The following is a 244,057-nucleotide window of genomic DNA, read 5'->3' as shown; positions in this document are numbered from 1 at the left end:
TTCTCAGTTGGGCTTTGAAGTCAACACCCCCTCCTGCCTTTTCCTCACCTCCACTTCCCCCCACATCACCTCGACTCGCTCCCTTTGCTCTACACCCCCTCCCCGCCCCACAACACTGGCGTATACATGTACATATCTATAATTCCATTTATTTATATTATTGCCTGTTTACTTGATTCTACGTGGTTATATCTGTACAATTCTACTTATATTGATGCCACTGCTGCCTGTTTACTTGTCTTGATGTGGGCCTTCCCCCTTCTAGACTGTAAGCCCGGGGTGGGCGGGGATTGTCTCTCTTTGTTGCTGAATTGTACTTTCTAAGTTCTTAGTACAGTGCTCTGCACATATTCAGTCTAGAGGGGGAACATCCAAGGTAATCAGGTTGTCCCACGTGGGGCTCACAGTCTTAATCCCCATTTTACAGATGAGGTAACTGAGTCACAGATGGTAAGATTTCCCTGAAGATTGTAAACTCCTTGTGGGCACAGATCATGCCTATCAATTCTACTGAAGTGCACGTTCCCAACTGCTTAGTCCAGTGGTTCGTACACAGTCAGGGCTCAATAAATACCATCGATTGATGATTGACTGATTGGTCGGAGAACTACGGGACGCTGGGCTTCCGCTCTGCCTGGGCGGGAGAAGGGCAGGCCCCTTTGGAGACAGGAAAAAGGATGGGATGACCACTCAAAACGGGGTTGGAAGTGGGGGGCTTTTTTCTCCCGTCTGGAGGGGTGGCCTGGCTGTTAGCGGGAGCGGGAGGAAGCCTGAGGCGGGCGGGCTTCGCGGGGGAGGCCGAGGGACCCTGCCCTGGGAGGCAGATGCCTGAGTTCCTTTCTCAGCCCCCAGCCTCACTGCTACAGTGCTTAGGACTTGGCAAATCTCCCCCAGCTTAACCGTCTCCTCCTCCTCCTCCTCTTTTCCTCCTCCTCCTCCTTCTTCTCTTATCCCTCCTCCTCCCAGAGTCCACTCCAGGGCCCGGAGCGGCCTTGGGGCTAGCAGAGCCAGGAGGGCAGCCTGGCGCTCCTGGCTCCTACATGTGGCTGCCGGTCCAGCGGGCTTCATTCAATCGTCTTTATTGAGCGTTTCCTGTGTGCAGGGCATTGTACTAAGCGCTTGGGAGAGTACAACCTAACAATAAACAGACACATTCCCTGTCCACGATGTCCTCTCTAGCCTCACCCCCTCTCCCTGCCTCTGGCCCGGGACCCGGGAAACCGGAGACGGGGATGACTTCGGGCGGGAGAATTATCAGCCGGGGAGCGGGGCAGGGGCCAGGCCTCCGAGCGTTTGGAATTCCGAAGGCGGCCTCCGTACCGGGTGCCCCGAGCTCCACCCGCCCCCTGCCCCGGCTCGGGCCCGGACCCCAGATTGGGCGGGGGGCGGTCCACCCGCTTCTCTCCGGAAGCCTGGGGGTGGTCCACCTGAAAGTCAATCCGTTGCCCAGGCCAAGGGCTGCGGGGTTCACTCTAACAACAATAACTATTATTATGGTATTTGTTAAGTGCTTACTATGTGCCAAGCACTGTTCTAAGCGCTGGGGTAGATCCAAGGTAATGAAGTTATTCCACGTGGGGCTCACGGTCTTAATCCCCATTTTACAGATGAGGTCACCGAGTCACAGAGAAGTTAAGTGGCTTGCCCAAAGTCACTAAGCTGACAAGCGGCAGGGCCGAGATTAGACCCCGTAACCTTCAGACTCCGAGGCCCGTGATCTAGCCACTACGCCATGACTTCCAAGCCCGTGCTCTTTCCGCTAAGCCACGCCGCTTCTCTGGGCATTCACCTGCCCGAGGGGATGAGCCGTGGGAGCCTAGGACCCCCAGCCCAGCCCCCCTGCTCCTCTCCCTGCAGCCTCCTTGAGCCCAGGACTGCGCCTGCCCAAATCCCACTCCACCAGGGCGAGAGGTGCTCGCCGGAGCTGGACGGGCACTGGTCCAGATCAAACAGCCGGAAATGCTTTTTCCCCCAGCTTGGGATTCCACACTCCGGGGTCACCGCAAAGGGTCAGGGACGGGAAGGGAGAGTCAGGGGTGTCGGATGGTGGATGGGCCACGGGGGAGAGTAAGGGTTGGAGACTGTAAGCCCACTGTAGACAGGGAATGTGTCCGTTATATTGTACTCTCCCAAGCACTTAGTTCAGTGCTCTGCACACAGTAAGTACTCAATACGAATACAATTGACTGGCTGACTGACTGAGAGGGGAGAAGTAGGTTGCTGGATGGTCCATGCTGGGTCACTGGGTAGAGTCAGGAGTGGAGAAGGGGGAATGAAGGGTGTCACATGGTCTTTCCTGGGTCACTGGGGGAAGAGTCGGGTGACCTTGGATGGTCCATGCTGGGTCGTCAGGGAGAGTCAGGAATGGAGAGAGGAGAGTTAGGGATATGAAACGGTCTGTACCGGGTCACTGGGGGAGAATCAAGGGGCATTGGAAAGTCCGTGCTCCATCGGGGAGGGAGAGTGGGGAGTCAAGGGTGCGGGATGATCCGTACTGGGTCACTGGGGGAAGAGCCAGGGATGGAAAGGGGACAATAGGGGTTTGTTGGACGGTCCATGTTGGGTCTCTTGCGGGAGAGTCAAGGATGAAGAGAGGCGTGTCAGGGATGTTGGATGGTCCATGCTGGGTCACTGAAAGGGAGTGTCAGGGATGGAGAGGGGAGAGTCAGGGAGGTCGGATGGTCCATCCCTAACCAGTACGGTGAGTGTTCAAGAGGGTCACCTCTATACAGACCCTGCAAGCATCCCTGTGCTCCCGCCGATGTCCCGGAAAATCAGTTACCGGCTCCCGGGTCTGGCCGCCTCCAGGCTATGTTGTAGGGGGAGTCCCCCCAGGTGACGGTGGGCCTGCCTAAGCCATACTCCACCTTGGCCGGGGCGGGGATTCATTGGCTCCCTCACATGGGCAGAATCTGAGCTCCGTGGGGACGTGAGTCCGGGCCGGGCTGTGAACCCGCAGCTTCCTGGGGGTCCTCGCTGGCCGGCGTCCGCTGCCCGGCTGGCAGGCCCTGCAGCTCCTGGCCAAGGCTTCGCTCCTGCTGGGGGTGCGGAGAGGCTCGGGGCCCAGGACCCCCCACCAGGGCCTCAGAGATCTGGGAGTGGAGTGGCAGCGCTCCATCACCGGCCTCTCTCCACCCTGTCTTTGGGGGGCCGGGACAGCTCCTGGAGTGGAGGTGGGGCTCTGGCTCCCTTCCTTACCCCACCCCGCCAAAAGCGGGGCAGTGCCAGGCACAGGCGGCCCACCCGCCCCCCAGGGACTGCTGGAGCTGTTTTTCCGCTCCGCTTGGAGAGGGCGATAGGTATTTTTAGCTGGAAAAATGATTGTCTGTGAAAATCCACGTGTCAGGGCTGCCCCCGGCCTCAGCCCCACCCGCCGCTGTACCCTCTGCAGCTTTGGGTCTTGAAAAGGGGAAAGGAATCCACCGAAAGCCCCAGCCATCTCCCCTATTTTCTATTGCCTGGGGAGAGAGGATCAGCCAGGGCCAGTATGGGGCAAGCAGCCGCGGGCTGCCAAGGGGCTCTAGACCACAGCGATTCCGTCTGGAGAGTCGGGGACGAAGAAGGAAAGCGGGGATGGAGAGGGGAGTCGGGTGTGTTCGGTGGTCTGTGCTGGGTTCCTAGGGGACAGTCAGGGATGGAGAGGGGGGAGTCGGGCATGTTGGATGCTCCATGAAGTCAGTCAGGGATGAAGAGGGAAGAACTGGGGACCTTATTTGGTTGTCCAGTGCTAAACAATCCTGGAAAACTTCTTTCTTTCCATTGAACTGGTTCTAACAAAAGAGGTGACCACAACTCAACCAGAAGCCAAACCCACTGGGGCCCCGGCCGGTGGTAGTTTCTTTTTGCTCTCAGCCCAGGGGGATGACTGGTGATAGTTCTTCTTTGCTCTCAGCCCAGGGACCCGGCTGGTGGTAGTTTCTCTCTGTTCTCAGCCAGGGGCCTGGCGCCTCCTTCCCCGATCGGCAGGGGAAGGCGACTGGGGGCAAGGAAGGGAGTAATGGCTGTGATGGAGTCCGTTCCGAAGGGAAGAGATAAAACTGAGCTCTGGGGAAGCGTTTCTGCGAAACAACCGCAAGCCTCACCCGCTGGCTGGAATCGGGAAAAAACGCCGGAATTCTTTATTGTCCGCTTCTCCCTCGGCTTCAGGCTGGGAGCACGGGATGGCTGGACCATGGGATGTGGGGCTGCCGGAGCACAGGACGGTTGGACACGGGATGCGGGGCGGCAGGAGCACGGGACGTGGGCCGGAGGGAGCGCGGGACGAGGGACGGCGGGAGCACGGGACGGTTGGAGCACGAGAGGTGGGGCGGCGGGAGCATGTGGCAATGGTGCGGCAGGAGTGCGTGGGAGCCGGGGCACGGAAGGGAAACCAGAGAAGAGGACTGAGAGCCGACCACGGAAGGCACCCCGGTGTCACCCTGGTCCCAGCTCGGCCCCCGAGGACCCTCCCACGCCCACGGGATCCGCCACTCCGAGACATTCCGGCCTCCCATCCCAGGACCTTTTCTGGGCAGGTTCCCGAGGGCGGGCGAGGTCCCCCCTCCCCGCCGTTCTCCTCCACCCCGGCAGGCCCACTTATTTGGGGGCCGTGACCCTCTGAGGGCAGTGGTGAGGTGCGTAGGGCTTCCGCGGGCGCATGTCCAGCACGGCGTCCCGGACCAGCTCGATGAACAACTGAGGCCACAGCCTCTGCAGGGACTCCCTCTTCAGGCTGATGTCGGTGGCCTCGGCCACCAGGGCCTCCACGTAGCTCCGGCAGAACTGCTTTTTCTCCTGGACTTCCTGGGAACACAAGGGGGGTAGCCGGTCAGACAGAGACTGCGGGGCCCGACCCGGGGCCCACCGTACGGTGGCGGCTCGAGGACCTTGAGTCAGGCAGGGCCGGGTGGGGACGGCCTCTCGCTCCTAAACACCCCCCACCCAACAAGTCACCCGGCCCCAGGGCTGGGAAGAGGGAAGCCGAAACTCCCCACCATCAGCTTTAAAAGCATTCAATCACCTTGCCCCCTCCTACCTCACCTCCCTGCTCTCCTATTTCAACCCAGCCCACAAACTTGGCTCCTCTGATGCTAACTTTCTCCCTGTGCCTCCATCTCGCCCATTTCGCCGCCGACCCCTCGCCCACGTACCGCCTCTGGCCTGGCACGCCCTTCCTCCTCTGATCCTAGAGACAATTATTCTCCCCCTCTTCAAAGCCTTACTGAAGGCACATCTCCAGGAGGCTTTCCCTGACCAAGCCCTCCTTTCCTCTTCTCCCTCTCTTTTCTGCATCGCCCTGACTTGCTCCCTTTATTCATCCCCCCCGTTCCAGCCCCACAGCACTTATGTCCATATAGGTAATTTATTTCTATTAATGTCTGTCCCCCCCACCTAACTGTAAGCTCAGTGTGGGCAGGGAATGTGTCTGTTATATTGTTATATCGTACTCTCCCAAGTGCTCAGTACAGTGCTCTGCACACAGTAAGCGCTCAAGTAAATATGACTGACTGACTCTCTGGGTCTCAGTTTCCTCCTCTATTCAAAGGGGATGAGAAGCCAGCTCTCCCTCCCTTCCCCATCAATCCTGCCCTCCTCCCACCCCAATTTCTGCCCCTGCACGAAGTGATTTGATGCCCTGGCTCTTCCCAACTGGGATCACCTGATAAATGTCTCTTGGGAGAGCTGGAAAATTTCCACTCCCTACTGGAGCACAAGTTGCTGAAGCCAGGGCCGCCCAAGCCAACCAACCCCGGGCCAACCCATCCCCTCCTTCCACCGTGTCCCTCTCCAAGATTCCCGGGAGATGCAGTCCTTGAGGACCATCATCATCACCAGGTCTCTGCCGGATCTGCGAGCCACTGTGGACCCCTGCCCCACATTAGGGTGTCCTAGGTACTGCCACAAGATGGTCCCACAGCCCCCTCCCCATTCACCCCGAAAGGAAAATGGAACAAAGCCAAGATGGAACAGCAGTGACTTTGGAGGAGAGTGGGAGGGGGAGGAGTCAAGGAGACCGGGAGACTGACAGGAGGCTGACGTCAGGTGGAGCCCAGAGACTCTGCCCTTCAGCTTTACAACACACAGCTACTGCCCTTCCCCCGGCCACAACAACGGACAAGATCAGAGTGTTTGTGTGCACTGAACATGGCACATACCTACACCACCCGGAGGCACATAAACTACTCCTCCCCTTACCTCCCACCCCATCTCCCCAGGGGCAGCATCAGAGATCAATAAATCACTCAGTGGCATTTATTAAGCGCTACCTCAGCCAGTCAATTGTATTTACTAAGTGCTTACTGTGTGCGTAACACCTTACTAAGCACTTGGGAGAATACAATAGAGCAATAAACAGGCACACATTCCCCGGCCACAACAAGCTCTCAGTTTGTGTGCACAGCATTGTATTAAGCATTGGGAGAATTAATACGATAGAGTTGATAGATGCACTCCCTGCCCACAACAAGCTTACAGTCCAAAGGAAGAAACCAAAACTAGAGAGTTGGAGTAAGGGTACTTGATAAGTGCAGATCGGGTTGACACAGTCCCTGTTCTACGTGGGGCTCACAGTCTCAATCCCCGTTTTACAGATGAGGTAACTGAGGCCCAGACAAGTGAAGTGACTTGCCCAAGGTCACACAGCAGACAAGTGGCGGAGGGGGAATTAGAATCCACGACCTTCCGATTCCCAGGCCGGTGCTCTATCCACTACGCCATGATCCGGGGGGCAGTTCCTGGACACCACCCCAAGTCTTCCATGTGGAACAAGCTCATTTCAGGGATGTGTTTTTTACCCCCGGGATAGCCGTCTAGAGACAGTAAGTCACAAAGAATTTTCTGCTTCTACTCACTGCAAAGATATCCTGAGGTGCTGTGATATTAGTTCCATTGAATCGATGACATTCATTCATTCAATCATATCTATTGAGAGCTTACTGGGTGCACAGCATTATACTAAGCGCTTGGAAAGTACAACTCAGACACTGACCTCCAGGCCCGTGCCCTATCCACTAAGCCACGCTGCCCATCAGCCACATCATCGGTGTGTGAAATGAATCATTTCCTAGTTCTTGCAATTAGAGAGAGCATATATTTAGCCTATCACCACCCCGAGCATATTTCTGTTGATTAAATGTTTATCTCTAGTCTCCCCCACACACTGCCAGGACCCTGAGGGCAGGAACTGGGTGGGTCCGACAAAAATGTGCCCGACGAATGCCCTCCCAGCCGCCCACCCCGCCAGGGAGGGGCTTTTGTAAACAGTGAGAGCTGCTGCCTTCCTGTGGGGTCAGCAGACGTGGGACACGGGGGGGGGGGGGGGGGGGGGTGATAGCGGAGGTGGGACAGGGTGGGCGGGTGGGCGACCTGCCAAATAACAGCAAGATCTCCACCCCTGGGAGTACCTACTCAATCACACAATGGTAATAATGATGATAATAATAACGATGGTGTTTGTTAAGGGCTTACTATGCGTCAAGCGCTGTTCTGATAATAATCATAATGATGATGGTATTCGTTAAGCGCTTAGGATGTGCCAAGCACCGTTCTAAGCGCTGGGGTAGATACAAGCTAATCAGGTTGGACACAGTCCCTGTCCCACTTGGGGCTCATAGTCTTCATCCCCATTTTCCAGATGAGGGAACGAGGGCCAGAGAAGTGTGCCCAAGGTCACACAACGGACTAGTGGTGGAGACGGGATTAGAACCCAGGCCCTTCTGACTCCCAGGCCCGGGCTCTATCCACTAGGCCATGCTGCTTCCTTGGTACTTAGGTTCCGTGTGCAGAGCCGTAGGTCACTCAGTCAGTAAATCGTATTTATTGAGCACTTACTGTGTGCGGAACACTGTACTAAGCTCTTGGGAGAGTACGATATAGCAGAGTTGGTAGACACATTCCCTGCCCACAGCAAGTTTACAGTCTAGCGGAGGGACTATAGGAAGAAGGCCCTGCCCTGCAGCAGTGTATGTGTGTGTGCGGTTGAAGATGGGGTCCTTCTCAAGAGCCATGAGGAAAAAGGATCGTTTGGGGTCCCAAAATAGGAGGGGAGGGTCTTCCCGTCCCACCTTGCCCCAGGGTGGGGAGGATAGGCCGGCGGCAGGCCCAGCTCCACCGTGTTCCTCCGCAGAGGCACTCATTCCGTAGTACTTACTGACATCTTACAGAGGAGCAGCGTGGCTCAGTGGTAAGAGCACGGGCTTGGGAGCCAGAGGTCATGGGTTCAAATCCCGGCTCTGCCACCTGTCAGTTCTGTGACTGTGGGCAAGTCACTTTATTTCTCTGTGCCTCAGTTCCCTCATCTGTGTACTAAGCACTTGAGAGAGTACAATATAACAATAAACAGACGCGGTTCCTCGCCCATAATGAGGTAGAACCGCCCGGAGCCCGATGCCTGGAGGCCACCACCTGCCACTGCCCAGAGCCCACCGCCCAGAGCCCACCACCCGGAGCCAGCCAGAACCCGGGCCTCGATGCCTGGAGCCCTGCAGATCCCCGAGCCCGCTGGCCAGAGCCACACGGATCCAGAGCCCGCCCTCTGGAGCCACAAAGATCCCAGGGCCTGCCCCCTGGAGACACCAGATGAATGATGGCATTTGTTAAGCGCTTACTATGTGCAAAGGACTGTTCTAAGCGCTGGAGAGGATACAAGGTGATCAGGTTGTCCCACATGGGGCCCACAGTATTAAATTAACTGAGGCACAGAGAAGTTAAGTGACTTGCCCAAAGTCACACAGCTGACAGGCAGCTGAGCCGGGATTTGAACCCATGACCTCTGACTCCCAAGCCCGTGTTCTTTCCACTGAGCCACGTCGCTTCTCTAAGCCTGCTGCCTGGAGCCCACCACCAGCCAGCCAGAGCCTCCCAGAGCCCAGAGGTTGCCACCTGGCCCTCGCGGCTCTACATCAGGGAGCAGCTCTGGGCCGTTTCCCTCCCTCGAGGCCGCTGAGGAGGAATGTGGCATGAGGAGGCTCACTCACTGGGAAGACATTCTGAATCAGCTCTCCGTGGTTCCTCCGGAGCCAGGACCCAGCTGCCGCCCCCTCCTCAGCCCCCTTCTGCGGCCCCCTCTCCCCCATCTCCTCCTCCCTCTGCCCCGGCCTGAGTTTTCTGAGCGTTTAGTAGAGTGCCGTGCACGTAGTAAGCGCTCCATAAATACGACGGATACGATACGAACCAGCTGCCACCACCTACTGCGGCGTGGCTCAGTGGAAAGAGCCCGGGCTTGGGAGTCAGAGGTCATGGGTTCGAATCCCGCCTCTGCCACTTGTCAGCTGGGTGATTGTGGGCAAGTCACTTCACTTCTCTGGGCCTCAGTTTCCTCATCTGTAAAATGGGGATTAACTGTGACCCTCACGTGGGACAACCCGATTACCCTGTATCTACCCCAGCGGTTAGAACAGTGCTCTGCATATAGTAAGCGCTTAACAAATACCAACATTACTGCCAAGCTTGCAGCTGGGCCCGGCTGCCGGAGGACTTTCAGGTCTTATTCCGAGGGGGAAGACGGTGGAGGACACACTTTCATTCATTCATTCCATCATATTTACTGAGCGCCTATTGCGTGCAGAGCACTCAACTAAGTGCTTGAGAGAGTACAATATGACAGTAAGCAGACACATTCCCCGCCCACAACGAGCTTACAGTCTAGAGGGGGTGACATTAATATACATTGATATAAATAAAGAAAATGACAGATATGTAAGTGCTGTGGGGCTGGGAGTGGGGGGGATGAATGAAAGGGGATGACGAAGAAGGAAGTGGGAGAAGAGGAAAGAAGGGCTTAGTCAGGGAAGGCCATTTGGAGGAGATGGGCCTTCAATAAGACCTTGAAGCAGGGAGAGTAATTATCTGTCCCCCCGAAGTCCACTCCCCAGAGTAGCCGGCAGTGAGGGGAACCCCTCTCTGAGAGGTCTGGATCCACTCCAGGGGAGACCGTGTTCTCTGCTCTGTCACCGTCTCCGGCCCCCTCCCCGGTCCCAGCGGGAATCGGCGTTGGCTCTCCGGTTACGATTCGGGGAAACGTTTAGACACCCGTCACTGGTAGAGATGTGTCGGTGCATCGCGTGGGCAAATTCCATCGACGTTTCCCTGAACCGAAACGTGTCTTGTGCAATTACATAGTTTTTATCGTATGTCAGTCTTTTCTGGGAGATTTCTCACCTTTCACAAGTTTTCCTACAGCAGTGTAACGCGTTATCCTTAGAATAAATATACACGCGCCAAAGTCGCTAATCAACCTGATTTATTTCAAGGCGCTGAAAACATGAGGTCATGGGTTGGCTCATCGTAAAAACGGCATAAAGGTTTCTGGGGGTGATAAAGGGGAGCAAATGCCTGCCAGCTGCCTGGGACAGAGACGAGCCCCACTTCCCCACTTCCTGGGGGTTTGGGTTTGAGGTTTGGCTCTAATCCCATTTCCTCGGTCGGTGGGTTTGTGGTCGGTCGGACCCAGAGCGTGGCCACCGAGAGAGCCTCAGGGGAAAGAAAGAGAGGCAGAAACCCCTCATCATTGGCTTTAAAGCACTCAATCACCTTGCCCGCTCCTACCTCGCCTCACTACTCTCCTACTACAACCTAGACTGCAAACCTCACGCTTCTAATGCCAATCTACTCACTTAACCTCGATCTTGTCTATCTCGCCGCCGACCTCCCGCCAACGTCCTACCTCTGTCCTGGAACGCCCTCCCTCTTCATATCGGACAAAGACTCTCCCCCCCTTCAAAGCCTTCTTAAAGGCCCATCTCCTCCAAGAGGCCTTCCCTGACTAAGGCCTCCTTTCCTCTTCTCCCACTCCCTTCTGCGTCACTCTGACTTGCTTCTTTAATTCATCCCCTGGCCCAGCCCCACAGCACTTATGTCCATGTCTGTAACATTTCTTTATATTAATGTCCGTCTCCCCCTCTGGACTGTAAGCTTGCTGTGGGCAGGGAATGTGTCTGTTATATTGTTATATTGTACTCTTCCAAGCGCTTAGTACAGTGCTCTGAACACAGTAGGAGCTCAATAATTATGACTGACTGATTGATAGACCAGCACTCTTGGGTCAACACTGCTGGCAGTGACTTGAATTCCAAGGCACGGGTTCATGTGCCACAAAGTCTCTTGACACATCCAGAGAAGCACTGTGGCCTAGTGGAAAGAGAGGGAGTCAGAGGACCTGGGTTCTAATCCCGGCTCTGCCACTTTCAATAATCAATCAGTTGTATTTATTGAGTTCTGACTGTATGCAGAGCACCGTACTAAGCGTTGGGGAGAGAACAACACAACAGATTTGGAAGACAAGTTCCCTGCTCACAAGGAGTTCACAGTCTAGAAGCGAAGCTTACAGTCTAGAAGACTGCTGTGCCTGCTCTGTGACCTCGGACGTGTCACTGAACGTCTCTGTGTGCCTCAGTTTCCTCATCAGCAAACTGGGGATTCAGTACTTGTTCTCCCTCCTACTTAGACTGTGAGCCCCTGTGGGACAAGGACCTTGTCCAGTCTGATTAGCCTATCCCTATCCCAGTGCTTAGTACAGTACCCGGCACATAATAAGCACTTAACAAATAAGTTCATTGCGATCAGGGAAATGTGTCTGTTAATTCTGTTATACTGTACACTCCCACACACTTAGTACACTACTTGGCACATAGGGAGTGCTCAATAAATACCACTGATTGATGGATTAACAAAATCCATAAAAAACCAACAAAATACCTAATGCCATGATTCTTATTATTATGCCGAGTTTTAATCTCGATGACTGGGTGTCGCCTCGGGCGTCGTGGTGCAGTTGCGACGCGCTTTGCCGCTTGAGGGAATGTTTCGCAACCTCCAGATCCCGGGCTCGGGACTGCAGGAGCCATTTCCCTTTGGTTCTCCGGGTCCGGCCCGGAGGGTTTCGAAGCTCCTCTTGACTGAACCCCCAGAGGGGTAGCCGCAAGCGTTTTAGCCCGCTGACCCATCCTGCCTGGCAACTGTTTGCCGGATCTGGTTCCGCTGCCGACAGTCTGGAAGAATCTTCCTGGAACTTTGTTTTCCTGCTTCTATCTCGGGTTTTGGGGTGCATGAGCTGCTGCTCCCTGATGTACTGGGTGGCATGTGCCACCACCCCTGTGAAGGTCAGCTGTTTTGGAGGGTTTTGGGTTGCCAGGTGGTTATCTACTTTTCTGGGCAGGACTGGCCAGGGACAGAGACCCAGCTCTTGTCTAACTGCAAATCAAAGCCAGAAGAAATCCCTTGGCATGACCAAGCACCCATGCCCTGACAACTGCCATGCATCCTCCAACCTGCCTTTGTTCTGGATCTTGGACCTTCATTCTCTCTTGTTTGCTCTGCTTCTGTCTCTCTCTCTCTCTTTCTCTCTTATTCTCTGTTGCTTTCTTTCTCCTGCTGTGTTTGTCTCTCTCCCCCTCTCTGCTCCCATCTCCCTCCCTCTGTCACTCTCCCTCTTTCCTCTTTTCAGAGGAAATTCACAGGGTGGGTGGGTTACTAACCTGTTGAGCCCCACCTGAAAGTTGGGAGAACCAATCACCAGATGAATTGAGAAAAAGGGTTTCGCTGGTTAGGAAATGGGAAGGCAGAAAGCTGAGATGTTGGGGCTGCTGGGAGATAATCATGCCCCGTTCATCCTTTGTGGACATAGAATCGGTTCCGACTCCCCATTCCTCAAAAGCCTCCAATGGTTTCTCGCTCCTCTTTGCATCGCTCCTCTCTGCTCTCTCCCTTAGATTTATCCATTCTCTCTCTTCCATTTTTCTTTGTTCTCTCAAGGCAACCTACTCACTGGCCTCATTGTCACCTTTCCCAACTCTGACTTCTTGCCCACGCCCTGGCCAGACCACAGCTCTCTCCATTTCCAAACCCTTCTGAAATCCCATCTCCCCCGTGAGGCCTTCCCCGATTCATTTCTCTTCTCCCCGGTTTATATCCCACAATTACCACCTCAGGATCTCTGCACCAACTACTCACAACTCCCAATCAATCGATGGTATTTACTGAGCGCTTACTGGGCACAGATCACAGTCCTAAGGGTTGGGAGAGGCAAGCCCTGCCAGCGAGTCTCTTACAGTCAGTAGGGCCTATAGACTCTCCCTAAACTTCTGTACAACTCTTCACATCCTTTCTGCTTAAGCCTTAACTCATTGATCCACCAAACAATCCTATTTATTGAGCACTTTCTGTGTACAGAACACTACTAGGTGCAGGGAAGAGTACAATATAATAATGTAACAGAATTGGTAGACGTGTTCCCTGTCCACAATGACGGAATGATCATTACAGTCTTACAGTCTAGAGGACTGTATTCATGTACCTTAGCCTCTTTTCCTTCTTCCTCCTACCTGTTAATTATGCCAATGTCAGTCTCCCCTGCTAGACTCTAAGCTCCTGGCGGGCAGGGATCACCTCTGCTAACTCTACTGTACTCTTCCAAGTGTGGAAGAGATTGTAAACCCGGTGTGGGCAGGGATTGTCTCCCTTTATTGCTGAACTGTACTTTCCAAGGGCGTACAGTGCTCTGCCCGTGGTAAGCGCTCAATTAATACGATTGACTCAATTAATACGATTGAATGAATGAAAGAACAATACAATATAGTTGGTAGATCTGACAACTGTGTTCTTTGTTAAGCACCAAGCATTGTACCATGGGTTGGGTTAGAGAGAAGATCATCAGGTTGGATGCAGGATGAGAAGGAAGGGGAGGAGGAGGGAAGGGAAGGAGATGGGGCGGGGGGAGAATACCCCATTTGTATTTATATAAGGCCACCCCAATTCCTGCTTTTTTAAGCGCTTACTATGAGCCAGGCACTGTACTAAGCACTGGGGTAGACACAAGTTAATCAGGTTGGACACAGTCCCGGTCCCACAGTCTTAATCCGCACTTTATACCTGAGATAACTGAGGCACAGAGAAGTTAAGTGACTTGACCAAGGTCATGCAGCAGGTGGAGCCCAGACTAGAACTGAGGTCCACCTGACTCCCAGGCTCGGGCTCTTTCCACTAGGCGACATTGCTGTGCTCTAAGAGGGGATGAGCATCCTCTTTTCATTCATTCAATCGTATTTATTGAGCACTTATTGTGTGCAAAGCACTGTACTAAGAGCTGCTTTTGGTTTGACTGTCCATGTCTGATGAAGAAGGCCAGGGGAAGGGTTTGGTAGGTGATCTTGGAGTCAGTCAATAGTATTTAATGAGCGCTTACTGTGTGTACAGCACTTGGGAGAGTACAACATTACAAGAGATGCTTTCTCTGCCCACAACGAGGTTACACCGTAGACGGGGAGACAGACGTTAATAGAAATAAATAAATTACGGTTATGGACGTAAGTGCTGAGGACCTGGGAGACGGGGTTGAATAAAGGGAGCAAGTCAAAGTGATGCAGAAGGGAGTGGGAGAAGAAGAAAGGAGGGCTTAGTCTTGGAGGAGATGGGGAAGGATTTGGTCGGTGACCTCGGAGGCCTGGGGAGGGGTTTGGACCGTGACCTCCTAGGCCGATTAGAAAAAGCAGAGGGCAACATCCGGGCATGGGGTCAGATTTCCTCCAACCTGAGTCAGAGCAGCCAGACGTGCAGCCCCCAGGGCAGAACCGGACTCCAGCCCTCACCCCCTCATCCCCTTGTTTCCCGGTGGCTTCTGACCTTTGGGTAGTTACGGGGGTGGGGATGGGGTGGGGGAGGGAACTCTAGCGGGGGCAGATTCCCCTTCGGTCGTGCTCGTGCCGCAGTCGGGCTCCTGTGGCACTCTGCCCCCTCAATCAGGCTTCCAGAGGGCTGCTGCCCAGCCTCGGAAGAGGGCTCACTCTGGGACTTGCAGGTGGGCCAGTCACACGTGGGAAACAGCGTAGTCGAATGGAAAGGGCCTGGGACTGGGAGCCAGCGCAACTGGGTTCTAATCTGGATTCAGTGACCTGGGTTCTCATCTAGGAGTCAGAGGACCTGGGCTCTAGAGAAGCAGCATGACCTAGTGGATACAGTACGGGTCTAGGAATCAGAAGGACCTGGGTCTTCTATGTGTCTGCTGTGTGACCTTGGGAAAATCACTTCACTGCTCTGTGCCTCAGCTCCCTCATCTGCAAAATGGGGATTAAGACTGTGAGCCCCATGTCGTACAGGGACTGTGTCCAAACTGACCATCTTATATCTATACCCCAGCACTTAGAACATTGTCTGGTAGATAGTCAGTGCTTAATAAATACCACAGTATTATTATTATTATTATTATTATTAATAGCAATAATAATAATAATAATGTAAATTATAATCTAATGAGGTTTAAGACTGTGAGCCCATGTGGGAAAGGGACTGTGTCCAAATTGATTACCGTGCATCTATCCCAGCACTTAGTACAGTGCTTGGCACATAGCATCTAACAAATGCCATAATTATTATTATAGTAAGCATTTAAATACCATTTTATTATTATTGCTAATAATAATAATAATCCCAGCTCTGCCACTTGCCAACTGTGGGTCCTTGGGCTAGTCACTTCTTTTTTCTCAATGGTATTTCTTAAACGCTTACTATGTGCCAGGCACTGTTCTAAGCTAATTAGGTTGGACAGAGTCTATGTCCCACAAGGGGATCACAGTCTTACTCTCATTTTGCACAGGAGAGAACCGAAGCTCAGAGAATTACAGTGACTTGCCCGGGGTCACACAGCTGACAGTGGTGGAGCCGGGATTAGAATCCAGGTCCCTTCTGACTCCCGGGTTCATGCTCTATCCACTAAGCCACGTTCTTCCCGTGTGGCTCAGTTTCTTCATCTGTACAATGAGGATTCAAAACCCGTTCACCCTCCTGCTTGGACTCCGAGCCCCACGTAGGACACGTACTGCGCCCGACCCGATTATATTGTACTCACCCCAGCGTTTCGCACAAACTAAGCGCTTAACAAATACCACAATCATTATAATAATAATGAAGATATTTGTTAAGCGCTTACCATGTACCAGGCCGGGGTGGATACGGGCAAATGGGGTTGGACACAGTCCCTATCCCGAGGTCACACAGCAGACAAGTGGAAGAGCTGGAATTAGAACCCATGACCTCCTGACTTCCAGACCTGTGTTCTATCCACTCCGCCCCGCTTATGTGATATCAGACCAAAGGAGCTCCCGAAAGCAGGCGGAAAGGGAAACGACCAACGGCCCCTACCTCCCCTCCCCCCCGGCCCAACCGAAGTCCTCCCTCCGCCCCACCCCAATAAACCAATACTGGGGGTTTCCCAGAGTTTTACCTCCAGTTTGTCCGAATAAAGGTCTCTGCCGGTGTAATTCAGAGTGGCTCGATTGGGATTCTCCCCTCCCGGCCTCCTCCCGTCTGGACTTTCTTCGCTGCCGGCCCCGGCGCTGGCGGCCACACCGGATTTCTTTCCTTTCCCCTCCAGCAGAGAGCAGAGTTGCTTCCTCCTGGGGGTAGAAAGTAAAGCCATTTGGAGAGAGAGACAGATAACAACCCCCCTCTAATGAAGTGCAGATGGCCTTTGTTGATTTACTTGCTTTTGATCACTGCTTTGCGAGTTTGGAGTTTACTACATCCTGCGGTCTCAGTCCGACACAGATTTCCCCCCACCCCCGAGAAGTCTTCCTTTGGCCTGATTAAGTCAGGGAAACTGGCTCTTTTTTTGCACAAAGGCAAGCGGTCGGCATAAACATTATTTTTTGCTTGGCAAAAAGCCCCTCAGCTGCTCTGGGAGTCCCACAGCCGCAGCCTCCAGGCAGAGGCTTTTGGGCACTGCCTGTGGAGAACGGCTTGGTGGGCACAACCTGCTGGACAAGGCTAAGCTGACAGACTCACTGACCCAAAGGTAGGGGACTCTCCAAAACCCAACTGATTCGGCTCCAAGCCGTAGTTTGGGAGAGGAATCCAAGGCCTAGGGTCACCATACTCTAAACTGTGAGCTTACTTGGGCAGGGAAGCAGCGTGGCCTAGTGGATCGAGCACGGACCTGGGAGTCAGAAGGACCTGGGTTCTAATCCCTGCTCTGCAGCTCATCTGCTGGTGTGACTTTGGGTAAATCACTTCACTTCTCTGGGCCTCAGTTCCCTCATCTGGAAAACGGGGGTTAAGGCTGTGAGCTCCGTGTGGGACAGGAACTGATTCCATCCTGATAAGCTTTTACCTACGCAGTGCCTGGCACAGGGTAAGCGCTTAACAAATATCATCAAAAAGAAACAAAACAAAACAAAAAAAACAGACCAGCCCGGCTCCTGCCCCAGAGCTGGTCCCAGGAGGCCCGGAACAAATCTGCTTGTCATTTCCTCCTCCCGGGAAGGGACGGGAGAAGCCGAGCGAGGTGACACCGGATCGAGAGGTCGACACGGCCTGCGGCCTTCTCTGCACAGACTGTTCCACAGCCCGCCGGGAAAATCTGGTCTGGCCATTAATGGCTGCGGCAAACCTTCCAGAGAACACGTTCCGCGCGCTCAGGGCCCGAGGAGGAAATCGGGGGTGGGGCGGGGGTGGGTCTATCAGGTGTCTACTATGCTGTTTCTCCTTCCAGTTACTTCTGGGGTAAGTTTTCCCAGGACCTCAAGTCCACAGGGGAGAGACACTGGTCAGCTAAAGGCAGCGCCGGATACTCTGCTCTAGAGTGTGGGAGGGCGAGGGGGAGCCCAGCGGGCGACGGCAGACTAGATGGAGAAGGGAGGTTACGTCGGCAGTGGTGCGGGGGCAGGGGAAGTCCAGCCGGGCGGGGGAAGTCCAGCAGGGCGGGGGAAGTCCAGCAGGGTAGGGGAAGTCCGGCCGGGCGGGGGCGTGGCTGAAGTTCGCCGTGAGGTTCAAGTACAAGGTGACAAACGCCACTCCACAGCAGCCGGTATTCAGATCTCTGGAAACAAAGACAGCCGCCATATCGGAGGGAAGAGGGTGGGAAGCGAAGCCTCCACGGGACCAGGAAGCAGACCTGCATTTCTTAGCCTCGGCAGACCGGCGACGGCGGGAGGAGGACACTTGGGCTTCCGGCCGACCAACCTTCTTGGGCAAACTCATCAGCTCCCACGGCTCCAACTAACACCTCGATGTGGGAGACATCCAAATCTACCTCTCCAGCCCCAACTTCTCTCTCCCGATCAGTTTCGCATCTCTCCGGAACTCCGGGCCGGCTCCTCTCGGATGTCCCGCCGGCACCTCAAGCTCAACGTGCCCAGGACCGACCCTAACTTTCCCTGACAGCTGACAACCCCACCACCTACCCCATCTCTGGCTCGTAACTTTGGCACTATCCTCTCTCTTTCAAACGGCACATTCCATCTGTCAGATTTTCCTCCGCGATATTTCCAGGATCCGCCCCTTCCGCTCCACCCAAATGATCGCCACACTGGTACAGGGGCCTGTCATATTCTGGCTGCACTGCTCCATCATCTTCCTTGCTGACCTTCCTGCCTCCTGTCTCTTTTCCAGTCCAAACTTCATTCGGTTACGTGGATTATTTTCCTAAAGCATTATTCTTGTAACATATCACCCCATTCCTCCAAAAACCCCAAGAGAGCAACAGCATGGTTAGTGAAAAGAGCATGGGCCCGAGAGTCAGACAACCTGGGCTCTTAACCCCGACTCTGTCATGTACCTGCTGTGTGACTTGGCCAAGTCACTTAATCTCTTTATGGCTCAGTCCTTCACCTGACTTCACCTGGCTCCCTCCTCCTTAGACTGTGAGCCTCACGTGCGACCTGATCCCCTTGTATTGTGAGCTAGTGGATAGAGCATGGGTCTGGGAGTCAGGAGGACCTGGGTTCTAATCCCAGCTCTGTCTTCTTGTCTGTTGTGTGACCTTGAGGAAGTCACTTCACTTCTCTGTGCCTCAGTTCCCTCACCTTTAATATGAGGATTAAGTCTGTGAGCTCCATGTGTAGGGCAGGAACTATGTCCCACCCAATTTGCTTAGATCCACCCCAATGCTTAGTACAGTGCCCGGCACATAAGTAAGCGCTTAACAAATATTGCAATTATTATTATTATTACAGGGCTTGGCACACAGTAAGCATAGAGAGGGGGCAGGAAGGGTGAGGGGCTGACCGTGATAGGACACGAGCAGTTATTCTTGTTTCTCCCCAGAGGCAGCACTTCCCGCGAAGCTAGAGTAATGGACCTTCACCTGACTTCACCCAGCAGAGAAAGCAGCCGGAACTGGGGCAGCTCCGAAGAGGCCACGTGGGCCAGGATCCCAAAGAGCCGCTCGGCCATGATCATGTCATTCTGCGTCACCTGCGGAGAAGACGATTGCAAGCGATAGCAGTGGCAGCGGTAGTCAGGCTATTTCTCAGTGCTCACGCGACACCGGACTAAGCCACCGGGAGATACACGACAGGTGAGTCACCCCTTCCCTACCCACAAGGAGCTACCTCTAACGGAGAGGGGGTTCAAAGGTGACCACAAGGACCCCCATTGCTCACAGGGCACCCAGCGGGCACCCCCTGCCCACGCCGGATCCAGGCGGGTGGACCGAGCTCAGACTTCCCTTCCAGGAGCGGTTGCCCCATCCATGGACACCCGGGAAGTCAGCTCTGCTCTACTGCTCACTCCCTGTCAGCCCTCTGGCCGCCTCCCATTCCTCCCCGCCCTCTCCCGGGACCGGCGTTCCAAGACCCAAGGGGCAGTCGGGGCCCACCCCTCAGGAGGGGGAGCCGGGCCTCACCTCGCTGCCGTTGATTTTCTGCAGGCTAAAGTGGTTCAGTCTGAATAACACGTAGTACTTCCAGAGGGTGAAGCTGACCACGGGGTTCCCCTGGGGGTCAACGGTCAGCTGGTCAAGGCGCCGAAGCTGAGCCAGGGCGTTGAACTGCTGCAGCATGACCAGGTTGGTCTCCTTGAACTTGAGGTGCTGGAATGAGGAAGCGGAGAACGGAATCAGCCCTACCGGACGGCCCCGGCGCCGAGGGCCGAGTTCCCACAGGCCGCGCTCTCCGGCCCCCGGGGCCAGAGCCACCCGGTCTGCCCGGTGTTCCCTTCTCGGTCCGCTCAACCGCCACGACCCAAGGCGCTGGTCCCACGAGACCGGGAGCTCCTCGAGGGCAGGAATCGTTTCTGGAGAAACGGTGCGGCCTAGTGGGAAGTGTCCGGGCCTAGGAGTCAGTCCTAGGTCCCAGCTCTGCCACTTGCCTGCCGTGGGAACTTGGGAGAATCGCTCCACTTCTCCATGCCTCCATTTCCTCATCTGTAAAATGGGGATTCAATACCTGTGCTCCCTCTTAAATTGTAAACCCCATGTGGGACAGGGACCGTGTTCAACCTGATTAACTTGTAGTTACCCCAGAGCCTTGTACAGTGCTTGGCATACACCACAGTTGCAAATCACTATTACTCTCCTCTCCCAAATGCTCAGCCCAGGACTCTCCACCCAGTAAGTGCTCAGAACACACTATCGACAGGTCAGTCGGCAGCCTTGCTTGGTCCAACCCACGGCCAGATGGCCGGCCCCAACCCCCTTGGGACTGAAGCAGATGGGGAGAGATGGCAGGCTTCCAGAGAGCCACCGGGACGGGCCCATCACCTGTGGCCCCGGCAGGAGCTCACCAGGCAATTGGGGAACTTCATCTTCAACTTGGGGAGCACCTGGACGATATCATCGAACTCCACGAAGGAGAAGGAGACGGTGGAGACGGCCCCGGCGCTCAGCCCGCTCCAGGTCCGGTCCAGGCACTCCAGGGCACCAGCGCCGTATAAGGAGAGCGTGTCTGCGTCCAGCTCCACCAGGTGGTCCTCCAGGACAGGCAGGACCGGGCGCGTCCCTGCCAATTCCGGGTCCACGGATCTGGGGAAACACAAGGCCGCTTTAGAAAGGGAGGGTCCGCGCAGGCCATAAATTCCTCCTTTAACAAGCGCTTCAGAACGTCTCCTGCTCTGTTTTGGGAGTGGAAACTGGGCCCGGTGCTCTCCAAAGGCAAATTTTCACATTCGTCTGTGAAAGCCTAGATGCTTCTGAGACCGTTCTGAGACGCAGAGGTGCAGGTTGGGACTATAACCCGACCCCGCCCCAAACCTCGAAATGATCCCCTGAATCCACCAAAGAAATCCCCGTCTTAACTCAGCGAAAAAGTATGCTATCTATTCGGGATCGAATATCCCGCGCTTCCTCAGCCAGGGCCCTTAATTCCAACCCGACAGATCCCAGTGTCCGGTTTCCCCAGCTCTGCCTCCAGCGGCAACCACGGACAGCGGGAGACCGGAGGCGGGGGCCTCAACTGGACGATTACTCGGTCATTCTGACCACGCTGTCTGTCAGCAGTTCCATGACTTGTCCGTAGCATCGCGGGAGCTCCCTCTGGGCAGAGATGGTGTCTGCTGCATCTTGTTGTGGTATTTGTTAAGCATTTATTATGTGCCAGGCACTGAGCTTAGTGTTAGTGTGGATACAAGCAAATTGGGCTGGACACCATCCCTTTCCCACGCGGGACTCCCAGTCTCAATCCTCATTTTACAGATGAGGTAACTGAGGCACAGAAAAGTGAAGTGACTTGTCCAAGGTCACACAGCAGGCAAGTGGTGGAGCCAGGATTAAAACACATGACCTTGTGACTCCCAGGCCCGTGCTCTGTCCGTTACGCCATGCTGTTTCATGTTGTGCTTCCCTAAGGATTCAGTGCAGTACAGCGTTCCCCTGGGTCGCTCGGCAAATCCTATCAATCGTACTCTCTTTCTTACGGCTATCACTGCACCCCTCCGCCAGGTCGGCTCGATTCTCGTTTTGTTTTGCTGTCTTGTTTCGTTTTGTCGTCCGTCTCCCCCTTCTAAGACTGTGAGCCTGTTGTTGGGTAGGGATTGTCTCTATCTGTTGCCCAATTGTACTTTCCAAGCACTGAGTACAGTGTTCTGCACACAGTAAGCGCTCAATAAACACGAATGAAGGAAGGAATGAATTCTCCCCAGCGCCAGGCACCGGGCCCGGAACCGTCTGTCCGGGACTCGGGGCCGAGACTGCTGGCCCGGGGCGAGCCTCTTGCGGTGCCTCCGGCTCCAGAGTTGGGGCCCAAATATTTGGATGCAAATGTTCAAACCCGGGCCCGCCCCCTGCTCCTCCACCCCAACGAATGGGCTGGGCCCCTGCCCTCTGGGCACTTCCACTCTGGAGCCAGTGGGGCGTTACGGCCCTGTAGGCGGGAGCCTGGAAAAGCGTGTGGAGACAGAGCCAGGAGGGCGGATTGGGTTGTGGGCCGGGGTCATTCCTGGGGCGGGGGTCTGCAGGGATCGGCGACGGACTTCCACTGGCTTCCCGGGATGGGGGGATGGAGGGAGGAGAGGAATTCTAGGAATTCTCGGTGAAACTTTAGAAGGCCTTAGGGGAGGTGTGGGGACTGGGCTGCCCACTCCTTCCTCCTGTCTTCTTCATCTCCCTCAACTCCCTCCATGCCCCCAAGGGAGCTGGGAAGGCTTCACGGCCTGGCCCGGGGCCTGGCAACAGGCCCAGACGCCTAAGGCCTGCCTAAGCCAGAGGCAGGCTGGCAGCTCACCCGCCTCGGAGGAGGGGCAGGGCAGCGGGGAGGGAGCCAAAGGCCGGGGAGGAGCGAGGGGCCGGGCACCGGCCGTGAGGAAGATTCGCTCCCACGCACGTCGGGGCCCCCGCGGGAAAAGCACAGAGCCAACACCAACCCCCCACCCCACCCAAACCCCTCCCGGGCCCAGGCGTCGTCTCCGTCTATGGGAACGGGCCAGCCCAGAATGGGCTGGAACGCTTGGGAGGATCTTTTTTCAGCCGAGTAAGTGGGTGCCGATTCCGACAATAACTTACTTTACCCATTTCAGTTACAGCTTTCCTAGGTGTGGAAACTCATTTTCTGCCTTCTATTTTATTATAGTGGTGTTGGCTTAAGAGTCCCAGCATCGACAGTCAGGAAGTGGCCAAGAATAAACCGCCTTCACAGCCCGTATCCAATGTAAGCAAAGAAAACATTACCGCGAGTCCCAAGTACTTTCCCATAGCTGGCTGGGAAAAAGCCCGTAATCTGGTACATGAAAGCAGAGCCTACTCAGGCAGGGGGAACAGGGCTGGGCCGAGTCGCCCCGCACCCAAACCCCAGCCCCCTACCCCCGCAACCCTCCAGAGCTTCCAACCGTTCTCGTTCCCGGTGGCAATCAGGGAGGTCCAACGGGACCCATCTCCGGCCTGTGGGAGCTCCCAATCCACAAAGGCAAATTGCAGTGCAACCTTGGGCAAGTCACTTAACGTCTCTGGGCTGCAGTTTCCTCACCTGTAAAATGGGGATAGCGTCATCTGTCTCTCTCCCTCCAAACCATAAGCTCCTTGTGGGCAGGGAACACGTCTACCAACTCCGTTATATCGTACTCTCCCAAGTGCTTAGTACAATGCTCTGCACATGGTAAGCGCTCAGTGAATACCATCGATTGACTGATTGATTAGACTGTGAGCCCGGGTGCACAGGGATTGGGTCTGATCTGGTTATCCGCCCCCTACCTAAACACCCTGGGCTCCTGCGGGCCCGCTCCTCCCCAAGTCAACTGTATTTACTGAGTGCTCACTGTGTGCAGAACGCTGTACTAAGTGCTTGAGAGAGTACAGTATAACAATATCACAGAGTTGGTAGACCTTCCCCGCCCACAATGAGCTTATAGTCTAGAGGGAAAGGAATAGACTTTTTTCTTTTTTTAATGGTATTTGTTAAGCATTCACTATGTGCCGGGGACTTATACTACATCACCTTCAGGCAGGGCACGATTGAGAGGGGGGACCCCGGCTGCTCCCGACCACTGCTGGGGCCACGATAGACGGACTGGTGGTCGAGGAGCCTTCCTCCCATCACACCCACCCCCCTGGGCTGCCATGGCAACTGGTTCACACCCTCACCCTCCACGGCTCCCTGCAAAAGACAGGCAGGAGTTGGCTGGGACATCGGGCTTGCGCAGGGGATGAAGGCGTGACCGGTCCCCTTGATCAGCGTCGGGAAGGAGGGAGAGCAGGGCAAGGGAATATCCAGGTTGAGTAGTGATGAGATATTAGATCTCCCGGGGATTTGCTCCCTCTTCGTTCCCGGGCTAGAGCGAGTTACCACCTTGCAGGACTGGGCCTCGCCAGCTCAAGAGAGGAGCATTGCACGAATGATGGCACCCAGGCCGACGTGCGCCACCCTGGATCTGCTGGTTGGCCCTCCCAGCAGGCCTCTCCTCGGACTTAACCGGGCCCGGGGTCACGGTGCCACAGAACCGCTAGGAAGAGGCCCGTGACCTGGGGGGCTGCTAGCGGCTGGGGGTGTCCGGTCCCGCGGCACTGATCGGACGGCCCGGACCACCATCTCCGCACCCCCAGCCGGAGACTCAGCCCTAGGGCATCTCTGCACGATTCCGAACTGCAGGGATTCCAGATGGAGTCCTCCCGGGAGCACCTCAACAGGCTCGCTGCCTTGTCTGGGGCCCTTGCCTGATTCACCATGGAACCCTCCAGAATGCAGAGGGTGGGAAAGCCCTTCCTGGCTGCGGGGTCTCTCTTCCAGGCTCACACCTGAACTGTCCATCACCCAACTGCGGCAGACGAGGCTCCCGGTGGGCAGGGAATGGGTCACTTCTACGTCTTGTACTTCCTTACTGCTTAGTCCCGTAGGCACTCGGGGAAGCAGCACGGTGTAATGGATAGACCGTGGGTCTGGGAGTCAGAAGGTCAATCCTGACTCCGCCACTTCTCTGCTTTGTGACCTTAGGCAGGTCACCTCACTTCCCTGTACCTCAGTTACCTCATCTGTACAATGGGGAATAAGACTGCTTAGTAAAGTGTGTGGCACATAGTAAGCGCTTAATACCATAATTATCATAATTATTAATAATAATAATAATAAATACTAGTCCTCCTCTTCCTACTTCCACTACCATGACTACAGCCAGACAAGAGACACCAAGTGCAAAGGTAAGCCTTCCCCAGTGAAGCCAGCTCGAGATCAGCAGGAAACAGTTGGACGTCGTTTGGTTTTCAGGGTTAGAATGTGGTGGGGAACTAAGAATCCCAGGTAGGTTGCAGAAGGGAGCCTCCAATCCCTCCCGCTGACGGGTACCTAGCTCGGACTGTGGAATGCCAGACCCGGGAGAAGGCCACGGAGCACTAGGGGCTGCTCAGTGACATCCTGAGCCATACAAAAGTGACTGTCACCATCACTTCGCCCCACGCTGGGGCTGCCACTAATCAAGTCCGGTCTCGTGGAAGAATTTCTGGGGAGCAGACGTGGCTTCTAGGGATGGGGGCCAGCCGGCCGAGGCGGCCTGGAGGGGCTGCGTCCGCATGGTAACGAAGAGCCGGGCACCGGCTTCAGACCCCTTAAGCCTATTCCACTCGGCCCGCTCGAGGACGCGACAGGGACCGAAAGCCAACCTGACGATCCCCTTGGAAACGTTTTCCGTTCCGCGGGCCGGGGCATCAGCGAGGGGCCGAGGCTCCCTCACACCTAGGTCCCCAGTCGTCAGAGACTGCGCTGGGGAAGCTCGCAACCCAGGTCACATCTCCTCCAAGAGGTCTTCCCCCATTAAGCCCTCTTTTCCCCGGTTCCCTCTCCCTTCCGCATCGTCGATGCGCTTGGATCTGTGGCCTTTGGGCTTTTGATATTCGCTCCACCCTCAACCCCCTGGCACTTATGTATATATCTTTAAATCACATATTATAAATTACTTATTAATATTAACATCTGTCTCCCCCCCCCAGACTGTAAACTCGTTGTGGGCAGAGAACCTGAGTACCAACTCTTATATCTTCCCAACTGCCTTGACCTTGGGCAAATCACTTCACTTCTCTGAGCCTCAGTTACCTCATCTGTAAAATGGGAATCGAGGCTGTGAGCGCCATGTGGGACAAGGACTAGGTCCAACCCGATTCCCTCGTATCCACCCCAGCAGTAAGTACGGTGCCTAGCACACAGTAAGCACTAAACAAATGCCATAATTATTATTATTACAGTGCTTGGCACAAAGTAAGTGCTTAGCAAATGCTACAATATTAGTAGTCATAGCATTATGTACACGACTGGCCCTCGGGAAAGGCTTCTGATTGATTTTTTGATTGAATGGAGGAGCCCAGCTCCAGAGAATGATGGTTCCGAAGACTAGTCCTCCACTGCAGTCCCCTCAACCTGACATCACCAGCCCTTGATGCAGGCACACGACAAGGCCACTGGCTGCTGACTGGCTACCCCCAGCCCGGCCACCCAGCAGCCGATGGGCCGCTAGGCCTGAAGAGCAGTCGGAGAGCCAGGGAGAGGCCTAGAGTGGGGGAAGTGGCTTGGCATGAGCTAGGCTGAGGTTGGCAGAGCTGGGTCCCTGATGGCCAGGGCTCTTCCTGCCCTTAGAGGACTGGGCGGGAGAGGCAGCAGCTCTGGCATTTCCCCACGTAGTCCTCTTCCTCAGGGCAGTGAACTTGGCCCAGGTTTCCCCACAGGTCAGTTCTGGGTCGCCCGGTCCTGGACCGCCAGATTCTCTCGGCCAATCGGAATTCCTCGGGGGGCAGGAGGGCTGGGTCACACGGGTCGGCCATCAGCCGAGGCGCAGATCCAGCCGAGCCCTGGGGCGGGGTCACCGCAATCGCCGCCCCGGTCCCCCCACGTTACCCTCCGGTGACAAGCCCCGGATGCTTCCCCTAAGCCAATAGGAAGGGGCCAGATCCAGCAGCAGAGCTTCCTGGACGCCCCGAACCTGGCCCAGCCCCAGAGGGCAGAAGTGGCGCTGGCGGGTTGCAGGCTCACTGGGTTTCCATTTTAGAGCCCGGAAAGAAAGACTGGTGCTAGCATTTTCCTCTTTTTCCTTCACTTTAAAGGGAAAAAACCTCAAGTAGAATAAATTGTGATTATTGATGTTGGCAGTAAACTACGAGTGACATGAAAAATACTAAAATAATACCAGAAATTGTCTTATATTCACCAAGTGAGGGATAAAATGCAGTTTAAGAACTGTAACTGTTAAAATAACACAGGTGCAGCGGGTCACTGAACGGCGGTCTGACGCTTGGGTTTCGGGAAGCGTTTCCAACGGCCCGGGCTCTTACAATAACAGTGATGGGATTTATGAAGTGCTTACTCTGTGCCAAGCCCTGTGTTTGGCGCTGGGGTTGAATCAAGAGAGTTGCAACAGGCCCAGGCCCTGGCCCACGTGAGGCTTCCAGTCTAGAAGGGAGGGAAGACCAGTACTGTCATTCCATTTTCCAGAGGTGGCCCAGGAAGGTTAAGTCAGTTGCGGAAGGTCACAGAGCAGGCAAGTGACAGCCCCGTGGCTCTTCCCGCTAGGCCGAACTGGACTGATTCGCTCCCCAAAACATTCCTGTAAGGAGAACTAGCACTGGCCTTGGTGCCTGCCACCCAATCTTGGCACCATCCCCGCTTACTGTTTGGCCTTTTGGGTCCACGTATGCCGGCCCCAGAGACTTCCTCAGAGAGTCTCCTCAGAGCTGGGGCTCCAGTTCCTTGACACTTTTCTGGGGTCACCCCCAAATCGCCGCTCAGACTCTTGAGTTTCAAAATAGCCCAAGCGGGGCACACAAAAGATAAAAATAGATTCGCCCTTCAGAGAAGCTACCTTCTCTACAAAAATACCGTCGTTAATCGAAAGAAGCCCGATTCTACATAATATACCCAAAAGAGCTGGGGGGGCGGTGCCTTTGGAAGGGTTTTCCATCTCAGGCCATCCCAGAGTAACCACTTGAAAAACAGACCCAAAATATTTATCCTCACAAAGTCTCAAAATATATCGCCCAACTTGGGCACAGAGCACCTGAGAATTAACATCTCCCCTTCAGGGGGATTATGGGTTTTACCAAGAGGTCTGGGTGATTTCTTTGGGCAAACAGAATGTGGCACTGACCTCCCAAACCTCTTATTAAAAGCATTGCCCCATACGGCTCCGCTTCCCGAAGAAAAGCTGGATTTATGCAAGACGCGTTTTGTGCTGGCAATTTTGAAATGGAGTGTCTTTCCATGAAATAATGTTTCCAGGGTCCTCATGGCAGCGTAAGGAAACACAAATCCTTGAGGCTTATCTGACCCCCAAGCCCAGCGTCTCTGGAGCAAAAAGCTGCCATGACCCTATATGGTATTTCTTTTCCTTCACTCTCCTTTTCTCGCCTCTCCAGGAATGAGGAGTCTCAGTCCCCTGAAAGACAGCTCGGAAGGGGTGTGTTCGCTGTGTGAGACCAAATGGCTCCTCTAGCGGTTTTCTCCCCTCCCGCCCAGCCTGGGGTGGTTTCACTCCATGCCACTGATCACTTCGGGGCGGGGTGGGGGTGCTGAGAGGGGCTTCCCCCCAAGATCGGACTGAACTCCCCATCCCTGGACTCCAAGCCCCGGTGGGGTCCTGCCATCCGCTGGGCTCCAGTTCCCCATCCCCGCTCCCCGGCCCGGCCAGGTGCCGCTCCCGGCCGGGCCCCTGGCTCAGCTGAGGGGAAACGGACAGAGGTTTCGAGAGCTGGCCAACTCCTCAGGACCACTCCCCGGGGAGAAAGCTAGTTTTAAACCGCCTGCCAATCACTCACCTGATGACATCAGCTGGACCGCAGTCAATTACTGGGGAGGAATTGGCCAAGGAGGTGGGAGCCAAAAGAGTTGGCAAACCACTCCCCGTCGAGCCAGGAAGTAACGGGGAGAGACCTCGCCTGGCCAGGGGAAGGGAAGTGTTGGAAGCCCAGATGACAGCCCGGGGACTGTGGACCTCAGGGGACCTGCTCCAGGAAGCATAGGGTTTCCTGGTGACGGGAGCCCCTGGGTTTAGGCAAAGAACAAGCACGTGATGAGGGGTGATCTCGTTTAACCTTCCCCGGCTCAACCGCCGCTGCCGCCGAAGCTCTGATCCGAGAAGGCGCCGGCTCTCTGCTCGCAACCAGAGCCGGGGACCTCGTGACCTGTGTGTGGGCATTGGAGCTGGAGGCCCCGAGTGGGGTCCACACCCCTAGGCGAATCTCTACGGACACCGAGACGTTAGCGTGAAATCAGGGGTGAGGCGGGGGACTCGGGGAGGGATCCGTGACCCTTCCTGATGTATGGGATGGCGGAGAACCAGAAGAGAGAGGACAAAGCCTTTCCCTTCGGCCCCTTCTTGCTGGGTGGACTTCGGAAGACCGTAAGCTCCCTCTAGACTGTAAATTCGTTGTGGGCAGGGAATGTGTCTGTTTATTGTTATACTGAACTCTCCCAAGCGCTTAGTACAGTGCTCTGCACACAGTAAGTGCTCAATAAATATGATGGAATGAATGGAAGCTTTCTGGAGCAGAAACTTTTAAGTTTTTCAGGAGAAATATCTGACCCACTGGCTTTAGGGGGCTCAATCAGTTTTCTCCACACCGACATTTATCCTTGCTCCTCTCCCTCTACACCCCAGCTCATACACTTTACTGGACCCGAGCTCATGCACTTTTCTTGATCACAACCACTCACTATGACTTGTTTTCATCTTGTCCCCAGACTCTTGCTCGAGCAGTCCCTTCTACCTAGAACTTCTTTTACCTTGACATCCGGCAGACCACTACTCTCCCCATCTTCACAGCCCTTCTGAAACAGGGGGCCTTGCCCGACTCATTCATTCAATCATTTTTATGGAGCGCTTACTGTGTGTGGAGCACTGGACTAAGCGCTTGGAAAGTCCAATTTGGCAACCAATAGAGACAATGCCTACCCAACGGGCTCACAGTCTAGAAGGGAGGAGACAACAAAACAAAACAAAGCAAGAGGACAGGCAACACTCCTCTTGCCATCCTACATCCCCACTTATTATGATGGCATTTTTTAAGTGCTTACTACATCAAGCGCTGTTCTAAGCGCCGGGGTAGATACAAGTTAATCAGATAGGACCCAGTCCCCGACCCTCACGGGGCTCACGGTCTAAGTAGGAGGGAGAACAGTGCCGAATCCTCATTTTACAGATGAAGAAACTGAGGCTCAGGGAAGTTAAGTGACTTGCCCAGATCACACAACAGGCAGCTGGTAGAGCTGGGATTAGAACCCAGGTGGTCTGACTTCCAGGTCCATGGTCCTTTCACTAGGCCACGCAGCTTCCCATCTACTAACATTATTATTATTATTATTATTACTACAGCACCTACACATTTGAGTCCTAACCCACTAAGCACAGAGGTGCTTGCCCAACACCACTTGGGAACATCGCCTTATCTACCGTCATATCTGTCTCCCCTCACTAGAAAAGCAGCATGCCGTACTGGAGAAGCCGCATGGCGTAGGGGATAGAGCACGGGCCTGGGGATCAGAAGCAGCGTGGCTCAGTGGAAAGATCACGGGATTGGGAGTCAGAGGTCATGGGTTCGAATCCCGGCTCTGCCACTTCTCAGCTGTGTGACTGTGGGCAAGTCATTTAACTTCTCTGTTCCTCAGTTACCTCATCTGTAAAATGGGGATTAAGACTGTGAGCCTCATGTGGGACAACCTGATTACCCTGCGTACCCCAGCGCTTAGAACAGTGCTCTGCACATAGTAAGCGCTTAATAAATACCAACATTATTATTATTATCAGAAGGTCACGGGTTCTAATCCCAACTCTGCCACTTTGCTGTGTGACCTTCGGCAAGTCACTTTACTTCTTTACCTCAGTTACCTCCCCTGTAAAATGGGGATTGAGACCGTGAGCCCCCTGTAGGACAGAGACTCCGTCCAACCTGATTAGCTTGTATCCACCTCAGCGCTTAGTACAGAGCCTGGCACCTAGAAAGCACTTAACAAATACCACAGTAATAATAATTATTAGTAGTAGTAGTTTGAAAGCTCCATGAGGGCAGAGATGAAAAGCACTTTGGCCTGGTGGATAGAGCACAGGCCTGGAAGTCAGAAGGATCTGGGTTCTAATCCTGGTTCTGCCACCTGTCTGCTGTGTGACCTTGGGGAAGTCACTTCACTTCTCGGGGCCTCAGCGACCTCATCCGTAAAATGGGGATTAAGACTGTGAGCCCCATATGGGACATGGACCGTGTTCAACCTGATTATCTTGTATCTAGCCCAGCGCAGTACAGTGCCTAGCACATAGTAAGCACTGCAGCGTGGCTTAGTGGAAAGAGCACGGGTTTGGGAGTCAGAGAACGTGGATTCTAATCCCGGCTCTGCCGCTTGACAGCTGGGTGACTTTGGGCAAGTCACTTCACTTCTCTGTGCCTCATCAATAAAACAGGGATTAAGACTGTGAGCCCCACATGGAGCAACCTGATTACCTTGTATCTACCCCAGCGTTTAGACCAGTGCTTGGCACATAGTAAGCACTTAACAAATACCATCATTATTATCATTACAAAAAAGGGTGGGGGGGATGGCGGGAGGATCACGTCTACTACCTCTACTGAACTCTTTCAAGTGCTCAGAATGGTACTCTGTCCAGAGTTAGTGCTCAATAAATATTACTGACTGATTATTGATTTTTGTAAAGCACCTGCGGTCAGCCGGTGGGTGGGCCCGACTCCACTCAGACAGTACCGGCTCACCCGCCCCCGCCGGGTCCGAGCTCTAGATCCCACCCACGCCCCCGGGGTCCGGGGCCACTTACTCTGCCTCCTCTGGGTCGGGGTGGGCTGCGCCGCCCTCCCCTGGGCCGGGCTCTTGCGGGGCTGGGCCTTTGCCATCGGGCTCGGGACGGGGGTCGCCGGTGGATCGCTGCTGCTGGATGTCCCACTGGCGGGCCACGTGGCAGATCGTTAACCGTTTCTTCTCCTGGAAGAGAGAGAGAGAGGCCAGTCAGAGGTTAGAACCTTCCTCTACTAGGGATTCACCACGGCGGGACCCCCTGCCGCTGCCAGACAGCCCACCTGAAACGGGCCAGGGTGGGCGGCGCAAATGGCGGGCACCGAGCCACCCAGGTGAGAGTCCAGCCTCCTGCCTCTGGCAGACGTCCCCCATCGCACCCCAGCCGAATGCCTATCCTGTACAGGAGGACCAAGCTGGCCCTGCCTGAGAGGTCATCAGCAACCAAAGGAAGTCGGTGCCCGCTCTCAGCGGGAGGAGGCCCAGGGCCTGGGAAACTAGTGACCAAAAGGGAGAGAGACAACTGCCCACTCAGCTCCTCCCCGGCCCCTAACTCCTAACCCCTAACCGACCGTCAAACTGAACTCAGACCCTGATCTGCAGCCCCAATTTCCTTCCGCCCCGACAGCCACAGGACTGTGTTGGGACCCTGGAGGTTTCTCTGTGGATGCGTCGAGCTCCGCCCTTCTGTGTCATCGCCGGCCACCTCTGAACGTGGCAAGGGGGTCTCAGAACACAGTTGAGGGTAGAGGTCAGGGGCCAAACAACTGCCAAGAACTAGAGGCGGGAGCGGTTTGATGTCCAGTCAGAGCTTCCAGGCTCGGACCCACTGCCAGCCTTGCCGGGGGGAGGCGCGGAGAAGGGAGTAGGGCAAGGGCCACAGCTCGGGGAAGGCATCTGAAGGGTGGAGGTTGAAGTGGAAGCTGCACGTTTAAATCACTCCCCTACTGCCCAGAATGCTATAAGAGAAACAGCGTGGCCTAGAGGAAAGAGCCCGGGCCTGGGAGACAGCAGGACCTGGCTTCCATTCCCGGCTCTCCCAACCGCTTGCTGTGTGGGAACTTGGGCAAGTCCCTTCACTTCTCTGTGCCTCAGTTTCCTCAATTATAAAATGGGGATACCTGTTCTCTCCCCTACTTAGGCTGTGAGCCCCATGCGGGGTAGGGACTGTTTCTGACCTAATTATACTTGTGCCTCCCCAGCACTTAGAACAGCACTTGACACATAGTAAGTGCTTAACAAATACCATAAAAATAAATAAATGTGCCCCTGGAGATACTAGTTTTGGGGAGTAATGTGATCACCAGCCCCCAGAAGGGTGGTTCTGGGGCTCACCGGGGCTCCTTACCATGCACTTGCCCATGGGACCTGCCCCATTTGCCCCACCACTTCCTCATCCCTCTCCAGGGTTGACAGGAAGATGCTCACAAAATAGGGGATGGGCTTCTCCGCCCTGGCAGTGCCATCCGAGCAATTGCACGGGCGGAGAGCAGCCGACTGAAAAAGCGAGCCTCCGGCACCTTCTGCTCCCGGTGACTAACTCTCCCATCCACCCTGGGCCCGGCCTACACCTGCCTTCCGGGTTTGACACGTCAGGGTGTTAATTCCTGGCGTGTGCACGGAGGTGAGGGTGGCAGGGAATCTGGGATTAGAAGAGCGGGATGGATGTCAGCACTTGGAGCTGGAAGGCACGTCAACTGATTTAATTGGAGGCCTTGGGTGAAGAATCAATTTTACGAGGTTGGGGAGGATCCAGGCAGTTGTGTAGCAAGCTTTGGAAAGAAGTCTCTGTATGGGGGCGTGTGTCTTGTCAGCGTGACTGTTTGTATGTAAAAGTGTGAGTATGTGTGTGTGTGTGTATATACACTGCTTTTGTGGGGACAACTGGATTTTTTAAATAGTGAAAGCCTCAGTTACCCTGCCTGTTATTACTCCACATTCCCACTCTGCAGGGCTGGATTTGCTTCCGAATTATTCTTAAATGGCGAATCTCCGAAGGAGACTGTAATTTCAGCCTGTTTGTTGCCTTTGACCTAAATAAAATGAGCCTGGTCTGTCCCTCTCAGCACTATGCTGGGCCCGGGTGGGCTTCCACGTGATCGGGGGGAGGGTCGGGCCCCCGCACCCCGAGCCCCCGGCCCCGGCACACCAGGACCCGTGGAACCGCGTGAGCACGTGGCGGTGACGTCACCCCCCACGAACAGCCAGGGAGTTAATTCAAGGTCAGTTTCTGCCGACACCCCACCTTCAAGTCAAGCTGTTACAGGAAAAACCTTCAGAGTTAAGAGCGGGCAGGCGTGTTGCAACAGGGAAGAAGGTTCAGGTTTCGAGGGAGGGTTTGGGGGCCTGACATTTTTGACCTTTAGCAATTTTTACTGCGCGGAGTTTCCCCTCGCCCCTGGGGCCCTGGCCAGTATCGGCTCAGGTGGGAGGGCCAGAATAGGTTTCTCCTGCTGCTTCCCTTTGCCTCCCACCCTCAGCCCCCTCCCCGAGCTTGGGTGGCCTGGTACCGCACGCCGGGAGAGTCAGACTCTGGCCCGAGGTCCACGCTGGATTTTCAGAGACCCATCTGAACCTTTCTCATGGGTTTCCGAGGGCCAGAAGGAGACCACTGGGTGTCTCCTGGGGGATGCAATAATAACAATAATAATGTTGGTATTTGTTAAGCGCTATGTGCCGAGCACTGTTCTAAGCGCTGGGGTAGACACAGGGGAATCAGGATGTCTCCCCCTCCCTCTCTCTTTGTCCCTTCCCCAAGGCCAGGGCAAGCCATTACCCATTTCCTTCTTATGCCCATCTGCCAGCAACGTCCTCACTGTTTCACTCCGTTCTCACTCCCGCCCTGCCCCTTCAACCTGATCTTTAGGGAAGCGCCCTTCCCGGCCGAGGCACTTTTCTTTCCCTTATGCTCCCGCTCTCTGACATCGTCCGCACCCGGCTTTCGCTCTCACCCACTGTGGGGATCTCCGATTGATTGCGTCCCGTGCCGGGTTGGCCCGTGCTCTCTTTCTGATTGGCTGCGGAGTGCAGGCCATCCCCATTACGGCACCTCCGTTGCCCCAGCAGTGGTATTTATGGAGCACTAGGTGCAGAACACTGTACTAAGCACTTGGGAGAGAACAATAGTTTAAAACTTTAGGGCTGCCGCTGGCTGTGGGGCGACTTGGAGGCTGGGGAACACTCTCACCGAGCTGTGCGTCTAGTCATAATCATGATAATTGTAGTGTTGATGAAGCACTTGACTGTGTGTTAAACACTGGGGCGGATACCAGGTAATCAGGTCGGGTACAGCCCCTGTCCCACACCCTGCGGGGATTTTAGCGTTTAGAGAACAGTGCTTGGCACATAGTAAGTGATTAACAAGTACTATAATTTTTCTTATCTCCATTTTATAGATGAGGACACTAAGGTCAGGTGATTTGGCAGAGCCTAAGGGCTTGGGTCTCTTGACTCCTAACCCTGAGCTCTTTCCATCAGACCACACTGTCCCCTGCCTCCCAGTTTGTTTCTGGCCCAAACTAACCTGGCAGGCCCCTGTCCCAAATAAACCCTACTCTCAGGTTGTCCACGTGTTGCCTCTGCCCGCCGGCCCACCCGCCCTCGGTCCTGGGGCTCCCTCAGATCTGAGAAGCAGCGTAGTCTAGTGGATAGAGCATGGGTCTGAGAGCCAGAGGACCTGGGTTCTAATCCTGGCACTGCCACTCATCTGCTGTGTGACTAGGGGCAAGTCACTTCACCTCTCTGTGCCTCAGTTACCTCAGCTGTAAAATGGGGATTGAGGTTTTGATGTCTGTCTCCCCCCCCTTCCAGACTGTAAGCCCGATGTAGGAAAGCCCCCTTTCCCCTCCCTTTCCCTCTGCTCCTCCTCCTCTCCCTTCCCCTCCCCTCAGCACTGTGCTCGTCCGCTCATTTGTGTATATTTTTATTACCCTATTTATTTTGTTAATGAGATGTACATTCTTGATTCTATTTAGTGTTATTGTAGGCAGGGATTGTCTCTATTGCTGAATTGTACTTTCCAAGCGCTTAGTAGAGAAGCAGCGTGGCTCAGTGGAAAGAACCCGGGCTTGGGAGTCAGAGGTCATGGGTTCGTATCCTGTCTCTGCCCCTTGTCAGCTGTGTGACTGTGGGCAAGTCCCTTCACTTCTCTGTGCCTCAGTTCCCTCATCTGTAAAATGGGGATGAAGACTGTGACCCTCACGTGGGACAACTTCATTCCCCTGTATCTACCCCAGCGCTTAGAACAGTGCTCTGCACGTAGTAAGCGCTTAACAAATACCAACATTATTAATAAGCACTTAACAAATACCTCAATAAAAAAAAATCTGCTGCCAGGGTCTGGGGCAGCAGAAGGGGTGATGTCTTCCATCTTGCCCCCTTCTATCTTACCTCGCTGATTTCCTACTACAACCCAGCATATTCACTTCACTCCTCTAATACCAATTTATTGGTGAACTCATTCGCTCCCACGGCTTCAACTATCATCCCTACGTAGATGACACACAAATCTACATCTCTGCCCCTGTCCTCTCCCCCTCCCTTCAGGCTCGTATCTCCTCCTGCCTCCGGGGCGTCTCTACCTGGATCTCTGCCCGCCACCTAAAACTCAACATGACCAAAACTGAGCTCCTCATCTTCCCTCCCAAGCCCTGTCCTCTTCCTGATTTCCTTTTCACTGTGGATGGTACGACCACCCTTCCCGTCTCTCAAGCCCACAACCTTGGTGACATCCTTAACTTGGCTCTCTCATTCACCCCACACAGCCAATCCGTCACCAAGACCTCCAGTCTCACCTTAATAATATCGCCAAGATCCGCCCCTTCCTCTCCATCCAAACGGCTATCTTACTGGTACGGGCTCTCGTAAAATCCCGGCTAGATTACTGTGTCAGCCTTCTCTCTGATCTCCCTTCCTTCTCTCTCTCCCCACTCCAGTCTATTCTTCCCTCCGCTGCCCGGCTCATCTTCCTGCAGAAACACTCTGGGCATGTCACTCCCCTTCTTAAAAACCTCCGGTGGTTGCCTATCAACCTCCAACCTCCGCACAAAACAAAAACTCCTCACTCTAGGCTTCAAGGCTGTCCATCCCCTTGCCCCCTCCTACGTCTCCTCCCTTCTCTCTTTCTACTGCCCACCCCGCACCCTCCGCTCCTCCGCCGCCCACCTCCTCACCGTCGCCCGTTCTCGCCTATCCCGCCGTCGACCCCTGGGCCACGTCCTCCCGCTGTCCTGGAATGCCCTCCCTCCTCACCTCCACCAAACTAACTCTCTTCCCCTCTTCAAAGCCCTACTGAGAGCTCACCTCCTCCGAGAGGCCTTCCCAGACTGAGCTTCCCCTTTTCCCTCTGCTCCCTCTCTGCCCCCCTCTTCACCTCCCCTCAGCTAAGCGCCCTTCCCCCCCTTTCCCTCTGCTCCTCCTCCTCTCCCTTCCCCACCCCTCAGCGCTGTGCTCGTCCGCTCATTTGTGTATATTTTTATTACCCTATTTATTTTGTTAATGAGCTGTACATCCTTGATTCTATTTATTGTTATTGCTTTTGTCCGTCTCCCCCAGTTAGACTGTAAGCCTGTCAGTGGGCAGGGATTGTCTCTATCTGTTGCCAAACTGTACATTCCAAGCGCTTAGTACAGTGCTCTGCACATAGTAAACGCTCAATAAATACTATTGAATGAATGAATGTACTTCAATCTTGTCTATCTCACCTCCAACCCTGCCTCTGGCCTGGTACTCCTTCCTCCTTCACATCTGACAGAAAAACACTCTCTTCTCATGCAAAGCTTAATTAAAAATCACACCTCCTCCAAGCAGCCTTACCTGACTAAGCCTTCTCCCACTTTCAGGCTCTTCTCCCACTCCCTTCTGCGTCGCCCTTGCACTCGGATTTGCACCCTTTATTCACCCCACCCTTAGCCCCATAGCACTTAAATGCATATCCAAAATTCATTTATTTATCTTGAAGTCTGTCTGCCCCCCTAGACTGTAAGCTCTCTGTGAGCAGGGAATGCAACTATCAACTCTGTCATACTGTTCTTTCCCAAGTGCTCAGTACAGTGCTCTGCACATGATAAGTGCTCAATAAATACAACTGATTTATGGCTCGGTGACTGAGAGGTAGCAGATCCCCGGTTCCCATTTTCGACTTTTCTCCTGCTTCTCCGGCCCTTCCCCTATGTCTACCCCAGCGCTTAGAACAGTGCTCGGCACATAGTAAGCGCTCAACAAATACCAACATATATATATAAATTCCCTTCCTGTGGAGAATGGGGTGGTGCAAGGGTTGAGTACCTCTGCTTCCTCCCCCTGGAAGGAGACTGGACCAGACCCTTTCCAGAGATGGAATCAAGTTTGAGCAGGTAAAAAAAAACAACAAAAAACAAAAATCTCATCCTCCAAGCTAACAAACAACCCTCTGGATGGAAATCAGGACCCCCGCCTCCAACCTCGACCACACCCCTGGCCTACAGGGACACCATTGAGAACAGTGGAGCAATAACAGTAATAATAATTGTGATATTCGTTAAGCACTTACTATGTGTCAGGCACTGTTCTAAGCACCGGGACAGATACAAGCTAATCGGGTTGGATGCTAGAAGGTGGTTCCCCAAATGCCAACTGCTCAACCAGCCTTCAGTTCCTCAGGAGTTCCTGCAGCAGTTCCCCTTGGGTCATTCATTCATTCAATAGTATTTATTGAGCGCTTACTATGTGCAGAGCACTGTACTAAGCGCTTGGAGTGTACAATTTGGCAACAGATAGAGACAATCCCTGCCCAATAACGGGCTCACAGTCTAAACGGGGGAGAAAGACAGCAAAGCAAAACAGAACAAAACAAGCGGTCTAGCACAGGCATCATCAAGATAAATAGAATCATAGAGATATACACATCATTAACAAAATAAATAGGGTAATAAATAATATATACAAATATGCACAGTGCTGAGGGGAGGGGAAGGGGGAAGAGCAGAGGGCGGGAAAGGGGGGAATTGGGAGGGGAGTAAGAGCAGAGGGAAAGGGGGGCTTAGTCTGGGAAGGAGGTGAGCTTTCAGTAGGGCTTTGAAGAGGGGAAGAGAGTTAGTTTGGCGGAGGTGAGGAGGGAGGGCATTCCGGGACAGCGGGAGGACGTGGCCAGGGGTTGACGGCGGGACAGGCACGAAGGGGGATGGCGAGGAAGTGAGTGGCAGAGGAGCGGAACAGCATAGGGGGTGGGCAGTAAAAGGAGAGAAGGGAGGTGAGGTAGGAGGGGGCAAGGTGATGGACAGCTTTGAAGCCAAGACTTAGAGTTTTTGTTTCGTGCGAAGGTTGATAGGCAACCACTGGAGGCTTTTGAGGAGGGGAGTGACATGTCCAGAGCGTTTCTCTAGGAAGATGATCCGGGCAGCGGAATGAAGAATAGACTGAAGTGGGGAGAGACGGGAGGAAGGGAGATCACAGAGGAGGCTGACACAATAATCCAGTCGGGATATTATGAGAGCTAGTACCAGCACGGTAGCAGTTTGGATGGAGAGGGTCACTGTGAATCCCTAAGACGGTGCCATAGTGTCCCCGACTCAGGTCCCCAGATCACAGAAGAGCTGTTCACGGATAGCACAAGAGGCTGCCTGACTCATCTGCGAAGACCCTCCAGATGTTGAGATGTTGACATGACCCCGCTCCTGGAGAGGGGAACCGGGGAATCAGGTCCCGAGGTCACCATTCCCTTAGCCCTGAGCAGGAGAAGGAGCAACTCGCACGGCTTTCTGAAGAGCTGAGGGTGGCAGGGAGGGAAGGCAGGGCAAGCTAAAGGTTTGATAGGCCTTCAGAGCGCTTCAGTAGGAAATAGTCCAGGGCCAGCAGCAACGGGCCCCTGGAGAGGGAGGCCGGTGGCCTGAGGTCTAGTTGGCTGTGACCGTCCGATGGACAGAGCAAGGCCTTACCTGAAGGAGCTCGGAACTGAGAGTTGGGAGACCCGGGTTCTAGAACCGGCTCTGTCTCTACCCTGTTGGGTAACCTACGGCGAGTCGCTTAAGCTCTCTGCACCCAGTAACAATAATAATTATGGTAGTTGTTAAGCGCTTACTCTGTGACAGATAGTCTACTAAGCGCTGGGGCGGAAACAAGCAAATCAGGTTGGACGCAGTCCCTGTCCCACATGCGGCTCACGATATGAACCCCCATTTTACAGATGAGGTAACGGAGGCGCAGGGAAGTTAAGTGACTTGCCCAACGTCACACAGAAGACAGGTGATGGATGCAGGATTAGAACCCAGGCCCTTCCTGCTTCCAGGCTCGTGCTCTAACCGGTAGGTCACGATGCTCCTCGGTTGAAAAAATACTATTACTATTACAACTCCCTGGGCCTCAGTTTCCTCATCTGTAAAACGGGCTGCTGTGATGATGGTAATGAGATCCCGAAGTGGAAAGCGTTATACAAATAAATTCAAGGGACTATTCGAATATCTCTCCCGGGGTAACGGCAGGCTTTCAGACAGAACAACTTTTGGCTTCTAGGGCCTTAGCTGCACCTGTCTCCCCCTCCCTTTCTCCCCGTTTAATGAACTTCTTTGCTCTGGAGGGGAGCCAGTAATGTACACAAGCAGATTTACAAACTCCTCTGAAGTCCCGCAAGCCCCAAACCCGCCAGCCCCTGCTGGCTTTGGTACTGGACTCAATGCCCCGGGGGGAAGGAAGAGCAAACCACACCGGTGGTTGGGGTTTGGCTTCTTAGTGAAAGATGGGCCAGGCATCCTGTCTAAAACTATATTTCCTGGCCTCTGAGGAGCCCCGAGCACCGGCGTGACCCAGGAACGCCTGGTAAAACTGCGTCACTGGGCTGCTGGGCCTCTGGAGAATCAGTCCTACAGAAGGAAGGAGGGAGAGGGAGGAAAGGAGAGGGTGGGGATGGAGGGAGGATCCGCCAAGGAAGACGGGGATGAAAAGAAGCTTCCGAGCTAAGGCAAACAGGAGCTCCCGTGAGAACTCGTTGAGGGAATGTGTCTGTTTGTGGTTGTACTGTACTCTCCCAAGCGCTTAGTGCAGTGCTCTGCACACAGTAAGAGCTCAATAAATACGATAAAGTGAGTGAATGAAGCACTTTCACCCAAGTTATCCCACTTCGTCCTCTAGCCTGTAAGCTCGTTGAGGGAAAGGAATGTGTCTGTTTATTGTTACATTGGACTCTCCCAAATGCTTAGTGCAGCGCTCCGCACACAGTAAGGGCTCAATAAATACGGTTGAATGAATCTTCGCACCATCCCCGTGAGGGAAGGAGATGTAGGTTTTTATCATATCTTTAATTCATTTATATTAATGTCTGTCTCTCCCCGTCTAAACTGTAAGCTCACTGTGGGCAGGGAATGTGTCTGTTTATTGTTACATTGGCCTCTCCCAAATGCTTAGTACAGCGCTCTGCACACAGAAAGGGCTCAATAAATACGGTTGAATGAATCTTCGCACCATCCCCGTGAGGGAGGGAGATGTAGGTTTTTATCATATGTGTAATTTATTTATATTAATGCCTGTCTCTCCCCCTCTAAACTGGAAGCTCACTGTGGGCAGGGAATGTGTCTGTTTATTGCTGTACTCTCCCAAGTGCTTAGTACAGGGCTCTGCACACAGTAAGCGCTCAAAAGATAGGATTGAATGAATGAATAAATGAATGAATGAATCATCCCCATTTTACAGATGCCAAACACTGCTCTGAACGTTAATCAGAGCAGGCACAGTCCCCTCCTCTCATGGGGCTCACAGTCATAGAGAATAGGTATTTAATTCCCATTTGGAATTCAGTTTTAGTGGTCCTGCTGGCAGAGGGAAGAGAAGGGAGGTGGTGAGGAGCGGGCTGATCGAAACAACTGCCTGACCAAAAGCGGGGCACGTGGAGCCAAGCAGAGCGGCCTAGTGGCTAGAGCCCGGGCCTGGGAGTCAGAAGGACCTGAGTTCTAATCCTGACTCCTCCGCTTGACTGCTGTGTGACCTGGGGCAAGTCACTTAGTTCCGTTCTGCCTCATTTAGTCCATCTGTAAAACAGGGATTAAGACTGCGAGCCCCATGTGGGACAGGGACTGTGCTCAATCTGATTACCTGGTGTCTATTCCGGCACTTCGAACAGTGTCTGACACATAGTAAGCGTTTAACAAATACCCCTGAAAATAAAAATATTTAAAAACTAGACTACGCAGGTGCCCAGGGGTCACAGGGCAGGGTGAGGTACCTTTCTGGTCCCTGGGAAAGCAGCATGGCCTAGTAGAGAGAGCACAGGGCTGGGAGTCAGGAAACCTGGGTTCTAATTCCGGCTCTGTCACTTTGCCTGCTGTGTGACTCTGGGCAGGTCACTCACCTTCTCGGAGCCTCAGTTTCCTCTTCTGCCAAATGGGGATTAAATACCTGTTCTCGGTGACTGTGAGCCCCACGAAGGGAGGGGGCTGTGCCTGATCTGATTGCATTATACCTCCCCCGGCATTTACAGAAGTGTTTGGCATGTAACTGCTTCAATGCCACAATTTTACTTCATCTTATTTTTATTACTGGGATTTCCCCTGTTGTCCAGTCCCTGGCTTTGCTGGCACCCAAGGGTCTCCCTACCCAGGCACAACCCCACCTAGACTTGTGACTTTGAAAGGGTCCCTTTAGGAAAAATTTAGACCACCGAACTGCCTCCAAATCTCCCCACCAAAGAAGTGGTGCATTATTATTAATAATAATAATAAATCAGGGAGGTTCAGGTCTTTCTTGTGCAGACTTCCCCGACTGCTAACAGATCTCAACCACAAGTATAGCCCGAAGAACTGAAGGTACAGCCGCGGAAGACAGAGGCCCAGTGGCAAACCCTTGGAGTTGAAAGTCAGGGGACCAGGTACCTGGGTTCTAGTCCCAGCTCTGCCACTGCCCTGCAACGTGACCTTGGGTAACTTATTTAGTCTCTGTGTGCTTCATTTTCCACATCTGGGGATAAAAATCCAACTCCCCCTCCCTCTTAGACTGTGGGATGGGGATTATATCTAATCTGAGCACCCTGTACCTACCCGAGTGCTTAACACAGTGCTTGACACAGAGGTACGGCTCAGAAAATACGATGATGATGATGGAGGGGGAGGAAAGGAAAAGCATTCTATGGATTAGGGATCTAGCTGCAGTGAGCTGGGGAGCATCTAACTGGTAAGTACCTTTAGCAAGGTTTGCTTGTGAGTTTCCCGCTTCTTTTCTTCCTCTTTTCTCGCGGCCACAGAAGCCACACGCCTCTCTTCTTCCTGAGTAGACAAAAAAAAAGGTTTCACTGGAGAATGGAGGCAATGGAAAGCAGGAGGCAGCATGCGGCTGAAAGGATCTCTTTCATTAACCTGCCGGTGTCCTAAGGGGCCTGTTCCCCCTCTTGAGAATAAGAGTGGAGGGTTAGGAGATGAGGAAGAGGGCTAGGATAGGCACGCCCAGAAAAGTCCAAGCTTTGCCTCTCCCCCTTCCGCCAGCCAGGCAACTCAGTGGGTACGCTCTCTCCCCAGGGGCTCCTCAGTCGCCCTTTGGCAGCTGGAATATTGTCCGGCCTCCAGTTCGAAAGGCTCTCTAACACCAGTGGGCTGAAACGCCTGGTGGCTGGTTGGAAAACACGAATGTGGTTTTTCCCTTCTGTCTTCCCCACGAGACTGCAAGCTCCTGGAGGGCAGAGACCGTGTCTGCTAACTTCACTGTCCTCTCCCAAGCTCTGGGCCTAGGGTTCTGCACAGAGTAGGTGCTCCACCCAACTCACTGACCGTTGATTGACAGATGGATGGACCGGGGAGAGTGCTCCCTGGGGGACCGTCCCTTAGGGGAGACCGGACTAGGGATGCAAGGGGGGCAGAGTAGCCCCTGGTTAGCTTCCTGTGGGGTCTGGGGGGGCGGGCAACCAGCTGGGAGGGGTTGAGAGAGGAGGGGGTGGGCAGGAAGAGTGGGGGCAGGGCTTGCAGCTGGCTAAGAGGGGTTAGCCTGGATGTCAGGTGTAGGGAGAGAGGGGCTCGTCTCCCAAGTGGTTGGTTAATAGCAGCTAGAATCTCACCACGAAGACCATTTGGCAACGATACACAGGACGGAAAGCAGTGAGGCCTGGAGCAAAGAATACAGGCCTTGGAGTCAGAAGGACCCGGGTTTTAATCTCAGCTCCGCCACTTGCCCGTTGTATGACCTTGAGCGAGTCACTTAACTTCTCTGTGCTTCAGTTACCACAGCTGTAAAACGGGGATTAAATACCTATCTTCCCTCCTACTTAGACTGCGAGACCCACGCAGGGCAGGGACTGTGTCCAACCCGATTAACTTGTATCTACCCACAGCGCTTTGACACACGGTAAGCCCTTAACCAATACCATAAATAAATAGATAAAACAAAATTTGCAGTTGTGACGGCAGGCTGAAACAGGGCCTGCGAGCACTGCTCTGGGCAGAGGGGACCTGGTCTGTTTTTGGGCAGGCCCCAGCCCGTGATTTAGGGTACGGGCACTGCAGGGAGGTTGGGGGGAGGGCGGAGATGATGACAACAAGGCGGCGGGCACACCTGCCCCACCCCGTAAGCACCTCTACTCGTATCGATTTACACACTCCCCTAGTTAGCCGGCACTCTTCCACAGGGCTTTTTCCCTCTTTCCATCATTCCCTCTTTCCTCCTGATAGTAATCATTTTGCGACTGGACTGTAAGATTCAATCATTCAGTCTTACGTATTGAGCACTTACTGTGTGCAAAGCATTGTACTAAGCAGTTGTAAGAGGGCAGGGATTTTGTATGTCCCAGGAGGGATATTCCAAAAAAACAGGGATAGACTTCTGAATAGGGACCCTGGCGATACTGTACGGCGGGGCTAACAGGTGTTCTGCCCTCTCCAACTCTTAGTCTACTGCTTCGGTGCTTAGTACGGTGCCCAGCGCTTAGTACGTGCCAGAGCTTAGTACAGTGCCTGACACATAGTTTAGTGCTTAACAAATACCATCGTTTTTCTTCTTCTCTGCACATAGTAGGTGCTCAGTACACACTATTGACTGCGAGATGGAAGGAGCTGATAGGTGTGCTGCTCTCTCTAATCCTCAGTCTATTGCTCTGCACACAGTAGGCGCTCAGTACACACCACTGGCTCAGTGGAAAGAGCCCGGGCTTGGGAGTCAGAGGTCATGGGTTTGAATCCCAGCTCTGCCACTTGGCAGCTGTGTGACTGTGGGCAAGTCACTTCACTTCTCTGGGCCTCAGTTACCTCATCTGTAAAATGGGGATTAAGAGTGTGAGCCTCACGTGGGACAACCTGATTACCCTGTATCTACCCCAGCGCTTAGAACAGTGCTCTGCACATAGTAAGCACTTAACAAATACCAACATTATTACTGACTGAGAGCTGGGAAGAGACATCCCATAATTTAAATGCACCCAGTGGCTTGGGGTTTTCACTAGGGCATTCCCTGGAAAGAAATTCTCCAGGTGGTCCCCAACTTCTCCCTCCTTGGCCTCTTTAACCTGCTGTCATGGCCTTATCAATCAATCACTGGTATTTATTGAGTGCTTACTTTGTGCAGAACATCATATAATGTGCTTGGGAGAACACGACAGAGCAGTGTTAGAAGTCACGATGGCTGCCCCCAAGGAGCTTACGGCCATCCTGCAGTCAGTCTCCCCACTCCACAACACCTATGCCTGGCCCTGTTCCCTCAGCATTTCTCCCCCGACCGGCTCCTTGGCAAACGATAACCCCCGCGCCCTGCCCCAGCCCCATGAAGGCCATCGGATGCTGACTTTCGGTTCCAGGTTTGATCTAGAAGTGCCGAGGGTCTACTTAGATGCCGAGGCGTCGGCGTGGAAGGGAGAGAGGAACAAATTGGCCCAGCTCTGGTGGCGTGGATTTTCAGGGTGGCCAGATTGGAAATGGGGGTCTCTGGCCTATCTGGGGAGCCGGGACATCTGCTTTGGTCACAGCCAGCCTGCACAGAAAGGCACCCGGCAACCAAAGCGCGTGACGTGGCGGCCCGGCGCCGACCAACTCCTCCCGATGCCACTGAGGGGGGTGAGCTCTGCACTGTGCGCTCCTACCCCTGGCCGGACCAGAATTAACCGCAGGACAAGAGGGGGGCGGGCGGCGGGCGGGGGCCAGTGACGACCAGTCGGGAGAAAACAAGCTGGAGTGGGTCGGATCCAATATCCAGTTTCCGGCCCTGGGCCAGCAGCCCTGAAAACTGTGTCCATCACGTACGAGAATCCGACCGATTCATTCCCAAGAGGTGATTTCATCAGATTCTTTCCAATTTCCTTGGACTTCTGCTCAGAGAGGGGCTGCTGAGGGAAGGTGCAAATCCTGGAAAATTGTCCGCCCGCCAAAACCAAATCAGATACCGCGTGTTCCAAGGAATTGCTACATCCCGGCCCAAATAACAACAGAATTACTAAACTTGGAAGCGGAGACGCTCGTCTTGCTGAGGAGGAGGGGTGACCGGCTGTCAGAGGGGACAGGGGCAGGAACTTGGGGAGGAAAGGGGGTGAGCTTCTCTGATCCCTTGATTCGCTCTTCACCCCGTATGCAGAATCTCAGCCTCTTCCCGGGTGACGTGAGACCACCCTCCCCGACCTCAGACCTAGACCACCAGCCCAAAGGAGACGGCTGGGCCAAATGAGGCAGCACGGGAATAATAATGTTGGTATTTGTTAAGCGCTTACTATGTGCCGAGCACTGTTCTAAGCGCTGGGGTAGACACAGGGGAATCAGGTTGTCCCACGTGGGGCTCACAGTCTTAATCTCCATTTTACAGATGAGGGAACTGAGGCACCGAGAAGTTAAGTGACTTGCCCAAAGTCACACAGCTGGCAAGTGGCAGAGCCGGGGTTTGAACCCATGACCTCTGACTCCAAAGCCCGTGCTCTTTCCAGTGAGCCACGCTGCTTCTCAACCGCTTACTGCTCTGCCAGAGGGCACACGTTGCCCAGCAGTGAACCTCTTCTGGGTGCGGTGGGACCGAGCACTTGGTCGAAGGCACGACCAGAGGCGACGCAGGCTCTGGGGTGAGCAGGCGATTAAGATACGGCACCAGTTCCTAGGATCTTTCCCTACCCGGCAAACGGCAGCCGGACCTCGGGACCGAGGAATGACAGACTAACACTGGCCGGCTCCTTGGGCAGATGGACAGTCAAAGCTCAATTGGGAGGGAGGGCCTGGTCACTAGCTCACAGGGGGCCTGCCACCAGGATGGAGCCGGGAGGGGCCTGAAAGGGGAGCGAAGGTGACAGAAGATGGAACGGCAGAATGTCTTCCATCCCCTTGCCTGACTCTCCATCGGTGACCCATCGCGGACCACCTAACGCCCCTGACCTTCCCCTCTCCATCCTTGACTTCCCAACAGAAACCCTGCATGGCCCATTCAACACCCCTGACTCTCCCCCAGTGACCCAGCACAGACTAGCCAATGCTCCTGATTCCTCCTTCTCCACCCTAACTTTCCTCATTCGGGGACCACTCATTCATGAATCTAACCATTGCCTCCTTGGACCAGCTGAAATTTTTGACCCACTGGTTAGAGATACCGAGAGTGAGTAAAGCCAGATAAGGGGAGCAGTAGGGGAGGCTGGGCACCCATGGACCTTCTCCCCTTCTCCCTTCCCACTCCCCTCCAGAGGGCAGGACACCGGGAGACAGGCCTCACATGGGACCATCACCTTGGGCCTAGCCTGGCATAGGCCCCTGATCCCAACCCCAAGGTCAAGGCTATATGGATTTGGCTTCTCCCCAGCTGACCGTGCCACTCCGGCCGGCTGCCACGTCCCCGTTGGCCAGCCCCATCCCTGGCTTCACCGGGCTGTGTTCCAGCCCCACAGGAACTGGCCGATCCCCCTCGTGACTGCCTCAGGGGTGGCGGTGGGAGGTGAGAGCGGGGTAAGCGGGGCCAGAGCCAAGGTCAAGTGGGGTCGAGCCGGACCTGCCCAGCTGAGTTCCGGCACCTGTCCGTGGTCCCGGAGCCCTGCTGGGGCTGCAAGTCCCAGAAACCCCTAGACAGCCCCCACGGAGCAAGAGAAAGCCCCTACAGGCACGGCAGCATCTCCCTAAGGCCCAGGAGAACTCAATAGGACCCCCTCGACGGGTCAGGAATGGCTGAAGAAGGGGGTGCAGGGGCAAGAAACCTTAGGGGTTGTTTCTGGCCGGTGGCAGAGGTGGCTGTGGTTGTGGCCCGGAGCTGTACTTCTCGTGGTGATCTGACTCAGCCGGGGAACCAAGCCCGTGCTAGCAGACTCCCAAGATCCAGCCATCTTCAGGTTGCTGAGGGCCGAGGCCAGGGTGGCCAGGTGCTCCTGGGCTGGTGGAGCCCGCCCAGGCCACTCTCACCCTTAGGTCCCAGTGGGACAGGCCCAAAGCCAGATGGACCAGGCACGGACCAGGCTCGGCCCCTCTGGGGAACCTCTCGGCACCGCCCTAGGCCAGTGGCCAGGACTGTGATGTGGATGATCTTGGAAAGGTGGCCCAGTCCAGCAACAGGGGCATTCCCAGTAGCAGAGAACCCAGCTCAACTGGCTGTCGCCTGAACTGACCATGATCCAGGCCTTCTCCCAGGAAGGGCCAGGGCACCTGTCCGGGGACCGCAAGACTGCTGGGACCGCAACTCCCACCAGGCCCGGAGAAGAGCATGGGTGCGGCGCTCCTGGCCGGGAGACCCGGGCTCCCGGCAGATCCGGCTCTGGCCCAGGCTGGACCTGGGCACTGTGCTCTGGGCAACTGCTGCAGCCAGGCTGGGAGGCAGGAGGACCAGAAATTCCGGCTGTGGCGGGCCAGGGAGTCGCGAGGTTGCTGGGCGGGCAGCAGACCGATGGCTGTCTGGCTTTCTCACTGCCGGACGGACTGCCGTCTCACAATCCTTTCACTGCCCTGGCTGCGGGAGGCTGAGAACCGAGCACACTCACTCACCCTTGCCAAATAAAGTCACGAAGGCCCCCGGCCGGCTCCTCTCTCCGGCAGGTGAAGCCCCGGGCCCAAGTCGGGACGAAAATCCCCTCCGGAATGGCCCGGCCCTCCTGCAGGATGCAGAGCCCCAGGAAGACTCCTGCAAGGGGGGTAGCCACCCCATAGCAGGTAGCTCTCAGGGATAAAACGCCACCCCGAGACCGGCGGCTTCCGGGCTCCGGCGTGGCCCAGGCCCTCAGGGATGGACGCTTCTGTCCCGGATCCAAAGATCCCCCGGGATCACTCGGGGGAGCCGGAGCAGACGGGCTTATTTGGATCCGGATCTGACAGGCGGCCCCGGGGCCACCTTAGCCAGATCGTCTCGGCGCAAATCTCCTAAAGAGCACGGGTCCTTTTCCAGCCCCGGATTCCACGGGAAAATGAACTCTCCAGATGTGCGGCGGGGAGCTGCCAGAGTATCCAGATAATGTGGGCCGTAGGGGCGAGTCTGAGCTGTTTGAGAGAAAAACGAACAGAGGCTTCCTCCCTCGGTCTTCCGTGGACCTGGAGAGGAAGAGACGCCGGCTGGATTTCCCAAGAATGTTCGGTGGTATCCACACGGCAGCTGGCACTTCAGGGGTGGGCGGCTGCCTTCTGTCAGCTGGCTCCCTGCTGGGCAGGGCCTCTCGGGGCAGACCAGCCGTTGTTCGAGTGAGACAACTGCCTCCCACCAGAAGAGACTCTGGGGCCTTCAGGGAACAGGTTCCAGGATCATTCCAGGGGTTAGCGCTAGGCAGGTTCCTCTCCCAGAGGGCTGAGACGCAGTAGGGGCGGTGGCGACGTTGGCTTGGGCAGTGGCGGCTCGCGTGGCTGGAGTGACCAAATCTGGGGAAATGCTACCGTGGAGGATGCTCCGCCCGCTGGCCTACAAGGCGGTGTTTTCAGAACACGTGTGTTTTCGAATGATGGGTCAGCCCCAGGATTTTGCTCAGCACCGATGCCTGGCGCGAGCAGGCCTAGCAAACCGCTTTCCAGGACCCTGGGCTTGTTTGGACCTCCAAGCGTGGGTTTTAAAAAGTAAAATATCTCCCTCAAAAGAGCGTTCTGGCCACGAGACCCTTGCCGGTGGGCAGTGGCAGGACCCCTGAGTCCTCTTAGGGCCTGGCCAACAGTAGCCACGCTCACCGACCATCACTGCCCAAGGCCCAGCGAGCTGTGGGGAGTTGCAGAGGTCGGGGGGCCTGTTGAGGGGCCGCATTAGTGGGGGGTCCTACTGTGGGACTTTGGGGGAGGGGGCTGCACCAGCATCAGGATGCCGAGACCCCTCGATGCCTCAAACCTCAGGCACACCAAGGTAGCAAGTGTTGTCTAAAAACGCCGTCAGGGGTCCCAATGGTCAGGATGATACCTCTCCCCTCACCCCCAGACACCTCTGAAAGGATCCCTGTGGTCTTCCCCGGGGTCTTAGCAATCTGGACTCCCTCACAGAGGTGGTGAGAAGGGGGACATCTTGTCACCTCTGAAGCCCTCCTGGCAAAAGGATGTAAACGGGGAAACACATCTGGCCTGGGGGAGCCACTTAATTTCTCAGGGCCTCAGTTTCCTTAACTGAAAAATGGAGATAAGATGGTATTTTTAAGCACTTATTATCTGTCAATCACTGTTCTAAATGCTGGGGTAGATACAAGTTAAGATCCATGCTCTCCCTCAGACTGTGAGCCCTGTGAGGACTGGATTGTGTCCGAGCTGATTCTCTTGTGTCTGCTCCAACACTTAGCTCGATGCTTAGCATATAGTAAGGGCTTTATCGATGCCATCATCATCATCACCGTGGAATGCCGTGGCTGGAAGGGGACCGAGTCGGTGCAGGGTGGCGATCCCGGGCACCGCTCAACTCCTCCGTCGGCCGGCACGGAGATTCGGTCTGAACAGACCGAACCGCTCCTCTCACCACGGCCAGGAAGATGCCAAGGTAGTGTCCGCTGCTCCTTCTCTCAGAGCGCAGGTGAAAATTGGAACTCGGTCTCTTCTGGCTGCTTCTGCTCCAGGTCATTTCCTAGCCTTCTCCGTTTTGGCCGATGGCCCCTGGAAGACTCGGAATGCAAGGTCACTTGGCCTGGTGATGGCATCATCAACAGTCACCCAAGCTGCTCGTCCAGGGAGCCCCTTCCTCCTGGTACTGGGGCCTGGGTCGCTTGATGACAGTGATCAGAGCGGCTCTCCGCTTCGCGAGCCCAGTCACTCAAAACCAGAGGTCTACGTGTTTTTCCGGGGTCAGCGTGGCCCGGAGAGGTGGCGGAGGCAGAGCCACCCCAGACTGTTAGCCCCTGCGAGAGTGACCCTGAAGGACCCAGAGTTCAGAGATCTTCAGTGGATGAATCATGGTTTGGTTGGGGGCGAGAGCAGAGGAGGGGTTTATTTCCATATTCTCTTTGCAACTGAAGACAGGGGGACCCCTAGAAGCTCGGGGGCAGCCCGTAATCATCCCGGAAAACAGATTTTCTGATTCCCGGCCCTCTCTGCCGAGTTATGTTTCCGCCCTAATTGTTCTCACCCCGGTTTTTGCACCTGCAGGAAAACCCAGATCAGTAGCGGCGGCTCCCAGTGTTCTAGCGAGGGCCGGTGCTCGCGGATTCATTTTCAGAACGCGAAAGTGCATTCAGACTGGTGATGCCCCCTGACCACATCTTGAAATCCTGTCTCCTCCAGGAGGCCCTGCCTGGTTTGCTTCCCGACCCATTAGCTTCCACATATGTCCCTGTACATTCTTAACATATATGTCGGTTTTTTTCCCCTCCCATCTCAGCACCAATTCATATACATATCCTCTTTTCCTTCTTCCTTCCTGTTACTGATTTCTAAGTTCTTTGAGGGCAGGGATCAAGACCACCAACTCCGTCAGTACTTAGCACAGTGCTCCCTGCCCACAGTAGACGCTCAATAAATAATATTGCTTGATGGATAGCAGTAAGGCCCAGGCTATTTCAGACCAATCAACCGATAGTATTGGTCCACGGCCGGGGACCATCAGGCAGGGACACCCTGTCCCGGCCCTGGGCAAAGAAGCAAGACAATCCGGTCTGTCCCCCGGCCCTGGCGGTGGGCGCCCAGCGAGAGCGGGAAAAGCCAACGTTCCCGGATGCTCATGGCGTCACCTGCCAGAGTTGATATCTCCATAGATGACGTCCACTCCCCACTCAAGATCCCGACCCGCAAACAGGGACCGCCCCCGGGGCAGGTGGGGTGTCCGTGGAGATTTCTCACCGTGATCCTCTTCATGTCCAGCTGGCGAAGCTGTAGGAGATGCCGGAGGACCGTGTGCTTGTACCATGGCTCTTGGGCTATCGGGTTGCCATCGAGGGTGATGTCCGAGAGGGACGAGGAGTCCGACAGGCACAGGATGTCTTCAAAGCTGCGGAGACAAGGGCCGTGTGGGTTCATTCCCTGCTTCAGTCCAGCCTCTTGGTTTGCTGGGGGGCAAGGGGGCGGGGGAGGGGGACGACACCGTTCTTTTCACCATTTGTGGTCTCGTCTGCGGGACTCGACGGTGTTTCTGGAAGAGGATTTTCCTGACGGAAACTCTGTTTGGAAGCCAACTTTGCCCCCAGGCAAACCCCACATCCACTGCCAACCTGGCAATAGGAGCAGAAGGAACGATAGCAATAATAATAATAACGATGGCATTTTTAAAGCGCTATGTGTAAAGCACTGTTCTAAGCACTGGGGGGGCTACAAGGTGATCAGGTTGTCCCACGTGGGGCTCACAGTCTTCATCCCCATTTTACAGATGAGGTCGCTGAGGCGCAGAGAAGTTAAGTGACTTGCCCAAAGTCACAAAGCTGACAAGCAGCGGAGCCGGGATTTGAACCCATGACCCTCTGACTCCCCAGCCCGTGCTCTTTTCACTGAGCCATGCTGCTTCTCTATGGTATAGAGCAATGGTACAGTAGTGGGATTTCTGAAGGCATTAGCGAGGACGGTGGGCTTGCTGAGGGCAGAGTGGAAAAGAGCACTGTACTAAGCGCCGGGGAGAGTGCCCAAAGGGCATGAGCGACACTGGTTAGGACCCCGCTTTAGAGCTACTGCCGAATCCAGACTCAGCTCACCCTCTCCTGCCTCCGCCCCTCCCACCGGGCACCCCAGGGTCAGGGGGAGGGGAGAGATCAGAGTCACCCACCGACCATGGCCATGGCTATCAGCGGGGCAGGCCCCGGGGCCCAACAGGGTGGCATGCCTTAGTAAGTGCCCACGGCACCGGCTACGCCAGGCAGAAGTGCCGCAAAAGGCCAGGATCGCCAGCCTCTGCCGATGGGCGGACCACCGCTCTACCTCCGGGGGTCCCGGCCAACTTCCCACCTGACCTCCGGACCCGGACGGAGTAGGCCCAGAGAACGCCCACCCTGCCCGCCCAACTACTCGACAGATCAGCGCTTAGAACAGTGTTTTGCACGTAGTAAGCGCTTAACAAATATCATCATTATTATTATTAACTGCGATTGAGCGCACAAGGCCCCATCCCCGCCCTCCTGCCTCCCAGAAGGGGGCCCCGAGGAAGATGCCAGCCCCAGGGAAGCCATCTTGGGAACCATTGGCTTTTCAGGAAGCGTCAAAGAGAGAGGATGGGCTGGAGCTCTGAAAACAATTTCGGGGGGCGGGGGCGGTTTCTCAGAAATATGTAGCTGGGCTGACATCTACCTCCCGGGTCGAGAGCAGCCCCCCTGGGGCTCGTTTCCACAATCCAGTCAATCCGGCTCTCGGCATTTTATGTTTTTTGCGTTGCTCAACATGTGAGGTCAGATGAAAAGAAGAGAAAAAACGAGTGGTAATAAAGTGCAGACTTCTCGGCCCCGACTCGGCGTCAAGCCGAAAGACACTGCGAGCCTAAGGTTAAGAAAGCCTGAACTTGGCCTGCTGAGGGGAGGGAACCGAGGGATGGGGGGGGGGGGGGCGTGGAGTGGGGAAACTGAGGGATGTGGGAGGCTTCGAGGGGCTCAGAAGAGAGAATCCTTCAGGATCACAAGATGGGGAAAAGGGAGCTCTATGTCGGAGGACCAAGCGTTTCCGGGCAGATGGAAGAGTCTGTGACATTGGGCCAAGCCATCATCGTTGTCGTCAACGTAATAACGACAATAATTACGGCACTTGTTAAGCTCTTACTATGTGGCAAGCACTGTTGTAAGCACTGGAGTAGATACCAGCTAATCGGAATCGACACAGTCCCTGCCCAAACTCTTAATCCCCATTTGACAGACGAGGTAACTGAGGCCCAGAGACGTGAAGTGACTTGCCCTAGGTCACCCAGCAGATATGTGGCAGAGCCGGGATGAGAACCCAGGTCCTTCTGACTTCTGGGCCCTTGCTCTTTCCACTACGCCACGCCACTTCTCCAGCCTGTAGGTGTATCAAGCGCCTCCCAAGCGTGAAGCACTGTACTGGGTGGTCGGCGAGCGCAGCTGAAGCAGGACGCGCATTCCCTCAACGACATACTTTAAACCCCAAGCTCGCTTGAGACAAACGCTTAGGAGGGCAGTGGCTGCGCTGCTCCGTCTCCACAGAGAACAGAGCCTGCAGCGCCCGCAGAGTTACGCCTGTCAAAGCGGGTGTTGGACCCAGCTGGGAGGGGGAGCCGGTGGACCTGCAGCCTGCCCATATCCGCCCCTTCTAGACTGTAAGCCCCCCTCTAGACTGTAAGCTCGGTGTGGACGGAGAACGTCTCTGCTGATTTTTGTATCGTACTCTCCCAACTGCTTAGTACAGTGCTCTGCACACAGTAAGCACTCGATAAATACAGTGGAATGAATGAATGAATGAATCACTGCTGGGATTGAGGGGAAGGGGGACTGGGGGGTGGTCACCTTGCCCTGCCCACCTTCCATCCTCCTCCTCCCCTCAGGAAAGACCGGTTGTGGTGCCCTGGGGAGGGAATCACGGACAAAGTTGTACCAGTGGTCCAGTTCCAATGTTAGGGAGAGGCTGGGGAACGACCGCAGCACCAGAGTAAGGAGGGAGGCTGAGAAGAGGCCACAGACCCGGAGTTTAGGGGAGAGGCTGGGGGAGCAGCAGCGGCCCCAGGGCGAGGGGCACGTTGGCAGGGCTGGGCCATTGGCACGACCCCAGGGTTAGGGGAGAGGATTAGGGAAGCAACGGTGGCCCCAGAGTTAGGGGAGAGCCTGGGAGAGGAGTGGTAGAGCTGGGCCATGGGCTTGACCCCTAGTGTTAGGGCAGAGGCTGGGGGAGCAACGGTGGTCCCAGGATAAGGGGAGAGTCTGGGGGAAGGGCAGCAGTGGAGCTGGAGTTAGGAAGAGATACGAGAAAATCTGGCAACGAGGACAGTTCGGGATTTAGAGGAGTCAACCCGGGAGTGAGTCCACATGGCCGCGCCGGCGGGCGAGATCTGGGCCAGAGGAGGGGGAGGACTTGGGGATGTCTCTGGGGGCTTTCCCCCTACGACCCGGTTCGCTCATTCAATTGTATTTATTGAGCATTTACTGTGTGCGAGGCACTATATTAAACACTCGGGAGAGTACAATATAACAACAAACAGACGCATTCCTTGCCCGCAACGAGCTCACAGTCTAGAAGGGGAGACAGATATTAATATAAATAAATTACATCTATATACAGTTATATACATATACGCTGTGTGGATGGGAGAGAGGATGAATGAAGGGAGCAAGTGAGGGCGACGCAGAGGGAGTGGGAGAAGAGGAGAGGAGGGCTTAGTCAGGGAAGGCTTTTTGCAGGAGATGTGCCTTCAGTAAGGCTTTGAAATGGGGAAGCGCAATTATCGGTCTGATATGAGGAGGGAGGGCGTTCCAGGCCAGAGGTAGGATGTGGGCAAGGGGATGCCGGCTAGATAGACGGGATCGAGGTACAGTGGGAAGGTTAGCATTAGAGAAACTAAGTTTGCGGGCTGGGTTGTAGTAGGAGAGCAGCGAGGTGAGGGAGGAGGGGGCAAGGTGATTGAGGGCTTCAAAGCCAAAGGTAAGGAGTTTTTGTCTGATGCCAAGGCGGATGGGCAACCACTGGAGTTTCCTGAGGAGTGGGGGGACATAGTCTGAGCATTTTTGAAGGAAAATGATTCAGGCAGCAGAATGGAGTATGGACTGGAGTGGGGAGAGAGAGGAGGCAGGGAGGTCAGCGAGGAGGCTGATACAATAATCAAGATGGATAAGGTAAGTGCTTGCATTAATGTGGTAACAGTTTGGATGGAGAGGAAGGGGTGGCTTTTGGCGATTTGTGAAAGTAGAACTGACATGATTTACCGATGGCTTGAATACGTGGGTTGAACGAGAGAGAGGAGTCAAGGATGATGCCAAGGTTACGGGCTTGTGAGACAGGAAGGCTGAAGGTGCCGTCAACAATGATGGGAAAGTGAGCAGCAGGACAGGGTGTGGGTGTGAAGATAAGAAGTTCACTTTTAGCCATATTAAGTTTGAGGTGACGGGAGGACATACGAGTAGAAATGTCTTGAAGGCAGGAGGAAATGGGAGACTGCAGAGGGGGAGAGAGATCAGGGCTGGAGATGTAGATCTGGCTGTCATCAGCATAAAGGAGATACCTGAAGCCATCGAGCGAAAGAGTTTTCCAAGGGAATGGGTGTAGATGGAGAAAAGAAGGGGGCCCAGAACTGAACCCCGAGGGACCTCCAGTTAGGGTATGGGAGGCAGAGGAGGAGTCATGAAAGAGACCGAGAATGAGCGGCCAGAGAAAGAGGAAGAGAACCAGGAGAGGACAGTGTCAGTGAGGCTGAGGATGGATAATGTTTCCAGGAGAAGGGAGGGGTCGACAGCGTCAAAGGCAGCTGAGAGATGGAGGAGGATTAGGATGGAGTAGAGGCCACTGGATTTGGCAAGGAGATCATTGGTGACCTTTGAGAGGGTGGTTTCTGTGTAGCGAAGGGGATGGAAGCCAGATTGGAGGGGGTCAGAGAGAGAACTGGAAGAGTGGGTGTAGACAGCCTGCTCAAGGATTGTGGAGAGGAATGTTGGAGGGAGATGGAGCGATAACCGGAGGGAGCCGTGGGGTCAAGGGAAGGTTTATTTAGGGTAGGGGAGATACGGGCATGTTTAAAAGCAGTGGGGAAGAAGCCGATGGAAAGCGAACAGTTGAAGATGCCAGTTAGGAAGGGAAGAAGGGTTAACAACACGCTTGCGGAAGACGGAACCCAAGACCCGGCTTTCAAGAGCACTCGGTTCCGTAGGATGGGTTGTTCGTTGGGATGGGTGTTAACGCCGAACAGGCGGCCAAATTGCAAATCAGAGGCAAGAATTACAGTCTTCTGCCTTCAATCCCGCCTGGATACGGAATTCTCTTTACTTCCCAAACGTCTTCCCAGAGCACGTGCTGCCGGGGGAGAGACGTGGGATGGGGAAACTAAAATCCTCTGGGCATGGCCGAATCTCCTTTCAGCTGTGAAACCTGAAAGGCTTAGGGAAGTAGTGACCTCCAGTGGAGAGAGCCCAGGACTGGGAGTCAGGAGACATAGGTTCGAATCCCGGCTCCACCACTTGCCTGCTGTGTGACTTCGAGCATTTCATTTCTCTATGCCTTCACTTCTTCATCTGTAAAATGGGGATGATAATAATAATAATAATAATGGCATTTGTTCAGCCTTACTAGGTGTCAAGCACTGTTCTAAGAGCTAGGGTAAAGACATGCTAATCAGGTTGGACACAGTCCCTGTCCCACATGGGCTCACAGTCTTAATCCCCATTTTCAGAGGCGGGAACTGAGGCACAGAGAAGTGAAGTGACTTGCCTAAGTTCACACAGCAGACAGGTGGCGGAACCGGGATAAGAACCCAGATCCTGCTGATTCCCAGGCCCGTGCTCTATCCACTAGGGCATGCTGTCTCCCCCTTGGACTCAATACCTGTTCTTTCTCTCGCCCTTGGACTGTTTCCCGATTCGTATCTCAGCCCTTAAGAGTGCCAGGCACATAATCTGGCCACGATGGGGTATCGTGTTTCACCCCAAACCGCGGGCCTGCAGAGCTGTAGAGCTGAAGGACTGGGGGGCCGGGACCACCCAAAGGAGGCACTAAGCGCTCTAAGATACAGTGCTTCACCCGCAGCAGGCACTCAGTCGTGAACTGGAAAAAATGTTACGGTAGGTGTTAAGCACTTACTATGTGCCAGGCACTGTACTAATTGCTGAGATAGATACACGCTAATCAGGTGGGACACAGTCCCTGTCCCACTCGGGGCTCACAGTCTTAATCCCCAGTTGATCTTTGGACATTTGATATTCGCCCCACCCCCGACTCCTCGGCACTTACGTTCATATCTTTAAATTATTTATTTTAAATTACTTATTCGTTCAAATGAATGTCTGTCTCCCCCTCTAGACTGTGTAAGCTTGTTATGGGCAGGGAACGTGTCTGCTAATGTTGTTGCATCATACTCTCCCAAGCGCTTAGAACGGTTCTCTGCACATAGTAAGCACTCAATAAACACCACTGATTGATTTTACAGATGAGGTAACTGAGGCACAGAAAAATTAAGTGACTTGCCCAAGGTCACCAGCAGACAAGAGGCAAATCTGGGATTAGAACCAAGTCCTTCTGACTCCCAGGCTCATGCTCTATCCACTAGGTCTCGCTGTTTCTCTGATAATAATAACAGTTAAGAAAAATAATGATTGTAGTATTAGTTAAGTGCTTACTGTGTGCTAAGCACTGTGATAAATGCAAGATAATTAGGTCCTACATGGGGCTCACAGTCTAAGTTGGAGAGAAAACAGGCATTGAATCCCCATTTTACAGATGAAGTAACTGAAGCACAGAGACATGAAGTGACTTGCCCAAGGTCACACAGCGGGCCAATGGATGGAGCTGCCATTAGAACCCAGGTCCTCTGACTCCTAGGCCTATTTTAGGCCTCGGGGAGTGTGTATGCGCATATGTATCCAAAAACAGGACTGAGACTTTTGGAATCCTTCAAAGTCACAAGGAAGAAATAGTTTTAATGCGCAAGCACTCACCCTTTCCAAACCAGAAACCAACTTCCTTCAGGAGGTATTTTATGACATGGGAATTTAAATCAGGAGATTAAAGAGATTAACTGTGTGAGAGACAGAAGGGAAAATGGGCTGAAAAAAAGGGAGCAGGATGCTGAGAACCACACTGGCAGAGAGAAAGAGCAGGAAAACTAGAGAGGATGAAAAAGGATGGGGGACAGAGGAAATGCTGAACTTCGGTTTTTCCTCTCAAGGTCCAGAAAGCTCCCCCAAGGCTCTTAGCACCAGGGTAATAATAATAATAATAACGGTATTTGTGTGTGGGAGATGGGGGGGGGGGCGGTGTTATCTAGTTTTGAACAGAAATGCCAGTAGAACAAACTTTTAGCCATGGCAGGGAGGGAGGGAGGTGGGCAGGGCTGGACTCCCTCGTGACAGCAATTTTCACTGCGTGCAGTGGCTGGTCCTGTCAGTAGGGCCCTGACCCCAGCCACGGGGATCCGAGACGCAGGCGGGCGTGTCTCGGAAGAACGGAAACCCGCAGCCAGGTGCTGTGAGGCGCTATCAGGAAAAACCCTGCAGTCCTCCAGAAACAAACACTGACGACTTCACTCCGGCGGCGCGGGGAGTGGAAATTAAAAGGGGCGAATGCAGGTGACTCAGTTCGGTTACGCACAGCCTGCTCAGAAGCTTGGCAGGCTTAATGTGCTGCGGCCTTGCTGAAAGCCTGGGTGTCCCGGAGGAGGATGGGGGGGTCAAGCAGGAGGCCGGGCAGGGCAGGGGGCGAGCCTCTGGGGCATGTCGCGGCTCGGAAACGCTCCCCCGGCCTTGGCGTAGAGAGATGAAGGACGGGCCCCTTTTCCCATACTCTCTGTCTCCTGCTGGAAAGGGCAGGGCTGCTACTGCAGTAGGTAGCCGGCTAGCCCCCGCCGGGGGCCACACCTTCCTAGCCCTAGGGTGCCCCCCTTGACCCTGCCCCCCGTCAGCCGCCGCCTGCCCCGATCGGAAGATTCGGTCTCTGATGTTCCTACTAGGAAGACAGTATGGGGCCCCAAATGCCCCCTGGGGGAAAGTTTGGCTCAGGGACACTGGGGTCCAGATCCCCTCACCCCACGCCACCCCTCCAGCGGCTCCAGCTCCCAGGGAGAATTCATGGAAGAAACTTCAGTTCACCAGAGTCCGTCACCGTGCCGGGGACCAAGATGGCCGGGCCTCCCGGGCCGGGCACGGAGTCATCATCAGTAATGCCGGTTTCCCCAGACTGGCCTTCCGCTCCCCACGCCCACCAGCCTCCATCCGCCCCAGGAGGGTTCCAGAACCACTGCTCTGTCACCGGAAGGCTACTTTTTATTTGTTTTCCCCCGACCCAAGCCGCCTCCGGCCCTCCCGTCACCCTTTCGCTCCTGCTCGCGATTCCAAAGCCCACCAGCAGCCCGTCCGAGGGCCGGGCAAGAGTCGAGCAAGCCTGCGTCCTCACTCACCTGGATATGCCGTTGAAGCTGAGGAAGAGTCGCTGGAGGCAGGGCAGGGAGTCCACATCGTTCTGGAAGGGAACGAGAGGCGTCAGTGGGCCGCCGGAAGGGGCCAGCCGTCCCCTCGGCCTCTCCCAAGCCCGCTCCCCCGGGCTCGCCGGCCCCGCTCGCTGCGGCCTCCCTCGCCGCGGCCTCACGGGCTCCCGCCGGCCTGCCCCATGCCTCTCGACTGCAAATGACAGGGAAGGGGTTCCGTGTGTGTCTGCAGAAAAGGCTGGCAAGGTAAACAGCGCTAGAGAGGAGACAGGGAGAGGGGGAAGGGGAGGGAGAGCGGGAGGGAGGGAGAAAGCCAGACTCCCGCTGCTGCTAGCCTCCTGGAACAGGCTTTCGGGAAAGGAGCCAAGGTGCTGCCTCAGCACTTCAACTGCAGGGCGAGGACAATGCGATCCACTGCAGAAAAAACACACTCCATTTCTCCAGAAGTGTGCGTCGAACCTTCAGTCTACCAATTGTACTTACTGAGGGTTTAGTATGCGCAAAGCAGTCAATCGCTTACCGTTTGCAGAACGCTGTACTAAGCGCTTAGGAGAGCACGATACAACAGAATTAGCAGACACGTTCCCTGCCCATAACCAGCTTATACAGTCTAGAGGGTGAGCCGGACATTAATATGAATAAGTAATTTAGAATAGATATTTTGAAGATATAGACATACGTGCTTTGGGGTTGGGGTTAATGTCTGATGTCCAAAGGCCACAGATCCAAGTGCACAGATGATGCGGAAGGGAGAGCAGTCAGACAATAGTATTTATTGAGCACTCACTGTGTGCAGAGCACTGTACTAAGCGCTTGGGAGAGTACAATATAACGATAAGACACATTCCCTGCCCACGATGAGTTTACAGTCTAAGGGGAGGCGGACATTAATATAAATAAATTACAGATTTGTACATAAGTGCTGTGGGGCTGGGAGGGAAGATGAATACAGGGAGCAAGTCAGGGCAAAGCAGAAGGGAGTGGGAGAAGAGGAGAGGAGGGCTTAGTCAGGGAAGGCCTCTTGGAGGAGATGTGCTTTCAGTAAGGCTTTGAAGGTGGAGGAGAGTAATTATCTGCTCGCTATGAGGACGGAGGGTATTCTAGATCAGAGGCAGGACGTGGGCGAGAGGACGGCGGTGAGATACACAAGACTGAGGTGCGGGGAGAAGGTTGGCATTAGAGGAGGGAAGGTGAATCACCTGGTGATTCTGCTGGCCAAGTGAAACCGTCAGGAGGGTGAGAGACCGCGGCAACTGAACCAGCAGATGGGGAGATCCAGGTGCCCCGCCCAGGACACCGCATCCCCAGCACTCCAACAAGCCGGCCATTCCCCGGAGAATCCCATCCTCTGGAGTTCTGGGAGGTGGTTGGAACACCACCGGGGGCCACCGGACGGGGCCGGGGCTGACGCCCCGTGACAGGCCCGGAGCCACCTAGCTAGGAACGACAGCCGCGGGGGAAGCATTTACTGAACACCCCCCGGGGCTAAAGACGCTGTCCTTACCACTTGGGAAAGTTCAAAAATGGAGAAGTGAGCGGTTCCCTGCCCACCGGGGGTTTCCACGATAACAGCAAGCTTATGGAACGGAATCCGCCACATCCCAGAGGCCCCTGGCTCACTCCAGCCCCAGTACATTAGTTATTAGAGTTGTTGTTATTATTATTAATTGATTATTCTGCACATAAAGGCACTCAATAGGCACGGATGAGTGAGTGACTGAAGACGATCTCCAATAGAAATGGTTTATTTGGATGACCAAATTCTAGCACTCTTTCAAGTAACAAGAGAAGGTCAAAATCCAGACTTGGACATCTTCCGCAAAAAGGAGGGGGAGGTAGCACGGTCCAGTGGAAAGAGCACAGGCAGCAGGGTCAGGAGACGCGGCCTTGGACAGAGTCACTTGGCCTCTCTGAGTCTCCGTTTCCTCATCTGTCAAATGGGCATAAATTTCTCTTAGACCGCGAGCCCAGCGTTGGACACGGGTTGTGTCCAACCTGATTACCTCAAATCGACCGCACCGAGTCAGAGCAATTACAGAAGGGCGGGCTTCGATGTCACGAAACGAAAACCGTTCCACTCCCCACGGGAGACAGCTCCCCAAGCTGAGCCCCCTGGGTCCTGGATCCCAGAGCGGGGGGGCCTCGCCAGCTCGCCCTTTTCCAGCCCGGGTAGGGATCACCCGGCAGCGGGGCGAACCTGAATTCCACCAGGGTACCCAGGCAGCCGGGGAGTCAGGGAGCCTCGGAAGCACTCACCGTCCGCCGTTTTCAATGGGCTAAGGGGGGTGACCGGTCAGCAAACGAGCCGGCACCAAGGCCCTCCGGTCCTGCCCCTGGGAGGACGTGGGGGGCAAGCCTCTCTGCCGGCCCGCGGGGCCACCCCTCCTCCTCCTCCGCTCTCTCCCCGTGCCCACGCCAACGTGAGTCAGCACCAGGGCTATTTTTAGGCCCTCCTGCCTGGCATCCTCCAGCCAAAGGGGGTGGGGCTACACCGCTCCCCTCTCCACCCGACTGGCCAGAAGGAGACCCCTTCCGGAGGGAGCTCGGCACGCACAGGGCCGGACTCCTCCCTCGGGGAACTGCCTCCCTGCTCGTCAGCATCAGTGGGATTTCTTGAGCGCTTACTATGCGCAGAGCACTGTACTAAGCACTTGGGAGAAGACAATTCAAGACAGTCAGTAGACGTTTTCCTTGCCCACAAGTTCACACTGCAAAGCAAATCTGGAGGACCAGAGCCCCATCGCTCTTACTGGGGGAGGGGGAGGAGGGGGGGGGACAAGCGTGACCTGGTAATACTAACAACAGTGGTATTTATTAAGTCCTTACTATGTGCCAGGCACTGTACTAAGCGCTGGGGTCAATATAGGCAAATCTGGCTGGACACAGTCCCTGTCCCACATAGGGCTCACAGACTCAGTCCCCATTTTACAGATGAGGGAACTGAAGCTCAGAGAAGGGAAGTGATTTGCCCAAAGTCACACAGCAGACGCGTGGTGGAGCCGGGATTAGAACCCATGGCCTTCTGACTCTTAGGTTCACGCTCTATCCACTACACCAGCAAACTCCTGGGAGCCGGAGGATGTGGGTTTTAATCCCGCCCGCTGTGTGACCTTGTGCAAGTCACTTCGCTTCTTTGGGCCTCAATTGCCTCAACTGAAAAATGGGGATTCAATACCTGTTCTCCCGCCTACTTAGACTGTGAGCCCCACGTGGGACAGGGACTGTATCCAGCCCGATTAACCTGAATCTGCCCCAGAACTTAGAACAACGCTTGACACATAGGAAACATTTAACAAATACCATTTGAAACAGTGCCAGCACAAAGTGAAGGTCGTGTCCCCAGCGTGTGCGTGTTGGGAAATTCTTTGCCGCTCTATTTTACAATGTGGATTTATTTTCACTGGTACGTATTTAGGGAAGCAGGGTGGCCTAGTGGAAAGAGCACAGGCCTAGGAGTCAGAGGACCTGGGTTCTCGTTCCTTGTCTGCTGTCTGACCTAGGGCAAGTCCCTTGACTTCTCTGGGCCTGTTTCCTCACTGGAAAAATAGAGATTAATAATAATACAGTGCTTGGCACATAGTAAGTGCTTATCAAATGTCATGATCATTTTTATTATTATGGTATTATAATACTGTTGTTATTATGATTACGGTATTTGTTAAGGGCTTACTATGTGCCAAGCATTGTTCTAAGCGCTGGGATAGATACAAGGTAATCAGGTTGTCCCACGTGGGGCTCACACTCTTAATTTCCATTTTACAGATGAGGCAACTGTGGTACAGAGAAGTTTAGAGGCTTTCCCAAGGTCAAACAGCAGACAAGTGGCAGAGCCGGAATTAGAACCCTCTTCCACACGTGGCTCTCAGGCTGAAAGCAAGAGGGAAGCAGCGTGGCTCAGTGGAAAGAGCGCGGGCTCTGGAGTCAGAGATCATGGGTTTGAATCCCGGCTCCGCCACTTGTCAGCTGTGTGACTGTGGGCAAGTCACTTCACTTCTCTGTGCCTCAGTTACCTCATCTGTAAAATGGGGATGAAGACTGTGAGCCCCACGTGGGACAACCTGATTCCCCTGTGTCTACCCCAGCGCTTAGAACAGTGTTCTGCACATAGTAAGCGCTTAACAAATACCAACATTATTATTATTATTATTATGTCCTCTGACTCCCAAGGCCAGGCTCTTTCCACTGAGCCACGCTGCTTCCCTCTTGCTTTCAGCCTGAGAGCCACGTGTGGAACAGGGAATGTGTCTGACCTGATAATCTCGTATCTGTGATTTTTGGCAGCAGTTATAAAGGGCTGCTGTGAGAGCTATGGGCAGGTGACCCTCCAGGTCAACCCGGCCTCACCCCAAGGGAAGGAAAGCGCACCCGGGGAGCATCTCAGCCAGCGGGGCGGCGGATCCTCCAGACGTTTGCCGCAGCTGGGCAGAAGGGGGGTGCCCCTCGCCCCACACTTCACTGCCCCGCACTCCGTCTGCGGCTAGAGCTGGTTTATGCAGGGCGGCCGGAGGTGGTACCATGGCCTCCCGGCGGCCCGCCCGCCCGCCCATTACCCTCCCGCGCTCCAGATCCCATCTTGTGTCCCCTGCCAACCCGCCACCCTGCCCGGGCTGCTCCCCTCGACCACCAGGACAGAGAGGTATCCGGACCGATGGATTCTCTCCTGGCAGCGGCCAGGTGCCCGCCGAGGGATCCGAGGCACCTTGTAGCCGAGCGCCCCGCTGCCAATCCCCTCGATCCGTCCCCTCAATGTCAGGGGCTGGCAGGTGGGAGGCGATTCTGTTCGATCTCATCCATGGCAACGGAGACGCTCATCTCGATCCGGGGATCGGGTCTTCCTGTGGGCACTAAAAACGACCGAAGAGCGTCGCTTTCACACGGTTGCCGAAGGCAGGGGAGAACAACAGTCCCTCAGCCACACAGACCTTGGGGGCGGGGAATGTGTCTATTTATTGTCATATTGTCCTCTCCCAAGCTCTCGGTACAGTCCTTTGCACTTAGTAAGTGCTCAATAGGTACGACTGAATGAATGAATGAACTGAAGCTGGTGGGAAGAGCAGACGGGGACGAAGGAGAAACAGGGCGCACGTACGCACGTGTGCGTACGTGCGTACGTATGGACGAGAACCCCCGGGACAGCAGAGAATGTAAGAAAGTGTACGGCGGGTGGGCAAAGCATCCACGGTAACCGCCTCCTTCTTCCCGCCTCCGAGGACCCCTGCTCCGGACGTGCTCTGTGCTCACCAGGTGGGGATTAGAACTGCTGCCGTGCGCTCTTGGCATCCCCCCGCACCGGATAGTCAGCCAGCCACGCCGCCCCTGAGGAGCTGGCACCGACTCTCCCTGGCGCCACCGAGGAAGCTCCGTCCCGTCCTGCCTTTCACCACCCCAGAGAGAAAGCGAAAAACACCCATAACACGAGGCCTCCACAAAATCCAGGAAAACTGTACTGTACTATACTGGTTGTTGTGGCTATGGGTGGGCTTCGGGCTCTGAGCCCCGAGGAACCCGAAATTCTTCTCTTCCAGCCACAGAGTGCTACTGATTGTGTTTATTTGTTTGGGTTGTGTTTTATTGTTTCACTACTCCTGACGTGTCTGTCTCCAGTTCCTTCTCCCTACTTACAATCTTAGATTGTGAGCCTCCGGAGGGGCAAGGTCTGGCTCCGATTCTCACCTGTGCGTTCTCTCCAAGCACTCAGAACAGTGCTCTGCCCACATTAAGCGCTTAATAATATTGCTACTACTCAAATACCATCAGAGAAATGGAGCCATACCGTTTTATCCTTGTGAATGTCGTCATTAACTACACCCAGTCAATACGGCACGGAGCAAAATGCCCGGAGAGTCACTTTCATGTTCCCCTCATCCTGACTGCAAGCTTGATCGATCAATCAATTGATCAATGACACTTATGGAGTGTTTTGGGGCAGAGCATTATAGTAAGTGCTTGGCAGAGTACAGTACAAAAGAGTTGGGAGACACGGTCCCTGTCCACAACAAGCTTACCGTCTAGAGCAGCGTGGCTCAGTGGAAAGAGCCCGGGCTTGGGAGTCAGAGGTCATAGGTTCGAATCCCGGATCTGCCACTTGGCAGCTGTGTGACTGTGGGCAAGTCACTTCACTTCTCTGTGCCTGTTACCTCATCTGCATAAATGGGGATGAAAACTGTGAGCCTCACGTGGGACAACCTGATTACCCTGTCTCTACCCCAGCGCTTAGAACGGTGCACTGCACATAGTAAGCGCTTAACAAATACCAACATTACTATTATTATTATTATTAGAGACGCAACATGGCATAGTGGATAGAGCCCGGGCCTGGGAATCGGAAGGTCATGGGTTCTAATCCCAGATCAGCCATTTTTCTGTTGTGGGACCCTGGGCGAGTCACTTCACTTCTCTGTGCTTCATTTACCTCATCTGTAAAATGGGATTAAAGACTGTGAGCCCCATGTGGAACAGGGACTGTGTCCAACCCGATTTGCTTGTATCCACTCCAGTGCTCAGTACAGTGCCTGGAACACAGTAAGCTCTTGACAAATACCATTATCATTATTATTATTATTATTAGAGAGATGTGCTTAATGTGCATGTCCCCTCCCCCCCAACCGAGCAGGTGCAAGTCACCTTGGGGCGGAGGGGACGTGGAACTATTTAACACAGGGAGATCATACTCTTTTTGCACAACTTCCCTTCTGGACCCACAAGGTGGAATCTGCCGTCTCCATTTCCGACTCACCACAGAGGTGATGTGGTTGTGTCGCAGGTTGAGTTCGGTCAGCGAATCCAGCCCGTTGAGATTTTCCACCCGATTTAAAAGGTTCCGGGCGAGGTTTAAAACTCGAAGTTCTCTCAGGTGATTGATGTTTTCTATTTTACAAATCTGTTAAAAAAAAAAAAAAAGGACAGCGAGCGCAAGAGAAGTTTCATACCTCATGGCCCATACCACGCTACAAAACTACTAGGCCAAACCCAGGCATTAAATTCAGAGGCCAACTCTACTTTTCAGAAAGTCGAAATGTAGAAACTGGCTTCTTTTGGTTTCTGACTTACTGATTTGACTTTCTGCCAGGAAGAGGTAGAAACTGCTTTCCCTTCCATTTTCTGTATCCCAGAAATAACGGTCAATCAATTAGTCAGTGGTATTAATTGAGCACCTCCTGGGTGCAGAGATAGAAGATGTGACCCCTGCCCTCATGGAGCTTACAGTCTAATGGGAGAGACAGATATAAAGTAAATTACAATCCAATCCATCAGTGGCAATTACTGAGCGCTTGTGTGCACAGCACTGTACTAAGTGCCGGGGAGATTAAAATACAACACAATTGGTAGACACATTCCCTACCCACAAGGAGCTTACAGTCAAGAGGGGGAGGAAGACGTTACAATAAATTATGTAAGTACTGTGGGGCTGAGGTGGGAGTGAATAGCGAGTGCTCAAAGGGTAACACAGTGCGAGGCAACACAGAAGCAGCGTGGCATAGTGGGCAGAGCCCGGGCCTGGGTTCTAATCCCGGCTCCGCCGCTTGTCTGCTGTGAGAGCCTGGGCAAGTCACTTCACTTCCCTGGGCCTCAGTTCCCTCATCTGTAAAATGGGGATTGAGACCGTGAGCCCCACTGGGACAGAGACACAGTACAGTGTCCGGCCCATAGTAAGGGCTTAACGAGAACCACAGTTATTATTATTAGAGGTCTTAATAATAATGTTGGTATTTGTTAAGCGCTTACTATGTGCAGAGCACTGTTCTAAACGCCGGGGTAGATACAGGGTAATCAGGTTGTCCCACGTGAGGCTCACAGTATTAATCCTCATTTTACAGATGAAGTAACTGAGGCCCAGAGAGGGGAAGTGACTTGCCCACAGTCACACAGCTGCCAAGTGGCAGAGCCGGGATTGAACCCATGACCTCTGACTCCCAAGCCCATGCTCTTTCCAGTGAGCCACGCTGCTTCTCAAATGGGGTGGGCCTCTTGAAGGAGAGGTGCTTTTATACTGGGAGCATGAGGTCCACTCAAATTCATAGGCTCTTGAAGAATGAATGGGGCAGAGGGGAGGAGTGCAAGGGGAGATTGATTGTTATTTGGGTAAATAATGGTCGAAAATTTTCAGTTTTAGACAGAAATAGGAACTCCAAAAATGAGACTCTTTGCAGTAGGCCGTGCTGCTTCTTATCACCATCATCGCCATCATAAATAATATTTGTTAAGGGCCTACTCTGCGCCAGGCACTTTGTATTAAGCCCCGGGGGAGACGCAGTGCGATCTGTTTTCCGACCCAGTCGGAAAACGAAGTCCCTCCCTTCCTCTTCTCCACTCCCTTCTGTGTCACCCTGACTTGCTCCCTAGTTTCTTCCCCATCTCCCAGCTCCACACCATTTATGTTTATGTCTGTAATTTACTTATTTGTATTGACGTCTGTCTACTCAACCTCTAGACCGTAAGCCCGTTGTGGACAGAGAATGTGTCCGTTTATTGTTGTGTCGTACTCTTCCAGGTGCTGAGTGCAGGGCTCCGCCCGTGGTAAGTGTCCGATAAATACGACTGAATGAATGAATGGACGGATGAATGAATGAACGAATCCCGTTGCCTCCGCTGAAAGCTCCGGGGCAGAATCCACCCTCTGGGCCCTTCAGGTCTGCCCTGCCCCAACAGGCCTGCCCCCGGCGATGACACTTCGCTGCCCTCTTTCCAGGTGGTACGGGTAAGCGGCGCCCCCGGTCCAAGGGGTTCCGGCTGAGTCTCCACGGCGTGGGTTCCCGGCCTCGCCCCCGGAAGGCGGGAAGGCCGCCGGCCCCTTTGAAGTCCTGCAGCAGCATTTCCTCCGTGCTCCGTGTGGAGAGGAGAAGCCCGGGCAGACATGTGAGCGGCCTTTCTTCTCCCCGCTTGTAAATCTTGGCAGGAACGCCGACGAGTCTGCGGCCTTGGCGTTCGTCACGGCTGGCTTCTTGGGAAGTCACGGCGACCCCTCCGCTCTCGCCCCTGCGATCGGCGGCCCCGGGTCCGGGGGTCTTCCGGAGGGCCCTCCGGAGGGTTCGGGCCCAAGCCTCCCTGAGACGACGGCCTCGATCCTCCCCACTGACAGCTGCGGGGGGTGAGGGGAGGGCAGACCAGTACCGCTCTGAGCTGACCCAGTTGGCACAGAGCTCCGAAGAGAGGGAAAAATCGTGCTCTTTGCTGCCCCGCCTGCTTATGCTGGCTGCCTGCCCCCTGGCTGCTGAGCTGCCTGTTTCCGAGAGTTTTCCTGATTTTGCCGCGCTTGGCCGGAAAAAAAAGGGCCTGGGAGTGACCGGATCGAACCGGCAGAGACATCCCGGAGTAGGGTCACTACATTCCACCGGAGCCCCACTCAGAGCGGGGGAAAAAAAAGGGGAGCAGGGGAAGGAGCCCAGCCTCCCTCCTCCCCGATCATCATCCTAACAATAATAGTAATGACAAAACATTTATTAAGTCCTACTATGCGCTAAGCACTGAGCATAGATGATCATATTGGACATCATCCCAAACAGGGCTCACAGTCTTAACCCCATTTTACGGGGAGAAAAATGTTGCCCAGGGAACCAAAGCGACTCGCTCAAAGCCTGTGGCAGAGCTGGGATGAGTCCCTTTTTTATTTATTCATTTATTTGAGATTTCTTATCGTATTTATTAAACGCTTACTATGTGCCAGGCACCCTATTAAGCACCGGAGTAGGTACAAGTTAATTAGGTTGGACACGGTCCGTGACCCACACGGGGCTCACAGTCTTAATCCCCATTTTACAGGTGAGGTAATTTAGGCACAGAGAAGTCAAGTGATTGGCTCGCCCCCTCTGCAGTGTGGCCTAGTGGCTACAGCCCGGGCCCGGGAGCAAGAAAGATCTGCGTTCTAATCCTGGCTCTGCCTCCTGCCCGTTGTGTGACCGTGGGCAAGTCACATTCTCTGTGCCTCAGCCGCCTCATCTGTAAAGCGGGGATTAAGATTGTGAACCCCATGTGGGACAAGGGGCTGTGTCCAACCTGATTAGCTTGTAGACATTTGCTATTTGCTCCACCCCCAACCCCCCAGCACTTAGGTACACATCTTTAAATTCTATATTCTAAATTACTTACATATTGTATATTCCAAGCGCTTAGTACAGTGCTCTGCACATAGTAAGCGCTCAATCAATACTATTGAATGAATCTACCCCAGTGCTTAATACAGTACCTGGCAGTTAGTGAGCGCTTAACAAATACCACAGGAAAAAAAAGGAATCTCACTCAAAGGGCAAGCGGCATCAGTGGTCCGTGCCCCGTGCCACACGGGCGACCGTCACCGCTTCTCCGAAGTGGCAGTCACGCTCTCCTCGGTCAGACGGAGGCCACCGCACGCGTCCCACGGAGAGAAAACGTGGCGCAGAAATCCAGCCTCCGGCCAAAGGGGATTCTTGTGCCAATCCCATCAGAGGCCTTGGCTCCCCTGGAGGAGCCAGCCACGCTCTAGGCCTCCCGGGGTAGGGGAGGGGACCGACCTCTCACCCACGTCCTGCCTCTGGCCTGGAACGCCCTCCCTCCTCATATCCGACAATTACCGCTTCAAAGCCTTATTGAAGGCATAGCTCCTTTGAGAGGCCTTCCCTGACTAAGCCTTAATGTCCTCTTCACCCACTCCCTTCTGCATCGCCCTGACTTGCTCCCTTTATTCATCCCCCCCCTCCCAGCCCCACAGCACCTATGTACATATCTGCAGTTTATTTATTTATATTAATGTCTATCTCCCCCTCTAGACCGTGAGCTCACTGTGGCAGGGAATGTGTCCGTTAAACTGTTCTCTCCCAAGCACTTAATACAGTGCTCGGCACACAGTGACCGCTCAATAAACACGACTGACTGACTGACAGGATCGGGCCTGGCTTCCGGTCCCTGGGCGAGTCCCTCATTCAGACTCACAGCAGTCCCAGCCTTTCCTTCATTTACCTCAGGGGAGGCAGTGTGGCCTAGTGGAGGGAGACCTAGGTTCCCATCCCAGCCCTGCCATCGGCCTGCTCTGCAACCTAGGACAAGTCACTTTGTCTCCCCGGGCCTCGGTTCCCGCATCTGTTAAATGGGGGTGACGGTCCCTGCCTCCCCAGGATACAGTGGGAATCAACCGGGATCATGACTGAGTTCTTATTGAGTTCTAAACCCGTTGGAAGTACAAAATAGCAAAGTAACATATTCCCTGCCCACAGGGAGCTCCCATTCAATCAAAACCACTGGAAGCATTCAAGGCACGTCCCCAAGGGAGCTAAAACGCTACCTTCCTCTTCCCACTGATTCGGGGAAGCAAAGGACGAAGGAGAAGCAGGAGGCAGAGACAAGCATGAACTTGGAGGCTTGGAGGTGTCCTCCAGAGAGGCAGCGTAGGGGGAGGGAGAGCGGGCTCCGGGTTAGCGCAACGGAGCCGGGGGCCGCCGTCGGGGAAAGGGAAACGCGACCCGTGAAACACCCTCGACCCTATTTGCTTTCTCAGCGTCCCCCGGGGGATGCCGATACCACGGAAAAGGAAACAAACATCGAACTGATCCAAAAACCGTGCCGCTGGCTGACTCGGACCCTCTGACCTCCAGCTAGAAGGTGTCTCCCCCGCAGCGGCCCCCAGGCTCCCCCGCCCCTCTGTGTGACATGACGAACCAAACTGACACACACACCCCAAACCCCGCTCCTCGGCCCCTCACTGAGGAACGCGGGCCAGCCGACAGGGGATTTTGCACAACCTCATGTTTTCTGCAAAAAGAAAGCATTCCAAGTTTCCTTCCCCAAAAGGCCGCTTCCAGATGTTAATCGATCTAAAATATCGAGCCCCGAAACTGCGCTTCTCTCACTAACCCAGGCGGCTGCCACGACCAGAAGTTACGTGGGGGCTTTGCTTTTCCTCAGAGGGTCCCAAAGATGTTCTACCTGCCATCGGAGGAGCGGGTGAGCAAAGGGGGCCGTCGGCAACGCCGCTCTTCTGAGCAGGACGTCCCCAGAGGACGTCCCTGCCCCCGGCTCTCCTCGGAGGCAGAGGCGACTCTCCTCGGAAAGGAGACCCGGGGGCCCCGCTCCTGCAAATCTCCACCGCCTCCTGCTCAGCCCTGCCCGATTTTCACCCCACCCGTTCCCCCGCGGGAAGGTTCCCCTTCCTGGGCACGGCCTCGCCTCCTGCTTCGAATTAAACTTGTTTCCTCTTCTTTGGTGGAGACCGAAAACAGCTGGGCAGCATCCTGCACGTTAATGCTGCCTAAACCGCAAGACAGGAGATAGGCCCTTCTCCCATCCCTCCCCCAACCTCCCACCCCTAGCTTGACCATCCCAGCCCTTCCCTCCTTTTCCCCGACTCAACCTTCCCCGACCCGGTTCCCACCTTCCCCTCCTCACCAGTCCCGGCCCCATTAATGTTCACTAGCCTTGCCATCCTGCCCCTCCCCGGTCACGGTGGTCCTTTGCTTACTGGACACCCCACCCACCCTACTTGCATCCGAAGAAAGAGGCCGGGCCGGTTCTTAGCCGCGAGGCTACGTTAACTCTCGGACCCAGTTCCGCAGGGGGCACGGCGGAAACCCGGGGTTCTCCCACAGCCAACGATGACCCACGACAAGCGGAGAGCCAGCCCTCCGAGGCAAATTCTTCGGCCGGTAGTTGCTGCTGGCCGTGTGGCCGGCCAGTCAGGAAAGAAGGTTTCTAGAGCTGCCTGGTGCTCGGGGGTGGGACTTTCCATCCCTGCCTCTCAGGCCAGAAACTTTTTAAATTTTTTTTTTTAAATGGTATTTGTTAAGCACTTACTATGTGCCAGACACTGACCTAAACGCTGGGCTAGATACAAGCTAACCAGGTTGGACACAGTCCCTGTCCCACACGGGGCTCTCGGTCTTAATCCCCATTTTACAGGCGAGGTAACTGAGGCACAGGGTAGTGAAGTGACTCGCTCGAGGTCCCACAGCAGACAGGTGATGGAGCTGGGATGAGAACCCAAGGCTCTCTGACTCCCAGGCTCACACTCTCAGCATCAAGCTAGGCTACCTCCCGAGGCTTCCTGAACTCTCTTCCCAGCGCCGGCGCAGCCCGGGATCCGACCTGTCCGGCAGGTGGGGAGAGGGGGATGGAGGCGAGGCACCGCTGCCCTGTGGCCCAGCAGAAAGTGGTACTCCTCCAAACAGAAATCTGCACTCAAGGGTGGTCCTCCAGCGCTTAGAACAGTGCCTGGCACAGAATGAGTGCTTAACGAATGTCATAAAAGACAAAAATAAAAATAAAAAGTCCTCCAGCCTGAATGATGGTCCCAGCTACAAGCAATCAAACAATGGTACGTATTGAACGTTTACTGTGTGCAGAGCACTGTACTAAAGGCTTGGGAAAAGACAATACAGTCGAGTTGGTAGACACGTTCCCTGCTCACAGGATCTTACAGAATAGTAGCAAAATTCACGAGAAGCAGCGTGGCCTAGCGGATAAAAACACTGGCCTGGGAGTCAGGAGGACCTGGGTTCTAGTCCCACTCTGCCATTTCTCTGCTGTATGATCTTGGGGAAGTCGCTTCATTCCTCTGTGCCTCGATTACCACATCTGTGAGCCCCATGCGGGACACAGAATATTTCCAACCCGACTATCTTGTATCTACCCCAGTGCTTAGTGCCTGACACACAATAAGCACTGAACAAATATCTTTTTTTTTTAAACGTCCATAGCCCCACTTCCTTCTAGTCCTTACTTTAATCGTGGATCTCCAGAGAAGAGTGGAAGCTCCTGGAAGGCAAGGATCAGATCTAATTCCTTTCCAATCTCCCAGGGGCTCGGTACCGTATCCGGCACACAGCAGGCGTTCAGCCCAAAATGCTGACAGACTGACTAGGGATTATGTGAGTCGCGAAAGGACCTTTTGTGGAGCTTCGAGTGCCTGAACTAACATGTTTCCTGCCCTTTCTCCCTAGACTTCTGAGTGTGCAGTCTCTTCTACTCTGTGCTAAGCACTGGGCTTGATTCAGTACAATCAGCCTGGACCCAATCCCTCTAAAGGGGAGGTTCACGAGGTATTTTATCCCCATTTTACAGATGAGGAAACCAAGGCACAGAGAATGAAGTCACCTGCCCACGGTCACACAGCGCGTCAGTGGCGGAGCCGGGATTTGACCTCAGATCTCCGGACTTCCAGCCCTACGCTCTTCCCTTAGGCCCGGCCTCCGGAAGCCACACCACAAGCCTCACCTTCCCAGCTCCACCGGCCCAACCCAAAGGAGCCCACGCAATGGGTTCAATAATAATAATTATGGTATTTGTTAAGCACTTACTTTGTGCCAGAAACTGTACTAAACACTGGGATGGATATAAGTAAATCGGGTTGGACAATCTCTGTCCTACATGGGGCTTGCAGTCTTAATCTCCAGTTTACAGATGAGGGAACTGAGGCCCATAAAAGTGAAGTGACTTGCCCAAGATCACACAGCAGACAAGTGGCAGAGCTAGGATTAGAACCCATGACCTTCTGACTCCCAGGTCATGCTGCTTCTAAAACCCCAGCTACCAGCCCTCGCTGCACGTGTTGCCTAGAAGATGAGCCTGGAATCCCAAGGACTTGTAATAATAATAATAATAATGGTATTTGTTAAGCACTTACTACGTGCCAGGCAGTATACTAAGCGCTGGAGTGGATACAGATAAATTGAGTTGGACACAGTCCTGTCCCATGTGGGGTTCACCGTCTCAATCCCCATTTTACAGACGAGGTAACTGAGGCCCAGAGAAGTGAAGGGACTTGCCTAAAGTCACACTGTATAATAGTGCAGGATCTGCTCAGATCCTGCCCCCGAACCTCCCGTCCCCCCCCCCCCGCACCAAAACAGATCCCCATTAAAGCCCCCCTCGCTCCGCCATCTCAGCCCAGCCCCTTGGACTCTGATGCTGATGTCACATTTTTGGTCCAACTGGACAGCTTCAGCCCATCGACCGTTTTAGACGTGCGGTCCCACATGTGTTTTCAATGTATTTTCCAACAGAGTATTTTCTCTGCCCGGCTCAAAAATCCAACATCGCCCTTGCGTTCCCGTGCGACGGATGGATTCGCTGTAGGAAACAGCAAGGGGCTCCTTCAAAGTCTCACCCCCGCTTCAGGCACCCACTGCCTCCCGCCAGTGCCTCCCGCATACAAACTCTGTTTTCCTCTCTGGGAGATCTCTCTCTACTGGAAATAATAATAATAACGATGGTATTTGTTAAGCGCTTACTTTGTGCCAAGCACTGCTCTAAGCGCTGGGGTAGATAAAAGGTAATCAGTTGGCCCTACGCGGGGCTTACAGTCTTCATCCCCATTTTACAGGTGAGGTAACTGAGGCACAGAGAAGTGACTTGCCCAGAGTCACACAGCTGACAAGCGGCGGAGCTGGGATTAGAACCCACAATCTCCGACTCCCAAGCCCGGGCTCTTTCCACTAAGTGATGCTGCTTCTCTAAGCAGGTGGGGAAAGGCGGTAGATATCCAGAGTTCACCTGTGAGGGGAAAACTGGAGGAATCTTCCGGTCGGTTACTCTTTTACCAAGCTTAGGGTGCTCAGCAGCCATTAGAGGGCCTTCCTTATGACCCGCAAAGTGTCTAGACAATAAACACGCTCAGCGCCGTTCTACCCGCGAGGGGGAACCCAAAGCCGGCACTGACCCCAGAGCAGAACGGAGCCCGACGTTTTGCCCGAGACCCCCCCCGGACCGGCCAACGTCCGAACAACCGAGCGGGAAAGATCGGGCAGAGAGGGAGGAGCCCACGGTGTCCAAGATGGCCGAGAGGTCAAGGAGGATTAAGAGGGAGCAGATCTGGCGGGGAGGATGTCACCGGAGAGCCAAGGGGGAAGAAACCAGATTGCGGAGGGGCGACAGAGGGGTCGGGGGGCGGCAGTGGACGGATCCGAGACATTCCGGGAGTTTGGAGAGGAACGGGAGCGGGGACAGGGGAGATTTCTGGAAGGGGCAGTGGGATGGAGAGAAGGTTTGAGCGTCTTCGAAAGCAGCGGGTGAGGAGACAGGAGAGTGAACGGTTGAGGTCACGGGGGGACGAAAGCCGGGAGAGAGTGTTTCTAGACAGGGAGAAAGGAGGGGTGGCGAAAGCAGGTGGAGGGGCCTTCGAGGGACGGCTGAGCGAGAGGAGGGAATGGAAGAGAGGATGAGAGAGGAGGCGGGGGAGACCGATGAGCCCACATAAAGATGGTTTCCATCTGCTCTCCCGACTAATGGCAGAAATGGGGTCGCTCTCTCCAGCTCTTCCCCGACTGCTTATTCGGCTGAACTTGTCAGATACTGCCGAGGAAACTGGAGTCCACATGTTACAGGCGTGCGGGGTTCCTGTCTTGGACGAATTTAGGTCTTGGCTAACTCCTCGGGAGCACGGTGGGGAAAACTCGACCCAGCGGTCCCTCCCTCCAACCGACGGGGAAGAAACTCTCTTCCGTCCGCTCGGTCCGGCCTCCGGGGCCGGGCGTTTCTCCGGCCAAACTGTTCACCTGGCTCTCCTCTCTCCCGCCGCTGGCCTCTTGCTCACGCCCTCCCTCCTGCCTGCAACTCCCTTCCCTTTCGCATTTGAGAAGCAGCGTGGCTTAGTGGATAGAGCACGGGCCTGGGAGTCAGAAGGAGCTGGGTTCTAATCCTGGCCCCGCCACACGGCTGCTGATTTAACTTGGGCAAGACACTTAACTTCTCTGTGACTCAGTCACCTCATCTGGAAAATGGGGATTGAGACTATGAGGCCTATGTGGGTCAGGAACTGCGTCCACGCTCATTGACTAGTATCTACCCCAGTGTTTAGAACAGTGCTTGGTACATAGTAAATGCTTAACAGGTACCAAAATTATTATCATCCGGCAGACCACAGCTCTTGTCGTGGGCAGGAAGTGCGTCGGTTTATTGTTATATTATACTGTCCAAAGCTCGTGGTGCAGTAAGCGCTCAATAAATACGACGGACTGACTCTTCTGAAATCCCATCTCCTCCAGGACTGTAAACTCGCTGTGGGCAGGGAACAGGTCTACTAATTCTTGTTGTATTGTACCCTCCCACGTGCTTTAGGACAGTGCCCTGCACACAGTAAGCGCTCAATAAATACCACTGATGATGAGGTCTTCCCCGATCCTCATCACCCCGCCCATCTCTTCGGCACATCTGTCTGTGGTCATCGACGCATTTGAGCGCTTAGAAATCCCCTCCCCTTCTCCCCTCCTCCCCATCTCTTTAGGCTGTATTATTTCCCCTCCCTGTAATTTATTTTGGTGACGATCTTGCCCCACCCCACAATATAAAGCCCCCCGGGCGGGGATCGCAACTACTCACTCTCCTGTCTTCTCCCAAGTGCCTAGTGCAGCACTGTGGGGAAGCAGCACGGGCCTGGGAGTCGGAAGGTCATGGGTTCTAATCCCGGCTCCGCCACTTATCTGCTGCGTGACCTTGGGCAAGTCACTTTACTTCTCTGGGCCTCAGTTCCCTCATCTATAAAATGGGGATTGAGACCGCGAACCCGACGTAGGACGGGGACTGTTTCCAACCCGATTTGCTTGTATCCACTCCAGCACTTGGTACGGTGCCTGACGCATGTAAGCGCTTAACAAATACCTCAATTATTATTATTACTATTATTACTCTGCCCCAAGTAGGCACTCCGTAAATGCCCCGATTGACTGAAAGGTTCTCGGGCGCCAGGATTAAGCGTGACGGACCCCACCTGGTTTCCGTGCAGATCCAGGACGTCCAGGCTGGTCAGACTCTCCAAATTGGAAATCTTCTTGATTCTGAAAGACATACATGTTGACACGAGTTGGCCGGAAGCCACCGCCAAGCTTCACCTCCACCCTCCCGGGGTTCGCGCCACTCCGGGCGGGTCATCCGGTCCCTGGGCATCAGCTGTCAATCACGGGGGGGCCGAGGATGGGGTGGAGAAACGGACGCAGCTGGAACGCGGAGGGATCTCGGGCGGAGCCGGCAGGGGGAGAAGAGGGGCGGGAGGGTCAGGTGAGGGGCTGCCGGGGCAGAGGAGGGAGAGTCCCCCTCGCTGGGGGACTGCTTTGGGGAGAAGCAATCTCTGTTTGCACTTATGTTCATATCTGCAATTTATTTATTTCTATCAATGCCTCTCTCCCCCTCTAGACTGTAAGCTCGCTGTGGGCAGGGAACGTATCTGTTTATTATTGTACTGTATACTCCCAAGCGCTCAGTACAGTGCTCTGCACACAGTGAGTGCTCAATAAATACGACTGAATACATGAACGAATGAACTTGCCACTGCTCAGGCGGGAAAAGCCGAAGAGCACGCGGGAGAGTGGCTGGGCGGGTGTCCTGCGGGCCACACTCAGTAGACGGTCTTAGTGGAAAGAGCCCGGGCCTGGGAGTCAGAAGGACCTGGGTTCTAATCCTACCTCTACCATTTGTCCGCCGTGTGACCTTGGGCAAGTCACTTCACTTCTCGGGGCCCCATCCGAAAATGGGGATCGAGACGGTGAGCCCCATGTGAGACAGGGACTGTGTCCTACCTGATCAGCTTGTATCTACCCAGACACTGAGAACGGTACTTGACGCATAGTAAATGACTAACGAATATTACCATTACTATTCTAATTATTTCTGAGTGCAGAGCACTGTAGTAGGCCCTTGGGAAAAACACCATACGCTCCCTGCCCATGGGGAGCTTGCGGTCTACGGCGGGGAACGGATATTACGATAAATTAAAATAGCGACGCTCCAACTGACAGGACCCTCGCTTGCCTGCAGGAAGGCCAAGGAGGGAGAGAGATCCTGGATGGATATCAGAGAAGCAGCGTGGCTCAGTGGAAAGAGCACGGGCTTTGGAGTCAGAGGTCATGGGTTCGAATCCCGGCTCGGCCACTTGTCAGCTGTGTGACTTTGGGCAAGTCACTTCACTTCTCGGTGCCTCAGTGACCTCATCTGTAAAATGGGGATTAAGACTGTGAGCCCCACGTGGGACAACCCGATTCCCCTGTGTCTACCCCAGCGCTTAGAACGGTGCTCGGCACATAGCAAGCGCTTAACAAATACCAACATTATTATTATTATATTCCCTAAAATGACACCTGAGGGTTGGCGGGGGGGGGGGTCTTCCCTTCTTTCTCCCTTGCCAGGCTCAGAGTGGGCACACAGCTAACAAGCGTGCCGAGCTCCACCCCCTCGAGCCTTTTTACCAGTCTCTCCCAAGCGCTTAGTACAGTGTTCTACACACAACAGGCAGCTAGGACGCACTTCCGATTGAATGACGCTCACCGTCGTCCTCCCCGCCATCTCCAAAACCTTAGAAAGCGGGGGCCGGGCGGATGGTGGGTGGGGTGCAAGAAGGGGAAGACACAAACTAATGAGAGCAGGCTGGTGCCACATCTGCACAGTGTTGAAACCAAAGCCACAAAAATGGGTCGGGGGGGTTGGAGGAAAGGAGAGAAAGGAAACAGCCGACACGGACAAACCCAGGGGGACGGCCCCACCGGGGGCCAAGGAGAGGTGGCGAAGCATGCGATTCCTCCCGGGAAAGGAATCACAATCAATAGTACTGACTGATCGGATCAAGAGCCGGCTGGGGACTTCAGAAGTGTGGGGGAAAAGAACACGGGCCTGGGAGTCAGAGAGTCAGCGGTTCCAATCCCGGCTCCACCACCTGCTGTGGGGCCTAGGGCAAGTCATTTCACTTCTCTGGGCCCCAGTTTCCTCATCTGTAAAAACGGGGACTGTGAACTCCGTGTGGGACACAGACTGCATCCAGCCCGATCCGCTTCTTTCCACCCCTGCGCTCGGTACAGTCCCCGGCACATTGTAAGCGCTTAACAAATACCGCAATTATCATCATTAAACCACGAGCGGGATTCGCCCAGCTCAGAGGTTGAGATCGCCCTGACCAAGGGCTGCGGGGGGCGGAGGGCGAAGAGGGGGGGATTCCTCCCTCTCCCTCCATCCTCCCCACCTCCCTCCCCCACGGGTCCCTAGACCCCCAGACGACCCGCAAGTTATCATCGGGGCAACAGCCGCCCCTAGCAGTCCCGGGGAACACAGTGAGCCCGAAAATAGGTCCTGGAAGTGGACAGCACACGTCCGGCATAATCATAACGATAGCATCCGTTAAGCGCTATTTTCTAAGCGCTGGGAGAGACGCAAGCAAATTGGGTGGGACATAGGACTTGAGGCTCGCACTCTTAATCCCCATTTTATAGGTGAGGTAACTGAGGGCCAGAGAAGTGAAGTGACTTGCCCGAGGTCACACAGCAGACAAACGTGGCAGAGCCGGGATTAGAACCCAGGTCCTGCAGACTCCCAGGCCCGAGCTCCGTCCACTAGGCCACGACGGAAAGTTCAACGCTGGTTAATAGCTTTCCTGACACCCGCCTCCCCGCTGCCAACCGCAGCATGGGGCTGGACACCGGCCGAGGAAGATCGCAGCCCTTTCTACAACAGCAATTTTGTACTGAGCGCTTATTGTGCGTGTACCAGCATTCATTCATTCGATCGTATTTATTGAGCGCTTACTATGTGAAGAGCCCTAGGCTAAGCACTGGGGGTGGGTTCGGGATAATCAGACCGGGGACAGCCCCTTACCCCCAAGGGGCTCGGAGTCTAAGAGCCAAGGAGAGCAGGTATCATCATCCCCGTGTCAGAGATGAAGAAACAGAGGCCCAGAGAGGTTATGTGACTTTCCCGTGGTCATCCAGCAGGCCAACATCTACGCGCTCAACGGTTCTGGATAACTATTTATCGGTGGTTTCGAAACGAGGCAGCCCTCCCAGGCCAGCCAGGGTGCCTCCCCTGAGGCCAGCAGGCTGGGCTAAAGAGCCACGGGATGCAAGGTCGGTGCCATGCCACCCATCATAGAACAGTGCTTGGCACAGAGTAAGCGCTTAACAAATACCATAAAAAAATCATAATAATAATTATGCTGTTCGTTAAGCGCTTGCTACGTGTCGGGCACGGTACTAAGTGTTGCGAGGATACAAGCAAATCGGGTTGGACCCAATCCCTGTCCCACACAGGGCTCACGGTCTCAATCCCCATTTTGCAGAAGAGGGAACTGAGGCGCAGAGAAGTCAGGCGACTTGTCCGAGGTCACAGAGCAGACAAGTGGCGGGGCCGGGATTAGAACCCACGACCTTCTGACTCCCGGGCCCCTGATTTATCCACTATAGGAGGATGCAGCCGGTTCCCCCTGCTCCACCCCATCAGCAGTGTCAGAGGCCCAGACCAGGGAGGCCTCGAACTGTGTCCGAATCTAAGTAGCCTGCAGTCCCAGCGCTTCGTTCCCTCAACTATAAAATGGGGATGAAGACTGTGAGCCCCACGTGGGACAACCTGATGACCCTGGATCCACCCCCAGAGCTTAGAACAGTGCTTGGCACATAGTAATAATAATAATGTTGGCATTTATTAAGCGCTCACTCTGTGCAGAGCACTGTTCTAAGCCCTGGGGTAGATACAGGGTAATCAGGTTGTCCCACACGAGGCTCACAGTCTTCATCCCCGTTTTACAGATGAGGGAACTGAGGCACAGAGAAGTGAAGTGACTCGCCCACAGTCCCACAGCTGACAAGTGGCAGAGCTGGGATTCGAACCCATGACCTCTGACTCCCAATTCCGTGCTCTTTCCACTGAGCCACGCTGCTCCTCAGTAAGCACTTAGCAAATACCAACATTATTATATCGGACCAGATGTACTGTATCCGCCCCGGCGCTTAGTACAGAGCCTGACACATAGCACGGGCTTAACAAATTACCATAATAATAATTTCCCCCGCCACCCTAACCCCGTTTAGACTGTGAGCCCATCACTGGGCAGGGACTGTCTCTTTCTGTTGCTGAATTGTCCATCCCAAGCGCTCAGTACAGTGCTCTGCACATAGTAAGTGCTCAATAAATAGTATTGAACGAATGAAGGAACCCACGTTGAGACAGCACACCCTGGGGGGCCTGGAACAGCTAAGATGGCTGAAGGTGCCAGCCTATGGCATTCATCCGCTAATAATAATAATAATAATAATGTTGGTATTTGTTAAGCGCTTACTATGTGCGGAGCACTGTTCTAAGCCCTGGGGGAGATACAGGGTCACCAGGTTGTCCCACGTGAGGCTCACAGTTAATCCCCATTTTACAGATGAGGTCACTGAGGCCCAGAGAAATGAAGTGACTTGCCCACGGTCACACAGCCGGCAAGTGGCAGAGCCGGGATTCGAACCCATGACCTCTGACTCCCAAGCCCGGGCTCTTGCCACTGAGCCAGGTGCTTACTATGTGCCATGCACCGTTTACTAAGCGCAGGGGTGGATACAAACGAATGGGGCTGGCACATGCCGCCCCATGTGGGGCTCGCCGTCTCCCAGTTTACAGATGAGGTAACTGGGGCCCAGAGAAGTGAAGGGACTTGCCCAAGGTCACACAGCAGACGAGTGGTGGAGGGGGGATTACAATACCATTATTATTATTCTGCCGCCCACCCCCTCACCGTCCCTCGGTCTGGCCCATCCCGCCGTCGACCCCCGGGCCGCGTCCTCCCTCGGTCCCGGAACGCCCTCCCTCCTCACCTCGGCCAATCTCATTCTCTTCCCCTCTTCAAGTCCCTACTTAAAACTCACCTCCTCCAAGAGGCCTTCCCACACTGAGCTCCCCTTTTTTTCCCTCTGCTCCCTCTCCCCCCGACCTTCACCTCTCCGCAGCTGAACCCTCTTCTCCCCCCTTTCCCTCTCCTCCTTCCCCTCTCCCGTCCCACCCCCTCAGCACTGTACTGTCCGCTCGACTGTACAGATCTTCATCACCCTATTTATGTTGTTTAATGAGATGTACATCACCCCGATTCGATTTAGTTGCCATTGTTTTTCGGAGATGTTCTTCCCCTCCACTCTATTTATTGCCATTGTTCTCGTCTGCCCGTCTCCCCCGATCAGACCGTAAGCCCGTCAAAGGGCAGGGACTGTCTCTGTTGCCGACTTGTCCATTCCAAGCGCTTAGTCCAGTGCTCTGCACATAGGAAGCGCTCAATAAATACCTTTGAATGAATGAATGAATGAATGACTTTCCGACTCCCGGGCCCGGACAGCCCCCCCTGGTGGCCGGAAACAATCAAGACAGCTGAGGGTGCCACTCACTTGCTGAGACAGCAGCACCCTCTGGTGGTCTTGAAAGGCCTCTGATAAACATTATTAGTTATTATTATTATTGCATAATAATATAATAATTACCCGATTGTATATATTAATTTATTATTGTGTTTATTAAGCGCTCGTGGCTCGGTGGAAAGAGCCTGGGCTTGGGAGTCAGAGGTCATGGGTTCGAATCCCGGCTCTGCCACTTGCCAGCCGGGTGACTGTGGGCAAGTCACGTCACTTCTCTGGGCCTCAGTTCCCTCATCTGGAAAATGGGGATTAACTGTGAGCCTCACGTGGGACAACCCGTTGACCCTGTATCTCCCCCAGCGCTTAGAAGAGTGCTCGGCACATAGTAAGCGCTTCACAAATACCAACATTATTATTATGTGCCAGGCCCTGCTCTAAGTGCTGGGGTAGATACGACATAATTGTCCCACACGGGGTTCACAGTCTTATTTCCCATTTTCCAGATGAGGTAACAGAGGCCCAGAGAAGGGAAGTGACTTGCCCGAGGACACGCCGCAGAGAAGCGGTAGAGTCCACACTAGAACCCGGGTCCTTCTGACTCCCGGGCCCAGGCTCTATCCGCTAGCCCACCTGCTTCTCCAACCCAGGATGAAGTAACTGAGGCCCAGAGAAGTGAAGGGACTTGCCCGAGGACACACCGCAGAGAAGCGGGAGAGCCCAGGTCTTTCTGACTTCCAGGCCCAGGCTCTAAACACTGCTTAGACTGTGAGCCCGTCATTGGGCAGGGATTGTCTCTATCTGTTGCCCAGTTGTCCATTCCAAACGCTTAGTCCAGTGCTCTGCACCTAGTAAGCGCTCAATAAATACTAATGAATGAACGAACTAGGCCACGCTGCTTCTCCAACCCAGCGGCCGGTGCCCGACACTCTCAGGGAGAAGCAAACCAGGAAAGAAAACGAGAGTGAGCCGCGCGGGTCCCCCGTATCGGGGTTGAGCTTCTTCTTTGGGCAGAGAAAAATTTTATTCTCCGTCCACCCTCGGCAGGGAGTCGGCAGCTGGGCCCCTGTTGGCCGGCAGAGACCACCCGGAGAAAAACTGTCGTGTTCTGCCCCAGGACAGAGGAGTGTCTGAGACTGTTTTCTTCTGTTGTGTCCTGAGGCAGCACCTACTCCCCCCACCCCCACCGCCCGCCGGGAGTAGGTTCTGAAAGACCACACGGAGGACGCTTGGACTCTTCAACTCGTGGCAGTATTAAAATTCACAGCTCCCTCCGGCCCTCTCTTTCCAGCGGCCACAAAAATAATTCCTCACGGCATAATAGAGTCAATCCAGATGAGACGGCCCAGCTTCTCTGGCTCTAAACATTTACGTCCGGAGGCCGGGTGTCAGCTGCCGGTTCAGATCCGGGCCTTCTGGGGATGGAGAGAGTAGAGCTGCTGCTGCTGCTTCTCCGACTGAGGCCTCCCCGAAGGGGTGCGGGGTAGAAGGGGGCCTTATTTTCTAATGAAAACACCTCCTGGAGGCCATTCTGATCCCTCCCCCAGCCCCACCCGCGACGGGGTCGAGGAGCCGAACTCCTGGGACCCGACCAGTTGGCCAAGTCCCCCAGAGAGACCTGAGCACGACCCAGCCTCACTAGGTCGTCAGTCAGTGGTATTAATTGAGCGCCTATTGTGCGCAGAGCACTGTACTGAGCACTTGGGGGAGACAGCCTAACAATAAAGAGACACGTTCCCTGCCCACAACGAGCTTACGGTCCAGAGGGAGCGGCAACTCTCCCCTGCTCGGGAGGGCCTCGACTGCCTCCCACCAGCAGACGTCGGAGGTTCAGGCGGCTAAGGAGGGGTGATGATGATGATGGTATTCGTTAAGCGCTTACAAAGTGCCAGGCACTGTACTAAGCGCTGGGGTGGACGCAAACAGAGCGAGTTGGACACAGTCCCTGTCCCCGGCGGGACTCACAGTCTCGATCCCCATTTTACAGATGAGGGAAAAAGCACCGAGAAGTGAAGTGACTTGTCCAAGGTCACACAGCAGACACGCGGCAGAGCTGGGATCGGAGGCCAGGGCCTCTGAGCCCCACGCCGTTTCCCCGATTGACCGATTACCTGTTCTTCCCTAGCAGGAGGACCCGTAGCGACCTCAGGGTGGACAGCCCGCTGATTTCTTCGATCTGGTTGTCGTACAGATCCAGGGAGATGAGGCGCTGGAGGTTGGAGAGATTCTGGATCCGCGTGATGAAGTTGTGCTGGAAGTTCAGCAGGCGGAGGTTTTCATCCCCGTCGATGACCGGGCAGGCAGTCAGCTTTTGCCTGGGGGAGGGCGAGAAGGGCGGAAGGGTCAGAGCCAGGCCCTTCTCCTCGTTCTATCCAGGCCCCGGCAGGAGGGTTGAAGGCCCAGATGTTCGGACGAAGCCCACGCTCTGTCCACCCCGAAAATAGCCACTAAAATCTCAGCCTGCGGATGGGACTTTAACAGTCACTTAAGTGTTCTCTCGTCATCGCCCGTGGCGTTTACTGAGCACCTGCCGAGCACTGTAGGCCCATCTTGAGCAAAACAGGAGCCGGACGAGGGATCCCTGTCCTCGTGGAGCTTACAGGGCGGACCGGTCTTCCCCGCTGACCAGGCTGGACCGACGCCGACCGAGGCCGTGAGGGAATCGGGGGGTGGAGTCCGCGATCGGTCCAGCCCCCACGAGAGCTCGGGGACAGCCTCACCTTTCCAAGGACAGCCTGTCCGAGTGGACGATTTTATCCTCGGAAGAGCGCTGGAGGGAGGGAAAGGACGGCACCGACGAGCTCCCAAAATGGACATGGTCGCCTGTGGGAGGAGGAGGAGATGGAGAAGGAGGGAGGATTAACTAATTATTATTAATTATTATGGCATTTGTTAAGCGCTTACTATGTGCCAGTGCTGGGGAAGACACAATCAAATGGGGTTGGACACAGTCTCTGTCCCACGTGAGGCTCACAGTCTCAATCTCCATTTTACCGATGAAGTAACAGAGAAGCAAAGTGACCTGCCCAAGGTCACACAGCAGACAAGTGGCGGATCCGGGATTAGAACCCATGACCTTCTGACTTCCAGGCCCGCGCTCTATCTGCTAGGCCATGCTGCTACTTGAGAAGGGGGGAAGAGGAGGGAAAGAAGAGACTGGGAGGAGGAGAAGGAGGATCTCAGTTTTACTTAGAAAAACTGGAGAACAATAATAATAATAATAATAATAATGATGTTGGTATTTGTTCAGCGCTTACTCTGTGCTGTGCACTGTTTCAAGCGCTGGGGGGAGATACAGGGTAATCAGGTTGTCCCACGTGAGGCTCACGGTCTTAATCCCCATTTTACAGATGAGGTAAATGAGGCACCGAGAAGTTAAGTGACTCGCCCCAAGTCACCCGGCTGACAAGCGGCGGAGAGGGGATTAGAACCCATGACCTCTGACTCCTAAGCCCGGGCTCTTTCCACTGAGCCACGCTGCTTCTCTAACTCCAGAAGGGGCCCAAAGTTCGCAACTCCACCACACGCCCGGGATCTCCCCTAGGATCCGGCGCCCTCCCGCAGCACTGGGGTGGAGATGCCCCCTCCTGCATCCTCGGTTTCCCTTCCTTCCTTTGGCTCCTGACTCTCTGCGGCCCGGTCCCGGGGCCCCAACCTATCTGCCCCACCCGGCTCACCCTGCTCTTCTTTGCTGTCCCTGACGGGGGACTGAAGCCTTGTCATGGAGGCTGCTTTTTATTTTCATTGGTATTTGTTAATGCTGTCAGTGACCGCCGATATCTGTTAGATGGAGAGGAAAACCATGGAAAACCATTCAGTATGACAATACTTCAGATGTAGGCCCCAACAACAGATGCACAGCAGGAAGAAATAGATGGGTTTTACGATGAAGTGCAGAGAGAGACTGATAGAAGCTGCAAGCAAGATGTGTTGATTATCACTGGGGATTGGAATGCAAAAGTTGGTAACGGAATGGAAATGAAGGTTGTTGGAAAATGTGGCCCTGGAGATCGGAATCAAGCCGGGGACCGACTTATTGATTTCTGTGAATCAAATGACTTTTTCATTGCCAACACCTTCTTTATCCCACCTAAATGACGACCGTACACATGGACTCCATCAGACGGACTACGTAGAAATCAAATAGACTCTGTTATTTGTAGAAAGAGATGGAGGAGTCCTATTTTGGCAGCAAAAACAAGGCCCGGAGCTGACCGTGGAACAGATCACGAGCTGTTAATGCGTAAACTCAAGCTAAAACTTAGAGAGATCAATCGTGCCTTAGAGCTGCCCAAATATGACCTGACGGATATTCCCCCTGAATTTAAGGATCATGTAAAAAATAGATCTGAGGCGCTTAATCTCACAGACAAGGAACCGGAGAAAACGTGGACGGAGATTAAAAATGTCATCAAGGAGGAAAGCGACACGGTATTGCAAAAGGTCAGGAAGAAGAAAAAGCCAAAATGGATGTCAAACGTAACTCTGGAAGTAGCCAAAAAAAGGAAGGAAACAAAAATCAGAGGACGAAAGAACCTGGTTAAAGAACTGAGCCGAGAATTCCGGTGCTCTGCCAGGAAGGACAGACAGGAATATTCTAACAGCATATGTAAAGAAATGGAAGCCGATAACAAATATGGGCAGACAAGATCACGATTTCAGAAGATTAAGGAAATTAAGGGGACATTCGTCCTCGGTTTGGCTTTGTCAAAAGCAAAGATGGACCGACAATAAATGACACCAGAGGAATCAAACAGAGATGGAAAGAATGCACGCAGGAACTAGACCAGAAAGATAGCAATATGCAGGAATATCTGAAGAAGCTCCTTTTGAATTAGAGCCACTCTTCACGGAAAGTTAGGTCAGCTTTACACCACCTCGCCAAAAATAAGGCACCTGGCTTTGATAGGCTTCCTCTCGAGGTGTTTGAGGCAGCTGAAGGGGAATCCGTTAAAGTCCTCACTTAAATTATGTCAACAGGTAGGGCTAACCACTCGATGGCCGCCTGACTGGAAGAGATCAGTATGTTCCAATACTGAAGAAAGGAGATTCGACTAAATATGACAATAATCGTACAGCTTCCTTGATCTCACGCACCAGCAAGGTACGGCTAAAAGTTACACTGCGTCGAACGGAGGCCTACATGGAACGCGAACTGCCCGATGTTCAAGCGGGATTCTGGAAAGGACGAGGGACGTGAGATATTCTTGCTGATCGCCGATGGATAATTGAAAGGACAAGAGAAGATCAAAAAGGAAGTCGGCACGTGCTTTATTGAGTCTAGTAAGGACTCTGACTACGTGGATCACGAGAAACTCTGGAGCACATTAAGGAAAATGGGCGTGCTGGACCATTTCATTGCATTAATGTGGAACCCGTATGACAAACAGGAGGCTACAATAAGAACAGAATATGGAGACACAGATTGGTTTTCCATCAGTGAGGGTGTGAGACAAGGATGTATCTTATCGCCTTATCTGTTCATTCTTTACATCGAATACCTAATGGGAGAAGCCGGACTGGATGAAGACAAACGGGGAGTAAAGACTGGAGGAAGGGATATAAACAGCCTTCGTTACGCTGACGATACAACCCTACTAGCAGAAAGTGAAGATGATTTGAAGGGATTACTATTAAAAGTTAAGGAGCAGAGCAAAGAGATGGACCTAAATTTCAACGTCAAGAAAACAAAGATCATGATAACTGGAAGTTTTAAGACACGTAGTGGAAGAAGATTGAAATAGTTGACAATTTTTCTCTTCTGGGATCGATAATCAACAATAAAGGATCTAGTAGCCAAGACCTATGCCGAAGATTAATGTTGGGAAGACTTGCTGTGAAGAGCCTGGAAAAAGTCATGAGGTGTGCCGATGTAACAATCGCCACAAAAGTAGAAAATGTCAACTCTACGGTGTTTCCGGTGTACGGATCCGAAAGCTAGACGGTGAAAAAACAGGATCGAAAGAACATCGATTCTTTCGAAATGTGGTGTCGGAGAAGGCTTTTGCGAAGACCGAGGACTGCCCGAAAGTCAAACAGATGGATTGTGGAGCAAATTAAACCAAAGTGCTCTTTGGAAGGCCAAAGGACTTGACTTAGATCAGCGTATTTTGGACACGTCATCGGGAGGACTGATTCTCTGGAGAAGACACTGATGCTAGGAAAAGTCCAGGGATACGTGGAAGAGGCAGACGGGCAGCTAGATGGAGAGAGACCATAACGACGCTAACAGAACCGTTAGAAAAGCTGCGGATTATGGCAGAGGACAGGACATTCTGGAGAGAGTACATGCACGGAGTGGCTATGAATCGGAAACCTGACGGCACATAATAATAAGCAATTACTGTGTGCAGAGCACTGTACTTGAAGCTTAGGAGAGTACGATATAACAATATAAGAGACACATTCCCTGCCCACAAGGAGCTGACGGTCTAGAGGAGCTCCCCTCTAGCAGGGGGATCCCCCCGCCGACCCGGGCTCCGTGGTTACCCCCTGGCCAAGCCACAGCGAGATTGGCCCCAAATTCCCAGCCAGGCTTCCCACGCCGGCACGGGGACCCCCGCGCCGGACCCAGAGGCCGCGGGGCAGGAGGGCCGAGGAAGGCGCGCAGTGCGGGCGTCTGCTGGGGGAGGGTACCTTGTCTGCTGGAGGAGCTCTTTTCTAGGTCGTGCTGCAGAAGCCGGCTGTGGAAGGACGACGGGTCTTTGTTGAGTCTGAATTCGAAGGGCTAAAATGATGTTCGAGGAAAACGGGGAGGAAGAGGGTCAGAGACACACCATGCAGGGAAATGCTTCCGGGATGTGGGGAGACTGTAGGTTCCGAGCTCGTTGTGGGCAGGAAATGAGTCTCTTTATTGTTGCATTGTGCTCTCCCAAGAGCTTGGTACATTGCTCTGCACACAGTCAGCGCTCAATAAATACAACTGACTGACTGAGACATTCCATCTGAGACAGAGAAGCAGCGTGGCTCAGCGGAAAGAGTCCGGGCTGGGGAGTCAGAGGTCGTGGGTTCTAATCCCGGCTCCGCCACCTGTCAGCCGTGTGACTCTGGGCAAGCCAATTCACTTCTCTGTGCCTCAGTTACCTCATCTGGAAAATGGGAATTAAGACTGTGAGCCCCACGTGGGACAACCTGATCACCCTGTACCCCGCCCCCAGCACTTAGAACAGTGCTTGGCACATAGTAAGCGCTTAACAAATACCATCATCATCATTATTATTATTATCTGAATTCTGGTTCAACTGGAGGAATGACTGAAGCAGCGTTTCTCACTTTCCTTGATATTGTCACCATACATGGCATTTAGCCAAATTAACCATCTCCATCCAGGAGGCTCAGGTAACCTATTTTAAAGACTCATTCTCCCTCTTAGACTGTGAGTCCTGTGTGGGACTGGAACTGTGCCACATCTGACTCTCCTGCCTCTACCCCAGGGCTTGGCAGAAAGGAAGCACTTAATCAATGTTGTAATTAATTATCAGTTTGAATTACCAAAGAGTTTGTATATCAAGGAGCCAACCGAGCTGGTTTTATTTATTTTTTGTGGTATCTGTTAAGCGCTTACTACGGGCCAGGCACTGTACCGAGCGCTGGGGTAGACAGATCCAGGCCATTCAAGTTGGGTTTAATCCCTGTCCCACATGGGCCTTCCAGTCTTAATCCCCATTTTCCAGAGGAGGTCACTGAGGCACAGAGAAGTGACCTGCCAAGGCCACACAGCAAACGGGGGAGCCAGGATTAGAACCCAGGTCCTTCTGACTCCCAGGCCCGGGCTCTATCCGCTAGCCCATGCCGCTTCTCCGCATGTGGGCAAAGTGGTCGGGCTTTTCCAGTTTGGAAAAGGTCACTATGGACCAGTTTGGGTCCCCCCGAATCGCTAAGAACGGGCCAGGGCTGGAGCCCCCACAGTGTCTCGCCAGCTGGTCGGCACCCCGGCAACCCGGCCGCCGAAAACAACGCTCTGCCCGACTGCTGGGATTCCAACATTAATCGGTTTTAGCTCCGTCTACCGCTGTAATTGTTTTACGAATGTCCCCGCATCCTCTTCACGGCCCGGCCGTGGGCCAAGATCCACTCGCCAAAGCGGCGCAGCTTGTCGACGACAGTCTAGGCCCCACGGTCTTGGAGAAGGGAGGGCGCCGTCACTGCCGTTCTCCGGGCAGGGCGCTGGCACCCATCACATCACCAAAGTGGCACATCACATTGCACAGAGTCGGCCGCGGGTTCAGTGACAGACCACCACCGCCTCCGACTTCCAACTCTTTGCCTTAGACTAGTGGGAATGCTATTTACTGAGCGCCTACCGACTGCAGTGCAGCGTCCTCGGCACTTGAAAATTACAAGAGAAGCGCGAGACCGGTCGCCTGCCCACAGAGAGCTTGACCCAGCATCACCCCGCGCTTGTTGCGGGGGTGCGGAACGACTCCCCCTCGGTTAGTGTAAAACACCCGTAAGCCTCACTTTGTTTCTCTCCGGCAGCGATGACGTCTGGATCACCAGGTGCAGCCCGCAATTCACCTGAAATTTCAAAATTACACTTCCTCAGCAGCTGGCGTGGAATGCAAGAACTCAGTAGCGCAAAAAAATAAATAAATAAAAAATTCAGACATCATGAAGAAGACATACACTGGCCAGAAGAAACAAATACGAGAATGCCAGAAACAGCAATAGAGTCTCACTTAATGATTTTTATCAGATCGATACAAAACCCTTTCCTCCTCTCGGAAGCCGACGGCTAGCTCAAAGCACGCGGCCGACCCCAAACGGAAGGTTCGGCCACAGGGCTAATTTCTACAGGCCGTGTTGAACTGTCTCTATCTTATTTTCCAATATACCAGCCAAGATTTTAGCTCATCCGATTACCGATCGTCCGCCTTGAAGCTGCCACGAGGGAATCAACTACTTTCCCAAAGAAGACTTTCCCCCCACTAAATTCCACGGCAAACCAGTTTCAAAAGTTCATAAAGCCTCAACTGTCCCTTCAAAATGGTGGCCTTCAATCTGAGGTCGAGCCCCCTACCAGGTTTAAGAGGCAAGGCTCATCAGGGCTCGTCAGAGGACCCGGGTTCTAATCCCCACTCCGCCACTTGACTGCTGACCTCGTGCGAATCACTTGACTTCTCTGGGCCTCAGTTTCCTCATCTGTAACATGGGGATGAAGACTGTGAGCCTCACGTGGGACAACCCGATGACCCCGTATCTACCCCAACGCTTAGAACACTGCTCAGCACATAGTGGGTGCTTAACGAATCCCAACATTATTATTATTATTACATAACTCTCATCTGCAAGCTCACTGTGGGCAGGGAATGTGCCTGTTTACTGTTATATTGTGCTCTCCCAAGCGCTTAGTTCAGTGTTCGGCACAAAGTAAGCACCCAGGAAGCGCTCAAAAAACACGACCGAATGAACGAGTAACTTCTCCGTGCTTCATTTCCTTCATCCGTAATCTGGGGATTCGATATCTTCCTTAGACTGTGAGCCCTAGGTAGGACAGGGACTCTGTCTGACCTGATTATCTTATTATCTCTCCTTGGCACCTAGTAGGCACTTAACAAACACCACACCTATTCTCATCCATCACCACCATCGGTCCACCCTGGCACGGGACCAAACGTTGCTTCGGCCCGCTATCGGCCCCGTCCTGCCCCTAGGCCCCGGGAAGGTATTGTGGTGAGGACCTGTGGACCCAACTGCTGGCCAATAGGCATTCAATTCATTCAATCATATTTATTGAGCGCTTACTATGTGCAGAGCACTGTACCAAGCGCTTGGAATGTACAATTCGGCGACAGAGACGATCGCTACCCAATAACGGGCTCGCAGTCACCCACCTACCCTTACTCTCCCGCATTTCCAAGCCTTTCCGAAGGCCCACCTCCTCCAAGAAGCCTTCCCTGACTACACCCTCCTTTCCTCTTCTCCCACTCCTTTCTGCGTCGCCCGGACTCGCTCCCTTTCTTCCCCCGTCTTCCCGGCCCCACAGCGCTTCTGCCCGTACCCGAACTGCATTTATCTCTATTAATGTCTGTCCACCCTCCTAGACTGTAAGCACTTTGTGAGCAAGGGAGGTGATTACATTGTGCTCTCCCAAGCAGTCGGTACAGTGCTCTGCACAAAGTTCTGCTCAATAAAGTCGACTGACTGACTGTCTTCTTTTCGGGGTACCTGGGCAGCCCCGACCGCTCCCGGAAAGAGCACGGGCCTGGAAGTAAGGAGGTCCTAGGTTCTAATCCTGGCTCTGCCACTTGTCTGCTATGCTGCCTTGGGCAGAGCATATAATTTCTCTGAGCCTCAGTTTCCTCATTTGTAAAACGGGCACTTGATACCTGCTCTCCCTCCTTAGACTGTGAGCCCCATGGGGGACATGGACTTTGTCCAACTTGATTATAATAATAATAGTATTTTGGTACCATGGCATAACGGTAATGATTAGGATAGTGCCCGGCACTTTGTAATCGCTTCATACTTTTAAAAAATAGACTCCCGGAGGGCGCATGAAAGTAGTACTTGGCTACCACCCGGTGCGACGGACGTGGGGCTGTGGGGAGACAAAAGGAAGGGGCCGGTGCAGGGGTGGGGAGGCCGGAAGGATGCTCGGATGGGCCTCGGAGGTGGGAGAATCGGAGAAGGGGAGCAGGCGGGGAGGGGGCCTGGGGGAAACGGTGACGGTTGAGGAGCTGGGGGAGCAGGGGGTGAGAGGGAGGGCGGCAGGGAAGCATCCTTTTGTCTAAATTCAGTCCATCCCGCAGGGATCGAGGGGATCCGGGGCTGTCGGAGAGGTGGAGAGGAGCGGGCTCCCACAGGTCTCCCGTGGGGCGGATGGGGGCCGTTCCCCGAGAAGAGCCCCGACGAAAGCCGCCCCCGTAGATTCATTCATTCAATCGTATTTCTTGAGCGCTTACTGTGTGCACAGCACTGTACTACTACTACTAATAATAATAATGTTGGTATTTGTTAAGCGCTTACTATGTGCCGAGCACTGTTCTAAGTGCTGGAGGAGATACAAGGTCATCAGGTTGTCCCAAGTGTCATAGTCTTCATCCCCATTTTACAGATGAGGGAACTGAGGGACAGAGAAGTGAAGTGATTTGCCCGGGGTCACACAGCTGACAAGCGGCGGAGCGGGGATTAGAACCCATGACCTCTGACTCCCAAGCCCGGGATCTTTCCATTAAGCCACGCTGCTTCTCCTAAGGGCTTGGAAAGTAGAATTCAGCGACAAAGAGAGACTATCCCGGCCCAACAATGGACCCACAGTCGAGAAGGGGGGAGACAGACAACAAAACCGAACAAAACGAGTAGAAAGGCATCGATAGCATTGATACAAATGAATAGAATTTTAGCCACGTACACTTCATCAATAAAAATAATTAGAATTATAGCTTTGTACCCATATATACGAAGCAGTGCTGTGGGGCGGGGATGGGGTTAGGGCAGAGGGAGGGGGTCATTCATTCATTCACTCAATCGTATTTATTGAGCGCTTACTATGTGCAGAGCACTGCCCTAAGCGCTTAGAATGGACAATTCGGCAACAGATAGAGACAACCCCGCCCCAACGATGGGCTCACAGTCTAAACGGGGTGGGGGCGATGGGGCGGGGAGGAGGAGCAGGGGGAAAGGGGAGAGGGGGGCTCAGGCTGGGATCAAATGAAGGTGGGGAAGGGGAAGGGAAAAGGAAAGGGAAAGGGAGGGAAAGGGGAAGGGGAAGGGGAAAAAGAGGGGAAGGGGAAGGGGAAAAAAGGGGGAAGGGGAAGGGGAAAAGAGGGGAAGGGGAAGGGGAAAAAAGGGGAAGGGGAAGGGGAAAAAAGGGGGAAGGGAAAGGGGAAAAGAGGGGAAGGGGAAAAAAGGGGGAAGGGGAAGGGGAAAAAAGGGGAAGGGGGAAGGGGAAGGGGAGAGGAGGGGAGAAGCCACAGCACCTATGTTGCTTGGTGGGGCCTGGCAGAGGGAAAGGGGGGGGGGGCTCAGTCTAGGATCAAATGAAGGGAAGGGAAAGGGAAAGGAAGGGAAGAAAAGGGAAAGGAAAGGGAAAGGAAGGGGAAAGGAAAGGGGAAAAGAAAGGGGAAAGGAAAGGGGAAAAGAAAGGGGAAAAGAAAGAGGGAAGGGAAGGCAAGGGAAAGGCAAGGGAAAGGAAGGGAAGGGAAAGGGAAGGAGAAGGGAAGGGGAAGGGAAAAGAAAGGGAAAAGGAAGGAAAGAGAAGGGAAGAGAAGGGAAGAGAAAGGGAAGGGAAAAGGAAAAGAAAGGGAAGGAAAGAGAAGGGAAGGGGAAGGGGAAGGAAAAGGGAAAAGGCAAGGAAAAGGGAAAGGGGAGGGAAGGGGGAGAAGGGTCAGCACGTACGTTGCTGGGCGTGGGCCGTGCGGGTCCGGTGCGGTATTTGGCGGGGATCATGGCCAGCACGGGCGGGGCCGCCGGCCGGGAGGCTCCCGGTTCCGCCGAGGCCGAGCGGGGTCGTCTCCATGGCAACCCTCTTCTCGCTGCCATAGAAACCGCCACTTCCGGTCCCCACCATGGCCTTGGCCGGGCCTGGGCCTGGGCCTCCGCCTGGGATGGCGCCGGGGGCTGCCCGTTAGAAGCCCTCTTATCCCACAGCCCACGGACACGGCGGCCACGACGAGGAGGGGGGGGAGGAGGAGGAGGAGGAGGAGGAGGAGCTGGAGCGGGAGAGGAGGAGCAGGAGGATGGAGGAGGACGACGACGAGGAGGATGCAGGAGGAGGATGCAGGAGGAGGCCGGAGCGCCATCTTGGGTGCCATGGCAACCAGCCCTGCTGCTCCGGCCCTCATCCCCATCCGCTCCCCTTTCATCCCTTCATTCACTCAATCGCCCTTATTCATTCAATAGTATTTATCGAGCCCTTACTATGTGCAGAGCACCGTACTAAGCGCTTAAAAAACTTGGTTAGATGCCACGAAGAAGGCGGCAATGCCTTAACCGTGCGTGTGTTGGCAAGGCCACCAGCACCTCTTCCAGCCTTCTCAAGGGGAGTGCTAGCCTTGAGCGCCTTATAATAATAATGATAATTATGGTATTTGGTCAGCGCTTACTACGTGCAAAGCACCGTTCTCGGCGCTGGGGTGGATACGAGGTAGTCAGGTTGTCCCACGTGGGGCTCACGGTCTTAATCCCCGTTTGACAGATGAGGTCACTGAGGCCCAGAGAAGTGAAGTGACTTGCCCAAAGTCACACAGCTGACGAGCGGCGGAGCTGGGATTATAATAATAATAATAATGTTGGTATTTGTTAAGCGCTTACTATGTGCCGAGCACTGTTCTAAGCGCTGGGGGAGATACAGGGTCATCAGGTTGTCCCTCGGGAGGCTCACAGTCTTCCTCCCCATTTTACAGATGAGGGAACCGAGGCACCGAGAAGTGACTTGCCCAAAGTCACACAGCTGACGGGTGGTGGAGCAGGGATTCGAACCCGTGACCTCTGACTTCCCAACCCGTGCTCTTTCCGCTAGGCCATGCTGCTTCTCTTAATGTGTGCAGAGCCCTGGACTAAGCGCTTGAGCACTCATTCATTCATTCCATTCATTCAGTCAATCACTCGATCGTATTTATGGAGCGCTGACTCTGTGCAGGGCGCCGTACTAAGCGCTTGGAATGTACAATTCGGCAACAGATACAGTCCCTGCCCAACAACGGGCTCGTACTGACTGAGCGCTTCCTCGGTGCAGAACCCTGGACTAAGCGCTTGAGCACTCATTCATTCATTCGCTCAATTCATCCCATCGTATTTACTGAGCGCTTACAGGGTGCACAGCACTGGATTGAGCGCTTGGAAAGTACAATTCAGCAATAAAGACAGAAAAATCCCTGCCCACACCGGGTTTACAGTCTACATGGGGACAGACATACATCAAAACGAGTAAACCGGGCATCAAGAGAAATAAATGGGATTATAGGTATATACATATCAAATCAAATAAGCAGGCATTGATATAAATTGGAGAAGCAGCGTGGCTCAGTGGAAAGAGCACGGGCTTTGGAGTCGGGGCTCATGAGTTCGAATCCCAGCTCTGCCACTTGTCGGCTGTGTGACTGTGGGCAAGTCACTTAACTTCTCTGTGCCTCAGTTCCCTCATCTGTAAAATGGGGATTAAGACTGTTGTGAACCCCACGTGGGACAACCTGATTCCCCTGTGTCTCCCCCAGCGCTTAGAACAGTGCTCGGCACATAGTAAGCGCTTAACAAATACCAACATTATTATTAGTATTATTAAATTGGAGAAGCAGCGTGCCTCAGTGGAAAGAGCCCGGGCTTGGGAGTCAGAGGTCATGGGTTCGAATCACAGCTCTGCCACTTGTCAGCAGGTGACCGTGGGCAAGTCACTTCACTTCTCTGGGCCTCAGTGACCTCATCTGTAAAATGGGGGTGAACTGGGAGCCTCCCGTGGGACAACCTGATTCCCCTGTGTCTACCCCAGCGCTTAGAACAGTGCTCTGCACATAGTGAGCGCTTAACAAATACCAACATTATTATTATTATTAAATAAATAGAATTATAGAGCTCTACATATATACACAAGTGCTGCGGGGAGGGGAGAAGAGCAAAGGGAGGGAGTCGGGGCGATGAGGAGGGCGAGCTGAGGAAAAGGAGGGTTTAGTCTGGGAAGGCCTCCTGGAGGAGGTGAGCCTTCAGTAGGGCGTTGAAGGGGGGGGGAAGTGGGATTGTTTGGTGGTTTTGAGGAGGGACGGCGTTCCAGGCCCCAGGTAGGACGTAGGCCGGGGGTCAGAACGGGTGAGAAGGAGGCACAGGTGAGAAAGTTAGCACCTTTCCCCTCATCCCCACCGAATGCAGCAGTCAAAACAAGGGCGATGTGAGGAGGACGCCTCTGTGGGCAGGGACTGTCTCCCTTTTCTGCTGTATTATACTTTCCAAGCGCTTAGTACAGTGTTCTGTACACGATAAATCTATCTGCCCCACAGCACTGACGTATATATCTGAGAAGCAGCGTGGCTCGGTGGAAAGAGCCCGGGCTGGGGAGTCAGAGGTCATGGGTTCGAATCCCGGCTCCGCCGCTTGCCAGCTGGGTGACTGTGGGCAAGTCACTTCACTTCTCTGTGCCTCAGTTACCTCATCTGTAAAATGCGGATGAAGACTGTGATCCAGACATGGGACAGCCTGACTACCTTGTATTCACTCATTCAATTGTATTTACTGGGCACTTACTGTGTGGGTGTAATTTATTCATTCAATCATATTTATTCATTCAATAGTATTTATTGAGCGCTTACTATGTGCAGAGCACTGTACCAAGCGCTTGGAATGTACAATTCGGCAACAGATAGAGACGATCCCTGCCCAGTGACAAGCTTATGTGCTTACTGTGTGTAAAGCACTGTACTAAGCGCTTGGAATGTCCAATTCGGCAACAGACAGAGACCATCCCTGCCCAACAACGGGCTCACAGTCTAAAAGGGGGAGACACACAACAAAACAACTCTCAAGGTAAATAGAATTGTAGATATAGACACATCATTATTAAAATACAGTAATAAATATATAAAAAGACACCAGTGCTGTGGGGAGGGGGAGGGGGTAGAGCAGAGGGAGGGAGTCGGGGCGATGGGGAGGGGAGGGGGAGCAGAGGGAAAGGGGGGTCTCAGTCTGGGAAGGCCTCCTGGAGGAGGGGAGCTCTCAGTAGGGCTTTGAAGAGGGGAAGAGAGTTTCGGGATTCAGCAATATCTACCCCAGTGCTTGGCACATAGTAAGCGCTGTGTGACTGTGGGCAAGTCACTTCACTTCTCTGTGCTTCAGTGACCTCATCTGGAAAATGGGGATGAAGACGGGGAGCCCCATGTGGGACAACCTGATGACCCTGTATCCCCCCCCCAGCGCTTAGAACAGTAATAATAATAATAATGTTGGTATTTGTTAAGCGCTTACTATGTGCCGAGCACTGTTCTAAGCGCTGGGGTAGACACAGGGGAATCAGGTTGTCCCACGTGGGGCTCCCCGTCTTCATCCCCATTTTACAGATGAGGTAACTGAGGCACCGAGAAGTTAAGTGACTTGCCCAAAGTCACACAGCTGACAAGTGGCCGAGCCGGAATTCGAACCCATGACCTCTGACTCCAAAGCCCGTGCTCTTTCCACCAAGCCACGCTGCTTCTCAGTGCTCTGCACATAGTAAGCGCTTAACAGATACCAACATTATGATTAGTATGATTATTCTTGGGGCCTCAGTGACCTCATCTGTCAAATGGGGATGGAGACTGTGAGCCCCTGGGGGGACAACCTGATGACCCTGTATCTACCCTGGAGAAGCAGCGTGGCTCAGTGGAAAGAGCATGGGCTTTGGAGTCAGGGCTCATGAGTTCGAATCCCAGCTCTGCCACTTGTCGGCTGTGTGACTGTGGGCGAGTCACTTCACTCCTCTGTGCCTCAGTTCCCTCATCTGTAAAATGGGGATTAAGACTGTGAGCCCCACGTGGGACGACCTGATTCCCCTGTGTTTACCCCAGCGCTTAGAACAGTGCTCGGCACATAGTAAGCGCTTAACGAATACCAACATTATCATTATTATTATTACCCCAGTGCTTAGCACAGTGCTTGCCACAAAGTAAGTGCTTAGAAAGCACCAACATTAAAGCACCAACATTATTAGTGTTATTATTATGGTATGGCAAGGCGGGGGCCGCGCCGGGAGGGGCCGGAAGCGCCGGGGAGGGGGCCACGCCGTGCCCACTTCCGGTGGAGGGAGCGGAGGGCGGAAGTGACGGAGAGAGGGGAGAGACAGGGAGTGAGGGCGGAAGTAAAGGAGTGAGGGCGGAAGTGACAGAGCGAGGAGGCGGGAGTGAGGGCGGAAGTGACGGCAGCAGAGGAGAGGAGTGAGGGCGGAAGTGACGAAGCAGGGGAGAAGAGTGAGGGCGGAAATGACGGAGCCAGGGGGAGAGGGGAGTGAGGGCGGAAGTGGCGGAGCCAGGGGAGAAGGGCGTGAGGGCGGAAGTGACGGAGGAAGTGACAGAGAGAGGGGAGAAGGGAGGGAGGACGGGCCACCGCCCCGGCAGGCAAACAATAATCATACTAATAATAAAGATGGTTATTTGTTAAGCGCTTACTCTGGGCCAAGCACTGTTCTAAGCGCTGGGGGAGATACGGGGTCATCAGGTGGTCCCCCGTGGGGCTCACGGTCTTCATCCCCATTTTACAGATGAGGTCACTGAGGCCCAGAGAAGTTAATCGTAATGAGGATGGTATGTGTTAAGCGCTTACTATGTGGCAAGCACTGTTCTAAGCGCTGGGGGGGCGAGGGGGCATACAAGGTGATTGGGTTGCCCCACGTGGGGCTCCCGGTCTTCATCTCCCATTTTGCAGAGAAGGGAACTGAAACAGAGAATTATAATATTCATTCATTCAATAGTATTTATTGAGCGTTTACTATGTACAGAGCACTGTACTAAGCGCTTGGAATGGACAAATCAGTAACAGAGACAGTCCTTGCCCTTTGATGGGCTGACAGTCTAATCGGGAGAGACAGACAGACAAAAACAATAGCAATAAATAGAACCAAGGGGAAGAACATCTCATTAAAACAATAGCAAATAAATAGAATCAAGGCGATGTACATCTCATTAACTAATAATAATGTTGGTATTTGTTAAGCACTTACTGTGTGCAAAGCACTGTTCTAAGCGCTGGGGGAGATACAAGGTCATGAGGCGGTCCCACGTGGGGCGCACGGTCTTCATCCCCATTTTACAGATAAGTTAACTGAGGCCCAGAGAAGTGAAGTGACTTGCCCACAGTCACCCAGCTGCCAAGGGGCAGAGCGGGGATTCGAACTCATGACCCCTGACTCCAAAGCCCGGGCTCTTGCCACTGAGCCACACTGCTTCTCTAAGGAAGATGTCGACGCTCAGTCCCTCGATGCACAAAAGCACCCGGATCTCCCTGAAAAGGCCGCTATTTATTTTGTTAATGAAATGTACATCGCCTCGATTCTATTTAGTTGCCATTGTTTTTACGAGATGTTCTTCCCCTTGACTGTATTTATCGCCATCGTTCTTGTCTGTCCGTCTCCCCCGATTAGACCGTAAGCCCGTCATTGGGCAGGGACGGACTCTATCTGTTGCCGACTTGTTCATTCCAAGCGCTTAGTCCGGTGCTCTGCACATAGTAAGCGCTCAATAAATACTATTGAATGAATGAATGAAGTGTGCCCCGGCCCCGGCGACTCCCCCCGACCCGCAGGTGTCCAGGCCAGGGTCCGGGTGGACGGACGCCCTGCGGACCCTGGCCAGGACGGCCTCCAGCCGTTCGGACGCCGACGAGGACTGGGATGTCAAGAGCCAATAATAATAATAATAATGTTGGTATTTGTTAAGCGCTTACTATGTGCCGAGCCCTGTTCTAAGCGCTGGGGGAGATACAGGGTCATCGGGTTGTCCCACGGGAGGCTCACAGTTAATCCCCATTTTACAGATGAGGTCACTGGGGCACTGAGAAGTTAAGTGACTCGCCCAAAGTCACACAGCTGACAAGCGGCAGAGCCGGGATTCGAACTCATGACCTCTGACTCCCAAGCCCGGGCTCTTTCCGCTGAGCCACGCTGCTTCTCTGTATGTCCCCCCCCCCGATTAGACCGTGAGCCCGTCCAAGGGCAGGGACCGTCTCTATCTGTTACCCATTTGTCCATTCCAAGCGCTTAGTCCAGTGCTCTGCACAGAGTAAGCGCTCAATAAATACTATTGAATCAATGAATGAATAAATAGGAGTCGGAAGGTCATGGGTTCCAATCCCAGCTCCGCCACTTGTCTGGTGTGCGACCTTGGGCAAGTCGCTTCACTTCTCCGGGCCTCAGTTTCCTCATCTGTAAAATGGGGATTGAGACTGTGAGCCTCACGTGGGACAGGGATGATTTTCTTGTATCTACCCCAGGGCTTAGTACAGCGACCGGCACATAGTAAGCACTTAAAAACCATTATTATTATTATAAATGGATAAATTGGGCAGGGACTGTCTCTATCTGTTACCGATTTGTCCATTCCAAGCGCTTAGTCCAGTGCTCTGCACATAGTAAGCGCTCAATAAATACTATTGAATGAATTAATTAATTAATTACAGATATATATATATGAATATATATATATATATATATGTGCTGTGGGAATGGGAGTGAGGATGAATGAAGGAGCAAGTAAACAGCACAGAAGCAAGTGAGAGGAGAGGAGGGCTTAGTCAGGGAAGGCTTCTTGGAGGAGACGTGCCTTCAATAAGGTTTGGAAGTGGACGAGAGCAATTATCGGTCTGATGGGAGGAGGGAGGGCGTTCCAGGCCAGAGATAGTAATAATGATGGTATTTGTTGAGCACTTACTATGTGCCAGGCACTGTACTCAGCACCGAGGTGGAGAGAAGCAGCGTGGCTCAGTGGAAAGAGCCCGGGCTTGGGAGTCAGAGGTCATGGGTTCGACTCCCGGCTCTGCCCCTCGTCAGCCGTGTGACCGTGGGCGAGTCACTTCACTTCTCGGTGCCTCAGTGACGTCATCTGTAAAAGAGGGATTAACTGTGAGCCTCATGGGGGACAACCTGATTCCCTTGTATCTCCCCCCAGCGCTTAGAACAGTGCTCTGCACATAGTAAGCGCTTAACAAATACCAACATTATTATTATTACAAGCAAATCGGATTGGACACAGTCCCCGTCCCCAGTGGGGCTCCCAGGCTCAATCCCCATTTTCCAGATGAAATAACTGAGAGAAGCGAAGTGACTTGCCCATGGTCACCCAGCAGACAAGTGGCAGGGTCAGGATTAGAACCCATGACCTCCTGACTCCCAGGCCCCTGTTCTATCCACTTCTAGAAATGTGTTTCTAGGCGGTGCTTTTATTAACAAAGCGCCTTACGTTATTTAGTTATTTCCTCCTCGCACCACCCCTGCGAGGAAGGGTTCAGGTATTAATTACTCCCAATTTACAGCTGGGGAAACTGAGGCATGAGGCGGTGAACCGATTTGCCCAAAGCCACGGAGGGAACGGGTGTCAGAGCAGGGAACGGGACTCGAACCCGGGATCCGCCGCTGTTCCGGGCGAGAGGTTGGCCTTGAGATGGAGGGGATCGAGGTACAGGGAGGAGGCTGAAGAGAAGAGAAGCTTCTTTTGGGCCCCATTTTAGGGTCTTTCGGAGGGCCGGACGACCCCCCGGGCCGAACCCTGCCCGCTGGACCGTCCTGCCCCTCCACTCCCAGCGTGGCTCAGTGGAAAGAGCACGGGCTTGGGAGTCAGAGGTCATGGGTTCGAATCCCAGCTCTGCCACTTGTCAGCTGTGTGACTGTGGGCGAGTCACTTCACTTCTCTGGGCCTCAGTGACCTCATCTGTCAAATGGGGATGAAGACGGTGAGCCTCACGTGGGACAACCTGATGACCCTGTCTCTCCCCCAGCGCTTAGAACGGTGCTCGGCACCTAGTAAGCGCTTAACAAATACCAACTCCCCAAACCCCGACGCGCTGTCCCCAGGGCCGGGGGCCAAACCACCGGACCAACAAGCGGTGGGGCCTAGGGGATAGAGCAGGGGCCTAGGAGTCAGAAGGACCTGGGTTCTAATCTCACCTCCCCTAATGATAATAATAATAATGATGGTGATGGCATTTGTTAAGGGCTTACTATGCGCCAAGTACTGTTCTAAGCGCTGGGGAGGATGATGATAATAATAATAATGATGTGGGCATTTGTTAAGCGCTTACTATGTGCAGAACACTGTTCTAAGCACTGGGGTGGATACAATAATAATAATAATAACAATGTTGGTATTGGTTAAGCGCTTACTCTGTGCGGAGCACGGTTCTAAGCACTGGGGGAGATATAATAATAATAATGATGTTGGTATTTAAGCGCTTACTATGTGCAGAGCACTTTTCTAAGCACTAGGGTAGATATAATAATAATAATGATGTTGGTATTGAAGGGTTTACTATGTGCGGAGCACTGTTCTAAGCGCTGGGGGAGATACAGGGTCATCGGGTTGTCCCCCGTGGGGCTCACAGTCTTCCTCCCCATTTTACTGGGCCTCAGTTTCCCCATCTGCCCAGTGGCGCCTGGGAGGCTCCCTGCGGGCAGGGCTTGTCCTCTCCCAAGCGCTTAGTACAGTGCTCTGCCCGCAGCAGGGGCCCGATCAATAGGATTAAAGGAGACGGTGTGTCCCACCCCATTTGCTCGTATCCTCCCCGGCGCTCAGTACAGTACCTGGCACCTAGGAAGACCCTCGTTACTATGGGCAGCCGGGAAAGAGTCTAACCGCCCTCCCTCCCACTGCATTTTCTGCTTTCCCCTTAGCCGGTTCTACGGGGGGGGGGGGGGGGGGGGGGGGAGAGGAGGCCCCGGGTCACGTGACCGCCCCGGAACCCGCTGACTCATCCCCGCTGACTCATCCCCGCTGACTCATCTCCGCCCCCGCGCCCCCGCACCGCCAGGGGCCCGGGGCGGCGCCGATTGGACGAGGCCGGGGAGAGGCGGGGCGCTGATTGGGCGAGGCCGGGGAGGGGGCGGGGCCTGAGGGAGGTGGGGGCGGAACGCGCAGCGCCGATTGGACGAGGCCGGGGAGAGGAGGGGGGTGGGGAACAGTGGGCGGGGCCCGGGGGAGGAGGGGCGGGGAGGTCGGCGCTGATTGGACGAGGCCGGGGAGAGGAGGGGCGCTGATTGGGCGAGGCCGGAGAGGGGCGGGGCCTGATGGAGGAGGGGGCGGGACACGCAGCGCCGATTGGACGAGGCCGGGGGGACAGTGGGCGGGGCCCGGGGAGGAGGGGTGGGGTCAACCCGATTATCTTGTATAATAATAATAATGTTGGTATTTGTTAAGCGCTTACTATGTGCCAAGCACTGTTCTAAGCGCTGAGCTATATACAAGGTGATCAGGTTGTCCCGTCTCCACCCCCATTTTACAGATGAGGGAAGTGAGGCCCAGAGAAGTGAAATAGCTTGCCCCAGGTCACATGGCACCCAAACGGAGAAGCCGGGATTAGAACCCACGTCCTCTGACTCTCAAGCCCCTGCTCTTGCCACTAAGCCATGTTGCTTCTCTAATAATAATAATGGTATTCGTTAAGCGCTTACTGTGTGCCGAACACTGTTCTAAGCACTGGGGAAGAAGGTCATCAGGTTGCCCCACGTGAGGCTCACAGTCTTCATCCCCATTTGACAGATGAGGTCACTGAGGCCCAGAGAAGTGAAGTGACTTGCCCACAGTCACCCAGCTGACAAGTGGCAGAGCCGAGATTAGAACCCATGACCCTTGACTCCCAAGCCCGGGCTCTTGCCACTAAGCCCCACCGCTTCTCACTTGGGTACATACGTCTATCTCTATAATTCTGTTTATAATTATGGTATTTGTTACCATACAAATACCAACATTATTTGTTAAGCGCTCACTATGTGCAGGGCACTGTTCCAAGCGCTGGGGGAGATACAGGGTCATCAGATTGTCCCACATAGGGCTCACGGTCTTTAATCGCCATTTTTACAGATGAGGGAACTGAGGCCCAGAGAAGTAAAGTGACTTGCCCAAGGTCACACAGCAGACAAGCGACGGAGCCGGGATTCGAACCCACGACCTCTGACTCCAAGCCCGGGCTCTTTCCACTGAGCCACGCTGCTTCTCCGTGTATTTCTGCCGGTGTCTGTTTACTTGTTTTGCTGATCGTCCTCCCGCCCGTCATGGATGGGGATTGTCTCTCTTTATTGCCGAACTGTCCCCTCCCAAGCGCTCAGTCCAGTGCTCCGCACACGGTCCGCGCTCACTAAATCACTAGGGAAACAGCGCGACTCAGTGGAAAGAGCCCGGGCTTGGGAGTCAGAGGTCATGGGTTCGAATCCTCACTCTGCCACTTGTCAGCTGTGTGACCGTGGGCAAGTCACTTCACTTCTCTGGACCTCAGTGCCCTCATCTGTAAAATGGGGGTGAAAGATTGTGAGCCTCCCGTGGGACAACCTGATGACCCTGGATCTCCCCCAGCGCTTAGGACGGCGCTCTGCACATAGTAAGCGCTTAACAGATGCCGACATTAAATCCGATCGAACGAAGGGATGAATTAGAGGTACCGCGGGCCTAATTCAGACTGGCGGGAGCGAGGCTGTTCCTCTCCACGCCCCCGCGCCCCGACCCTCCGGCCCCTCGTGGCCCTCCGATGGTCACCCCACGATCCCCGGTGCTGCATTCGAGGGGGTCCCGAAGCCCCCACCAGGCCGGGGCTGCTGCTCCGGCTCCTCCGGGCCTGCGCTTCGCCCCCGGTCCCCGGCTCGGAGGAGCAAGAGGGCGGAGAGCGGCGGTGTCCGGCCCGCGGCCGAGCAGCTGACCCTCCCCGAGGGTGGACGGGTCATCCCGGGGCCCAGCTGTTGTGTCATCCCGAGGAGAGGATGATGCAAAGCTCGGAAATAAACCCTGGGCGGCGGGGCGTCTCCCTCGGCCTTTAAGGGCCTGGAACATGGCGTGTGGGAGTGTGGAGGCCGGGAGAGGAGGCCGCCCGTCCTCCTCTTCCTCCTTTCCAAGGGATCGGGGGTCTCTCCCCAATCCCCGTCCCCCCCCACAATTCTTTCAATCCTATTGATCAGCGTGGCTCCGCGGAAAGAGCCCGGGCTTGGGAGTCAGAGGACGTGCGTTCTCATCTGTCAAATGGGGATTAACTGTGAGCCTCACGTGGGACAACCCGATGACCCTGAATCTCCCCCAGCGCTTACAACAGCGCTCTGCACATAGTAAGCGCTTAACAAATACCAACATTAATATTATTATTACCCCGGCTCCGCCGCTTTCCCGCCGGGTGACCTTGGACAAGTCACTTCACTTGGCTGGGCCTCCGTGACCTCTTCTGTAAAATGGGGATTAAAAGTGTGAGCCCCCCCCGGGACAACCTGGTTGCCCTGGATCTCCCCCTGCGCTGAGAACGGGGCTTGGCACATAGTAAGCACTTCATAAATACCGTCAATGTTATTATCCAGGGCTGGGAACAGGGCTCGGCACATAGTAAGCGCTTAACAAATACCGTCATTATTATTATCCAGTATTTAGAGCAGGGTTTAGCACATAGTAAGGGCTTAACAAATACCGTCATTATTATTATCCAGCACTGAGAACAGGACTTGGCACATAGTAAGGGCTTAACAAACACCATCATTACTATCATTATTATTATTCAGTGCTTAGAGTAGGGCTTGGCACATAGAAAGCGCTTAACAGATACCGTCATTACTATGATTATTATTACCCCGCGCTTAGAGCAGGGCTTGGCACATAGTAAGGGCTTAATAAATACCATCATTACTATTATTATTATCCAGTGCTTAGAGCAGGGCTTGGCACATTGTAAAGGCTTAACAAATACCATTATTATTATTATTATTATTATGCAGCATTTAGAGCAGGGCTTGGCACATAGTAAATGCTTAATTAATACCATCATCATCATCATCATCATCATCATTATTGTTATCCAGTGCTTAGAACAGGGCTTGGCACACAGTAAGCGCTTAACAAATACCATCATCCTGATTACCGAGCCCTTAGAACAGTACTTGGCACTTAGTGAGGGCTTAACAAATGCCATCATTATTATTATTATTATTATCCAGCGCTTAGAACAGGGCTTGGCCCATAGTAAGCGCTTAACAAATACCATCATTATTATTATGCAGAGCTTAAAGAAGAGCTTGGCAACTAGTAAGCTCTTAACAAATACCATCATCATTATTATGCAGCGCTTAGAACAGGGCTTGGCACATAGTAAACGCTTAACAAATACCGTCATTATTATTATGCAGCGCTTAAAGCAGGGCTTGGCACATAGTAAGCGCTTAACAAATACCATCATCGTCATCATCATCATCATCATTATTATTATTATTATTATCCAGAGCTTAGAAGAGAGCTTGGCATATAGTAAGCACTTAATAGTAATAATAATGTTGGTATTTGTTAAGCACTTACTATGTGCAGAGCACTGTTCTAAGCGCTGGGGTAGATACAGGGTCATCTGGTTGTCCCACGTGGGGCTCACAGTCTTCATCCCCATTTTACAGATGAGGTAACTGAGGCCCAGAGAAGTGAAGTGACTTGCCCACAGTCACACAGCTGACAAGTGGCAGAGCTGGCATTCGAACTCATGACCCCTGACTCCAAAGCCCGGGCTCTTTCCATTGGGTCACGCTGCTTCTCTTAAATACCATCATCATCATCATCATTATTATGATGATGGAGAATATGATTATTATTCTCCAGGGCTAAGAACAGGGGTTGGTCCATAGTAAGCGCTTAACTAATACCATCCTCATCATTATTATTATTATTATCGTTATGCAGCGCCTAGAACAGAGCTTGGCAGATAGTAAGCGCTTAACCAATACCATTATTATTATTATTATCATTATTATTATTATGCAGCGCTTAGACCAGAGCTTGGCCCATAGTAAGCGCTTAACCAATACCATCATCATCATCATCATCTTCATTATTATTATTCTTGTTATGCAGCGCCTAGAACAGAGCTTGGCACATAGTAAGCGCTTAACAAATACCATCATCATCATCATTATTATTCTCCAGGGCTGAGAACAGAGGTTGGTCCATAGTAAGCGCTTAACCGATACCATCATCATCATCATCATCATTATTATTATTATTCTTGTTATGCAGCGCCTAGAACAGAGCTTGGCCCATAGTAAGCGCTTAACCAATACCATCATCATTCTTATTATTATTATTGTTGTTGTTGTTCTGCAGCGCTTAGAACAGAGCTCGGCCCATAGTAAGCGCTTAACCAATACCATCATCATTCTTATTATTATTATTGTTGTTGTTGTTCTGCAGCGCTTAGAACAGAGCTCGGCCCATAGTAAGCGCTTAACCAATACCATCATCATCATCATCATTATTATTATTGTTGTTGTTACGCAGCGCCTAGAACAGAGCTCGGCCCACAGTAAGCGCCTAACAAATACCATCATCATCATCATCATTATTATTATTGTTGTTGTTGTTGTTATGCAGCACTTAGAATAGAGCTCGGCCCACAGTAAGCGCTTAACCAATACCATTATTTTTATTATTATTATTATTATTATTATTGTTGTTGTTGTTCTGCAGCGCCTAGAACAGAGCTCGGCCCACAGTAAGCGCTTAACCAATACCATCATCATCATCATCATTATTATTATTATTATTATTATTGTTGTTCTGCAGCGCCTAGAACAGAGCTCGGCCCATAGTAAGCGCTTAACCAACACCATCATCGTCATCATCATCATTATTATTATTGTTGTTATGCAGCGCTTAGAACAGAGCTCGGCCCACGGTAAGCGCTTAACCAACACCATCATCATCATCATCATTATTATTATTGTTGTTGTTGCTGTTTATGCAGCGCTTAGAACAGAGCTTGGCCCACAGTAAGCGCTTAACCAATACCATCATCATCATCATCATCATCATTATTATTATTCTTATTATGCAGCGCTTAGAACAGAGCTCGGCCCATAGTAAGCGCTTAACCAATCCCATCATCGTCATCATGGTTATGATCATTCGCCAGGGCTGAGAACGGGGCTTGGCCCATAATAAAACCGTGGGCAAGTCACTTCACTTCTCTGCGCCTCAGTTCCCTCATCTGTAAAATGGGGATTAAGACTGTGAGCCCCACGTGGGACATCCTGATTCCCTCGTGTCTACCCCAGCGCTTAGAACAGTGCTTGGCACATAGTAAGCGCTTAACAAATACCAACATTGTTATTAATAAAAGCTTTTGACCCATACCGTTAGTCACCCTGCTGAGCGAGCGCTTAGAGCAGGGCTGCGCACACGCTGAGGGCTTCAGCGCTGCCTGTGCGCCGGGGGGGGGGAGGGGAAACTGAGGGTCGGGGAGAGGAAGGGGGAGGGGGCTTCTGCAGGGGTGGGGTCCTGCCACGTCCCCGCCGGGCCCCGCCCCAGCCCCGTCCCGCTCCGCTCCCGTCCTGCCAGGCTCCATGGAGCGGCCCGGCCGGGCCCGAGTGCGGATCCTGCAGGACCAGCAGCAGCAGGAGGAGGAGGAGGAGGAGGAGGAGGAAGGGTCAGGACCCGCCCCCCCGGGGGACCCCCACCATCGCCCCCCAGGACCGGCCAGCGACGAAGACCCCGCCCGCAGCCCCAGGTCGGAGGGGAAGCACCGAAATAGGGCGCCGGGGGCGAGGGGGGCCGCGCTCTCATCACAATAATAATGATGTTTTGGTATCTGTTAAGCGCTGACTATGTTCTAAGCGCTGGGGGAGACACAGGGGCATCAGCTTGCCCCCCCCCCCCGGGGCTCCCAGTCTTCATCCCCATTTGACAGAGGAGGGAACTCGGGCTCTTTACCCTGAGCCACGCTGCATCTCCGCTGCTCCCGAACCTGGGCCCCGTCCACCAGGCCAGGCTGCTCACCTGGATGGGTGTCCCACGTCACGGGTTCTAATCCCGGCTCCGCCTCGCGCCGGCTGGGTGGCCGTGGGCAAGTCACGTCGCTTCGGTGGAAAGAGCCCGGCCTTGGGAGGCACAGGGCGTGGGTTCGAATGCCGGCTCTGCCCCTTGGCAGCTGGGTGAGCGTGGGCGAGTCGCTTCACTTCTCTGGGCCTCAGTTCCCTCATCTGCAAAATGGGGATGAAGACCGGGAGCCTCACGTGGGACAACCTCCTTCCCCTGTATCTCCCCCAGCGCTTCGAACGGTACTTTGCACGTACGAAGCGCTTGACGAGCACCACCATCGTCGTCATCATTATTATTATTATTTGTTAGGCACTCACTGTGTGTCAAGGTACAAGCAAATCAGCTTGGCCACAGTTGGTAATAAATAAGTTGGTCTTTGTGAAGCGCTTCGTATATGCAGAGCACCGTTCTAAGCGCTGGGGGAGATTACGGGGTCATCAGGTCGTCCCGCGTGAGGCTCACGGTCTTCATCCCCATCTTACGGGAAGCAGCGTGGCTCGGTGGCAAGAGCCCGGCCTTGGGGGTCGGAGGTCATGGGTTCGAATGCCGGCTCCGCCACTTGTCGGCAGGTGACCGTGGGCAGGTCACTTCACTTCTCTGTGCCTCAGTGACCTCATCTGTCAAATGGGGGTTAACTGGGAGCCTCGTGTGGGCCAACCCGATGGCCCCGAATCTCCCCCAGCGCTTAGAACAGTGCTCTGCACAGAGTAAGCGCTTAACAGATACCAACGTTAATGGGGAAGACAGACAGGAAAATATTCACAAATAGCGGAAGCTCCTCCTGCCTGCGGGCAGCCCGACACTCCTCCGTCAGTTAGTCGGTCCTATTAGGGAAGCAGCCGCGGCCCAGTGGAAAGAGCCCGGGCTTGGGAGTCAGAGGTCATGGGTTCGACTCCCGGCTCGGCCGCTTGTCAGCTGTGTGACCGTGGGCGAGTCACTTCGCTGGGCCTCAGTTACGTCATCTGCAAAACGGGGATTGAGTGTGAGCCCCACGTGGGACGACCTCATGACCCTGCATCTCCCCCAGCGCTTAGAACGGTGCTCTGCACATAGTGAGCGCTTAACAAATACCGGTATTATTATCATTTATTGAATGCTTACTGTCTGCGGAGCACTCTACTAAGCGCTTGGGAGACTACAGCCCATAACGAGCTTACAGCCTAGATGGGGAGAGAGCCATTAATATAATTAAATAAATGACAGATGTGGACATCGGTGGTGCGGGGCTGGGAGGGGGGGAGATGAGTAAAGGGAGCGGGAGAAGAGGAAAGGACGGCTCGGTCGGGGAAGGCCTCTCGGAGGAGTTGGGCCTTTAATAAGGCTTCAAACGCGGGGACGGTCATTGTCCGATTGGAGGGAGGGAGGGCATTCCGGGCTAGAGGCAGGATGTGGGCCAGGGGTAGACGAGATTGAGGTAAGATAAGCAGCGTGGCTCAGTGGAAAGAGCCCGGGCTTTGGAGTCAGAGGTCATGGGTTCAAATCCCAGCTCGGCCACTTGGCAGCTGAGTGACTCTGGGCAAGTCACTTCTCGGTGCCTCGGTTCCCTCATCTGTAAAACGGGGATTAAGACCGTGAGCCCCACGTGGGACAACCCGATTCCCCTGCGTCTCCCCCAGCGCTTAGAACAGTGCCCGGCACATAGTAAGCGCTTATCAAATACCAACCTTATCCTTAAGATAGACGAGATCGCAGTCAGACCGTGCCCACCGTCCTACCATCGGGGGAGGCACCCGCGTCCCGTCCCACCGGCCCCGGCGAGGGAGGGGGCTTCCGGTGCCCCCGGGGTGTCCGACGGCCGTCCAGCCCGAAGCCCCCGAGCCGCGGGGATGGCGACGGGGCGCGGAGGGCGTGTGCGTTGGCCAGGTGCCGCTGGTTCCGCCCCCACAGCCAGGGGTGAGGGGCGAGGCGGGTCAGGAGGAGAGTCGTCCCCCGGGCCTACCCCGCCGCCGAGCCCGCCGAGCCCCCCACCGCACCCAACGCCGAGACCGCTCTGGCCCGGCCCGGGTGACCGGAGCTGGGGGTGGAAGGGAGGCTGGGATCGCCAGCCTGGATTGGGGACGGGGGTCCGACCGGGGAGCTTCTGGGGGGTCCCCCCTTTGCCGAGCAGCTTCCGTTCGGTCTTTGCTCTTGCGAAAAACCAATCGGTGGTAATGGTTGAGCCCTCACCGGGTACCCAGCGCTGTACTAAGCGCTTAGGAAAGTAACAGACGCACCCCCCGCCCACAGCGAGTTTACAGTCCAGATAGGAAACGGGCCCGTAGGCCTCCGGCCTTCCCTCCCGCGGCCCCGCCGCCCCCCGGGGACCCCCGCCCGCCCCGTCCCCGCCCCGCGGACCCCAGAGGGATCAGGGCCGGACCGGGTCCGTTTCAGCGGCGCGGCCACGAGCGGGGGAGAGAACGGCGGGGACGGGCCGGGCCCCGCCTGGAAGCCCCCAGAGGCAGAGCTGATCGGGCAGCTGGTGGACCGGGTCGAATTTTACTTTTCGGACGAGAACCTGGAGAAAGACGCCTTCCTGCTGAAGCACATCCGGAGGAACAAGAGGGGCTTCGTCAGCATCAAACTCCTCACGTCTTTCAAAAAGGTACAGCCGCCGGAGGCGGGGATTCGGGGGCCGGGGGGGAAGCGAGGGCCGGGGGGCCCCGGCGGCAGAGGAGCCGGGGAGGGGTGGGTTCGCGAGGCCGACCCCGTAGAGGTCTCCCAACGGTGACCGCCGCTCTATCCCTACGGGGGAAAGGGGCCTCGGCCTAGCGGAAGCGGGGAGGATTCAGGTTAGGCTCGAAGGACGTCGGAACGGGTCCTTCCTTCCCCGCAGGCCTTCCGAGGTTCGGGCAGAGTCCGCTGTGGGGATGACGATAAGGACGACGGTACTCGTTAGGCCCTCGTTATGGGGCCGGACACCGTCCTGAGCGCGGGGATACAGGCTGATCGGGTCCGACGTAGTCCCCGTCCCACCTGGGGCTCACGGTCTTAATCCAGATTTTGCAGCTGAGGGAACTGAGGCCCAGAGAAGTGAAGTGGCTTGCTCGAAGTCACACGGCAGACGGGTGGAGGAGTCGGGATTAGAACCCGGGGCCTCCGGAGGCCCATGCTCTATTCACTAGGCCACACTGCTCCTCAAGCCCAGGCGGAGGCAGGGGTCAGGCGGCAGGCCTCACCGACGGGGAGGCGGGGCGGGAGGGGGATTCAGGGAAGGGCTCATCTCCGCGTTGAGCTCCCGTTCCCGGGGGAAATCGATCCCCTCTGCTGCCACTCACACGGGGCCTGGGGACCCCGGGGACACCCAGCGGGGTGCAGGGGATAGAGCACACATCTGGGAGCCAAAGGTCACGGGTTCTAATCCCGCCCCTCGCCCGCCGTGGCCTTGGACGAGACACTTACCTGCGCCTCGGTTCCCTCGGCTACAGGATGGAGATCGAGACCGTGACCCCCACGGGGACGGGGGTTGCGCCCAACCAAATTTGCCTGTGTCCACCCCAGCGCTTAGTACGGTGCCTGGCACACGGTAAGCGCCGAACAGACGCCACCGTTATCGTTATCGTTAAGCGGAGATAGGGCGTGAGGAGGATTCTGCGTTCAGCCCCGGTTCCCGGGGGGGGGGGGGGGGGGTTAACTGGGGGCTCGGGGACCCCCCGCCCGGGGGAGGCCCCGCCTGTTTCGAAATGAGGTCCGGCACGGCCGGGGGCGAGACGGGGGCACCGGCGCGTGCCCCGGAGCGGCCCCTCGAGCCCCTGCCCGTCCCTCCCGCAGGTGAAGCACCTGACCCGGGACTGGCGCGCCACGGCCCACGCCCTGCGGCACTCGGCCGCGCTGGAGCTGGACGCGGACGGGCGCAAGGTCCGTCGCCGGGCGCCGGTGCCCCCTTTCCCCGTGGAGCACCCCCCGGGGAGGCTGCTGCTGGTGCACGAGCTGCACCGACTCCCCGGGCCCGCGGAGGACGGGGCGGGGCGGGAAGGGCTCCCGGCCCGGCTGCTGGGCCTCTTCGGCGCCTTCGGCCCCGTCGCGTCCGTGAGGCTGCTGCGGCCCGGGCGGGAGCCGCCCGCCGACGTGAGGCGCCTCGGCGGCCGCTACGGCCGGGTGGGCCGCACCGAGTGCGCCCTCGTGGAGTTCGAGGAGGAGCACGCGGCCGCACGTGCCCACGAGGCCCTGGGCCCCGGAGGCCCCGGCGATCCCGGGGTGCGGGTGGTGCTGATCGGCACGAAGCCCCCCAAGAAGAAGGAGGAGCCCAAGCCCCGGCAGGGGGACCCCGGCCCGGCCGGTCCCTCGCGCCCCAGGTCGCTCAACCGGCGCGTGGGGGCCCTGCAGTCCGGCGGCGACGAGTCCTCGGCCAACGGCTCGTCCGAGCCCGACAGCGACCCCGCCCCGCCCCGGGCGGCTCGTCGCGCCCGCGGACCCCGGCTCGGCCCTGGCGGCCCGCCCCCCAGGTCCCCCCTGGCCGAGGCCGCCGCCGCCGGACGCCTGCGTCCCGAGCCCCCGCCGGGCACCGACGACTCGTCCGACAGCAGCGTCACCCCGTCGGGCAGCCCCTGGGTCCGGCGCCGCGGCCGGGCCCGGGCCGACACGCGGGAGTCGAGCCCCGGAGCCAGTCCCCTGCTCCCGCGCCGCCCGCCGCCCAGCGACGGTTGTCCGGTCGGGGTCCTGCGCCCCCCCCCGGGGCCCCGACGGCTCCAAGGGCTTCCGCGGCCGAGGGGAGAGGGACCGGCCCGAGCCGAGGCGGGCCGTGGCCACGCCCGGCTCCGGCCCCGGCTGAGGGGCTTTGGCGGCGGACCCTCTGTGGACCAAGTCGCCCCGGGGGGAGCGTCTCGAAATGAGAGAAGCGGCGTGGCTTAGCGGAAGGAGCGCGGGATTGGGAGTCAGAGGACCTGGGTTCTAATCCCGGCTCCGCCACCTGTCTGCCCTGTGACCTTGGGCTTCCCACCTCTGGGCCTCCCCTCCCTCATCTGTAAATATTACCGTTAATAATAGGGAACTGGCACGTGGGTGTGAAGGGGGCCTGACAGTCACAATCGTTTTATTTTGGGCGAGGCCGGGCCCGACAGATGGCAGCCCCGTTCGACCACGTCCAACTGTTTCAACGCCTCGGGGCCGAGCCACTTTCACCTCCTTATCATCATCGTCATCATCAAGGGCCGTCGAGTCATTTCCGATTCACGGCGACTCTACGGACGCGTTTTCTCCAGATCGTCCTGTCTCCTGCCGTGATCCGTAACCTCCCTAACCGTTCTTCGGTCACCGATGTAACGGTCTCTATCCGTCTAGCTGCCGGTCTGCTTTCTTCCACGTTTTCCCCAGACTTTTCCTAGCATTAGGGTCTTCTGGACTCACTTTTTCCTCACGTCTTCCCGCGGGGAGCGTCCGCATCCTTCCGATGAGGAGGAGGCAGCCTGGCCTACTGGGTAGAGTCCAGGCCGAGGAGTCAGAAGGAAGAAAAGGCGTGGTCCGGTGGATAGAGCACGGGCCTGGGAGGCAGGAGGACCTGGGTTCTAATCCCGGCTCCGCCGTTTGTTTGCCGTGTGACATTGAGCGAGTCACTTCACTTCTCTGGGCCTCAGTTCCCTCTATCTGGAAAATGGGGATTGAGACCGTAAGCCCTATGTGGGGCTAATGCGATTAGCCCGTATCTACTCCGGTGTTTAGAACGGTGCCTGACACCTAGTAGCCCTTAGCAGAGATCACGGTTGTTATTATTAGCATCCGGGTTCTAATTCCGGCTCCACCGTGTGTCTGTCGTGAGACCTTGGGCAAGTCACTTCTCCGGGCCTCCGTTACCTCATCTGCAGAACGTGAGCCCCGTGTGGGACACGGACTGTGTCCAACCTGATTATCTTGTATCTACCCTAGCGCTTGTACAGTGCCTGACAGATAGCAAGCGCTTAACAAATGCCATAGAAAAGGGAAACTGAGGCCCAGAGAGGGGGTGGGACTCTTTCAGAGCGGGAGGGGCCCGGTGGCCCTGAGTAAGGAGGCTGAGAGGAGTAGCTCCCTGCCCCCGCTAGGGAGGAAGGGTGGGAGTGGGGGAGGACGGGGGGGTCGGCAGCCCAGGGAGCAGGCCCCCTACGTCAGGGTCCACCACCCACCTCCCCTTGCCCCCCGCGGCCCCCTACTCTGCTCTGACGGCAGCCGCAAGTGGTAGGGCAGAAGCAGACGGGCTCTTCGCCACCGGGCCACTCCCGTTAGGTGGTCCGGGCTCCGCTGGGGCCGCCCCGCCGCCTCCTCTCGGGGTAGGCCCGTCCTCCCGGGCCTCCGCGAAATCTGTCGGCGATCCCGCCTGTCTCGGCTCTGGGGGACCGAGTTGGCGGGGGTAAACTTCTTGGGCGACAGACCCCCGGCTGCGGGGGGGGGGGAGGGTCCGGCCGCCGCCGCCCGCTTTCCGCTGGGCCTTCGCGGCGTCGCGGGCGAGCCACGGGGCGTTCGGCCTCCCTCTCCGGCTGGGCCCGGGCAGGTCCCCCGGGGCGGGAGGCCCGACGCCACCCACCAGCTCCGCCCGGGCCTCCGAAGGCGGGGGGTTCCTGCGGGGAAGAAGGGTTAACGGAGGCCACCCCGGAGGAAGCGGGTGGGTGGGGGGTGCCGCCCACGAGGGACCACGAACAGCCGACTTTTCCCATCGCCGTTGGCAAAACCACCGTCCTATCTCACCAGCCCACAACCTTGGCGTTATCCTTGGCCCGTCTCTTTCCTCCGAGTCGCGGGTTCAGCCACTCGCCAAATCTTTCCGATTGCCCCGAGACCCCTTATTGGGCAGGGATTGTCTCCGCTGCCCAACTGTACGTTCCAAGCGCTTAGTACAGTGCACTGCACAGAGCGAGCGCTCAATAAACACGACTGGATGAACGAATCGGCTCGCGGTGGGCGGGGAACCTACTAACTTCCATCGCGCTCTCCCAAGCGCGTGGCAGAGAGCTCCGCACAATAAGCACCCGACAAATACCTTGGTCGATCGACACCTCATCTCCCCCAAATCCGTCCTTCCTCTCTACGCGGCCTCCCGCCACACTGATTCAAACCCACCTCCGCCACCGCATCAGCCTTCTCCCCGGCGGCCCCGCCGCCCGGATGATTTTTCTAAAACCTCGTTCTAGGCGTGTCTCCCCGCTCTTCAACGGTGGCCCATTCCTCTCGGCAGCAAGTAAAAACCTCCTGGCCCTCAGCTCTAAGGCGCTAGATCAGCTCTCCCCCCGCTACACCCAGCCACCCACTTCAATCACGTTTACCGAACGCCTACTGGGTGCAGAGCACTGTACTGAGCGCCAGGGAGAGTACGATACAGCAATAAAGACTCCTCTAACACCAATCCGTTTTACCGTGGCTCACTTTCATCTCTCTTGCCGTCCACCCGTTACTCGCCCCCTCCCTCCTGCCTGGAACACATCACTACCTTCGTATTGACAGGTCACCACTCTCCCCCTCTTGGACTCCCTACCAGAACGTCTCCTCTGGGAAGCTCTCCTCGGTTTGGCCTCTCCTCTCCCCACTCCATTCTCCCTCCGTTACCCGTGCACATGGGTCTGCTGAAAAAAATCACGGCGTGTGTTAAGCGCTTACTAGGTGCCGAGCGCTAGTCTATGTGCTGGGATAACTACCAAGAGGTCGCCCCAGGCGGGGGCTCACAGTCTTCATCCCCATTTTACAGATAACCGAGGCCCAGGGAAGTTAAGCGGCTTGCCCAGGGTCACACAGCAGAGCCGGGATTAAGACCCACGTCCTCTTGACTCCCAAGCCCACGCTCTTGCCATCATGCCAAGCATCTGTACCCCACGAACACTCGGATCCTCCCCGGCCCTTGCTCTTCCTACTTGCCCTCCACAGATCCCCCCCCCGGCCCTTGCTCTTCTCGCTTGCCCTCCACAGCCGGGCCCCCGACACCCCTCGTGCCGGCATGGGCCACCGGGAAGCGGGGCCCTCCCAGCCCCCGGGCCACCCGGGCCACCCCTCCGCCTGGCGGTCGGTCGAACGGGCCGGCGGCCAGACGCGAGCCCCCACCTGCAGATACAGGCCTTTATTGTGCTGCTTTTAATTATGAAAGATGTAAAACGTATTGTAAAACCTGGAAGCTACTTTACACAAATTCTGCTTCTTTAAATATCGACGACCAGGAGAGCATGGAAGTTAGGTTGAACGGGCTTGGGGGGGGGGGGGGGGTCCAATGGGTGAAAGCCCCCGTCCCTCCCGCAGGCCTCCGGGGCCCGGACGGGACGCCGGCGCCACGGTTCGGGGGAGCCAACGGACTAGAGCCAGCGGCTCGTCGCCTCCACTTACAGTAGACGGAGGGGGGACGGCAGGCCCGGCCCCCACGAGGAATCGGGCTCCGCGGCGGAGGGTCCGGCCGGCGCCGCGCGTCCCGCCCGCTGCGGCCTCGGGAGCGGAGGGAAGGGGTGGAAGGAAGGAGGCGGGCAGGCGGACAGATGGGCGTTTTAGTTCTATACCGGAAGTGCTAGTTGAGAGGAGCAGATTACATGATCGCTTTTCACACCGCTGGGTGTGGGCCACGGCCCGCTGGGCAGCGGGAGGCCACTTGAGACGCGCAGGGGAGGGGGGCCGGACGGAAGCGCGTAGTGTTGGTGGGGTTTCCGCGGGCAGAGAGCGGGGCCGGCGGGCTCGAGCCCGGGGCGGCAGCTGGGTTTCTAATGCCCGAGACTCTCTGAGAGTGGGGGGCCCCGCCTGGGGGGAGGGAGGTTCAGTGCTGAGCTCGGGCGTCCGCTCTGCTGCCGGGCGCCGCCTTTCCGACCCCCGCGGCCACCGCCTGCCAGGCCGCGGGCGCGGGCCCGCGGGGGAGACGGGGGTCCCGGGGCAGAGAGGCGCCGGGGCCCCCGCCCAACCCCGCTTCCCGGCCGAAAGGGCGCACGGCAGCGGGCCGGTGACCCCTTTCGGCCGGGGTGACGGGCAGCCCGGGCCCGACCCGATGCCGGGGGTGGGGGCAGACCCCCATCGAGGCGCTTGACCTACTCCGGCCGGGACCGCACGGCGGCCGGCCGAGGGCGGGGAGGAGGGAAGCCGCGCCGGCTCCGCCGCGGAGTGTGAACCGACCACGGACCCACCCGAGGGAGCCAGCTCGGAGGGACGCGAGGCGGGCGGGCGAGGGAAGACCTTCTTTTAAGGGGCCGCCGCCTGTCCGGGCCGGACCCGGAGGGCCGGCCCCGAGACGGGGAGGAGAGGGGAGGGAGGCGGGGAGGGGCGGGCCTGGCCGGTTCACAGATTCTAGGATTAAAAACATCTCTTCGGGTCCGAGGAGCGGGGGCACGCTAGGGCCGGGGGCCCTCGCGCTGCCCACGACCGGTTCGATCTCTGCCAGCGTCCTCGGCCACAGGCACTTCCCACTCAGGGTGGTTGAGGCACTTTGGGGGGGGGGGGGGGCGGGGGGGCGCGGAGGGAGGAGACGGTCCTCCCGGGACTTGTGCTGGACGTGGGCCCGCGGGGCCCCGGGGACAAACCCAAGCCAGAGTTCGACCCCCTGGCACCCCAGGACCCGAGGGTAAAGTGCCACTTACCGACGGGCTGAAAGTGCTGCGAAGGCTAGGAGGGCGGGGGGGGAGGGGAAGAAGGGGGGGAGGGGCCGGGGGGCCGGGCCACCGGAGGTGTGGGATCGCCACTCCCAGCCAGCGGAGGCCCGGGGCCGAGAAGAGGGAGCCGGGAGAGAGCCCAGGGGCCCTCCCGCCCCGCCCCGCCCGGCCCTACCTGACCCGGCAGAGAGGAAACCTGCCGCCCCCGTCCCCTCCGGGGACCCGGGATGCTCCTGGTGCCCGGCTCCGTAGCCACGGCGGGGGGCCCCCGGGACGGCCGCAAGGGGACCGGGCGGGCACCCCCGGCTGCCAGGCTGGAAGCCCTGCTTCAGCTTCGGCTCAGGTTCGGGGCCCTTCACCCCCCGCTACCTCCCCGCCCCCAGCCAGCTCCGGGGACCGGGACGACGTGCCACCGGCAGGGTCCGGGGCTCCGGTACCGCGGGAGCGGCCCGTCAGCGGAGCCCCGGGCTCCGGGTCCCGGAGCGGCATCCCCCCCGACGGGGCCCGACGGGGCGGGGAGGTCTCGGGCTCCGGGTACCAGAGCGGAGCCCCCGCCCCCCACCTCGGCCGTCACCCCCGGCCCGAGCCCCCACGCCGGCGTTCTTCACAGTCAGTGGTTGTTCTCCGTCGCTCCACGCGTGACCTCGGAGGGGCGGCCAGCGGGGCCGCCGACGGGTCCGCGGGAACCGCCGGGCGCCGCCGGGCCGCTCGCTTTCACAGCGGACTGTTCCGGGGGCTCGGGGACGAGATCCTAGCCGTTCTCGAAGCGAGGGCGGCCCCCCACCGCCCCCGGGTCCGGGCGGCCGCGGCCCCCCGGCCAGAGCTCCGGTCACAGCCGGTCAGAGCGGAACGTCTCTTCCACCGAGGGGTCGGGCAGCCCCATGTCGGGGTCACTCAGCATGCTGAGTCCGTCCAAGCTCAGGGGCTCGATCTGGAGCCCCTCGTCCAGGGGAAATGGACCGTCTGGGGCAAAGGAGGACGCGGGCACCCCCGCCAGGGCACAGCTGAGGTCTCTGAACAGGCCGGTGCTGGCGTCTTCTAAGGGGAAGAGAGGTGAGAACCCTGAGTTCGAGGGCGGCACCGGCAGAGCCACGGCGGGAAGGGCCGAGAGCCATCCGCGCCGACCCTGGGGCCGGGGAGGGACGGGCCGGGGACTGCAGGGCCTAGGAAGCAGAGGGAAAGTGACGCGGGGCGGGGGGGCAGCCGGGGCAAGACGGACAGAGAGCAGGGTGGGGTCCGCAGACCAGAGGCCAGAGTGGAGGTTGGCGTCAGAGGCAGAAGGCCAGCTTCCGAAGGTTAGAGGTTAGGGAGGGTTGGGTCCGCGGGAAGGGAGGGGTTCCTAGAACTCGGAGCACGAAGACGGTGGAGGTTGTCCGCCGAGAGGACGGAGGTCAGGGGCACGGGGAGCAAAGGTCGGGGTTGGGAAGAAGTACGGGGGGAGAGGTTGGGCGCAGGGGGCGGTTCGGGGTCAGCGTCTCGGGGTGAGGGGTCAGGGGGTTAGAGGCTGGGAGCCGGGGGGGGCGGAGTAGAGGTCGGAGGTCGGAAAAACGTATTTACCATTAAGCCACGTTGCCGGCGGCGGCGCCCAGGACCCACCTGGGAGGATGGTGTGGGGGAAATTCCCACAGCTGGAATACAGGAAGTTTGGTCGCAGCTGGAACGAGTCCTGCAGCGCTCCGGAACTCCCCCCCTGCTCCATCACGGCGCCCTGTGAGGGCCGGGGGCTCAGCGTCAGGGGCGGCGGCGCGGGACCCGCGTGGACTCCCGCGCCGCCGGAGCCCCGTCTGACGGGCGGGACCCGGAGCCGAGCGACCGGGCCCCGACGAGGGCCCGGAGGTGGACGGGGCCCCGCGGGAACCACCGGGGCCGGGCCCCGGCTTCGGGCGGGCCAGGGACCAGAATCACCCGGGACGGCTGGGAGTCGTCGTCGTCGTCCCCCCCCCCCCACCGGAGTCCTCCCGGCCGCGGGCGAGGAGCCGAGCCGGCAGCTTTCTCCTCCGCCTCCGGGCTCCCGTCGAATGGTTCCCGGCGGGGCCGTCCCCAGAGCTGCCCCGGGGGACGGGCAGAGTGTCCGTCGCGGAGTGTAGTGTATTTATATCAATGTCTGGCTCCCCCTCTGGACTGTAAGCGCGGTGTGGGCGGAGGATCTGTTTACTGTTAGGCCGTACTCTCCCGGGTGCTCGGTACGGTGCCCCGCACCCGGTGAGCGCTCAATAAATGCGACGGACGGACTAACAGGGTATCCGTGGCCCCCGGGGGGGCCGGAGAGACCAGGCCCGGGGAGGGGTGGGAGGCCGACGGCCAGAGCGCCACCGGCCCGGGACTCTTTCCGCAGCCCGAGAGGGTCGGGTGGGGAAACCCGCAGCCCCGGGAGCCCGGCGGAGAAGGCGCAGCGTGGCCGAGTGGACGGAGCACGGGCCTGGGAGTCAGAAGGGCCTAGGTTCTAATCCCAGCTCCCTCACTTGTCTGCTCTGCGACCTCGGGCAAAGCACGTCACTTCTCTGGGCCTCGGTGACCTCATCAGTAAAACGGGGACGAAGGCCGTGAGCCCCACGTGGGACAACCTCAGAAGAGTGCCTGGCCCACAGAGAAGCAGCGTGGCTCAGTGGAAAGAGCCCGGGCTTGGGAGTCAGAGGACGTGGGTTCTAATTCCGCCTCCGCCACTTATCAGCTGTGTGACCCCGGGCAAGTCACTAACTTCTCGGCGCCTCAGTCACCTCATCTGTAAAATGGGGATTGAGACTGTGAGTCCACGCGGGACGACCTGATTACCTTGTACCCCCCCAGCGCTTAGGACAGTGCCTGGCACATCATAAGCACTTAACAGATGCCATTATCATTATTACTATTAGAGTAAACGCTCAACAAACACCATCGTTATTATTATAGTGCCCGGCGCAAAGTAAGCGCTTAACAGACCCTGTCATTATTATTACTATCACAAGGTAACCAGGTTGGACAGAGTCCCTGTCCCACATGGGGCTCACAGTCTCCAGCCCCATTTTACCGACGAGGTCACCGAGACACAGAGAAGCGAAGTGACTCGCCGAGGTCACGGAGCAGACCAGTGGCGGAGCCGGGATGAGAACCCACGTCCTCTGACTCAAGTCCGTGTCTCGCCACCGAGCCCCCCGCGGGACAGGGACCGCGTCCAACCCGACTTGCTCGTCTCCACCCCGGTGCTCAGTACGGCGCCTGGCACGTAGTGAGCGCGTACACGACCTCCGGGTGCCCCTCCGGCTCCCGCGGGGGATACGGGCACCGCTCGCGATCCCTCCCGGGGCCACCGTGGCGGCGCAGGGGCTGGTGGGAAGGGACGGAGCGGCGGCGAGAGGGAAAGGCTGCGAGTTCCGGGTCCTCCGCGGAGCTGAGCTCGGCCAGGCCCCACCGGTCCAGGCCCCGGGCCAGGCAGAGAATTGCCACCCACGGGTCTAAGCTGAAGGGCACCGCGGGCCGACTCGCTCCCCTGGCCGGGGCCTCCCGCTTCCCCACGGGCGGAGGGCGGAGGGCGGAGGGGAGGCGACGGGGGTGCCGACCTTCCGGAACCTACCTGCTGAGCGAATGCCGGCCCCATTCTTCCGGGCTGCTGCTGCTGCTGCTGCTGCTGCTGCTGCTGCTGCTGGTGGTGGTGGTCATAGCCCACGTCGGGGAAGAAGCTGCTGAGAGAAGTGCCCTTGGAGGAGCGGGAGAGCTGATCAGGACCAGGCGGCGACCCCCAGCCTTCTCCTCCTCCCCGTTCCTGTCCCCAGCCCTCGGTCCTCCGGTCCCCCGACCCCCGGTCCCTCCATCCCCCCGACCCCCCACTCACGTGGGGGGAGAGGAGCTCGAAGTCCGAGTGGGGCAGCGGGGAGGACGGGGGGGGCTGCTGCAGGGGATGCTGGGAGAACTCCTGGCCCAGAGGGTAAGGGGGGGGCGGGGCGGGGGCTTCCGGGGGGAGGAAGGAAAGGGGGCTTCTGTCGGAGGGAAAAACCTGGAGACCAAACAGAAAGACCAAGTCAGCACCGCCCCCGCCCTCGGTCACCTCCGGCACCCGCGCGGCGGCCCGGGGGCTGGGGGCTGACGGCGGGCAGACGGCCCGGCCCCGTGACCTCGCCGCCCTCCCGCCCCCGCTCCGGGAGACGTCCCGGCGGCCGGGACGTACCTGGGGGCCGGGGAGCGGGTGGAGAGGGCTGGCGGAGGCCGAGAACTGCCTGGCGAACCCACGGTGCGAGTCGGGGCCCGGGGAGAGGGTGAGCGGGCTGACGGGGGGCTGGCGCCGCCGCGCGGGGCCGCTGCCGCCGGAAGTGGGAAGGGAAGGGTTGCTGAGGGAGAACAGGCGGAGCGAGGGGTGCAGGGCGGAGGCGTGGGGGGCGGCGGGCTGCGGGCAGCTGCTGAGGGAGGACGACAGGGCGGCCTTGCTCAGGGTGGCCTGGATGGACGGGTTACTCCGGGAGCTCTGCAGACCTAGGAGCGACCGGGAAGCCCGTCACCGCCGGCCCGGCCCGGCCGGCGGCGGCCCGCCGCTTCCCGAGAGCTGTTCCCGGGAGGAGGGGTGGCCCACTCGAGAGGCCGCAGGGCGGGGGGCCCTGGGACCCGGGTTCTAATCCCCACTCTACCGCCAGCGTGTCCAGGGGCCAGTCACTCGACTTGCCCTGGCCTCGGTAGAACAGGGCTAAGAGTAACCGCGGGAGTGACCGGGGAGCCCCGCCGGCTCGGAGGCCGCCCGGAGGTGCCGGGCACCCCAGGTGAAGGGGATCTCGCCGGTGAGCTCTTCGCCTGCCCAAGGCCCAGACCTTCCGGCCGGCCGGAGAGGGGAACGGGCACCGTGGGGCCGACGGCTACCCTCCGCCCGCGGCTCGCCCAGGCCGGCCGGGTGAGCTCGGCCCGGGGTAGGGAGAGGCGGGCGGTGGTGCCCCGGGTCCCCGTGGCCGGAACCCGTCCCGTACCTGGAGAACTCCGGAGCCCCAGGTGAGTCGTAGCGGCCGGCAGGTTGCCCACGCTGTGCCCTGCCCCGATGCCCCCGAGCCCGACCCCGCCGGGCTCCAGGGATGCAGGCAGCGGCGAGAAGTGCAGGTTGGTCAGGTCGGGCAGGGACCCGCCGGTGTTCGGGATCCCCAGGAAGGGCGAGAGCCCTGAGCTCGGGCCGGGGCCGGGGCCGGCGCCGGAGGAAGGTAGCCGCGGGTCCCCGGCCGGGGGCAGGGAGCTGGGGAGGACCAGGTGCAGGGGCTCAGTGAGGCGGCCGCCCCGTATCCCACCCCCGGCCCCCCCCAGGCCTTCCCCGACCCCCCCCGCTGACCCTCCCCACCATCCCTCGTCTGGCCTGCCCGGGCCCCCGGCCTTCAGGGTTGTCGGCGCCGGCCTCGCTGCGCCGGACCCGCCGACCCGGCGCATCGACCGGGCTTCCCTGTGGGCACCCCCACCCCTCATCCCCGGGGCCTTACTTGACGCCCCCCATTTCGCAGGACCTCGGACGAGCAGCCAGGGACTGGACCTGGAAGGAGAGAGGTCACAGAGCTGGGCCAGCTGCCCGGGACGCGGCCTTTGGGGCCCTAGGCGTGGGCGGGCCCCCGGCACCATCCCCAGCGGAGGCCCAACAAAAACCCGGCCACCGCCCCCGGGCCTGACCGGGGCCCGACAAGGCGGAAGGGGGTTCCTGCGATGGGTCCCTATCGTCCCCCCCAGAGTGGCTCGGCCTCAGCCAACGAGCGGCGTGGGGCCCCGGCCCGTGCTCGTCCCCCTCCCCCACCGGCTCCTGGGGGTCCCGAGACCTCCACGGCACCGGCACCCACCTTCTTGGCGTCCCACAGCTGCTTGGGCAACGGCTTGGGTGCGTTCAGCAGACCGTCCTCTCTCAGGGGGCCGGGGAAGGAAGCGGCTGAGGGACAAAAGAGCATTCATGGCATTCGCACGCGGCCGGTCGGCTGCCAGCTGCCTCCGAACGGTCACTCGGGGAGGTGGGGGCCTGGGGTCGCGACGCCGGCCTCTCTCTCCTCTCGCGGCGCTGCCGCTCGCCGGACCTGGGGTCTGTCGCTGCGCCCTGCCGGGGCGGGACCAGGGTCACAGCGAGGGCCGGTGGCGGCCCCTCGGGGAAGCAGAGGGGTCTAGTCCAGGGTTAATCCCTAATCCCTGCTCTGTTCCTGGCTGCCGTACGACCTTGGGCAAGTCCCTTTGCCTCTCTGGGCCTTCAATTTCTCCCCCAGACGACGGAGAAAAGATCCCTGCTATCTTAAACTGCAAGTCCCACGGCGCGCAAGGTCCGGATCTGATTACGGCGCACCTGGTTCCGGACCAAGATCCGGACGAAGCCCGGCATACGCAGCCTAGTTTAGCGGCCCCGGGGCTCAATCCCCAAACTCCGTGGAGGGGCCGCCCCCGCCACCCCTAAGCGGGGCCTCTTGCCCAACCTGTCCCCGGCAGGGCCCGGCCCAGGGGACTCCCTCAGAGAGCGGGGCTCGGGGCCGGGCAGGGCGGGACCGGGGCCTCCCCGGCCGGATGGGACAACCGGGCCCGCGGGAGGAAGATGAAATCTCACCTTCCCTGTATCCATCGCTCTCGCCGTCGCACAAACCCACTGCAAGACAAGAGGGCAAAGCCGGCGTGAGGCCGCTGGACCCCCGCCCGTTTCCAGACCGGAAGCCACCCGCCCGCCACCCACCGTCTTAGGGTTCTAATCCTGATGCGCCAGTGGCCCGATCGTTGCCCTCTTCTATCTCCAGGCCCAAGCCGGGTAGGTTTCCCGCACCCTCACGAGTGTAGAGCGGGGTGGTTTCCGCCCGGGAAGGAGGTCCCTTCGTGTCCGTCAACCGCCGAGGTGTCGGAAAAGACGAGCCCCAGAAAATATCCCTCGGGGCTTTCCTATCCCCGAGGCGGCTGGGAAATGCCTCGGGGTTCACACCCGGAGGCGGAGCGCTCGGCCCGGGGCGGCGGCGTGGGGGGGCTCTGCTCGCCTCGGGCGGAGACGCCCCCTGGGGCTGCCGGTGGCTTCGACCGCGATCCCTGCCCAAATAGCCCCGGGAGCCAGGAGGGTCTGGCTCGGAGCTCTGGCAGGCGGCGGGAGCTCGGCTGGAGGCCGGGCGGCTCTGGACCGCTGCCGAGATGGCTCTGGCGCTCGACGTGGACCCGACTCTCCTCGGTCAAGCGGCCTCCCGGGGGCGGCGCGCTACCCCCTACCCGGCCGCCCTGACCACCACGGACGCCGGGGCGGCCGCACTCGTCCTGAACGCCACGGCTGCCGAAACGCCAGGTGGCCACTATGACCGCCCCGGTCACTACGGCCACTGAACTCTAACGTTCCCCGGTGGCCGGGGCCACCGGGACCACCACAGCCACTGCGGCCAATATGGCTGCCACAGGGCCCTTATGACCGCCAGTTCGCCGCGGTCGCTACGGCCGCCGCGGTCGAGGCGGCCACCGGAATCGGGCGGGCTGACGTGCTGCCGCCCCGGCCACCGAGCCCGCCGTGACCGCCCGGGTCGCCACGCTCGCTCGGGCCTCGCGGACCGGTGGCCGCTCCCGCCCCGGCCGCCGTCCCGTCACCTTGCCGTCTTGACTTTATATGGTCAAACCCGGGGCTGGGAAGCGCTTCTTGGCCGAGTCGGCCGATATTTTTAAATAGGAAAAGGAGGAGAGGGAAACGCATCGATGAACGAGGGGCTGGGGGGATGTGGGGCGGGGGCGTGAGGGGGGAGGCAGAGGGACCTACACGCTGCCGTCTGAAATAGCTCCCGGCAGCCAGTGTCCAGAAATAGCCTTCCCCCCGGGGACCCGAGCCTCTGAACCCGAAGGCCTCTGCCGCGTCTACCCACGGCCGGATCGGGAGCCCCGGGCCGCTCTCGGCCGGCCCCCGGCGGGGGCGGGCCCGGCGGACCTATCCCGACCGCCGGCGGCCATTTCGGGGCAGCGGCCCGGTCCCGGGCAGGTCGCTCGGCTCTCTGCTCCTTCCAAACGGGGACCGCATCTGTACCCTTCGCGGGGCCCCTCCTTCCCGGCCTGCCTCCCTCTCTCTCCTGCGCCGGGAAGCCTCGGCCTCACGCCTTCTCCGTCTCCTTCCCTCCACGGCCGCCCGCGTCTCTCTTGCTTCTGCTCCTCGTCTGGCTCCCCGCAGCTTCCCGGAGCCGTCGGCCGGTTTCGACAGCTCGGCGCTCCTCTCCCTCCCCGAGCTCCTCCCGGCCTCCCCCCCTCCTCGCTCGGCCTTTTCCGCGGCTCCCCGGTGCCTGTGGCACGGAGCCGGCCGGGGCCCCGGGTGCCCCTCCGGGTTCCCCGGCAGGCTCCACCGTCCCTGTCTCTGCCCCGTAGCCCTGGCCCGCTCCGCCCTTTCGCCGCCTTCCTCCTGGCCTCCCGAAGCAGGGAGAGCCAACAGGTCCCGTCCGGTCGGCCTTCCCGGCCCCTCTGCGTGCCCTCCACCTTATCTAACCGTGCGTCCGCCTCCCATGGCGGTGAGCTCCGGGACCGCGGGCATTAGCCTAGAGCGTGACCGGCCCTCGGCCGGCCCCAGCGCCAAGGGAGCCCTTAGCAAACGCTACCACCCATCTGCTTCTCCGGGGTTCCCGCGACAGCGGGGAAAAACAAAGGGGGCCGGGGTCCCTTTCCAGATGCCCCCGGCATGTACACACGCCCCTCTGCGTACTCACACCCAGAAAACACATTTCCCCAGCCTCTCCCCGGCATCTCGGCCTGGACCTCAAGGAGAACAGTCCCCCTTCCTTCCCAGGTCTCGGGGACCCCCGACCCGGTCCGGACGGCCCTGATCTCCTCCTTTGCCTCCCGGGTGGCCCCAGCGTAGACGCAGCCGGGCGAGACCTCGGGCGAGCCAGGGTAGTATAGTCCAAACCCGCCTGAGTGGCCACGGCGTGCCGGACTGGCCGCCGGTCCCGACGTCCAGACGACCGATGCCCGCCCCGCCGGTGGGGCCCCGTCCGAGGGGCCGGGGAGGGAAGACGCCGCCTGCCTTACCCATGCACTGGGCGGGAGGCCAGGCCGCCTGGTCCGCCCCGCTGTAAGGGTCCTGCGGCTTGGCGCTCAGCGCGCTGGTGTGGAGGGCCGAGTCTGAGTTGGTCCTGTGGGGGAGAACGGCGGGGGTGAGTCCCGCCCCGCGACCCACGGTGCGGCCCCCCGCCGACGCGGGCTCCCCAAAGGGCAGTGGTGGATGGGGAGTAAGGCGGGGAGCTGGGCTGGTGGGTCTCCTTCCTTGAGGCAGCGTGGCGTGACGGCTAGAGCAAGGGCCTAGGAGTCAGAAGGCCATGGTCCGCCACTTGTCCGCTGTGTGAACCTGGGCAAGTGGCTTCACTTCTCTGTGCCTGTTACCTCATCTGTAAAATGGGGATCAGGACCGTGAGCCCACATGGGACGGGGACTCTGTCCAACCTGATTTGTCTGTATCCACCTCAGCGCTTAATACAATTCCTGACACATAGTAAGCACCTAACAAATACCATATTATTGGGGTGCAGCAACAGGCTCGCTGGCCCAAGGGTCCCCAGCAGGTCCATCTGGCCCAGTGTTCGGAGGTGACAACACCGGCCCCAGGCCCGACCTCCCCACACCCTCATCTGGAGGGCTTCCCCAGGCATCCCAAAGGCCCCCAGAGTCACCAACATTTTTGTGCCTTCCTCTCCACCTCCTCCTGGTGCTCCTTTCTCTCTCGAACCCCCCGGCTCGGTCAGGCTCTCTTCAGTCGCCACCAGGCGCTCCTTCCCAGAGAGGTCGGGATTGAGAGCCAATTTCCAGCCTTGCCCCCGGGACCCGGCCTGGTGCCCGCAAGGACCGGGCACAATATTTTGCCGGTGAGATCGGGGAGGGTGGGGGAGTGGAGGGAGCCCCGAGTCCCGCAACCGGCCTCTCCAACCCAATCCCGGGACTCGGCCACCTGGGAACCACTCCGGGCCGGCCCAGCCCGCCCGGCCCCGGAGCAGGGCCGCACGAAGCCCGGTCGGTCCTCCTCCTTCCCGGCTAGCAGGGCCGCGGCAACGAAGCCCCCCCGGTGCCCATTCTGGCCCGCCGGCCCCATTCAAAACGGACCGGTGAATAGGCCAAGGGACGGGCTCCCGCTGGGCACGGATTTGCCGGGTCGAAGCCGCTCACCTGTTCAGCGCCGACATCAGCCGGAATCCCGGCGGCTTGTCTTCCTTCCACGGCGGTGGCTGCCTTTGGGGACAGATGGGCAGACGGGCAGACAGTCAGGTCCGTAAGCCGGGGCTCCGGGGCGAGGCCTCCCGCGGGTTCCAAGGCTCCTCGAGGAGCCCCCTCCGGCAGGCCCCCAGCTGCGGTCCCCCGACCCCTGACCCCCGGCCCCCACTGGTGAACCCAGGCCAGTGAGTGACCGCTGTCGCGTACTCTCTTCCTCTTCCAATCTGCTCTACCTCCACCGGAGGGGGAGTAGGCAAGAGGCTGAGGGGAAGCCCGCTTGGGACGGAGAAGCCAGGGCTGCGGCTGGGCAGGGAAGGGGCAGCTGGGCAGGGAAGGGGCAGCTGGTGAAAACCCCAGGGCTCCAGAAACCTCACTGGCACCAAGAACCTTCGGTCCAGCCGCTGGCTGGGATCGACTCAGCTGGACCCCGGAGATGACCCCAAATTCAGGACGCTGGGCAACGCGGGGACTGGCCTGGCCAAGGCAAAGGAATAGGGGAGTGGGCCGGCTCCCACTGCCCACACCTCCACCGCTCTGGCCCGAGGGGAGCTGGGCTCCTGGGTTGGGTGTCTCGGCCTGCTTCCTCGCCGCCCAGCTCGGGCTGGGCCCCGGGACTCTAGCCAGGGCAGGGCTCTGATGCAAGGCCTCTCTTTGGAGACATCACTGGGCTTTTGATCTGGGGACCACTGCTAATTTCTTGGCACCTCCTCTCACAAAAACTCTCCACTCACAAAACCACACGTCCATTAGCCGCCCTCACTGGAACGGAGAGGGAGAAGGGGACAGTCAACTGTGAATTAATGAAAAGCCTGAATCGCCCAAGTGGCGTCTGGGGGATTTTTAAAGGCTACCGTGGATACCGTGGGTCTGCACTGCTCTGCCTTCCTCTGAAAATCTGCTGAAGGAAGCTGGATTCAGACATCCCTCCCCAACGGCCCCCGCCACTCCTCACCGCCCGTGCCTACCAGCTGCTGCTTGCTGCTTCGGGAGCCTCCTCTGGCCAAATGGTTCCTGCCCCGGGCAGGGGGCGAGGGCCTTCCGGAAGCCTTCCCGGACTAAGCCCCACTTTTCCTCATCTCCCACTCCCTTCTGCGTCACCCTGACTTGCTCCCTTTGCTCTCCCCTCCGCCCGCCTCAGCCCCGCAGCACTTATACACATATCTGTCATTATATTTATTTGTATTGCCGTCTCCCCCTTCTAAACTGAGAGCTCATTGTGGGCGGGGAATGTCACTGTCTTTTGTCGCACTGTACTTTCCCGAGCGCTTAGTCCAGTGCTCCGCACACAGTAAGCGCTTAATAAATACGACCGAATGAATGAATGAACGAGGGGAGGAGGCAGAGGATGGATCGTCAGGAATTCCCTTCACCCATTTCCGCTTGGGAATCCGAAGCCCCTCCTCCACCAGCCCGGAACCCGGTGCGGGTGGGGGGCGCCGGCCGGTTTGGGGGCTCTGGCGAGGGCGGCGGATATCGGTCAGAGGTGAGTCGGCCCCGGGGCCCTCCCTCGCCCCCGGCGTCCGACCGCATCCCCACTCCCGACCGCCCCCGACCCCGCTTACCTCGACCAGCCCTCGTCCGGCGGCTGGGAGGAGGGGTAGCCGGATCCGTAGGTGATTCCATCAAAGTGGCATCAGAGGTTAAGGAAAAAAGGGAGGTCCCGGGACGGGAATCGAACAAAGGCAGGACCGCCTCCCTCCAGCGGCTGAGCGACGACGGACCCCCCACACAAGGGTAAAGCGAGGGAATCCCCTGAGGCTGACCAAGGGGCCGAAGAGTCTGCTTTTTGGAGAGGGTCTTTGCCTCTATCTTCACCTGCCTCTCCCTCCAGCCCTTTGTTTCCCCCAGGGCCCTGCCCTCCTGCTTCTTCTTACTTCCTCCTCGGCCCCCTCCAGCCTCTCCGCCCCCGAAACCTCCCCCTCTACTTCCTTCCCTTCTCCTGCTGTCCTGGCAAGGACCGGAGACCCCAGCCCCCCCAAAACCGGGCCTGGGGTTTAGTTTTCATGCGGGCCCCTCCCTGAGTCACGCCGTTGGTCAGGAACCCCTCCCCCACCTCCCGCGCCCAGGGTTCCCACGCAGCTCAGGGGGCAGGGGGCAACGCCTCCCCTTCCCCTGGGCCGGGCTCAGCTGGGAAATTCTCCAGCGCTCAATCCCAACGCCACCCCGGGGGCCCCCGAGGGATCGAGCTGGACGATGCCCAGCCCGGGTCAAGTACCAGAAGCCGCAAGTTCAGGCTCCTTCGCCAGCCGGTCGGGGCCAGTTAGGCGCAATAGGGGGACGGCCCACAGAGCCGTCCCCCCCGACGGGGTCCCAACCCCCGGGGGGGGGGGGGGGGAACCGTCCCCGATCCCGGCCGGCGGAACGGTTCACCGGGGGACAGGGCCGCCCCTCTGAGGTTAGGGAGGGGTGTCGCCAACGGGGTGGTGGGAGGAGTCTTCCTCGGCCACGCCGATGAAGCCCCTTTCCGGGAAGGGAGCCGGAACCAGGGCCCGGGAGGGTTTGGTGACCGAGGTATGGCAAGCAGCGCCCGGGCCGGCCCGCCTTACAACTCAGAGGACGGGACCACCAGGTTGGAGTTGCCCCCTGACGAGAGGCCGCCCCTTAACCGTCGCCGACCATCTCCGACCCACAGGTCGCTCTCGGTCAGAGGCGAGAGAACGCCGCTGACACCCCCAGCCGAGCCGGAATCTGAAGCCCCCTAGAAAAGAAACTCCGTAATTTTCCCCAAAACTGTTCCTCAAACCTAACGCAGGCTTGGTTTATGGATGTGCCGGGGACAGAAGCTCCTTAGGGAGGAGGGAGAGAAGGCAACAGGAGGCCCAGCAATTCCCACCGCTCCTCAGGCCTAGACCTCTAAGTCTCCCGCACCTGGCCCGGCACTCGGCACGGCATTCGGCAATGAGACGGCTTGGGAGGAGAAGCTCACGGAGGAAGGCCAGGGCGGCCCTGAGCTCTCCGCTGGCCAGGTGCACGGACTGAGGGAGAAGGAAGGTGGTGCCGGGGCGAGCCCGGCACGGCCCCCCCCCCCGCCTCACCTCCGTCGCCGTACACCTCTGAGCCAGGCCCGCCGGCCACCGGGGCAGCCCGTCACGCCGGCTACAAGGTCACGGCGCACCTCGGCCCCCGGGAATCCAAGGAAAGCCTGGGACGGCAACCTCGGCTCAGCCTCCCCCGCGGCCAGATGGTCGGGGACCCGGCAGGAGGGGTTGGCCGGCACCGGACCCACCCGGGTGAGGCGAGCGGCCCAACGGGCGGGGACGGACGGTTGCCCGAGGGGCACCGAGCGGGCGGCCAGTGGGAGAGGACCCCCGAAACAGCTTCCTGTCCTCCCCGAGAAGGCCACCGGCCCGGAGAACGGCTGGGGAAGACCCGGGGCCGGGGCGGGTCCGTCCCGGCCACTATCTCCCTGTTCTGACTCGAGGACGCTGGTCCCGGCGGCCCGAGGCCCGACCTCCGGGACGACTGCTGGCCTGGCTGGGCGAGACGGGCACCCCCGGGGGTGCCGGCCAGCCGAAAGGACGCCGCATCGACGGACCACGTTAACCAAGTGGATCACCATGGCGGGCAACCCCCCCCCCCCGCCCCCCGACTCCCACCCTCCCAGCGGCTCGCCTAACACATCAAACGACTTCCTTCCTCTTCCCCCGCTTCTGCACCTCTCCCCACCCACCCCGCTTTATGTTTGTTTTACGATTGGCTCCAGGTAACCCAGGTGGTAGCCAGGTGGTCCCCTTGCTAGAGGGGACCTCCCCGCCCCCCCGAGTTAGTCTCCCCTCGCTACCCAGGTGCAAGACTCTCTCCCCACTTGCCTCCCAAACCAGAGGGCTGCCGGGCTGGCCGGTAGAGTGGGGGGTGGGCCCAGGCCCCCCCAAACAGGGGAGAACTCGAGGGACTTTGCTCGATGCCTCCAGAGAGGGCCGCCCCCCGCCAGCGAAGCGGGCGGGGGGGCCCGGCTCCGCCCGGCGGGAGAGAGCGAGGAGGGGGCTGGAAATCTCGCTATTGTGTCTAGCCCCGGGAGAGGGACGCGGGTGGCGTCGGCCCCGCCGCACGCCAAGGCTCCGGGCCGGCCCCGGGCCCCACGCCCAAGGCTGCCTCCGATCGGAATTCTTCTCCGGAGGTTAGGGGCCGGGGGAACAGGAGAACGCTAGGAGGACTGGAACGCCTTCCCCCTTCACCACCGGAAGACAATTACTCTCCCTGCCTCTAAAGCCTTACTGACTATACATCTCCTCCAAGAGGCCTTCCCTGACTAAGTCCTCCCTTCCTCTTCTCCCACTCCCTTCTGCACCGCCTTGACTTGTTCCCTTTACTCATCCCTCTCCCCGCCCCACGGCACTAATGTACATATCTGTAATTTTATTTACTTTTCTTAACGTCCGTCTCCCCGTCTAGACCATAAACTCACTGTGGGCAGGAAATGAGTCAGTTTTATTGTTACGCTGTACTCTCCCCAGTGCTTAATACAGTGCTCCGCACACAGGGAGTGCTCAATAAATACAATTGACTGACTGAGGGCAGGAGAAGCAGGCTAAGGTCAAGCTGGAGGCCGCCAGACTGGGGAGGAGGCCTGGGGGGGTTGGGGACGCTCATGGACCCTGAACCCTGAGATCCCGATTGGGGAAAATGCTCTGGGAAAACCAAGGAGAGGGTTGCAGGAACACAACGGTGCCCTGAGGGCGCAGGGGCAGGGCGCCGACGGACCCCGCGAGAAGAGAAACCGGTGGTGGGCACCCGGCCGGCCACCCCGCCCGCTCCCGCCCTCCCGCGGCGTCCGCGCGCGGACCCCCGTCACCGTCCGCTGGGGCCCCGGGCCGCGGCCGTGTCGCTCCGAGGCCGGAAAAGGATATCTGCCGTCCTGGCTTCTCTCCGGGCCGGCGGTGCAGAGGGTGGAAACGGCTGCGGGAGGCTCTCTCCACCAAGCCGTGGTGCCGCGTGCCACGGACGTTGTCGGCCGGGGGGAAGGACGGCTGCGGAGACAGAGGGGGGGGGAGAGTGACGTCCCGCCCGGGCCCCCGGGGCCGACCGTCCGTCCGCGCACCAGCCCGCCCGGCGTACGGGCCCGGCGCCCGCTGGGTGCCAGGCGCTGTACTGAGCACTTGAGAGCGAACCGTGCAGCGGGCAGACGGGATCCCTGACCTCAGGGAGCGTTCGGTCTAGCGGGGGAGGCAGACAGAGGGGAGCCACTGAGGATAATAATGTTGGTATCTGTTAAGCGCTTACGCTGTGCAGAGCACTGTTCTAAGCGCTGGGGGAGATACGGGGTCGTCGGGTTGCCCCACGTGAGGCTCACCATCGACCGGCTGATCGATCGGAGCCGGGGAAAGTGAAAGATAAAGATCAGCCGCCAGCCCACCCTCCTGCTCACCCGCCTTCCTGTCCGGAAGACCGTCGCCACTACGGTTACCCGGCTGGATCCCGACCGGAGGCGGCCCCGATCCCTCCGTAAGGAAACGTCCCCCGCCGCCCCGATCCACCGGCGGCATTTACCGAGCGCCTCTTGAGGACGCGGCGCTGGCCTAAGCGCCCGGCCAAGCCCGGCCGGAACGAGGCACGCGTTCTCGGGCCTCGGCGGGCGGGAGCTCTACGGCGGGAGGCTGGGGGACGCGAAATCGTTTAGAAGTAGCGGGGGCGGGAAGAAGACAGAGCAGGAAGTAGTTCAGGTTTGTCGGGACGGGAGAGCTGAACACGCAGTTAAATGGACAAACACGTGAAGGCACAAGGAAACGCAACTGCTCGTGCGTGCCCATGACAACGGGTACGTGAAAGATGCAAGCGGTAGGGTCGGTGCGGGGTGGAGGTGGGAACTGATCGGGGTCTGGGTCCTTAGTCCCGGGATCCAGCCGAAAGAGGCTCCCGGACAGAGTCGCCGTGAACTCCCCCGGCACCCTCGGCCGCCCCGGCTCTGAAGGGATCTCTGTGCCGCCCCGGTGCCGGAGAGGCAGCGTGGCTCAGTGGCGAGGGCCCGGGCTCGGGAGGTCAGAGGTCGTGGGTTCGAACGCCGGCTCCGCCACCTGTCGGCTCCGCGACTACCGGGCAAGTCGCGTCACTTCTCTGGGCCTCGGTTCCCTCGTCTGTCAAACGGGGATCGAGGACCGTCGTGGGACAACCCGATCAACCCAGCGCTGAGAACGGTGCCCGGCACATAGTAAGCGCTTAAGAAATACCAGCGTTATTATTAATGTTAATAACTGTGGTTTGTGTTAAGCGCTTACCACGCCGTACTAAGCACCGGGGTGGACACAGTCCGTGTCCCACGTAGAATCTTAATCCCCATTTCACAGATAAAGTAACCGAAGCACAGAGAAGTGACTCGTCCAAGGTCTCCCAGCAGGTACGTGGCGGAGCTGGGATTAGAACCCAAGCCTTCGGACCCCCAGGCCCGTGCTCGATCCACCAGACCGCGCCGCTTCTCCGAGGCGGTAGATTTCCCCGGGTGGCCCCGCGGGTGTTTCGGGAGCACCACGGTCCTGGAAGCGGGGGACGAGGAGGGAGACGGGACGTCCACCCGGGTCCCCGGGAGCCCCGGCAGAGGCGTCCGACTTCGGCCCCGCCTCGGTCTCTCCACACCGGACATTCAGAGCTCAAAACCCAACCGCTTTGGGCCCGCCTGGGAAAAAGACCCGCCAGCCAGCTCCGCGGGCTCCGCCCCGCCAGGCAAAGCACTTCCGGACTCGGACTCAGTTCCGGGTCCGCTTGGCCTGCTGCCCGACTCACCCGGCGACCTCGGGCCTTCCCCGTCTGACCCTCAGCACCCAAACCGCATCCCTCGCTCCTCCATCCCAACGGGTGTCCACTGTAGTGATCATTCTGTTCAATCTTCTAGACTGTGAGCCCGTCGTTGGGTAGGGATTGTCTCTATCTGTTGCCGAACTGTACTTTCCACGCGCTTAGTACAGTGCCCGGCACACAGTAAGGGCTCAATAAATACGATGAATGACTTCTGTTTCTGGCTATTCCCCCTCTGCTACAATGGACACGCCTTTTTTTTTTTTTTTTTTTTAACAGTGGTCTGCATTAAGCGCTTACTATGAGCCAGGCACTGGACTCAGCGCAGGAGAGGATACGTGGCTCAGTGGAAAGAGCCCGGGCTTGGGAGTCAGCGGTCATGGGTTCGAATCCCGGCCCTGCCACGCGTCAGCTGGGTGACTGTGGGTAAGTCACTTCACTGGGCCTCAGTTCCCTCATCTGTAAAATGGGGATGAAGACCCTGAGCCTCACGTGGGACAACCTGATGACCCTGTATCTCCCCCAGCGCTTAGAACAGTGCTCTGCACATAGTAGGCGCTTAACAAATACCAATATTATCATTCAAAGCCTTACTGAAGGCACGCCTCCTCCAAGAGGCCTTCCCAGACTAAGCGCCCCCGTTTTCTTCTTCTCCCACTCCCTTCTGCGTCGCCCTGACTTGCTCCCTTTATTCACCAACACCCCTAAGCCCCACAGCACTGATGTCCATATCTGTCATTTATTTATTTCTGTTCAAGCCTGTCTTCCCTTCTAGACTGTAAGCTCGTCGTGGGCCGGGAATGGGTCTGTTCTACTGTTGTGTTAGACTCTTCCAAGCGCTTAGCGCAGGCCCCCGCACACAGTAAGCGCTCAATAAATACGATTGTTTGAATGGTCCCCAGAATCTCGGTCTTCCGGGCTCCCCGTCCGGGAGGATCGGTCTGCGGGCCGGGAAGAACCCCGGGGAAGGAGGGAGGCCGGAGGAAAGGAAGAGAGAAGGTGGCCCCGTGAGCGGGCCCGGGGGAGATCCCGCCGGCCACCCAACGGCCCCAGGCTCGCCTGCCGCTCACCCTCGTCCCTGGCGGCGCCTGCGGACCCCGTCCTCTCATCTGGGGGGGGGGGGGGGGGGAGCGGTCCCCGAGGAGCCCCCCAAGCCGGCTCCCGGGGTGGGCTCAGACCTCACCCGCTCGGCTCCCCCTCGCAACTATCTGGAGCCCGGCGCGATCTAAGGTTTCGATCGATCCAACGCTTACCGAGCACTATACTGTGGGCTGGGGGGCCGTGCTGAGCGCCTGTCGGGTGCGGGGTGCTCTACTGGGCACCTCCCAAGTGCACCACTCTGTGCCGTGTGACTCTGCAGCACCGTGCGAGGCGCCTCCCGGGCGGCCAGCACGGCGTCGGGTGCTCGGGAGAGCACCGCGGAGGCGGCAGAGGACGGCCGAGCGCACGCAGCACGGACCTGGGAGTCCCAACGACCCGGGTTCTGATCCCAGCTCCGCCACCTGCCTGCCGCGTGACCCCGGGCAAGTCGCTTCACTTCTCCGGACCTCAGCGACCCCATCCGCAAAACGGGGATCAGGAGGGAGAGCCCCACGTGAGACGGGGACCGCGGCGAACCCGATCGATTTCTCTCTACCCCGGTGCTTGGCACACAGCACGCGCTTTACGAGTACCATAATTATCATCATCGTTAGGCAGACGGCGCGATCCCCGCCTGTCCCCTCGGGGAACTCCAATCCTTCACCACCCAGAGGGCGGGACGGCGTCACCTCACGACCGGTCCGCCGGCGGGGCCCGGCCGAGCGGCGGCCGTCCCGACGAATCGGCCTCCCCGGCGGCGAGCGAGCAAGGAATGAACCGTCGGTTTGTTTCCTCTGACTGATTCCCGGCAAACAAGTCCCCGGATTGAGAGGAAAGGTGATTTCAACCACCTGACAGGCAGTCAAAACAAATACTTCCCTCGTACGGTAACTAAATATTTTTGGACGGGACCGGGCAGGGGTGTGGGTTTTGGACGGTTCACGGTTTCTGTCTGGCAGCGAGGAGGGGATCGTTTCTCGCTCGAGGGACAAGGGGTCGGGGGTGGAGCTGGAGTTTGGGGTGGCCGGGTTGAGTCGGACCCCCCCAAGTGCAGTAGCCCAGGGGCGGCTGGGCGAAGGTATCCTCACCCCCACGGCAAGAGCAGGGTCGATGGTGGGCGGGGGGCTGTGAGTTCGACGAGAAGGGGGAGGGAGGGGAGGAGGGAGGAAGGGAGGGCTCCCGGGGGGGCGGGAAACCTGACCTCACCTAGCCGGGGGAAGACCCTGGCCTAAACCCAGGCTGCCCGGGCCTTCCAATGCCACCCTTGAGCTGCCCGTGCCCAGTTCTTAAAGGGGCCGGGAGTCACTCCCAGCTCCGGGACAATAATAATAATAATGATGGTATTTGTTAAACGCTTACTATGTGCAGAGCGCTGTTCTAAGCGCTGGGGTAGATATAGGGTCATCAGGTTGTCCCCTGGGAGGCTCACAGTTAATCCCCATTTTACAGACGAGGGAACTGAGGCCCAGTGAAGTGACTTGCCTACAGCCACGCAGCTGCCAAGTGGCAGGGCCGGAATTCGAACCCACGACCTCTGACTCCCAAGCCCGGGCTCCTTCCCCTGAGCCACGCTGCTTTTCTATCAATGATGGTATCCGTTAAGTGGTCACTATGCGCAGAGCACTGTTCCAAGCGTTGGGGTAGATACAGGGTCATCAGGCTGTCCCCCGTGAGGCTCACAGTTATTCCCATTTCACAGACGAGGTCACTGAGGCCCAGAGAAGCGAAGTGACTTGCCCACAGTCCCACAGCTGACGAGTGGCGGAGCCGGCATTCGAACCCACGACCTCTGCCTCCCAAGCCCGGGCTCCTTCCACCGAGCCACGCCGCTCCTCTATCCGTGACGGTATCCGTTAGGCGCTCGCTATGTGTCAAGCCCTGTTCTGAGCGCTGGGGGAGATAGGAGGTCATCTAGATCCAGTCCCTATCCCACCCGGGCTCCCGGTCTCAACCCCCATTTTACAGATGGGGGAACCGAGGCCCAGAGAAATGAAATTTCTCGCCCGAGGTCCCCCGGCAGACGGGCGGCGGAGCCGGGCTTGGAGCCCAAGACCTTCCGACTCTCCGGTCTGGGTTCCCAGGCCCGCTGGGCCAGGCCGCTTCTCACCGATGGCCCCGGGCCCGGCCCGGGTCCCGCCGACGATTCAGGGTCCGGGGGTGAGGAGGCAAAACCGCCCGCCAGCGCGGGGCATCTCAGCCCCCACCGGTGCCCGGGCCAGCCTACTCTGCCATCCCTCCGCCCCCTGACACAGCCTTCACTGCGGGGGGAAAGCGGGCCCCACCACCCAGTCAGCGCCGCGAAGCCGGGGAAGCGGCGTGGCCCAGTGGGTAGAGCAGGGGCCCGAAGTCAGAGGATCTGGGTTCTAATCCCGGCCCGGCCACTCGTCCGCTACGGGACCTGGGGCGCGAGGCCCCAACACCTTGCGGGGACCTGGTGGGGATGAAGACTGTGAGCCCCACGTGGGACGGGGTCTGTTTCCAACCCGACTGGCCCGTATCTACCCCGGCGCTTAGTACGGTAAACGCCTAACAATACAATTATTACTGTTATTATTTTCCGCTGGGGGTCCCGGGGGAATCAGAAGGGGATGGGGGAGGCCGGGCCAGGCCCGTCTGCAGGGCCAACCGTCGGCACAGAGCGCGCCGGGCCCCGACGGCCCCGTCCCTCTCTGCCCGCCTTCGGCATGGTCCCCCGTGGGCCCGGCCCACCCACCCAACCCCAGGCGTGGGCGGCCACATCCTCCCAGCCCCCACCCGGCCAGGCCAGGCCCACCCCTCGGCCCCCCGGGCCCCCCAGACCAGGACTCCAAGACCCCGAACGCCACCCGCCTCTGAAACTGGGGGTCCTGCCTGCCCGCCCCCCTCAAGGGTGTGGGGAGCGGGGAGAAGCGGGGGCAGGGACAGGGTAGGCGAGGGGTCCCTCCCGGTGCCGGAGGAAACGACCATCTCTTTGCCTCGGCGGGCTAAGCGCCCGGAGGAGCCCTGGACGGCTTACGGCTCCCCTCTAATGCCGCTTATTTTTTATTATTTATCTTGGGGTATTCGTTAAGCGCTTACTGTGGGTCAGGCCCCGGACTAAGCGCCGGCGGGCATACGAGAAAGTCGGGTTTGACACGGTCCCTGTCCCCCGGTGGGGCCCACAGTCTTACGGATGAGGTGACTCGGGCACAGAGAAGTGACCTGCCCAAGGTCGCAGACAACAGGCGAGTGGCAGAACGGGGACTGGAACCCAGGTCCTTCTGATTCCCAGGCCCGCGCCCGGTCCACCCCCTCTAGACCGCAAGCTGGCTCTGGGCACGGAATTTATCCGCTTATCAAATCAGCGTAATAATAATAATAACGATGATGGCATTTGTTAAACGTATTTGCTGTAAGGTCTTCGTTACTATGTGCCACGCACTGTCCGAAGCGCTGGGGAAGATACGAGGTCATCGGGTTGTCAACGGTGGGGCTCCCATTTTTAATCCCCATTTGGCAGGTGAGGGAACTGAGGCACAGAGAAGTTAAGTGGCTTGCCCGAGGTCACGCGGCAGACAAGTGGCAGAGCCGGGATCAGAAACCCTCGCCCCCTGCCTCCCGAGCCCGGGTTCTTTCCGCTGAGCCACGCCGCTCCTCCTCCCAAGCGTCCAGTCCGGTACCCTGCACGCAGTGAGCGCTCGATAAAGCGGCGTGGCTCGGCGGAAAGTGCCCGGGCTTGGGAGTCAGAAGTCACGGGTTCGAATCCCGGCTCTGCCGCCTGTCAGCTGTGTGACTGTGGGCAAGTCACTTCGCTTCTCTGGGCCTCAGTGACCGTATCTGTAAAATGGGGATTAAGACTGTGAGCCTCACGTGGGACAACCCGATGACCCCGTATCTCCCCCAGCGCTTAGAACAGTGCTCCGCACATAGTAAGTGCTTAACAAATACCAACCTTATTATTATTATTATTATTATTATTAAAATGGGGATTAACTGTGAGCCTCACGTGGGACAACCTGATGACCCTGTCTCTCCCCCAGCGCTGAGAACGGTGCTCCACACAGAATAAGCGCTTAACAGATACCAACATTATTATTATTATTATTATTATTATTATTATTATTAAAATGGGGATTAACTGTGAGTCTCACGTGGGACAACCTGATGACCCCGAATCTCCCCCAGCGCTGAGAACGGTGCTCTGCACATAGTAAGTGCTTAACAGATAACAACATCATGATTATTATTAAAATGGGGATTAACTGTGAGCCTCACGTGGGACAACCTGATGACCCCGTATCTCCCCCAAGCACTGAGAAAGGTGCTGTGCACATAGAAAGCGCTTAACAAATACCAACGTTATTATTATTAAATACGACCGACCGACCGACTCTCTGCACTAGGTCACGCCGCTCCTCTCCCCGAGAGGGCCCCGATTCCGGCCACAGCGGGGGCTGAGGGGACCGGGGGGGGGGACGGAGCCCTCGGGGGGCCGGGCTTGGGGGCTGGGGGGGGGCTCCAGGCCATCTGTCCACCGCGCAGGCCGAGCCCCACCTCTCGCTCCGAGCCCGGGGCCCCTCCCTCGCACTTGTGACCCAGGCGGGGGGGCTCACGGGCGGTCCGTCCTTCTCTCCCCGCCCCCTTGGCCCAACCGGACGGCCCCCCCCCGGCCCCCCGTTCACCCCCGCGAGGGGCCTGGCCGACTCCCTTGCAGCCCCTCCCACTCCCGCCGGGCAGTCGTCCGCTTCTAGTAAACCAGATTTTTTGGTGGTGGTTGTTTTTTTGAGCGTGATCGATTCCGAATAAACACCGGAGTTATGGATTCCCACCGATGTCAGTGAAAGCCGGGACCTCGGGCGATTTACCGCCAGGTGCCGCGAAGCGTTTCCAGAAACAGCTGCTGGAGCCAAACGGGATTCGAGACGAATGTCCAGGTGCAAGAACTCCCAGCTCCGCCAGCGTGCGCGGAAACCGGCGGACGCGGCCTTTCGGATTCCTCTTACTCATCACGGAAGAGACTCGCAGGCGCCTTCCAGCCAAACGCTGCTGCTTTTTCTCCAGGCGCCCATCGCGGGTCACGCTTTACTTTATCAGTTTGGAACTAAAATAAAAGCGCAGTAAAGCGGCCCCTACAATTCGAGCCCCGGAAAGGGGATTCCGGCGGAAGGCCCTGGGACCGCGAGCCCGTCGTCGGGCAGGGACTGTCTCTGGCTGTCGCCGAACTGTCCGTTCCGAGCGCTTGGACCAGTGCTCTGCACATAGTAAGCGCTCAATAAATACTACTGAATGAATGAACCTGGGCAACAAATCTCCGATTCCGTTTCCAAACACTGCCTGGTACGGCGCTCTGCACATAGTAAGCGCTCAGTAAATACTATTGAACGAATTGCCTGGCCTTCCCTCTCAGCGGCACTCTGACCCAGACTCGATCCATTAACGGGCTTGATTGAGCAAATGATGATAACAATAATCATCACGGTACTTGTTAAGCGCTTACTTACGATGTGCCAGACAGTGCCCTAAGCACTGGGGTAGAATGGAGGTAATTACATTCCAAGCGCTCAGTACAGTGCTCTGCGCGTAGCAAGCGCTCAATAAATACGACCGAATGAAGATATGACAATGAACGAACGGGTTGGACCCGGTCCTGTCCCCTTTAGGGCTCACAGTCTTAACCCCCATTTTCCAGATGAGGTCACTGAGGCCCAGAGAAGTGACTTGCCCAAGGTCACGCCGCAGACAAGCGGCAGAGACGGGATCGGAACCCGGGTCCTTCTGACTCCCAGGCCCGGGCTGTCTCCCCTAAGCCACGCCGCCGTGTGCCCAGTACCGTACTGAGTCCTCGGGAGAGTAAGAAGCGGCATGGCGTAGTGGAGCCGACACAGGCCGGGGAGTCAGAGGGTCACGGGTTCTAATCCCGGCTCCGCCATCTGTCTGCTGTGTGACCCTGGGCGAGACACTTGGCGTCTCTGTGCCTCGGCGACTTCATCCGTAAACGGGGGACGGACACCGTGAGCCCCGCGTGGGACAAGGGAGCGCGTCCAACCCGATTTCCTTGTTTCCACTCCAGTGCTTGGTACGGTGCCCGGCACACTGTAAGCGCTTAACAAACACCGTCATAACGATCAGACGGTTGGGAGACCCGATCCCCATCTCCGAGGAGCTTCCGGTCCGACGGAGGGGCTCGTGTCTTCTAGTTGGATGGGGACGGGGGGAGGAGGGGGGCCTTCCGGGGGCCGACGGACTGACCCACCGAATCCCCCCCGGGACCCCTCCGGAGCGCTACCCCAGGTGTCCAGGAGACGCCGTACAGCGAGCGCGCTCACACTTTCCCAGCCCGTCGTGGATGGCAAGCGATGCCAACCGGAGCCGGCCTGGAGCGGGGGGGGGGGGGGGGGGGGGGGGGTCCGGTCCTCTCGGGGTCCGCTCGGGTCGGAGGGCGGGGGGCGCGGCCGCGATCGGGCCTCGCCCTTCCTTACCCCGCCCCCCGCTCTCCCCGCCTCCGCTCGGGTGGCAGGGCCAGGGGACCCGGGAGGACCAGCGTGGGAACGGGGAACGGCCCGGCTCCCGGGAGCCGGCCCGCCCGTCCGTTCCCCTTCCCCCACCCCCACCGGCCCCGGGGGGCCCGAGCCTCCCCGGCCGCGGTCGGACGGTTTTAGATCCGATCTCCCCCGAGACGGACATTCTGGGGGAGGGGCGGCGGGACGGAGGACTCCAGCTCGGCCGCGGGGGACCCGACTCGAGTCCCAGACCGGCCGCCCTCTCTTCCTCCCGATCCGTCTCTTGGAACCGACCGTCCCCACCCTATCCCCCTACGACCCTCCCCGCCTCTCTCGCCCTCCCCCCCCCGGCCCCACCACCTCACAAAAACAGCCGCGAGACGTCAGGCGGAGAGGAAGGGAGCCCCCGTTCTCTCCGCCGCCACCTTCGAGACGGCCGCCGCCGCCGAAACTCACTCTAAACGGCGGGGAGAGCCGAGGGCCCGGCTCCCGAGCGGGTAAACGGCCCCCCCGGGGTTCCCATCTGGAAACCTTCGGTTCGAGGTGGGGGCTCGGCTCCGCAAACCGAGCCCGAGGGGCACCGGCCCCCCGAGGGGTCCCGGAGCCGCCCGGGACCCCGGCCACGTGCCAAATCCAGCAGCTCCTCCTCTTCCTCCCCTCCTCCCAACGAGGCGACCGCCCCGCCTCGCCGAGACCCGATACCGCGCGTCCGGCGCCTCCGCCCCGGGCCGGGCCGAAGTCCGGGCCGCGGAGTCACCTCCGAGTTTCGGTCTCCCGGACGGCGAAGGCTCGGCCGCGACCGCGGGGTTGCCGGGAGGGCGCCCGCCGTCCCTCCGGCGGCCCTCCGTCCGCGGGGCCCGCGGAACCGGCCGGCCCGCCGAGGGCACGGGCGCCAGATCCGGGCCCGTTAAGGGGAAAGGGCCTCCCCGGAACGGTCCCCCCCGGGCGGAACGCGGGCGAGCCCGTTAAGGGGAAACAGCTGGTCCGGGCCGGTCCACCCCCCCCCCCGCAGAACGCGGGACGAGACGTTAAAGAGAAACAGCCTCCCTCGCCCCGGTCCCCGCGGCGGAACCGGGGCCTCCGGGGCGGGTACCTGGAAGTCGGCGGCGCCGCCGCCCAGCTGGTTGACGTTGGGCAGAGACCCCCCGTGGTACTGGTTCCGCGTCTGCGTGAGGCGCAGCTGCTGGAGCTTCTGGAACTGAACCTGGAAAGGGACAGAGATGAAGAAGCTGAAAGGTCGGGGGAGGGTCCACCACGGCGGGCGCAGGGCAGCGCCCACAGAAACACCTTGGGCTTGGGCTTTCCCGCCGGCCGGAAGAGGCTCGACAGCGAAAGCGAGAGTTGCAATTTCTGCCCTCTGACACGCCGCCGCGGAGGAACACCACCTTCGGGCTTCCGGGGAGGTGGGGGCGGGGAAGGGGGGGGAGGGGGGCCCTTTTTCCGGCCCGCGACGGCGGGGCCGGTCCTATATTTGGAAAGAGCCCATCCGATTTTTGGATGTCTCACTGTGGTCAGGGCGCCCGCTAGCACTTCTTGATTTTGGCCCGGGGCGGGGGGCGGGGGGCGGGGGGCGGGCAGACCCCACCGTGCTGACGCCCAAAAAGCGGCTGGGCCCGGGCCCGGTCCAGATCCTGGTCCAGATCCTGGTCCAGATCCTGGTCCAGATCCTGGTCCCGGTCCAGATCCTCATCCAGATCCCCGTGCTGGTCCCAGGCCCGGTCCAGATCCCGGTCCAGGGCCTGGTCCTGATCCTCCTCCAGATCCTCGTCCTGGTCCCGGGACCGGTCCGGATCCCGGTCTAAATCCTGATCCAGGGTCCGGTCCCGGTCCCGATCCCGGTCCGGATCCCGGTCCAGATCCTGACCCAGATCCTCGTGCTGGTCCCAGGCCCGGCCCAGATCCCGGTCCGGATCCAGATCCTCGTCCTGATCCAGATCCCGGTCCCGGGCCTGGTTGAGACCCTGATCCCGCTCCCGCTCCCCGGAGCCCCGCAAGGGAGCCCGGCGGCGGCGGCTGCCCGTGCCCGTGCCCGGCGTCGGAGTTTCCGTTGGGGGCGCGGGGGGGGGGGGGGGTTGGATCTCCTCACCCGGGACACGGTGAGGTCGGTCATGAGCTGCTCGAAGGCGCGGGTCTCCTCGGCCTGGCGCTGCGTGTGCAGCGCGATCTTCTCGCTGAACTTCCGCGGGTTGGCGGCGCCGGAGCCCGGGGAGGCGGCCATGGCCGGGGAGCGGAGGGCCGGGGAGCGGAGGGCCGGGGAGCGGAGGGCCGGGGGCGCCGGGCCGCGGGGGCCGGGGGCCGGGGGGGCGGGGGGCGGCAAGCTGCGCACGCGCCGCCCCGCCCCGCCCCGCCCCGCGCGCCCCGCCCCGCGCGCGCCGTCCGCGAGGGCCGCTGGGGGCCGGTCGGGGCCGGTCGGGTCGGGTCGGGTCGGGTCCGGTGCGGAGGGCGGCCGGGACAGACCCTCCCCACCCCTCCTCCCTCCCTCCTCCCTCCTCCCTCCTCCCTCCTCCCTCCTCCCCCCCCGCCCCCAACCACCGCGCCGCCAGCCGCGGCCTCAGCCGCCCCCGCCCGCCCCCGCCACGCCGGACCCGCCCCCCACGCACGGGCCCCTGACGCAGGCCACGCCCCTCACGCACGGGGCCCTGACGCCGGCCACGCCCCCACGCACGGGGCCCCGGCGCCGGCCACGCCCCTTCACGCACGGGCCCCGCCCCCCACGCACGCCCCTCCCTCGACGCGGGCCCCGCCCCTCTCGCTGACGTCACCGACCGCGCCCCCTTCTCCCGGCCACGCCCCCTCCGCCTCCACCCCATCCCCCACCCCCGCGGCTCCCTTTACTACTACTAATCGTAATGTTGGTCTTTGGGAAGCGCTTACTATGTGCCAAGCACTGTTCTAAGCGCTGGGGGAGACAGAAGGGCATGAGCTGGTCCCCCGTGGGGCTCCCGGTCTTCATCCCCATTTGACAGATGAGGGAACTGAGGCCCAGAGAAGGGAAGCGACTTGCCCAAAGTCCCAAGTTGATATTCGTTAAGCGCTTCCTCTGTGCCGAGCACCGTTCTAAGCGCTGGGGGAGATACAGGGTCATCAGGTGGTCCCACGTAGGGCTCACAATTTTATCCCCATTTTAATAATGATTATAATGTTGGTATTTGTTAAGCGCTTACTATGTGCCAAGCACTGTTCTAAGCGCTGGGGGAGACACAAGGGAAGCAGGTGGTCCCACGTGAGGCTCACAGTTAATCCCCATTTTCCAGATGAGGGAACCGAGGCACCGAGAAGTGAAGTGACTCGCCCACAGTCACCCAGCTGACAAGGGGCAGAACCGGCATTCGAACTCATGACCTCTGACTCCCAAGCCCGGGCTCTTTCCACTAAGCCACGCGTGAGGAGTTTCTTTTTGATGAGATTAAAAACATCAAAGGAGTTTCTCTCTGATGCCGAGGTGGATGGGCATCCACTGGAAGTCCCTGAGGAGCGGGGAAACATGGGCAGAACGTTTTTGTAGAAAAATCACCGGGGCAGCGGAGAGAAGCCTGGCCCGGAGTCAGAGAGACAGGAGGCAGGGGACGTCAGCGAGGAAGCTGATAATAATGTTGGTATTTGTTAAGCGCTTCCTCTGTGCCGAGCACCGTTCTAAGCGCTGGGGGAGACCCAGGGGAATCGGGTCGTCCCCCGTGGGGCTCCCAGTCTTCATCCCCGTTTTACAGATGAGGCAACTGAGGCCCAGAGAAGTGAAGTGACTTGCCCAGAGTCACACAGCTGACAAGTGGCAGAACGGGGATTCGAACCCATTCGAGCTGATAGAGAAATCGAGGCGAGCCAAGATAAGCGCTTGGACTAATAATAATGTTGGCATTTGTTAAGCGCTTACTACGTGCAGAGCACTGTTCTAAGCGCTGGGGGAGAGACAGGGTCATCGGGTTGCCCCAAGTGAGGCTCATTAACGCGGCAGCCGTTTGGAGGGAGAGGGAAGGGCGGACTTGAGCGATGTGGTGAGGCTTGGGCCTACGGGATTCGGCGCGAGATCGAATATGTGCGTCGAACGAGAGAGGAGTCAAGGATATGGTTACGGGGTTGTGAGACCGGAAGGATGGCGGTGCTGTCGACGGCCGTGGGAAAGTCAGGGGAAGGACAGGGTTTAGGTGGGAAGATAAAGAGCTCTGCTTTCGACATGTAAAGTTTGAGGTGGCGGCAGGATATCCAAGTAGAGATTGTATTTGTTGAGCACTCACTGTGTGCGGAGCACTGTGCTAAGAGCTTGGGAGAGTATACTACGGTAGAGTTAATAATAATCATGTTGGTATTTGTTGAGCGCTTACTATGTTGAGCGATTAGACTGAGCGCCCGTCAAACGGCGGGGACCGTCTCTGTCTGTTGCCGACTTGTTCGTTCCAAGCGCTTAGTACAGTGCTCTGCAGATAGTAAGCGCTCGATAAATACTATTGAATGAATAGGTGCAGAGCACTGTTCTAAGCGCTGGGGTAATTAATGTTAATGCTGGTATTTGTTAAGCGCTTACTACGGGCAGAGCACCGTTCTAAGCGCTGGGGGAGATACAGGGTCATCAGGTTGTCCCGCGTGAGGCTCGCCGTCTTCATCCCCATTTTGCAGAGGAGGTCACTGAGGCCCAGAGAAGTGAAGTGATTTGCCCAAGGTCATTCATTCATTCATTCAATAGTATTTATTGAGCGCTTACTATGTGCAGAGCACTGAACTAAGCGCTTGGAATGGACAAATCGGTAACAGATAGAGACGGTCCCTGCCCTTGGACGGGCTTACGGTCTAATCGGGGGAGACGGACAGAGAAGAACGATGGCAATAAATAGAGTCGAGGGGAAGAACATTTCCTTAAAACAATAGCAAATAAATAGAATCGGGGTGATGTACGTCTCATTAACAAAATAAATAGGGTAATGAAGATATATACACTCGAGCGGACGAGTACAGCGCTGAGGGGAGGGGACGGGAGAGGGGGAGGAGGAGAGGGAAAGGGGGGAGAAGAGGGTTTAGCTGCGGAGAGGTGAAGGGCGGGGTAGAGGGAGCAGAGGGAAAAGGGGAGCTCAGTCTGGGAAGGCCTCACAGCAGACAAGTGGCAGAGCCAGGATTCGAACCCATGACCTCTGACTCCCAAGCCCGGACTCTTTCCCCTGAGCCCCGCTGCTTCTCATAGTTGGTAGGCACATCCCCCGCTCCCAAGGAGTTTTCAGTCTAGAGCGGGAGGTAGGCATGAGGAAACGAGTCTACCAACACGGCATAATGGAGAGAGTCCAGGTCGTGGGTTCTAATCTCGGCTCCGTCGCTTGTCCGCCTCGTGACCTTGGGCAAGTCTCTTCACTTCTCCGTGCCTCAGACAAACCCTGTCTCTAAAATGGGGATTGAGACCGTGAGACCCACGTGGGACAGGGACTGTTCTTACCCAGTTTGCTGTGTCCACCCCAGCGCTTAGTACAGTGCCTGGCACATAGTAAGGGCTTAACAAATACCACAGTTATTATTATTATTATTATTATTATTATAGTGTACTCTCCCAAGAGCTTAGCGCTGTGCTCTGTACATAAGCGCTTAATCAAGACCATGGATTGATTTATGATCCAATAGCTCTGGGGAAGCTGTCGGACGCTCCCAAGCCTCGCTGGCTTCCTTCCACAAAAGGCCCACAGTCCACGTGAAAAGTTGGCAACTCTGCGAGCAGATGCCACCCTCAGCTCCCTACCCCCTCCGCTCACCCTTGTTTTCCTCAAGATGGGCTCGGCTGTGCCCGCAGAGTTAGGCTTGTGCCTTTCCTTCTTAGCGTTCATTCATTTCATTCGTTCAACAGTATTTACTGAGCGCTTACTCCGTGCAGAGCACTGGACTAAGCGCTTGGAATGGACAATTCAGCAACAGATAGAGACAGTCCCTCCCCGATGACGGGGTCACGGTCGAATCGGGGGAGACGGACGGACAAAAACAAGACAACAGAATCACGATAAATAGAATGGAGGAGCTGGACACCTCATTCACAAAATAAATAAGGTAATAAAAACATAGACAGATGAGCACAGTGCTGAGGGGAGGGGCAAGAGCAGAGGGAAAGGGGGCTTAGCTGAGGGGAGGTGAAGGGGGAGCAGAGAGGGAGCAGAGGGAAAAGGGGAAGTTCGGTCTGGGAAGGCCTCTCGGAGGAGGTGAGCTCTCAGTAGTTACCCTCGACACAACAACAGTAATAACAGAAGTGGTATTTTTTCAGCACTTACCACGTGCCAGGCCACTGTGCCAAGCACAGGGGTGGATACAAGAGGATCAGGTCAGACACAGTCGCATTGAAGGAGCACCTACTCTGTGCAGAGCACTGTACTAAGCTCTTGGGAGAGCACCACGTGACGATAAATGACTTGCCCACAGCGAACTTACAGTCTGGCGGGGGACACGGTAACCGCCCCATGTGGGACTCATGTTCCAAGTAGGAGTAGCGATTATAACTGTGGTATTTGTTTAGCGCTTACTCTATGCTAAGCACTGTACCAAGCAGTGGGGCAGGTACAAGATAGTTCCCACGTGGGGCTCCCAGCCGAAATTGAATCCCCATTTCGTAGGCCTCGGGTTCCAAGTAGGAATAGTGATTATAATCGTGGTATTTGTTTAGCGCTTACTCTACGCTAAGCACTGTGCCAAGCAGTGGGGCAGTTCCCCGGCGGAAAGAGCCCGGGCTTGGCAGTCAGAGGACATGGGTTCGAATCCCGGCTCCGCCACTTGTCGGCTGTGTGACTGTGGGCAAGCCACTTCACTTCTCTGGGCCTCAGTGACCCCATCTGTAAAATGGGGATAAAGACTGCGAGCCCCGCAGTGGGACAACCCGATCACCTTGCGTCCTCCTCGGTGCTTAGAACAGTGCTTGGCACATAGTAAGCGCTCAACAAATGCCATCATTATTATTATTACGAGATCATCGGTTCCCACGTGGGGCTCACAGCAGCCACCGAATCCCCATTCTGTAGACGAGGGGACCGAGGCGGAGAATTTAAGTTACGCCCAAGGTCACACAACAGGCTGGGATCAGAAGCCAGGTCCACTGACTCCCAGGGCCGTAGCTTTTTCCGGTGGACCGCGTCCCTTCTCAAATGACGCCAGCTGGGGAGAGGCACCCGGTCCCCTCTTCCTCAGCCTCGCCCTCACCGATTGTGGATTTCTCCTCCTGAGCCTGTCAGGTCTCCTTGAAGATGGCCCGGGCTCCCAGGGTCGTCCCCCCTCACCCAACCCTTCCAACGGGGTCTAGGGCTGAAGCAGCGTGGCTTAGCGGCCAGAGCACGGGCCTGGGAGTCAGGAGGACCTGGGTTCTAATCCCCGCTCTGCCGTACGTCTGCTGGGTGACAGATGCAGACCGTGAGCCCCCCATCCCTGTGTCCAACCTAACTTGTATCTGCCCCGGCTCTCAGGACCGTGCTTGGCACCCAGTAAGCGTTAAACAAGTACCTTAATTATTATCGTTATTACTAGGGCGGTGATTCAGTTTTGACCAACCTCTACATTCAAAACCAAGTAGCTCCCGATGCCGCGACCTCCTCGCCCGGCGGTGATTTCAGCAGGGCATATTATTTGCATCACCATGGAGATTTGCACTATTCAACACTCCCGACTCCGTTTCCCCAGGGTGGGAGTTCTCGGTATCAGATTTATTTTGACGAGTCTCGTAAGCCTGGAAAAAAAGGGATTTAGATTCCCATCCTCTTCTCACGTCCGGCTCCCTGCGGGCGACTCCCCGTGGTATTTTTGAAATTGCCTCCCGCTAGAAATACAATTTTAACAAACATAAAAATAAATAATAATAATTACTGCACGGAAGGCGGCAGTGGGAAACCACTTCCTTATTTTGACCGAGACAACGCTCTGGATCCACTACCGGAACGATTGCAGACGGAGAGCGGGGCGTTCTGGGAGAGACGCGTCCGTGGTGTCGCTACGGGTCGGAAACGACTCGACGGCAAAAGACAAGACCGTGAAGCACTAACTGTGTGCCAGGCGCTCTTCTGAGCGCTGAGTGGGATACATGCAAATCGTGTTGGAAACGGTCCCCGTCCCACACTGGGCTCACAGTCTTAATCCCCATTTTACAGGTGAGGTGACGGAGGCCCGGAGAAATGAAAGTGATTTGCCCAAGGTCACGGAGCAGACAGGTGGCGGAGCCGGAATTAGAACCCGTGACCTTCTGACTTCCAAGCCCATGCTCCGTCCGCTACGCCAAGCTGGCCCCTCGGCAAATCACATCGCCCCATTAGCAGCATGGCCTAAGTGGGCAGAGAACGGACCTGGGGGTCAGAAAGACCTGCTTTCTAATCCTGCCTCTGCCATTTGTCTGCTGTGTGACCGTGGGCAGGTCGCTTCATTCCTCTGTGCCTCACTCACCTCGTCTGTACAGTGGGGATTAAGACTGTGAGCTCCAGGTGGGACATGGACCGGGTCCAACCCGACTGTCTTGTAGAGAAGCAGCGTGGCTCAGTGGAAAGAGCCCGGGCTTGGGAGTCAGAGGTCATGGGTTCGAATCCCAGCTCTGCCCCTTGTGGGTAAGTCACTTAACTTCTCTGGGCCTCAGTGACCTCATCTGGAAAATGGGGATGAAGACTGTGAGCCTCACTTGGGCCAACCTGATGACCCTGGATCTACCCCAGCGCTTAGAACAGCGCTCTGCACATAGTAGGTGCTTAACAAATACCAACATTATTATTATCTACCTCGGCTCTTAAAACAGTGCCTGGCCCATAGTAAGCGCTTAACAAATACCATAAAGAATATAAAAAAGAAACCAAACCACCTCCCAGGGAATCACTGACCTCTACTGGCTTTAGTAAGGTTCCAAGTTGGCCCTGGGCTTTTGGTGATTTGGGAGAGGGCACCATTTTGGCAGGAAGTTACCCCTGGACTCCGTTGTCACCTACCACTTCCCGAAGGAGGTTTTCCCTCCTTACCCTGTGACTGTTTTGAGTCTAGTGCCCGTCTACCGCCCCACCGGACGGGCCTCGGTCCAACACCACATTCTGTCCGGGTACCCCGTGGGCCGTGGGCACTCCGTAATGGATGCCGATATGATCTCTGGCCTCCGGTCACTGACAATTTGGGCTCTCGACTCAGGCCCCGCGACCAACTTCTTCCCGGAGAGCTTCACCTCAGAACCTCCGTTCGACTCCCACGCGCCGGGGCCGGGAGACCACTTTCTGGGGACGCCGCACTGGAGCGGAGAGAGGTTTCCGGTTTACCTCCCTGACACTTACAAAAAGAGCTGCTTCCTGTTTTGATTTTGCATTATTCATCCTCCTACTTGACGTGTTGTAATCTCCTCTTTTGCAAGTGCACATGGGAGTGATTAGAAACTGATTACATTGCAACAACGAGAAAAACACGAACGTGAACCAATGACCTTTTATTTAGTTGCGATACACAGGCCAATCGACTATGCCAACAACAGGACAAGAAGCCCGATGTTCAGGGAGGAAACCCAGGCGGGCCATACCGCGTGCCAACCGGGGAGGTGGAGTTCGAGGCGGGAAGAGAACGAGACAGGAGAACCCTATCGCTAATAAATAAAACCGTCATAAAAGCTACAACATTTCAGTGCTGAGACTTGAGAATTTTCCCTTGGAGGTTTCTCCTATATATAAAAAAATTTCTTCTACACTTTTTTTAAGTTTATTTTTTAATTTTTTCATAAAAGTTCTTTAGCTCTGAGTTTGCACGTGGGAGCCGGTGGTGAAGGGCTTCAGCATTGGAGTCCCCGACCCCTTCTGTCTCCCGCGGGACCCGGAAAACTGGATGTTTTGTGGCAGAGCCTGGGCGGGGTTACGGCAGCGGGGCCTCTGGAGGAGAGCACGCCCCTTTTATAAAGCAGTGAGCTGAATCCCTGTGGTCCCCTCAGTGGCAGATTATTGCTTTGTCTACTGGAAAATATTTTCCACGTTGGAGAGAAGAAAATAAAAAATTTAAAAAAAAGGAATGTACTCGCCGAAAGTAGTAGTTACCCCGAAGGGGTGTCAGGGAAGAGACGAAGGGCTGATCCACTGACCCCCTTTCTCCAGCCCTCCCCCGAAACCCCATCTAGGGAATTCTCAGAGTGTGCTTGTGAGTGTTCCCCCATATCCTAAGTCATTCGCGACTTTCCTCTCCGTCAGGCCGCGTGAGGAGAAGCGGCTCCCCACCCTGCAAAAGGCTTCCCGACCGCTCACATCGAAGGGGAGCCAAGCTGGAATGGTCCCGCTCCGGGGGCCCAGCAGCCAACTGGAAATGACGAGCGATCTCAGTTCCCGGTGCTGTTCCGATCGAGGCTCCGGCCCCCGATCCCACCTGCAGGACCCCCCAACCCCATCAGGGAACGGGGGTGGCCCGGGAACGGATTCTGTTCGGCACGTCAAGAGGAGTATAAAACCACGGCCGTTGGCGGCGAATGCGCCGACGTGAAAATGGGAACTTTAAAAAAAAAAAACATTACATAGAGCCCGATTTCAAGACAGAGTTATCAATCCCCGCAGGTGGTGTCTGGCGACGGAGAGGCAGAGGGGGCTTCGACACTGGGGGGCGGATAGTCCAGAGAGAAACTGATAACAGGAAACGGGAGGCAGATAGGGTAGATTCTGTTTATACATGATTTAATCCAGCCTGTCTAAGGCGCTATAATCTCTCTGCATCTCTGCAGGCAGTCCTAGTGTTTGGCAGCTGCAGATAGAGTTATAAGAATTCAGATATACAGATAAGCTATTTTTTTAAAAAAAATCTTCCTTTCCATGAAGTACACTAAAGCCTTGAAAAGCACTCTATAACCATCTTGATAAAATACCCTATTTCCCCCCACCCAAGCCAGTCTCCAGGATTTGATCAAGAAACAGGAAAGAAAATGAGCACCTGAAAGTTACTGAGCAAAATTAAGCAAAGATTTAAAAAAGTCGCCTCCTCCTCCGGAGAGAATGAGTCTAGATTTGAAGAGGGCGCCTGGGTTCCAAGGGAGTTTTGGACCATGAAACTCTGGTAAAAGAGTGAGAGTTGGGGTTCTTTCGCATTCTCCGGGGGGAAGGGGGCTGTCTTACGGACCACATCCCTTTCCCTGCCCTCGAAATGCCGCCAGCTCGGCCCCACTCCCCTCACTGCCCAACGGGGCCGGATCCAGGCTGCAGGGGCAAAAATGGCTACCGAAATCTAAGGAAGGCTCCCTCCTCTAGTTGCCCTCCAAAACGACAGTCCCCGCTAGCCGAATGTTGACCGACGGTCACTCCCTCCCCCGCCTCCACACAGGGCACCGCCGCTGGAGAGGATCGAGCGCTACGTCTCTCGCACCCCACCCCTGAACCCTCAAACCCCTCCATGGGGGAAAAAGGTCAACGCCTGCACAAAGTAGGCCCCACCCGGCCCACCACTGCAGCTGGAGAGTGGGCCTGCTGTGAGAACTGCCCCCTACAAGCACATGCTGAGGCAGGAATAGCAATATTCACACCTTTTTTTTTTCATTTGTTTTTGTTTTACAGTATTCCAACATCTGCAACCTCATAGTCGCTAGTCTGCAGGACTCACCATCCTGGTTTCTAAGAAAGCAGAAAGGCCCCTAGAGCGCCGAAAAGTGCCTCCAGGTGACCGGCCCCAAGGTGGCACAGGGAAAAGGGGTTTAGGAACCGAGTTTCCGTTCTCTCTTCCCCGCTCGAGGTCAGGCAAAAGGAAAGGAAGTAACAATAAAAGTGAGGGAGACCGGGTTTGCGCTTCCAGCTCATGGTGGGGAGGGGTGGAGGGAGAGAAGGGAGCGACAGGGACCCCAGGTTCCTTCACAAAGTGGGGGTGGCCTGCAGTTTGGCATTGAAGGTGTAGCACTTGGAGGAGGCAGAGTCCTGGGCCGCCCGGGAGCCTGACTTCAGGGGAGGGAGGCGAGAGGGAGAGGCAGGGAAGGGGGTGGTCCCCCCGGCCCCGCAACAGTCCGCAGCACGAGAATTCCCTTCCTCTGTCCGCCGCCCGTGTCCCCTCGGAGTCTCCGGCAGACCATCCGCTACTTCCCGTAGAACTTCTTGTTGAGGAGGAAGATGAGGAGGTTGACGTTGACTTTGGCTCGGTCAAACAGTTTCATGACGGCGACCCCCTCGTACTGTAGCTGCAGGAGATCCTACCCGGAGGGGACACCAGCACCGTCAGTTAAGTCCGGGGCAAGGGGGGAGGACGGGAAGGGTGGAGAGGGGGCGAGGCGGCTCAGTCGAGTCTCCGAGACCCGCGTGGCAGTCAACCAGTAGCATTTACTGAGCGCCTACCGTGGGCCCTCGGGAGGACGACAGAAGTAGATCACCCACCCCACTTTCAAAGCCTTATTAAAAGCACGATTCCTCCGAGAGGCCTTCTCCCACTAAGCTCTCATTTCCGCTCTTCCCACTCCCTTCTGTCTCACCCTCGCGCTTGGATTTGAACCCTTTAATCACCCCTCCCTCAGCCCCACAACACTAATGTACATTTCCGTAATTTATTTCAATTAACGTCTAGGCCGTAAGCTCGTGGTGGGCAGGGAACGTGTCTACCGACTCTGTTACGGCCTACTCTCCGAAGCGGAAGTACACCGTAGGTGCTCAATAAATACTACTGATTGATCTCTGCCCTCAAGATATCAATGGAGAGGGGGAGACGGGACACCAAAGAAAATTACTGATAGGAGGAAGAGGAGAATGGGAAGTTGGATAGGCGGATGAAGATGTGTTTTAAGTAGTAGTGCGTGTAAGTCCATAGGCACACTGGTGCTATGTGTGTGCACGGTGAGCAAAATGTGGGAGCCAAAGGAGGGGATGAGGGGGTGGGGAGTAGGGGGGCCAGGGGAGCAGTCTCCCATTTGAAGGGGAGTTGGCAGGACACGGCTCGAAGGGAAACCGATTTCTCTTTCAGCCCAGCTCCACTCCTCTCTGCTCCTCTCCTCCCTCCCTCCCTTCCTTTCTTGTCCCTCTTCGCGGGCATCGGCGGCCTCCAGTCTGGGTTCGAAAGGCCCCCGACGTGAGTTTCCTTCCGGGCAGGAGCACCCTGGCCACCTCCCACCATGCCCGCTCAGTGCCACCGACAGGCCAGGCTGGCGGCCTGCTGGACGCAACTACCTAGGCCTGACTCTGGACGGATGCCCGTGGTCCCCCGGCCAGACAGTCACCCGGCTCTCCTTGGGGTTGGCTTCCCCAGGGGCTAATTTTCAATCCAGAACAACAGAGTCAGGGACGACACAAATCTGGATCTGCACTCCAAGGCAATCAATCAATCGACGGGGCTGACTGAGCACCGGGTGGGAGCAGGGCCCGGGACTGAGCACTTGGGGGGACGAGTAAAAGAGAGACCTGGTGGCTTAGCGGGAAGAGAGTCCCACTGGGGGGCTGGGAGCCAGGAGATCGGGGGTCCTAGGTCCAGCTCGATGCCTGGCCTGCTGTGGGACCATGGGCAAGTCGCTCTCAGGCCTTCACGTTCCTCAGCTGTACAGTGGGGCGACCATTGGGTTTGAGTTCCCGCTCCAGATTCTACTCTGGGACTTGACACACAGTAAGCACTTAATAAATGCCTTCATTGTTAGAAGACGGGATCGCTGCCCTCCAGAAGCTTACAATCTAGCAGCTTGGTGCTGTCGATTTATCTTCATGAGCTCGACTGGAGTGATACCTTCCACTCTGGATCCTTTTAAACAAAGGCAGGAGGGGCTTAAAGTAAGGAGACACTGGTTCGTTTTCCTTTTTTTGAATCAGGCCTCTGCTAAAGCCTTAGACTTTGCTAAACCCCAGCGCTCAGAACAGTGCTCTGCACATAGTAAGCGCTTAACAAACACCAACATTATTATTATTAAAGCCACCTCAGCGTCCAGGGTCCATCACCTCTGAGGCGCAAGGACCAGCTCTCCCCTCTGCCAACTCACACCTCACAGGCCCAGGGAATGCAGGCCAAAGCCCAGAGAGCAGAGCATGGTTGAGGAAATACTGAGCACTTGAAGAATCTTGAAAGAACTGGTCAAGACCGTGAGCTCGTTGTGGGCAGGGACTGTCACTCTTCAGTGTTGTACTGTACTTTCCCAAGCGCTTAGTACAGTGGTCCACACACAGTAAGCGCTTAATATGACTGAGTGAATGAATGAATGACAGTCACCCCCCACCTCCTCCCTTTACCTGGAAAGTTTTATCTCAGTGTGACTTCCCCGGCTGCCCACGTGTGTGGGTGTATGTCGGTTGGGGGAGGGGTTGAGGATATGCCGGGGAGGAAAAAAGGACTCACCTGATAATGCAACATGAATGTTTCCATCTGGACTCCCATGAATTTCGCTTTCACCTCAAAGTCTCCAACTTCCTCGGTCGGACTGATTTCAAAGATCACATTTTTAAACCTGGTAGGAAACAATGAATTAGAAAGCGGTACGGCCTAGTGGAAAGAATATAAGACTGGGAGTCAGAAGGGCCTGGGTTCTAAACCCTGTTCTGCTGCTGTCTGCCCTGTGACCCTGGGCAAGGCACTTCACTGGGCCTCGGTTACCTCATCTGGAAAATGGGGATGAAGACTGTGAGCCCCAGGTGGGACAGGGACTGTGTCCAACCTGAATAACTTGTACCTACCCCAGAGTTTCAAACAGTGCTTAGCAACAAAATACCATTAAAAAAAAAATTAGGAGGAGCGGATGACTTTTAGAGCTCCCCAAATCACCCTTTTTTTTTTTTAAAGAAAAAGAACTATTTTTTAGGAAAAGGTGTTTAGTGTCAAGCACCTTACGGGGCACTAGGGTAGATTCAAGAATAATCAGGTCAGACACGATCCCTGTCCCACCTGAGTCTCACAGTCTAAAGGGGGAGGATGCACAAGCGGGAAGGGCAGGAGGAACAGGGTGTGGCTAAGCTGACACAGTGTTTAGCCCAGCAAGTACTGCTGGAAACAAAGGACGCCCTGGACACTCACTGATTTGTCTGCAGGTCCTCAATCTCCAGCAGGACTCCCTTCTCGTGCAGCCGCGCGGCCGTGTACTTCAGGGAGATCTTCTTGCTCTTCTTCCCTTTCATCTCCCTGGGCTTTTTGGAGACCCTGTGGAAACCACAAGATCACGGCCACCAATCAGTGGCCGCCAGCTTCCGGCCCCAAGGAGGGAACTTTCCCCTGAGGGACTGGAGTCGGGACGGACTCGAAGGTCTTCCAGTCGACCCGGCGGCCGGGGCGTCCTGCCCCAGCACCAACCCCTACTCTGGCCCCGGCGCCCTCCGCGAACCCCGAGGCTCGCCCGCGCCCCCGGCCGCGGCACTCACTTGCCCTTGCTGGCCAAGTTGTCCAGGCAGGTTTTGATGTAGCTTTTATAGTAATCCACTTGCTCCCCGTAGAAAGTGGCCTTGGAGTTCAGGGCGCTGAATGTCTGCTGCAGCTTCACCAGTTCAGCCTTCCTCCTCTGCCGGTAACGCCGCTGGTTCCGGATATCCTAGGGCCACCGCGGGATCAGGGGGACGGGACGGTGGCCAAGCCGGGGCCCGAGCCCCCGGCCAGGAGACCCGAGCCGAGGTGGGGGCGGCGGACAGCCTGGGACCACGTTGGGTGAGCTGGGGGTGCGCTTCCCATTTCCCGGTCCGGCCGGACTGACCTTTCCCTGACCCTCAGTTGGTAGAGGGAGAAAACCGAGGAGCCGTATCTATCCAAAGGACAGCACAGAGGGCACCCGGGCTAGGGTAGGGCTGACTGGGGAGAGCCGGGAGAGCAAGAAGACCCTGCCCGCCCGGGGCCTCCCTCCCCCTGCCCTGGTTCAGGTCAAACGTGCAGCAGAACATCCCCATTCTAGACTGTGAGTTCGTTGTGGGTAGGGAATGTCACTATTCATTGTCGTATCGTCCTTTCCCAAGTGCTTAGTAGAGGGCTCTGCACACACTAAGCGCTCAATAAATACGATTGAATGAATGAGTGAATGAATGACAGGAGGGGCCCGCCTAGGTGTGAACCCACAGAGTCAGAGGGGACCTCCAAAGGCAAGTCTTCCCGTTGCAAGAGGACGCCCAGGAGATAGACCGAAAGCCACGCTAGAAAGAGGAAGATTCAGAGATTTCTTCTCCGCCACCTGGTAGAGTACAGCCGCCCCGCCGGACCCAATGAGCTCTCCCAAGTCAAAGAGGGAAATTGTGCCCACCCCCAGTGCAGCTTCCGGACCCCTGGGGCGGTACCTTGGCGATGTCGTTGATCAGCTCCTGGTATTTGTTCTTGGGATTCACGGTCCCCAGCTCCGTCAGCTTCTTCAAGCCCAGATGGATCTTCTCCTTCTTCTCCTGGAGGCTCAGGCTGCTGTCCTCGTGGACGGACTTGGACTTCTTCATCTTGTCGGGGGTTTTGGCGTCCCGAATGGCTCGTCTCTGCATGGCCCGCTGGTGCTCCGATTCCTGCGGGCGGGGGGGGGGATGAGGAGGGAGGGAGTGGGGAGGGGGCGGCGGGAGAAAGGCAGGACGCGCTGCCGACCGACCGACCCCGACCCCCTTTCTCCCACAGTTGCTCTAAGCCCTTCTCGCGCTTTGTCCCGAGGAGGCAGGGATCGGGGAGGGTGAGGCTTCTGGACTCCCTCTGCCCATTTCCCAGAGGGGATAACTGAGGGCAGCACCACCAGGACTAGAGACTCGCTCAAAGCCTCAAGATCGGTGGCGGATCGGGAATCGGAAACCGTGGCCTGTTCCTTCCGGGAGACCCTCCTGTCTTCCTGAGCCTTTTCTCCCAGAAGGCTTTCCGGCTCTCCGGCAGGGAAGGGCCAGATGCCGCAGGCCTCCCTCGGGACCTCCCCTCCCGTGGCAGCGGGCCCACGCTGGTGCCCCGTTTTCCATCAACTCGGCTTGGAACGGAAGCAGCCGGAGGGCGGGTCTGTGGTCTGCCCATCCCCGCCTCCCGTTACGCTCGCGCTAATCCCGCCACCCGCCCTGCCCGGGCTGAAAGCCGCCCCGGGGCCAGGGAATCGGTCTACCCGGGGAAGATCAGTCCTCCCACATCAGCCCTCGTGACTCGGGCCCACGGGGCCAAGCAAACCCCGCCCCCGCCTCGGCTCATCCCCTCCCGGGCCCGGACGAAGGCACGGACGCCCTCCCAGGAGGGCCGGCTCCCGCCCTCTCTATGATACCTGGCACGGGTACCCTCCCCGACAGGAGTTCCCACCCGCCTGGCCCAGATCCGGGGTCCCCCCTTCTCCCCACAGTCAACCGACGGAGGTGCGGGGGGCCGTTGGGGGATTGGGGGGGGCAGCTCCAGCCCCCTACCTGCTCGCTGGTGGCTGGGGTTTCCAAAATCTCCGTCAGCGTCTCCCCTGGCTGGAACCGGATCATGTCTACAATTAAACGCTTTGTGCTGAAGGGAAAAGGAAAAGGAAACTTTAGAGATCACCAGCTCTCCCACTTCCTCTCCCATGGCCCTCAGAGGAACGATACGGGGTCTTTCCCTTAGACTGAAAGCTCTTTGAGGGCAGGGACCCTGTCTGTTATTTCTGGGGCCCCCTCCCTAACACTCAGCCTGTGCCCGATAAAACAACCGATCGGTCGACTGACTGACTTCTACTGGCTGCTACACTGGTCTCCCCCCACCCCACCCTTTTTTAATAGTATTCGTTAAGCGCTTACTGCGTGCCAGAAACCGTACTAAGCGTTAGGGTAGAAACAAGCTAATCGGGTTAGATACAGTCCGTGTCCCACACGGGGCTCACAACTGCACTCCCCGCTCTACAGATGAGGTAAACTGAGGCACAGCAGACAAGCGGCGGAGCCGGGATAAGAACCCAGGTCCTTCCGACTCCCAGGCCCGTGTTCTCTCCACTAGGTTACGCTGCTCCTGTACTCCTTCCCAGCACTTGGAACAGCGCTCTGCACACAATAACAGCTTAATAAACGGGCTCTTTCCACTGAGCCACGCTGCTTCCCGATTAGACTGTGAGCCCGTCATTGGGCAGGGATCGTCTCTCTCTGTTGCCGAATTGTATAGTCCAAGCGCTTGGTACAGTGCTCGGCACATAGTAAGCGCTCAATAAATACTATTGAATGAATGAACAAACCTTAGTACTGCTAGCCAGACCGCTGGATTGGCTAGCATTGGCCCCGAGGCCCCTGCCTCTCACTCACTTCAACAAGATGGTCTTGGCGTCCATTTCTGCATTTTCACCACCGGGCACATCAAACTTGTTGGTCAGGGTGAGGGACACTTCGGTTTTCGCCAGCATCTCCTTGTTGGGGTCGTTGATGCTGCCGGAGCCTTCCCCTGTGCCACGGTGGGGGGGCGCGGGAGGGGGAGGAAGGGCATGGGGGAGGAGAAAGAGAAAGCGGTGGCCCGAACAGCTCTGGTCACAGCCTCCACGTGATCAGGCCGCCCGGGACTCCCCGACTAACAGGTTGCCTGTCGGCCCACGATTTGGGAGGCGTGCGTCTTTTTTGAAAAACAGCCGGAGTTGAGGGTGTCCGGGTAAATCAGACCCTGAGGTCCATGGGAAAAGGGGCTTCCGGAGAACATCCCGGTCGTGGTGATTATGGAGCAACGCGCTGCTGGTGCCCCTCACCTGAGTGACAGGGACCACCCAGCTTTGGGCAAGCCAAAGGGAAGAGGTCTGGGGGCTACAAACAGGGGCAGACCAGCACTTAGAACAGAACCAGTGCTTAGAACAGTGCTTGGAACATAGTAAACACTTAAAAGTTACTGTAATTTTACCAATTAACTAGCAGGTATTTATTAAAATTATTATTTTAATGCCCCAGTCCAAGGTGATTTTAATGCCATCCGGTCTATGGCCAGATTGGACTGGGGGTGGGGTTTGGGCTGAGCCTCCCTGCCCCTGACCCCCCATGGAGTGTAGACTGTAAACGCCTTGAGGGCAGGGATTGTGTCTATTGTCGATTCTAGCACACTCTTCCAAGCGCCCAGTACAGTGTTGGGCAGGCAGTTAGCTCTCAGTAAGTGCCACTGCTTGCTCGACTGGTTGGTTAGAAGCCTGAGCAGGACGTAGGTGGCATCTAATCATAATAATAATAGGGAAGGTATTTATTAAGCGCTACGTGCCAAGCACTGTGCTACGCACGAGGGGGGAGAAATGAGACCAGGTCCCTACCCGACCTGGGGCTCACCCTCTAAGAGGGATTGGCGGCGGCCTGAGCATCTTATCCCCATGCCCCCTGGCCCCCGGGGCAGACCCTCACCTATCAGGGACTCGATGGTGGGCACCTCGCCAAGGTCGTCCAACAGCTCATGGATCGGATCGTTATGCTCAGGAGCGATGGCGTCCTGGTGGTCCAGCAGCAGCTGTGACAAACATCTACATGTCAGTCTGTCCAACAGAGAGGTGAGCGGGTTGGGGAGGGGGCGTGGGAGGACGTGAGGGCGAGCCCTTGGGGGCAAGGGAGGGTGGGAGAGAAGAAAGAAGGGAGAGAGAAGAGAAGGAGGAGGAGGAGAGAAGCAGAAAAGTGGCTCTCATTCACTCATTCAACTGTATTTATTGAGCACTTACTATGTGCAGAGCACTGTACTAAGTGCTTGGGAAAACACAATACAACAATAAACGGTGACATTCCCCGCCCACGACGAGCTTATAGAGGGAGGGAGCCTCTCACACCCTCCCTGGCAGGAAGGACACCACTAAATTCAGCCCCAAGTCGGGCAGCGACAGTAGAAGTCAGGGAGGGAAACCTGAAAAGGCTAGGGCCGGGGTGCCAATACAACGAGCTGGTACTCTAGACTGTAAATTCATGGTGGGCAGGGATCTTCTCTACCAACTCTTTTGTTTAAGACTCTCCCAAGTGCTCAGTACAGTGCTCTGCACACGGTAAACACTCAATAAATGCCAATGACTGATGGATTCACAGGGCAATTCCTCACCCTGACACTCTCTACACGTCTGCTTCCGCGCTCTGGTGCCAATCCAGAGACCAGAGTCCCGGGACACTGGAAGAGGCCTCGTTGGCAACACCCCTTCACTGCTCCTTCACCTCCCGATGACGAGACTCTCAGGGTTGTGGGGGAAATGAGGTTTGGAGCGGGGAGGGAGGGAGAGAGAGGAGGAGGAGAGAAGTTCCGGAGGACAGGGAGAGGAGAAGCAAGGAGAAGCAGCGTGGCCTAGTGGAAAGAGCCCGGGCCTGGGTGTCGGAAGGACCTGGGTTCTAACTCTGGCTCTTCCACTTGTCTGCTGTGTGACCTCGGGTAAGTCACTTCACTTCTCTGGGCCTCCCTTACCTCATCTGGGGATTAAGACTATGAGCCCCATGTGGGACATAAACCGTGTCCAACCTGATTAGTTGGCATCTACCCCAGAGCTTAGTACAGTGCCTGGCAAAAACACAAAAGCAAAAAGGCAACACAGAGGGAAAAAACAGGAGGGAACAGAAAAGCTGTTTGGGCGTAGAGCTCGGTCAGCAACGATGAAGAGCGGGACTGGAAATGGGGGAGAAGAGAAAAGGAGCAGCCGGGGAGATGGCGAAGGGGGGGAGGGACGGAGGAGGGAGAGAGGAGGGAGCGGGTGCTCCTCACGGACCCGGGGAGACTGTTGGGGAATTCCCGGGGGAGTCCGGGAGGGAGGAGAGGGGACCGGGCCAGCACGGCAGGCCGGGCTGGGCCAGGCACTCACGGTGTGTGTGTTGATGATTTCGCCGATGGAAATGTAGATGATGGGTTTGGTGAGCGTCACCAAGTCGGAGTACTCGTCCACGTTGAACTTATCCTGCAGTTCCGGGACTTCACAAGCTGCTTGAAAAAAGCGTCTGGGGACACCCCCCGCCGCCGTCTCACCAAACCGGTATAAACGTGGGAGCGGAGAGGAAGGGGGTGACCCCCACCCCACCCCATCCCGGCTAAGAGCCCCGAGGTATCGGAGCCCTTGGGAACGGGCAGTTGGCCGGACTCCTCTACGCTCTTGGATCAGTGACTTTCGGGCGTCTGATATCCATCCCACCGTCAACCCCAAATCATTTATGTACGTATCTATAAAGTATATCTTATCAATTACTTCTATTAATGTCTGTCTCCCCCTCTCGACTATAAGGGCATTAAGGGCGGGGAACGTGCCTCCTAACCCTGTCGCACTGTACTCCCCCAAGCGTTCAGTACAGTGCCCTGCGCGTAGTAAGCGCTTAATACCATTGACCGATCGATTCCTTTGGCGTAGTCCACAAGGAGGAGGGCCCCGAGCCAAAAGATCAGGGAAAAGATGGCCCCGTTCCCGAGTCACCGCTCTCGACTGTAAACTCACTGTGGGCAGGGAACATGTCTATCACCTCTGCTGTACTGCACTCTCCCGGGTGCTTAGTACAGTGCACTGCACACGGTCAGTGCTAAATAGACACCACCGACTGACTGATCGACGGTAAGAACCGTCTAGAAGCTCTAGCCGTTCTGGGCATTGATTTTCCACTCCGGGGGGCCGTTTCGATCGGCCCTCCCGGGACTTCAAACCCACCCGGCTACAAGCCCAGCGCCGCCGTCGGCCAGGGAAGCCAACACCCCACTGGTTCCCTCCTATCTCGGCAGGATCTTGTCGCTTCCTCTCTCCCCACCCCCCACCCAGAAGACAAGCCGGCCCACACAGCCTTCAGAGGACCGAGTCGCCCTCTCCGCTCCCCACCCGCCTACCTGAATTTCTGATAGGACTGCGAGAGGTACTCGTTGATGATGCTCAGGTGAGCGTTGTCTCCCAGGAACATCTTGTTGGAGGCCGCGTGCTGAAGCATTTTGGCGATGGAGCCGAGGTTGCGGCGCTGGTCCGTGGTGAGCTGCCCGCCCGCCGAGAGGTCGATGATGTCGAAGGCGTCCGGGGCGACGATAGCCGGGTTCATGTAGCGGTAGTAGAGCAGGTTGCCGATGATCTGAGAACGGGGCGGGAGGGGAGGCGCGAGGGAGACCCAGGTCAGGGCGCTGCCCCCCGGCCCCGCCCTCCCCTCCGCACTCCGCCGATCGAATCTTCGCCCGGAGGCACCGCCCGGTTTTCCTATCGGGGGCAGCCCCCGGCCAAGCCCCCGGCCAGACTCTCTCTCTCCTCCCGTCTAGCCCTCGGCGCTGGAGCTCGGACCGCCGGCTACGCCGGCCAGACGGCCGGTCGTCCTGCCGGACACGAGGAAGGCGAGAGAGGCAGAGTGAAGAAAGATACCGGGACCTGGCGAAGGAGCAGACCCGGAGGGCGGAAGCGACCGATCCGGAGTCAGAGTCACCTCGTCCCGCTCGGAAGGAAAGGAGGCCCGAGCGGGCCGCCTCCCGCGCCCGGCGAGCCCCTCCGTGCCGGGGCTCGCTCCGGCGGGGGGGGGGGGTCCGCCCCGGGGCCGGCCCCTTCTCCCCAGGCTTCCCTCGGCCCAGCTCTCCGTTCGCAATCGTTTTAATCTGCGTCCCGCGGGAGGCTCCGAGTCCCGCCGGGAGACCTCGAGGGGGATCTCGGCCACCTCCTGGGGTTCGCCCCAAAGGAAAAGCGAGATTAATTCACCTGCACGGAAAGTCTAGAATCGATGCCTCATGGGAGGAAAGCACAGAACTAGGAGAGAGAAGAAAACAGCATTCAGATCAAAAAAAAAGGGGGGGAAAAGAAGTGAGAGAGCAACAGCAGTTGGAAGAGCAGAACATCGGGGCGCCGGCTGCGCTGCCCTCTGCCGCCAGGAGGGGGCGCGCTGCTCCCACAGAGAAGAGACAGAGCCGAGGAGAGGCAGAGGAGAGGAGGCAGGCGCGGGTTTGCCTTTTTTAAAAAATGGAATCATTTGGGGTTTTTTGCTCTCTCCGGTTACTTCTTAAAGCCCTACTGAAGCAGCCTGGCTCAGTGGAAAGAGCACGGGATTTGGAGTCAGAGGTCATGGGTTCGAATCCCTGCTCTGCCACTTGTCAGCTGTGTGACTGTGGGCAAGTCACTTCACTTCTCTGTGCCTCAGTTCCCTCATCTGTCAAATGGGGATTAAAACTGTGAGCCCCACGTGGGACAATCTGATCATCCTGTATCTCCCCCAGCGCTTAGAACAGTGCTCTGCTCATAGTAAGCGCTTAACAAATACCAACATTATTATTATTATTACTGCCTGCCGGACCTTCCACCGCACCCTAGGGTAGCTACCCTCCACTCGGGTTGGACGCGGTCCCTGTCCGTCCCACGTGGGGCTCACGGTCCTGATCCCCGTCTCGAACTCGAGGCGCGCAGGCCTCCGGGGGCTCGCGGACGCGGGGTGGGGCCGGATTTGAATCCGGGTCCCCTGAAGCCACTTCTCCCGACCCCGGGGCCGGCGGGGCGTCGACCCCCACGGGGCTTCGGGTGGTCCCCTCGGTAAAATTCAGACCGCCCCGGGGGGCTGGCGGGACCTGCCCGCTGAGGGTGAAACTAAAATTGGGGGGGCCCTGGGTGAGGAGTGTTCAGCTTATTGTCGCGGCCCTCCCTCGGTCAATCGTATTTATTGAGCGCTTACTGTGAGCAGAGCACTGGACTAAACGCTTGGGAGAGTATAATATAACAATAAACAGACACGTTCCCTGCCCACAACGAGCTTACAGTCTAGTGGGGGAGTCCTCTCCCGAGAACTGCACATCCCTAGAGGCAGAAGCGTGTGGGAAGGGCGAGGAGGCGGTGTGCCCTCCCTTGCTTTCGGTGCTGCTGTATTTTACTCCCACAGGCCCTTAGTACAGTGCTCCGCACACAGTAAGTGAGCAATATATACCCTGATGCTCTCAGTTCAAACAATCATATCGGTTCCCTCCATGGAGGGGGAGGAAGGACCCACCCCGCTGCTGAGGAAAAGCTGGAAAAGAGCAGATCGAAAGCCCGGCCCCTCGGGAATTTGGAAGTTCTGCCGGCTTGTCCGTGGGCAGTTCCCATCTCCTCCCAGAAGGTCCCAGTCTCCCAAGGGATTATGGGAAGCACATGGAAGCATACGGAACATGGATCTTGGCAAGTGATGCTCCAGGAGAGGGAGACTGCTAAAGGAAGAAGCTTCCCTGCCCTTCTTCAATCTCCTCTGACTCCAGTTCTGGCTTCAACGGAGACCAAAACGTGCCCGCCGGCAGGTCCGACTCTCGGCGGCCCCGCAAGGCAGCACGTAGGACCCGGGGTTCGGCCCCCGACCACCGACCCCGCGGCCGGCCGGACCGAGGGCGGCCACCTCTTTCCCGCGGGGCGGTTAAGGGGGCGGGGGTGGTGAGAAGGGGCTCACCTTCAGCAGCTCGTCCTCGCCGGCGTCGGGGAACTTCTCGTGCAGCGAATCCTTCAGGACCTTGGCGATGAAGCGCATCCCGTACCTGGGGGGGACGACGGGTGGGCAAGAGCCAGTGAGCGACCGAGGAGCCGGCGGGGCGGGGACGCTTAGGGGCCTGGGGGCTCCCGGCACTCACGGGATTTTGTCCACGGAGCTGATGATGGCCGAGAGGAACTTGTCGGTGACGGCCCGCATGTTCCTGATGGAGGAGTCCAGGCGGGTCTTCACCTCTTCGTGAGCCAGCGCCTGCTCGGGGGTCACGTCGTAGGGCAGTTTGCTGTTTGGAGCAGAAGCCGCCCGGGTCCCCGTCAGGGCGAGGGAGAGCGGCGGGGAGCGAGGACCCCGGTGGCCTCGGTCCCCGACCTCCCACGGGACCACCTCCCCACACCCCGTGGCTCACGGCAGCCCGGCTCCGAACGAGGCAGGGCTGAGGCCAAGCTGCCATCCGGGTACCTCCGTCCCCCGGCCGAGGGCCTCGCCCCTTTCTCCCCTCTCCTCGGCCGCGATGCTCGCGGGAGAGGTGATCTCTCCTTCCAGTGTGCCCTTGTGAGGTCCCCGAGCCCACGCTCTGAGGGCCAGCTTTGAGGGGGGTGGGGCCCTGCTCGGATCTGCCCTGCACTGGCACTTCCCCGATGGGGTACCGGAAGAGGAGGACCAGAGGAAGCAGTGTGGGCTGGTGGGGCCAGCGGACCCGAGTTCTAATCTCTCCATCTCCTTGCTGTGTGACTTTGGACAAGTCACCTCGCTTCCCTGTGCCTCAGTTTCCCCATCTATACAACAGAAGTTGAATACCTGTTCTCCCTCCCTCTTGGATCGTGAGCCTCATGAAAGGGACCGGGATTGGGTGAGATCCGATTTTCTTGTATCCATGCCAGCGCTTAGTACGGGTGGCGTACGTAGTAAACGCTTCCCCAATACCCAAATTATTATTACTATCACTGTCAGTAGTACATACGTCCAGGCTGGGGCAAGGCAACGGGGAGGGTGGTGTGAACCCGGGCACCAGCGTGATCTTACCTGGCTTCTCCGGTCTGGGACTCCATCTGGTTCACCCAGGACTTGTAAATGTCCACCGGGTCCGTTTTGATGTTGAGCGACTTGTCATCCATGATCTCCTTGACCACCGGCGCCAGGATCTGCCGCAGGGCGTTCTGCCCCCGGGCTCCCCGATTGAAACTCACGACCATCTTAATGACCGTGGGGTTGCCGGTCACAATCTCCTGGATCTGATCGACCTTGGACCTAGAGGAGACGGGCGGCGGGGGAGGCCCGAGGGGCTCGGATTCACGGCCAGGGCGCCACTCCCCCTCCCCCGTCCGTCCCGCTCGCACAGAAGGCAGTCTGGGGTCCAACCCCACCCCCTCATCCTCCGTCACACGGTGGGGCCACCGGCTGCAGCTCGTCCCAGTCCCCAGAGCGGCCCCCTCCCCCGGGCCTCCTACTTTGGAATCCCTGTCGGACAGAAAATGGGGACTTGGCGCTGACCGATCGAAAACCCTCCGTTCTTCCAGAACGCGGACTTTCCCGGCGCATTCTGGACGGAGCCCGACGGTGGCTCTGGGGAGACGGGAGAGGGTCTTCCCGTGGCGCAGATCCGCCTGGAGAAGGCGGCACCGGGACAAACGTCCGGCCCGGGTGCGGCGCCAGACAAGGGGTGAAGAGGACACGGCACGTCCCTCCCTTTCCATGGGGCTCTTCAGGCCTCCGGGCCCGTGCTCTGGGAGAACCAGGGCGTGTTTCCGTCTTGTCTTGATCAAACTAAGCTCGGGTAGCAAACGTCTCCCCTCTCCTCGCCTGAGCATTCGGTCCTATGCTTCTTCCTCATCTCGGGTACTCAGGGTCGGGCTCCGCCCAGGGGAAGAGCACCCATCGCTACGGCCGCAGGCGGGAGACACAAACTCCGAGCGCCCGAGGCTGACGTGGGGCTCCGCGGGGCCCCGACCCCCTCCCCACCGGGAAGGGCGGGAGAACCGGCCCTCACTTGATCTCCTCCTGGAGAGCCGTCTTGAAGAGCCGCAGCAGCAGGTACTCTTCCCGCTGGTTGGAGGCGTAGTTGTACAGCGTGAAGATCACCGAGTCCATGAACTTGGTGGACTTGTTCTGGGGCATCTGGAAGATCAGCTTGGCCAGGTAGGTGGGGTTGGTCTGGAACGGGACGAGGTGGCGTCGGCACCCGGGGCCGACGAGACAGCCCGGGATGCCAGTCCCGGGTTCCAGCCTGGGACACCGGCCCCGGCCTGGCCCCGACGCTTGTCCTTACCTGCAGCAGATAGAAGAGGTGCTGATAGGCTTCCAGCTTCTCCCTCTTCTCCTTGCTCAGAGCCTTCAGGCCTCCCCTCTGTTTATTGAGCATCATCATGTCGGACAGCTGCTCCTTGTTCTTCTTGGTCAGTTTTTTGCTGTGAGAGACGACGTCCTGCGAGCCCAATCAATCGATGCTATTTATTGAGCACTTACAATGTGTGGAGCGCTGCGCTACGCGCTTGGGAGAGTACAGTATCACAGAATTAGCAGACACTTTCCCTGCCCGTAACGAGCTAACAGTCGACCAGTGGAATTTCTCGAGCACTTACTCTGCACAGTCAGGAGCCTTCAGGGGTTCCACCCCAAAACTACGGTCTCCCTTCAAAGCCCCTCCCACTCCCGAGGGCATCCCCCAACCAAGAGGCTCCCCATCGCCCCCCACTCCCCGCCATCCCCCCGGATCATCTTCCACAGGGTCCAGATTCATGCCAGAGCGGGAAATTCACTGCTGCCTCTCCCCTTAATCCAGAGCCTCAGGAAGAGTCGCTTGGGAGGAGGGTTCCTCTAGACTGTATCCTCCTTGTGGGGAGAGAATATGTCTACCACATCTTTTATACCGTACTTTCCCAAGCGCTTAGTACAGAGCTCTGCACATAGTAAGCATTCAGCAAATTCCGATGATCGATACGGGGAGCGGGGGGGGAACTAAGGAGAAACCACCCGGACCCTGGAGGAAGAAGCCGGGAGCTGAGGGGCGGGGAGCCGTGGGGCAGAGCGGGCACCAGCGCCGCCTAAGAGGCCAGGCCCGCCCAAGGCCCTGGGAGTTCCGCGCCCGACCGGCCAGCGCGCTGGCCCCATACCTGCAAGGTGATTTTATTCTTCACCAGCAGCCCGATCTTGATGTCCATGAGGTTAAGGTCGTTCTCCAGCTGCTGGTTGGACCGGATTAGGGTCACGACCTCCTCCCGCATCTTCATGAGCTCGAGCTCCTCCTGGAAATCTTGGTCGCTCTGGTCCAGCAGATGGACAAATTTCCGGACCACGGCCATGGGGGGGTCCACCGCGTTGACTGCAGGACGGGGAGGGAGGAACCACCTCAGGCCCGGCGGATTTCAGCAGCAATGCTTCCGGCGGGGACGGCGAAGTGACCACCCCGGACCCCCGCCGACCCCGGGGCTCACCGCCGCCCCGAAGAGCAAAGTCGAACTTCTGCAAGCCGCCGAGACCCCGGCCACAACGGGGCGGTCCCACCGCCCCCACGACGGAGCCCCAAGGCGATTACGGGGCCCCGAGTCCCAAAGCGCCCCAAGCTGCTCCCGGGACTGGTTTAGACGGCCCCAGCTTGGGGCGTCCGGCCCGAATCCCAGCCGCGGGGCCTCGGCGCTCCGCTGCCACTCACTGAGGGTCTTGTAGTCGTCTCGAGCTTTGTTTGCCCGAATAAAGGCCTGGATTTTGACAATGTCGTTTATCTGGGGAAAACAGGAGGGAGAGGGGCTGCCATCAGCTCCCGCCCCCGCCAACGAGCCCCATCTCCACCGGACAGCGGGGTGGGGACGCTTACGTGGTCCTGGAAGTACTGCAGGCGGGTTCTGTAGCGCTTCCTGGCCTGATGCATCCTCGCCATTGACTGGATCTGTGAAGCAGTGGCAGCGAAGCTATCAGAAAGGCCGTCCCGCTCCCCGCTCCCCGCCCCCTGGCCCGCCGCCACTCGGGGCGGCCTACCTTTACGACTTCCTCCTTGTGGGCGCGCAGGTACCCGAGGCGATCCTGGTAGGCTTTCTTCTGCTTGTACCCCCGCCACTGAGCCTGAGAGCGAATCCAGATGCCCGCGTCAGCCGGGGGGACCCGCCGCTTGCCCAGTGCCCCAGCCCGTGTCCCGGGCGGCCCCCATGCTCACTCCTCCTTCGGCTCGGGCCCTCCGAAGAAGCCCCCCGCAGGATCACGGGCGATCCCGAGTTCAGGACCCGGGGATACCTGGATGCAAGTGATGGCGGGGATCTGCTTCTTCAGGAAATTCATCCTGGACCTAAATTCCTGGCGGACGAGGTAGCCGCGGCAGCAGGCCTGCAGCTTGGTGATGAGGGTCTCGTTGGCCAGCCACAGCTGCTCCCGGTTGTAGGCGGCTGTCACCCCGGAGATGGAGGTCTGAATCGCGGGGAGACAGGGTAGAGGCGGGGGCACGTCGCCACGAGAGGGAGGAAGGGAAGAACGGACATAAGCGTTAAGGAAGCCAGGACCGGGAGACCTGGGTTCTAGTCACGCCTCTGTCGCTGACCTGCTGTGTGACCTCAGTCAAGTCGCTTAACTTCTCTGTGCCTCAGTTTCCTCCTCTGTAGAATGGGGGAGAGTATTCTCTGCCTCTCTCTACTCCACAGGGAAGTGGTGAGGATAGGATCAGGCCACTTTGGGGGAAGCCTTACAATTTTCCCTGGGGGACAGAGACTGTTCCAACCCCATTATGTGCTATCGCGCCCGGCGCTTAGTACAATGCCTTGCGCAAAGTAAGATCACCCTGAAGATTGGGGTCCGGCGTGGCTCTTGCAGAGAGAAGGGACCTGGGGGGAGGGATGGGGGAAGGGAAGAGGAGCAGATTGACTTTATAGTCAATTTTGCCTCCCACTGGGGAACAACCAGAGATAGAATGTGGCCCAATGAGAAGCAGTGTGGACTAGTGGAAGGAACACGGGCCTAGGAGGCAGAGGACCTGGGTTCTGATTTGAGCTCCGCTATGTGTCTTCTGGGTGTCCTTGGGCAAGTCACTTCACTTCTCTGGGCCTCAATTCCCTCAACTGTAAGATGGGGATTAAGACTGTGAGCTCCATGTGGGACAGGGACTCTATCCACCCCGAATGGCTTGCATCCACCCCAGTGCTTAGTTCTGTGCCTGGCACTCAGTAAGTGCTTAACAAACACCACAATTATTATCATTCTTACTCTCCCGAGAGCTTAGTACGGTGTTTTGCACACAGTAAGCGCTCAATAAATAGCACTGATTGGGTGCTTTTGAACTAGAGGCCCGCTGGGACTACCAAGTCCCAGGCACGCATGCGGGGCAACCCCTGAGGAGGAAAGCGGCTCATATCCCCACCTAGCCCCGACTGGTCCCAGGCCGCTCTCCCGTTCTGCCGTCCCCACCCTTGGCTTGGAGTGGGCCAGGTTCTAACCTCAGTAGTATTTTACTGAGAGCTTATTACGTGCAGAGCACTGTACTAAGCATTCTCAATGAGCCCCGAGAGTTCTGCAGATACTTCCTCCTCTCACCATCCTTGGGAATTAGGTAGGAAAATGGAGGTAAAGTCCAGGGGGGCATCACCTGCCCCAGATCTCAAAGAGAGTGATGAGAGGGACCACAGACCGGACCCCGGGACCCCAGATGTGTGACACAATCGGGGCGGCCCCCACTCGTTTCCATGCCCCCGCCAGGCAGCCTACCTGGATCTCCTCCCGGGACAGCTGGGTGTTGTTCGGCACAAAGGCTTTGGGCTCGTCCCAGCCTCCTTCCTGGCTCTGGAGGTTGTGGTAATAGTGATACCCGCCTTTCACCCAGTGCTTCACCCATATGCTGCCATTGTCACCTGGCCACAAAGAAAGGACGGGTGAAATCCACGGCCTTCCACCCCCGTCGACTCCACCCACCCAACCGCTGGTCTGCTCCAGGTGGCTTCAGCCCAATGCCACAGCGGGCTCTCCTTCGCAGGAGACCCCCCAAACTGCCGCCTCCTCCTCCTCTTCCTTCTTCTCTTCTCCCTCCTCCTCCTCCTCACACCTACATGTCCTTACACTCTACTGTTTCCCCTATGTGTAATTGCTTTGAATGTCTATCTCCCCCTGGAGCCTCCTCTAGATTCTGAGCTCGCTGTGTGTAAACTGTGTCTGTTTATTATTTTGTACTCTCCCCAGTGCTTAGAACAGTGCTCTGCGCCCAGTAAGCACTTAGTAGAAACGACCAACTGACTGCTTAACTTGTGGGCAGGGATCGTGTCTACCAGCCCTATTGAACTGTACTCTCCCAAGTGCTTAGCACACCTCCGCAACAAACAGAAAGCCCTTACTATTGGCTTTGAAGCAGCTCACCCCCCTCCTCTCTTATCTCACTGATCTCCTGCTTCAGCCCGGCCCACATACTTGGCTTCTCTCTTGCCAGCTTGCTCACTGTGCCCCAATCTCATCTACCTCTCTGCCAACCGCTTCCCCACTCCCACCCTTCCTCTAAGCCAGACCACCACTCTCCCCACTTTCAAAGCCTTAGGTCACATCTCCTCCAAGAGACCTTCCCCGATTAAGGTCACTTTTCCCTGGCTCCCTCTCCCTTCGGCATCGTCTGGGTGACCTTTGGGCATTTGCGCATTTGCTTGCCCACCCTCGGCCCCATAAATCACTATTTATATTAATGTCCGTCTCCCCGTCTAGACTGTGAGCTGGTCGTTGGCAGGGAATGTGTCTACCGACTTTGTTGAATCATACTCTCCCAAGCGTTCGGTCCAGTGCTCGGCACAGAGTTAGCACTCAATAAATACCGTATATTAATTGATTGATAGTGAAAAGACAATGGAGGGGAAATGGGAGTGCCTGTCTGTGGTGATCCACTGTAAACAAACAGACGGGAAGCAGCATGGCCTAGTGGAAAGGGCACAGGCCTGGGAGTCAGAGAACATGAGTTCTAATCCCAGCTCCACCACTCGTCTCCTGTGTGACCTTGGGCAAGTTACTTCCCTTCTCAGTGCCTCAGTTCCCTCATCTGTAAAATGGGGATTACGACTGTGAGCCCCATGTGGGACAGGGACTATATCTAACCCGATTACCTTGTATCTATCCCATTGTTTATAAAGGTGCTTGGCACATAGTAAATGCTTAACAAATACCACAATTATCATTATTATTAAAACCAGTTTACCCTTCCTCACCAACTTTGTCCCCAATCCTATGCCCAGACCTTGCTTGCTGGGCAGCGCTCTGAGGGATGACCCCGGTGACCTTTGATCCCTTCAGATCAGGCCGTGTCATCCCGGCTGTGCTGGTTTCTTCCCTTGCCCCGTGCCCCACCCTCCAGCCCCCGGCAAAGAGCCCAGCACGCCCGTCCCGCCGGCTCACCGGCTGCCTGCTTCGTCTTCTTGGCCTCGGAGAGGTCTCTCTGATAGGTTTTGTCACATTCCGGGGTGACCCCGTAGAGCCCGACGTCGGGGGAGCGCAGGGCACCGAGAGTCTGGCCGACGTCGCCCCGATCCACTGCCTCGTTGATAGCCAGGATCCCTAAGGCAACTGGTGCACGGGAAGGAGGGACGGTCATCGGTGGGTAGGGCTCTTCGGCGTCCACAGACCCTCACCCACCTACCAGACGGCCTGCACTCAAAGACAGATGCCCCCCGCCCTCCACGGTCTTGCCACCTGCAAATCATTCAACTGCCTGCTTCCTCTGCTACACCCTAAGCTCCCTGAGGGCAGGGATCGAGTCTCCTCCATCCAGTATGCTCTCCCAACCGCTCAATACAACGCCCCGCATCCAGTAGGTGTTCGGGCCAATCTATCAGTCGAGATTGAGTGTTCGGACCGGCCCCGCCTGCCCCAGGCCTGGGTTGGAAGCTATTTCTGCTCTGATCCCCCTCAAGTGAAAACAAGCCAGACAACTCCCACTCCTCCCACCCCCAACACACACACACATACATGCACAGCCAAGAACGACCTCACGGGAGAGGGGATACATACACTTCTGAGCTTCCTCGGTGTCCTTGTTGGACTGCCAGATCCCACCCTGAATTTCATCGAGCCAAAGCACCGCCGACTCATCCTGAGTTTCCTGCGGGGAGAAGCAGATCCACGTTTGTCCCCAGAACAGCCGGGGTGGCCCTGTTGCTCTTGAAACCCCCTGCTCCAAGCCTGCCTCCGCCCTCACTTCCCGCTCCCCGAGTTTGGTTAGGTGCAAAGCCAGAAGCGGGTGGCTGGAGGGCAGAGCTGGGCGGGCCCACCATCTTGGAGATGCACAAAGCGGCACTGGGGTGGTGGAACGGGGCCTGACCGATGGGCCCCGACCGGGCAAGACTTCCTCCTAGCACGGTCACGGCCACCGCTCCATCTGGGTGAGTTCAACGGGTCCAGGCCGGGAGGCAACGCGGGACTCTGAGGAGGGCCATCGGCCAGTCGGTGAGTCTAAGAGGCTCCAACCAAGAGGCGCGTACCACGTGGGAGGCGGGGAAGGGGAGCACGTTCAGGACTATGCGGCTCCTCCAGCGGGCCACTCGGCTGGCAAATGTGGCCGGCTCCGCGGCCTCCCCCAACTCGCCCACAGCCTTCTGTCTAAGCACCCCCAAATCCAGGAGGCCCCAGGGGACTCCTCTCGGGCCAGTGCTGGGCTCCGTTCTCCCGGCCTCCTGGATGGCCGGTGGGGCGACTCAGACCATCTCCCACGCTGGTCAGCCCTCTGGCCAGCCTCTAAAAGACAGGTGGTTTCTGGAGATCACTGGGGTTGCGATGGGTCTTTCATCCACAAGGAGCCTGAAATTCTTCTTCTCTAGCTACAGAGCCCTCCTAATTTTTATTTTCTTTGTGTATTTGTCCTTGTGTTTTATGCTTTAGGGTTTTCACGTTTTATTAGATCTCCTGCCTTCTCTCAAAATCCACCCTCTCCATCTGCACATCCGACCCCATCCCTTCCCACCTTGTCAAAGCACTTGCCCCTTCACTTCCTCCCTCCCTGACTTCCATCTTCACCTGTTTGCTCTCCAGTGGCTTCTTCCCCACCGTTTTCTAACATTCCCATGTCTCCTCTATCCTAAAAAAACCCTTCCTCGATCCCATTGCTCCCTCCAGTTATCTCCCCATCTCCCTCCTACCATTCCTCTCCAAACTCCTCGAGTGAGCTGTCTACACCCGCTGCCTCAAGCTCCTCTCCTCCAATTCTCTCCTTGACCCCCTTCAATCTGGCTTCCGCCCCCTTCACTCCACAGAAACCACCCTCTCAAAGGTCACCAATGATCTACTTCTTCCCAAATCCAATGACCTGTACTCCATCCTAATCCTCGACCTCTCAGCTGCCTTCAACAGTGTCGACCATTTCCTTCTCCTGGAAAAAATATCCAACCTCGGCTTCACTTAGACTGGTTCTTCTCCTATCTCTCTGGCCACTCGTTCTCAGTCTTTGTCGTGGGCTCCTCCTTTCATTCATTCAATCATTCACTTGTATTTACTGAGCACTTACAGTGTGCAGAGCACCGTATTAAGCGCTTGGGAGAATCCTCTAGCCTCCCATCTCCTAACTGTGGGTGTCCCTCAAGGTTCAGTTCTGGGTCCCCTTCTATTCTCCATCTACACTTACTCCATTGGAGAACTCATTCCCTCACATGGCTTCCACTACCACCTACGAGGATGATTCCCAAATCTAGACCTCCAGCCCTGTTCTCTGTCCCTCTCTGCAGTCTCACATTTCCTCCCGCTGCGAGAAATCTCTACTTGGACATCCTACCGTCACCTCAAAGTTAACGTGCCCAAAATGGAACTCCTTATCTTCCCACCCAAGCCCTGTCCTCCTGACTTTCCCATCACTGTAGACAGCACCACCATCCTTCCTATCTCACAAGTCCGTAACCGTATCCTTGACTCCTCTGTTTCATTCAAACCACATATTCGGTCTATTGCTGAATCCTGTTGGTTCAACCTTCGCATGGCTAAAATCTGTCCTTTACTCTCCATCCAAACTACTACTGCATTTAATCCGAGGACTTCTCCTACCCCGCCTTGATTACGCTATCAGCCTCCTTTGCTGACCTCCCTTCCTCCTGTCTCTCCCTACTCCGGTCCAGACTCACTGCTTAAATCCTTTTTCTACTAAAACGTTCAGTCCTTGTTTCCCCAGTCATCAAGAACCCCCAGTGGTTGTCCATCAACCTTTGCATCAAACAGCAACCTCTTACCATCAGCTTTAAATTACTCCATCACCTTACCCGCTCCTTACCTCATCTCACTATTCTCCCACTACAGCCCAGCCTGCACACTTGGCTCCTCTAATGCCAACCTACTCACTGTTTCTCCATCTAGTCTATCTCGCTACCGACCTCTTGCCCACGTCCTTCCTCTGGCCTGGAACGCCCACCCCCTTCATATCTGACAGACAATCACTCTCCCCACCTTCGAAGCCTTATTGAAGACACATCTCCTCCAAGAGGCCTTCTCTGACTAAGCCCTCATTTCCTTTTCTCCCCCTCCCTTTATTCACCATCCCCCCACCCCATAGCACTGATGTACGTGTCCGTAACTTACTTATATTAATGTCTGTCTTCCCCTCTAGACTGTAAGCTCGTTGTGGGCAGGGAATGTGTCTTATATTGCTTCATTTTATTCTCTCCGGAATTTAGTACAGTGCTCTGCTCAAAAACCACAATTGATTGATCACTCCTGATGTGCCTGTCTCCAGTCCCTTCTCCCCATTTATATTATTAGACTGTTGAACCCCCTGCCAAGGTCGGGGACCGTGTCTAATCCCCACCTGTTTATACTCTCCCCGTGCTTAGTATAGTGCTTTGCACACAGTAAGCACTTAATAAATACTACCATTCCCACTATATAAACAAGGGAGGAGGGAAAGTTTATGTGTTTGCCACGCCCCTGAGCTGGAAGGGGGCTGCGGCAGAACTAGGGAACGCTCCTTCCGGCCGCGGTCCCGCGAAGTACATCTGCCCGGGGTTCACGGCCCCGCGGAGTCGGGAGAAACGGCCCGTGGGCGTGGCCGACGGGGGTGGACGAGGGGTGTGTGTCCTCGGTTCAGGGACCTGAAGAGTGCAGCCCCGGGCTCCAGAAGAGCAGTGTTACCTTCCACGGAGAACACAACAGCCAGATGCTCACAGACGCTCAACCCTCTGGCCTCACTCCCCACTTCCCCGGTCCCCAGGATCCCCTTCCCTTGCTGCAAATTCAGAGGCTCTAGGGTGGGCCACCTTTAGAGCCCCGAAGTACGTGTGTGTGTGCATGTACGTACGCACGCGCGTACAAACATTCTCTCTCTCTCTCCGCACCGCTCGTATTCCCCTTTCAAACATTTCTGGCGTGAGCCACTCCTGGGAATCAGAAACAAGGAGTCACCCCTTAGAGCTTCTTAGTGAATGGTTAAACCACTGAGAGAGACTGTGGGCTCAAGGCCAGCCCCCTCCACAGGCCGCCGCCACCCCCAGCCAGGGCCCCAGAACCAGGGAGGCGGAAGTCCCAGGACCCCGCCTTCCTCTCCCCTCGCCTCCCCTCGCTCCGCCTGCCACACCCCGCCCCGCTTCCACCCCAGCCCCTTCTCGGACTCCCACACACAATTCTGACTAGAGGTTCGACTCCTCCCGTGCTTCCTCCAGCCCCTTCTGGAGTTTCCCCGTCCCCCCGTCCTTTGTTCTGGAGCCGGCCCTCCGGGCCGACCAGCCGCGGAGGGGGGAAGAGGCCTCACAAAGCCCGGCCCTGCATGCCAAGAACAAACTGGTCTGCAGCTCCCTCCCCGCCCAACGTTCACTTCCTGTCGCTAATTTTGGAAACCAGAAAAACACCACAAGCAAACCCCTCCACCCACCTGGGGCAAAGCCAAACTCAGGAAGTGGGTGGCCAGAGCCTGGACCCCAGGCTGTGGAGCGACAGCAGGGGCAGACCCCAAGTTGAAACGAGGACCCTCAGGGAGGGCAGGGGGGCACGTGCGCACTGGCATACACAGGTGTCCCTTCTCCACCGAGGACCCCTGAAGAACGTGGACCTGCTGCCCACGGTTGAGCATGGCCTGCCCTCCCAACCAGAAATCTTCAAAGGGGAGAGGGACAGCATAGCCAGGGAAATCATTCCACCTTCACGTGGAACGCCCCACTCTACGGCCCCCCAGCCTGTCACCGGCCACCCCCTACCCAGGCCTGCCCGGTCCAGGCCGCAGAGATGACCGAAGAGGACAATACCCAGGTAGGCAGGGACCTGAGGTCAGGCACCCCCGGCTTCCCTCTGCTCCCCTTCATGAGGGCAGAAAGGCCAGAATGCTCATCTCTGGCCTGGGGCCGCTCAGATCCAGGGGCCAGTGGACGGACGTTCTGGCCTGTGGGCACAGAATGTGTCCGTTTTATTGCTATATTGTACTCTCCCAGGTGCTTAGCAGAGTGCTCTGCACACAGTAATGGACTACTGTGCCTAGTGGCCTAGTGGACAGAGCACGGGCCTGAGAATCAGAAGGACCTGAGTTCTAATCCCCGCTCTGCCACTTGTCTGCTGTGTGACCTTGGGCAAGTCACTTCACTTCTCTGTACTTCAGCTCCTCTGTAAAATGGGGATTAAGACTGTGAGCCCCATGTGGGACGTGGACTGTGTCCAATCTTGTACCTCCCCCAGTGCTTAGTACAGTGCCTGGCACACAGTAAGTGCTTAACAAATACCATTAGAAAAGTAAAAGTAAGCGCTCAATAAATATGATTGACTGACTGACACTGGCCCACCAGTTCTGTAGCTTATCAGAAGAGAGGCTGTTTTTCTGAGATCCCACTGCGAGTCAGGCGCGGAGGAGGCGGAGTCTCGTCCGAGCATCCCCAAGGGGTGCTGGGAGAAGCCTACGTGCTCCGTGTACGGGAAGGCCACGGGAATAAGCTGCAGCCCGAGATAAGGGAGGCCCGAAGCGGCATCAATCTGGGAAGTGTGGGAATTGGACAGAGACCCCTGTGCCCTCACCCACGGAAAATTCAGCTCTTGGTGGGTGGGGGTCGGGACCCCGTCATGAGACACTGGACTACTGTCCCGGCCTCCGGCTGCCCCGAGACCCACGGACCGGAAGGAAATACACCCGGGGACATTTTCCCAACTAAATTTGGTATTGGTCCCCGGCTGAGATTTCTAAAATGACAGCGGAGGAGGCCGGGAGGGGTCCAGATCCCCAGCCGATGACTAAAAAAGGCAATTCCATGGCCTCCGTGGCCCATCAGCGCCGCCTGGCACGTTCTGCCCTCACTCTCCCCCCCACCCACCCTCACGTCGGAGAAAGGCTCATTATCTCACACTGACTCGGCGAGAGGAAATGCTCCAGACCCAAACCAGTTCCTGAAAAGTTTTAACCCTGCACAGCCCCAGCAGGGAGGCAACTAGGTGGTCTGGTCAGCAGATGACCAGCCGCCCCGCTCTGGCTCCACTTTGGGTTCAGGCTCCCGGGGCCCGGACCCGGCTGACCGCCCATCACACATTCAATCTTCGGCCCCTCCTCCTCTCCCTCAGACTGCCAGATCGGGTTTCCCCGGCAGGAGACGGCCCCACCCCATCCTGCCACCCTCACTTTCCCAGAAGCGGGGCCCAAGGCAAGATCCAAGGGCCACCGTGTGCTCCGTAACGAGCAGGTGAGGACCAGAGTCGGCTCCCAGGGCCTGGGAACGAGGGGGACCTGGCCCCAGGGACCTCCCGAGGGCAGCGATGGTGCCGGGGACGCTGGGACTCCCCATTCCACCCCAACCACGGGACTCCGGGCCGGCTTCTGCACTGGCCAGCCTGGGCCGTGTAGAGCAGGTGAAGGAGACAAGGCCAGCCCAGGCCTGTGCTGCCCCGCGGCAGAGTCTGTCTTGCTTCTTCTGGCCAATTACAGCTCCTTCCCCTAATCCGGGAAGCCAGCCCCAAACCAGGGCCCTGGGGAGCTTGGCGTCCGGGAGACGCCCTGAGAACGATGGGGGCCACTGTCTGTAAGTTTCTCACTTTCCCAGCTGATCAGGTAAGGAATGGCGGGAATCAGTTGAGCCAAGGTACGGAGTGGCAGACCGCTCGCTCTCTCCCCACCTCAGTTTGGGATATTGTGGAGACCCCGGGCCCCAGGGGTGGAAGAACCCCAACCTGGGAGAGAGATGGTAACCAGAAGCCACTGTTCAGGAGGGGGTAGGCACCTCCCTCCATCCCCGAGGCCATACCCGAGGGGCCGCCCAGTCATGACACAACTTCGTCCATGCTGTATCCAGAGGCCAGTTAAAGGCTGAAATGGCCCCCATAACTGCCACTGCCGGCCCCGAGCCAGGATAAGCACACACACGTGCTCGAATTCACATGCGTATGCTCTTATATACACACGCTGCCCCACGTACAAATGCATGCATACCCACACTGCACACTCAGTCCAGCTAAGGGCTGAGCCAGCCTCGAGCCAGGACAAACATACCTGTTACCACTCCTACCTGTGCCTGCTCACACACGTGTGCACGCACACACACACACAGTTGAGGTGAGCAGGCAGGAGAGGCCCAGAAGGGCTCCTCACCTGGGCTTTCTCTCTCTTGGCTCGGATCAGGGTGTCCTGGTAGTGCTGGGCCACCTTGGTCTGCACCCCCTCCAGCTTGGCCGCGGGGATCTGTAAGGCTTTCAGGGTCTTCTGGGAGTCACCCTCGTCCAGGGCTTCATTGATCATACCGATCGCTAAAATCCCTGCAAAGGAAGGGCTGGGGGTTAGCGCGGGAAGCCAAGAACAGAGGCAGCCATGCCGCAAGAGCCGGAAATCCCCTTGCTCCACTGGGCAGTCGTCCCTTCGGCTCCGCGGCTCGGCTCGGACAGAAGCCGCGGGGCCGGCCCAGGAAGGACCCTGCTCACTGCCTCGTGGCCAGAGGGGACCCGGGTCTCCAAAGGGATCGACCTCCGTCCGCTGCCTCCGTAGCCAGTTGGGAGAAATGGACAGCTTGCTTACTTTCTATTCTCTTGCTCACAAGGGGAGGAAAAGGGTCTTGCTTAAAACTCACTGGACTCCGCATTCCCCAATGCCACCAAGAGGCTTGAAGGAACTGTGGACAGTTGACCCCCGTGGATGCCCACCCTCACAGTTGGGGATGGACCTTCCAACTGCCCTTACTCCCCTGTCCATCCCTAACTTTCCCCCAGTGGCTCAGCACAAACCAACCATCACCCCGAATCTCCCCTATCACAGACCATCCAACACCCAGGACTCTGCCCCAACGATCCAGCGAAGATCATCCAATCTCCCAACTCTCCCCAAGTGACCCAGCAGGCACCATCCGACACCGCTGACGCTCTCTTCTCCGTTCCTGACTCCCTGGTGAGTGTTTGTAAATACCATAACTTTCTCCCCTCTCACCCCCAACCCTTACCTAAGCAGCCTGTTATGACAGGCGGTTCTGGCTGCCTCCTCTCTTTCGGGAAGCCTCTGTTTCCCCTCCACTCCCCCATCCCAGAATTCCGAAGAGAGCAAGAGTGCCTAGGAGGGAATAATGGAAGCTTCTCTCTAGAATGGCAGGCCCTTATGGGCAAGGATTGTGTCTACCAACTCTATTATTTTGGACTCTCCCAAGTGCTCAGTACAGTGCCTGCACATAGTAAGCAAGCACTCGATGAAACTGATTGACTGTGGGGGAGCGGTGCTGAGAACTGACCCGTCCCAAGATGTTGTTATGGGGCCTTTCTGCAGTTTCCAAAGTGCTTAGTCCCGTGTCTTGCAACTCCCGGTCACTCAACAGGCCCCATCACCGCCACCACAGCCCGGGCGGCTCCCGAGCTCTCTCTCTAGTCAGGCCCCCTGGTTCAGCCCACTTCCTACTCGCCAACCAAACAGTGGGAGCCTGCCACGTCCGGATTGGTGGTGATGAGCAGGATTCAAAATAACAGCGGCTTTGCCGGTGCCACGTTCGCTCAAGGGAGCCGGGGTTTCTGGTGTCGGCTCCCCGGAGAGAATGCCGGCCCCCCCGTAAGCATCTTCAGATCCGGGCCGCCGGGCCTTCTAAATTCTGCCCGGGGAGGGCGGGTGGCCAGGAGAAGGAGGGAGGAAGGGAGGGCAACAGACACACTTACTCTCGTGCTCCTCGAGCACCAACTGGTTCACCCGGTCCACGGATGCCTGGATGTCGTTCCAGGTGAGAAACTCGTTGTTCTGGGAGTAGGACTGAGCCTTCAGTTTCATCAGAACATCCACGTACCTGTTCCACACACACAAGACAGAGTGAGTCCCCACGAGCTGCCGGGAACCAGGCGACGGCAAGGCCGAGAATCACCCTCCAGGGCCCAGGGGCTGCTGGTGCGGCCATGTTTTATGCCGGGACTGGAGACTGGTAGAGGGGCTCCCCTCAGGACGCCCGGGAGGCTGCGGACACCAATGTGGGAGATGCCCCTTCATCCCTGGAGGAGAGGGAGGGCACCCAAGGATGGCAGCGTGGCCGGGTGGCTAGAGCACGGGCCTGGGAGTCAGAAGGACCTGGGTTCTAATCCCTGCTCCGCCACTTGTCTGTTGTGTAACCTTGGGTAAGTCACTTCACTTCTCTATGCCTCAGTTCCCTCATCTGTACAATGGGGAGTAAGACTGTGAGCCCCACGTGGGGCTTGTATCTACCCCAGTGCTTACAACAGTACCTAGCACACATTACGTGCTTAACAAATACCATAATGATTATTAGCAGGGGAAAGATGGAGAAGAGAGAAGGGAAACTGCTCTGCCCATTACTTCCAGCACCATCCCCGAGGAGGAGGAGAGTGGGACGAAAAGGAAGAAGGGGAAGACGAGAGCGGGAGGAGGCTGGTGAACGTAAGCACCAGGGGCCGGGAGGGAAGGCGGGGCTCCGGAGAATGGGGGCTGCAGAGACGGGATTGGGCCGATCCCCGAGGGGACCCACCTCTGGCTGTTCTCTTCCTCGATGCTGGTGAGTCCGGTGACCGGGCTGCTCAGCTGCTTCCAGACGGTGACCGCGTCTCCAGACTCCAGGGCCCGGTTGATCAGGGCCACAGACGACAGCATCTCCACGGCCACAGAGAGCTCGGGGTGGTTGAGGTTGTGCTGGGCACACAGGGGACAGGAGGGCAGTGAGCGAGGGGCGCCGGCTGGCCCGCCCAAGCATAGGGGGAGACGGAGGGAGGAGGAAAGGGCGGGCGTTGGGATCTCGCATCTCTTTTCAGGCCCAGCTCTGGCTGCAGCTTGGGAATTTGGGAGAGGGTCGGGGGGAGGTGGGGGCGGCACCCCAATCTGAGGAAGGCCGGGAGGGTGGCGGAGGAGGCTGGAAGAGCAAAATAAGTTGGAAACTATCCCTCGGCCCGCAGAGGGAGGAGCGACGGCCAGCCGGAACTGCCTCCGCTCCTCCTCCTCCTCCTCCTCCTCCTCCACAGCCCCTGCTTTGGATGCCCAGACTGGCCCAGGGGGCCCACGGACCTCAAGAGGGGACTCGGGGCTGGACGGGGAGCGGGCTTACTCACTTCTGGGCTCTGCTGCTGCAGGGTGACCAGCTCCTTCTGGTAGAGATCGGCAGCAAACAGATACACCTGCGGCAGCTGGGCCTCAGGGTTCATCAGCTCCGACACCGTGTCCTGGGCCACGCCCTTGCGGATGGCAGCGTTGATCCTGGTGACCGCAGCCAGCCCTGGGGATGGAAAGGGGCTTGGTCTCTAGAGGGCTGGACCTTCACACCCAAAGGGGGCACCTAAGGCGACTGGCCCCCAAACCAGGAACTTTTGTCTTTGAGCCACTAGGCCGGATGGCTTCCCACGACTGCGTCGACTGCCCTCCGAAGTCTCCAGTGGCTCTCCATTAGTGTGTTCTCACACATGCACACACACACATAAAACACGCAGGACGGTCTAGTGAAGAGAGTACAGGCCTGGGAGTCCGAAGGACCTGGGTCCTAATCTCAGCTCGGTCACTTAATAATAATTAAGGTACTCGTAAGCGCTTACTAGGTGCCAAGCACTTTTCTAAGCGCTGGGTTAGATACAGGTTAATCAGGTGGGACACAATCCCTGTCCCACATGGGGCTCCCAGTCTTAATCCCCATTTTACCGATGAGGGAACTGAGGCCCAGAGAAGTGAAGTGACTCGCTCCAAGTCACAGCAGACATGTGGCAGAGCCGGGATTAGTACCCCGTCCTTCTGACTCCCAGGCCCGTGCTCCGTCTGCTTTGTGACCTTCAGCAAGTCACTTCACTTTTCTGTGCCTCAGTTACTTCATCTGCAAAATAGGGATTAAGACGGTGAGCCCCTTGTGGGATACGGACATGTCCGACCAGATTAACCTGGATCTACCCCAGCGCTTAAAACAGTGCCTGGCACATAGTAAGCACTTAATAAATACCATATATAAACACACACACACACAGAGGCACCCAGACCATCAGTCACTAGCTCTGCTCAGTTGGCCCCTCTCTCTTCTGCTACATTCCCAGGGCCCTACTGCTCCCTATCCCCAGGCAAGCCTCCTCCCTGGGTGTAGCTCTCAAATGTTAAGGACAAAGGATGCCATCTGTCTTTTCTGTATGCTCCTAAGCACCCTGTTCAGGGCTCTGGGTGTGACAGAGGGAAGGAAGGACTGCTCTTTGGGACTTTATGTAATTCACTCCCCTCCTCCCACACCCTCACTTTCCTTTACCTAGAAAACAGGTACCTGGAGCAAGGAAAGAGCTCACCATAGGTACTGAAAATAGGCAGTGGAACGGAGCCACCAGGCTGGAGCCAGTGGCTTCGAGTCCACGCTGGCTCCCATGGGCCCTCCCTCTCCCTACCCCAGGGAAAATGGGAAAAATCAGCTGCCTTCCTCTGGCTCTGCAAAAATCACAGCACTTAGCAGCCTGGACATCTCCCCTCCCAGGTCTCCCCCCGATTCCCAGACCTCCGGTCACCCCCATTCGTTCTCGCTTCTTACTTCGCTGGTACTGCTGGGCGTCACTGTTGGCCGCGTCCACTCCAGCCTGCAGCTCTTCCTTCTGCAGTGGTCCTGTCAGGCCGGCCTGGACAAAGCAAAGCACCCTCGTGGTCATTCCAGCCCTAGTTCACGGCGGGAAACTCGGGGACATGGAGAATATCCGCCGGGACCCCTACGGCCTCGGTCGCTGCCGGGCCACCACTAGAGCAGAAGCTCCTTGGGGCTAGAGCACGTGACTTGGATTTGTTTTATTTTCCCAAGCACTTAGCGTGCCACGCAGCACACAGTGGGTGTGCAATGAACACCAGGACTATTGATGTCTGTTTACTGGTATTGATGTCTGTCTCCTCCCCTCTAGACTGTAAACCCTTTGTGGGCAAGGACTGTCTCTCTTTATTCCTGTATTGTACTTTCCAAGAGCTTAGTACGGTGCTCTGCACACAGTAAGCAATCAATAAATACGATTGAATGAATGAATGAAATGGGCAGGGGCCTGGTCGGACTGAAGCCAGGATGACGACCCAGAGACTAATATACAGAAAACAAATATTTTCTAAAATGCCTCCTTGAATGGGCAATTCGTTGAGCCTCTACCGTTCTGAAGCTCTGTCTGCTGGCCAGCATTAGTTAGGGATTTACAGAGTCCTGGCCAGGCGGAATCCAGGCCCGTCGGTGAGACACGCTCGTGTCGACTGCACAAAGCCCCGCTCAGGGCAAATGGCGAGTCTGCACCACGTACCGCCGGGTGAGGGACACCTCTTGGCATTTGCGGGTGTTCTCCTAAAGCTTATTTAAGGCCACCAGGCATCTCTCCGGATGGCCAGGGAACTGAAGGGGTGTGGTTCTGAGGCGTTGATTCCAGAGTGAAGCATCAAGAGTTTCCGAAGGAACAACAGCCCTGGTCTTCCCCGGATCCCTCTGCCCACAGACCATCGCGGCACGGAGAGGCAAAGCCTCGGGATCCCAGAAGCGGATTCAGAGGTGCCCATGCCCCCAAGCCCCCGGCCCGGAGAGCTTCTCCCACCCTCCCCGTGTCGGGGGGACACACGGGGAACCCGTGTCAAGTCTTCACCTGCTTCTTCTGCTGCTTCTGGCTCAGGAGCTGCTTGAAGTACCAGTCGCAGTTTTCCCGCAGCAGCCCTCGCAGGCCCAGGGCCGGCGACTGCAGAGCCTCGAACAGGGCCAGCATATCTCCTCGTTCCAGAGCCAGGTTGATCTTGGATATGGAGGAATGTGCTGTGGGGAGGAGGGAGAGTGAGAACGGAGGAGGCCTCGCCTACACAGCTCTTCTACCCCCAACTTCTGGCTCATGTCCTCCCCCTTCGTAACCAATCAGACCAGCAAGAGTATCCGGTAAGCGCTTAAGACGGGTTGCAACTCATCCTCCACCTTTTCAGCTCTTTGAGAGTGGAGGCCTTCCCCAAATAATTTCCAACTGTTATTATTATGGTATTGTTCAGCACCTACTATGTATCAGGCAATGTACTAACCACTGGGGCTCACGGTCTGATCTCCCAGATGCTCCCCCATCTGCGCTATAGCACCACCTAAGAGCTCACACCCCTCCCCATACTGTAGACATTAGCCACTAGGCCTGACCTACTGGACATAAATAGCCTGGGAGTCAGAGGACCTGTGCTCTAACCCCAGCTATTAATAATAATAATTATGGTATTTGTTAAGCGCATAACTATATGCCAGGCACTGTACTAAGCGCTGGGGTGGATACAAGCAGCAGATCAGGTTGGACACAGTCCCTGGCCCACATGGGGCTCACAGTCTCAATCCCCATTTTACAGATGAGGCAACTGAGGCCCAGAGAAGTGAAGTGACTCGCCCAAAGTCACAGAGCTGACAAGTGGCAGAGTCGGAATTAGAACCCATGACCTCTGACTCCCAAGCTCGGGTTCTTTCCACTGAGCCACGCTGCCCTTCCACGCTGCTTAGCACAGTGCGTGGCACACGGTAAGCACTTATTACTACACACTCTTACTACTTCTTCCTACTGGTAATATGCATTAATATCCATCTCTCCATTAGACTGTCGGCTTCTTGAGGCTGAGGAGCAATGTCTACTAAATCTGTCAACTTCTCCCAAGCGTCGGCCCGCAGTAGACGCACAATAAATATAATCGATCAATTAATTGAGGAGATGTCTTCTCCCAGTGGCCAGGGCAGGACTGGGGTAAAGCACTCTCTGCCTCTCTTCCTCCTTTCCTGGGGAGAATCACGAGGGGCACAAAAGCTGTCGCAGGCAATTGTTTCTAGAATACAGGGCTATCCAGTTGGGGTTATTTTATACTGTCTTGCAGTCAAAGCTCAGTTATTCAGGAGGCAGGGAGGCCAGTTTAGGGTGATGGATATGCTGGAAATGGTACCAAAATTCAGGGACACTTCCCGCATCATCTGTAGCCCAGAGAGGCCAAGGCCAGGGATGTTTCCCAGTGCGTTTATCCTCTAGAGGGGAAAAGCTGTGCGTGTCTGCTCGGATACCAGGGACCAGTCAATCGATCAATCGATCACATTTTTTGAGGACTTCTTTCTGTACTAAGCAGTTGGGAGAGGACGATACAGCAGAGGACACAGGCCAAACCGATGCCCTGGAGCCTCACATTCTGCGGGCCCTTCTCAGAGGTCAAAATAGCAATAATAATAATAATAATAACTGTGGTATTTAAGTGCTTACTATGTGCCAGACACTATATTAAATGCTGGGGTGGATAAAAGCAAATTGGGTTGGACAGTCCCTGTCCCGCATGGGGCTACCAGTCTTAGTCCCCATTTTACAGAGGAGGGAACTGAGGAACAGAGAAGTGAAGTGCCTTGCCCAAGGCCACACAGCAGATAAGTAGCAGGGCCGGGATTAGAACCCAAGGCCTTCTGACTCCCAGGCCCATGCTCTGTCCACTACGCCATGCTGCTTCCCCCGCCACAGGACCCAGTGTGGGGGACCAGGCCTGACACTCTTGGAGAATCCTGGATGACCCTCTGGTGAGCTGAGCCTCTGCCAGCCAGCCCTGCTTACTCTGCTGCTAGGGCCAGGGTGGGTACAGTGTAGTGTGAAAAGAAAGAAAAGAAAAAAAGAAAAGAAAGAAAAGAAAAGAAAGAAAAGAAAAGAAAAGAAAAGAAAAGAAAAGAAAAGAAAAGAAAAGAAAAGAAAAGAAAAAAGAAAAAGAAAAGAAAAGAAAAGAAAAGAAAAGGAGAAAAGAAAAAAGAAAAAATAGCCAGTGTAGGCCAGTGTAGCGTGGCCTAAGTAGATAAAGCTCTTCAGTGTGGCCTGGAAGTCTGAGGACTTGGATTCTGATTCTGGCTCCACCATTTGTCTATGTGATCTTGAGCAAGTCACTTCATTCTCAGTGCCTCAGTTACCTCATCTGTAAAATGGGACTTAATTCTATGAGCCCCACGTGGTACATGGACTGTGGCCAACAATAATAATAATAATTACGGTATTTGTTAAGTGCTTACTAGGTAATAATAATAATAATAATAATGTTGGTATTTGTTAAGCGCTTACTATGTGCAGAGCACTGTTAATAATAATAATAATGTTGGTACTTGTTAAGCGCTTACTATGTGCAGAGCACTGTTCTAAGCGCTGGGGTAAACACAGGGGAATCAGGTCGTCCCACGTGGGGCTCACAGTCTTAATCCCCATTTTACAGATGAGGGAACTGAGGCCCAGAGAAGTTAAGTGACTTGCCCACAGTCACACAGCTGACAAGTGGCAGAGCTGGGATTCGAACTCATGAGCCCTGACTCCAAAGCCCGTGCTCTTTCCACTGAGCCATGCTGCTTCCCAGGCACTGTACTAAGCACTGGGGTGGATACAAGCAAATCGGGTTGCAGCTTGATTAGCTTGATTACCCGCTTAGTTTGCATCTACCCTAACATTCAGTACAGTGCCTGGACATACCTGCTTAACAAATACCACTTAAAAACACACACACACATACACAAAAAAACAAAAACAAAGGAGCCTCCTCTGCTCTGGCTAAACAGGCCCGTTGCTTATCTGGCCCGGGGAGGGGATGGGCTCACCGTTCACTTTGTTGACGTTGCCCTGGATCTCAGCCTGCGTCAGCAGCTCTTCATATACATCCCTCTCCCTCTCGGGGTTCTCCGTCTGGGGAAAACAAGGCACGGTCACAGCTTGCCAGGAACTGAATGGCTCGAGACGGCCTCCCCGCCCTGGGATCATAACCGGCCGGGTTAAATGTCTGACACGTGCCTGGACGTCGGGCATAAAACACCCATAGGATTTCACCTGGCCCGTCCTCTGCCGGTTCCCTTCTTGAGGGGCTAGGGCAGACCCACCTGGCTCCACTCTCATCGGCAGTGCCCCCCCGACAGGAAGAGCCCCGGCAGCCAAGAGGGTCCGGATCCCCGGGCCCAAGTGGGAGGAGGCCTGCAGGAAGGCCATCTGGTCCTTACTCTGTTTTTCGCATTCGTCATCTTGTTATGTTTGGCCTGGTACAGGGTGTCCTGGTACGTGGAGGCCAGGGGCTCTTCAAGGTTGACCAGCATGGCATTGGGGTTTCTCAGGGCCGTGAAGGTGTCCGCGGGAACTCTGCGGTCTATGGCTTCATTGATGGCGATCACAGCCGCGTGCACTGGGAAGACCGGCACAGGATGTGGCGTTCAGAGATGGGGTGGAGGGACACAGGCCAGAATCACTCCAGAGGAAGAAGCCATGGTTCTTGCCCCGGGGGAGGTGGAGCCCCAGGGCGGGAGAGGGAGCCGGCCTCCTCCAGCCTCCTCGGGGAGTGTCCCCGAGGAGGTCCGAGAGCTCATTGGAAACGGGGAGACACCCCCGGCCACCCCGGGTGAAGAACAAAGGGGAGTGAGGTGTGGGTGGAGGCTTACACCGGCCTTGAAACTGGTGGCACTACTGGCTCAGCGGGAGACTTTCAGGGACAGAACTTTTGGTTGGCAGCGGGATGAAATGGACAGACTGGGGAGGAGGGGAGCCCCTTCTAGACAAATGTAGTCCCCAACTTCCCGGTGCCAGAATCCTTTTCCCACCACCACCATTTTCAGTTACTTGGATCCAGCTAGAAATCTCCCCCGATCTGAGTCTGGGACCCACAGAATGTAGGCCCATCTCGGTACCTAAATTTCCCTCAGGAGACCGCGGCCCACCTCCGCACCTTCCTCCGCAGGAAAGAATCACCGACTTCCCACGATGGCCAGGGAGAAAATATCTCTTTCTCTCCCCCACAGTGGTGAGAGATCCTGCTAGAGCCCAGCCCAGGGACTCAACACTAAGAGAAGCAATAGACAGGCCCGGGGGCCTGGTACTCTCTCTCTCTCTCTCCTCTTCCTCCTTCCTTCCCTCCCACCCCTACCACTGCTGGACAGGGACCGATGGCGCAGTTCACAGCTGCCCAAGGTCCTCAAAATTAACCGACTGAATGGGGCGGCGCGACCCCCTCCCTCCTTACATGCCGCTTCATCCACCGAAAGCTCGTTGGCCAGGATGCCCCCGATCTTGCTGAAGGCTGGCATCTGGATCCCGTACTTCTCCAATTCACTCCTCATGTTGCTGATTTCTTCCTCTGCAAGACAGGACGCGAGAGCCGGTCAGGACCCGCCTGGGCCGAATCTGGAAAAAGCCTCCACAGACCCCCGGTCCCTCCCACCTCATGGAAGCCAGCCAGTGTTCCGGCCACTGACAGCCTTTTCGCAGGGCCTGCCTAGCCTCAGGGCCCCCAGAGAGCCCCGGGACCCCAGAAATGGGTATTTGAGGGCCGTGGCTGACAGAGCGAGAATCCATCCGGGGCATGAGTGAATGGACTGAACGATGTCAGAACACGGATGCCCCGATCACCCAGATCAGGCTTCTGAGGGGGCTGTGGGGGCACCTTCTGCTCCCCTACTAGTCAGCTACTCGAGGGCAGGGTGATGCCTACCAACGCTATCGTATCGTCCTCTCCCAAGTGTTTAGTACAGTGCTCTGCACATACTGAGCACTCAGTAGATACCAGTAAGTGATTGTCGGGGTGTCCTGAAAACATTGGGACATAGACATGAATGGAACCCTGCCTTTGACTCCAGAACCTGCCAATCTTCTGGGACCCTTTTTTACCCACTTCACTGTGACTTTTTTTTTAATGGCAGTGTTCCCAAGCATTTACCGACTTGGGAGCTTTCTTCTTTTTGAAATGGGACAATAAGAAAGGAGGAAGGCAGGTCAAGAAAAAAATGTGAATCTGTAACTCTCTCCAGACCATGGGTCTTTCCAAAAACACTTTCTGTTTTCAGGGCACTTTTCACTATTTTCAATATATTGGCCTCACTTGGGTTTTTCCTTACATAAATATTGGATTTGGACAGCATAAGCCAATCAGAAATGGACCATTTAAGGAAACGCGACTCTCCACCCCCAGAAGCCACATAATAGGGATGTCTGTCCGAGGACCTGGGCATGCTCGGTAGGCGGGGTCCGCCACGCTCAGTACTCATAGCGCTTAAGGGTGATAGTGCCTGGACCTTAAAGGACCAGGCCGCCCGTCTCTTCCTCCCACAGTCCCCGTTACTGGCTGTGAGAGCCGACGGAGGGGGCAGAGCTTGGAAAAAGGCCACCTGTGACCACCATCGCTGTGATCAAAGCCAGGCGGCCAGATGGAGTTGGGGGGAAGGAAGACTTCTCCCTCTCAGCCCGCCCGGGTCCCCCCAACCCCCGGGCTCCACTTAACTGGGCGAGGCCTCCGACCGCTCCAGGTAGTCCACCCCTTCCACCCTCCATCCCCACAGGGCAGCGGGGCAAGGGAATGGGGTGGAATGGAGAGAAAAAAGGGAGGGAAGGAGAGAGAGGTGGGCGAGAGTGAAGGAGTCGGAGGGGCAGGAATCCCTTCCAGCAGTCCTACGGAGAGGATGAGGATATTCTCGGGGCTCCTGAATTGCACCGTTCTGCCACCCGGACATCGGCTCCACCCACATTCTACCCTGGCTGAGTCTCCTCCTTCCTAGTCCCGCCCACCCATCCCCACACCTCTTCCTGCTGCCAGCTTCCGTTGGCCACGAGGACCCTCCAGAGTCTTCCCTTATTAGGGCATATTCCCAAGAAACCCAGGCAAGTAGGGAACGGGAAGACCTGGCAGATCATAATTAACTTCTTGTGGGACCGTAGTCATAATTTCTTTCAGACCCCAAGGACATGCCCAGGCGCCAGGCTGACTCACAGGCCCCTGGAGTCCCCCTCTCCCCATGTCGACCACCCCCCTCCCCGCAAACTGCTGGAGAAGGAAAAGGGAGCGCCTCACCTGTGAAGTCAACCTTGCCGTACAGGTCTTGGATCTGAGGCGCCAGGCCCAGCTTGAACAGGTACAAACTGGAAGATCAAAAGGGCATCAAGGGTCAGGGCTCCTAGGCCCAGGCCAGATCCAGGGGCCCAGGAACGGACTGACAGGAGGACCCGGGAAACAAGCCGAACAACCCTATAGTTCTGCCAACTCGGTTATATCGGATTCTCTCATACGCTCAGTACAGTGCTCTTGTACATAGTAAGCGCTCAATAAATGCCACTGATTGACTGCACATCTCAGATTCCCATCACATCCCCTAGGAAGGCATTAATTCAGTCTTCCCCAGGTGCACCCTGGGATCTTTTTATAAAGAAAGGATGGTCTCTATCTGTTGCCTAATTGTACATTCCAAGCTCTTAGTACAGTGTTCTGCACATAGTAAGCGCTCAATAAATAATACTGAATGAATGAATTTGGTAAAAACAATAGAACCATATCCAAGTTCATTCTGATCTGGGCTAAAACTCTTTTTTTTTAGACCTTTTTTTACTCCCTCTACCTTCTGCATCATCCTTGCACTTGGATTTTGCACCCTTTCTTTATTCACCCCACCCTCAGCCCCTCAACACCTATGTACACAAAAAACAAAAAACAAGGTTGCCTGGCTTCGGCAGAGGCCCTCCCAGGGGAGAATTCCTCCATGCCACGCTCCCTCCCGCAGCGGACGGGTTACCTGAGGGCGTGGATGCAGTAGATGCAACGGGGCATGTTCTTCCGGTCGTAGATGTCTGTGGTCTCTGGGTAGAAAATCTGCCCAGAAAGAAGATGATCGGTTTTGGAGCGGAATGGGGGGAGGGGGTACAAACAGTCCATCCCTGCAATGATCCAAAACCGGATGGCCCAGGCCCCAGGCATCAGCTCAGGCAGGACCTACCCCCTGGGGCCACTCCACTCCGACCTCGTCCACGGCCGGCCCGGCTAGCCAATTCCCGGTTCTGTCCAGTGGCCGAGTTAGCTGCCGCCGGGTGGGTGAAAGTAGTGGGCACTGGTCGGTTGGGTGACTGAGAAAGCTCTCGGCCCTTGCGGCAAGTCACCGGCACTGAAGGACCGCAGGCCGGGGCCCCCGGTCCACCCACCCAGGGTCACCCCCCCATCCCACCCCAAGAATGGTCTGTTTCCCAGCCTCGGAAGCAGCATGGCGTCGTGGAAAGAGCAAGGGTCTGGGAGTCCTAGAACCTGGGCTCTAATCCCAACTCCTCCACTTGACTGTATGATCTTGAGCAGGGCACTTCATTTCTCCATTCCTCAGTTCCCTCATCGGCAAAACGAGGATTCAGTACCTGTTCTCCCTCCTTCTTAGCCTGTGAGCGCCGTGTGGGACCTGACGATCTTGTATCTATACCAGTGCTAGAACAGTGCTGGCCAAATACTAGTTGCTTAAAAATACCACAATTACTATCATTATTAGCTTCGCTAACACCGATAACCCCCAGAGCTCCACACATGAAGACTAGATTCACTTGAGGAACAGATGAAACACAACCCCTGCCCTCAGTCAGGTTTCGGGACCAGGGTCAGTCCACCATTCTCAACGGGAGGCCGGATCTGGCATCGTCCCTTTGGCTCCCAAGGCCCTTCACCATATCCTCGGGTTTTAGGGGGCGTCACGGATTGTCATGCCTGTTTTCTTTCCGGGGAAATCGAAGCCCCAGGTGGTGAAGGTGGTTTCCCCCTGGGAAAAGTCACCAATTAATCGGAGTGTCAGAGCTGGTATCAGAGCACGCTCTTCTCTCCAGCAGGTGGCTTCGGTACCAACACCCCCAACTCCCTGCAAGATAGGGATTTGCCACGATGCACTTCTCCGGGGTGCAGTCTCGCTGGATTAGTCCAATGCAGCACTGATTTTGGCCACAATTACAGTCCCCACCTTAGAAAGAGCCCGGTTTGATTCTGCAGTAGTAGCAGCCTAGAGGAAAGAGCCCCGGGCCTGGGAGTCTGAAGAGCTGGGATCTAATCCCAGCTCTGCCCCTCCCTGCTTTTTATGGCGTTTGCTCTTTTTATGGTGCTTGTTTTGTGCTTACTAAGTGCCAGGCCCGGGGTATTAAGTGTTAGAGTAGATACAAGATAATCAGGTTGGACACAGGTCCTGTTCCACTCGGGGCTGGCAATCTTAATCCCCATTTTACAGATGAGGTAACTGAGGCAGAGAGAAGTGATTTACCCAAGATCACAGAGCGGATAAATTGTGGAGCTGGGATTAGAACCCAGGACCATGGTCTCTCCTCTAGGCCACAGTGCTTCCCCATGCTTCTCCACACTGCCCCTCGCCTGTGGTATGACCTTAAGCAAATCACAGGAAGCAGTGTGGCTTAGTGGAAAGAGCACGGGTTTGGGAGTCAGGGGACGTAGATTCTAATCTCACTTCTGCTACTTGTCTCCTATTGGGCAAGCCACATAACTTCTCTGTGCCTCAGTTACCTCATCTGTAAAACGGGGATTAAGACGGTGAGCTCCACGTGGGACAACCCCATTACCTTGCAACTACCCCAGTGCTTAGGACAGTGCTTGGCACCTAGTAAGCGCTTAAAAAATACCACCATGGAGAAGCAGCGTGGCTCAGTGGAAAGAGCACGGGCTTTGGAGTCAGGGCTCATGAGTTCGAATCCCAGCTCTGCCACTTGTCGGCTGTGTGACTGTGGGCAAGTCACTTAACTTCTCCGGGCCTCAGTTCCCTCATCTGTAAAATGGGGATTAAGACTGTGAGCCCCACGTGGGACAACCTGATTCCCCTATGTCTACCCCAGCGCTTAGAACAGTGCTCGGCACATAGTAAGCGCTTAACAAATACCAACATTATTATTATTATTATTATTACCTCACTTCTCCAGGCTTCAGCTTCCTCATCTGTAAAATGGGGATTCCATCCCTGTTCTCCCTCTTACATGACCCTGTGAGCCCCATGTGGACGGTGCCCTATCTGATTATCCTGCATCGACCTTGGCGCGTAAGAACAGTGTTTGGCACAGAGTAAGGGCTTAGCAGCAGTGCCAGGGACTAATGAGCTAATTAGCAATGCTAATTAGCCAAATTGGACACCCCAGGCTCTAACCTTGCCTCCACTGCTGATTCGGCATAAGTGCGCAGGCTGGGAAGACCAGAAGATGACCTGGTTGCTCCTTTGCTCTCTGGCTCGGGAGGAAGGGAGAGTGCTAGAAGGGCTCGGCTCCCCAGAAGAACGGGGCTCAGTGTGAAATGGGGACTCCTTTTACAAAACCTGCTTCCTGATCATCTTGGGGCTTCCCTCTATCACACCACCGTCAGCACAATCTTCAGTTCCTCGGGAGGTCCATCTCCATCCCCTTCCTTTTAAGGTCCCCCATGATGGACTTAACAGGCCAGAGGGAGAGTGAGAGATGTTGGACGGTTTGAGCTGGGTCACCGGGGGAGAGTCAGGGATGGAGAGGGGAGAATCAGGGGTACTGGATGGTCCGTGCTGGGTCGCTGGGGGAGAATGAGGACCGGAGAGGGGAAGAGTCAGGGTGATGGATGATCCGGGCTGGGCCACTGGGGGGTAGTCAGGGATGGAGAGGGGAGAGGCAGGGGATTGGATGGTCCACCCCTAACCATGAGGGTGGGTATCCAGTAGGGTAACCAGTAGACAGTCCTTCCCAAGCAACTTGGTGCCCTTGTTGGAAGAGAGCCAGCCCACTGCTTGGCACGAGTCTCTCTTTCTAGCTTGTTTCTTCACCTCTCCTGTCACTGCCCAGGGCCTTCCTTCTCCCTTTCCGACTGCCCTGCCTGCAGCTGCAGCAGGCAACAGCAGGCACCCCCATGCCCAGCCAAACAATCCCGGGCTCAGGTAGCACCTCCAGGTTCACGCTGTTGCCTAGCCCTCAGAGGCTGGACTTCGATCAATCTTTTATTTACCAATTCACCCAGCATCTTCAGGTGACGCTTGGGGAACAACTACCTGAGGAAGAGAAGTCTTCAGAGAAACGCTTTTTCCTTCTCCCCACATTAATGCAGCCAGGGGCATCGGATTCCAATTTCAGCTGGAAGCCAAGTAATTCCCCATGGCTTGGGGAAACCTCTTTGAGCAAATTTTAGCCCAGGAGGGAGTTGAGGGAACGAAGGGACGGAGGCGTGAGCACTTTTGGCAGAGACCGCCGGGGAGGTGGATCATAGAAGCTAGCTGTGGGGCTGGGGAGAGGGGAGCCAGCTCCTTATCCTCATGCTGCTGACCAGGCCAGGGAACGGTGACCAGTGATCAGTCCAGGGGCACGGTGAGCACCAGACCACTGCGTGGGAAAACAACTCCCAAGAACGACTTCCAGGCCTGAGGGTGACCCGGGGCTGTCACCTGGGGCAGCAGGCTATCCCCCCACAGGGGTGGGGGACCCCCGCCACCACTTCCCGAGATCCCCGGGGGTGGGGGTGTGGACAGGGGCTGTGAGGTTACCTTGGGCAGTCCGATTTCGGCCATGGCGTTCAGCCACTGAATGACGTTGTCGGTGTGCCGGAAGTGAAGGCCAGTAGCCTGCAACAGAACAGAACAGCATTGAGCCCAGCCAGGTTCGCTCTCCTCAATCAGCAGCTTTTTCCAAAGGCCCATTCCCAAGAGGGGAGGGGGTGAGTAGGCAGAGTCTACACTTCCCCGGGCCACCATTCATTCAACAGTATTTATTGAGTGCTTACTATGTGCAGAGCACTGTACTAAGCGCTTGGGAGAGCACAACAGAGTTGAACTCTCCCAAGGATTTGGTACGGTGCTTTGTTTTCAGCAGGCCTTCCAGTTGGGCCCGTGGACCAACTGACTGAATGACTGGGGGACCTTGGGCAAGTCACTTTGCTTCTCCAGGATTCAGTTTTCTCATCTGTAAAATGGGGGCTCAAGACCCACTCTCCCTCTTACTAGGATCACGAGCCCTTCTATCTTGTATCTATCCCAGCACTCAGTGCATAGTGAGAGCTTGATAAATTCTATACTTTGTGCTATTATTCAGTGCCCAGACAATGGCTCCGAGGCAGAACTCTACTCACCCATACAATGGAGAAGCAGCATGGCCTAATGAGAAGCAGTGTGGCCTATTGGATAGAACACAGGCCACGGAGTCAGTCTACTCCCAGTTCTGCCTCTTGTCTGCTGTGGGATCTTGGGCAAGTCACTTAACTTCTCTGTGCCTCAGTGACCTCATCTGTAAAATGGGGATTAAGACTAAGAGCCCCATGAGGGACATGGACGGTGTCTAACCTGATAAGCCCCGCTTTTCCTCATCTCCCTATCCCTTCCGTGTCGTCCGAACTTGCTCCCTTTGCTCTTCCCCCCTCCCAGTCCCACAGCACTCATGTACATATCTGCTATTTTATTTATTTGTACTCCAGACTGTAAGCCCGTTGTGGGCGGGGAATGTGACCATTCATTCTTGTATTGTACTCTCCCAAGCGCTTACTACAGTGCTCTGCACACAGTAAACACGCAATAAATATGATTGAATGAATGATTAGCTATTACTATCTATCCCAGTGCTTCGTACAGTACCTGGCACATAGTAAGTACTGAACAAATGACATAAAATAATCATTACAAAAAAAAAAATGGAGACACTGGGCAAGTGGGGGAGAGGAGACTCACCTTGTATCTGGTCTGCTCCCGGTCATAGATCTTCTTCAGGGAGACCACTTTGGGAGAGAAGAAGTTTCCCAGTTTGGCCAGGTAGACCCCATTCCTCAGCCCCTCCTCCAGTTCGGTGGTGGGAGGGAGTTCTTCATTAAGACAGGCCTCCATCCACCTGCACACAAACACACGGACGCAGGCCGTGAGAAGGGAAGAGGTAAGGGAAGTTTGGGCTGCTTGGGGAGCTTTAAAGGTGACGGCTTGGGCCGACCCATGCCTTCTCAAGATCCTGGGTGGAAACCCTTTCCCGTCGGCTGCCCCTCCCATTTCACAGTGGGGTGGAGGGGGGCTGGATTCTTTGCCTGCTAAGGAAGACAATTCAGTCAATCGCATTTATTGAGCGCTTACTATGTGCAGAGCACTGCCCTAAGCACTTGGAATGTACAATTCGGCAACGGATAGACAATGCTCAAGACCCACAAGGCTGCCTGCCAAGGCCTGGCAGAAACCAGAGGCCACCACTCCAAGGAAGCCATCAACAAACCCAATCCCTTTCCAACTTTATCTCAATGGGGCTGCAGATGGGTCCCCTGACTCCTCCCTTCCTCATCCGAACTTCGACCCCTAATCCTGGCCTTCCAAACTAAGGGACAAGAGAGGTGGGGAAGCAGCCGGTCTTTGTAGCCACCGGATGGTCAGTCGTTCCCCCGGCCCTCAGGAGACCCCACCTCCGAATTTCCCTACTCTCGATTCCATTGGGAGTGGCGAGCTGCCTCCCCTCCCATGCCCTACAATCAGTCAGCTCTTGCTTCAGACACAGTCTCGCAATCAATCAATGTTATATATTGAGCACTTACTGTGTACAGAGCACCGTATTAAGCACTTGGAAAAGTACAATAGAACAGAGTTAGTAGACACAGTCCCTACCCAGAAAGAGCTTCCAGACTAGGGGGGAGACTGTAAGACGAGTTCCCGCTTCACTCGAGGCCAGGAGCCCACGGCTCAGGAAAATGACTGGGAGACGGAAGAGGGTGGCAGAAGGCCAGTGGACCATCTGTGGGGGTTGTCATGGTAACAATGTGGGTATCCTGGTTGGGGGCAGCTTTTAGGAGGGCTGAGCAGAGAAATGCAGCGGAAAAGCTCCATCAATGGTCGTTCTTGGGGAAAGGAAATTCCATTAGAAGGGCTTTGCGTGTCGGGGTGGGGGGCCTGTCAGCCCCCCTGGTTCCACTTCTCCCCCCTATCCCCAGCTCTATCCACTTCTCCGAAGCCCCTTCTGCTCCAGACCAGGCCTGTGCCAGCCCTCCAGCCCCTGACTTGTCCCCCTGCAGGACTCAAGTTGCCGGAGGGTCCCTGGCCTGGCTTGGCCCGAGGCGCCGTTAGACACCCCTCAACCCCCTTCTTCCCCAGCGTGTCCCTTGCCCTGGGGCATGTAGATCTGTTGTTGGCAGCTGGCTGTGGCTCAGACAGAGGGAAAAGGGGAGGATGGAGGGAAGAGAAGGAAGACGAAAGGAGTCCAGGGGGAGGGCTTTGGCAAACAAGGTGGCAGAGGGCTAACAAGCGGGCACCACCTCCCTGCCAGTCCCTTGCAGCACCGAAGGAGACCAGCAGCAGTGACCACTGGGCCCTCAACACCCACCCCCGGGGCCTCTCCTGGGAGCCGGGGCTGCGCTCCAAATCCAGCACCAGCTTCTAGGTAAGTCAGTCAGTCGGATTTATCGGGGGCTTCCTGTGTGCACAACACTGAACTAAGCACTTGAGAGAGTATAATATAATAAACTAGGCCTTAAGATCTGATGACAGTGACCAACCACCAAGACGTTTCCTTCGGCTGAACGCTCCTTTAGCTGCACGTTCCCTCGGGCGAGGGTTAGAATCGGGCCCAGAAGAACCACCTCAGGACAGCCAATCACACAGAGGATCTTAAAGGTGCCATCCCTCCCCCAGCTGCGGGGACCCCCGTAACCTTACACCCCAGGACAACCTGGTTGGGGATGAGGGCAGGTACTGGGACTGCAATACCAAATGTGGGCTAGTGCTGAGCTGGCCTAATAATAATAATGAAAATAATAATAATAAAGGTATTTTTAAGTGCTTATTATGTGCCAGGCACTGTACTAAGCGCTGGGAGGGGATACAAGCAAATCGGGTTGGACACAGTCCCCGTCCCATGTCCAAGCCCTCCCTATCTCAATCTCCACTTTACAGATGAGGGAACTGAGGCCCAGAGAGGTGAACTGACTTGCCCAAGGTCACACAGGAGACAAGTGGAGGAGGCAGGATCAGAACCTGTGACCTTCTGATTCCCGGGCCTGTGTTCTATCCACTGGACACGCTGCTTCTCTAGGGCTAGCGCAGAGGGTCGGGAGGGGCCGGGGCTAGGGCTGTTACTGGGGATGTGGAGAAAAAGGGAGCAGAAGTGCCCCAGGGTGAATTTTAAAAGTACAACAAAAATCCATTTTGGTTACAAATTTGTTTCTAAAATCAAGTGGTAGTCGATTCCAAAAACAGCGTAAAGTTTAGTACTTGACATATGAAATAGAAACCTTAACCTCTAATTATACTCTAGTAGAGATCAGCCATTTGCATAAAATAAGGTTGCGGGGGCCCTCTCTGAGGAGAATTTGGTTAAAGACAACCGCTCCTCCAGGAGACCCAGGGGGCAGCCGTTCTCTGCGGTCTAGTCCCCAGTCGATAGGTGGTATTTATCGAACGCTTACTATGTGTGGAGCATTGTACTAAGCAGTTGGGAGAGTCCAATGCAGCAGAGTTGGTAGACACGGTCCCCGCCCACAAGATGCTACTGTTAAACAGCTGATAAGGGTCTTCAGCGTGGGAGGCGAGGCTCATTTTCCTAGCCTGAGGGGGGTAAAGCCACTCCTAAAATAGGGCCGAGAAAGAGCCCAGAATAAGCCCCCCGGCATGCACCCTCAGGCCAAGCTGGTGCCCCCTTAGTGGTCTTTCCAAGGGTCGGTCCCCTCCACGCTGCCAGACCAACAGAGCCCCCAGGGCTGGGGGGACACGGAGCCGGTTGGCACAGGACATGGACTGTTTGTTGTTTGCCTATGGTATTTTAGTCACGCAGACCATCGTATTTATTGAGTTTACTGTGTGCAGAGCACTGTACTAAGTGCTGGGGAAAGTATAATATAGTAAACAGACATACTGTACTCACCCGAGCGCTTAGTACAATCCTCTGCACACAGTAAGGACTCAATAAATATGACTGACACTCCCCGCCCACAACGAGCTTCCAGGCTAGAGGGGGAGAGAAACATTAATATAAATAAATTAAAGATAGGTACGTGAGCGCTGTGGGGTTGGGACGGGGGATGAATAAAGGGAGCGAGTCAGGGTGACGCAGAAGAGACTGAGAAGAGAGGAAAGGTGGGCTTAGGGAAGGCTTCCGTCTGTCAGATACAAGGGGGGAGGGCGTTCCAGGCCAGAGGCAGGACGTGGGTGAGAGGTCTGCGGCGAGATCGACGAGATTGAGGCACAGCGAGAAGGTTAGCATTAGAGGAGCGAAGTATGCGGGCTGGGTTGCAGAAGGACAGCGCTTTAAAACCCACGGTGAGGAGTTTCTGCTTGATGTGGAGGTTGACGGGAAACCATTGGAAGCACTCATTATTTGCCAGGCACTGTACTAAGTGCTAGGGTAGATATAAGCTAGTCAGGTTGGACAGAGTCCTTGTCCCATATGGGCCTCACAGTTGTAACCCCCCATTTGACAGATGAGGTAATTGAGGCCCAAAGAAGTTGAGTGATTTTTCCAGATCACACAGTAGGCTTGGGGCAGAGCTGGGATTAAAACCCAGGACCTCTGACTCCCGGGCCCGTGCTCTTTCCACTAGGCCACAAGCGACGTGCAAATTGCAATCCCATCTGCCACGTCAGGTGGGTCACCGGGCTTCTCACGGCCGCCTACACTGCTCCCGTCTGGACGGTGGAAGGGTGAGAGGGGCACACTGAGAAATCAGGAGGAGACGATTCTTTCTCCTAACCTGATGCTGTGGGAGAGGACGGGGGCGGACAAGGGAGCAGCCCGGGACAGCGGGAGGCATTTCCCATCTTCCCCAGAAGTGGAGAGCATCCGCTCCTCCAGGAGACAGGAAAGCCCAAGGCTCTTGTGCAGGAAGCAGGACCTTAAGCCCTCCCACCAGCCCGCCCCCTGCGCCCCTCCCTCCTTTCCTCCATCACGGTTTTCTCAAGAACCGATGGGTGACATTAGAAGCCGGGCGGAGCCAGGCAACGAGCCAAGTCCCGGCCAGCACCCCGCCACACCCCTGCTCAGATTTCATCGGGTCGCAGAGTCAAGGACGGAAGGTGGTCCAGAAACCTGGGCCTTCGGAGGAACCCCGCTGGACTGCAAACTCCTGGAGGGCAGGGACAGTGTCCGCCCAGTCTATCGTACCCTCCGAGGGCTCACTACAGTACTCCGCCAAACCGTGGGCGCTCAGTGAATACCAGGACGGGTTGATCGGACTCAGAGAGAGCGGTAGCCTCTGCTGCCTCTTCCAGGAAGCTCCTCTCTCTGGCTGTCCACAGGATGCTGACGTGGCGGGGAGCCCTCCTGGGCCACAGCGAGTGGCTCCACTCGCTTCCCTTTCCTCCTGCCCCGCTTGGGGATTGGCAGCAGCCCCGACCAGATTAATCACCCATTCGATCAGTTGTATCTATTGAGTCCTTACTGTGCGCAGAGAACTGTACTAAGTGCTTGGGAGAGTACACTATAACACAACGCTCCCCACCCACAATGAGCTTAAAGTCTAGAGGGGCAGACAGACATTAACGTAAAGAAATGAATTACGGTTATGGACGTACGTGTTTTGGGGCTGAGGGCGGGGTGAATAAAGGGAGCAAATCCAAGCACGAGGGAGTGGGAGAAGAGGAGAGGAGGCCTCTTGGAGGAGATATGCCTTCAATAAGACATTGAAGGTGGGGAGAGTGATTGTCAGATATGAAGAGACTGTAAGCCCGTCAAACGGCAGGGACTGTCTCTATCTGTTGCCGACTCGTTCATCCCAAGCGCTTAGTACAGTGCTCTGCACATAGTAAGCGCTCAATAAATACTATTGAATGAATGAAAAGAGGGAGGGCGTTCCGGGACAGAGGCAGGATGTGGGCGAGAGGTCAGCCATGTTGAATCCTTACTAAAAAGGCTAGTGGGTCACTGGGGGTGAGGGAAGGAAGGCAAATCCTCTAGACTAAATTCCTTGTGGGCAGAAATCACGTCTACCAAAGCTGTCATATTGCCCTCACCCAAGCACTCAAGAGATATCAGGTCCTCTAGATTCTAAGCTCGTTGTGGGCAGGGAATGTGTCTATTTATTGTTCTACTGTACAATAGTACTGTATTAGTATTGTACAGTCCTGAATGTACCGTACCAGGTGCTTAGCACAGTGCTCTGCACACAGTAAGCCCTCAATAAATGTGATTGACTGATTGTCCACTAGATACCATTTTACAGATGAAGAAACCGAGGTTCCAAGAAGTGAAGCAACTTGCCCCAGGTCACCCAGCAGGCAAGTGGCGGAACCGGGAGTAGAACCCAGGTCTTTTGACAAGCAGGCCTGGGCTCTGGACCCTGGACCATGCTGTTTCTCCAGCCGGGTCTTCCTGGGAGACAGAAGTCTGAACGTGGGTACTTGGCCTTGAACCTGAAGCGGTTAGACTGCTGTCCGAGAACTTCCGGACCAGGCCGGCCCCACACGGTCCGCTTCCGGCCAGCGCTCTGCAATTGCCGAGCTCGGACACTGAAACCCTCCCCCTCCAGGCGTCCCTGCCCAGCCCTGCTTCTCCTTCTTTCCCTCCCCCAACCGCCGGATCCCCGATTACCCAACCTAGAAGAACTGGTTCCCCACCACACCCCAGGGCCTCTAAAAATCCTAAGGGTGAGGGGCGGGAGAGACCCTCCCACTCCCATCCCCACCCAAGCCCCTCACAGCCCCAAACCAATCAAGGCCTGGCTTGAGAGGCAGTGTGGCCTAATGGCTACAGCCTGGGCCCGGGAGTCAGAAGGAACTGGCTTCTAAATCCTGGCTCTGCCACTTGACCCCTGGGTGACCTTGGGCAAGTCACTTTACTTCCCTGTGCCTCAGTGACCTCATCTGCAAAATGGAGATTAAGACTGTGAGCCCCCTGTGGGACAGGGACTGCGTCCAACCTGATTAGTGTGTACCTGCCCCAGCGCTTAGTGTACTGCCCGGGCCAGAGTAAGCACTTAATAAATACCATTTTAAAAAAGACTCAGCAGAGGCTGAGTGCTTTAATAATAATAATTGTGGTCTTTGTTCAGCGCTTACTATGTGCCAAGCACTGTTCTAAGCACCGGGGTGGAGAAGACAAGCAAATTGGGTTGGGCGCAGTGCCTGTCTCCCATGGGACTCACAGTCTTAATCCCCATTTTACAGATGAGGTAACAGGCACAGAGAAGTGAAGTGATTTATCCAAGGTGAAAGAGCAGTCACGGGATTAGAACCCACGTCCTCTGACTCTCGGGCCCATGCTCTTTCTTCTAAACCACGTGTTCACTGGGGCCGTGCTCATCTCCCGGTCTTCAGAGAGCCTGTGCTTGGGGAGGACTCCCCCAGTGTCTCCGTACCCCGACCGCCCCTGCCCCACCTCCGCCGCACCCAGCGGGACAAAGGACGGACTGATGGGAGGAAGCGAACGGGGCAGGTCCCAGCACAGGCCCAGCCCGCACAGGCCCCGTGAGCTAGGAGAAGGTGTGGAATCCGCACTGGGGTGTGGGGTGCAAAACCGGCCGGGCCGGTTCCACCCACCGCGATCCCAGCGGCTCCGGGGCCCCGGGGCGACAGGGCCAGGCCGGAACCGGCCACCCCAGACCGCAGAGAATCAGTTCCTCCCACCACCGTCCGGAGGCCGTCACCTCCAGACCCTGGTCGGATCCAGCCCATCCCCGCGAGGCCGTAACAAGCCTCCTGGCCTGAAGGTATCCGGGGTCTACGTGACATCAGTGATGCCCACCATCACAGGGTGGATTGTTCTTGGTTTTTGTTTGATGGTGTCTAGTAAAGCGCTTACTATGTGTCCAACACAGTTCTAAGCACTGGGGTAGACACAAGCTAATCAGGTTGGATCCAGTCCCTATCCCACGGAGGGCTCAAAGTCTTAAAACCCATTTTGCAGATGAGGTAACTGCGGCCCACAGAAGTGAAGTGACTTGCCCAATTGGTCAAGCAACAGACAAGTGGCAGAGCCGGCATTAGAAGGCAGGTCCTTCTGACTCCCAGGCCCGTGTTCTATCCACTCAGCCATGCTGTTTCACTGGCGGGGGAAGCTCGGTAACGGAAGGGGAAATGTAAGTCGCTTCAGCAGCAGCAGCAGCACCCACCTAAGTACTAAGCACTGAATGTTCACTAGGGCAGTAAATTCACAGTCTCTGCCCACGAGGAGATCACAGTCTGGAGGAGGGATTCGGTGAAACCACAAATAGACATCAAGAGCCACACAAAAGTAAAAGAGGAAGAGCACAGACGCAAAAGAGAAACCAGTATGTCGATCGAGTGAATGAATAATCAACGTAGGCAGTGAGGGAGTAGGCAGTTGGAGTTTCACGACCTGGAAGATGGAGGGAGGGGGAAGGGGTAATCGGGGAAGGCTTCTTGGGAGAAGCGGATTTTGAGGTTGGCTCTGAAAGCAGTGAATCCGAGCTGAAGGGGATGGAGGCCCGTTCGAGGGGGACGGGGCGAGCAATGAATCAGACTCGGGAGAGTAGGCCGCAGGCTACAGCAAGAAAGGAAGCTTGGGAAGAGTTCAGAAGATCAAATGTGATATACTGGCAGATGATAGCATGCAGTGTGGCCTAGTGGAAAGAGCCCAGATCTGGGCGTCAGAGGACCTGGGTTCTAATCCCAGCTCCGCCACTTGCCTGATGCGTGACTTCGGGCAAGTCACTTCACATCTCTGTGCCTCAGTTCCCTCAGCTGTAAAATGGGGACTGAGACTGTGAGCCCTATGTGGGACAGGGATTGTGTCCAACCAACTTGCTTGTATCCACTCCAGTGCTTAGTACAGTGCCTGGCAACAATAAGTGCTTAACAAATACCACGGTTAGTATCATTATTATTATTATTACTAAAATGGGGATTAAGACTGCAGGTCCCATGTGAGACAAGGACTGTGTCCAACCCAATTTGCTGGTATCCACCCCAGCATTTAGTACAGTGCCTGACACACAGTAATAATAGAATAATAATAATAATAATAATAATAATGGTATTTGTTAAGCGCTTCCTAGGTGTCAGGCACTGTAAGCATTTGGGAGAGTACAATACAATAGAATCGGAAGACACGCTCCCTGCCCTGTGCTGCCAAGCAGTCAATCAGTGATATTTATTGAGCTTTTAGAGTGTGCAGCGAGAGCACGTACTAAGCACTTGGCAGAGAACTTCCTCTGCTTACCAGTTCTCTCGCCAGTCACCCAAGACAACTCCCCAGGAGAAATCCAATATTCTCCTTCTGGCCAAATCCGGCAGTCCCTCTCTCCTCATCCTCTAAACTAAAAACCTGTGGACGGGCAACACGTCTACCAACTCTGTTAGACTGTACTATCCCACACACTCAGGCAGTGCTCTGCCCACGGTGAGTGCTCAGTAAGTACCACTGATGATGATCCCGTCAAAAAGACAAGTAGGTTGGGAAGAAGCTGTGAGGACGATGGCAGAAAAGTCTCCCCAAGATCCAGGAAAGGGGGGCACTCCGGAGGGGCCGATTCAGATGGAAAATAAGGGACATTTGGATACAGGGAACCTCGATGGCCCGCGGCAGCATCACGTCCGCCCAGAGGCGAGGGAGAAGGCTTCCCGGAGGCTAAGTGGAATGAGCTTGGGAGGCGGAAAGATGCGCCCTGGCTGATCTCCGGCTGTGCCCTGGGAGTCAGAGATAACACAGAGGCCGCTGAGCCCATGCTGACGCAGGCCGGGGAGAATCGGCGGAGTGGGGGGAAGAAATACAAGACCATCCTGTTTGGGGCAGCGGGGGCCAGGGGCGGAAGACATCAGTGGAGCGGGGGCTCGGGCAGGGGGAAATGGGACTTCCAGAGGTATTATTTATTTAGTCATATTATTGTCAGTCTTCCCCTCTAGACAGTAAACTCACCGTGGGCAGGGAACATGTCTATCAACTCTTACCCTGTACTTTTCCAAGCGCTTAGTACAATGCCCTATGCTCAGAAAGCGCTCAATACCATTCCACTTCTACCATTCCCTTCTGCTTCGCCTTGACGTGCTCCCTTTCTTCATCTCCCGATCCTAGCCCCACAGCACTTAAGTACATACCTGTAATTTTACTTATTTTTATTAATGTCTGTCTCTCCCTCTAGACTGTGAGCTCACTGTGGTCAGGGAATGTGTCTGTTATATTGTACTCTTCCAAGCGCTTAGTACTTAGTCCTCTGCACACAGTAAGTGCTCAATAAATATGAGTGACTGACTGATGGAGGGAAAGAACATTCATCCATTTTCCAACTAAGCACCAGGAATTCCTCTTGAAGATGGCCACGGGGATGAATGTTTTATAGGAGAGCCAGGCAGGCTTTTGGAGGCTGCCCAGAAGAAACATCTATCAATGGTATTTATTGAGTGCTTACTCTGTGGGGGTCACCCTGCTAAGCTCAGGTGGGGTGGTAGACCCGACCCCTGACCACAAGGAGCTTGAAGCCTAGAGGGGGAGAAGGACATTAAAATAAATTATAGATAGAGGAAACAAAGGATCAAGAATGAGGTAGGAGCAATGAAGAGGGCCAGGGCCGACTGGAAAAGAAGCAAGAAAACCAAGGAACACTTTGTTTCTTATGTAACTTTGTTGGTACGAACTGTTTTTAATGGAAGATTTTAATAATATCCAAGAAAGAGAAACTCTGTTTTCTAAATCCTTCTTGCTCTCTCTGTGGCCACTGACCTCCTAAACCCATCCCCCTCCTCTATTACCTTAGTCGTCCATCTGTCCCGTTCCACCCCCACATCCACACACCCCCGCCACCGTTCTGTGGGTTTTCTTGGCATTTACAGACAGGTCTGTACAATTAAGGGATTTTCTGGGTACTTAATGTTTGCTTGTCGTTGACGTCTATTGCGATTTCCCACGTGCACTCTGTGGTGGCTTTTCCTCCCCCGCAAAAGGATCTCCAAAGTGGGAGGCCTGGTCTACCTGGTAACAAAATCCAAGCCTGGTTTTGGGGACCAGATTCCGGGAATCCCCCTTCTGGCTCTCCTCCAAGCTGGGCTCCCGGTCTGCAGCCCAGCGACCTACCTTCCAGACCTCAGTTTCTCCCAGCTCCCTGGCTCAGCTCTGTGGTCCCACTCCTTTTCCTTTCCTTTTCGTTTTAATTCTATAGAATTTATTAAGTACTGGACCTATACTAAGTAACTGTGGTAACCCTTATGGACAACTCCGACCACCTCCAGCCCCCTGGTCTCCGGTTTCATTCATTCATTCATTCAATAGTATTTATTGAGCGCTTACTATGTGCAGAGCACTGTACTAAGCGCTTGGAATGTACAAATTGGTAACAGACAGAGACAGTCCCTGCCCTTTGACAGGCTTTCAGTCTAATCGGGGAAGACAGACAGACAAGAACAATAGCAATAGGAGATGAGAAAGTCGATTTGTTTTCCTTAGCCGTGGGCTCCTGGTCTGGGATGAGAGGACGCATCTTACAGTCTCCCCCCCATCAACTGCATTTATTGAACGCTTACTGAGTGCAGCACACTGTACTAAGCGCTTGGGAGAGGGCACTATAACAGAACTGGTAGATACATTCCCTGCCCACAGTGAGCTTACAGTCTAGAGGGAGAGACAGATATTAATATAAATGTATAAATTATAAGTTGTTGCAGGCAGTGACCGGGTCTACCATCTCTGTTATATTGTCTTTTCCCAAGCACTTAGTATAGTGCTTTGCACACAGTAAGTGCTCAAAATATACCATTGATCGACTAAGCGCTGGAGGAGTTACCTGGCTATCATATCGGACCCAATCCCTGGCCCACTGCGGGTTCATAGTCTGCCTTATCAGGAAACTGGAGGGGCAGAGAGAATTCCTCATTCAGTCAATGGTATTTATGGAGAACTTACTGTATGCAAAGCACTGTACTAAGTGGTTGGGAGAGTACAATATAACAATTAACAGATTGTTATGTTGTTCCCTATGTAGTCCCAGAGGAGGGTGGTAGAGCCCGGCTTGGGGCCTGGGTCTGCCAACATAGACCTGGCTCACTGTAGTAGCCCATGCTTCCTCCTCCATGCTTCCAAGCTGGGGACCCTCTTTGCTTGACCTCCAGGCTGTTTCAGCCATGAAGGAAATAAAATGAGGACAGAACTTGGATCTGTGACCTTTGGGCATTTGGTATATTTTTTTTTATAGTACCCATTAAAGCACTTTTATGTGTTCTAAGTAGATACAGGCTAATCTGGTTGGACCCAGTCCACTGTCCACATCGAGTCCACTGTCCATATGTAGCTTGCAGTTTTTTAATCCCCATTTTCCAGATGTGGTCACTGAGGCACAGAGAAGTAAAGTGAGTTGCTCAAGGTCACAGGGCAGACAAGTGGCAGAGCTGGGATTAGAGCCCAGGTCCTTCTAATTCCCAGGCCCATGCTCTTTCCACTAAATCATGCTGCCCCACCCTCAGCCCCTCAGTAGTTAGGTACATATCTATAAATTATTTCTATTAATGTCTGTCCCCAAATCGAGATTGTAAGCTCTTTGAGGGCAGGGAAAGCATCTACCAACTCTGTTGTACTGTGATGATAATAATAATGATAATAATTATGGTATTTGTTAAGCACTATGTGCCAGGAACTGTATTAAGCGCTGGGGCAAATGCAAGCAAATTGGCTTGGTCACAGTCTCTGTCCCATGTGGGGCTCAGTCTCAATCCCCATTTTACAGATGAGGTAACTGAGGCACAGAGAAGTGACTTGTCCAAGGCTACACAGCAGACAGGTGGTACTCTTCCAAGCGCTTAGGACAGTGCTCTGCACAGAGCGAATGCTTAGTAAATATCAGTGACTGATGAAAAGAAAGAACAGGGAGGAAGCGGGCCAAGAATCGCCGCTCATTTGCCAAGCACCGGGTAAGGAGGTTACAAAATGGCGCTGGTCTACTCCATCCCCAGGTGAGGCTCCGATGGAGCTGAGCCAACCCCTGGGGCTGCCTTTGTGGGTTGAGTCACTCCTTCAGCCCTAGCAAGCAAGCGAGTGCATGACAACCTTCTTCGGGCTCTGCACACACACCTACACGCCTCCCCCAACACACACCCCACCCCCTCCCCCCACAAATACACTTAACCACCTTCCAAAACTCACCCTGAGCTAAGCAACACTTCACACAGCTTCAGGGGCTGCTCTGAGCTGCAGCCCCCACTTCCCGGGCCAGAGGTAAAGCTTCCTCCCAGCATCTTCCAACAACCCCCAGCTGCCTGCCCCTCTCTCCCCCTTCCCTCCCTTATCAATCAACCCATCAGTTGTATTTATTGAGGTCTTGCAGTTGTGCAGAGCACTGTCCTAAGCGGTTGGGAGCGTACGGCACAGTGGGTAGATACGTTCCCTGCCCACAAGGAGCTTATAGTCCTCTTCCTCCTCCTCCCTCCATTCCCAGATGACCTGCACAGCACTTCGCATCCCTCATCATCCCTGTTCTTCAAAGCCTTACTGAAGGCACATCTCCTCCAAGAAGTCTTCCCCGACTAAACCCTCTTTCCCTTTTCTTCCACTTCCTTCAGCATCGCTCTGACCTGCTCCCTTTATTCATCCCCGTCTCCCAGCCCCACAGCACTTATGTCCATATCCGCAATTAATTTATATTAATGTCGGTCTCCCCCACTAGACTGTAAGCTCGCTATGGGCAGGGACCATGTCTATGTTGTTATCTTGTACTCTCCCAAGCATTTGGTACAGTGCTCTGCACACAGTAAGTGCTTAATAAATGCGATCGATTTGATCGAACACCACCTCCCAGCCAGAACGTCTCTGGTCTCCTGACATCTGCTTTTGTAGAACTAAAGGCAGGTAGGTTTCTGAGGGCAGTTCCTCCGTGGGCAAGTGGGAGCAGAGGGCTTCCATGTCCAGCTCCCTCCTCTCCTATTCTAATTCTCTCCCGGGGATTCTTTCCCAGCACTTAGCACAGTGCTTTGTACACAGCTGGTGTTTGATAAATCAATCAGCGATAGTATTGAAAAACATTTACTGGGTGCAGAGCACTGTACTAAGCATTTTTGGGAGAGTACACTACAACATAATCGTTAGACACTCTTGATAAATGCGATTATTAATCAATCAACTGTATTTTTTGAGCACTTACTGTGTGCAGAACTCTGTACTACAGAGTACAATCCGAAAGAGTCAGCAGACCGGGTTCCCTGCCCACCAGGAGCTTAAGGTCCCGAAGGCCAGGCTGTCCAGAAAGCCACATCAAAGGAGTTCGGTCAGAACCCCTCCGCTGATTAAGATCCTATTCCTGCCTACCTCTTCTGGAACAACAAACGGCAACGTTTGAACAAACAAAATACCATCATCCCTCAATACCCACTTCAGAACTTGAGTTTCGGTTCCCACTGACATCTGTGGGGTTAACACACTCTTCCAAGCAGATTAGCTTCACCCTGGTGTGAAGTGGGAACAGAAGCAGGCAAGAAAGGGACAAAAAGGAAAGCAGCATGACCTAGTGGACTGAGCTCGGGCCTGGGAGTCAGAGGACCTGGTTTCTAATCCCTGGTCAATGCCTGTCTGCCGTATGACCTTGGACAAGTCACTTAAATTCCCTGTGCCTCATTTACCTCATCTGTAAAAATGAGGAGTAAGACCGTGAGCTCCACGGGGGACAGGGACAGATTGTGTCCAATCTGATGAGCTCGTTGTGGGCAGGGAATGTGTCTGTTTGTTGTTGTACTCTCCTAAGCGCTTAATACAGTGCTTTGCACACAGCAAGCACTCAATACAATTGAATGAATTAATTAGCTTGTATCTACTCCAGTGCTTAGTACGATGTCCGGCACAAAGGAAGTGCTTAACAAATATCATTTAAAAAAAAAATACATCCCTCCAGAGGCCCCAAGCTTGAATCTTTAGCCCCAGATTCCTCTTGATGTCTAGCCTGGGGATTTTGGTAGTTTTGGGTTTTTAATAGGGTCAGAAAGAAGTGTCCCCCAAAACAGGGGTCTTCCTTCTCCGGAGAAGACCCCAAAGTGCCACCCCCAGCTCTAGGGGAGGAAGCAGAAAGCCATCACAGCGGTCAGTGTCCGGCCCCCTCACCCAGAGGATATTCTTTAGGCCATTCCCCACTTCCTGAATTGTTGCCAAATGACAACCGGACGTGATTGGGGAAGTATTTACAAAAAAAAAAAAGGGAAAGTGCAAAGGCAGTAGGAAGCTTGGACCTGCCTTCAGAGAGGCAGTGGGGAGTCTTCATCTCCGTGATCGGCAACCCGCCTTCGTGGGGCGGCGCAGGGGATGAAAAATCCGGCTCGAGCTATTCCCGAGTCGTGGGCCCTAGTTTCGGGGGTGCGACTTTGGACCGGATGGGGGATCCGGCTCCCAAGGCCACGGCCCTCCCCCCATCTCTCCGCCTGGCACGGTGGTTTGCGATGAGCCCATTGCCAGCTGACTCTGACTCAGACCGCTCAGGGCTCGGATGCCCAGTGTCCCACAGCAGGCAAAGGGCAGAGTCAGGATTAGAACACGTGTCCTGTGACTCCCGGGCCCAGGCTCCTTCCAATAGGGCCTCGCTGCTTCCCTGTTACTTGTCACAGAAACCCTGTGGGTGGGGAGAGTGGTTCAGCCCAGTCTCTGCTAGCTTGGGTCACTGAAATTCCCCCGACGACTCAACTCTCCATTTCGGCCACTAGCTTCAGCCTCTTCCCTACCGGGGTTGTTCCCCAGAACTACTTGGAAGTAGTAAAATGGACGTATTTGCATTTCACTTCCTCCTTCCTTCCCCATTCTCTGGCAGTGGCCCCACTGGGCTGAGACGTGGCTACCACAGGGCAAGGAGACTGGGAGACTCATCGTCAAGTGACCGGCCCCTAGTCAAGGGGGACTGGACTGCATCCTCTTACCGAGACCCCACCCTCAACCCCACAGCACTTATGTCCATAGCCTTAATTCATTGATTTATATTAACATCCGTCTCCTCCTCTAGATTGGAGGCTCCTCCTTGTGGGCAGGGAATGTGTCTACCAACTCTCCCAAGCGCTTAGCACAGTAAGCTCTGCTGATTAATTGACCTGTGTTCCCGCAGTGCCCGAGGCCCTGACTGTTAGTTGACATCATAATGTTGGTATTTGTTAAGCGCTTATTATGTGCAGAGCACTGTTCTAAGCACTGGGGTAGACACAGGGGAATCAGGTTGTCCCACGTGAGCCTCACAGTTAATCCCCATTTTACAGATGAGGGAACTGAGGCACAGAGAAGTGAAGTGACTTGCCCACAGTCACACAGCTGACAAGTGGCAGAGCCGGGATTCAAACCCATTACCTCTGACTCCCAAGCCCGGACTCTTTCCACTGAGCCACGCTGCTTCACTTCAAAGTCTTAAAGTAGGCACATCTCCTCCAGGAGGGCTTCTCTGACTAAGTCTTCTTTTACTCTTCTCTCACTCCTTTCTGCATTGCCCTGACTTGCTCCCTTTCTTCATCCCACCTTCCCGGCCCCACAGCACTTACGTAAATATCCGTAATTTATTTATATTAACGTCTACCTCCCCCTCTAGACTGTAAGCTTGTTGTGGGCAGGGAATGTGTCTGTTTATTGTTATACTCTACTCTCCCAAGTACTTAGTACAGTGCTCTGCACACAGTAAGCACTCAATAAATACAACTGACTGACTGACCTCCCCAGAGAAGTGGTGGTTTCCGAGGCCGGGGCCAAGACCAGGGATAGTCTCCCCGGTGCTTATCAAGCCACTTGAAATGAATTCATACCCTTTCCGTAAACTTGTTGTGGGCAGGGAACGTGTCTGCCAACTCTGTCGCACTGTATTCTCCCAACCGCTTCGTACAGTCCTCTGCACACAGTAACCGCTTAATAATCAATCAGCAGTCAATCGTATTTATTGAGAGCTTACGGTTTTGCAGGGCACTGTACTAAGCGCTTGGGAGGATACAACACGGCAATATAACGGACACATTCCCTGCCCACAATGAGCTTACAGTCTAGGGGGAAAGACAGAAATTAATATAAATAAATAACGGACATGGACGTAAGTGCTATGGGGCTGGGTGTGGGGATGGTGAATAAAGGGAGCAAGTCAGGATGATGCTGAAGGGAGTGGGAAAAGAGGAATGGAGGACTTAGTCAGGGGAGGCCCCCTTGGAGGAGATGTGCCTTCAGTAAGTCTTCGAAGTGGGGAGAGTAAATAATAATAATAATAATAATAATGGTATTTGTTAAGCGCTCACGATGTGCCAGGTACTGTACCATGAAAAGGGAGGGCATACCATCAATTGATTGACTCCATGGACTCAGTGGCTCTAGGTGACCGGGTAGCGTGTCATCCGAGCATTTTTCACACTTGTCCAGGAAAACTGGGCCAGATCTGGGATTTCCAGGCCCCGGTCATCCCGATCAAGCTCTCGCTCGGGAAACGTTTTCTGGGCGCGACATCCTCTTTAACGGGCTGCCGCTGCCAAATCTTCTCCTCTCAGGAAGAGAGATCAAGTAGTAGCTCCGGTGGTCATTTCCCGTGGGAAACAGCACCGGGGCCTGACCACAAAGGCCCTCTCCGTTCCCTGGCCGGCCCGCCCACCTCCCCTGGAAACAGACAATCCATCGGCCGCGACGGCGAGCCCAGCCTTAGCTTCCCACCGCAACGGGGAGGGAGAGCGGCCGGCCTAAGCCCAACAGAGCAGCCCTCCCCGACCCAAAATCAACACGAAATCACTGGCCCACCTCTGCCTCTCAGAAACCCGTTCTCCAGGGCTCACCGTCTTGGTCCCTCCGGAGGCGAGACCCTCGGCTCCAAAGCAACGCGTTATGGTTCGAGCAAGACGGGAAGCTTTTCCCAACAGGCCACGGCTCGCCTTGAGCGGGTCTTGCTCATCCGGAGACAGCCGCCATTGAGTCGTGGAAAGATGTGTCCTTCTGGAAAGGACTCCAGGGTCGCTACAGTACCACTAGGGCACAAACACTCTCCTCTGGCTTTTTCCAAAAGCAAGATTGTTCAAGTTCCCCTAACATGCTAGGCCTCATCCTCGGCCTCAAAGGAAGGAGGCTCTCCTCCAATTCCACCACTGTGGAATTGTTTGTTGGAGCGTACTCTGTTTGTTGTTGTATTGTACTCTCCCAAGAGCTTAGTTCAGAGCTCTGCACACAGAAAGAGCTCAATAAATATGACTGAGAGCTGGGAAGAGATTTCTCTGGCACACACATCCAGTCCACCGGGCAGTCTGTTGCCCCAGAAGGTCAAAATGAAAATGTCCATTTTCCCACACTTGGGCCTGCAAAGCCCAGTGTAATGGACACAAGCCCGGGGGAGAGCGTCACTGGCATTATGAGTCGCAGCGTGGCTCAGTGGAAAGAGCCCGGGCTTGGGAGTCAGAGGTCATGAGTTAGAATCCTGCCTCCGCCACTTGTCAGCTGGGTGACTGTGGGCAAGTCACTTAACTTCTCTGTGCCTCAGTTCCCTCATCTGTAAAATGGGGATTAACTGTGAGCCTCATGTGGGACAACCTGATTACCCTGTATCTACCCCAGCGCTTACAACAGTGCTCTGCACATAGTTAGCGCTTAACAGATACCAACATTATTATTATTATTTTCATTTGCGGAGTTGGAGCCGAAATATCCCCAGGCTTCAGGGCTGGCGGGGAAATCACACATATATCTGGTTGGCGGGAAATCACACATATATCTGGTTGGCCTTTGTATTCGAAGAAGGCTCCATCTTCTGAGAGCAGAGTGGCCGAAAAGGTCAGTGCTCAATCCAGCACCCTGGGGAAGCAGCATGGTCTAATGGATAGAGTTCAGGCCTGGGATTCAAGACGAGTTGGGTCCTAACCCTGGCTCCACCACTTCTCTGCTGTGTGACCTTGGGCAATCACTTCTCGGCGCCTCAGTTGTCTCATCTGTAAAATGGGGATTAAGACTGTGAGCTCCACGTGGGACAACCTGATTACCTTGTATCTCCCCCAGAGCTTAGAACAGTTCCTGCAACATAGTTTAACGATCACCATTAAAAAAAAAAAGGCCCCTCATTGTGTTGTTGCATTTATGTTTGTAGTGCTCAGTGCTGTTTCTCTTCTGCCTCCTCGTCTCTCTTTCCCTACAAAGTTTTCACTCAAAAAGAGCCACTCCCTTACGGATGGCAGTGGTCCAGGCAGGTCTGTCCTCAGCAAGAGACTCGGTTTTCAGCTGGCTTGCAGCACCGTCTGAGCCTTTGTTAAAAGGCTTCCTCTTCCCTCTTAGCTTTTGGTTTCCCAATCTCAGCTCTCCATCCAGCTGCTGTTTGGGCCTCCTGGGCTGTGGCTCATCCTCCTCCCATGAAGTGAAGTGGTATTTATGGAGCGGAAGCCCTGGGGATGAAGCCAGAACCCACGGCCACCAGTTGCCTCCCACTTTTTAAAAAAAACCCTGTATTTGTTAAGCGCTTACTTTGTGCCAGGCACTGCACCAAGCCTTGAGGTAGAGTACAGTGCTCTCTGCACACAGTAAGCGCTCAATAAACACGACTGAGTGAATACAAGCTAATCAAGTTGGACACAGTCCCTGGCCCACATGGAGTTCGCGGTCTTACTCTCCATTTTACAGATGACGTCACTGAGGCCCAGAGAAGTCAAGTGACTTGACCAAGGTGCCACAGCAGACAAGCGGCAGAACCGGGACTAGAACCCAGCCCGGGCCCTATCCAGTAGGTCCATCTGCTCACCTCCCCGACAGGCCCTGCTGCAGTCTCTACACCGCAAGCTCACTGTGAGCAGGGAATATGTCTGTTATATTGGTGCGTTGGACTCTCCTAAGGGATTAGTACAGTGTTCCGCACACGGTTAGCGCTCAATAAATATGACTGATTGATTGAATAGCCTGGCCCACAGAACCTCCAAGGGGCAAAGGAGCAAATGTAATCAAGCCAGAGGGCTCTTCCGCCCTGCCCGCCGCTCTCCCTCTTCGTCGATCTCCGGCTCAGAAGCCCAATACTCTGGGACCTGATTTATTCCTACAGGCTTCTCTTTGGCCTGAGTTTCTTCGTGCCTGCCTGGGAAGCAGCGTGGCTTAGCAGAAATAATAATAATAATTTTGGTATTTGTTAAGTGCTCACTATGTGCCAAGCACTGTTCTAAGTGCTGTGTAGATACAAAGTAATCAGGTTGTCCCACGTGGGGCTCCCCGTCTTCATCCCCATTTTACAGATGAGGTCACTGAGGCACCGAGAAGTGAAGTGACTTGCCCAAAGTCACACAGCTGACAGCAGTGGAGCCGGGATTAGAACCCATGACATCTGACTCCTAAGCCTGCACTCTTTCCACTGAGCCATGCTGCTTATTCTAATAGTAATCATAATAATTGTGGTATTAATTAAGCGCTTACTATGTGCCAGGCACTGCACAAAGCAACTGGAGTGAGGACAAGTAAATCGGGTGGGACACAGTCCTTATCTCACATGTGGCTCACGGTCTCGATCCCCATTTTACAGATGAGGCACTGAGGCACAGAGAATAATAATAATAATTACGGTATTTGTTAAGGGCTTACTATGTGCCAGGTACTTTACTAAGCACCAGAGTGATAAAAGCATATCGGGTTGGACATGGATCTGCCCTGTGTGGAGCTCACGGTCTCAATCTCCATTTTACAGATGAGGTAACTGAGGCACAGAGAAGTCGAGCGACTTGCCCAAGGCCACGCCGCAGACAAGTGGTAGGCTCGGAATTTGAACCCATGACCTTCTGACACTCAGATCCCCGCTCTATCCACTGTGCCATGCAGCTTCTTTACACCATGCTGCCCCATGAGGGGCAGGGACTACGTCCAACCTGCTTATATGAAATCTACTCCGGCGCTCCAGCAGAGTGTTTGGCACAGGGAAAGCACTGTAGAAATACCGCAATTATTGTCATTATTATTAACTGGGCAGATCCAAACTGAGGCAAGTTTCACACCCGGCATCGTGCCAGGACCATGCTCGGTAGAAAGGGCCAGGAGGAGCGGGAGGACGATGTGAACAGCACACGGGGCCCCTTCTTCCACACACGCCCTCCCCACTGGCTACACAACCTACAAGAGGACACACACGCGTGCACAGGCACACACCGGCAGGCAGGTAGGAGCACTGTGTCCCTTTGCCCCCTAATTACTCCCCTTGTTCTTACGTTTTGATGTTTTTACTTCCTTGGCTATTTGAGTCTTCCCCCTCTGGCTTTCTCCAAGGTTATTCTCCAACTTCGGCCTCGAACTGGTAAGACCAGCCAGAACGCCCTCTCGTCGGGGGAGAGACCATTAAAGGACACAGTGGAAACTGGGCAGGAGGCCCCCGAGGACCCAACAACGGAGCAGTGTGGCCTAACGGATAGAGCCGGGAGTCCGAAGGACCTGGATTCTAATCCCGGCTCTGTTGCTTATCTGCAGAGCGACCTCCGGCAAGTCCCTTCTCCGGGCCTCAACTATAAAATGGGGATTAAGACTATGGGTCCCTTGTGGGACACCGCCTGTGTCCAACGTGATCCATCACCTCGTACCTACCCCTGTGTTTAATACAGCGCCTGACACTTGGGAAGCGCCTAACAATTTTTTTTTCTTAAAGTGCTGAGAGCCGCCTCCCAACCCTGTCAGAGGTGTCCCCGGGGAGATGATGGGAACCACCTCCCCCCCATCACAGCCCTTGACTTTTCCTGGCGCAGAATGGCCAGTTTGGAGAGATCCAAGACCACCCGAAGTCCAGCCCGGGACCTCCTGTCAGGGAGAGCGGTACCTGTCCCTTCCAGGGCTCATGATCTAAGGGACGGGGAGAGAGGTTATTTTATTCCCAGTTTACAGATGAGGAGACTGAGGCCAGAGAAGTTAACTGACTGGTCCAAGTTCACACGGCAGGCCCGTGGTGGAGTCAGAACTGGAACCTGGGTCTCTTGGCTCCTGTTTCTCCCAGCTAAGTGAGTTCCACCCTGCCGGGCTGACTGTAGGGAGAGGAGACTTGGGGGCGGGAGGGGATGGTCAGCAGCTCTCCCCGACAGGAGGAGCTCACAGTCTCAATCCCCATTTTCCAGATGAGGTAACTGAGGCGCCGAGAAATGAAGTGACTTGCCCAGGGTCACACAGCGGACAAGTGGTGGAGCCGGGATTAGAACCCACGACCTGGTGACTCCCAGGCCCGTGCTACGCCCCGCTGCTTCTCTGCACGGTGCACTGCTCTCGCTTTCTGGGTCCAGAAGCGCGGGGGGAGGGGGAGGATGCGGCCACAGCGCTCCTCCCGATCTGGGGTCCCCGGGGGGAAGAAGGGCAGGCTCTTGTTGGAGCTCCTCGGGGAGGGGTGAGCCTCAACGGGGAAACCTCTTAAAACCATCATCGAGGCTCGGATCAGACCCGAAGCCTCCCCAGGTCGGTCCCTACGGGCACCACCAAGTTCAGAGAGGCTAGCAGGCAGCCGCCACGGGAATATCGGCCACAGCAACTGCAGCGGAGACGGCCCCGCTGGCGAGCTCGCCCGCCGGGCAGGCTGCCATGCGATGCAGCGGCGGAGGCGGCAGAAGAGCGACTCGTGACCTCCGGCTGGTTAGCCGAACGCTTAACCCCACTGCTCCCGACGACAAGAAGCAGCACGGCCTAGTGGAGGGAGCTCGGGCTGGGAGTCAGGAGGTCATGGGTTCTAATCCCCGCCCCGCCACTTGCCTGCTCTGTGACCCTGGGAGAGTCGCTTCCCTTCTCTGGGCTTCAGGTCCCTCATCTGGAAGATGGAGATTGAGACTGTGAGGCCCACGTGAGACTGGGATTGTGTCCAGCGTGATGTGCTTGCATCCACCCCAGCGCTTAGTATTCATTTATTCAATCATATTTACGGAGCGCTTACTGTGTGCAGAGCACTGTACTAAGCGCTTGGAAAGCACAATTCGGCAACAAATGGAGACAATCCCTACCCAACAACGGGCTCACAATGCAGAGAGTAAGCGCTTAACATATATTGAAAAAAAAACCAACACACAGGAAAAACTGCAGAGAAGCAGTTTGGCCTAGTGAATAGAGCCTGGGAGTCAGAAGAACTTAGGTTCTAATCCCCGTTCCGCCACTTCCCTGCTGGGTGACCTTGGGCAAGTCACTTCACTTCTCTCAGTGATCTCATCTGTAAAATGGGGATTAAGATTGTGAGCCCCTTGTGGGACGTGGACTGTGTCCGACATGATTAACTTCTATCTACCCCAGCATTCAGTACGTGCCTAGCCTGTAGTAAGCATTTAACTAGACTGTAAGCTCGTTATGGGCAGGGATCGCCTCTGCTAATTCTATTGTACCCTCACAAGTGCTCAGTACAGTGTTCTACATATAGTAAGTGTTCAATAAATACCATTCATTGATTAACGATTGCCATTAAAAAACAACAACCCTACAATTCGGCGCATCAGGGGCCACGACCGACGGGTTGGCCATCCGATCGGGCCCTCCGAGCCGAAACCTTCCCCTCCTCCACCAAGCGACGCTCCCCTGAGAGGAGTGACCATCCTCCCCTCCGCCACCCAAAATCTCCTTGACGACAGTAATGCCCCTCCAGATTCCTCAGAACAATACTGAAGTGCTAGAATTTCTTTTACATCTGTTTACTTTCAAATTATCCATTAAGCCTGCTCTCTTGGCGTTAGTGGGGATTTTTCTCTGTGGGGCTGGGTCCCGCCTCCAATCGATGGTATTTCTTGAGCATACACTATGTGCAGAGCATTGTACTGAGCGCTCGGGAGAGTACAGTAGAATAGAATTAGCAGGCACCTTGTTTCCCGCCCATACGAGCTGGTAGCCTCTGGTAGAGGATCACCAGAACAAGGACTGAGGGGGTCAGGATCGGTCCACCCTCCAGAATCGGAATTCTCTCGGGGGGGTGAACAGATCTGGGAAGTCTAGAACGGCTCTGTCACTGCATAAGTCTGACACGTCACTGAGCTCAGCGCACACAAACCATTTCCTGCAGCCGGGGACACCGGATGGAGTTCCGACCTCAGCCTCAAACAGCTTTGGGAGGAACAGATGCTACCGACTGAGAAGCAGCACGGTCTAGTGGATAGAGCCCAGGCCTAGGAGTCAGAAGGACCTGGATTCTAACCCCCGCCTCCACCGCTTGCCTATGTTACCTTGGGCAAATCACTTCACCGCTCTGGGCCTCAGTTGCCTCATCTGTAAAATGGGGATCAAGACTACGAGCTCCATTCGGAACAGGGACCGTGCCCAATCTGATTACCTTATAATAATAATAATAGTATTTGTTAAGCACTTACTACGTGTCTGGCACTGCCAACGCTTAGATCAGTGCTTGGCATACTGTAAGTGCTTAACAAATACCACAATTATTATTATCATCATCATCTCCCACTTCTTCCATATACACCAGCCACAACTCTCCCTACCTTCAAAGCTTTACTAAAATCACACTTCCTCCGGGAGGCCTTCCCCAACTAAGCCCGCATTTCCCTTTTCCTTCTCCCTTCCAGGTCACCTATTCACATGGATCTGTACCTTAAAAGCAGTTAATATCCACCCCACTCACAGCAGTTGTGTACATTTTTTTTTATGGTATTTGTTAAGTGCTTACTAAGTGCCAAGCTGGGGTAGATACAAGGTAATCAGGTTGGACACAGTCCATGTCCTACATGGGGCTCATCGTCTTAATCCCCATGTTACAAATGAAGTAACCGAGACCCAGAGAAGTGAAGTGACTGGCCCAAGGTCACACAGCAGACAAGTAGTGGAGTCGGGACTGGAAAGCAGGTCCTTCTGACTCCCAGGCCCATGCTCTATCCACAAGGCCACGTTGCTCCTCTAAATGTACATATCTTTATAGCCAGCCATTTCCCCCATGTGAAATCTATTTTAATGTCCGTCCCTCCCTGTGGACTCTAAGCTCCTGGTGGGCAGGAATCACTGTCTGTCAACCACTATACTATACTCTCAAGTACTCAGTACAGTGCTCAGAACCTAGTAAACACTCCAGAGCTCCCACGAGGGATTGAAAACACTGGACCCACCCACAGTCCATCGGGAGGGTGGGCTCAAGACCTATGAGACGGCTTCAAGGAGAGGCCAGAACAGCTTGAGAAGCATGGCATAGCGGATAGAGCACGGGCCTGGGAGTCAGAAGGTCGTGGGTTCTAATCCCAGCTCCGCCACTTATCTGCTCTGTGACCTTGAGCAAGTCACTTCACTTCTCTGGGACTCAGTTCCCTCATCTGGTAAAATGGGGATTGAGACTTTGAGCCCCAGTGGGGACAGGGATCAAGTCCAATCCGAGTTGCTTGTATCCACTCCAGTGCTTGCGCAGAGTAAGTGCTTAACAAATACTATTATTATTAGTCTTCTAGACTGTGAGCCCGTTGTTGGGTAGGGATTCTCTTATCTGTTGCATAATTGTACTTTCCACGCACTTAGTACAGTGCTCTGCACACAGTAAGCGCTCAATAAATAGGACTGAATGAATGATTATTATTATTATTATCAGAGCCCAGGAAATGCCCCCGTTCTGCACAGGGCAATCCCGGCTTACTAGAGAAGCAGCATAGCCTGATGGACAGAACACTGGCCTGGGAGTCAGCAGGACCTGGGTTCTAGTCCGGACTCCACCATTTATCTGCTTTGTGACCTTGGGCAAGTCACTTCACTTCTCTGAGTCTCGGTTCCCCCATTTGTAAAATGGGAATTAAGACTGTGAGTCTCGGGTGGGAAAGGGACGGCATCCAACCCGATTTCCTTGTATCCCCTCTGCCCTTGCAGCACTTAGTATAGTGCCTGGCACATAGTAAGCACTTAAATACTATTATTATTCTTTCACCGGTGTTATAATGAGGGAGCAGCATGGCCTAATGGATGGAGCATGGCCCTGGGAGTCAGAAGGACCTGGATTCTAATTCCAGCTCCTCCACTGGTCCTCTGTGAGACCTTGGGCAAGTCACTTCCCTTCCTCTATGCCTCAGTTACCTCCCCTGTAAAATGGGGATTAAATCTGGGAGCCCCGTGTGGGACAGGCACTGCATCCAACCAGATAACCTTGTATTACCCGTACTAAATGCTGGGGAGAGTGTAGTACAACAAGAAACAAGCACATTCCCTGCCCACAACAAGCTTAGAATCTAGAGGGGGAGGGAGTCATGAATATAAATAAGTTACAGATATGTACACAAATACCTTGGGCTGGGAGGGGGGATGAATGAAGGGAGCAAGTCAGGGTGACACCAAAGGGAGTGGGAGAAGAGGAAAGGAGGGCTTAGTCAGGGAAGGCCTCTTGGAAGAAGTGTGCCTTCAGTATGTGGGTTATGAGGAGGAGAACATTCCAGGCCAGAGGCAGGACGCGGGTGAGGTCGGCAGCGAGATAGGCGAGATGGAGGTGCGACGAGAAGGTTTGCATTAGAGGAGTGAAGTGTGCGTGGTGAGTTGAAATAGGAGAAGTGAGGTAGGAGCGGGCAAGGTGACTGAGTGAAACTCCTGCCACCCGCCCCCCCTTCATATCATTCGGCATTTTTCAGAAACAAAGCTCGGACTGTTTCATCACAAACAATCCATCGAGGGTATCGACTGAGCACTTATTGTGCTCAATAGCGTTTGTCGACGTGAAATCTGCGCTCAAGGACCTTACGGTGTAGCGGGGGAGACAGACAGGTAGAGAGTAGCAACAGAGTTAAAAGATATGCACATAAATGGGTGAGGGGAGAGTTCAAGTGCTTAGAGCAGAAAGGTTGAAATGGCCACACAACATGAGACGAGCACAATCTGGACTGAAAAATGTGAACTCAAACACCAGAAGGCAAGTAGCCCTTACGGTCATTCTCTGGGGGACAGAAATCCAACTACGCTGAGAAGCGGGGAGGCCTAGTGGAAAGAGTCCCGGCCTGGGAGTGGGAGGACCTGAGTTTTAATCCTAGTTCCAACTATTGTCCGCGGTGTGACCTTGGGTAACTCACTTCACTTCTCTGGCCCTCAGTGACCTCATCTGTAAATTGGGGATTGAGACTGTGAGTCCCACGTGGGCACGGATCGTCTCCAACTTGACTATTTAATGAATGAATGAATTAGCTCGTCCCTACCGCTCTCGGTACAGTAGCTGGCACTCAGTAAACACTTAAATACCATTTGAAGGGAAAAAAAAAAAGTGACGCCACAAGGATCTAAACCTACTCCAGCGGTTAGAACAGTGCCTGGCACGTAGTAAGTGCTTAGCAGATCATTAAAAAAAAACAAAACAGTGAAGGCCACAAGTCACTCTGCACTTTGGAGGGTTCTTTTGAAGTCAAGCAAGACCAGACAGACTCAGACTAGTAGGGGCCTTGGCTTCTGCACTCCTCTGACTCTCTTGCTGCAGCAAATAGTGGCTTCTTATCCTGAGAGAGAGAAAGCATGTGTTCCTGTTCTCTCTCTTTCTCTCTTCCCCTCTCCCCCGCCTTCGGTAAATACTCATTACTAAGACACTCATGATACCCCTTTCTTATGCAAGGGGTGCCCGTTTAGGAAGTCCCGAGCTGGAATTCTGATGAAAGTGCAGCTATTCCTTTAAGCACTCACTCACCTAAATATCCACTCTCCTTCCTCCTTAAATATAAATGATTTTAGTGTCCACCTCCCCTGTCAGACTGTAAGCTCCTCAAGAAGCTTACTACTGCTCCTACTAACTTTTATTATGGTATCTGTTAAGCATCTATGTGCCAGGAAATGTACTAAGCAACAGGGTAGATACAAACTAATCAGGTTGGACACGGTTCACGGCCCACCTGGGGCTCACAATTTTACTCCCCGTTTTACAAATGCGGTAACTGCGGCGCAGAGAAGTTAAGTGACTTCTCCATGGTCACACAGCAGACAAGTGGTGGACCTGGGATTAGAACCCAGGTCCTCTGACTCCCAGGCCAATGCTCGTTCCACTAGGCCACGCTGCTTCTGACTCCACTGGACTCTCCCAAGCACTTAGTACAGTGCTCTGCACACAGTAGGTGCTCAGTGACTAGTATCAGTTGAATGATTGTTTCATGGGAGCTAAGAGGAAAAAAAGGAAAACGGCTTTCTGAAGATCGAAAGCGATCTCTCTCTCTTCCCACCTCCTATTTCTGCACCTCTGTTCTCTGTTCTCATCCTCTACCAACTCACATCCAGGAAAACAAGCACAAAAATGCCCGGTTCCCATTTCGGCCTCCCTCTAATTGCATCCAGGTCAGAGGTTGGCAGAATCCTTCCTGGCAGAGAGCCCTACATTCCAACCGGCCTTCACTTCTGTGGAACTAGAAAGCCTTCTTCACGCCCGGAGCAAGGAGGAGCCAGATCCGAAACAGTCAACAGGAAACGTGGTGGAGGGAGAAACCCAACGTCCCCCTCACCAGCTAAATCGGTTGCCGCTCCTTCTCCTCTCCTCTTGTTCCAGCACTCCTCTCACTCCCACTTTTCCCCCGTGCTTCTATTCTTTTTAATAGCATCTGTTAAGCACGTACTTTGGGCCAGGCACCGTACTATGCGCTGGGGTAAATACGAGATAGTTGGGTCGGCCGTAGTCCGTGTCCCACGGAGGGCTCAGTCTTAATCCCCATTTTACAGGTGAGCTAAGAAGCACAGATAAGTGACTTGCCCAAGGTCACACAGCAGACAAGTGTGGAGCCGGGACCAGAACACAGGTCCTCTGACTCCCAGGCCCGAGCTCTTTCCACTAGGTCACACTGCCTCAATTCCACAAGCTTGTCTGAACTGGAAATTCTAGTCGGCAGGCCCCCAGGAGAAATGATTGATGACCATATTTGGCCGGCAAGCTCACTGTTGGCAGGAACGTGCCTACCAGTTCTGTTTGAGCAAACTTTTCTAAGTGCTTAGTACAGTGCTCTGCAGTAAGCGCCCAATAAACCCCATGGATTGAGTCAGCCTAGCAGTGCAATACACAGATTCTGACCATTTGTAATAATAATTGTGGTATTTGTACCGAGGAATTATTCAATTGAGAATTCGCCTTAGTCACTCTGGTTGTAAATATTTTTGTCTGTCTCCCCTGAAAGAGTGTAAGCTCCCAGTGGGCAGGGAACAATAATAATAATATTAATAATGGTATTTGTTTAGTGCTTACTATGTGCCAAGCACTGTTCCAAGCACTGGGGTAGATATGGGCTAGTCAGGTTGGACACAGTCCCTGTCCCACATTGGGCTCACAGCTTTAATGCCCATTTTACAAATGAGGTAACCGAGGCACAGAGAAATTCAGTGTCTTGCCCAAGGTCACAAGGAAAGTGGCGGAGCCAGGATTAGAACTTGCATCCTCTGACTCCCAAGCCCGTGCTCTTGCCACTAGGCCATTCTCTATTTTCTTCATTCTCTACTTGCCCGAGCACTCATTCATTGTCATTCAATAGTATTTATTGAGCGCTTACTATTTGCAGAGCACTGTACTAAGCGCTTGGAATGTACAATTCGGCAACAGATCAGTAAGGTTCGCTGTTCCCGGCAGGTGCTCTGTGAATGCCACTACTACCGATATCAACCAACCATTCCATCCATCAGCTGTATTTTTTGAGCGCTAACTGTATGCAGAGCACTGTACTAAGCACTTTACTGTACTAAGCACTTGGGAGAGTACGATTTAACAGTCGGCAGGCACTTTCCCCACTCACAACAAGCTCACTATTGCCACTGAAAGCCCCAGAAGATGCTGGGAAGGAGCGGCCTGGGTTGGATTCCAAACCCAAGAACAGACCCGTGAGCGAGGCCACCTCCTTGGACCTCTGCCCAAAATGGAATTTCAGAGACGCCGAGCGACCGCGGGGTTTTCAGGCAGAGAGTGCTGGCTGAGGAGGCAGGGTGGAGAAATGGGCAGCCTGAGGCTCAGGAGGCAGCGCTGGGATCGCCGGAAAAGCTGAGCCGTGCACGGGAAGGCAGCAGGGAGGCAACGGGCCCGGCCCCGGCCCTCTAAATCCCCGACCCGGCCCAGGAGGGAGCGAGCGGTCCACCTGGGAGAGGCACCTGAGCGATCCCGTCTCCGAACCTCCCGCGAGGCAGATAAGACGCTTCTGCCTCCCCTGACTAAACCCTCCTATCCTCTTCTCCCACTCCCTTCTGCGTTGCCCTGACTTGTTCCCTTTATTCATCCCCCTACCCAGCCCCAAAGCACTCATGTTCTTATCTGTCATTTATTTATATTAATATCTGTCTCCCCCTCTAGACCGTCAGCTCGCTGTGGGCAGGGAATGTGTGTGTAATACTAGCCTCTCCCAAGCACTTAATACAGTGCTCTGCAAGCACTACGCGTTCAAGAAATACGACTGACTGAGATACGACGACACAGAGTCGGGAGAGAATTTGGGCATGAGCAGGGGGTCCAACGGGAAATTCCAAGCCCGGCTGGCCAGTCACGTCAAGGTGGCTATGGCCTCGGGATCCACGGCCACACTCTCAGGGCGACTTGTTCTACGGGGCTCCCGGTTCTACAAGCTCAAGGCCTCACACTCCTTTAATCCAACACCCCCGGATGGACCACTGTCCACCCAGCGTGCCTGCCGGCAGCCGTTGCAAACCTCCTCCAGGCCAGCTCCGTGGCGCGCTAGCTCTCTTGGATCAAACTCCACATGGGAAGGTGGCAAAGAGCACCCCGCCATGCCCCACCTCACTTCCACTGAACCCCGGGTTGGCAGAATTCCAGCCTCCGAGCGCTCAGTCCCTAACCTATGACCGGTGAGCCTGGGAGCCGGAGAGCCCGCTCACACCACCGAGAGCCCTCGATCCACAAAGCCTCAATCAACCGATCGTACTTATTGAGCGCTTACTCTGTGCAGACCACCGCACTAAGCACTTGAGTCAGTCAGGGAAGCCTCGAGACAGGCGCTCTCCACCCTCTTCAGTGATCCTCACGTCAACCTCGCTGTACCTCGAGCTCGTTTATCTCGCCGCCAACCTCACGCCCACGTCCTGCCTCTGGCCTGGGACGCCCTCCCTCCTCGTAGCCAACAGACAGTGACTCTCCCCCACTTCAAAGAGGCCTTCCCTGACTAAGCCCTCCTTTTTCCTCTTCTCCCACTGCCTTCTGCGTCCCTCGGCTTGCTCCCTTTATTCATCTCCCCCTCCCAGCCCCACAGCACTTACGTACAAGTCTGTAATTTATTTATTCATATTAATGTCGGTCTTTGCCTCTAAAATATAAGCTCCTTGCAGGCAGGGAATGTGTCTGTTATACTGTTCTACTGTGCTCTCCCCAGTGCTTAATACAGTGCTCTGCACGCGGTAGGCTCTCAGTAAATACGACTGACCTTCCCACTTCCTCCAGCTGGGCCTGCTGTTCCATGCTCCCCAGCATCCGACTCCACCGAGGGAGGGTGGGAGGGGAAAAGAGAAGAAGGGACGTTGCTGATACACACGGACGAGACGTAGCAGGGACCATCCAGGCCACGGAGGAACTTCACGTGTGAACAGCGGTGGGATGCGTGGCCAGCCTCCAACTGCACCAGGGAATATATCTGCTATATTGTACTCTCCCAAGAGCTTAGGACAGTGTTCTGCACACAATACGACGGACTGACTTGTAAACTATAAGCTCGGCGTGGGCAGGGAATGTGCCTGTTTATTGTTATATTGTCCTCTTCCAAGAGCTTAGTATAGTGGTCCGCTCACAATAAGCGCTCAATAAATACGACTGACTGACCTCTAGCCTGTACGACTGTCGTGGGCTGGGAATGTCTGTTTATTATCATATCGTACCGTCCCAAGTGTTTCGTACAGTGCTCTGCACACAGTAAGCACTCCATAAATACGACTGACTGACTGACCTGTCCCTGCCCACTCCAGATGGCAGGAGAAGGTAGTTAAGGTTACGCGGAGGCTTCTGAGAACTGACATTCCAGACGTGGAGAGCATGTGACGGGGCAGAGGAGGCTGGGGACAGTCCCTTGCCTGGAAGGCCGGGTCCCTCTCCAACCCATGGGAAGCAGCATGGTGCAGTGGATGGAGCCCGGGCCTGGGAGTCAGGAGGTCATGGGTTCTAATCCCGGCTCCACCACTTGTCTGCTGTGTGACTTTGGGCAAGTCACTTCAGTTCTCTGGGCCTGAGTTACCTCATCTAAAAAATGGGGATCGAGACTGAGCCCCACGTGGGCCAGGGACCGTGTCCAACCGGCTTTGTCTGTATCCATCCCAGTGCTCAGAACAATGCCTGGCACATAGTAAGTGCTTAACAAATACCATAATTATAATCATTAACCCCGGCTCGCCCGGAAGGGCGCTTTCAGTCACTGGGCACCCCGACCCTCTCGCCGACGAGCAGAGACCCCCTTCCAGGCCAGGAGGCTCAATCCCACAAAGCCCATTTCTCTCCATGCCCGGCCCGGCCCGGCCCGGCCCCAGGGTTCTTCAAACAGAACCCGGTGTCCCGGAGCAACCAGACGCCTGGCAGGTGCCCAAACCCCTCGAGCAGCTGCGCCTCTCCAAGCCTCCTTCTGCTTTCCATTACTCTTTCCAGTGAGTCAATGGGAAGGTATTCGGGAGAGACCGGGGAAAGAGTAGGCTCTTTTTCTCCTCCTCGCCTCTCCCCTCCTCCACCCCGACCAACTCGTCTCCCCTACTCCACCCATGGCTCAAAGGGATATAGCTCCAACCACATGATCCCGGACCGTTTCCAAACCAATGTGACACTCCCATCTGGATGAGGTCATCAGTTAGCATGGAGCAAGAGGCTGGGGGAGGCAGGGAGGATCTCTCTGCTAAGGCCTAAGTGGGAGCTGACCGGGACGGCCCTGAGGGAAGGGGGAGGCCCGCTGCCGAGAGCAACAGAAACCCTTCCGACCCATTCGAGGGTCCGTAGCAAGAGACGCGATCACCGGATCCACAGACGGGCAGGTGGACGGCCGGTTCAGGATCCCACTCTTCCCAGGCCCGGATGAAGAGCCCTGACTGGAAAACCTGGTCCTCTCTTGTTCAAGAGCTCCTTCAGACACTGCTCTACCACAGGAAACCAGACAGCCACCCCCTCTGACAGGCTCACAAGGGGTGGTGCCTCCTTTCAACCGACTTAGTAATAATAATAATAATGGTATTTGCTGAGCCCTTACTATGTGCCAAGCACTGTTCGAAGTGCTAGGGTAGATACAAGATAATCGGGTTGGACACAGGCCCCGACCCACAGAGGGCTCACAGTCTTGATCCCCCTTGTACACGTGAGGGAACTGAGGCACAGGGAAGGGAAGTGACTTGCCCAAGGTCATAGAGCAGATAAGTGGTGGAGCGAGGATAAGAACCTAGGTCCTTATGACCCCCAGGCCTGGGCTCTATCCACTAGGCCACTCTGCTTCTTCCATCCACCTCGGGGCAACAGCAAAACTGCAAAACAGCAAAACCACTGGCAGAGCCCCCAGGGGTGGATCGAAAAATCGATCCTTGTGGCTTGGAGATCCCGGAATTACAGCTACTCCAATCGCCCTGATCTTGACATGGCCCTAAATCGTCCCCTCCCAGGTGCTTCGCACGGAGTAAGTCCTCAATAAATACCATTGATTGACTGACTCCAATGCTGTGGCAAATGAGCCCGTGTGGCCAAAGTTTAATCCGGCCCTAAATTCACCTCATCTACGATCGCCGACCTTCAGGGCAAGGAGCAGAAACATACTTTTGAGGAAGACTGATTTTTTTTAATTGCACTTCAGCAACTTCAGAATTCTACTTTACACACATATGTGATTGCAATGTTGATACAGGCATGTCAGAGTGTCCTATGGTTAAGCAAGTTTAGTCATTCTCCAAGCTGTGGGAAAGCATTTTGTTGCTCCTCAAAGCCCCAGGACTCAAAGAAATCACGTCTTTCTTTCCTCAAAAGGAATGGCTCGCCAAGCTCCGGGGAGGGAGATTTAATGTTTCTGAATCTCTACTTCGCCAAACCCTGAGGACCTCAGCAGCCCCTCCCAGGACTTGTATCAAAGAGAAACCATAAGTGAGGGAACCTAATCGGGTCAAGTATCCCCCTTCACTTCTCCCTCCTCTTCTGCTTTCCACCTTCTCCCCCTCCTCCTCCTCCACAACAGCTTGCCCCAGAGAGGTTCTCTAGGCAACGAGAGTTGGGGAAAAACACAGAAACCGCCATGAGTCACTTCCTGATTTTTCTTTCCTCCGCACACCGCCAGTCTTGCACAGAGCTCTTCCGGGGCAGGGGCTCCATTTCAGAGCCCCAAGCCGGAGGACCCCAGGAGGGGCACCTGCCGCCGGGGGTGGCCCTCCAAGCCACCCCTTCCGGGTATCTGTACGGCCAGGTGTCCCCGGCACCCTGCCAAGAGGCAAGGGACACATCCGGATCTCACTAATCCCCTTCCTGCCCGGCCCGGGACAAACCCGCACCACCCACCAAGGCGAGAAACTGGAGGGGCGAGGCTGAGGCGGGGCAGGGCGAGGCTGAGGCGGGACGGCTGAGGCCGGTCATACGGGCTGTGGATCTGGGCCTCTTCCTCCCAGGCAGCCGGCCTGCGGCTCCCCCCAAGCCAGAACCTCGGGGACATTAGTCAGAAAGCCCACGGGTCCGGCCCTCGGAGCTTTAGATTTGGCTCTGGGGAGGGGGCCGGCCCCGGAAGCCTGCCGCCACACGTGGGTTTCCTTCCCGACACAGCCCGAGCCGGGGCAAAGGTCCGCCACAGCGCAGGTGCCACGTTTCTAGGGACGCCTCCTCGCTTTCTATCCGGACGGGTGGGCAAAGGCAGGAGAACGTCCCTCCACTCCCCACCTGCGTGCCGTCCACGGCTGACAGGGAAGACCCGCCTTTTTAGGGGCGTCAGCGGGAGCCCCCACGAGGCTGGACACTGGTGCTTGGGGTCCATTTTGGTAGGCGGGCCTCGGCACTCAGAGAGTTCAGTCCACTGAGGAGGAGGGCCAAGCACCCCCGCAAAACAGTGAAGCAACGTGGCCTCGTGGATAGAGCACGGGCCTGGGAGTCAGAAGAACCTGGGGGTCTAACCCCAGCTCCACCATTTTTGAGGACCTCAGGCAAGACACTTCACTTCTCTGTGCCTCAGTTACCTCATCTGTAAAAGGGGATTGAGACTGTGGGGCCCACGTGGGACGGAGACTGCGTCCAATCCGATTTTGCTCATATTATATAAAAATCTTCCAAACCATACCGGCTCTGCTCAGGAGAGGTTCAACCAGGGCCCACACTGCTTCAGCCCTGGCTTTCACCGAGCATGTGAAGCCTCAAGGAGCGAACTGCTTATGGGTGTGATGGTGAAAGAGGAAATTGGGTAACTGAAAAAAGAAAGACACCAAAGCATCACATCGTCATGGTTACGACGGAGAGCCAAATACACGAGAAGCAAAGGACAAAATAATAATAATAATGTTGGTGTTTCTTAAGCGCTTACTCTGCGCAGAGCACTGTTCTAAGCGCTGGGGGAGATACAGGGTAATCAGGGTGTCCCACGTGAGGCTCACGGTTAATTCCCCTTTTATGGATGAGGTAACTGAGGCACCGAGAAGTGAAGTGACTTGCCCACAGTCACCCAGCACCGAGCCACGCTGCTTCTCTGGAAGGGCGTAAAGACAGTCTTCATCCAGCGGGAAAAAGCGGATAAATTCCCCGCATTAAATAACGAAGGAGGGTAGTGAAATAGATAAGGATTCGAGCGACTTGAGTTTGGTATTTTAAAATCTGTTTTCAACGGAGAAGGCGCATCCGTTCCATTTGAAACAAAATACAACTCTCAGAATTACTCCTAGCGGGAAACCCTGAAGGGAGTTCAAAAAAAACTGAACCAAGGCAGAAAGCCGCTGCCTCGGACCGTTACGGGGAAAATTAGCTCACTCCTAATCCACAATTATCCCTGGAAAAGGAAGGTTTCCTCCCCTGGCGAGAGCTGAAGGGCCGGATGAGAGGCCAAGAGCACAGGCGAGTGGTGCGGCCCGGTGGAAAGCGCCTGGGCGTCGGAGGACCTGGATATCTAATTCTGGCTCCGCCACTTGCCTTCTGTGTGACCTTGGGCAAGTTACTTAACTTCTCTGTGCCCCAGTTTCCTCATCTCTAAGATGGGGATTCACTGCTTGTTCTTCCTCCTAGACGCCTTCCCACATTTATATAGATGTAGTCATCTTGCAGTTACCCAGTGCTTGGCATACGGTAAATGCTGAAGAAATACCACAATCGTTATTACTATTATCCTTAGAGGGGAGAGAGGCTGTGGGCTGGGCGTTCTCTGACGCAATTCACCCACTTGGCGATCTTTGAGAATCTCAAAAGTGCCCAAGGTACTGAGGGAGCCGAGGGCCCCCCAACTTCTCCACCCACTATGTACTTGAGAACTCACACTCACCCCCGATCCTTCTGTACACAGACCACTCACCCACCCTAATCCATCAATCACTCTACTGTTGGGGCATCTCTCCCTGTAAGAAGCAGCCTGATCTAGCAGAAAGAGCACGGGCCTGGGCCTTCTCATCCCGGCTCTGCCACTTGCCTGCTGTGTGACCTCGGACAAGTCACTTAACTTCTCTGTGCCTCAAGACCCTCATCCGCAAAATGGGGATTCAAAGCCTGTTTGACTACCTTGCATTTTCCCAGCACTTAATGAAGTCCGTAGCATAGACTAAGCGCTTAACGAATACCGCAATTATTAATGGAGGAAACGCCGCTAAAAGGAGTTCGGATACCCAAGCATAAGTCGCCTCGGGATTTTCGGCATGGTGCTTATCTTCAACCAGGCCAAGTTTCAACGGCATTCAGTTGCTTTAATAATAATAATAATAATGTTGGTATTTGTTAAGCGCTTACTATGTGCGGAGCACTGTTCTAAGCGCTAAGGTAGACACAGGAGAATCAGGTTATCCCTCGTGGGGCTCACAGTCTTAATCCCCATTTTACAGATGAGGTAACTGAGGCCCAGAGAAGTTAAGTGACTTAATAATGTTGGTATTTGTTAAGCGCTTACTATGTGCCGAGCACTGTTCTAAGCGCTGGGATAGACAGAGGGGAATCAGCTTGTCCCACGTGGGGCTCACAGTCTTCATCCCCATTTTACAGATGAGGGAACTGAGGCACAGAGAAGTTAAGTGACTCGCCCACAGTCACACAGCCGACAAGTGGCAGAGCTGGGATTCGAACTCATGAGCCCTGACTCCAAAGCCCATACTCTTTCCACTGAGCCACGCTGCTTCTCTTGCCACACTTGCCCACAGTCACACAGCTGACAAGTGGCAGCGCCGGGATTTGAACCCACGACCTCTGACCCTTTTAAGAACCAAGAGGATGGTACAAGCCAACGTAAAGAGCTTCCATCTTGGTAGGCATGTAAATACACTTAGAGCAGAAGATCCCGGTAGGAAAGAATGGGGAAATGGGAGCCAGGAAGGTCTCGTCCCGGCTCTACCAAGGCACTGCTGGGTGACCTGGGGCCAGTCAGTCAACCTCTCTGGCCTCGGTTTCCTCATCTGCCAAGTGGGGGGAAAAACTACCTAATCACTCTTTAACTGTGAACCCCCGAGGAGGAGGAGCGGTACTGTGCCTCTCCCTTGCTCTCTCACTGGGCCCGATCTGATTGTCTTGCATTCATCCCTGTACTTTGCATACTGTTTGGACCACTGTAAGCACTTAATAGATAGCATCATCCTCATGTCTCAGGCTTCTGTGACACTTCCCAAGCTCTCAGTGGAGTGCACCGCTCCCCGAGGGCGCTCAAAAAATGCCACGACTCCTCCGGCTACTAAAGTGGCAAAGCGGTAAGCCTACTCCGCTGAGAGAAACCAAGCGGGAACAATTTTTTTCACAACGGGGTGTGGACGGGGAGCAAGGGTGGATGAGAAGAGAGTCTGAGAGCTGAAGAGTAAAACCGAATGCACTAAAACTCCAGAGTATCAGTGAGATTCATACACGAACACACCTCCACATCTTCACTGGGTTACAACCCTGCCCTCTCCCCACCCGCCTACTTAAATTAAAACTTCATACTCTCAGCCCATACTGTGAACATTCCATTAAGTGTGAGTGATCAGACAAGAGAGAAACAGAGAGGAGAAAGAAGAGTCCTTTCGGTTGCACGAGAAAATAGAAGCTGCATTTTTCATCATGGAAAGGCTCAGGCATTCCATAAAATGGGCTGTGAGCTTTGGCCTTGGAAGACGCTAAAACCCACCGGAGAACCTCACGATAAAGGGTTCAGAGAGTAAGCCCTCCTGTCGAGTCACCTGGCCAGTAACGGCAACTTCAAACTGGTAGGACCAAGTCGATCAGTGGCATTTATTATTAATAATAATAGTGGTGTTTGTTAAGCGCTATGTGCCAAACGCCGTTCTAAGCTCTGGGGCAGATACGAGGTAATCAGGTAGGACACGGTCCCTGTCCCACGAGGGGCTCACAGTCTTAATCTCCATTTCACAGATGAGGTAAGCGAGGCGCGGAGAAGTAAAGTGACTTGTCTCCGCAGCAGACAGGTGGTGGGGCCAGGATTAGAACCCACGTATTCTGACTCCCAGGCCCGTGCTCTTTCCGCTAGGCCATGCTGTGTCCCCAAATGAGCACTTAACTTTGTGCAGAGCAATCCGTGGGACTGATTTAATCCCCTTGCGTGGCTTGGGGAGGGATAGAGTCATACCGATGCGTATGCTGGGGCTTGTTTTAGTCTTTTATAATGATAGGAGAATGTCTCGTCGCCAAAGGCTTCCAGAGGAGCAGCGTGGCCTAGTAGATAGAGAAGGGGCCAGGGAGGCAGAAGGACCTGGGTTCTGATCCCAGCTCCGCCGCTGGTCTGCTGCGTGACCTTGGACAAGTGGCTTCGCTTCTCGAAGCCTCGGTTACCCCATCTGTTAAATGGGGATTAAGATGGTGAGTCCAATGCAGAGCAAGGACGGTGTCCAACCTGATTAGCTTGCACCTACTCCGGAGCTGAGCAGAGTGCTCGGTAGAGAGGAAATGCTTAACGAGTGCCATTAAAACAAATTAAAAACAAAAAACTATGGACGCGAAGGTGAGAGTGGGAGGGTCGAGCACCAGATGCGACAATCCTTAAGAAGGCAAGAGGAAAAAGCCCCGACATCAGTGTGGCCTAGTGGTAAGAGCCCGGGCCTAAGAATCAGAAGACCTGATGCTCTGCCACTTGTTTGCTGTCATTTATATTCTCTTTGCCTCAGTTCGCTCATCTACAAAATGGGAATTTAATACCTGTTCTCCCACCCACTTAGACTGTGAGCCTCAAGTGGGATCTGATTATCTTATATCTTCCCCAGCACTTAGCACAGTGCTTAACGAATACCACAATGACTGTCGTCATCGTCATCTGTGCGGATGCCGGGACCGAAGGGATAATCCTTTCCCACCCGGCCACCCCCTTCCCCTCCGAATATTCTCCTCGGCGGCCAGCGAGTCCTCCTCATCGTGGTTCCTAATCCCGGCTCTGCCGCTTGTCCGCTCAGTGACCCTGGGCAAGTTACTTCACCGGGCCTCGGTTCCCTCATCTGTAAAATGAGGTTTGAGACGGTGAGGCCCACGTGGGACAGGGACTGTGTCCAACCCGATTTGCTTGGATCCACCTCAGTGCTTAGAACAGTGCTTGGACAGAGCGAGCGCTTAATACAATAATCATCATCATTTTGGATAGGGAATGTGTCCGTCTATAGTTATAGCGAACTCTCCCAAGCACGGCGAGCGCTCGATGAATACGATCAACTGACTCCACCAGAGGGGTCTAAGGTCGAGTCTCCCTATCGTCCCTCCCCTGCGCGGAGACCTTTCAAGACAGGCGATCGCTCTCCTACACACCTCTACCGAATCTCTGATATGGTTACTCTCCCAGGAGCTCGGTCGAGTGCACTGCACCCGGTAACAAGCGCTCAATACATCCCGCCGATCGACTGATTACACAGTCGATTCTAACTCGCCCTCCTTCCCGGGCATTTCGCCCTCCTTCCCGGGCATTCTGCCCAGAGAGGGAAACGGGCCAGAGGGCGAGGGTCTCTGGAAGCACGAGAGCGACCGGGCCACCTCACGCGGCATCTGAAAAGGGAAGGAAACCGAGCCTCCTCCACAGCTGCGGCTCCGCTCTTCTCCAAACGGGGAGCTCCGGCCGACACCTCCCCCTCCGCCGCCCGCCTTCCACCCCGCTTCATTCGAACGAAACCACACCTTCGACCCCTCCCACCTTCCGCGTCTCACCCGCCGCGCATCCGTTTCGACGTGCCCATTTCAACACGTCGTCCGAGCGGAGAGACGGAAGCCCGGCGCCCTCATCCCTCGGAGCTCCGGCGTCAGGCCGACGTTACGGGCCTCGCTGCCCGAGGAAAACCCCGAATCCTCCCGCGGGACCGTGACAGACGCTCCGGTCGGAGGAAGGCCGGAGCGGCCAGAGACCCCAACGGCACACACGCTGTTCCCCGCACGGGGACCGGAGGGGCTTGCCGTAACGGAGGAGTTTACTCGCTCAATTCAAACCTTCCCCTACCATACCTTAGCGACGCCATCACCCCACCCCTCGCCCCAACTCCCCCCGGGCAGCCCAGCCCGCTTCGTGCCCACCCCCTCGCCGCCGCCCGCCTCTTACCTCTTGGCTTCTTCCAGGTGACACAGGTACTCGTAGGCCACATTCTGTCGCCTTCGCTCGTCCATCTCCTCTGCCGTGAGCCTCTCATTATCCAAGACGGCTGCGAAGACGACAGGAGGCGCTCACTCCATCGTATTTACTGAGCACTGCGCGCGGAGCACCGTACCGGGCGCTTAGGAGAATACCATAAAACAAGAAACGGGCACATTCCCGGCCCTCGGCGAGCTTCCGGTCGGGGGCCGGGGAGGATCGCGGCCTAGAAGGGGCGGCCTGTAACCTTCGCTGGCAGGAAGGGACAAATGCCCTCACCGACACGACGGTCCCCTGGACCGTCGGCTCGCTGTGGACGGGGCGCGCCGGGGCTTATTGTTCTCTCCCAAGTGCTCGGTACAGTGCTTCGCACACAGTGAGCGCTCAATAAACCCGAGTGACCGACAACGCGACGTAGCGGGTCTCCGGGACGAGCCGCCCCCTTCCCCAGTCCGGGGCGGCAAGGGAGCCCGGCCGTCGGCCGGGGTGACCGATCAGAGGTCCCTACTGAGCGCTGCGTGCGGAGCACCGCGCTAAGCGCTTGGGAGAGAACGACAGAACGGAGTCGGCGGACACGTTCCCTGCTCACAACAAGCTGACGGTCAATAGAGGAGACAGACATGACTATAAATTCCGCCCGGTGCGGTGGATGGAGCGTGGGCCCGGGTTATCAGAAGGTCACGGGTTCTAATCCCGGCTCTGCCACTTGTCTACTGCGTGACCTCGGGCAAGTCACCGCACTTGGCTGCGCCTCGGGTACCTCTTCTACGAAATGGGGATCGAGACGGTGAGCCCCACGTGGGACAGGGACCGTTTCCAACCCGATTTGCTAGGATCCATCCAAGCGCTCAGTTCAGTGCCCGGGACACAGCGAGCGCCCTGGAAATACCATAATCATTATTACTATCACGGATATGGGCATAAGTGCTGCGGGGCTGAGGGAGGGGGGCGATCCGGATGTGGGCAAGGAATGCGTCCGTTGCTGCGCCGGGCTCTCCCAAGCGCCGAGCACAGTGCCTGGCACACAGTGAGCACTCAATAAATACCACCGAATGAATGGAAGGAGCAAATCCAAGTGAGGACCACAGCCAAGGGAGGACTTGGGCTGCCGGAAATATAAGGCTGTCGCTTTTTTCTTTCCTGAAATACCGTAACAGAAGGAGGTCTTGACTCCTGCTACGGAGGCGGCACAAGTTTAGCCCAAAAGGTATCTAGAATCTCTGTGTCCAGTAGAGAAATTGAAATTGAAAACTACATGTCAGCCTCCGCAGGGGAAGGGGGAAGCGGGGCACGCCCCGGGGGGGCAGACCACCATCTCAACTGCCGGCTCCGGGGGCCCCAGTCAATCGGTGGACTGTACTAAGCGCTTGCCGCGTGCAGGGCAATCAACCCCTCGCATCCACCGAGCGCTCAGCGGGTGCACAGCACCGTACTAAGAGCTCAAGAGGGGGCAATACGGCAGAGTGTGTGGGGGGGGAGGCGTTCCCATCACGAGTTTACGGGCTAGAGGACTGTAGTAGGCGCCTGAGAGAGGACGCTCTCCCGGGGTCGGGCCCCGGTCGGGTTGGCACGGGGCCCGCGCCTCCAGGCCGCCCTCCGGGCAGGTGGGGAGAAGGGGAGCGGCCCGGGGCTGGGACTGGGGAGTTTGGGGGCCTTTTTCATTCATTCAATAGTATTTATTGAGCGCTTACTATGTGCAGAGCACGAGGAGGCAGGCCCAGTCGGCCCTTGCACACCCGGCCGAGGGGGCCGAGGGACAAATGGCACTGAACGCCAAGGTTTGTCTTCTCACTAATAATGATGATAACCGTGGTGTGTCCCAAGTGCTTACTATGTGCCAGGCATCGTACTAAGCGCCGGGGCGGATCCGGGCCAATGGGGTTGGACGCAGTCCCTGTCCCACTACTAAGAAGAATAATCGGGGTATTTGCTAAGCGCTTACTACGTGATAGGCACCGTCCTAAGCGGCGGGGTGGATCCGAGCCAATGGGGTTGCAAACGGCCCCTGCCCCACTCATAATACGAACGATCGTGGTATTTCTTAAGCGCTGACTATGTGCCGGGCACTGTACTAAGCGCTGTCCCCCGCGGGGCTCCATCCCCAATTCACAGAGGTGGGAATTGAGGCCCAGAGAGGTGAAGGGACTCACCCAAGGTCACACGGCAGACAAGGGGGGGGGGGGGGCGGCAGGAGGGATCAGACACCCCCCTCCTCCTCCTCCTCCTCCTCCTCCTCGGGGGGAATTAAGTGTGGCAACTAGGGGGCTCCCACTAGGTACCTGGCACCGTACTAAGCGCCGAGGGGGAACAGAAAGGAAGAAAGGGGGCTCCCGGGCTCAATCAATCCCCCCGGGGCCCAGAGGAGGGACGGGTCCAGGGTCCCGCGGCGGGGAGGCGGCGGAGGGCGCGATTCGAACCCAGGACCGCCGAGGCCGGGCGCCCACCGTCTTATCGGTAGCAGGAGCGGGCGCTTAGGAGGGGCGGGGGGCGGCGGGGGGTCTCTCTCACTCCCTCAGACCCAGACAGAGACAGGGAGAGGCAGAGGGAGGGCAGGAGGCGGTGTCCCCGAGGTGTCCCCGAGGTGTCCCCGCCCCCCCGCCCGGACTCACAGCCGTAGTGCGGCCGCACCACGCCGCTCCCGTCGCTTTCTTCCAACGCGGACATGGCGGCGGAGAAAGAGAAGGAGGAGAAGGAGGAGAAGGAGGTGGAGGAGGAGGTAGAGGAGGAGGAGGAGGAGGAGGAGGACGAGAAGGCGGCGGCGGCGGCGGCGTGTCCGACTGCGCCCGGGCCGCAGGAAAGGCGGGCCGCCCCTCCGCGCCGCGCCGCTCCCCTGGCCCCGCCCCCCACCCGTCGGGACACGCCCCGTCACACCGCCCGCCAATGAGCGCCGTCGCCGGAAGGACACGCCCCTCTGGCCACGCCCCCCGGGCAGCGCCCGCCAATGAGCGCCGTCGCGCCCTCTGGCCCCGCCCCGTCGAGGCGGGACCCGCCCCCTTGGGCCACGCCCGCCAACGAGCGCGGCCGCGCCCTCTGACCCCGCCCCCGCGGACGGGACACGCCCCCCGGGAGGACGCCCGCCAATGAGCGCCGTCGCGCCCTCTGGCCACGCCCCCCCGCGGGCGGGACCCGCCCCCGGGTCGCGCCCCAGTGAGTTAGGCCACGCCCTCCTAGGGCCGCGCCCGCCAATGAGCGCGGCCGCGCCCTCTGACCCCGCCCCCCCGCGCGGCCACGCCCCCACGAGTCAGGCCACGCCCCCGAAAAAAACGCTCACCAATGAGGTCGGCCGCGCCCTGTTGGCCACGCCCCTCTGACCGCGCCCCTCCGCTCAGACCCCGCCCCTGTGACCTCGCCCGCCAATGAGCTCGGCCCCGCCCCCTGCCCCCCAACCCGGCCTCCTGATGCAAAAATAATAATTAATAATAATGTTGGTATTTGTTAAGCGCTTACCATGTGCCAGAGCACTGTTCTAAGCGCTGGGGGAGATACAAGATAATCAGGTTGTCCCACGTGGGGCTCCCAGCCTTCATCCCCATTTTCCAGATGAGGTCACTGAGGCCCAGAGAAGGGAAGTAACTTGCCCAAAGTCACCCAGCTGACGAGTGGCCGAGCGGGGATTCGAACCCATGACCTGTGGCTCCCAAACCCGGGCTCTTTCCACTGAGTCACGCTGCTCCACACCCACCCGGGCTTTTATTAATTCATCCATCATTCATTGGGGCAATCGTATCTATTGAGCCCTCCCCGTGCGCGGAGCACTCGACTAAGCGCTCGGAAAGGACAATACAGCAAAAAAAGAGAGACGGTCCCCGCCCAGGCGCAAGAGGCATCCCCTGAAAGACCTCTGCTTTCTTTTTAAGAGTAATAATGTTGGTATTTGTGAAGCGCTTACTATGTGCAGGGCACTGTTCTAAGCGCTGGGGGAGAGACAGGGTAGCTGCAGTATCTGTGGAGCGCTCTCTTGGCGCCAGGCACCGTTCCAAGCGCCGGGCTGGATCCGGCCCATCAGTCGGTCACGGTCCCCGTCCGACGGTCTTCGTCGCCGTTTTACGGATGAGGTGACCGGGGCACCCGCGAGCGGGGTATTTGATGGCGGTATCCGTTAAGCGCTCGCCCTGGGCCGGGCACCGTGCTAAGCACTGCGCTAAGCGCTGGGGTGGCTGCAGTCGGCGGTCCCCGCCTCACGGTCTCAAGGCTCCGTTTTACGGATGAGGTGACCGAGTGGCGGAGAGACGCCCCAAACCACACGACGGACGAGTGGCGGATTAGAACCCGTAACCTCCCCACTCCCGGGCGCGGGTTCTAGCCTGTGCCCAGCTGCAGAGGAGTGAAGCGACTTACCCGAGGTCACGCGGCGGACGAGCGGCGGAGCCGGGATCAGAACCCACATCCTCCGACTCCCGATCCCGTGTTGTTTCCACTAGGCCGGGCCCCTCGTCCATCCCGTGAGCAGAGGACGTGTCACTTGGTTATTCTGTTTCTGCCCATCGCCTAGCACGGTGCCCCTCGCCAAGGGAGCGCTCAGTAGATACTGCACGGTGAGCATTACCCTTACT

At 56.2% G+C, this 244,057-nt stretch overlaps 4 protein-coding genes and 1 pseudogene across 12 annotated transcripts; 1 reads left to right on the top strand and 4 right to left on the bottom strand.

Moving 5' to 3' along the window:
• Positions 1-4,090: 4,090 nt before the first annotated feature.
• On the bottom strand, positions 4,091-95,286 carry LRRC49 (leucine rich repeat containing 49). Of its 3 annotated transcripts, none has more exons than XM_029070647.2 (16): positions 95,069-95,286; positions 91,190-91,246; positions 89,366-89,456; positions 85,450-85,552; positions 84,841-85,044; positions 77,365-77,431; positions 66,433-66,576; positions 59,670-59,731; positions 51,494-51,641; positions 42,524-42,607; positions 31,408-31,571; positions 20,470-20,707; positions 19,592-19,777; positions 19,052-19,161; positions 16,193-16,364; positions 4,091-4,782 (listed from the first exon to the last, which is right to left on the bottom strand). In XM_029070647.2, the coding sequence occupies exons 1-16, from the start codon at positions 95,210-95,212 to the stop codon at positions 4,576-4,578; spliced, it is 2,181 nt and encodes a 726-aa protein (XP_028926480.1). In that variant the 5' UTR covers positions 95,213-95,286; the 3' UTR covers positions 4,091-4,575. The 3 variants fall into 3 exon arrangements, with proteins under 3 accessions (XP_028926480.1, XP_028926482.1, XP_028926481.1); XM_029070649.2 differs by lacking the exons at positions 91,190-91,246; positions 95,069-95,286 and adding exons at positions 86,407-86,509; positions 91,033-91,112; XM_029070648.2 differs by lacking the exon at positions 91,190-91,246.
• Positions 95,287-95,617: 331 nt separating this feature from the next.
• LOC114814110 lies at positions 95,618-95,726 on the bottom strand (annotated as a pseudogene).
• A 13,502-nt stretch (positions 95,727-109,228) lies between these two features.
• LOC114813762 (La ribonucleoprotein 6, translational regulator) lies at positions 109,229-114,985 on the top strand. Its single transcript, XM_029070622.2, is given in 5 exon segments — positions 109,229-109,244; positions 109,807-109,843; positions 112,525-112,735; positions 113,902-114,795; positions 114,797-114,985. Coding segments are annotated over 5 exon segments (1,263 nt in total). The 3' UTR covers positions 114,902-114,985.
• A 686-nt stretch (positions 114,986-115,671) lies between these two features.
• Positions 115,672-146,247, bottom strand: CRTC3 (CREB regulated transcription coactivator 3). 7 transcript variants are annotated; one of them, XR_003761529.2, is made up of 18 exons: positions 146,103-146,247; positions 145,110-145,220; positions 134,600-134,719; positions 131,315-131,379; positions 129,708-129,770; positions 128,580-128,683; positions 126,160-126,198; positions 125,417-125,502; positions 125,069-125,118; positions 124,574-124,830; positions 123,790-124,091; positions 123,457-123,618; positions 123,199-123,321; positions 121,206-121,356; positions 118,408-120,686; positions 117,572-117,659; positions 116,256-116,430; positions 115,672-115,713 (listed from the first exon to the last, which is right to left on the bottom strand). XR_003761529.2 is itself a non-coding variant. In XM_029070733.2 (15 exons), the coding sequence occupies exons 1-15, from the start codon at positions 146,232-146,234 to the stop codon at positions 120,478-120,480; spliced, it is 1,974 nt and encodes a 657-aa protein (XP_028926566.1). In that variant the 5' UTR covers positions 146,235-146,247; the 3' UTR covers positions 118,133-120,477. The 7 variants fall into 7 exon arrangements, 3 of the variants coding, with proteins under 3 accessions (XP_028926566.1, XP_028926568.1, XP_028926567.1); XR_003761530.2 differs by lacking the exon at positions 115,672-115,713 and having other exon boundaries at positions 116,011-116,430; XR_003761528.2 differs by lacking the exons at positions 115,672-115,713; positions 116,256-116,430 and having other exon boundaries at positions 117,209-117,659.
• A 7,145-nt stretch (positions 146,248-153,392) lies between these two features.
• On the bottom strand, positions 153,393-242,225 carry IQGAP1 (IQ motif containing GTPase activating protein 1). The gene is made up of 38 exons (XM_029070230.2): positions 242,114-242,225; positions 239,475-239,574; positions 199,845-200,001; positions 198,672-198,749; positions 194,946-195,022; positions 194,231-194,298; positions 192,410-192,523; positions 191,400-191,578; positions 191,007-191,091; positions 188,038-188,201; positions 186,966-187,050; positions 185,527-185,690; positions 184,953-185,113; positions 184,138-184,262; positions 182,603-182,766; positions 176,086-176,176; positions 175,474-175,641; positions 173,815-173,957; positions 172,357-172,527; positions 172,105-172,188; positions 171,944-172,015; positions 171,782-171,851; positions 171,243-171,451; positions 170,399-170,554; positions 170,120-170,283; positions 169,156-169,380; positions 168,275-168,415; positions 168,097-168,181; positions 165,554-165,786; positions 164,553-164,685; positions 163,132-163,234; positions 162,067-162,202; positions 161,215-161,302; positions 160,144-160,356; positions 159,247-159,413; positions 158,906-159,028; positions 158,234-158,342; positions 153,393-156,119 (listed from the first exon to the last, which is right to left on the bottom strand). The coding sequence occupies exons 1-38, from the start codon at positions 242,166-242,168 to the stop codon at positions 156,006-156,008; spliced, it is 4,974 nt and encodes a 1,657-aa protein (XP_028926063.1). The 5' UTR covers positions 242,169-242,225; the 3' UTR covers positions 153,393-156,005.
• Positions 242,226-244,057: the final 1,832 nt, after the last annotated feature.

The sequence above is a fragment of the Ornithorhynchus anatinus genome, chromosome 8 (genome assembly GCF_004115215.2).
Source record: "Ornithorhynchus anatinus isolate Pmale09 chromosome 8, mOrnAna1.pri.v4, whole genome shotgun sequence".
Taxonomy (NCBI): domain Eukaryota; kingdom Metazoa; phylum Chordata; class Mammalia; order Monotremata; family Ornithorhynchidae; genus Ornithorhynchus; species Ornithorhynchus anatinus.
The sequence above is the reverse complement of the archived record's forward strand: the minus strand, read 5'-3'. Positions and strand labels throughout refer to the sequence as shown.

Excerpts from the sequence above, each read along its gene's own strand:
- LRRC49 (XM_029070647.2), bottom strand. The coding sequence starts at position 95,212 with ATGGCAGCGAGAAGAGGGTTGCCATGGAGACGACCCCGCTCGGCCTCG. Across the intron at positions 85,045-85,449 it reads GACAGGCTGTCCTTGGAAAG|GCAAAAGCTGACTGCCTGCC; the intron begins GTGAGGCTGTCC and ends GCCCTCCCCCAG. Across the intron at positions 42,608-51,493 it reads TGGACATGAAGAGGATCACG|GAAGAAGAGAGGCGTGTGGC; the intron begins GTGAGAAATCTC and ends TTGTCTACTCAG.
- IQGAP1 (XM_029070230.2), bottom strand. The coding sequence starts at position 242,168 with ATGTCCGCGTTGGAAGAAAGCGACGGGAGCGGCGTGGTGCGGCCGCAC. Across the intron at positions 191,579-192,409 it reads TTCGGTGGATGAAGCGGCAT|TGCACGCGGCTGTGATCGCC; the intron begins GTAAGGAGGGAG and ends CGGTCTTCCCAG. Across the intron at positions 187,051-188,037 it reads AGAAGCAGCAGAAGAAGCAG|GCCGGCCTGACAGGACCACT; the intron begins GTGAAGACTTGA and ends TGCTTTGTCCAG.
- CRTC3 (XM_029070733.2), bottom strand. The coding sequence starts at position 146,234 with ATGGCCGCCTCCCCGGGCTCCGGCGCCGCCAACCCGCGGAAGTTCAGC. Across the intron at positions 131,380-134,599 it reads GAGAGAAGCCAGGACGGCAG|TTTGATGGAATCACCTACGG; the intron begins ATATCCTTTTCC and ends CTCTGATGCCAC. Across the intron at positions 129,771-131,314 it reads CCGGACGAGGGCTGGTCGAG|GCAGCCACCGCCGTGGAAGG; the intron begins GTAAGCGGGGTC and ends CTGTCCCCAAAG.